The sequence below is a fragment of the Eubalaena glacialis genome, chromosome 5 (genome assembly GCF_028564815.1).
Source record: "Eubalaena glacialis isolate mEubGla1 chromosome 5, mEubGla1.1.hap2.+ XY, whole genome shotgun sequence".
Taxonomy (NCBI): Eukaryota; Metazoa; Chordata; class Mammalia; order Artiodactyla; family Balaenidae; genus Eubalaena; species Eubalaena glacialis.
In genome coordinates, this window is record NC_083720.1 from 102,325,046 (window position 1) to 102,613,403 (window position 288,358).

At 37.5% G+C, this 288,358-nt stretch overlaps 3 protein-coding genes across 5 annotated transcripts; 2 read left to right on the forward strand and 1 right to left on the reverse strand.

The window, feature by feature from the left end:
* Positions 1 to 3,847: 3,847 nt before the first annotated feature.
* Positions 3,848 to 167,139, reverse strand: ANTXR2 (ANTXR cell adhesion molecule 2). Of its 2 annotated transcripts, XM_061192409.1 has the most exons (17): positions 166,331 to 167,139; positions 165,664 to 165,735; positions 163,557 to 163,628; positions 149,034 to 149,115; positions 148,434 to 148,541; positions 148,232 to 148,300; positions 147,363 to 147,443; positions 130,268 to 130,328; positions 128,322 to 128,420; positions 126,451 to 126,520; positions 110,503 to 110,581; positions 93,450 to 93,545; positions 72,309 to 72,353; positions 71,375 to 71,467; positions 65,854 to 66,021; positions 65,457 to 65,537; positions 3,848 to 6,487 (listed from the first exon to the last, which is right to left on the reverse strand). In XM_061192409.1, the coding sequence occupies exons 1-17, from the start codon at positions 166,480 to 166,482 to the stop codon at positions 6,449 to 6,451; spliced, it is 1,467 nt and encodes a 488-aa protein (XP_061048392.1). In that variant the 5' UTR covers positions 166,483 to 167,139; the 3' UTR covers positions 3,848 to 6,448. The 2 variants fall into 2 exon arrangements, with proteins under 2 accessions (XP_061048392.1, XP_061048393.1); XM_061192410.1 differs by lacking the exon at positions 165,664 to 165,735.
* Positions 167,140 to 217,803: 50,664 nt separating this feature from the next.
* LOC133091825 (10 kDa heat shock protein, mitochondrial-like) lies at positions 217,804 to 227,833 on the forward strand. The gene is made up of 2 exons (XM_061191026.1): positions 217,804 to 217,893; positions 227,388 to 227,833. Exons 1-2 carry the CDS (start codon positions 217,804 to 217,806, stop codon positions 227,703 to 227,705), a joined length of 408 nt encoding a protein of 135 aa, XP_061047009.1. The 3' UTR covers positions 227,706 to 227,833.
* Positions 227,834 to 273,290: 45,457 nt separating this feature from the next.
* PRDM8 (PR/SET domain 8) lies at positions 273,291 to 277,064 on the forward strand. Of its 2 annotated transcripts, none has more exons than XM_061191517.1 (3): positions 273,291 to 273,509; positions 274,504 to 274,735; positions 275,139 to 277,064. In XM_061191517.1, the coding sequence occupies exons 1-3, from the start codon at positions 273,291 to 273,293 to the stop codon at positions 276,764 to 276,766; spliced, it is 2,079 nt and encodes a 692-aa protein (XP_061047500.1). In that variant the 3' UTR covers positions 276,767 to 277,064. The 2 variants fall into 2 exon arrangements, with proteins under 2 accessions (XP_061047500.1, XP_061047501.1); XM_061191518.1 differs by having other exon boundaries at positions 275,142 to 277,064.
* The last annotated feature ends 11,294 nt before the right edge of the window (positions 277,065 to 288,358 follow it).

Genomic DNA, 288,358 nt, shown 5'->3' on the forward strand with positions numbered 1-288,358 from the left:
TAACTTCCTCTATGCCCAGGACTCCACCCCAGACATGTCATTTCTGCCATTCTCCAGGGGCTATCAGAAAATCAGGGGGCTGTGTGTGGTTGAAGGTTTGCGGGGCCTGCCTTCACCCTAAACAGCACTGTTCTTTACCTGCTTTGTGTAGGTCATTGGGTAAAATGGAGAGGAAACACAGATGTCAAAATAGAATAAACACCTGGAACAGTTTCATTATCACAAAGCAGAAAAGCAAAATATAAATCTAGTCGTTCAGTTTTCCACTGTGAAGGGTCACTTTACCAATGTAATCCTTGGAAATTAAAACTAAGACTCTGAATTAATTATGCTTTCACTATCTTGGGTTTTCTTTCCTTTCTTGTTCAACATTAACTGCCTCTGAAATTATGTTAAAGCAATGATCTCTATCATAATGTCCTTCAGCTGGCCCTGAAAACAATTTCCTACAAAAACCTTTTTTTCCTAGGAAACATCTCAATCTTAGCCTCATCATTTTTGTTATTTTGTTTTGTTTTGTTTACACTTAGAGGAGATTACATTTTTATGAGGCTTAACTTATCTGTGACTTAGACTAAAGTAGTGTTTTGCAACAAATAGAATGATTTAAAAGTATTTTGCTCCCTCAGGAAGGCCGTTAATATACACGGGAAATAGTGTGGCAGCAAAATGAGATACTCTCGGTGGTACAGAGTTTATCTAGGGTTGCCCATATGAAACAGGCCTCATTTAGCATTAAATCTCATTTTATGTGATCAGGGTTTCTTTTCCAATGGGCCACTCAGGATTCATACTGTAAGACTTTTTTTTACTGAGCATCCTGAGAAGGCCATCTCTTCTGCCTTCCATCCATTCCCTTACACCTCAATTTCACACTTAAATTTGCCTACGTTTTGGCCAAATTAGAGCTGAATATATAGCATGCAGCCAGTACCTGTTTATTAAATAAAAACAATGAATAACACGTGTTGAAGTACTTTGGAAAATTATAAAATGATATATAAGTGCAAGTTATTAATATTTTCAGGTGATTTGCCTGGTTATCTATAAACATGCTGAGAAATCATTATTTTCAGATGTCATATTGTGTCACATGAATAATCAAGGATATCTTTAGGATTGTGAAGCACATAAAAGTTCACATTGTGAGTCATTTTTAGCATTTTTCCCTAGAAAGGATTGTGTGTGTGTGCGTGTATGCACATAGATACATAAAGTAACAAAAAATATGAGCAACATGAACACTATTCCTAGTTAATGTATAGAATTTCAAAATTTTTCCTAAAAACTCAAGATCTATTGGTACATGATGTTGTATTTGAGGGGAAATCTAGCTAGAGAATCTGATCCCTTTTATTTCTAACATTTTAGAGTTTATCAGTTTTATTGATGTCTTGTTCAAGATTACTACTTGAACAATATTTGAAGTCGATGTTAGTTTTATTGATGTTAAAAATCACTCTCCTTTCTTTCAAAATATTTTTTTTATTCTGTGAAAAAAACAATGAACAGATGAGGAAAGCTTGCTGTTTAAGGTCTATATACTATTACCTCAAATCCATTCATCAGTTTTGGAACAACCAATCCTCAATATCATCTCTGCAAATTTTCACAGAGGCTTATTTTTTATACTAATTTGAGGGATCATCTTGCTCTTTTTGAATTCAGCCAACTTCCTTAAGTGACAGAAAATGTGAGTTAGCAGATAACTGAAATTGTGAGATGGAAGGGTGTACATTGCAGGAATGCAATGCCATTTAAAATGGAATAGCAGGCATCTGCATTCTTAAAGACAAAAAACTTCCTCTGTCATTTTCTAAATTGATGCTCTTACCTCCTATAATGTTGCTCAGCCCTCCTCTCTCTGGTCTTTTTTCTCCATTTTATTTCCCTTCAATTTCAGGTGGGTGGGATGAGTGGAGAATCCCTCCAAGATTTGTTTTATGCAGAGAAATTCAGTTTTGTCCAGCCTCTATGGCAAAACTCAGATCTGAGATTCAGTTCGCGTGGAGGAACTCAGCTGAAGCTTTGAATGTATGACTTGCAAGACCCTTCCTGGTCGAGTTACAGTCTTAGACAAAGGCTGTCATGCTCTGTAGTTCACTACAAAGAGTAGGAGTGGAAAGGCAGTTTATTTTTCCAGTTACCCAAGTACCTAAGCAAATAGAGTACAAGATACTTTTAATTTCCTGGTGTTTCTTTTAATAATCAAGCTAGTTGTGGCTAGGTCTAGGTCTAGTCCCTCCATCATCTGATTCTTCAGCCAAGACGATTGGTAGCACGTTACTCTGAGTCAATCTCCATGTCTCTCTCAGTCTCTCCATGTCTCTCTCTCTCTCTTTCTCACACACACACACACACACAGACACTTTACCTTAATATAGTTCCTGCAAAGCAATCTGAACAAGCACATTTTAAAATAAATTTGCATGGTGTACTTATCAGCATTTTCTTTTGGCAGAAGAGCCCAAAAATAAAGTGCATAAAAAATCCAGCACACGGATTGCTACATTATGAGAAAGAAAACAAGTTTTTCTTTCTTTTATCAAATTGACTGAATTAGATACTAATAAGTGTAGAAATATACCCAAATTGAAGTGTTCTCAGAAATAAGCCATGGAAATTCACTAAGTGAAATATTAATTTAACTCTGAGACTAGAGTACATGGCTGCACCCACTTCATCACCTGCAGATAGACAACATTCTCCAGCCTCACCTGCTTGTTTCTTCCCTTAAACGTACAACAGATGTACCAGAGTTATTCTCTGATTCTACAATATGTATTTCTTTTCATATTAAAATAATGTATATATTTCTCTCCTGTGCACATATACCCACCGAAATTTTCCAGTAGCAATAAAATACTAACGAACTTCCTAAAGTAGTGTGATACTGTACAAAATCTAGTAACCACAAGGCTTTGTGATAGAAGAGGAAGTTATAATGTTTACAGTATTCATAAATGTTACCCGTTTATATTTTGCCCTCTTAAGATTGAAAAACAATATATGTAAGCAGATCAATCAAAAAAATATGTTAGACACCTTCTTGGCCATAATATAGGCTGTTTTAATTTTAAAAATAACCTAATAAATTGCCTCTGAGCAGTAAACAATGGTCAGTGATATTTATATAATAAAGTTAAGTTGACAGAGACACCCAGATCTTGTATCCAGTAAGGATTTATTAGAAAAACAAATACTGAATAATTTATGATTTAAAGTGGTTAGAATAAAATTCAGGAAAAATATAAGCAAATCATTTTCTTTTCTAACAATTTAAAATGTAGGAGGTTTAAACCTTATATATTTTTGCCAGAAGAGTAATTATCCATGGATGACAGATGCTGCTCCCTACTTAATGGAGGGTCTCAAATTTTACTCTGCATCTCATTGGGAAGGAAATATAAAAATTTAAAATAGAATTAACTTGGGGAAAGGCATCAGTGCTGCAACTCTTAGCACCAAATGTTTTTTCTTGGAGCACCAAATGCTTTAAGGAAAACATTCCAAGTATCAAAGTTTTCAGATAGATAAATATTTATGGATCAAATCCATAAAGAACAGACATTGTTATGAAATATATATAGATGCCTTCAAAACTTTCTTTCCAGGCAGAGTAGACACATAAGTTAGGAGTCATTTCCCACTTAATTGTTTTTGCAACCTTATGCAACACAAATGGATTATGGATAAAGACTTAACTAATTTATTCACAGAAAGTAGATCTTGACTGACATTATGTCCAAAAAATTAAACAGGAACTGTTTCTCTATATAAAACGTTACTAAACTTACAGAAATGGCTTTATTTTAACCTTTCATTTTCCTGGTTGAAAAGTGTAGCGGTGTTCAAATTAGTCCTTTGGTGAGAATACAGTACTCTTTAAAGCAAATTCTTCTCAATTTGCTAGTTAGCATAATCAGAGAAAATCATAACCTAGATCTGGTTCATGTATTTAAGAGCAATAAAATTCCATCTGTCTTTGAACTTCATGAATGATACTTTTTTAGTCTATACATAGACCATTGCCTATGACCATTGACTCTCAGACCCTCTTCACTGAGAGTTCTTCATAGTGGTATCAGAACTGGAAATCCATTTTCATTACAATCTACAGAAAGCTATTTTGCTGTTTAAGGGCAAAGGTCTACTTACACTGCTCATGTACAAAATAAAAGTATCATACAAATGCCATGATACTAGACAAATTCAAAGGAACTACCAAAGAAGCAGCCTTACCTTCTGTAGTACCCTTGAGGCTCTTAAATTCGGGGTGTGCACTGGTTGGAAATGAAGTGCCAATTTAAGAAAATCGTAGTAGGTCCTGCCCCAGATGCAAATGTAGAACAATGGCCTACAGGAACTCAATGGATATATATCTGGTTTCCAAGTCACACTTGCAAACATGGATAATTAGTACCAACACTACCATTTGTGAACATAATGGACATTTTGGAACTGGATACAATTCTGTCCCTGAAACTAATCAAGACAATTAAATATTCAACCAAACAAGGCTTGAGTTCATGTGGGCTTAAAGAAAAATGGTAGCCGAGGCACAGGTAAAATTTTATTTATGAATATGTAGACACATGACTTTGGATCCAGCCAGCCAGTGACATAAATAAACTTGAGCAAAAGATTCAAGCTAGAGGATATATATGTATACATATATCTATGTATAAAAATTTGTGTGTGTGAGCAAGGCTTATTGGAGCAGTGCAACAAATCTGGACACCAACCATCAGAATCACTCCCATCCTTTGAAATTTCCATTAAGCGCGCAATGGGGGTAATTATACTGGGATGCTCCAAATCACTGTTTCCATCTTGTGCACTCACATGCCCGCCAAACATGAAATGTTCGCCTTCTCCCTTCCAATGTGATGGTTGTTGAACTTATTTTTAGTGTCATTTGATAAGCCTTTGTGCTCGCAGAGAGACATCCCACTGACCCAGCCACTGGTCATTGTCTATACCAGTTCACATCAAAGCAGGCGCGCTTTGTCAGGTTTCCAGTCGAATATCCATTTCGCATCTGAAGTACAGTATCGAAAGTGACTAGATCATTTGAGTTTTTTTCTTCAGCTGCTGCCTTCTTCCTCCCCCACAGTGTTTCCGCTCACGCTAACATAATTTGGCATCGTTGACGTGAGACGATGGTGGTTTTTCTAAAAAAATTATAATACATACATTTTCGATGTTTTGTGGTGGTAGACCCTCCTGAAAATTTAATTTATAAATTGATGAGAGGAGGCCTTTTTTTTTCTCTCTACTGAATCACAACCAAGGTAGAGTGCCCCTCAAAATCCAAGTAATGCGCATACAGTAATAGGTCATTCAATGTCAAAAGGCATAAAAAAGATGAGCAAAATCTTCACAGGCTGCTGCTTGCTGTTGCCTTTAATTATATTAATTAAATTTTGAAATTTTCATGCAAAGAGAGTTGCTGGCTTGTGACGCTGAAGAGCCCTTGGAGACTTGGAGGAAGAAAATACCCTGAGCGGAAGCTTTGTGGTTACTGCTTCCTTTAAATTAAAAGCAAAACAAACTCCTAGGTATGTTTACAGATATTACTGCTTTATGTACTACTAAGCCCTAAACATAGAAAGAGGGGTAAATCTACCAATCCCAGGGACAAGTTCTCAAATCATGAGTCCATTAAGCTCCACTGAAGATCTCTGGTTAGAGGCCGTCTTCCTGTGGAATTATGCTCTATTAATTTTCTTCTTTTCCCAAGTGCATAATGAAAGAAAGGTGCCTTCAAAAACTAAAGGGCAAAATCTTGCTTGCTACCGATACCTTGAGGCATCCTGTCTACATTTTGTCATACGTGTGCACTTTTCAGTGTTAGAATGACAAGATTTTCCAGTCAGAAGCTTCCCGGAAGGCACATCGTGGTAGGGGACTTGGAAGGATTTTGTGATCTGACACAGCTATAAGGCAATAGACTCCTTTATTTGCTTAGCCTGGTGGGAGATTTCATACTCTGCCTTTGGCTAACAATCTTGCCATGTAAACACACAAGTGCCATGTTTCCATGTAAAATGCTCCTTTCTCCATTAAAGATTCACCAGGGCCAATTGTTTTGAGCTCCCTATTTTGATATCATCTTCATGCTTTTGTTTTCGCTTTTTCCTCTTTTACACATTCAAAAAAACTTTCTTGTATAAACCACAGCATGTACATTAAAGTTCCTTTTTATTTTTAATGTCCTGAATCATGTGTTACCATTGAGTTTCATCAAATCCCATGTAGATGGCAGAACAAGAGTTTGAAAATGTTTGATGCAAGCAAAGCAGGAGGCAGAGAAAACATTTCCTGACTGAGAGGAATAAAGCTGCTCTTCCAAAAACTTCTGAAATGCACTTTGTTTTCTTTTGGTTGGAAATCGGCATCGTGAAGATGTACCATCTTCGTACCTCTTGGTCTTCCTGCTTTCCTTTTACTGAGAGGGAACTCGGGAGAAGTTTATGCACCGGCCCTAGGAAAGAAACAAATCCTTATTGAAATACAGAAGTAATTATTTAAAAAAAGCATGAGAACACCTAGTTTTCCTACTATGATATAACAAACGATTACCCAAGGTAAGGTCAATGTTAGGATGAAACATGAAGTCATAAGTTTTTTTCTTTGGGTCAAAGCATGATGGTTCATTCAGATCTTTTCCACAGCAAGTTCACCTACACAATGGTATGGTAAAATTAGAGTGAAAAAAGCACTACAGAAAACAGAACTTTGTTATTGCTATTTAAAGAATAGCATTACTATCCGAGCGATAAAAATATCAAAGCCACAACCCTGTATGTTTCTACAGTGTATTAAAATGGAAGTGTCCCATTTATACAATCTGGTGTTTTTAAAACTGATATAAAACTGGTGCTTCTAAAATGTATGCATGAGAAGTGTATTTAAGAAGTCGTAAGAGATTGAGGATAAGAAGTCAGGGAGAAAGGGAAGAGATGCCATCTCTTTGTGATTCCATTTTATAATAGGCTTTTGCAAGATATTTATTAGCAATCTTGTCCACTGCTGTTGATCATTTCTCACAACTGCACACCACCATTATGTGGTCACTATAAATTGTGACTTCATTTGCATCCCACATTTCCAAAGAGAGTTTGCCATTCCAATTCCTTAGCAGTTCAATGAAGCTTGTGGAAACACATTGTTTCATACGTAATTATAAATAATCTAAGAATTAGTTGAAAATAAAGTTTCCAATTAGTAATAAAAGATCCCCTTCTTCCCTCTCCTTGGTTTGACATTGCTGATGTTTTATACTATATAAATCATGTCTAGATTCCTTAATAAGCCAAAAGGTAGCATATTGCTTTCTAATTTAGGGTCCAGATCATCACCCTACTGAGATTTTCCTATTTCTCATAATATCTGCTCTCTAACGTCATATTTTAGAACTTCTCTTTATTTCCCTCTAAATGTGAACAATACATTTGTTTCAAATATCTGGTACATCCAGTGTACATGGTATATTCAAAAGGAATAACAAATATTGTTGGAGAAGAAAGCCTGGAATGTAAAAACAAGATTTTGGTCTATTTTCCTCTCAAAAGCGACTGTTCAACAAATTTGGAAATTTCAGAAATTATGAAAAAACAGAAAAGCATGAAAGCAAACTAGTTTACATTTACTCTTGCCTAAAAGGCAAATATTCATCAAATTATCTGTCTTCTAATAATTTTGGAGGTAACATTATTACTATAATTGTCAAATTTATTACTTACTTTGTGCCTAATGTCTACAAATAATATCTGTGCAAAAGGAAGTGGGAGAAAAGCATGGAGAAGACTACCTTAGAATGAGCTAAAAATTCCTTGGTAATGCAATGGTCATAGGTCATGTACTCAGACTGTATTTTTGTATTACCTAGAACCTTCAAAGAAGATTTTTAGAATGAATATTAAGTGAAAAGATGCTCTTCTCCAGATTAGCTACATTTGGCATCAAGTGCCAAGGAAACATTTAAAAATGTTATTTTCATGATATATCCCTTTTCTAAAAATTTTTTTCAGAGGGCAGGAAAATGACATAATTAATAAATATTTGGGCAAATCAGTAAATCAGTCCTTCTAAGCCATGAGAGTTTGATAGTATAACTATACATACAAAGAGAAATAGATGTTAACTATGAATATTAAAACAGTGATGAATATTAAAAATATTATCTTCTGGCAATTTTCCAGAATCAAACAAATATATGAGGAAATATATGAGGAATGACATTTTGACAACAAAGATATGCATTAATGACATCTTTTCTTGTGTATTTATTATGGACCAAAAAAGTAAAAGTTTTTCTCTTCTGCATAATTTTGAAAAGAAGTTACCATGAATTTCTACTTTTATTTGCATTTTATCACTAATTAACTAGATTTAGATATAAGGCTCTTTTTCGGACCATTTCTGTTCCACACACCAGATTAATCTGGTGACTGATTCATTTATTTTATGCAATTGGAGGGTTTAAAAAGTGAAATTCATAGTTCACCTGAATTCTCAAAATCACTTCAACACCTAAATTATTCCAGACCTAAATTATTTTCTATTTCATTTGGTGTGGTTTAATTAAAGATCTAGCAACTCAAATGAAGAAAGCCCTATTGATTTTGACCCTGAGGTCCTTACTTCAGCTCTTCCAAAGCTTGGGATTAAGTATTAATCATCAGCTGCCGCATGTCTATTGATTCAAGTACCCAAAACTCTGGTACATGCAATATACACCCCCGTGTTTTAGCACACACATTGACAAAAACAACCAAATATCTCCTCACCTCCTAATCATGGACTCAGTGTTTTTCATTTTTATCAAGATCTGATAATGTTTTATTTTACAGGAATTTAGAAGTTGGTAACTTAGAGGAGTTCTATTCAAAAGTTACTTCCTCTGTTAAGCCTTTCCCAGCTCTCCCAGTCATGGGGCTCCTTCCCCCAAATTGCATCTCTACCACAGCCAAACTACATTACACCATAATTGTTTGCTTCAAGATCAAAAGGAAAAGTAACAGTGGTTAAATCTGAGAGCTCCAAAGCCTGAATATGAATCCCAGCTCTGTTTTTATTAACCTTGTGACCATGAACAACTTATGGTTTCTTCATCAATAAAATGGGGATTAAAAACTGGACCTATTCATGACTTCCCAGGTGGCACAGTGGTTAAGAATCCGTCTGCCAATTCAGGGGACACAGGTTGGAGCCCTGGTTCGGGAAGATCCCACATGCTGCGGAGCAACTAAGCCCATGCACCACAACTACTGAGCCTGCGCTCTAGAGCCCGTGCGCCACAACTACTGAGCCCACGTGCCACAACTACTGAAGCCCGCATGCCTAGAGCCCATGCTCCACAACAAGAGAAGCCACCGCAATGAGAAACCCGTGCACCACAACAAAGAGTAGCCCCTGCTCGCCACAACTAGAGAAAGCCCACGTGCAGCAATGAAGACCCAATGCAACCAAAAACAAACAAACAAATAAATAAATAAATAAGAAATAAGTGACTAATCACAATTAAAAAAAATTGGACCTATTCTTAGGACTGTTATTAAGATTAAGTCTATTAATATAGATCTATAAAGCACTTAGAACAGTACCTGGCACATAGTAAACTTGCAATTAAAAAGCAGATAGTTATTATCCATCTCCCCTCTATGATGTCATTGCACAGTGTCTAACATAGAGCAGACATGTTATAAATACTCACTTAGAAACAAGTGAATGGATGGATGATGTATAAAAGAATTAATACGTAATGACTAGACCTCTACTCGGGGAGGAGCCAGACCTTAAAAATGGGAAGATAGAAAAAGTATGAATTTGAGAGAGGAAAAAAGAGATTACAAAGGAGAAAAATACAACAGTGGAAAAGGAGAGAAGACAATACGGAGAAAATAGAAAAGAGTAGTTCTAAAGGGAAAAGATAGATAAAGAATAATCAAGAAAAAAAGAAACTATTGGCCAAAGGAAATTTTTATTTAGTATTCCATCAGGCACCTTACTCCCAGGGGATTATTTCATGCTAGCTGCTACCATCCACTTACCAGAATATTCTAGAATCAAGGCAACATACCCTGGTTGCAAGTGGCTGTGATTAGGAGTCTGTGGCCCTTTGAATACTGCTCAATACTATCTTACAAAACGCATCAATATAATGCCAATTATGTTTAAGGTCAAGAATGTTAGGCTGCCATTGATATCATGGCAAGCAGTCTAGGCCAGAACACAGCAGAGCAATTTTTATTCACAGGAAATGGGATATGACAGGGTTTACAGGTCTGCCATATCCTCGTGCTTACAATGCCTATACAATAAAGGTATGTTATCAAGGTAACAAGTAAAGCAATGTAAAATAACTTGAACATACAACTAATCATCGGCTGGTACAGAATGGAAAATATTAGTAGTAATAGTGTTTATTTTTCTGAGACTATTTCACTTTAATTACAAATAATACAAGCTCTGAATATTTTTAAAAAGTTAATTGAATAGGTTAATAATAAACCATTCAATGCAACCTAAATATACAGAAATATACATAGAGACATAATTTTAATACTTTATTCTCTATATAGAGGTTAATACTAGTATCAGGTAACAGGACTATATAGTCTCTAAAATAAACCACTAAACTTGTAATATGCTAAAACAAATGAACACAAGATTTCTGCTAGCAAGAGTTAAAACAAATGTGTAACATGTTTGCTTTATATTTTGCAAAATAATTCAAAAAATTTGAATTCAGGTGGCATAAGTGTTTAGGGAATAATAAAACATGTAATATAAAGCATAATTACTGATGTGGAGAAATAACATTAATTTTCTCTATATTTTCAAATTTTTAATTAAATATTTTTTAAAATAATTTTCTTGACTTAAAATCATGCTTTAATCATGCATCTAAATTATGGGTAAAATCAAAGTATACTGTTGTCGTGATGCTTTAGGTAATGCCCATATTATTTATTCAATTAGGCAATCACTTCAACCAGCTTGAATTTGGTATCATGCCGTATAAGTCACTAGGTCATAAATTTCAACAATAAGAACATATAGTCAATGTAAAATTGAATTAAATGAGTATCCTTAGGACTGCATTAGTTTAAAAATGAACTATGTATGTATTCCATTCTTTTGCCTTGGGAATATAGAATTCCTTGGATGCAATGAAATAATTGTAAAATTTATCCATTTTGTATGACATAGAGATTAGGAGTAAAATTTCTTAAATATTAAAAAAATTAAATTTAGGTAGAACAAATAGAATTTAACTACTGACTTTAGATTATAGCCAATTACATTTAAAGTACATTAATTTAAAAATTGTGATAATTCAGATAATGACTGACCAGGTTATAATTTACCTTCTTAATATATTAAACAACCAGGCAAATTAACTATAAACAAGATTACTATTGGCATATTTACCTACTTAAAATAAGCTGTAGAATATTAGAATTATTTATATATTAATAATTGACATCATTGTATTGTAATCTGGGTATGACATTTTATTTGCCTAATAAAAATTATGGTTTAAAAGGAATAAAACTGCCTCCCATTGAATGTAAACCATCTTATGCTACTTTATATTGAGCACATTACCTAATTAGTGAGCTTCTGTGGCAAGAAAAGAACTCTCGTGCATTGCTAGGGAAAATATAAATTGGCAAAAACTATATATAAGCAACATATGTAATAATAGTCTTTAAAAGCTTATATTCCTTGACTCAGTAATTTCATGTCGGGAATTCAGCAAAGTATCTGTAAAGTAAAGTATCTAGACAAAGATTTCAAAATGTTTACCATGGGGTTTTTATAATGTGAAAAATATAATCAGTAAATTAATATTTATTTCTGTCTCACAATCAGAGAATAATTAAATTATGATTAATCTATCTAACGGTTATGTAGCCATTAAAATAGAAATTAAAAAAAATTTTTAAAGATGTAGGGAAATGATAAGTGAAAAAATGCCAACTTGTATATATACGTAATTATAATTATGCAATGTATATCGAAAGAGTAAAAGACAAGACTAAGAGACTACACCAAACATGCTATGAGTAGTGGAATTGCATATTATTTCTTACATTCTATTTTATATCTTTTCTGTATATTTATATATTTGATAGCTTAAAAATAAGTTTTCAAAGACCAAATTCAATCAGCAAAAATGCAGTCTTTTCTACACATCTATATTTATGTTTTTAAAAGTCACTACGGGGGAGCTTCACTGGTGGCGCAGTGGTTGAGAATCTGCCTGCCAATGCAGGGGACACGGGTTCGAGCCCTGGTCTGGGAAGATCCCACATGCCGCGGAGCAACTGGGCCCGTGAGCCACAATTACTGAGCCTGCGCGTCTGGAGTCTGTGCTCCGCAACGAGAGGTCACGATAGTGAGAGGCCCGTGCACCACGATGAAGAGTGGCCCCCGCTTGCCACAACTAGAGAAAGCCCTCACACAGAAATGAAGACCCAACACAGCCATAAATAAATAAATAAAATAAAATATGTATGAAAAAAAAAAAGACAAGTGAGAAAAAAAGAATTAAAAAAAAAAAAAAGTCATTACAGGAACCAATTGACTACTCTCAGGAATCACCACCATCTACCAACTATACCAAAGTTCTTCAGCATTCATTGTTCCCATAGGTCAACTCATTTACTTGTCTCTAGGTTGTCTTTTACAGTTAATATCCTGATGAACCCACGTGTATGCAGTTCTACTCAAGAGTGCGTGAGTATGGCAGAAGTCACTGATTAATAAATTTTATAATCCACAGCATTTTCATTTTTATGGTACACAATTCTAAGAGTTTTCATAAAATGCTTGTTCAAGAACTTGTCCAGGCTGCAATCAGCAATCTTATTTTAAGAAGTATATGTGTGTGTGCATGCATGCACACATGTGTGTGTACACGTGCACACATGGCCTACCTCAAGCCCTGTGCATACTGGAGTTGACTATATTTAAATAAAAATATAAGGTAAATCTTTAATTTTCATACAACATCAAACTTTCTAATGACATGCACAGTATCTAGGGTATATATATATATATATATATATATATATATATATATATATATATATATTTATATATACACACACATATATATCTGCACTCAGTCAACAACATTAGAATATTTATACCTCAGGCACTTATCAATAATAATTTTTGAATCCTTTCTCTCCAGATCTGTTGGCAAAACTATCTTTGAAAGTGAGGTTCTAAATGAAATGCTAGCCATCGATTTCTCTAGGTCAGTGGTTTTTTTGTTTTTCATATTATAGTCCATGAAGTCCTGGGGGTTCTACAAAGTGCATTGGGGACCACTATGGCTGGAATGGTGCACAAGAATGGAACAAGCAGGCACATGCAAGCCTCCCCAAATCCAAACCAAGAAGATGTACTCTCATCTACCCTTTAAAATTGCAGTTCAGTATAATATTTTGTTTTTGTTGACCCTAAAAATGTGGTTTGATACCTATTATTCAAGCTATTCATACTTATGTGAAGCCAGATCACCAGTAAACTATCAATATACCCGGACTTGGTTTCTTTACTTTTCTTTAGAAATACCTTCCTAAATAAATCTATGACAACATTACAGCATTATCCCTTTCAACTTTTGGTCATTATCCCTTTCAACATTACAGCATTATCCCTTTCAACATCTCTTATCAGCTTTTGGTCGTATCTAGAACTCACATGAATTTTGGTTACATACAGAGAATTTTGTATTTTGGAAAATTGCTATTGAGGATGTTGATATTAAGGGATCAATTCTGAGAGTTCAGAGCTAGCTAGGAAAAAGCATGTCACTTCTGGTAAGCTCATGTCCTTCCCTTTTATTATATAATGCCAATTATGTAACTCAGCCTTTCTCTTTGTGCCTTGACTTTCAAAAAGCTCAGATTTACATCATGTTCTAAAAGCATTGCTACTCTTAGTGTACATTTTCTGGTATAGCTATCTTAACTTTGGCCCATAATTACTTCTCTATTTTTATCCTTAAGTTTTATTGTATATTTTTTCTCAATATTTCTCTACAGGTAGATTAGGTATAAGTAAGTGGAAACTAATATATATTTCTTAATTCTCAACTTTCTTAATCACAAAGACTCCACACTCATCTAAACCTTTAAAACCCTCCAACAAATGTATTACCTCAACCTCTACCTTATACAAAAGATCATATCGTGTCTAATTCCCTTCTTTGTTGTCTTTTCTTATTCTGGTAGGACTTACTGAGGTACTGTTCAGATAGCTGATGTCAAATGATGATTAATTTGAATTTAATCTTAACTAAGTTAACACAGATAATTAATATGAATTTGAAGCTTATACATGAAAGCATGCTGAAACTATACTATTCCATAAAATCCCACAAGTTCTGCAAGAATAAATCCGCTAGGTCTAAAGACTGAGAGCTTAACTTCATTTTCTTTGACTGCTAGGAAAAATAAGCACAATATGATTCTTTATAAACTATAAATGTATTTATATCCCAATCCATCTCTTAGAGCAGAGGTCTGTGCAGAGGCTTTACTCCATTACTCACCTTCCATCAGTATAAGAAGGAACAGAATATACCAAGGATACATCACAAACAGAACTCTGGTCATAACAAAGGCTAAACTCACAATTAGAACCTGTCAGTTTTAACTCCTTAAGTGATTTTCAGGCAACACCAAGTGTCCCTTAGAGTAAGAGGTTAATTGACGTTTCATTGTTGGCAATACCTTCTCTTAGGTCTCATAATAAGTAGGAGTGGAAAGTTGGTGCCCAAAATACAAATGTCCAGTGCTGTAACTGTTCTTCAGTTAACTAAACCAAGAGATAAAAACTAGACAACAGTAGGAACCAATGTATTTGCTGTTGGTTAAGTATATAGACCCCAACTCTGTTGCAATATTTGAAAACTGATTTTGCCTATTCATTTTCACTGTGACCAGAGTAGCATTAGCCAGAGCAAGTACCACATTTCCCATCTCTTGAGCATTAAAATTCTGCAGGCATTAACATTTGCAAGCTCCTTTACTAGCTATCTGCACAGGATATATTTCACTGCTATAACTGTAATAGTATTATGCTCACCTCATAAATATCCATTGACAAGCTGAAGCATACAACTGAACTTTGGTTTAGACTTTTCAAACACAGATAGCTGATTTATTTATATCTCCACTTTAAAAAAGAGTTTACTAAACCTTCATGCTTTGTGCAACAGTGAACAGTGATTCAAACTTAAAATTGTATACAAAGCACAGATACACAAGGAAACAAACACAAGACAATTCAAGAGGTCCAGGAAATCACAAATATCAGGAAAGAATGTTGACTTGAGAACACAATCGGCTCTTTGAGTGAAGATTTCCTGTAGCAACTGGAGGTACAGAGTGAAGAGAAGGCACCTACTATTCTCTCTCTCTCTCTGAATGTCAGAAATTCTTGAAAGGTTTACCTCATTTTTTTTAGTAAAAGGACAAGTTAGTAGTCCTTACATATTTAATACTAACAGTATAATAGGACTATGTGCAACTATCAGCAATATATACATATACAAACATATACATATATACATACATATACACACACAAAGAGAAAGATATATATACATATATACATATACATATATAATATATAAAAGAATCTGTGTTATCCTCTGCTTTTAAAAAAAAACTGAAATATTTTGAGCTGAAATATAAGTTCCATATACTTTTTTCTAATGGAAGCTCAACCTATAAATGTTCCACCTTACAGTGGAGACAACACACCATATGGATATTCAGTTAATGTCATGAAGGGAAGTACTGAGTTTGCCTGATAAATTCACCTTCAAATTTTTTTTCCTCTTCATTCTCTTATGGCATCTGCAAAATGTTAGTGACTATATACACACTGTTAATATTTATTTTGCAAATAGGTATGTACCTTTATTTTTTTGAGATTCAGACATATAGTTGGCATTTAATGAAACATCTAACTCATACTTCATAATAGTAAGATATGAAGGCTAAAATTGCCTTCACTAAGTGCAAGGTAGAACCCTCCCAAAAGCTGGAGACATAGCAGGAAAGCTGAGAGAGACCCCTACATAGTACATGACATTTTCCTTGAGACCAAAGAAGTAGTCAACTGAAGGCTAGGGAGAAAAGCAGGAGGGTAGTGAAATAATTACCTTTTCAAAGACACATGGGGCCTTCCCTAAGGGAAAGGAAGCAGCCTATTGAAGATTTGGGGAATGGCAAGAGGAATGAGAAAAATAGCTCTGAGGGACACAGGGCCTTCTTGAACCACATGTCAGTAGCCTGTTGAAACCTGGGAGGAAGAGAACTGAGAAAGAGCTCTCCAAGACTCATGGGGCCTTCTGAGAGTGCAAGGAACAGGGCCAGTCAAAGGCTATAGGCAGGAGATCAATATGGAAACAGGTCTCTCAAAGTACAGAAAGTGGTGGTTGGTGGGCATAGGCAAGGTATGGTCCTGGTAGCTGAATAGCAAAGAGAACTCCCCTGCAACCAAGAAGCTCATAGGTGGGTTGTAAAGGAGAGAGAGACAGAGACAGAGACAGAAAAAGGAAAAGAAAGAGAGCTCTGCTAAAGGAAAATCCCTGATCTTACTCTCAAAATTGTGGAAACCTGTAGTGAACTAAAAATAACTAAGATGGCAACAAACCAAGACCCAGCTCAACCACAGATCAGAAACATGACAGAGGAAGGGTACACATCTTTCTAGAGGTAAATATTATCTAGATTAGTCTCTATTTTTTATGACAGTGTCCAGAATAAAATCACAAATTATGGTACACACAAAGAAGCAGGAGAATATGACCCATAATCAATGGAAAATACAGTTAATATAGGCAAATCTACAATGAATAAACAAGGACTTTAAAATAACTATGATAAAAATGTTAAAAGTTCTAATGAGAAAGGTGGACAGCATGCATAAAAATATAGTGAATTTCCACAGAAATATGGAAACTTTGAATAAGAACAAAATTGAAAAACTAGAGACAAAAATGCAATATCAGATATAAAGAATGTTTTTGATTCATGTAAAAATATACTGAACATAGCAGAAGAAAAACTCACTGAACTTGAAGGTAGGAGAATAGAAATTGTTCAAATTGAAAAACAAAGAAACAAATAACTAAAGAGAATCTGAGACCAGTGGGACAATATCTAATGGTCTGTCACATGAGTAATTGGTGTCCCAGAAGAGAGAAGAAAGAATGGGGAAGAAAATTTTGAAAAAAATAATGGCTAAGAATTTCCTAGAATTGATGAAAGGCATAAACCTACAGATCAAAGAAACGTAATGACCCTCAAGCAGGATAAATACATAGAAAACCTTATCAGGGAACATATAATAAAACTTATGAAAGCCAAAGAAAATCCCAAGAGTATACCTCTCTGTCCCTAATCATCCCCCAGCTGAAGATATTCTGTACAGAGAAAACAACTGTAAGCATGACAGCCAACTTTTTATCAGAAACAATGGAAAATACAAGACAGTGGAACTCTCTCAAATTCTAAATGGGGAGGAAAAAAGTCAACCTAAACTTCCATATCCAGAGAAAATATCACTCAAGAAGGTAAGCAAAATAAAGACATTTTAAGACAAGCAAAACCTGATATAATTTATCTGCAACAGGCTTCAACAACCACGAGTGCTAAATGAAGTTCTTGAAACTGAAGACACTAGATGGAAGCCTAGATGTGCAGGAAGAAATACAGAGAAACAGAAGTAAATATGTGCATAAACATGAAATATAAATATATAAAAGAAAATTTCTTTATGACACTATTGATCACAAAAATAATAATATCAAAATTAGGAAAAATATAATATATTATTGAATTTATATCTTATGTAGACTACAACATATGATAATAAGAGCACATAGAAATAGAGGGGTAAATGGAAGTTAAGCCATGGTAATATTTATATATTATTTTAAACTAGTATACTATTGTAGACTGTGAAAAGTTAAAGAAGCATATTGTTATCTCTAGAGCAACCACTGAAAAACAGCACAGAGGTATAGCTTAAAAAGATAATAGAGGGGATGGAATAGATTACAAAAAATTACTATATTAATCCAAAAGAGAGCAGAAAAGGAGAAACAGAAGAACAAAGAATGGGTAGCTGTGGGATCCGCGCTGATAGCCGCGGCTCGCGCCCGTCTCTGGAGCTCATTTAGGCGGCACTCTGAATCCCCTCTCCTTGCGCGCCGCGAAACAAAGAGGCAAGAAAAAGTCTCTTGCCTCTTCGGCAGCTGCAGTCTTTTTCCCGGACAATGGAATATTACTCAGCCATAAAAAGAAATGAAATGGAGGTGTTTGTAATGAGGTGGATGGAGTTAGAGTCTGTCATACAGAGTGAAGTAAGTCAGAAAGAGAAAAAGAAATACAGTATGCTAACACATATATATGGAATCTAAGGAAAAAAAAAAAAGGTCATGAAGAACCTAGTGGCAAGAAGGGAATAAAGACACAGACCTACTAGAGAATGGGCTTGAGGATATGGGGAGGGGGAGGGGTGAGATATGACAGGGTGAGAGAGTGTCATGGACATATATACACTACCAAATGTAAAATAGATAGCTAGTGGGAAGCAGCCGCATAGCACAGGGAGATCAGCTCGGTGCTTTGTGACCACCTAGAGGGGTGGGATAGGGAGGGTGGGAGGGAGGGAGATGCAAGAGGGAAGAGATATGGGAACATATGTATATGTATAACTGATTCACTTTGTTATAAAGCAGAAGCTAACACACCATTGTAAAGCAATTATACTTCAATAAAGATGTTTAAAAAAAAAAAAAAGAATGGGTAGGACAGATAGAAATAAAATACAGTAGACACAAGAACTGGAAATAAATTGAAACAAATGAACTGGATACATAACCACATTGACAAAAGAACTACTTCAAGTGACTTAACACAGTATTGTGTTTGTATACCAACTACAGAATATAATTTAAGGATAAATAGACCAGCAAAAAATGTTTTATTTCATTCATTAGTCTTAATTTTACTAATACTATTTTATTATTAATTTGTAGCTATATATATTATAGGATAGAGCAAATAAGTATTTTAATATTGGTAAGGCCAAGATTTTTCATGTAAGAGAAAAGGGGTACAAGTATAAATTCAAAAACATTCAGCATTAAGATCCTTTAATGCTAAATCAGAATTAAAAGTATACCATAAACTCATGATTTTTTCAAAACTATTGAATTTCCTAGTTCTACCTGCTGAAAATGCTTAGAAGCAATGAAAACCCAATAACAATTAGCACCCCTAGTATCCAAATGTGTTCTCTAAATACCATTATCTACTAAAAACATCTAATGCTCCTTGGAGTTGAATGGTTTATTCTACTTTTGAAACAGAAAACGTAAAAGATGAGTCTGGGACATATTATGCCAAAACTAAAGAAATTTATCAAAGACTAATGTGCACCATGTCAAAAATATATAATAATCAATATGATGAATCAGGCTTTTACAATATGGTTTCTCTGATCAAACTTGGCATCACAAATAGTAGAACAATTGGTGTGATGTGTTACCCAGTGCACAGCACCACTTATGAATAATCCATTCCAAAAGAAAAAGGTGATTCTGAATCATAGCAAGGGGGTAGAGAATGTCAGTATATATGATCATGTGTGTGGCAGACCAGTGCTGGAGGTGTTGTAATTTTATAAAAATGTTCAGGTGGCATTGAGCAGAGGTTATAAAGAGGTCAATGAAACTATGACTATCTGGGGAAGAATAATTCTTGTAGAGAAATCAACAAGTGCAAAGGCCCTGGGGTGAAAGCGTCTTTGGCATATCTGTAGACAAGTAATCCAGATAGTGTGGCAGGAACAGACTGAGCAATGAAGAAAGTGGAAGATGAAGTCAGACAGGAAGCAGAGAGCCTATGATGCAAAGCCTTGTAGCAGGAGCTGTTATAAATTCTTTTTTAAAAGCCAAGTTACTAAAAGTAAACATCTGGATCCCTTCTCATCTCTTTTACAGCAGACTGAGATAAGATGTTAAGTGATTTACTCTTCGAAGTTCTTAAGGCCAACACACACACACACACACAAACTTTCTCTCAGTCTCTCTCTCCCACACACACTCAACAGACAATCAGAATAAAAACCTAAACTCCAAACATTATGTCAAATAATGGCTAACTGAAATAATAATTAATCCATATTAATTATTTAATTATTAATTAATCCATATTTGAATTATGTATTTAATGTGAGACAAATCCAAATGAAAGGTTTATTATATCACTACTGTTCAATCAGGTGGGACATACATAGAATAAATTAATTGACTCAGTGTGGAAGAATGATGCATGAAAATATTAATTTTCACTTGAATATCTCTAGACTTAAAATTTTAACCTCAGTTGTTAACATCAGAGAGCAAAACTTTTACATGCAATTCATTTGTCTTTTTCCTAGGAAATTAGGCATTGAGATATTTATTTGTCTTATCAAACTGCTTTAGGCACATTTAAAGAGAAACCCTGAATGCTTATACATCATTATTAATGAAAAACATTTATTGAGACATTTTGCTAATGTATACGATCCTAGAAATGCAATGATTTCTCTCTAGCTAAGTTTAGTTTCTAAGAATTAAATCCTCACTTTTGGGACTCTAAAACAGTGTTTGCTGTCCCGGTTAAAAAAAAATTAATATCTAAAAACATGTTGATGAATTCAGCCTGCACATGATTTCATTAGCTATCTCTACTTAAAAGTATTCACAGCTCTTTGGGTCATTTGTCAGAGAGCTAAATTCCCAGCTAATTTGAGACTAAGACCAATCATTTAACAGCCTCTTTCAAAGAAAAACAAATATTAAAAACTTCCTTTAAGTTTTAAAATTAATACTTGATGGATAATACCAATTAAAAATACCTTAAAGAAATGTACAGTTTTTAAAGCTTCATTTTGAAGGGTAATTATAGATAACTTTCTAGATTATAAATGAAAAAATTTTATTGAAAAAACTACCTAATGCTTTATCTGGAAAATTAGCTACTGTGATGCTGTTTTCTTTCAGCACAGCAAGTATTTAGTGAACTCATTCCAGGTATTCAGTCCTAATGGAAGACGTACGTATGTATTCAACTTTTGCACAACAAATTTATGCTTTAGGTATTTTTATTACATTTGGGAAAACCAATTTTAAACAATTGCTGAACTCATTTTTATATTTAATAATGAATCCAAATCCCCAAAGTCAGGATTTCATTTTGAATATTTATTACAGACTAATAATTAGATGTATGATATCAGAAGATATATGCTTTTCTATAACACATAAGTAATGTGGATTAAAATTCTTCACATTACACTTCTACATTCTAAACTGCTAGAGCAGCAGGCAAATGATTACATTTACTGCTAAATTTATACCAAGGAGAACAAAACTTCAAGCAGCACCTTAAATCGTTTATACTAAAATTAGGCCAATAACAGCATGAAGACTATCCCTGCTTTTATGTGCACATGCAAGTCTGAACGCGCCTTTCATATATAGCCACAGGGATTTACATTGCAAAGATAGATGCCACTGTGACCCAGATGTCACTTCACTTATCAATGAGTATACAATGGCACTTAATGGGAATCCCTTGCTTTTCACACTATGAAAAGAAACTAAACATGAATTTTGTCCCTTGATCAATACAGACATTCCTAGCCTAAATAACATCTCAACTAACAAGACTGACTCAAAATAATTGAGGTAATATTAAACCATCTCTAGAGAAATAATCTCCCTCAAACGGAAAGAATAAACTTCCAAAGTTTAAACATTTATACACAGATAAGCATATAGATACATTCAAATAAGTAGACAAACATGATTGTGATAGTGTTTCAGAATACTAATTACTTATTCATGTGTAATAAGTTACCTCTATATACAAATGACCTTTTGCTTCTTTGGCCATAGAACCCAAAAATGCTGAAGACATGTACATTTAAGAGTCAATTAAAAATGATTGGATTTGATTATTTAATTTCCATTTGATTGTCTACATGTAATTATTCAACATAAATCCCAGATCCAGAAACTGGAGTTTAGGTCTATCTACAAGTCAGGTATTGGGTCTTGTGTTAGGGCAAATAGATGGATATGTAGATAGGTAGATAGATATTGATAGACAAATAGATAAATAAATAGATAGGAAGATATATAGATAGACAGATGTGAATATAGAAATAAATTTTCAGTTAGCTCAGAAAAACAAATTCTGATATTCAAAGACAAAATGATTTTCTAAATTAAAAATAATATAATTAGCCTAATATCCTACTACAAAATATAATTAGATTCAGATGATAGCAAAATTTGTTCAGCAGTATAACAAATCTTTTAAATTTTTTTAACAAAAAAAATCTTAAGTATTTGTTTAAACTCTATCTTCTTTCCCAGACTATTAGCTCCATGATCGTTTTGTTTCATTACAATTTTGTAAATGCTTAGGACAGTGTTCACCCTACAGTTTGTGTTTAAACATATTTGCTGAACTAATGTTAACTACTGAGTTTGAAATACTAAATTTGATCTATGCAGCAAACATCTCTCTAAAACATATAATTGATATTGATAATAGATATTCATATGAATATTGAGATAGTTCAATCTAACTACACGATGATTAGTAAGCTATAAAATAAAAGACAGTGGTTCACTTGCCTACACATATAAACACAAAACTATAAAACTACACTTCAGTTTTTGCTAACTGACTTGTAATTAAACAATAGTGGCAATCGTTCCAGGGCAAAAGTCTTCCTGGCTTATTTTGTGACATGGATATTCAAGCAGTCCTAGAGGTCTCCTTTCCTATATGTCAGCCCAATGCTAGGCATAATAGGGAAATGGCTGAACTGGAGGATAGAAGTGTTCTAAGCTGGAAAACAAGTAGGCATCAGGGAGGAACTGAACGTGATATCAATTTTAAATAGAGAACAGATGGTAGGAATTGAGGTCTGCTTCAGGCTTGAAACATCCAACAGGCAGAGAAGATAAAAGTATGTATTCTGAGTCCATTATTATTCTTAGATCTAAATACAACACATGTTTGACAAGCAAGAAGTGGTCATTACGAGTAACCTAACCACATGTAAACATGTCATGAAGTACTGAAATATTAAATCAGTGCCCAATTAATTAATTGATTTTGTGGGTGTTTATTTTCCTTTATGACTCTGTTATTCCCTGTCAAAGAAATCAGTATTTGAAGAAACATGGTGTTTCTTCACACAAGTGGCATACCACTTACTATCTCTACGTGTGTCAATAAAAATTCCAGAGACCAAGTTATGTATCAGGAGGAATTATTCTATATTTTCTGATTACTAACATTATTGGATTTGAAAACAATACAGCACAATTCATGCAGATTTCCCAAAACACATATTTTTAAAACCCTCTTAAAATTGATGACACTTGCTGACAAATGTCAAAGTTTAATATTTAGTGGATACTGAACTCTTTATCAACAAGTAGAGACTTGGGCTTGAAAATAATGAAAACATTCTTTAAAAGAATAAAATATGACTTGATAAATCAATTTCAGTTACTACTTATTTAAAATTAATGAGAAAGTCTTTAATCTACAATGCATTATTGGAGTTGTTCTTCCTTTGGTAAGAGATTATTAGAAAAGTATTCATTCTATGGCAGGGCTGGTAAAAAGAACATTCTTCAGAGTCAGGAACATGAAAGGAAAAGGCAAGAAACTGCCTTTTGCAACTGCAAAAAATCTAGTGTTCATAAAGCTTCCTTTCTTTAAGTTCAGTCTCTGTCACACTTTTAAAATATGACAATGAAAATTCAATTCCAAAACCTTGCCACTGGAAAATGTCTCTTTGACTGAAACAAAAGAGAGGCGCTGGTAGTCATGCATCCGCACAACGCCACAATGAAAGCTGTGCTGAGCTGTCATACTCTAACCTACCACCCCACTGTCACAGATAGAAAGGCTATGTGAGATGACAATGTAATGTGTGGTTTGAATGGCATCCCTGAGAAAAATCCAACTGCAGCAGCACATTTTTAGATTTAAATGAGGAAGATGGGTCATTCTAAATATATATCATTGTATTTTTTCTTCAAAGTCAACACCTATCTTTAGAACTTAGAGAAGACTGAATGAATGAAATATGCTTGTATTGGCAAACCCCAAACCTGGACAATCATATCAGCATTTTTATTCTGTCTCTACTGACAACATCAATGCACCTTGCAAAAAGAAAGCCAGATGTTCCTCCTATATGGTGCTATTAAAAGTCTGTTTTACAGACTTAAATTATATTCACTGTTTCTCTTTTTTTCTAAATGATGATGGCATTGAAGTCTTTGATAATGAAGAAAACATATTTTTATGTGGGTTTTTGGTACTTCTAGCCTTAAATATACAACTTAACATATGTTTAAGACAGAGCATATGGAAATAAGAGAAAAGCAAATCTGAAATCCAGGCACAAATTTTACTTTATAGTAATTTCAAATCATACCAGTTATTGAGACTCAGCATCAACAAAAATATAATCTCTTTGCTATAATCATACTAACCTTTAAGACTTAGAATTTCCACAGTTGATATCTCATTGTTCAGGTTCTACAAAATTCATCCCAGATTTTAAAAGGATTAGATCAAGAGAGTCCTTCCCTTTGTGTGACTTGGGGTCATTTTCTTATTGAGCAATATTAAAAATAACATCTTTACAAATCAGCCACTGAATAAATTAATTAGCAGCAACCAGTGTTAACAATTTCCATCTTATCCACTTAACTGCATTATTACAGAGGTGATGTCCATGAACAAGTCAGTACTGAGCAAAGAAAAATTTAACATCCTTCAGCTGTTATCTAGACAAGAAGAAATTTTAAAGCATTTTTCTTTGGTTGCTTTTCACTTTTATGAGAAAAAGACAAATTTTACCTAACAAAATGATCTTACAATTTACCACCAATCAGTGTGTTCTTAAACAATCACTTCAATGTCCTATGTTCTTTACCTTTGGAGAACTGTAGACTTAAAATTGATTCAAAATTATGGTTTTGGAAAACTTTCAAGATGGACAAAGGTCTGCTGAATTAACAATGATTGATATGTGTTGGATAAATCAACCAATATTTTTAAACAAGAATTTGAATCCAATTTATTTAAGAATTAATAATCTATTTATCATTCATATTTTCTTGTGCATGTTTTTGAGGGGATTTAGTTAACCAGAATATTTGTTTGTTACCAAAACATAGCAATCCCAATCATGTCTATTAAAAACAAGTTTATTAAACCATGTCATCAATGAGCTAGGAGTGTGTCTAACTTGATGTCCGAAGGTTGTAGTTACAACCTTACCATTTTACAAACCACATGTCAACTTCCATCTAGAAGTTTTAGCTTATGTGGCTGCAAAGATGAGTGAGACTTGCCATACTGAAGCAAAAAGAGATTTGATTTTAAGCTTAGAAAGGAAATTGAGAATTTTTAAAGATCTGTAAGGACTTGCATGTGAAAGTAACTATTTTATTTTTAAAATACATCAATTTCAGCAAATTTGGAGCCAGCTAAACATAACATGTCTGTAGATATTTTTAAATGAACTAAGAAGTCCAACTGTGTTTCTTATATGGAAAAGCTGCTATGAGGTTACCGTAACTTATAAGTCTTTTGTCTTTGTATTCTTATGCTAAGCAAAATGCCTGAGTTGGAAGTACATACCACCTGTTTACAAACAGGAAAAAATAAGTGGAAACATAGAAGCTAAAAAACAAATCTGTCATTATCCCACTTCACACCTCTTAGGATAGCTAGTATCAAACAAACAGAAAATAGCAAGTGTTGGCAAGGAGGTAGAGAAATTGGAATCCTCATGCATTGCTGAGGGATATGTAAAATGGTGCACTGTGGAAGATAGTATGGCAGTTCCTTTAAAAATTAAAGATAGAATTATCATATGGATCCACTGCACATATATCCCAAAGAATTGATGGTAGAGAGTCAAAGAGATATTTGTACACCCATGTTGACAGCAGCACTCTTCACAATAGCCAAAAGGTGGAAACAACCCAAATGTCCATCCACAGATGAATGAATAAACAAATATGGTATATACATACAGTGTAATATTATTCAGGCTGAAAAAGAATGACATTTTGATACAAGCTACAATATGCATGAACCTTAAAAACACTTTGCTAAGTGAAATAAGACTGACAAAAAAGGACAAGTATTGTATGATTCCACTTTTATGTGGTATCTAAAATAGTCAAATTCATAGAGACAGAAAAAGAAGTAATGGTTACTAGGGGCTGGGGGAAGGGAGAATGGGGAATTATTGTTTAATAGGTACACAGTTTCAATTTGGAGTGTTGAAAAAGTTCTGGAGATGAACAGTGGTGATGGCTACACAACAATGTCAATGTACTTCATGGTACTGAATTTTACACCTAAAAATGGTTAAAACTGTAAATCTTATGTTATACGTATTTTACCACAATAAAGAATTATTATTTACAGGATTTAAAAATCAACTGAATTATTACCAAAATTTATAGATTATAGTGATAGATGAATTCAAGATATGAAAAATCAAAAAGTTCTCATAGACCAGTAATAATTGTTAGGAATATTATGGAAGATATGTTTAAATAAAAATATTTATTAATTTACTTTAAAAGATGTAACAGACTTTTATTATACATTACTAATATGTGGTTATCTATATATATATTTATCATAATTATTTTATCTGTCATGATAGTTAATTCATTTTAATGATGGCATGAAAAAAGTAATTATTGCTTAGTATTTTTGCAAGACATATAGCCAAGAAAATATTTGACATTTCAAAAGTTAACTCAAAATTGTTTTTTATATATATTACTATCTGAATCCCAGTAGAGTGCTAACAAAGTCTTGACTATATGCAATAGGTGGGAATAAGTAATTCAGAGTGGAACAATTATCCTGATAATTGAGACTGGGAGAAAAAGTTGCTGCTGGTTTTCCCCCAGCCTCTGTTCTGTTCCCTCAGCCATTCAAGTTGGCCCTTCTCCCCTATTTGCCTACCATCTGGTGGACATAGGTGACAACCATTGGGATCACAGACTCGGCCATCAAAAACAAAAATGTAAAGATTCTAACTGTTAATGAAAGAATAAAAGTTTTCGTTAGTTGTCCTTCACGTTGCTGCCACCACTAGTTTCTCCAAATGAGACAGGACCCAGTGCCTAGGACAGAAGCAACTACTATGGCATTTCTTTCTCCTAGTGCTAACTTTGCAATACCACTGTGATTCTGAAGACCTTTCCAAACTGATACATGGTTAAATATCCATAAAACAGTAAAGCAGAGAAACCAGTTACAATCACTTTTAAAAATATAATTTGAACCATAACCAACTATATTCCAGATGAATATAACCAATAGTTTTCTGACAACAACAGCAATGAGAACTATGACTAACCATTATACAATTTAGTCCTTATTTACCAAGTGCTTTTCTACGGACTTTGTAAGCACTGGGGTTATTTAATCATCACTCCTATGTGGCAGGTATTAATATCCTGAATTTATAGATGAGGAAACTGATGCTTGGTGAAGGCAAATCCTTTACTTAAAAGTTCATTGCAAGTAAACAGCAGCTGCAGACCCAGGAGAGTCAACCTCTAACACCCATAATCATCACCACTAAAGCACTAATAAAATTCTGTATTTTGTATATATGTATAGATCTTTTAAAATTACATTAGAGATGATGAAATATTACTGGATGGGAATATAGGGAAAATGCCTACATTTATGAAACTTAAATCCAGTGAGAATTCAGAAATTAAATACATTATAAATTAAATCTGAAGAACATTATGAAAAGAATTATAAAATTTTCAAAAGGAATTTATATGAGAGAGACCTTACATATTTATGACCATAGAAAATGAACTCAGATCTTTAGCACCTGCACAATACAAACTAGTATGTAAGCATAGGTGTGTATCAACTACATTAAATCCTAAAGCTTTATCTACTTTCCATTTAGGATGGAACGCTTTTCAATAACATACTCACATTTCTATCTTCCTACACTGAGTTGTCTGCCCATGTTCTCATATCCAAGACAAAGCTTCATAATGATGAATATCGATGATTATACCAGAATGTAGTCCAGCAATGTCCTTAGGGCATTCTGGGGAATGTGAAGCTGCTTCTTCTTACATTAAACAACTCCGGATTTCAGTGTTTGTCTGAGTCTTGTGTCCATCAGTTTTCTCATTCTCTTCCTTGCAACTCCTTCCTCTCATTACCGTGATATATCCACCTTTCGCAGCCCCTGCCCCCAATTCTACTGTACTGCTTCTAATTTGCCACAGGTATGGAAACCAGATAACCAAGTCCACTGAAAGTAGGTATAAGGTAAAAACAGATAGTAGTGTAAATGAGCTGGGACTCTTCCACATCTATTTTTACTGATCAGAGAATTATTTATCTATTTATTTCCATTTACAGCTCTAAAGTGTGTTTTAGGCATGAAAGTTGCTGATCTATTTTGCAATACCATACAGTTTAAAATGATATAATCTCAGAAAGATCCTACAGAATAAATTCAGTACACTGATTATATGTTCCATACTTTTCCTACATATCACTGTAATATTCTTAAGTCTCGATTTCAACACATTTACCAAAATAGAGTTCAATTCAAGCAGTCTACCAAATCTAATCAACAAAACCAAACTTACATTATGTATATTCTCTGTCATAGAAGAAGTGCTCATATATTCAAATTGTACATAATTTTTCTCAACTTGAAAATTTTGCAAATGTGTTTTGTTGTATTTCCTTATTTAAATACTTGGTTTTAACCTCGTTTGCATATCACAGGCTGAAAGTAAATAGCTATTTCATATATATATATATATATATTTTTTTTTTTTTTTTTTTAAAAGAAAGAAAATGAGTAGGCTTAACTTTGTAAGGGTTGAAGTCAGGGACACCAGCTGCAAATATTTTATCCTTTCCTAAATTGCACTTGTGCCAACAGTGAGTAGAATAAATGCTCTAGGATCTCTCTCATTCTCCCTCTCTCTCTTTCTTCCACTTTTACTCTCTCTCTCTCTCTCTCTCCACTTTCAGATAAATGCCAGTCATTTGGCCAGGGCTCACTCACAGAAGGTACAGCAGGCACAGATGGTACTAATGCATAAATGTAATCTAGCAAAAGAATGCCAACGCCAACCCAGAAAAGGTTCCAAATAACTGCAGTGCACTTACAGGAAGTCTGTGATTGGCAAGGTTAAAGCTGCAACTGTAAGAGCTCACTATTTGTTCCCAGATCAACATTAGATATTCTTGAGCAAACGAGCATATTTAATTTGATTTATTTGCCACAAATGTATTAATTTAGATGGTATTTAGATAAGTGATATATCCTTAGAAATAACACTAAATGAAGATAATCTAATTCCTGCAACTGTCTGAACGCATTCACAAATTCATGCGCATCTGAGTATCTGTAGCTTCTTTCCAGCCACTCTCTATTTCCTTACATCATTTTGTCTTCTTTATAGCTCTTGCTACCTGAAATTATCGTGTGCCTATTAATATACGAAAATATGCCTCCCCTATTTACTCTCATTCATACCACTCTTCAAAGAACTTCACATTTCATAGTTATTTTAAATATTTGTTTTCTGTCTCCTGAGCTAAACTCCACCAGAAGAGAGACTTGATCTATCTCATTCACTTGTCTCAGTGCAAAGTAATAAACTGTTGACTGAATGAATATTAAAGAAGAAAGGAGTGAATAAAGGCACTCATGTGTAACGTGTGCTTACATATTAAATAACAGTATTCTGATATCCATTCAAACGTTTTGTAAACTGCTGATATAATGTTACTTTGACCATAGTTTATCTCTCTTCTTTTTTTTTTTTTTTTAAGACCAAGCCATATCACCATACTGTAAATTTAAAATGCTCACAAAATATCCATTATTTGGTAAATTAACTAAGGCTTTCAATATTCATACTTGGGTAAATTTTAAATACGAGCAAAACATTAATAAAATTGACTGTGTTTAGTAATCACACCTATGCCTACCCTAGAGTTAAGTTTGTTTCATGAAAAATGCCACCAAGAAGAGAAGAAGGTCTTCAGTCTAGAGGGAGCAGGAAGATTAGTGAAGGAGGCATTCCAGGAGGGTCGCAACAGCAGTACAGAAAGAATTTCCTCGTATAATTATTTAATGGCTCACAACAATTCTTAATAAAAGAGTGATGCATTTTCCTTGGCAAAAGATATTCCTTCCTAGTTCTTCATTATAAACCTATTTATTTGCTCCTCAAAAATACCCAGCTTGGAATAAAAGTAATCATTGCTGCGTTAGTCATAATGCTACCCTTCCCACCATGAAAAATTATTAAATATCCAAACATAGGGATTCCTACATTGACCACAGTAAAATGCTTAGTAAAATGTTATGTGAATGTTAGCATATAAACTATGCAACAATATAAAAAACAATAATGATACAATTTTAAAGCAGGACAGAAATTAGTATTTATATAGTGTGAGTTCATCTATATTTAAAAAACAGGTTCAGAAAAATTTTGAGGTACTATTGGGTTGGCCAAAAAGTTCGTTCGGGTTTTTTCCATACTATCTTACGAAAACCCAGATGAACTTTTTGGCCAACCCAATACTTTCTTCAGTAGCTTTGGTTTGTGTGATACATATAAGAAGATACTTTTTTCTTCTCTGTCCTGAAACTTTTACAATTTTTGTTTAATAAGTATGTTTGTTTTACAACAAAGAGTTAAAAGAAAACTTTACCACCTTACCAGTTATTTACATATTTTATCCCACCTTATTCCACACACACACACATATCCATCCACAAATTAAAGTTAACTTTTTCTAAATTGTAATCTTACCATTGAATCAAATTACCTAAAGAAACTAAATAGCTGTTAATATTGAGTTTTCTCTCAGATATGAACTGTGGCACACGAAAAGTGTGTATGAAAAAACAGTAAAACAGAATTTCTGTGATGAACAGTATCAGAAAATGACTGTCAATGCTTTTGAATACGATGAAGGGAGCAGGTAGTCTCTTTCCATCTTTGAAAACCAAATCTACCATTTGAGTCATTTGACCTGGAGCAATGTGTCTTTTCCACTTTATTTTCCTCATTTATAAATTGTGGACAACATCACAGCTTCATGGAGTCAGTGGGAGAACTATGAGCTTGCCCATGAAGTTCAGTGCCTGATACATGATGAACACTAATCAGTGCCATGTGTTCCTACCACTGTTTCTGTCTAACAGAGATGAACTGGCAAATCGTCTGGTGTATAGGATTGTTTTAAATATAACTTCAGAGCAGATATTGGAGCCAAAAAAAACAAAAAAAAGCCTCCATTAGTCAAGTTCCTAACCAAAGAAATATCTATCTATTCAGTGGTTCTTTCATGAAGGAGACATAGTCATCGCAGTGAGATCTTGTGTGCTTTCAGAGGATTGACTCCGGACATTCTATTTCGAAAACAACGAAATAGTGCTGGCCATTGCTAAGAATGACAGGTTTGTAACATGCTCCTAAAATTAAAATGCAAGCCCTCCACCAAGGTGGAGAGATTAAAAACTGTATGTTCCTTTTTTTTAAAAAAAAAGGCACTACATTGGTCAGTCAAAACAAGCACCCTTTCCTCAAGACTCAGCTTGGCAGCGCAAAGTGGGCTGGATTTCAGGGACTGCCCCCATTAGTCCCTCGGTTTCCACCTTTATGCAGAACATAATTTACTCAACTAGAAACAGCAGTCCTGAAATTATACATAACCTGTGGTGGCACATCATGGACCACAAATGTAAAAATGAAGTAGTGACAAGGAGTTGGGGGCACATTGTCTAGGGAGAAATACTGAACACGAAAAGAGAAGCTCAAAGGCCAGCTGGACTGGAAAAAAGGGAACCTAAAACTGGGGGAAATGCCAGAAGGAGCAGCAACTTGGGTGAAAGCTGGGTCAAACATGAATATGAGGAAGCAAAGTAGAAACCAAAGAGCAAGACAGCACATTGACATATATGCTTAGGTGCCTAAGATATGTGGCATCAAGTGGGAAGAAAGTCTTCTTTCTCCTGGCTGCAGAATGTAATGTAATGTGAAGAAAGTTTAAGATGTTTACAATTCAATCAAAGGACAGGAATCTAAGGTGACTTACAATGAGAATGCTGTGCCAACTGTGTGTACATTGGCTACTTGTTTTTGGAAGGAACATTTACTATCTCACGTTCACTGCATTAATATGTAGTGCATTTCTATTGCTGTCTAGCTATTATAGAGTCATGTTGAAGAGTGACATTTGAGTTAATGTACTCTCAGGACATGACTTAGCTTCCAGTAGGATCTATCTTCTTAAACGATAAATTCCTGTTCGGAGAAAAAAGCACCAAGAACTCTGATCCCATTCTAAAGTCGTAAGAAAATGGGATTTATCAGGATTTGACATATGTACAACCTGATTACAGGTCACATATTCTAATATTAAGATGTTATTCGTAGTCCTAAATGTAGGGAGTGACCACATCATTGCCAGTATCATTATGATGCTTCTCTTTAAAGGAGTTCAGTTGTTTCTTTCTTTCTTTCTTTCTTTCTTTCTTTGGCTGCGTCCTGCTACATGCGGGATCTTAGTTCCCCAACCAAGGATCGAACCCGTGCCCCCTGCATTGGGAGCGTGGAGTCTTAACCACTGGACCGCCAGGGAAGTCCCAGGGGTTCATTTGTTTCAATCATAGCTCTTAAACAAGTACTACAAATGACCTAGTTATTTAGTCGTAGGTGCATTCTTTTTCACTGGATTTTTAATCAATCTCTATTCAGATACATTTTTAAATGACACAATGCTATTCAACCGCTATTTTCAGATCTTCTGTCATCAAACCTTGGCTATTCTCCTTCAAAACTCTTACCATTCTCTTTCCTAAATCAGCACTATAATTGGAAGCATTGCATTCAGCCCTCCCTATCCACAATTCCGTATCTGTGGGTTCTGCACTGGCAAATTCAACCAACCTCAGATTGAAAATACTCGAAAAAAATTCCAGAAAGTTCCAAAAAGCAAAACTTGAATTTGCCATGCACTGTCAACTATTTACATAGCATTTACATTGTATTAGGTATAATAAGGAATCTAAAGATGATTTAAAATATGCAGGAAGATGTGTGTAGGCTATATGCAAATACTACTACCATTTTACGTAAGGGACTTGAGCATCTGCAGATTTTGGTATCTGCAGGCAGGGTGCGGGTGTGTTCTGGAACCAGTCCTCTGTGGATAACAGATACCAAGGGATAAATGTACTTTAAAATCCTGCTTAGAGGATTCCCACACAAGAAGTTTTCCCCTTAATCACACATCTAAAACCTAAATGAACAGCTAAAATTTTCTCACATTTTTCTAATTCTATCAAAGTTTCTTTTCCTTTTAAGATAATTTATTTCCTCATAAAAGTTCAGGCATAATTGCTGATGGAAGGAAATAGTGAAATATTTCAACAGTATTCAAGTTGGTCTCAGGGATTGGCAAATGATGCAAAAGAAATAAAAATCTCTTATTAAACCTAAAAGATATTGAAGGAGAAAAAAACTAACACATGAAACAATCAGAAAGCAATTAATTTAAAAATTATTGCACAATATTTAAAATAATTCACTTTAAGCTCTGGTTATTTATTACACTGTGGATTATAACGACTTTTGCACTTATAATCATTCCTACCTAGTACTACACAAGAATAAGAACTATTTTTATATTTTCTATTTTTCTATTTCTTGCACAATTCTAGACACAAAGTCAGCAAGTAATGAATAATTTCACTTTGCATTCATTCAATCACTTGGAGGCATTTCTCATTTTAATCTTTGTTAGAAGGAAAAATGTATTGGTGATTTTTTTTTTGCTTTATTCTTAAGAAATTAATAAATGAATGAGCCCTAATTTTATATAGCTTAAAAACACCCATACATTTAATTAATCTTTTAATTCAGTTATAAAGAATGGGAATCACTCACTATAGCCTCAACAGTAGCATTAAGAAAACAAAGTGCCCATTTCAGTTTCTTAATGAGGCAATTACCAGTAATAGGAAAACCTCAAAAGATTCAGATTTGGCTCAAAAATTCCTTGAAAACCAATCTCATATAACCATCTAAAATAGCACAAAATAAGGCAGAAGAAGAAATTCTCTGGAAGATTGTTTGCAATATCCATAAAAGTTTAGGCTAGGGCAGCCAGTTTCTGATTATACGCCTTTGGATGTATCTTTATTGAAATTCCCACTATAGTACATTTGCAGAAAATTGTCTATCTGCAAGTGACTTTTCTGCCACTCACTTGGGCCACTTTTTTCCAACTCTAATTTGCAACTCATATCTACCCTGATAGAGATACTGCCTGGATTGTGCCATTCTCAAACAACAGATTTCTGTTTCATTATCTAAACCACAAATAAAGAAATCATCAAATGCTGTGTCACTGACAAAGTACAACTTGAGCAAGTAAGTATTTATGGAGCCAAATATTTGTACTGAAGATCAACCATGCTACCTAGCACTGTGCTGGTGTCTTTAAAGCACCCTAATATTTTTGAATACTTCATTGCTTTTCAGTGAAAACAAGAAATGATATTTTGTCACCTGGTTACTATTTTATTCTAGTTTTTACTAATAAATGACTACCTTATCCATTCCTTTTTTTTTAGGAATTTGCTGTTTCAACTCTTTGCAAAGCTTTCATGAGGTTGGTTATAGACATTACTACTGCCCATTTAGACAGAGATGGTCAGAAAGAAAGAACACCGAACGAAATGGCAAGTTCTCTTGCTAAGTCTGAAGGCAGAGTGTCATTCACTTCTGAGTTTGAATCAAGTTAATTAAAACCTGCTAGAGGCTGGGAAAGCCTAACATCACTGGTAGTGCTACTCATACAAATTACAGAATATTTTACTCCGGAGGATATCTTTGTGAGCTGCAGAACAGTAACATAAAAGCAGGAAAGAGAAGAGAGCTCTGCAATTCAAGCCCATTAAGTGTACCCAAAATGCTTCTGCAGTTTCATGCCAAGCTCTCTATAAGCAATTCAGTCCCTATAGAAAACTTTGAATAATGCTGAAAAAGAAGTACATTACCTTAAGGATTGCTACTTTGTTATCCATGGCGGTTAATATATTGTATTATATATAGGAATAATTACTATTGTTATACTCATTAAAAACCATTAAATCGCATGACCATTTTAAACTGCTGCAGTAGGAAAAAAACGTTCAGATTTTTACAGTATCGTATTCTGGCACCACACCAAAAAAATGATGTACTGTACTACTTGGGAGAAAAAAACGTGAACATGAGTTCTTGTACTTAAGTGTATATTTCTAATTTGTGTGACAAATAAAAGGTATTTCTTTCAGACTTCAGAATTAAAAAAAAGCCCTACGCTATGTCTGTCACAATATAAAAGCTAGCCATTGGCCTAAGCTGTAGCCTGCATGGTGGTTACACATATATTTGTGAGTTTAGTACAACATGTTTTGTGTTGGCAATTTTAATTACAATAGGCTATTAATCTTTTAAATACATTAAGCATGTCCACCCCTGCTGCCAGAGTCTCCTGCCCCTTTGATTCTCCTTCCTTCTTAGCCCAGTGTTTTCTCCCTAGGGCTTGAGGTTGCAGTAGAGTGATTCCTGCCAATAGGAAGGTAAAGAAGTTCAGTTAAAATTACAGAGTTGTTTTGTAATTGCCTAGTAACACCACTATTTTCTATTCTTAAACTTTGTAAAATCAAGCATATGTGCTTTTCAAACAGATCATTCTTGTTTTTTCAAACATTGCCCGAATTATTTAACTCATGAATCTGGGCTTAGTTTCAAGTGGCTTTGGTGGAGACAGACTTGTCCACACTAGGGCTACTTCAATGATGAGTGTGAGGTTCCCCCAGCCCTCCGCCACATTTCGCCTACAGAGAATCACCCACGGAAGGTAAAGATGAGAAGGTAAATAGGTGGAGATTGAGAAGACAACTTAGTACGTTAAGTAATATGTACAAAAGTCCAATATGGAAATCCCTTTTTTAGGAATATACCCCAAAGTTTCTTTATATAGCAGTAGTTAAGCTCAATATGGAATAATCATATTCCTCAAAATTCCCATTACAATTTCAGCTTCCAGATTTTTAAGTCAATCATCATCCATCTCACATCATTTCTTTGGGGTTAATGCACTGATTTCCCATGTACTGTTATTAATGGCTCAAATATTTGTTAACATTTATCTAGCATTTACTCATGTATTAACCCATACAATCTTCACAAAAATGAAGCAGGGTATTTATATGACATAAAATAATGCCACAGAGGCAATTTTATGTTTTGTCTTAATAAACCTACTCTCCACCGATCTGAGATCCTCAGTACAAGTTGAAACCAACATATTCAGTTTTCATTAGATCCATTTGCATTATGGCCATTCAGATGGGCTTTGTGGCGCTCACTTGGCACTTCTCCAGAAGGTTTAGCCATCATACTTCTGTTAGAAGGAGAGTGGGTGAAGGAGCCCCATGCAGTCAAAAAAGATCTGAATTACACAAACTAGAGCCTAATTTAAATTTATTCTCTTCTAGAGAAGAATATATAAAGTGGTAAAATGTAGAGTGAGGATGAAACTGAGAAGCAGAGACTGCTAACTTTGGAAATATAATAAGTATATGATAGCAAATATTTATTAAATACTTTCTGGGTTTCAATTACTGGGCTATGTGCTTTACTATCTCATTTAATCTTCAGTTACACTGTGTGGTAAGTGGTATTATAAAATAATTTTCTTTTTTAATATTAAAAAAAGGAAAATGAGTTTTAGAGAGCCTAAGAATGTGCTTAAGGGCACAGAGTAAACAGTACAATCAGGAATGGAACCCAGGTATCAAGTCAGTTAGGTCATGTGCCCCTGTGAACAGACTAAGATGAATATTTGTGTGCAAAATGTTTATTGAGGAGTGCTTTCAGAAACAACCCCTATTTCTGTGAAGAGAGTAGGATGGGCAAAGTGAGAATTTGTTTTGTGTTGCAGTTTCAACAGAGGCCTCAACCAACTCCATGGGGATTTCTGGAGCTTCAAGTTGTCAAGCCCACATTCAGTCAGTCACTGAATGTGGGCTGCCCTATTCTGTTCCCATGGAAACTTCAGAGGAAATACAGCTTTCTTATAGTTCTCACGAACTGTCCAAAATTTTAAAAAAAAGAATGACAATAGGTAGTAAGCACAAAACCCTCCCTGTTTTTGTTGTTTAATTAATTGAAGGCATTTACTTTTTTAGGATGATTAATGCTACCTGAAGATCTATACCAGATAGTTTATGTCCTATCAACTAAAGTCCTAATCCTAACACCTTAGGATTTAGATATCATATACAATAAAAATGGCACAAGGCTTTATCTCTTTTCTCAGTAAAGTGAAAATTTATATAGCCACATAGATAATATTCCAAATTGCTATGAGCCTCTTCTATATATAAGATGCCTACTTCTTCTGTCAGAAACAAATGGGAACCAACTATAACAACTGAATTGTAATCCCTACTTCTCAGCCAGATGGGGCTGTCTTAAGACCACTGAGAACAGCTACCCTAAGGTAAAGCAGTTCTTCCAGTTAGAATTGTTCTCCTCTCTCCAAATTTCAGGCTAAGTGGATTATTCACATTTGTCTTATTTTTCTTAATTTTATTTTAAAAATTTTATTGAAGTATAGTCAACGTATAATATTATATAAGTTACAGGTGTGCACAATACAGTGATTCACAATTTTTAAAGGTTATACTCCCTTTATAGTTATTATAAAATGTTGGCTACATTCCCCCTGTTGTACAATATATCCTTGTACCTTATTTATTTTATACATAGTAGTTTGTACCTCTTAATCCCCTACCCCTATATTGCCCCTTCCATCTCCCCACTGTAACCACTAGTTTGTTCTTTATATCTGTGAGTCTGCTTCTTTTTTGTTATATTCCCTAATTTGCTGTATTTTTTAGATTTCACATATAAGTGATATCATACAGGATTTGTCTTTCTCTGTCTGACTTATTTCACTTAGCATAATACCCCTCCAAGTCCATCCATGTTGCTGCAAAGGGCAAAATTTCATTCTTTTTTATGGCTGTGTAGTATTCCATTGTAGATATACACCACATCTTCTTTATTCATTCATCTGTTGATGGACACTTAGGTTGCTTCCACACCTTGGCAATTGTAAACAACGCTTTTATGAACACAGGAGTGCATGTATCTTTTCGAATTAGTTTTTGGTTTTTTTCAGATATATACCCAGGAGTGGAATTGCTGGGTCACATGGTAGTTCCATTTTCAGTTTTTTGAGAAACGTCCATACTGTTCTTCACAGTGGCTGCACTAATTTACTTCCTACCAACAGTGTACAAGGGTTCCCTTTTCTCTACATTCTCACCAACATTTGTTATTTGTGTACTTTTTGATGATAGCCATTCTGACAGGTGTGAAGTGATATCTCATTGTGGTTTTGATTTGCATTCCCCTGATGATTAGCAATGTTGAGTATCTTTTCATGTGCCTGTTGGCCATCTGTATTTCCTCTTTGGAAAAATGTCTATTCAGTTCTTCTGCCCATTTTTAAATTGGAATGTCTGGTTTTTTTTGATGTTGAGTTGTATGAGTTGTTTATATATGTTGGATATTAACCTCTTATTTGTCATATCATTTGCAAATATTTTCTCCCATTCAGTAGGCTTTTTCATTTTGTCGATGGTTCCCTTTGCTGTGCAAAAACTTTTAAATATAATTAGGCCCATTTGTTTATTTTTGCTTTTATTTTCTTTGCTTTAGGAGACAGATCCAAAAAAATATTGCTATGGTTTATGTCAAAGAGTGTTCTATGTTTTCCTCTAGGAGTTCTGTAGTTTCTGGTCTTACATTTAGGTCTTTAATCCATTTTGAGTTTATTTTTTTGCACATGGCATTAGAGAATCTTCTAATTTCCTTCTTTTACATGTGGCTGTCCACATTTGTCTTATTTTAAACTAGCATATGTAAATAGGGAAGAGAGTGCTCATAAGCAAAATATGAAATTGGAAGAAGAAATAATAACTATGTTGCTCTGCATTGCTACCTCTTCTTATAACCAAATCTGCTCTTGCATATTGGTTCAATTAGGTAAATCTAATTATGTGGGTAGTAAGGTCCTATTTACAACAGGGGTTTGTTTGGCATGACCATCATTCATGTTTTAAATGCTACAGGGACTAAATAGCAAGACAAGCTCAAAATACAAACAACAACATAAAAATATTATTTTGTTCCAGCAGAACATTTTCTAACCTACAGCTTCCAATCACCTTTTACTGTGGGCGATGTCAAAAACACTTATTGCACAAGCAGAGATCTGTGTTTCCTTTGCCACAGACAATAAATCTTTAGTGTCTTCTCCTGATACGCATCACTCCACTTCTCTCAAGAGGCACTGTATGTCTCTTGCTTTCCCCCTCACCTAACAAGGTCACTTTTGAGTGATGATACAACTTATTGCAAATATGTATAGGCATGCACAATAATTACTATCTACTGTTAAGTATCTTGTCAGTCAACATTACAAAACTCTAAAAAAGTTTGCTTTCCAAACTTAATATAATGTATACATAAACTTAATATCACAAATATATATGTGAATAAGCCCATCTAAAAACAGATTTCTGTCCTGTCCTCTCTGTTTATTATTGTTATAAAGTTATACTTTATCCAGAAGGTACATATTTGATAAATTAATTTTAGCTTCAGAGAAATCTCCTTTTCATTGAGAGATAATCTGGGAACTAAAGAAAATAAATTGCTAGTTGATGGCATTCACCTCTAGCTTACAAAACCAAAGCTTTTTCTCAGTTAATGAGAAAAATAGTGGCAAAAATATGTATAGTGGAATTTTATTAATCCTCATTAGCCTTTCTCAACAGGGGTTCTATGAGTGCCTTAAGACCTTTGGAGGCATCCATTGTATATGATAAGCTAACTTCTCACCCAAGCTTTATGCTAGTTGTGTAGCATCCTTGGGACAATGAGAAAATAATTCCTTAAATTATCTTCTCTGTTCTCTGATTCAGATAAAAAGCCTCAGTTGAAAAATCCTGTTTAAAAAAAAGATTCAGAGAGGTTATACAATTTGCTTGGGGCCAATCAGTTGGTAAATTCAAAAGCTGATAAGTGAACCTGGTCTTTTGACAATAAAGCTGGGGTAAATTACATAATGAATACAAGGCATGTGTTATTCCAAACTTCAGGCATGACATTTTGTTTTCTTGAAGTGTCAAATTAAGATACACAAAAAAATTCAGAAGCACATTTTAGATTAACTCTCCTAAGTAAGATAAACCAAAACAGATGCCTATGAGTTTTAAGCAAAACAAAGATAATAAATGTTTTAAAAAGAAAGTCAGTCTTCAATCTCTGCGACAAAGGAATTTCTAAAACCATTCAAATAAATATGTAATAATATTATGATGACTTAAAATCACGGTGGAGGTCCTTTCCATTTCAGTAATTTAGTGAATCCCCTGTGTCTCCCTTAAACTAAATGCAAAAACGAAAGGAAGGAGAGAGGGAGGGAGGGAGGGAGGGAGGAAGGAAGGAAGAGAGGAAATTGTCCTTGGAAGTAAATCAGATCTTTAAATTAAAAAAAAGTTTTTAATATAGGCATTATAATACCTTCTGTATATGATTTATACCCTTTGGATTTGGTCATTATCATTTCTTTGAGTCAGCACTACTATCCTTTTCTCTGATTTCTGTTCTAGCTCTCTGATATTTTTAGCAGGATGAATAGAGACTCTAAATCTGTTGGCCATGCTTTATGTTCAGAAGATATTATCCCTAATAAATGTCTGGCTAGTATTTTAAAACTAAGGAGATGAATCCTTTCCATATGAGTGACAGAATGAAAATGCTTCAATTTAGGTATAAAATATTTTTGAATATCATGAGAAAAAAGGAAAGACAGAGGACACAGGTATCCAGAAACAGGATGAGAACACAGGAGCGAAGAAGGGTTTGGTATATTATCACATGACACTTACATGTCTGAGATGACTAAGAGCTGTCTGTGAAATAGAGGATGACAGGTAGTAATTATTCTAATGCAATACATTGTACACTAAACAAGGATGGCTGGGATAAAGTGTCAAATGCAGGTCATTAATGATGACAAGGGCTGGATTCAGCTGCAGCAGCTGTCACCGTCCCAGGTGGGTGACCATACTGCCATAATCCCTATCTCTAAGGAGGTCCTTCCTGGGAAAGCACAAGCCAATACTGCAGGTTAAAATATATAAATAATATACACACAAAAACATGCACATAAACTCTCAGTGTCCTCAATGCCCCAAGAATTTACTTCTTGGTAGGTTATATCTTTACAAGTCACTAACTCCAGTGTAATGTAAATGAAAACTTTGGTATCATCAAACTGAGTTTAAACTTTACTGCTTGCCAGCTGTTTAACCTTTTTTAACATCCTGTGTGCATAATGGAGAATTTACTTTTTATGAGGACTATAGTGAAAAATGAATGCAACATAGCTGACACATTGAAGGTATGGGATAAGTTTTAGTTATTTCCTAAGCCACTGAACAAGTTGGTCGAATCTAAATGCTTTCTGTTAGTGAATGTGTATCATTCCTACAAAGATTTGCTGAAAATACATCAATTTACAAATAGTATAATTTACGAATTATGGTCCGATATTTAAAAAATAAGGCACATAACTGATGACTATATTCAAAATTTTAGGATTAGGAAAGGACTAGAACAGCTATCATATCACTGCTGTCCTCTTTGAATATGCATGATTCCAACTAAGTCTATAAAACTACTAGAAAACTTCTACTCTTAAAAAATTCCCACTCAATATTCATTATTTTATTCAGTATCTGTTCACATTCTTTTAAACTAAACAGTCATCCTAAGACTCTGTTGGATCATCAATCTTAGAAACAGTTGTAGAAAATAGCCAAAAATTCCTGTATCATATCTTTACTTATACTCTTTCCCTAGTCTATTTAAGACTGAAGTAGTTACTATTTGAACTATTCCTTTCAAAACATCCAATATCATCATTCACATCATTCTTTAACACTTTATTTCCAGATACAATGGTTCACAAGAACCCACAGACCCTCATCTCTCAGTTATTCCCTTGTCGACTTATGAAACTCCTACTACCTTAGGAGAAAAAAACCCTACATCTCCAGTAGCTACAGATCTACATCTCTTGAAAGAATTAAGCTGATGAAAATAGCTGGAGCAAGTTAATAGCTTCAGAATTTTACAAACTGAAGCTAATATTTCTTCTTCTCCCTTTTTCCCTCATTCCCTCTGCTGACCCACCCTCCATTGTAGATTATTCCAATAGTACTTCAGTTGCTGTATATTTCATATTATCAAAAATGGCAAAGAATTGGAAAATAAGAATATATGCCAATGAGAGGCTGGGATGCTAATTCTAATTTTAAAATTAGATGTTAATTTTGATCCACAAGAAAAAATACCCAGTACTAAGGTAGGAGAATACTGATCCTCAGCCTCTTAAACACAGTTTCAACTATCTAAGGAGCCTCTCCAGTCTTCATGTCCAGATGCGATTTTTTTTTTTCCCCCCAAAACCAATATTTCTCACTTTCTACTGAGCATTTCCAACTTTTTCTTCAAGCTCAATTCCAGGGCACCATCCTCAGGCGCTCGCTCTTCTCCTTATTCTCCCTGCCACACATCTAGCTCCCCTTAGTAATCAAGTCCTGTCAGAGGCCCTTTTTCAACTATTTCCCATTCCGTTGGAATCCCATTGTTCCTTGCCCTGGCTGGTGCCTTCACTCAGTGGTTCCTGCATTAGTTCAGCCTTCTGTTCTTTCCTTCAATCTATCCGTGTATACTGCCTGTCATGAAGCTAATACTCTTTAAAAAAATGTTTTCATGAGGTCCTAATACAGAACTAGAAAACAAAATTCAATAAAATGATTTGTCTGCTGGGGCAAAAGCCTAAAAGCTTGAGAAAGAGTACAATGAAATATTTGCTGGATATTGATTGCTAAGTGTGAGTCTAATATACTAGACCCCTCAGAAATGGATATGACGTAGATTTATTCCCCATTATTTTCCCACTTGTAGCTTGGAAGTGATTAAAGCATATAGTTGAGCCACTGTCCTGGAACAAATGTGAACTTTTCTGCCTTCTCTACCTGTACAAATCCTTCAAGGTTAATTCAAATCTTTCATCCTCTGTAAACTGTCATCTTACCTCCTTGTCTGAAGTGCTCTTCCCTGATAACTCAAATAGCAATTAATGTCTAGACCATTCATTTGGAAATTAATTAGGCAACACTTTTGCTACATCTCTTGTTACTGCCTTGAGTTGATACTTAAATATTTCATTATTTTATTTTCTATATATGTATTCTTGGTCCTTTGAATAGATTAAAAATTTATTGAAGACTATGTACTAAATATTTTGGGGTCTCAAAGACTGCTTAAAAATACAGGGTTCTCAAGAAAAAATTATTAATTTTATTTTTATGCCTCACATCATAATTCTGCCTCATATTTTCAAACTACCATTTGTTTGAAGTGGAATTATAATTGTGGATATATATATGTACATATGCAATTATATATATATTTTTTTATACCATTCTTTGTTGTATTCATATATAGTATAGATTATCTGTAATACCTTTGTGTATGCATTACTAAGAATTAACATAAAGCAAAAATATTCATTCTTCAAATACGGTATTTATCAAAAGCAGCACTACCATAGATTTCAAGACCTTACAATGGTAGAAAATTGGATTAGAAATTAGAATCCATCCAGATTGTACAATTGGCTTTACTTTTTCTTTTTGTTTTTAACTGAAATTTGCTTGCTCTGCTTTGAATTATAATGTTTGAAGCTTTACTTTATCCTCTGCCCCAAATAGATCATAAATTTCTAGAAGGTTAGGGACTATCTAGTCATCATTAAATTTTTAAAAATGTTTCTCTTAATTCAGATAAAAAGAGACTATTGACAAGATTATACTTCATTTTCCTTTCAGTCTAATTTTATTAAAAAACATTTCAACCAAAAATTCAGGAAAGACAAAAGTCAGAAATGTGTTTAAATGCATGTTTTCCAACACACCAAAAAGAAAAAATTCTAGCATTAATAATGTTTAAATTCAAAGAGATATTCACCTGCAATCTTTTAGGCCATATATTACAATTTCATTAATGCCATTCATTATTCCAGTGTTTTCCCCATTTCTTATTCCTAAAAAGATTTCAAAAACAAATCAGTAAATGTTTGTAAAGAATTAGAAGAACTGTTTACTAAAAATATAGTAACTTAAGCTTTGAAACATAGTTTATATGGATATTATTCTTATGCCCTCAGTTACATAAATTTGTCTTATCATTACTATTAATTTTGATATTAGTATTTTTATATGAGAGGGAGTACACAGAATGATACCTTGGAAATAAGGGAAATATTATTTCTTGCAATTTGGTAAAAAGGTATTTTCTCAGCAAAATAACAACAGCAACAGTAATAATGACAATGTCAGCATGTCATGACAATGAAAGTCTTTCAAGATGCCTGATCAAAGCAGCTTTATGATGAGGAAACCCTGGCCTCCCCATGTGAAGTGAAAGGAAAGTAAGGACCACTTACACTGTGGGCCATCAACCTACAGAAGTTCAACCTTCAGTTCCCTCTACTTACACGCTAGTGATTTGTCTTAAAAGTAATGGCTGGAAGCCTGTTTGCTCCAATTTTCACTAATGTACCTGGGAAGACACTTTAAAAACCATTTCAGTGGGTTTTTTTAGGATGATTTGGGGCACGCTATTTGCAGCTAGATCAAGGGATAAATTTGACAAGTGGAATCAGTTGCTCCATAGATCAAAACAAGAGCTCGAGCAAGAGAGAATGATCGAGGAAATAAACAGTAAATTCAATATAAATTTAATTGAAGTCGCAAATGATGATGAAATAGTCTGAAAACTAGATTTTAAGAGGGATTCTAAACAATAAATTATATGACTGTGCCAACAGTATCCTAATCTAAAAATTATGACCTTTCTATAGTGAATATGAGTTTTGATATGAAGCACATTTGGAAAACATAACTTGGAATTGTGTCATAATCTTAGCCTCTGGATGGAACTTTTCTTTTTAGTTTGATTTTATAGGTTAGAAATAAAAATCAGGTTTTTAAAGTTTTATATTAAGAATAACCTGTCAATATATTTTCTACCACTAATTATATTTTATTCCTTTTTTAAACGAAACTATATGTTTTATAATTGTTCCTAAGCCTTAGCCCCTGCATAATGTCTGCAGGTGCCCCCAAATAAATCTACAGATAATTTTCTGACCCCTATATTTACAAAAATGTGAGTAAAATACTTAACATTTATGTTCTGGATATTTTGTATTTAAATAGTCACTAGTGATTCCTGTGTTATTTAAATAGTTGACTATTAATTCCCATTTCTATGTTTGACTTTGCAATTTTATTTCATTGTTATAATTTTCTCAGTTCAGTGCATGGGTCTATAAACTACAACTAAAGCACAATTCGGAACTGCGGTGCATTTTCTGTATAATTGGCAAATTAGTTTTAAGACATAAAGCATAATTAAATGCTACACTAATTTTCCTATAACCTATTTAAAGTTCAAAGTTAATACCACTCACTCACCACCTCTCTGTGTGATGCTGGCAACTTACTTGTCCTTTCTGATCCTCAGTTTCCTTATCTATAAAATGAAGATAAGGAAAGTGAGTTGTTTTGAGAATTACAGTAACATATGTAAGGTCATTAGTACAGTGCCTGGCACATAGCTGCTGCTCTAGTGATTATGCTGGTTTTTCATTACTGATGATGATATTATCAATGATGACAGTGTACACTGACTTCCATGGAACTATATTCTTAATTTTTAAGTTAAGTATATTCTTCAAGTTTTGACTTTCTACACTGGTCATCACAGTTTTGGATCCTGACACTGTCACAACATGAATGCAGTTATCTAAGGTATATGTTACACTGGGGTCTTTCCTGATTTTTATCTTTTCTAGTTGTAAAAATGAAGTTAAAGATAACTGTGTTTCCATGTCTTGCTAGATCCTTGTACTTCCCAATAACATATTGCTATTTCTATCTACTTTGTATTCATAATGAAATATTTCTGATATAGATTTGAAATATTAAAGGTCTAACAATTTGTGGTTTAAATAATATTAATACAGAGTTTTTCTATTTATAAATAATATCTAAAAACACTTTTATCTAACTAATCAAGAGTAAGATAATTCTAATATAAGAATAAAACTACGGGGCTTCCCTGGTGGCGCAGTGGTTGAGAGTCCGCCGGCCAATGCAGGGGACATAGGTTCGAGCCTTGGTCCGGGAGGATCCCACATGCCGTGGAGCAACTAAGCCCGTGCGCCACAACTACTGAGCCTGTGCTCTAGAGCCTGAGAGCCACAACTACTGAGCCCACGTGCCACAACTACTGAAGCCTGCGCGCCTAGAGCCTGTGCTCCGCAACAAGAGAAACCACAGCAATGAGAAGCCCGTGCACCACAATGAAGAGTAGCCCCCACTCACCGCAACTAGAGGAAGCTCGCATGCAGCAACAAAGAACCAACGCAGCCAAAAATAAATAAATAAAAATAAATAAATTTATTAAAAAAAGAATAAAATTACATGCAATCAAACCATTGTCCTTAGAGGTTTAAGTTAAAAGCATTCAAAGGCTAGAGGTTACCACAAATGTAATTTGTCATCTAGTTAGCTGTAGGGAAAAAGACCACTTAATAAAAGGAGTATATTTAGCTGATTTAAATCAAAGTGATTGATTTTCATTTAACACTTGTCCACTATTGTTAGCCCAAGTTAGAAAATCAATTTCTGAATGACCCACTGGGAGAGCAGTTCCATGTAGCTATATATATTTAATGACAAGAACACATTAGTACTTCAATGCTTATAATAGTATTAAATAAAAGAAACTTTGTGTTTAAATTATTTTGCAGTGTGACACAAGGCAGCAAATTGCCACATATCAAAATGACAATGGAGCTAATCCAAAATCACATATTAATATCTTCTCTTTTTTTGAAAGAAGCAGCAAGAAATAGACAAGTCTTATATATAGACAGAAAACTGGCATAAAATTTGTTTATGCTACTCTCTTAAATATGTATCTTCTTTACTTTCTTCCATGTGCAGTTATTTTCAATTTATTTAAAGCATAATAGTAGTAAAATATCCATTATGGATCTAGAATCATAGTGTTATTATAGTTATTCAAGCGTATTTCAGAATATTGAGGGATATATGCCATTTTTAATTCTTATAGTAACTTGTAAAATGTTTATATGTATTTATTAATTATTGATGGCCTCATGAAATGTCTAATTACTAAAAAAGTATGAATTAATTTAAACAGATTTGTAAACAATGGACCAAAACATTCAACCTACATAAAATTGTTTCATTCCTCAAAGATTATTATAGCCTAATGTCTGAGAGCCAATGCACAAGGTCCTGGGGTTATCCTAGTGAGCATGACAGGAAAAGTCCCATCTTCATGGAGCTGCCTTGATTGGAATTAGATAAAAAGACAAGATTTCAAGAATTCAAAAGTATCTTTGTGATCATTTATTTCTCTAAATACAAATGAGAAAACTGAGGACCAGCGAGATGAGGAAATTTGTGCCAGGTTTCAAGCTAATCAATGACAGTATAGAGATCACACATCTTCTGACTCTTAATGTAGTGATCTCCCCAATATGCCACCAAGGGCTTTAGGAATTGCTGTAATTCTGCCTTCATCCCATAACTTACCTCCCCAACTCCCAGTTTCTTGCTCCAGCCTAGAAAACTACTTGCAATTCCTGGAATATACAAACTATTTCATCCATCTTGTGCCTTTGAGCATGCTCTTCCTTTCGGAGCCCAGAATTGAGGTGGCGGTGTAAGTTGCAGTACAAGAAGGCATTAAATTACATGACTTCTGAGGTCCTTTATGATGCAGAAGTTCCTTATTCCACACAGCTCATGAACTTTCTGTGGAATTTACTGCCACTTCTAAATATTACCTTTTATTTATAGATGCATGCGAAGTTAAATTATTTTTAAAAGTATATATATATAAATAATAGGGTAATATGCATGCATTCTGAATACAGTTGTCCCTCTGCCCTCAGTATCCACGCGGGATTGGTTCCAAGATCCCCGAGGACACCACAATCCACTGATGCTCAAGTCCTTTATATGAAATGGCAAAGCAGTTGGTCCTCCCTAACCACGGTTTCTATATCTGCAGATTCAACCAGCTGCGGATTGAATTTCAACTGTACGTGCTAAAACAATTTACAGATACAAACATAGATAAAAATTGATCATTCTGGCCCCAAGAGAATCAGATTCAAAGCTGGAAATTTTAAAAGCACTTCTCTACTTGTATAAAAGCCCTAATGCACTCAGTTACTGACTGAATAGGGAGAAGGATAAAGTGCCGCACTGCACAAGGATGGCATGGCACGATGGGGCACTCACTGAACTGGAAATAAATAAAACCTGGGTTTGAATCTAGGCTCTCTTATTTTTCAGCAGTGTAACCTTGGCAAATGCACTAAATTTCTCTGAGTCTCATATTCTTCACCTATAAAATGGGGATAAAATGACACCTAACTCTTAGCACTAAGAGTTGACCACACCTAACTGAACATACCTAAGACATAGTAGGTGCTCAATGACTGTTAGCTGAATTTGAGTCCTAAGTCTTTCCCATGAGGAGAAAGTGTCCCCTCTTTCCTGAAATTATGAGTGCCCTCAACAAGCACAATGCCGTGCTTTCACCCCCATCAGACACATAAACACTCCCACACATGCATGCACATATGAATAAAGACGTGCATTCACGTACATCTGTATTGCCAGTCTGAGCTTCAGTTATCTATCTAAATATTCCTAAGAAGCAAGGAAGACCCCTAGGCCCCTGACAAATCAGGAAAAATACATGAAGCCATGAATCTCTGTTTTTTTTAGCTAATAAACCTAAGTTGGTGTTCAAAAAAAAAAAAAAAAAAGGGATTTCTAATAGCAAAAAGTGTTATTTTATCCAAGAAACCACTTAACCACTTGACAATCCATCAGGCTTACTATATCATCATTTTCATGTGATTCTTTTTGCAACTCATGATGAAAGACTAGATATAAATATAAAAGCATTGATACCAGGTAAAACTGTACAGAAAAACACATATTATCTCCACTCCTATCCCAAATTTCATTTGGTCATGTTACTACCCAGCTCCAAAACTTTACTGGTTCTCCACTGCCTATAAATGAAAATCTAAACTCTTGATACATGCAGATTTTTGCATTGTCTCTCCAATAATTCCAGTGTGCAAAAATAAATAGGTAGATAAAGAAATAAATGCTATTTCATTTTCATGTTTTATCTTATTTATATTTAAAGCTAATCATAAAAGGAAGAAAACACTGCTGTAAAGAGTAAACATAATATATCTCAAAACCAAATTTGTGATTTTAAATATGTAGACAATAATATTCAAGTCACTGGCTATAACTTGCTACTGAAATTCAGTCCACAGTCATCAGCAGTAAGATATACTTGTAAAAATTAATTTAGTGTGTTGTATATTTTCATTACAAATATTTTCATTTTGCCCAAATACATGGAGAATTTGAAATATAATTCTGAAATCATAATTCTGAAGCTTTAAGCCTTATCTGCTCTTTGAAGGTTTCCCCTGGAAGAACTGCAAGCCATTTTTTCATAGCCTCCCTAGCCAAAATACTCACAATTAATACAGTTAGTTGTAGTTTCACACTGAAAAGTATCATGGAATTATAACATAGATTTAATAGTAAAGGGAGATAAACCTGACAAACATGAGTGGGACAGCCACAGTGGGGAGAAAAAAAGAATTTTAAGGAAAGGCTGCTTAGTCATTTCAAGGTTCAATCTGTTTAATTCCAAATGATTAGGTCTGCAACAGTGGAATATGGAACCATACAAACATACAATTGTAGTTTATTACTTAAATAAACATTTAATTCTCCTATTGCCTGCAAGTTTTTCAGAAGAATAATCTCTTCCCCATTCTTCATTCCTTTTTCCTTTTTATTTGCTTCTTTCCCCCTTTCTGCTCCTAATCTTCCCTTCTTCTATTTCATAATCTGACATTTCCTCTTCAGTGAAGTATTTTATATGCTGGTAAACATGAAAGTAATATTATTCAGATTTACTGATGTTGCTATGCCTAGGAATTTTATTTGATTTATTGTTACTTGTCTATAATTCCTAACTGCCCTACAGTAACTGTCAAAAGGTGAAGGCCTGAATATTAACCCAGGGAAATCTTTGAAAGATGTAAATGAAAATATTTATGTAAGATACACACACACAAACACACACACTCTTCTCTCTCTCCTAAACCTCGCATCTTTTAAAAGAGCATCTGATGCCAAAGCATGAACAGTGTATTAAGGGCTTAACTTCAGTATTAATAACTCAGATATAAAACTCTCGGCAATTAATTAAGATTAATGATAGAAGTCAGCCCCTTTTCCCCAATGTAACACTTCCTCCCATCTCTTCAATTCCCCACTCCACTGACCCTTCCATGCTTATTTCAGCATGAAAACCTGAGGTCCTGAAACTTTGATCCTGTTATCTGCTGCCTATTGTATCTGAGATTAATGAAGTAGACATTAGCAAATTTACAAACAACAACTCAGCTGCCCTACTTTAAGCAGTTAATGGAAAAGAAACTAATCTAGTTAAGAGCATAGGACTAGTTCATAAATCTGGATTCAGAGGACAAATAAAGCCATCACACTTCTTCTGGAGAGTAGGGACTGAGTTCAGTCATCAGCCTTCTTGTCACTGTTGAGAAGCCAGTGTTTCTATAAACTGGACTAATGAGATGCTCAGGGGCTTCCCTGGTGGCGCAGTGTTTGGGAATCTGCCTGCCAATGCAGGGGACACGGGTTCGAGCCCTGGTCTGGGAAGATCCCACATGCCGCGGAGCAACTGGGCCCGTGAGCCACAACTACTGAGCCTGCGCGTCTGGAGCCTGTGCTCCGCAGCAAGAGAGGCCGCGACAGTGAGAGGCCCGCGCACCGCGATGAAGAGTGGCCCCCACTTGCAGCAACTAGAGAAAGCCCTCGAACAGAAACGAAGACCCAACACAGCTAAAAATAATAAATAAATAAATTAATTAATTAATAATGAGACACTCAGAGCTGGCATAAGCCACATGTAGGCCTGGACAGAAGATGATAATGCAAGAGACTGACATTACAATGTATGATTTCACTGGGATAAATATACATCTTACAAGAATTTCAATCACTGAAAACTTCTCTTGGACCAAATATGAAACAAAGATTAAATCTGTTTTTTAAAAAATGAGAAAAAGGCAACTGCAAGCAAGAAAATAATAACATACCCTGATAAAGAGAATTAATAAAAATTATAAGCCTTCATCTATTCAGAATTCAACCTAAGAGAAAATAATTGTGTCATGCTCCTATAACTCAGAAAATGTTCAATAGATTTAATTATAAATTAAAAATTAATCATCCTCCCAAAGTGATAAATCTTAGCTCCACAGAAATAGCATTTTTATGTATCAACATCCTCAGCCATATCTTAAGAGATAATTCAAGTTTGTCTAATTTAAGAATTGCTCTGATGTCTTAGCTTAGTTTCAGGGTGGAGTCCTGATAACAAAAAACGTTTATGTTCTACAAAGTCAAAATGATGTATCTCTTAAGAATCATTAGAGTTTACGCATAAATTCATTCATAGCTCATTTTTACTTTTAATCAATTATAATAAAACTAAAAGGGACATTAGTACACACAATTCTGTTCATTGAATCAACATCTTGTGCACATTATAGGGAAATATTGTGAATTTTTGGCATAGGACATCATACCCAGAATTAGAAGGTTAAGGTCTTGACCTTACCTGCATTGTGGAAACCATGGGGTCTGCAGGCCTCAGCTTAGATGCATGACGTGAAGGGTAGTTAGAATAACTGGGAGTAAAGTTAAAATATGAAAGCCATACATAAGGAATACACTAATCCAGTTAAACACAGAGAATATGTTGACAATAAGACATCCAAGATGAAAATTCATATAAGCTTTCAAAGACATGCAAGTAGAATGGAGGAGGGAGGATAGAATTGTCTAAAAATGGTGTGTATAGTGATGATAGCAAAGCAGTGAAACTCTATATGGTCTCTAAAGAAAGTAGGATGAGAGAAAACATAAGATCAAGGGTAAAACTGTAGGAATCAACCGATGTTAGGAGATAGAAGAAAGGAGAGAAATGAAAGTGTTAAAGATAATTGGAGAGTAATTGCGCTTTATTCTCGACCTCTTATCTGTATGCTATGTATATAAATGTGATATTTTAATTTTTTATTGAAGTATGTTTTACAGATTTACTGACTCTGTCAGTTAAGATAGGATATGATATAATATGATATGTGTGTGACTGCAAACCAAAATGTGCTTAATACTGAACAGGATTATGAAAAAATATTCAATATATAATATGTATTATTTTCAGTACACTAACCTGCTTTTGAAGAAGAATCATGGGAATCTAAAGTTTAGGAAATTAGAACCATCTTTTTTTAATATACTTTCTAAGTGAAAAGAGCTCTCTAGAGTGAAAGATATGAGGTATAATCAGTGAATAAAATTATTTTGAAATGGGAAGGAGTTTGTCAAACTATCCCAATTTCATTAACTGGAAAAAAAAAAAGCATTAGGAGAAAAAAAAGAAATTTCTTATAACCCTTTGAAATAAAAAAACAGTTAATTTTTAATCCAAAGTCAGATAAATAAAATGGTAAACAAGTGAATGTCCACTGGCACTCTTAAACATAATTTGCTGCAAAGTTTGAACAGTAAATCATTTTTATTTTATACCTCAAAGTTTACAACAGTTTCAAATTTCTTAAATGTTAGAGGCTGTGATTTGATTTAGAGAAGAATTAGTGGAGAATATATGTTTATGTGAAGCAATTTTAAAGATGATTTACTTAGACTATAAGTGTATATTATAAAAATTATAGTATTTTATTTGGAAAAAGAAAAGGAAATGAAAGCTATTTAGCCAAAATGTCATTTATTTCTCCTTAAAAGTATATATTTATGTAATGTATTAATATAAATTCATTTTTAAGAAGGGGGCAATAAAAGCTTTCTACTCAGGCTGATTTTCGTAACTGCGTTATGCAGGTTGCCTTAAACTAAACTTATGAATGGGGGTCTGGTAGGCATAAGGACACCATCATTATGCACTCTGTTAAAGTAATAAACTGTCTACAAAATAATGTACTTTTTTCCCTCCTTGGACTATATCTTTTGAGCTCTAAATTGAAAACTGAATATTTAACATATACAAAATAATATAGATTTTTGTAAATTATTAGAAATTTTAAAATGATTTATTTAAATAAATATAAATCTAATCTTCTGTAATTAAAATTACATAAAGGCTACACAAAAAGCACTCAGTCACAGGAAAAGAAAGGTTAAAAATTCTATCTTTGCTGACATTTCTGCTCCCAATTGGATGATTTAATTGATGTCCTCAAGGTGCTCAACATCAAAGCTGTATATTGAACCTAAGAAAATAATATACTTAGCCCTGGACAACCAATGCTAACTCTTGATATTTTCAAAGTATTCTTTTAGTGTTCTCACTGATGACAAAAAAGGTTTATTTCTAAACTCAGTGCATTAATTTGAAGATATTTAAGCTAATTTAATAATTTTTGTCTCGATTATCAAAGCGTTGCTAATCAATATTAACCAAGAAATATCTCTACCTAAACTTATAAATTAATACATAACATGTATATGATGCCACTAAATACAAGTTATTTTGGATCAGAGGGGTAAAAAGCCAATTAAATATCTAAGTTCTATTTATACTTTCTCCGAAAAAAATAAAGCTTTTTGGTAATTTAAATGATTAAAATTTGCATATTCTGTATTTCACTTTAGGGAACCAAACTGAGTCAACACTTTTGCCAGCTTATATGCATAATTAAGAGATGATTTTATTTAAACTATGAAATGGTATCAAAAAGCACTCTATTTCATGAATTTGTTATTTTCCACCGAAACAGACATTAGTTGATGACATACACACTGAGAAAATATGTTGTATAGGAATATATATACACATATATTCATATTAAACATTTTACACACACACATACAAATATACACACATACACACACACTCATAAATCAGACAGTGGAATTGTAACAATGGCGTGTTCATGACGTGAGTTATTCTAGTAAAAATTTGTCTTTCAAATATGTATAAACTAAAGTTAATTCCTTCTACTAATTTAAAAGGGATAGTTAAGGTATTTTAAGGATGCCGTGAAATATAATGACAAGAGATAATAAGAATGAAAGATACTGGTGGTAACATAAGGGATAGAAAAGTCTAGTGGTACTGTTTTCCAGTGATGTGGCAACATAATTGGCCCAAAGGACCATACAAAATTTCAGAACTTATAGAAATAAAATGTAAGCAATCACTTTACAATTTTTAATTTTTTTGATATTTTTCTTTCATTTAAGTATAAAAAAGGAAAAGTATGCAAGCACTGTGGCATTTTGTGTTCAACAGGACTGAGTCAATAAGGCTAAAATAAAGGGCTATCTTACAGCGCCTAAAATCTGTTACAAAGTTTGGCTATAGGACACAAAATATTTACATGGAATCGAAAAACTGAGTTTGAGAATGCAGTCATTATTGATACGATGTATAAAATAGACAACTATGAGAACCTACTGGGAACTCTACGCAATGCTCTGCGGTGCCTAAATGGGAAGGAAATCCAAAAAAGAGGGGATATATGTATATGTATAGCTGATTCACTTCGCTGTACAGTAGAAACTAACACAACATTGTAAAGCAACTGTACTCCAATAAAAATTAAAAGAAAAAAAAGAATGCAGTCATCAGCAGCATAATTCCAAGCACTGAAAACATCTGACATATCAAATCATCTGAGTGAAGGTTTCAAACTGCTCAGAAACACACACAAGTGGTTTACGTTTTGCGAATGTGATGGGGAACTTAAAGGCAGTGTGGCACAAAATCTCTGCCTTCCAGATGCTTCTTCAATCTGAAGATGAAGTGGTTTGATAGCACAGAGCCCTGGGTGATTTGTAAGCATGATAGAGTTCAGAGTGATCCTTGGAAAGGTAAGAATCCTTGAAGAAGCTGCCATTGAAGAGGGTGAGGCCGTTTGTTTGGAGCATGAGAATTCAGAAGCAGGACTGACAGAGGAGTGAACATAAATCTAGAACTGGAAATGTAAGCCAGAGGTCCAGCCTGAATCATCTGCCACTGTGGTTATCAGGCTTCTGTGGTGCCTTTTAAATGAACCTGCGCTACCTATGTTCTCAGGTTGGGTTTTTGTGGGTTTTGTGTTTTGTTTTTTTTTTTTCTGTAGATTTTTTGAAAATCAGACGACTGGCATTGAGTTCTGTTATAATGAACACCTTTCTTTATAAAAGCAGCTACCATCAATCATTTTTAAAAATGAAAATATCTGCACAATTAACAGAAGTCCTCTCCACGTAATAAATTTAGGTTAATTGGAAACTCACTAAGCATTTATGTTGCTTATTTCACCACTGACTGATGAAAACTTTGCCACATGCCCACGTTTCTCCCCAGGCCATTGCTCCCCAGCTGCACCCACTCCAAAGGCTACCTTCAAGTCAGCACCTTTCCTTTATCTCAGTGGTGGCACAGCTATTTCCTCAGGTGAGGCAGCCTAAATATTATTAATGATAAAAATTTACATTACCATGGAATCTTTATTACCTTACCATACCCTGGAGCTTTACTTGCCAGACTAATATTTTAACCAAATCTGTTATGCCATAGATGTGTGTGTGCACAATTATGAGTTTTTGCAGTATTCCCAGCGAAAATTATACAAATCCTTAAATTTCTTTCCAGCTGAATCTAGGTGGGAGAGGGGGAACTTCCTCAAAAGAGAAAAATGCTTCCGTTAACATGTGATTCTTACTTTTGATTTTTAATACCCAACTATCAGTATGAAGCCTTTATAAATGGGAAAAAAAAGTCAATGCAATTTTCTCAATTTTGTCTTACTAAAAAATGAAATACATGGGAAAAAATCTAATTCTATTTCATCTCCATGTAATAAAAAGCCCTATAAGTTTAAAAACAGACATAGTGGGCGTACTTCACGGATGTTACTATCACTAGGATTCTTTTATTGCCGTATTTAAATTTGTCTGCTTACTGGTGAACGAGGGGCTGCGGTCTGAAGGTTAACATAACCTCCATTACAGACAGGAAGCTCCTTGGAGATTTAATTGGTTTGTGGAACAACTCTCAAACTAGTGCTGCGCTTTCTTCTTTCTTCGCTTTGCTGCTTCTCTGGCTCTCTCTTTTCAGATAAAAAAGGAGAACGCATGGTAATGCATCATTTATAAATTACCTTGTTATTGCAAAAACAAAACACCGCTTTGAAAACCAAACAAAACTCCTGCTGCGGACTCCAGCATGTTTGATGGAGGCCCTTCAAAAGAGTCCACGGCTTAATGGAGGTTATGTGGAGATTTCGATCTGTACCTGCTGTCCCCCGTCACTCCCTGGAAACTTGGCGGCAGATGTTGCAGCGTTAAGTTGGCTCTGAAGTGGCTTTCTGTCCTCGTCTCCCCACCGCCACGGAGTCAAACTGCATTAGATCTCTTTATTTGTGCCTAAGGCAAGTTAGGGAGCGCAGCTGTGTCCACCCCCGCTCCTACCTTTGGTGTTTCAAGCCTCCAGGCAGCGAGTGTGAGACCAAAAACGGTCCTGCCGCTCTCAACTACCTCCGCTGACAATCCGGCCGCTCGCTGCGGGACGGGGCGGCCGCTGTCGCCGCTGCAAACAGATGTCGGTGACAACCTGCTCGCTCACACCTGGACGCGCGCGGCGCGCTGCAACATTCATGACTGCGAGGAGTTGCAGCCACAATCAAAGCCCGGGCCCGGCTGCGTGCAGCCCGCGGACCCCGCCACCTCGGCAGGGGCTGGCGGCGTCCATAGGTAGCGGGAGCGAGGGGCAGAGCGAGAGATCTCTCGCGCCACTTGGATTCTTGATGCCTGAACTTCAATTACTTGATCAAGGACTTCAATTCAGCAGTGGATTCTGCAAATGAGCCCGGTGCGGCCTCTGAGCCATAAAAGGAGAGCATTTGGCTTGAAATTCAGCGTGATGGGACTTGCACAGTAAGTGTGCGTGATTCCCAGTTTAGTCCTACGTACCCTGATTTGTTTATCAAACTAAACTCTCAAGAGGCAAAATCTGCAGTAAACAATTTATAAATAAATGACAAGAGTGGTTTCCAAGGTAGGAAATACGCCGTTGACTAGGCAGAGGTTGTGTTATTTTGGAACCATCAGCCACAACCTGAAAACAATTGTGTTTTACTGTCTCTCCAACAGTGTAGTTTGTTGTGTCTTTTTTTTTTTTTTTTTTAAGAAAAGTGTGACTATTCCTTTAAAATTCGGAAATGAGAAAGCATTCTCATTTGTTTCTTGACAATATGAAACAAACTGCATCCATGTCTAATGATATGAAAATGTTTCCAAAAGTCCTCCTAATCTCTACAATGTACAAATTGCTTTAAACACACACACACACACACACACACACACACACACCCCTCCTATACCATTACACACACAGTTCATAAGAAGCATAATCAAAAGTAAACATACACAAGCCTTTACAAGCACAGGAAAATAACAAAATTATTTGCAAAATGTATTCACCAATTTATATGTTGATAAGAAAGTTTCTCTTAAAAAGAACTGGACTTGAATAGCTAATAACATTTGTTCCAATGAACTATTTGATATGCAGAGACAAACCTTTTTAGTCGAATCAATATCAATACATATATATACCTACATATACCATATATATAGTACACATACCGTATATATAGTATTTATGAAATCTTTCATGAGTAGTCTGAGTAATTTGAGATCAATATTTTAACTTAGTTTAATCAAGTACTGATTGGTTTCAGGGGAGTAACTTTGAAGACAGAATTTTACCCTTCCTTATGTTGATGGAACCTAATCATAGGTAAGTCTAGTTATCTAAAGCTATCAGAAAAAACTCCAAGACGTTTTCTCATTCAACGATTATGCCCTGGCTTGCCTAGAAAATCCAAAGCAACGAATGGCCAGAAAACTAGAGGACACTGCTACTTGGACATCTTAGTCTCCTAAATTTAAATTTTTCTCTACCCCATGTAATCCTATGAGACAAACCATGTCTATATAAACTAAATTGATAAAAACCATAGAGTTCAGGCAGTTTAATTTTTGGGAGCTTCACTAACTAGCCACGGTAACTTCTACCACTAACAGAAGGTAACAGTGAGCCATGGTCTTCTTCTGATGCATAGATAAAGCATTACCAAAGCAAATCACCCCACCTTTATATCATACATCAAAATTAGCTGGGCCAAATATCCTCTAAATCCCTTATTCTCTTTCTGCCTCTGAGTCCTCAATTTCTTACTAGGTAAATAAAGTTTCTCAAATGAAAGCTACTTTAAAGCAAAAAAAATACTGGAATTTTAAAAATATTATATGTTCTTTTTTTAAAATAAAATTTGTGGGATGCTGGAGTGTCTACTATAATACAGATTATGCCATGCACCATGCACACATGATTTTATTTAGACAAATAATTAAATATTACTTTTTGGATAATAATATTTGATGTATTCCAGTTATTATAAAGTCTTTTAAATAAAATCCACCAAATATTTACTATGATTAAGTGTCCTATGATTGGTTCAGATTCTTTGGGGCACAAGTACACAGAGTCACATGGGTTGGCCTTACCAATAACAATACTTACTGTGTTCATAAGGAAAAGAATAGAGCAATTGAAAAACTTTATTCGGAAGAAGAAGCCAAAAAGAAAATAAGCACAGTGTATAAGAAATGCATAAACTGGTATAAGAAATTAGCAACTGTGTTAAGTGAAAGCATAGTGAAGATAAATGTGTTTGAGAAGAAACAGATTAGATGGATGAATGAAAGGAAGGAAGGGAGGGAGGGAGGGAAAGCAGGAAGGGAGGGAGGGAGGTAAGGAGGGAGGGAGGAAGGAAGGAAGGAGTGGGGGAAGGAAAGCATTCTAGAGATCATACAACCGAAACAGTATGCTGACTTCCTAAAACATAATGTAAATATATAACAAATGTAGGGACTCTTCAGTTGTCCTAATAACATACAGAACACTAATTCTGCCACAGTATTGGAATGATTCTTGCTGGGTAATTCTATAATTTAATCTCTGAAAAAATACAGGTTATAGTCATGTATGTATGGGGGATGGGAATTTTATATTGGAATTAATTCCATCAAATAAAGAGGATCTGATAGATGATGTGGAGTTGAAAGAAACTCAGATATTCTTAATAATCTTTGTGAAACATGATAAATGGGGAGATGAGAAATTAAAAAAAAGGGGAGGGCAAAGATATCCCAGGTTTTCGAAAGGAAAAAAGTTATATGCTGATAACAATAGATTTGACATCAAACCCCAGTTTAAAAAAATAATAAATATTATAAAGGATCATAGCAAGAATCAGAAGCAAAAGAGCAAATCATATCACACTTACCTAATTTCCATGATCAAATAATTTTGGATCACTGGTTTGGTTAGATGGGGGAATACATAAATATACGTTCAGCAAACTATTAAACAAATTAAATTCAGCAAACTATTTAACAAAATTTATTAAATATCCTTGGAATAAGATGGTAAACTGAGTTTATACTATTGGTGGGCTCCTAGCTTTACCATATTCATGTCAATTAACTGTGTAGAGTGTCAACCTGTGGGCAAGGCTCTCATGGAGTACCCCACTGAGGTCTGAACAGTGGCTTGAACTAAGTGACAAAAATTCTGGAAGCAGCAAAGCCATCAAGAATAGGTACTATGAAAAAAGATTAAGTCAGACTGTGTCAGGCACATGTAGAATCATATATTTGACGGAAAAGCAAATCAATTAATTGCACTAACTATTGATATTTACTAAGCTTAAAGTCCTGCATTTAAATAAAAACAAATTAAAAAATCATAAATCACATCTATAGGTGAAGAGTGAAAAAATTGGAATTTTAGTTAATAACACAATAAAAGTTTACTATCTTTTGTCTATATTTTTGAAATACAAAATCTTTGAAAACTGAAAGTTTTGTGTTAAGTTTGTCACCAAAACCTAACCTGAACTAACTTGAGAGTATTTATGGTCTATATTTATCCACTTGTAGCAATTAATATTTCTGTAGCAGAATGTCTCAATAATGAGCTGAGGAGATGATGCTTTACAGGAAATGTGATATATGGACTGTATCAGATTCCTAAAATCTGAAAAATTCTGAATTTTGAAACAATTTAACCCCAAGAGTTAGAATAAAAGGCTTTAGGATTTTATTAGACAGAAGTGTGACCAAATTACTAAAAAACAAAGGAAATTTTGGTCAAAATAAAGGAAGCATTACTCTTCAATCATGGAAAAATGAATGATGACTTAACCTGCTGGGGCAACATGTAGAATATTCTAGCACTATAATTTAAGAAGAATGTTAGATTTACTTGGTATCTAACAAAGTGCTTGGTACATGTTAGACACTAGATAAATATTTGTTGAATGAATAAAAGAATGAGTACAATGCATCATTCAAAAGCACAAATATATCAATTTATCCAAACTGAAAGATTTCTTATTGTCTATTCCCAATATCGATATCAATATCGTCTATTCCCTTCCATTGTGGTTTTAATCCCCAACTTCCAGACTATCTTTTTTTTTTTCTTTTCTTTAAAAAGAACCTTTAATAAATGGTCCTGGGAGATAGCCTCATCCGCCAGAGGGCAGACAGCAGAAGCAAGAAGAACTACAATCCTGCAGCCTGTGGAACAAAAACCACATTCACAGAAAGATAGACAAGATGAAAAGGCAGAGGGCTATGTACCAGATAAAGGAACAAGATAAAACCCCAGAAAAACAACTAAATGAAATGGAGATAGGCAATCTTCCAGAAAAAGAATTCAGAATAATGATAGTAAAGATGATCCAGGACCTCGGAAAAAGAATGGAGGCAAAGATCGAGAAGGTGCAAGAAATGTTTAACAAAGATCTAGAAGAATTAAAGAACAAACAAACAGAGATGAACAATACAATAACTGAAATGAAAAATACACTAGAATAGCAGAATAACTGAGGCAGAAGAACGGATAAGTGACCTGGAAGACAGAATGGTGGAATTCACTGCTGCAGAACAGAATAAAGAAAAAAGAATGAAAAGAAATGAAGACAGCCTAAGAGACTTCTGGGACAACATTAAACGCAACAACATTCGCATTATAGGGGTCCCAGAAGGAGAAGAGAGAGAGAAAGGACCCGAGAAAATATTTGAAGAGATTATAGTCGAAAACTTCCCTAACATGGGAAAGGAAATAGCCACCCAAGTCCAGGAAGTGCAGAGAGTCCCATACAGGATAAACCCAAGGAGAAATATGCAAAGACACATAGTAATCAAATTGGCAAAAATTAAAGACAAAGAAAAAATATTGAAAGCAGCAAGGGAAAAACAACAAATAACATACAAAGGAACTCCCATAAGGTTAACAGCTGATTTCTCAGCAGAAACTCTACAAGCCAGAAGGGAGTGGCATGATATACTTAAAGTGATGAAAGGGAAGAACCTACAACCAAGATTACTCTACCCAGCAAGGATCTCATTCAGATTTGAAGGAGAATCAAAAGCTTTACAGACAAGCAAAAGCTAAGAGAATTCAGCACCACCAAACCAGCTCTACAACAAATGCTAAAGAAACTTCTCTAAGCGGGAAACACAAGAGAAGAAAAGGACCTACAAAAACAAACCCAAAACAATTAAGAAAATGGTAATAGGAACATACATATCAATAATTACCTTAAATGTGAATGGATTAAATGCTTCAACCAAAAGACACAGGCTCGCTGAATGGATACAAAAACAAGACCCATATATATGCTGTCTACAAGAGACCCACTTCTGACCTAGGGACACATATAGACTGAAAGTGAGGTGATGGAAAAAGATACTCCATGCAAATGGAAATCAAAAGAAGGCTGGAGTAGCAATACTCATATCAGATAAAATAGACTTTAAAATAAAGAATGTTACAAGAGACAAGGAAGGACACTACGTAATGATAAAGGGATCAATCCAAGAAGAAGATATTACAATTATAAATATATATGCACCCAACATAGGAACACCTCAATACATAAGGCAACTGCTAACAACTCTAAAAGAGGAAATCAACAGTAACACAATAATAGTGGGGGACTTTTAACACCTCACTTACACCAATGGACAGATCATCCAAACAGAAAATTAATAAGGAAACACAAGCTTTAAATGACACAATAGACCAGATCGATTTAATTGATATTTATAGGACATTCCATCCAAAAACAGCAGATTACACTTTCTTCTCAAGTGTGCATGGAACATTCTGCAGGATAGATCACATCTTGGGTCACAAATCAAGCCTCAGTAAATTCAAGAAAATTGAAATCATATCAAGCATCTTTTCTGACCACAACACTATGAGATTAGAAATCAATTACAGGGGAAAAAAATGTAAAAAACACAAACACATGGAAAAATAAATAAATAAATAAAATAAATGGTCCTGGGACAGCTTACTATTAACACACACAAGAAAATAATAAAATTAGTACCTTGCTTTACCTTATTTACAAAGATAAATTCCAGATGGACTAAAGGTAAAATTTTTTAAAACTTTCTGAAGACAATACAAAAGAACATCTTTATGACATCCGAGTAGGGAAAGATTAATTAAATAGGACACAAAGTGTAAATCACAACAACAGGATTGATCAAATGGACACCAAAAGACACTTATCACAGAGTATTGTCAAAAATTTCTCTTCCCCTGGACTTTGAAGGTCATGTTTGCCCCAGACTATCTTGTAATCCACAAACCACTGTTCTTGGCTGCCTCAGAGATTTTGTTCATGTTGCTTCATCTGTGGAAATACCCATTCCACCTAACTTCACCTGATGAAACCCTACACATTTTCAAAGATAGAAGGCCTGTATTTTTGAAGAAGCATTCCCAAATTCCTCCAGGAAGAGTTAATCTCTCTTCCTCTATACACTCAAGAGTACTTGACACCTACCTATAAATGGCCCAGATCACATTCTGGAATAAATTTAATTTTGTATGTATCTTGTTTCCCAAACAAATTTTAGGTTTCTTAAGGGCAAAGGTTATAGTTTGTACCCACTCCCCAGTATCACCTAATGCCATTACTTGTGCATATTTATAATGCAAAAATTATTGAATTAAGTCAAAATTAGTACGAGTGAAAAAAGGCCAAAAACTAAATTTTAATCATGAGAGTTAAAAGAATACAGAAAGTACTGACAAGAGTCCTGGAACCACTCTCTGTTTTTGCTAATACATCTTTAGTGCTACCACTATACCCAACACTCAAAAGGATGAAACTTATTGAACAAATGAACTAATGTCTAACTTGGGGGACAGAAAACTAAGATAACACATGAAAACAATTTAAAAACCTGTAAAGTAAAAGTCTAGAATATTGAAGAATAGTGTTGTTATATGTTGTTCCAGAAGCAGAACTCCAGATCATGCATTAATTTAAACAGAGGCACAAATTTCATTAAATATAAGAACTTTCTATTAACCACAGTGGTTTGGTAATGAAAGAGGCTGCTTCATAAACCACCTGGTTCTCTCTACTTATGGTCCAAGCAAAGGGTAAATGAGCTGTTGGGAATATTCCAGGAATATTTTCTTAAATTGCTTCTCCAAATGGCTGAACTCAGATGTTTATAAAACTACCTCCATCTCATAGAAGTAAGATCTAAAAATTTAGATGTTTTGGTATTTTAAACACCTAGCTAGAATCATATAACACTAAATATAGCTTGGCACTGAAAAATAAATATTAATCTCATCAATTATTTCATCCTTAAAAAAAAAAGCCCATCAGACCTGAATAACCTAATGTCCTCTGAAGCTGACATGAATGAAGTTCATGCACTTGTTAAAACAGAATGATGATCATGTTGACACACAATGAAAAGATTCTGTTATTATTACTAACAGTATTGTGTCTCTGAACCACACCTGCTCATTGTTACATATGAAAAGGTTTTAAACTATTTTTCTTACATCGATACAACAGGAAATAGTGCTTATATATTAAAGAAATTATAAAGCTGGAGTAATTCTAGCCAAATTTCCAAAAATAAAAAAGCCTCAAAAAGGCTCCTTGGGACTTCCCTGGTGGCACAGTGGTTAAGACTCTGTGCTCTCAGTGCAGGCGGCCCAGGTTCAATCCTGGCCAGGGAACTAGATCCCACACGCATGCCGCAACTAAGAGTTCGCATGCCACAACTGAGGAGCCCATGTGCCTCAACTAAGAAGCCTGTGGGCCGCACCTAAGACCTGGCGCAACTAACTAAATATTTTTTTAAAAAAAGGCTTCCTTGATAGGGAAAATGCATACACATATATGTGTGTATGTATTTATGTATGTATTTTTACACATAAGTGTGTGTGTGTATCTCACCATTGCAGATGTCCATAACGCTTTATAACTTTCAAAGCACTTTCACATTTTCAAGAAATTAGATTAAATCAAATTTGAAGGCAGGAAAATGCTTATTTATACCTAAAGCAACAGAGGATCTGAGGCATGTACCCCAGGCCTCAATGCTAGTAAATGTTAGGAAGACTTACTAATCCCCACTCTGTCCTCCCCGCTGGGTAAAACCTCAGAACAGAACGTGATGTCGTCCAAGCCAAAGGCTGAAGCATTGAGTGTGCTTATTAAAGTATGTGTACAGTGGACCTTAATTTTTTATGTTACTTGAAAAGGGCCTCGTGTTAAACTGTGGCTTGAAGACATATTCTAACGATAGATAATCATTTATTAAGCACCCTACGTAATAGGAATTTGCATGAGACAATAATAATTCCTTCTTCAGCTGTAATGAGGACTTTAGGTTCTTTTTGATTATTATTTTCCTCCCTTCCTTATACACACCTGAGTGGTCACTATTTTCCTAACACATCCCCACATACAAACCTCATCTCCTTCCTGAGGTCGCATCAAGGACACCCGGTCATACTGCCTCCGTAACAAAGCCCAGAGCGCATCCAGCCGACCCTAAAGGGAAACATGATCTGTAAATCCCTGCGGAAGGTACTCGGCCTCTGCTTGTTAAATAAATGAGCTAAAATGAAGAAGGTAAAGCCTTATTTTCTCCTCTCATTTCTTTCATAAATTTAATGAATAAATAAATAACAAAAATGGAGTCTCTTGTTACTGAGAAATATTCAGTTGTTATAAGGTAAATTGAATGTCTGTTATTTGATATACCTTGGTCCTCCTGCAGATGGTTGGGGGGGCGGGCAGGGAGACTAAAAGGATTACACTTTCTCTAGGAAGTTGCCGTTAAATCCTACAAAGTTTGAACAGTCACCTTAATTGGTGTGTACCACTTTGTCTGAGGAGGCTGGAGTGTGGGTTTGGGTCGAGGTGGTCTGGGCCTAAGGGGCTCCTCTGGTTCTTCAGGAATGGTCACCACAGCATTTTTGGCTTTTTCTAGCCTTGCACCTTCCTCCGTAGATCCTTTATCACCCCAACGGACCTTTAAAACAAAGGGAAATATTGATATCAGACATATAGTGGCCTAGAGGAACAGGCTCTTGTTTAGTTGGTTCTTTGATTCACCACCTCAGAGTCCAAAGATGAGTAGGTATCCTAGCTCCAAATTCCTACTCTTCTGAGATTTAATAGGTTTCTCACCACTCATGTATTTAATATTAAGATCCTAGAAATAAAGATCCTTTATAAAAATCTGGTGTCTATTAAATCTGATGCAGCCATTTCTCCATTGTTTCAAATAAGGAGTTAATTTGTGTTTTACATATGAAATGCATGACAGTGTGTAACTCTATTCTCTAATTAGGTATGTTCTCCTTCTAGCTAAACACATACCCGTATATACTGATGACACTGGGTGAAATAGATGGTAATGATGATGATAATTAGCGTTTATTGAATGATTATTATGTGCCAAGCTGCATTTAATCCATACAAAAATACAATGAGATAGATACTATGTTTTTGCTTCCAGGTGAGGAAACTGAGACACAGAGAGGTTAAGTGATGAGCCCAAAGCCACACAGCTAGTAAGCAGCAGGACAGGGATTTGAACATATGTAGTCTGAAGGGGGCAGTAAGTTTCAAATAGGTTTGAATTTTACAAATATATTTTATACAAAGGAGTTAATTTTTCCTTCCAAACTTTCCATCAAGTTTGACTAAGGCAAAAAGTATGATTTAAAATTTAGCCTTTGGAAGTAAAATAATTATATATTTTTTCTCAACTTTGTAAAGTAGCTCTCAGTCTTTACTTCCTCTACTCATATGAGTATGGTCATTTGACATATCAATTTTTCATTGAGGAAGACAAATCTGAAAAGACTCTGCTTTGAAGAGAAAAATTCAGGGACACCAGGGAATTCCACAAATTTGGGAGGATTCCTTTCTCTGAAAAACCTAGACATTGAAAACAAGAAGGTGAAATGATGTTTTCTTTATTTTTCAATGAAAATTGGCTAAATTTTAGCCAAATTTTTTCATGTGCGGCATGTGAAGAAGTTGTGGCCCCTGGAGAAAGGCTTTGTCCAACCAGGAACAGTAGAGAAGTCTAAAAACCAAGGACATTACCAAAGAAGACAAAGATAAGTGAAGCTCTAAAAAGAAACAGGAAGGCCTGTCCAGGGCACACAGTGGCTCACCAGAGTTGAATAATTTCTGCAAAGAAAAAATGATTAAATGCTTTTTAAAAGCATTTTAATGACCTGAATTAGTGGGTAGGAATACAGATGATTACTGTTCATAGAAAGATCTATTCATAGCTTTTTGATAAGGCTTACTTAGATGTTTTTACTTTTTTTTACTACAATTTTAGAGTAGGTTTTCAATTTCAAGTGGACTCTGTTGGGTCATTAAAATGTATCTGTATCTTTCAGTGTTATCAGTGGTACTAGAATGTTCTTTATGAGGTCGTTAAAATTGTTTTAAACACCATTAAACCTTTAGAACTAGATAGTTGGCTTTCCTTCCAGAGAAATGACCTTCTCTTTCAAATCATAGTGTCTTCACCTAGATAAACTAAAACTTTAAAAATCTTTAGATATATCTAAATTGAACTAAAAAACTCTAAAACCAGGACACATCTCCTGCAGTTGTAAAGTCTCAATTTTAAGGGAAAAAACAAAAAACAAATGAAGATACATAGTCAAATAAATATATGAGTATCATAACAGAGAGAAGTAATTCAGAGTAGAAATATAAGTAGGTAAAATTTAGATCCATTCAGAAATGATAGATTTTTAACTTAGATTTTAACTAGCCCAGGCTTCACAGTTGATATCCTAGAGGTAATGGTACTCATATTCTTCCTCCAAGTATCATTGTACCATTCTCAGATAAAGAACACGAAGACAGTTGAACTAGAGTTCTGACCCAACATCGCATTTCTAAACGTACGATACATAGTTGCTGAGGTCTAAAGGAAATGCATTAAATAAATCCATTAGTGTTAGTTCATGAAGTAGCTGTTTTATCATTATTATCACCATCACCACAGACAATACAACAATCAATTCTCACTCAATCTCACTCAAACTAGGAAACACTTTAGAGTTTTCCTAAAACTCTTAAAAGCAATTAAATATATATACACACTTATATGTATAAATTTTAATATTTTAGTTTGACCACATTGAGATAGTGAAAAAGGATAAAAGAATAACAAGAATAGATTGCTAAAGGCAGTTTTAACAGAATTAATATATCTGACTTTTTACTATTTAAAAAAAAGTGCAAGCTTGATAGCTAAATTCTTCCAATTCTACTTGGCTTTCAATGATAAACAATGAAATTCCATAATTTCCACAGCATATTTGGAGGTTGTATCATAAAGGAGCAATTTCAGAATTGAGAAAAGAAACAAAAACAGTTTCACGCGGAACTGGCAGAAACACACATTTGAAGCCATTAGGTATTGTGGATCAGTTGTGCTAACAGCTGTTATTAACATCAGCTCAGTTCCAGCTTTCTGCAAACTGCGATTATGATAGTGTTTAAATATTTAGGAGGAAGAAAAAATTTCTAGGTAAAATCCCCATACTGGCTTAAAATAACATTGAGTTATGAAGATTTATTCTTTAATTCAGATGTGCTCATAATTTCTATAATTCCTTTCACTTTCCCCAGTTTAAACTGGGGAATTTTTTTAAGGAAAATACTTTTCAGGTTTGAATAGGCACGGTTTTCAAACAAGTTATGTCTTCTATTTTTCCTCTCCAAGTTTAAATTAGTTGATGTTTGAAAAAGTCTAAAGGCATTTAATTCTTAGTTTATTTTTTTCTTTGTTTTTTTTGGCCTCACTGTGTGGCATATGGGATCCTAGTTCCCTGACCAGGGATTGAACCTGTGCCCCTTGTAGTGGAAGCATGAAGTCTTAACCACTGTACTGCCAGGGAAGTCCCTCAGTTTATTTTTTTGTGTGTATTTTTACCTATCGTGTTTCCCCTTTGTGAAGCCCACATTTACTTTCTCATTTTTTTCTTCATTCTCATTCCCATTTCCATTTCGTTGATGGAGTACTACATAAAATGTAGCCAAAATTATCCATGGCTAAAATGGACTCTGATTTATTAAAAGTGGGTGAGTCCTTCTCATAAATTTTCTTCAGCTAAAAAGCTAGGGCAATATAATTTCACATTAATTAAGAGTCAATAACTAAAACACAAATAATTAAATTTCAATTAAATTTGAATTAAATTAAATTTTACATTTTAAGTAAAAGAGTTAATAACTCTTAAAACGTGAAATGTGAGTTACTCAAGAATGTTCATGGGCCCTTGGCTTTCTTGACCATATTCCAATAATATGTCTTTTAACTCAGAACCCATTCAGTAGCTCATGCATAAACTTTTCTTTTCTGTAGAAAGAGATCTTAATCTTTGGAACATGGAATATTGGAGCAACAAAAATCTGACACAATTCCTCGTGTTTTTAGCAAGAACTAATATATCTGAATCTCATTGTCATGTGGTATTTTATATGTGCGGATTTCAAAATGGAATTAAGTTTATTATTCTGAATATAAATTAGTACATGCTCACTGTCAAATAAGTTGGGAACAAACAGGGAAATACATAACACAAATTGAAAATCACTCCATTCAGAGAAAGCTACTAACATGTTGTGCTATTTCCTGTCAAACCCTTTTCCCCCTGCATACATCTTTTTATACACACATTTTGGAACGAGACTAAATAAACTAAAAATAAGCTATGACAGATCATATTTGGATATTCATATGTAACGATTTTATTTACAATTGTATTTTTTATATACGTAGGGACATCCAATCCACACTCTCCCCAACCTCTCCAATCCTAGAATGACACAACAAAGGCAAATGAAAGGACAATGACCTTCCTTGCATTGCAAGCAACAAGAGCTAGCCTCGCCATGTTCTCTTGTACTGCTTGATATTCCCAATTACCCACCTGTTAACACAGAGACAATATTTTCTCCAAAAGGCAAATGTAGTAAGTTCTAGCACCTGCCTTTTCCATGGCTTATTGGCAATGAGGTGCCTGTCTCAGAAGATATTTCAGCAATAAAGTGGCAAGCTCTTAGGAAAATGTGCATTATTTTAAGATCTAATGTGGTCAAGACAATGAGAATCACTATCAGGTGACTTAACCACTTTAGTAATGACAGTCATTTAAGTAAGTCTGGGCTTCTTTTGAAGAGTACTGAAATTTACGCTGAAAATGGGAAATCCTCCTTGGGAATCTGAATTTTATTGAAATGTATAAAAAGAGAAAATTGTGGGACTTCCCTGGTGGTCCAGTGGTTAAGACTCCACGCTTCCACTGCAGGGGGCACGGGTTTGATCCCTGGTCGGGGAACTAAGATCCTGCATGCCACATGGCACAACAAAAAAATTAAAAAAAAAAAAAAAAAAAAGAAAGGAAGGAAAATTGCAACAGTCGTGAGGTTGTTAATTAGCTTATTGATTTTTGCTGGCAGTAATGGGACAAAGCAGATATGACAGTAGGAGACATGCAGTGATTACAAAACACATAAAAACTCTTTCTTATCAAGAAATAAAATTAAAGAATAACTAATAAGAAAGAAATGTCAGGACCTGTGTTTAATAATAAAGTCACCATATCAATGAGAAAATTCCTCCAATTTCTCCTCCGGGTGGGATGTTGGCCTATCTATGCTGTTGTTAAGGGCTCAGTGCTGACAGTGCTTGCTTATTATTAATTAATCCATCACTTTGAAAAATATTTCTGTGGTGGTAAAAGACCTCATTTCATCTTCAAGATATAATATTTAAGTTCAATTTTAGTCCACATGTTTTGCCAGTCTAAAAATTTAATAGTCTATAAATGATATTTAATATTAATTTTGATTATTCATAAGTGGTAACTAAAACCTGTAAAAAAAAAAAAGCCTTAAATGTACTTTCTCTACATTTGTGATAGGGTCTTATCCATGATATCGAATATTTTAATATTTTTCTCCTCAAATAGTACTTAACTATTGGATCTTTTCAAAGACAAGCATTGTTGCAACTTTAAGTAGCTGGCTTCTTCAAAGTTGATGTTCTCCGTAGTAATTTTTTCCAAAATAGTAAAAAAACTCCCTAATTTTGTTTTGCCCTTTAGAATTCAGACATCTTATCAATGTAGTTCTTTGACTAATGAAGTCAGTTCTTCTTGAATAGTTCTGAAATGGCTAGGATTATTCCATAGAAAAAAAATTGTCCAAAAAAGACCTAGTGTTAAGTAAAAATAGATATTAGGATACTGAGTTGTGAAAAGTACAGTTTCCATGGCTTGATAGTTCTAAAAATACATATTCCAGATTAGCAGCTTCTAATTTTTTTTTAAGATACCAACCTCCATTCTTTTAATTCCTCCAACCCCTCGACCACCATAATAAGAAGCATCCACGGTTGGCCATTTCTTGGTAGGCAGAGGTTCTTCTTCCTCCTATGTGGATACAAGTTTTTAAAACTGAGTTTAATTAATTTCTTAAAATATTGCTTAGTCAGAACCAACTCACATTTAAATATTTTTCCAAATAATGACACTGATATGGAAGAAATATAGTAAAAATTACATATAGCACATGTGGATGTACTTATGCTTATGTGCATAAATTTCAAGTGAGGTTCTACAGAATATGAGGACTCCTTCCATTCCACAATTTGAGGAATCTACCTTATTTCACTAGGCTACCAGAAGTTGCTCCTTAACTATAAGCATCATTTGGTTTTTCCAGATTTATTTATCACTTCATAGTTAAGAAGATAAAACATTAAAATTAGGACCGCATTTCAATGATCATTTAAAGCCTCAATGTATGTGTAAATTTAAACTCTGCGAAATTTGTACTGAAAAGATAGGTAGTTGAGAAGCTTTGAAAATGCACAACACCATATTTTCTGTTGCTAACACAATTTTGGCTCACAGAGTAATGTAAAAGTAATAATCATTTTGAAGAAAGTAATAATATCTTTAAGCTGCCAGCTTGGATCTTCCAACTTTTTGTAAATAAGACAAGTGACAGCAGAACTATTGATATATTGCTATAAAAAGTAAATTAAATCTCTATGTACTATTGATCCTGATGGCTAGTCTACGTTTATCAATGTGTGAAGGTCCCATTCCTCTAGCACATGAAAGAAATCATGAGAAGACAAAACATAATTGATTTTCATAATTTCAGAAGTCAATACATAGGTATCACAGTTATCTAATAACAATGTAATTGATCAAATTAGGGATAATATCTAAATACACCCACATCACTTATTAGGCACTCATTTACCTCTTTTGGTGCAGAGGGTGGTGGTGGAGGAGGATCCTTGATAACCTGTACCAAAAAAAAAACAAAACCAAAAAAACAATCAAATGCAGAAACTTCAGTGTCACAGGGAGGATACAGAAAAGATGTATAAAAATAATTCGATTAGTAAAATACTGTTGTGGCACCAAAGATGTCCCAGATGAACCTAGCCTCCCAAAACATATGGCCCCCCTTTTGAACCTGGGCTTGTTTGTAACTAGCTTTGGACTAACTAGCAACTACTAGGTTTTTTTTTGACTAACTAGCTAGCTAACTAGCACATTCATTCATTTTATCTTTATGATATAGATATAGCTTCAGTTTTCAGGTAAATAACAAGAGCAAAAGTTGTCAAATACCTTGCACTAAGTGGCTCTTCTAATGCAAACATTTTTCACTAGATTACAGTATGTCCCCTCAAATGGAGTAGGAATTTACTAAGTCTTCCTGCTTTGATTCACTGACTCTTTCACAAATTGACAATACAAAGTTAGCTTGCTTTGGATGCGATAATAGAGAAATTAACATACTCTCTTTCCCCACCTTTTAACCTAGAAACAAATCAACCTCTTAGCCAAGAGTCCTTTCCTGTGAATCATTACTCAATATATTATTTCATGAAATTTGATGTGGTTAATTCTTTATGTGAGAGGAATACAGACTGAGATCAAATTTAAATGACCTTTACTGGTACTGGGGTATCTGGACTTTCATACCATCATGATAGAAAATTACTGACCAAGTGCCAGTAGTGTCTGATAATTCAAGTACACATCCAAGTCTCTATACTAAGAAGAAAAACTGTTTGAAAATATAACTGCTTCACTTCATCTAAGGTCAAATGTTTCAATTATCTTATTAAATTTTTAAAATTTTAAAACAATAGTAGCTCTGAAAATGAATATAATCAAAGAATTATTACTACTGTTCAGGTATATTCCTATTATCATGAATATGTTTTTTAAAGACTGCATATATTTTAAAGATATATACTGAAACATTTCCAGATTAAATTATATAATTCTGATATTTTCATCAAAATAATTTGGGGTGGGGAAGTAAAGAGGTTATATATGAAATAAATTTAGCCATAAATTGAGAATCATTGAAACTAAGTAGACATGGGAGATTCATTATTTCACTCTTTCTCTTTGTATATGTTTGAAATTTTCCATAATGAAAGTTTTTTTTGTTGTTACTGATAATGTTTAGAGAATTGACTCATAATTTTCTTCATATATATTACTTTCATCATCAAATTTTAGTTTAGATCTAAATCTCAGGAAAAAATGCGAACAGTAACTACAACTACATAGATATAACTGGACAGTAATTTAATCTGAATGAATCTTGAACTAACTCATTGTAGCATTCAAACTTTTGAATGCTACAAGAAATGCTGTTATTTCTATTTAACTCTTCTGTTTAATTCAATTTTGTCTTATCAATAAACATAAAATCCCAGTTCTTTTTACTAATATTGAAGGATAGAAATCTGTGAAGTTTTACATTTAGCCCAGAAACAAACGCCAGGAGAGGATAGAGATTTAAAGTAATACTGTGGTAAAATAAAATAAAGGTTATCAAGCTACAGGTGCATTTCCTTTATAAAAAGGAAGCACTCATATTATCAACCTGCACGTCCAAAATCAATCAATGAAAACCAGATCTATCAATATTTCACAGTCAACAGGGTCAAAACCAACCTAATAAGCTTCATTTAAGAGCCAACTCTTCTTCGTATCTTCCTTGTTTCTTTCAAGTAAATCACTCTTTCCTTAAAGTTGCAGCCTTAAAATTTTCTCATAATCTATAATTTATTCTCACTTCTAAATGACTTCACCAAATCATTTACCATGTTCAAAAGATTCTTTGAAATATTCTTCTCTCTCTCTCTCCCCCTCTCCCTCTTCTATCTTTTCCTCTTTTCTTCCCCCCCCCACCATGAATTCCCCCAATCCTCTCAAAGCAGATCAGATTACCTTAATATGTACAGATGCCTATTTGTTCTCCCCTAGCATTGGTCACAATTGATAATTTTATCTAATTCCAAAACACTGTAACTTCTAAGAGGATGGATTTTATGTCTGCTTTGTTCCTCACTGTATTCCCAGTACTTAGTAGAGTGTCTAGCACAAAGGAAGGAAAAAAGGGAAGTTAGGAAGAGAGAAAAAGGAAGAAAGTGGGAAAGAGAAAAAAAATATAGAGGAAGGGATAAAGGGAGAGGAGGAGGAAGGAAGGAAGATCACAGGAAGAAGGAAGGATTCTTTGCATTCTATTCCTACTATCACTACCTAAAATCATGAACTCAAGATCTCTGGACCTTAAAAATATCTAGTACAATATTTTTCAACTTCTCTAATACACATCCAACCAAAACTTCATTATTCTGAAAAATTCCCAGCTAGCTGTTGTCCAACTATGTTTGAATACCTGCAATAAAGAGAAATTCACAACTTCACAAAGCAATTTATTCCTTTGGCAAGGAACTCACATCATTTGAAAAATTTTCCCCCAAAAGAAGCCAAAGCCTCCTTCTCCGTAGTTTCCACCCTTTAGTCCTGATCCTAGAGTGTGGAAACACATGCATACACACAACTATTTTTAATTCCAGAAAAGAGCAGGTCCTATTTTTGAATACTTGGATAATAACCATATATCTATTGAACGTACACATCTGGAAGCTAAACATCACAACCATGTTGTGCATAACGGTCTGAGTTACTGGGTCATCTTGGTCAGTTTCTTTAGTACATACTCATTTGAACACTATCTCAAAGTGTGGTTTCCAGAACTGATAAATAGCATTTTAAGTGTGGCCGATCCATTATAATTCAATGCATGGTGCTCAGGCAAAACAGATGTACCCCAGCAATCCTCACTTTGATTCTATGCATTTTAACTAATAACATATTGATAACATTGATTGATAGTCTATAATTACCATAGCTTTATTTTGGCATCAATGTCTACATGTTTTATTTGTAGCTAAATTAGACCTCTAGCTTGTTCCTCTATCTCTAACTCATCCTTCATTCTAACCTATGTAGCCAGGTCACTATGTTTCTAACAGAAGTTTAATTGATCGTTTCTCTAGTCAAAATGGATCAAAGGTTCCAGTGGCCACAACTGAACTCGAGGAATTACTGAATTTCGGGAAGAAGCTTACCACTCAGTTTTGCAAACTACCATAAAGTGCTCTCCAGAGTTCTCTCACTAGAAAAAGCCCAAGGTACATCCTTCATTCCACTAAGTCTGAGTATAATGTACCCGAACTCATTTTCATTTCCTTGTGAGGATTTCAAATTTACTCTGCTTATTACGTGTACATCTTGTACTGATATATAAATTTCTGAAGACTTAAACAGTATCCCCAACCCTGTTCTATGTTATATCTCCTAAGAATTACTGAACATCCCCCTCCATAACACTTCCTTTTTCATGTCATATTTATCATGCTGATTATCCTGTATAGCATCAAGTTTTAGCATTAATATGGGTAAACTGAGTCTCAATTTAAAATCCTCATATGACCACTGGTGACAAACTCACAGCACGATAATGAGAGGCATCTTTGCCTTCTTTATCAGAGACTCTTTATCTGTTATCATAAGCCACAACCTGGAAAATGCAAACTCCTTTTTCAGTACATCTACATGAGCCACCTCTTGAACTGTCATTGTTCAAATGCCTCAGCACGGTATAGTTCGACCCTAACACCCTATGTACAAACATCCCTGCACGTGTACCTCTAACTCCAGGCTGACTGAAGATCCCTTTGCTACCCCCCAAAAAATGACCATTTCCATATTAAGTCCCATCCAGCCGTTACAGAGTAGTCTACCAACTTTCTATTGCTTTACCTAGAAGCTTTAAAACTTCTAACAATATACGTGCTGCACAGTTGAACAATTCATGCTTCATCAGTTTGGGTTTATATGTTTATTTTGGAATTTTTCAATTACCCCTCAAAACTGTAGATTTCTTAGGGGCAATATCATTTCTCCCTCTTTGAAAATATCACAGCACTTAATAAAGTGCTCTGCAAACAACAGATACTAAAAATATGATTGAAAGTGAGCTGAAGAAACTAGCTGAGAATGTTTGCAAAGGCTCATAGCCAACCTCTAAATTTATAAGAAAAATACAGAGGGGAAAAAAAAAAGATATAAATGATAACCAATAGAGAAAGATTTCCATGAAACTAAAATATTGCTAGTTCCAAAGAAAATGAAGTATCAAATTTCTCTTTCAACCAGTAAAGTCAGAGAGCTAATGAACTCAAAGACAGACGGGAAAATGTAAGACCATGCTAAGTTTCTTCATTTGGGAAATAAATTTGATTCACTGTAGGTCCTTTCCAAAATGAAAATTCTAATAGAATGATAAAACAAAATACATATCACAATATTTCCACCAAGTCTTTTTCTTCTATGCCTTTACATAATTAAGTAGGCCATATGTCTACATACATTTGTATTCACCTTATTCCAGAAAAGAACTTTAGGGTTTGTTTTTCCAATAATGTGTAATTAATCTTATGTATGACTAAATGCATTGCTTATTATAAATTTAAATCAATTTTGAAATCCTGGCAAGTATATTTTCTACATTGTTAACAATGAAAACAAAACCCTTAATACTCTACATAAATCAAATTTTTTTTTTTTTTTTTTTAATTTATTTATTTATTTATTTATTTATTTGGCTGTGTTGGGTCTTCGTTTCTGTGTGAGGGCTTTCTCTAGTTGTGGCGAGCGGGGGCCACTCTTCATCGCGGTGCGCGGGCCTCTCACTATCGTGGCCTCTCTTGTTGCGGAGCACAGGCTCCAGACGCGCAGGCTCAGTAGTTGTGGCTCACGGGCCCAGTTGCTCCGCGGCATGTGGGATCCTCCCAGACCAGGGCTCGAACCCGTGTCCCCCGCATTGGCAGGCAGACTCTCAACCACTGCGCCACCAGGGAAGCCCTACATAAATCAAATTTTGACCTAGTAGATTAAGAGATACCACCACCACCACAACAAATAACAGCACTTTCAGAAACTGAAGCAGAGCAAAGGCTCATCTGTGTGCTGTTAATACTATTAACAATAATGACATTTATTGGTGCTGCCATATGCCACGCACTCTTATATTTCTCTCATTTTCATAGTAATCCTATGCAGTTACTATGCTTATTTTAAATACAAGGAGAGGGAGGCCTGAATTCAGTAACTTGTCCAAGGATACACAAAGAGAAAACATTAGAATTAGTATTTAAACTGGTCCATCTTCCTCGAAACTCTAGGTTCAACTTCCTCTGCCACATGACATCCTTTTAAAATAAGGTTTGGATTGCAAAGGGAAAGGGTGCAGTAGAAAAGGCTTAAGATGTGTTGAGAGTTTATTACTTGCTGGGATGCATGCATGGATGGATGGTTAGATAGATGGATGGATAGATAGATAGATAGATGGATAGATGGATATAGACAGATATAGATCAATATTTATGGTAACTGTGTGAGATAGATGTTATCATCCCCATTTTATAAGGACATAACATATTCATTCATATGCCCACCATCATTGCCCTAGAAATGTTGGAAGAGGAAATAAGTTTTTTTGTGTGTGTGATGTTTCAAAATGCTCCCTCTCTCCATTCTACCACACAGCTTCATAAGTAACAAAGGAGAGTGAAAATAATCTGAAGCCATTCAGGCCCAAAGCCAAAAATGGCAAAAGTCTGTGTCCACTGATATTTCTACATTTCAGTAAAATTAGTGCAGGAGAAAAGGAAACCTGACTGTTGGTCCAAATACATTAAAAATAACAGTCATGAGAATCCCATTCTTGTATTAAATAGTGCAAGAATACATTCATCTTTGAAAAGGATGTATTCATAAGCACCATATTTTATGAGAATTTGCAGATTTTAAAAGGCATAATATTGCCTAGTTGCCAGGATCTTTTCCACTTAGCATCCTTCAGCTCGGTATTGAAGATTTTGGAAAACACTTTCACCACTTTGTGAACCATATGCAGACTTTGATTCTTCTCCAAGTTTTTTTTTTCATTTGTTATTATCATCATCAGGGAGGATTACATCTCATCTACTTAGCTGTTAGAATGAAGATTTCAGTTTGGAGGAGAGCCGATTTCTTAAATAAAAAAAAAGTTAGCTGCTTCAGGCAACAGTCCTTTTGATCTGCTCATTAACACTTTTCAAATGTTCGAGTGATGTGGGCATTCTTTGAGCTAGAAAATGTCAGTACAGGAGCCCGCAGCCAGCTTGATGCAATCATATGTTCCAATATTCAGAAAAGAGTGAAAAGAACTGTCAACAGTGAACTGCCTTGGATTAAAAAAAAAAAAAAAGATACTGTATAACGACTGTAGATCAAGTAGTATTTCAGAACCGATTCTTGCCAGTGACAGAAACAAATGCCCAATTTATCAGCAATGTCATCTAAGCGCCTCAGAACCCACAGACTTAGACAAATCATTCTTAGTGTTTACAAAAACTTGTTTAAAATACATGTGGGATTTCCTTTCATTCTTCCCTTTCTTTTTGATAAAATCAGAGAGCAAGTGTAGCGCCTTTCCTCTCATGAATACAAAGTTCTCTGACATAAGTATTTGGGAAGCCCTTTTCTGAACCCCACAAAGTTAGGTGCTTTCAACATCCAGACCAAGATATAGTCGAGGTTCTCTCACCTCCCTTTCCTTTCCTCCTTGACAGACTCATCAATGTTCAAAGAGTCTGCTTTGAACAAATAAATAGCTACTTGGAAGTCTGGATGATAAATATAATTTTAAAGGCCAAATGAGGACTAGGAAGAAAAGTGTGAGAGTATATACTCCCGGAGTTAAGTAAAGGTGCTGCTGTCAAAGCAAATAAACTAAGACCAGGAAGGGTTTGATACCATGTTTTGTAAATGATGCTCTGTTAGAAAACATCATCATGGAAGCAATAAGTACTAACATCACACTCTATTTCAAGGAGGCAACCAAACATAAATCATTTTAATTAATGGTGCAAGGAAGGCATATTAAAAATCTAAATTACTTCTGTTTTATTGTGCATTCTAAAAAAAAATCAGGCTGCTCTCAAAGTAACTCAATAAAGGCATCAAGAGCCCTCCTCAACAATAAAAAACAAGTGCAATGTAGAAGCATTATTACTATTTAGAAAGAACAGCACAGCTGTTGCTGGCTAAGAAAATGACTCCATAGAGCTCCGGTCAGATATATCCTCATCACGAAAGCTCAACTTACTTATAAGCAAATTGGGCTTTAAAAAGACAACTTTTTTTAATGTTTTTTTTTAAATTAAGATTTATGAGATCTTTCTGTAATGTCTTAAATGCACTAAGGAAAAATGAGCTTGCAATTTTCCCTTGCGGATGGAGAACTTTGGCCAAGGACACTAGATCAAAGTGAACATTTATCATTTCCAGCATATTCAGATATTTATTTGCAGCTGGATAACACACTCTAATTGACAACACTCCAGAAAGTCTTTGTTTGCCACCTCATTAGCCTTACATCTGTAATTCTGGAGAATGTCTGGTTACTCCAAATGATGCAACTATAGGAGTCAGTTCTGCCATCCTGATAGTAAAACAGATCTGCCATAAACTCAACATACATTCTAAGCTAACAATGATGAAAAGAGTTGTATTTTCTGATATCTCACTCATGATTCAGTACATGATTTTTTTAACCTCTCCTACCCCCTTTTTTAATTTAAGGGAAAAGGAAGGATGCTGCTGATGTTTGTTATAGAAAAGCGGTTGTAAAGGATGGATGTGAGGATACTCAATGAGCAGGATACAGACTCGTAAACAGATGGTGAGAAATAACTTCACACAAAAATGAAAACTTTCCCCCTTATGGAATAGTTTGCAAACTCAACATACACTGTAATTCACTAATGGTAGCACCTAAAATTCCAGCTTTGCATAAGGGTTCTGTTATTATTATTATTATTATTATCACCAGATAAAGTTCTCCAAATATCATTGGTTTAGATCCTATTTGTCATGGAAAACCTAGGTACACAGAGGACACAATTCTGCAACATTTTAAATGATATCATCTCTCTCCTTTATCCTTGAAAATACTCATTAAAATGAACTGAAAGATTGAAAATTTTAAAATAGTCTCATATTAAAAGCATCGTTGGTGGCCAGATATTCTATTGCAGGGGGTTTTCTCTAATCTTTTTTATTCTATGTCCCTCTTTGGCAATCTGGTGAACCTATGAACCCCTTCCCAGAATAAATAAGCTAAATTAAAATACACAGGATTAAAAGGAATCCAATTGTATTGAAATATAACTGTAAAAATCTATTTTTAAAAACAAGAAACCAAATCTGTGATACAGAAATACTATGTGCTTCTTTATTAATTCATTAAATTATGAAATATAATAGTAGGTCTAGGAATGATTATAATTTTTTGAAGTATAATTGACTTACAGTAGTATATTAGTTTCAGGTGTACAGCACAGTGATTCAATATTTTTATACCATACACACTTATAACAATATTATAGACTATTTTATCTGTGCTGTACATTACATCCCCATGACTAATTTATTTTATAACTTGTAGTTTGAACCTCTTAATCCCCTTCCCCTATTTCACACATCACCCCCGCTCTCCCCTCTGGCAACCACTAGTTTGTTCTCTGTATCTATGTCTGTTTCTGTTTTGCTATATTTGTTCCTTTGTTTTTAGGTTGCACATATAAGTGAAAACATACGGTATTTGTCTTCGTCTGTCATAATCTTGAAGTAGTGATATGTATCTGAATATGAATGGGATTGTTCTGGCCTCTTACAGCAAATAACAAGCACCCTGAGAAAGCTGACCATGGAGCTTTGCTGTCAATAGGTTCTAATAACATATATACCTTGGATACTTCTGAAAATTAGAAACCTGTTTCTTCAACAAATCCCTGGTCACTCTGAAACAGTGAGTAAATTCTACTCAGTATATAAAGCATTGCATATTTACTTTACAGTTACCCAAAACAAAACAGAATGGTAATTCTAATTTTAAAGAATGCACATTGGTTTTAATTGCCGTAGAACCATCTACCATCTTAAAACCTCTTGTTGTGGAACCATCTCCCATCTTACAATCTCTTGCACTTCATAAACAGTTTTTGTAATGAGTTGATCTAGAAACATATTACATGTGAATTCCTCAAATCAAGAGCCCTGAGCAGTGATTCTCAACCCTGGCAAATATCAGAATCATTTAGGAAATCTATTAGTTTCTTAATGCAGCTATAACAAATTACCACCAACTTAGTGGTTTAAAACAACAGAAATTTATTTTCTTACAGTTCTGGATGCCAGGAGTCCAAACACAGTCTTACAAAGCTAAAATCAGGTGTTAGAAGAGCTGATTGTTTCTTCAGGAGCCAGGGGAGTATCTGCTCCTTGCCCCTCCCAGCTTCTGGTGACTGTCAGCATTCCCTGCCTAGAAGCTGCATCACTTCAATCTCTGCCTCCATGGTCACTCTGCCTTTTCCCCTTCTGTGGTCTTATCTCCTCTGCCTCCGTCTTATAACAGCACTTGTGATGGCATTTAGAGCCATCTAGGTCATCCTAGATAATCTCCCTATTTCAAGATCCTTAATTTAATCATATCTGCAAAGTCCCTTTTGCCATGTAAGATAACATTCACGGTTTCCAGGAATTAAGACCTGGATATATTTAGGGATCATTATTGAGCCTATCAGAGGGGCTTTCCTAAACCATACTGATCCCTGGAGATGTCTCACCCAACCACCCTTTCCCCTCAGAGACAGGCACTACCAATGGCAATCTGACAGCTACTACTCTGAGAGCCTTCCAGTTATTAGGAACAGAAAAAAACCTGAGAACCACTGCTTAAGATATAAGTAACACTGTCATCTCTGAGTCATTAATTAAATATCTGTGAACTTTTAATCTCTGAACAATGAATGGTTAAATTATTTCATAAGATATTTTTTAAAAATATGAAATGATTGAATGAAGAATGTGTGACAGACATTGGTGCCTCCGTTCAGGGCTTTTTTTCCAGTATTTCTATCTTGATAAGAGCTCCTGAGCATATGATTCCCAAAGAGGTGATTGCTGACATAATCTAAATGTGCCTGAAAACAGATATTTTAAGCTGTTTAATCATGTTTTAGTTGAAAGATTCAATATTTGGCCCTAGCACTTAAAAGACAGTCAAACCAAAGAAATTTGTAAAACACCAAGCTGAAATAAATACATTTCATTTCCCATGAAAAAGTAATATTACTGATAATGATAAAGTCCAAAATGATCCCTAATAATTTAATGCTGCTAAAAATTGTTAAGCTACAGAAATATAGATCAGTGGAACAGGATTGAAAGCCCAGAGATAAATCCAAGCACCTATGGTCAACTAATCTATGACAAAGGAGGCAAGGATATACAATGGAGAAAAGACAGTCTCTTCAATAAGTGGTGCTGGGAAAACTGGACAGCTACATGTAAAAGAATGAAATTAGAACACTCCCTAAACACCACACACAAAAATAAACTCAAAATGGATTAAAGACCTAAATGTAAGGTCAGATACTATAAAACACTTAGAGGAAAACATAGGAAGAACACTCTTTGACATAAATCACAGCAAGATCTTTTTTGATCCACCTCCTAGAGTAATGGAAATAAAAACAAAAATAAACAAATGGGAACTAATGAAAGTTCAAAGCTTTTGCACAGCAAAGGAAACCATAAACAAGACGAAAAGACAACCCTCAGAATAGGAGAAAATATTTGCAAACGAATCAACAGACAAAGGATTAACCTCCAAAATATATAAACAGCTCATGCAGCTCAATATTAAAAAAACAAATAACCCAATCCAAAAATGGGTGGAAGACCTAAATAGACATTTCTCCAAAGAAGACATACAGATGGCCAAGTGGAACATGAAAAGCTGCTCAACATCACTAATTATTAGAGAAATGCAAATCAAAACTACAATGAGGTATCACCTCACACCAGTCAGCATGGCCATCATCAAAAAATCTACAAAAAAAAGAAAAAAAAAAGAAATGAAAGAGGAGACATCAATACAGATTCCACAGATATTAACATTATAATAAAAGAATACTATAAACAACTTTATGCCTACAAATTTGATAACCCAGATTAAATGGATCAATTCTTTGACAGATGCAATGTGCCAAAACTCACGCAGGAAGAAGTAGGTGATCTGAATAGTCTGATGTTAAAGAAAAAATCTACAAACAACAAATGCTCGAGTGGGTGTGGACAAAAGGGAACCCTCTTGCACTGTTGTTGGGAATGTAAATTGATACAGCCGTTATGGAGAACAGTACGGAGGCTCCTTAAAAAACTAAAAGTAGAATTACCATATGACCCAGCAATCCCACTATTGGGCATATACCCAGAGAAAACCATAATTCAAAAAGACACATGCACCCCAATGTTCATTGCAGCACTATTTACAAAAGCCAGGTCATGGAAGCAATCTGGATGTCCATCGACAGACGAATGGATGAAGAAGATGTGGTACATATATACAATGGAATATTACTCAGCCATAAAAGGGAACAAAATTGGGTTGTTTGTAAAGACGTGGATGGACTTAGAGACTGTCATACAGAGTGAAGTAAGTCAGAAAGAGAAAAACAAATATCGTATATTAATGCGTATATGTGAAATCTAGAAAAATGGTACAGATGAACCTGTTTGCAAGTCAGAAATAGAGACACAGACATAGAGAACAAACATATGGACACCAAGGTGGGAAAGGTGGGGTGGGATGAATTGGGATATTGGGATTAACAGATATACACTAAGTAATATGTATAGAATAGATAACTAATGAGAACCTGCTGTATAGCACAGGGAACTCCACTTCGCTGTACAGTAGAAACTAACACAACATTGTAAAACAACTATACCCCAATTTAAAAAAATTTTTTTAACTAACCACATGCTAATAACAACACTGCAGAAATATATTCTCTAAACATAATCAGATAAATATCCTGCAACTGTACCATAACACCTTTTGGTACACTCAAGAGCTTTATTTTCACAAGGTTATGGTCTCCTTTTCCCCTTCTTTTCACATCACCTCCTCATTTTTCTCTAGCTCACTTAGCTTCCTTGTTATACTCCAACTCTCTACATTTTGTTAGAGATACTTGCTCAGGCCCTATTTCTTTTTTAATACAAATTTTAAAGGTTACACTCCATTTAAAGTTATTACAAAATAATGGCTATAATCCTTGTGTTGTATAGTACATCCTTGTAGCCTATCTTACACCCAGTAGTTTGTACCTCCCACTCCCCAATCCCTATATTGCTCCTCTCTCCTCCCCACTGCCATATCTAAGGTGCACTATCTGTCACTGGATTGCATTTCAGTTGCTGATGGAACTCAGATGGATAAGACTTAATCCCCACCAGGACCAGACCTCAGCACCACATACAGGAAGCAAAGCTTCTTTCAGGGGATTACAGTGATCACATCTTTCCAGTGGCTTCTCCTCATCCCTAGGGTGAGTTCAAACTTCCTCAAAGACATAGGAGGCCCTCATTAATGGGGTTCACGCCTGGATCCTAAACCATCTTTCACCGCTCCCTTTCCCTGGCTCACTTGGCCTCAGCCTAGGACTTCCCAAAGCATGCCCAAATAACTTGTAATTCCACACACGCTTCATGTGAAAAGTCCCTCATCAACTGCCAGCATCTTATTCATTATTTAAAACTCTGTTTGGAGTCAGTAGCTCCATCTGGTTTCCCTGAAACAATCCCTCAACTCTGGTAAATCCCTCCTCCTTCGTGTTCTTTACACATGTTGCTATTGGGGTGCCCATAGCCCTCCATTCACACTTTGCCCACTATTCTGTGTTTCATATTAAAACGTGAGTTTCCATATCATATGATAGTCATTTCTGGACCCCCAGTTCCAAGCCAGTACTGGCACATATTAGATTGCTAAGGGCTGAATGCAGAATTTACCTCTACCTTCTCCCTGCTTTTTTTTTTTTTAATTTTATTTTAATTATTTTTTTATATGGCAGGTTCTTATTAGTTATGTATTTTATACATATTAGTGTATATATGTCAGTCTCAATCTCCCAATTCATCACACCATCACCACCGCACCTCTCCCCACCTTTCCACCCTTGGTGTCCATACATTTGTTCTCTACATCTGTGTCTCTATTTCTGCCTTGCAAACTGGTCCATCTGTACTATTTTTCTAGATTCCACACATATGCATTAATATACAATATTTGTTTTTCTCTTTCTGACTTAACTTCACTCTGTATGACAGTCTTTACAAATGACCCAATTTTGTTCCTTTTTATGGTGGAGTAATGTTCCATTGTATATATGTACCAAATCTTCTTCCTCTCCATTTGTCTGTCGATGGGCATTTAGGCTGCTTCCATTACCTGGCTATTTTAAATAGTGCTGCAATGAACACTGGGGTGCATGTGTCTTTTTAAATTATGGTTTTCTCTGGGTATATGCCCAGTAGTGGGATTGCTGGGTCATACAGTAATTCTATTTTTAGTTTTTTAAGGAACCTCCATACTGTTCTCCATAATGGTGTATCAATTTACATTCCCACCAACAGTGCAAGAGGGTTCCCTTTTCTCCACACCCTCTCCAGCATTTGTTGTTTGTAGACTTTCTGATGAGGCCCATTCTAACTGGTGTGAGGTGATACCTCATTGTAGTTTTGATTTTCACTTCTCTAATAATTAGTGATGTTGAGCAGCTTTGCATATGCCTCTTGGCCATCTGTATGTATTCTTTAGAGAGATGTCTATTTAGGTCTTCTGCCCATTTTTTTATTGGGTTGTTTTCTTTTTTTAATATTGAGCTGTATGAGCTGCTTGTATATTTTGGAGATTAATCCTTTGTCCATTGAGTCGTTTGCAAATATTTCCTCCCCTTCTGAGGGTTGTCTTTTCGTCTTGGTTATAGTTTCCTTTGATGTGCAGAAGCTTTTAAGTTTCATTAGGTCCCATTGGTTATTTTTTATTTTATTTCCATTACTCTAGGAGGTGGGTCAAAAAAGATCTTGCTGTGATTTATGTCAAAGAGTGTTCTTCCTGTGTTTTCCTCTAAGAGTTTTATAGTGTCTGGTCTTACATTTAGGTCTTTAATCCATTTTGAGTTTATTTTTGTGTACGGTGATAAGGAGTGTTCTAATTTCATTCTTTTATTTGAGGCTTTCCAGTTTTCCCAGCACAACTTATTGAAGAGACTGTCTTTTCTCCAATGTATATCCTTGTCTCCTTTGTCATAGATTAGTTGACCATAGGTGCGTGGGTTTATCTCTGGGCTCTCTATCCTGTTCCATTGATCTATATTTCTGTTTTTGTGCCAGTATCATACTGTCTTGATTACTGTAGCTTTGTAATATAGTCTGAAGTCAGGGAGTCTGATTCCTCCACCTCCATTTTTTACCCTCAAAATTGCTTTGGCTATTCTGGGTCTTTTGTGTCTCTGTACACATTTTAAGATTTTTTGTTTTGGTTCTGCAAAAAAATTGCCATTGGCAATTTGATACGGATTGCATTGAATCTGTAGGTTGCTTTGGGTAGAATAGTCATTTTCACAATATTGATTCTTCCAATCCAAGAATATGGTCTATCTCTCCACCTGTTTGCATCATTTTGATTTCTTTCAACAGTGTCTTATAGTTTTCTGAGCACAGGTCTGTTACCTCCTTAGGTAGGTTTATTCCTAGGTATTTTATTCTCTTTGTTGCAATGGTGACTGGGATTGTTTCCTTAATTTCTCTTTCTGATCTTTCATTGTTAATGTATAGGAATGCAAGAGATTTCTGTGCATTAATTTTGTCTCCTGCAACTTTACCAAATTCATTGATTAGCTCTAGTAGCTTTCTGGTGGCATCTTTAGGATTATCTATGTATAGTATCATGTCATCGGCAAACAGTGACAGTTTTAGTTCTTTTCCAATTTGTATTCCTTTTATTTCTGTTTCTTCTCTGATTGCCGTCACCAGGACTTCCAAAACTATGTTGAATACTAGTGGCGAGAGTGGACATCCTTATCTTGGTCCTGATCTTAGAGGAAATACTTTCAGTGATCTTAGAGGAAATGCTCTCAAACCATTGAGAATGAAGTTTGCTGTGGGTTTGTCGTATATGGCCTTTATTATGTTGAGCTAGGTTCCCTCTATGCCCACTTTCTGGAGAGTTTTTGTCATAAATGGGTGTTGAATTTTGTCAAAAGCTTTTTCTGCATCTACTGAGATGATCATATGTTTTTCATTCTTCAATTTGTTAATATGGTGTATCACACTGATTGATTTGGTTATATTGAAGAATCCTTGCATCCCTAGGATAAATCCCACTTGATCATGGTGTATGACCCTTTTAATGTGCTGTTGGATTCTGTTTGCTAGTATTTTGTTGAGGATTTTTGCATCTATATTCATCAGTGATATTGGTCTGTAATTTTCTTTTTTTGTAATAGCTTTGTCTGGTTTTGGTATCAGGGTGATGGTAGCCTTGTAGAATGAGTTTGGGAGTGCTCCTTCCTCTGCAATTTTTTGTAAGAGTTTGAGAAGGATGGTTATTAGCTCTTCTCTAAATGTTTGATAGAATTCACCTGTGAAGCCATCTGGTCCTGGACTTTTGTTTGTTGGAAGATTTTTAATCACAGTTTCAATTTCATAACTTGTGATTGGTCTGTTCATATTTTCTATTTCTTCCTGGTTCAGTCTTGGAAGGTTATACCTTTCTAATAATTTGTCCATTTCTTCCAGAAATGGACAATTGGCATTTTATTGGCATAGAGTTGCTTGTAGTAGTCTCTTAGGATGATTTGTATCTCTGCGGTGTCTGTTGTAACTTCTCCTTTTTCATTTCTAATTTTATTGATTTGAGTCCTCTCTCTCTTTTTCTTGATGAGTCCGGCTAAAGGTTTATCAATTTTGTTTATCTTCTCAAAGAACCAGCTTTTAGTTTTATTGATCTTTTCTATTGTTTTCTTTGTTTCTATTTCATTTATTTCTGCTCTGATCTTTCTGATTTCTTTCCTTCTACTAACTTTGGGTTTCACTTGTTCTGCTTTCTCTAGTTCCTTTTGGTGTAAGGTTATATTTTTTTTGAGATTTTTCTTGTTTCTTGAGGTAGGATTGTATTGCTATAAACTTCCCTCGTAGAACTGCTTTTGCTGCATCCCACAGGTTTTGGATCATCGTGTTTTCATTGTCATTTGTTTCTAGGTATTTTTTTATTTCCTCTTTGATTTCTTCAGTGATCTCTTGGTTATTTAGTAATGTATTGTTTAGCCTCCATGTGTTTGTGTTTTTTACGTTCTGTTCCCTGTAATTGATTTCTAATCATATAGCATTGTGGTCGAAAATGACGCTTGATATGATTTTAATTTTCTTAAATTTACTGAGGCTTGATTTGTGACTCAAGATTTGATCTATCCTGGAGAATGTTCCATGAGCACTTGAGAAGAAAGTGTAATTTGCTGTTTTCGGATGGAATGTCCTATAAATATCAATTAAATCTATCTGTTCTATTGTGTCATTTAAAGCTTGTGTTTCCTTATTAATTTTCAGTCTGGATGATCTGTCCATCAGTGTAAGTGAGGTAATAAAGTCCCCCACTATTACTGTGTTACTGTTGATTTCCTCTTTTATAGCTGTTAGCATTTGCCTTATGTATTGTGGTGCTCCTATGTTGGGTGCACATAGATGTATAATTGTTATATCTTCTTCTTGGATTGATCCATTGATCTTTATGTAGTATCCTTCCTTGTCTCTTTCTTTATTTTAAAGTCTATTTTTTCTTATATGAGTATTGCTACTCCAGCTTTCTTTTGATTTCCATTTTCAGGGAATATATTTTTCCATCCCCTCACTTTCAGTCTGTATGTGTCCCTAGGTCTCAAGTGGGTCTCTTGTAAACAGCATATATATGAGTCTTATTTTTGTATCCATTCAGCGAGCCTGTGTCTTTTGGCTGGAGCATTTAATTCATTCACATTTAAGGTAATTATTGATATGTATGTTCCTATTACCATTTTCTTAATTGTTTTGGGTTTGTTTTTGTAGGTCCTTTTCTTCTCTTGTGTTTCCCACTTAGAGAAGTTCCTTTAGCATTTGTTGTAGAGCTGGTTTGGTGCTGCTGAATTCTCTTAGGTTTTGCTTGTCTGTAAAGCTTTTGATTTCTCCCTCAAATCTGAATGAGATCCTTGCAGGTTAGAGTAATCTTGGTTGTAGGTTCTTCCCTTTCATCACTTTAAGTATATCATGCCACTCCCTTCTGGCTTGTAGAGTTACTGCTGAGAAATCAGCTGTTAACCTTATGGGAGTTCCCTTGTATGTTATTTGTTGTTTTTCCCTTGTTGCTTTTAATAATTTTTCTTTGTCTTTAATTTTTGCCAATTTGATTACTATGTGTCTCAGCATGTTTCTCCTTGGGTTTATCCTGCCTGGGGCTCTCTGCACTTCCTGGACTTGGGTGGCTATTTCCTTTCCCATGTTAGGGAAGTTTTCAACTATAATCTCTTCAAATATTTTCTCGGGTGCTTTCTTTCTCTCTTTTCCTTCTGGGATCCCTGTAATGTGAATGTTGGTGTGTTTAATGTTGTCCCAGAGGTTTCTTAGGCTGTCTTCATTTTTTTTTTCATTCTTTTTTCTTCATTCTGTTCCGCAGCAGTGAATTCCACCCTTATGTCTTCCAGGTAACTTATCTGTTTTTCTGCCTCAGTTATTCTGCTATTGATTCCTTCTAGCGTAGTTTTCATTTCAGTTATTGTATTATTTATCTCTGTTTGCTTGTTCTTTAATTCTTCTAGGTCTTTGTTAAACATTTCTTGCATCTTCTCCATCTTTGCCTCCATTCTTTTTCCGAGGTCCTGGATCATCTTCACTATCATTATTCTGAATTCTTTTTCTGGAAGATTGCCTATCTCCACTTCATTTAGTTGTTTTTCTGGGGTTTTATCTTGTTCCTTCATCTGGTACATAGTCCTCTGCCTTTTCATCTTGTCTATCTTTCTGTGAATGTGGTTTTCATTCCACAGGCTGCAGGATTGTAGTTCTTGCTTCTGCTGTCTGCCCTCTGGTGGATGAGGCTATCCAAGAGGCTTGTGCAAGCTTCCTGATGGGAAGGACTCGTGGTGGGTAGAGCTGGGTGTTGTTCTGGTGGGTAGAGCTCAGTAAAACTTTAATCCGCTTGTCTGCTGATGGGTGGGGCTGAGTTCCCTCCCTGTTGGTTGTTTGTTTGGCCTTAGATGAGCCAGCACTGGAGCCTACAGGCCCTTTGGTGGGGCTAATGGTGGACTCTGGGAGGGCTCACACTAAGGATTATTTCTCAGAACTTCTGTTGTCAGTGTCCTTGTACCTGCTGTGAGACACAGCCACCCCCGCCTCTGCAGGAGCCTTCCAATACTAGTAGGTAGGTCTGGTTCAGTCTCCAATGGGGTCACTGCTCCTCTCCCTGGGTCCTGATGCACACACTACTTTGTGTGTGCCCTCCAAGAGTGGAGTCTCTGTTTCCCTGAGACCCATCAAAGACTTGCAATCAAATCCTGCTAGCCTTCAAAGTCTGATTCTCTGGGAATTCCCCCTATCATCGCCAGACCCCCAGGTTGGGAAGCCTGACGTGGGGCTCAGAACCTTCACTCCAGTGGGTGGACTTCTGTGGTATAATTGTTCTCCAGTTTGTCAGTCACCCACCCAGCAGTTACAGGATTTGATTTTATTGTGAATGTGCCCCTCCTACCGTCTCATTGTGGCTTCTCCTTTGCCTTTGGATGTGGGGTATCTTTTTTGGTGAGTTCCAGTGTCTTCCTGTTGATGACTGTTCAGCAGTGAGTTGTGATCCCGGTGGTCTCGCAAGAGGGAGTGAGCGCATGTCCTTCTACTCCACCATCTTGAACAATCTCTCTCTCTCCCTGCTTTTAAACCTACTTTAGGAAGCATATGCTCTGATTCATTTATTCCTAGGTCTAAATACAAGCTCATACTCAGGGCTAGCTGCTCTACAGTCTATATTTCTAAATGTAAAATAAAGATGGTTCTCTCTATTAAGTAAGTTGCAGAAATTAGTAAGCATTCATGATGCTTCTGAGAATAGGAAGCCCTCCTGACATCGTAAAAACACGCCTTAATGGTGTCCCTCTGTGCCTTGCATAAAGAAATATACTGCATGATTCCCAATCTGCAGAGATCCAGGGATGGAACGGATCTATTCTCACCACCTGATGATTGAATCCTCTCTATAATACCCAATGTGATGGTGGAGACTTCATTTGAGTACATCTAGCAACCTCCCAAAGAAGCCCATTTCAGTCTTCACAAGCGTCCTTTTAAAATACCACTTTGACGCTTTTGAGCCCTCCGATCAATATTATATGAAATTGCAAAGTAATGAAATAAGGAAATCCACCATTGTGAAGTTTAAATTAAAAAAACAAGGAGCACACATCACATTAAGGCACCTTTTTGCTTTTTAATTTGAGACTCAAGAGTGCTAGCTAGCCTAAAATCACCATATCTAAGATAATCAAGATTACTACAGGAAAACATTTGAGCATAAATTGCTATGGCAGGAAACTGATTAGTTCAGCAAAGAGACAGGTTGCTTCTTGTCTCTACTGTTGTCTAAGTTAATTCTGTGCTTCCTCCATGGACCAACTGCTCTGAGATAAAAGATTGTAAAGTTGTCTCATGAAAGCAGACTGAAGTACAATGAATAATAAACGCAGGAGTAATACAAAGCACTGCCTGAAGTTGCAAGGAAGCGGAAATCAGTCAGCAGCAGGAAGGGAAAAAAAGTCAGTCTAGTAATATTATGTAAAACACTACTCTGATCTACAGAATATAAAGTTCTATATAATGTGCTGATAAGGAAAGGAATATTATCAAAATAGGTAGTAGCATGCTTTGAAGGAGCGCTTCTTCAGAATAACCTTTTCTACGAAGCCTGAACAATCCAAGTTGTATTGCTTGAAATGTGCTGATGTTTTTCACTCAACGTTCCACCCTGTGGCAGGAAAAACAATGGCTCTATAAAAATGTCCCCATCCTAATTCCCTGGAATTGTGAATAAATTGCCTTCCAGGGCCAAAGAGACTTTGCAGATGTGATTAAGGTTAAGGACCTTGAGATAGGAGATCATCCTGGATTATCCAGGTGGGTCAAACCTAATCACATGGTTCCTTAACACTGGAGGTCCTTTCCCAGCTGGGTTCAGAGTCAGAGGTACATGTGACTACAGAATAATGGTGACAAAGATGCAACGTGGCTGGCTCTAAAGGTGGAGGAAGGGGCTCACAAGGCAAGGAATGGAGGTGGCTTCTAGAAGTTGGAAAACGCAAGGGAGCAGATTCTGTTCTAGAGCATTAAGAGAGGAATGTATCACTGCCGATACCTTTTAACCCAGTTTAGCCCAGTGAGACCCATGTTGGATCTGTGGTTACATAATTTAGATAATAAATTTGTGTTGCTTTAAGCCACCAAATGTGTGGCAATTTGTTACAGTAGCACTAGAAAGCTTATTACCCATATTCTTTCAGAGGTTTGACTCAAACATGAAAGATGACACAACCTGAAATCAACTGTCGTAACTTCAAAAGTGACTGTTTAACAGATACCCTAACATTTGCACATGACTTATTTCTAAAATGTTTTTCTAAGAGGCAAACAGAGAAGGTCCTGAAATAGTAGATCTTTCAAAGAGGTAATGAAACATTCAATAAGCACTGAAAAAAAAAAAACAACTGACAGATTATCAACCTCTCTCAATGAATCCAGCAGAACATATCATTCAATTTTCTTGAAATTCTTCTGTACTTGCATGGTAAACTCTTTATCCCTACAACCTGTCCTACCTTCTTTTCTCCTTCTTCCCCCAAATCTGATTTTGAAGCCTTTTTTTGATGAAGTTTTATAATGAACATTTATTGGCATGCATGAATACAATTTATTATAATGACAAAAACTATTAAAATTCAATTTGCTAATTGAAACTTTGCTGTTGTTGAATATTGATTCATATTTCAGCCTTACTTTACACCTTGATGTTTAAAAAAAAAAAAGAGTAGGATTGCAAATCCTTCTTACTCACCACTTTGCAGCAAAGGGGCCAAAACCACCACATCAAACCGATGCCCAAGAGTAGCAGTAACACCAAAATAGCAATGATGGCTGCAATCCCACTAGACTAGAGGAAGCACAAAACAAAAACAAGGATGTCAGCAAAGTTTAGGGTCAAATCCCAAACACATATTTTTTAAGGAAACATCAGAAAAAATTACAGAAAGCGTCATAATCTTAAACCAAATTTCTCTTATATTCCTTTAAATTCTTTAAATTCTATAAATTACCTTATACCCTATTTATATTCTACTTTATTACATTTATATAATATATTAAGCATATTATAATCTATTGTATTAAATTTCCTTATATTTCATGTATATTAAGACAGGCAGTAATTAGTATAAAAATCTTCCAAACTGTTTGAAATTATGCCTTAAAGAAAAATAGGAAAAATCACAATTTGGGTTTGTACGAATGGTCTGTATGGTCCCTACCTTTTGTTTCTGGGAAAGGATTATTCTGGTTACAAGTATGATTACCTCTAGGCAGAATTTATGCAGAATTTTCCCAGACTTTTTGATAATGGAACATTATTTACTTTACATATTTAAATGGTAGGACAAGATGATTATCAAAAATCACCAATCAGGTGGCAAACCAACAACAATGGTTCTTGTATGCATCAGAAAAGAATGCAACCTCATGCATTCATATATCAGAAGATGTCTCAGGGCAGCTCAAGCACTACCCACACAAGAACCACACTGGTGTTTTTTCACTTTCTAATGACGACGTCCTCCAGGCCTAACATCCCTGCTCTGGGCTCTGCCTCTGACCCCCTTCTTCTACCAAATACCTGTGCATCCTATAGGGATTAGCTTAAGCCACTTCCTCAGGAAGACTTCCTTGTACCTTCTGCCTAGAAAATGCCCCTCCTTACTGTACAAGGCATAGTTCTCTGTACTTTAATCTTAGCATTTATCACAATATATTTATTGATTTATTTGCTTATTTATTTATGATGAACTAAAATTTTTTATTTAATTTTTCTTTTCTATATTCACTGTGAGCTCTAGGAAGGCAGCACCTATGCCCAACCTACTTACTAATGTGCACTCCATGTCTGGCACTTAAAACTATTTACTAAGAGAATGAACTCCAAATAAATAAGACTGAAAAAGCCACAAAAACAAAGAAGAGTGTTTGCTGAATTTTTAGTGCAGAGATAAAGTTTCCAAGAGAACGAGTTGTCTCTTCCAAACCACTGCTCTCCGGGATCCCCAGTAATCATGTTTGGTTTGTGGGGTTTTTTTCTGGGGGGGGGAAGATTTCAAGGAAGAAAAAAAAAAACTGTAAATAAATCAATACACTGTCTGGGTGGAAATTTGGGCCTTTATAAGGCAGCTTTTCAGGGATACATTTCCTATCATTCAAAACAAATAAGTAGTACAAGCCCAGAAGTCAAGGCAAGAGCCACATTTAGCCCAAGAGCTGACAGAGAGAAAGGCTGGGTGGGAAGAACCTATCAGTTTCCATCTTAGAATAACATTGCCTTAAAAATATTAGTCTGGAGGTCTAATTTTAAGCAAGTTGTTTAATTTCTCAGGGACTCCATTTTCTAATCTACAAAATAAGAAAGTCAGTTGTTCCCAAAGCATGCTTTGCCACAAAGCATCTTTGTGGCAAAGCTATAACCAGGCTATCTCTCTTAGAAAAGCACTGCACACATTAGCATATTTTTAAAGCCCTGAATGGCTTTGTAGTAAAAAAAAAACAGTGCAACTTATATCAACACAGATCAATTTTTTTTTCTCGTAACATTATCAATATCCTACAGAACTTGGATTTCCTAGAATCCATTTTGGGAAATGTTAGGATTGATCAAAGCTGAGAGACTTTCAGATGTTGAAGCAACAATGGTGGTAGCATCTAATTAGAACATTTTATAATGGAATTTGAATTGTAATACATAATAACCTATGCATAAAGAGATAATGATCTTTATGTAAACAGTTATTTGTAAATAACTGAAAAGAGAAGAGAAGGTACTTTTCAAAAGTATTACTTTAGGGAGTGCTAGCAAATTATACTTGGTATAGCTAATCACAAAAATCTTGAAATGTGTGTCACAGTTTCCCTATATCATCTGTTAGTATCACAATGGAAAAAAAAGAAAAAGAGATTACCATATAGCGACTTGGAAACTACCTTGAAACAGATCAATTTTCAAAGACATTGATTACTAACAAATCAGTAAAACTGATTTACTTCAGTTTAAATAAATCCATTAAAAAATAACTTTAAAAATAATTCTCAAAGCAGCATAGACCATAAAGCATGTATTAATTTCAGAAACTTTTTTAGGAAAAGATTAAGCATCAAGTATACATGAACAATTACAGCTATCCTTTAATTTCTAATTTTGCATCTGGATGCAAGACGGAATAACCATACAAGCTATTTAGGTAATTAATGTTAGGTTGCAAATGAACCAAAACAGACACCATCAAAATATCACCTAGAATCCTTGAGTATGTCATTTAATTTATTTTTCAGAAGACAACAAAAATAACTACAGAAACTTCACACACAGACACATAGACACACAATCTTCATAAAGCTCTAATATTTACTATTAGACCATTCTTAAGGCACTTGAAGATGTTACCACATATTTACCATAAAAAATTAATTTAAAATTTAAGAAATGGAAAAAAAAAATTTAAGAAATGAGAAGACATGCAGTCATCTTGCAACTTCTTGATGTACAGTTTGGTAGAATGAAAGTGTAAGCTCAACATGTGGTCATTGATGTAACCTAAACGTCTAAATCAGTGTCTTGCAAACAGAAAGTTCTGTGTGTGTGTGTGTGTGTGTGTGTGTGTGTGTCTGTGTGTGTCAGAGAGAGAGAGAGAGAGAGGAGATAAATACTTTATAGGAAATTTCCTGGCAAATATCTAAGTTCTCTGTCCTCAAAACCAAAGAAAATAATTCAGAGCACACATCAGGATACTTATGAAAACACTCAAAGTGCAACTTTCTACACAGAATTCTAAACGTTCATGAACAAATCATACAATTCTCCACAGGCTTGATTATACTAAGCTCTGAAATCTAGACAAACAAGAATATAATGGGAAAAGAATGTCAAAGAAATACATAGAAAACTATGATATCCTATGGGAGAAATGTTGTCAAATGTATAAATTCATGATTCCACCTTCAAATATAAGGTCTTACATAAGATAGCCCTGATCTGTGACCGTTCATGTATGGAATGAATGCAGTCTTCCCCACTAGACCTTTCCCACATGAGGATCGAGCCATGGCATCCATGGAAATGCTCACCATGTGGCTGTGCACACCACTTCCAAAAGGGTTGTATGAACATTTGTTTTTCCCTTTTCTTAGAATTCAAATCCTATGTTCAGAAATAAGGACGTGAAACTGGAGGGTGTGAATATGCTAAAAGTTTAGTGGTTAGTTTTTTCTTTCTACAAATGTGTCATGAGCAGGAAATTCGGAAAATCATACTGACAGAATATAAAGTAGATGGGCTGGCCATGATAGGCAGTCAAAATTCTTGGATTTTCTTTCAAAAATGCCCCTGTTAGGAACACTGACAAAACATTATGCACATCCAGATGCAAATATACATTTAGTATAATAATATTATCATCTCAACTGATTCTGAAAATTAGTCTACAAGAAAACTGACTATGAAAATACACACTTTCTGAAGACCTACAGACTTAATCTTTATCACATTTAAGAGAAGCATGATGGAAAACAGGTCACAGTAAGCAAAGAATTTAATGCAACCCGAACTTGCCATAAACACAGCCCTGGATACCCCGGTCTCAGACATTAGCTCAGTTCACTGCATACAAATCCAGGCTTTCCCAGTTCCTTTGTTTTGATTTGCCAGAGCCGTTATCAGACCATGAAAGACTTCAGCCATGAAAAGGGAATAATTTCATTGCTCACATAACTTTATAAACAAATTAAGAAAAGGTCAAACACATAGATTTCAGTCCTATGAGCAGATATTATGCTGCAAACTGCAGAGTCAGATGAAACTAGATCTGGTTACACAGAGTTATGTATCATAGGTGGAAACTAAAAGCCTCTCACCTCTGTTTAGGTGCGCTGCTCTTTAAACACTAGGCAGTTAAAAAGCTGCCAAAGCTATAATGTTGCACAAGTCTTCATGAAGCCCACAGGTTAGTTGGAGGGACAACCCTTGAACACACAATCATACATGTGAGAAGTATGGAAGGAGAGTACAACAGAAACAGGGAAAAGCAGGGACTAGCCTGGTCTGGGGTTCTGAGAGGACCTCCTGAGGAAGTATAAGAAAGCCCAGGAAGGGAGTGGAGGTCGAATGAGTGGCTCCTTGCAAGAACAAGAAAAGACAACTTTGTCTGAAAAATAGAATTTGAGAGGACTTGGTAGTACCTGAAGCAGCTGAAGAAAATAATGAAACACAGATTTCTGGAAAGCAGTAATCCTCTTTATTACAGAGAGAATTGGCCACTTGTTGGGTTAATATCCATTTGTTAGATGACCTTCCAATTGGCCATTTGTTGGATCAATTCTTCCTAGCTATAGTTCTGAACAAGTAGCATTTTCAGATGTCTACAAAGACAAGTTAGCTGAGGAGTCCAGTTGGAGATTTAGTACCTAGATGTTGGTCAAGGCTTTGAAGCCAAAACTCTTTTAAGGGTTAAGTTGGGGACACACCAGAACCTTGAGCTTGATTTTAGGGTAAAAGGAATATATTTTCTAGTCATCCTGGATACATTCAGTCTTTGAACTTCATCTGCATCTAATTTCCTTTTCTTCATTAAAAGGAAGTTATAATGTACAATGAAAAACTTCACTCCGCCAAATAGAACTGAAATTCTAGCTAACAGAATGACAGACGTATAAAAACAAATCCGAGTCACTACTGTACTTGCAAAACAACTATGGGAAAAGAGGAATCACTCAAAAATTTCAAAAGTGCGTGAATAGCCTGTTGCAATCTATCTAGAAAATAATTAATCACAGCAACCACATTAGAATGAAACAGACACAGAAAAGGGGAAATAAATCTCCACAATTTTGCTTCCATGAATTTAGAGCTTAGGGGAAGAAAAAATAGTCATAAAATAGGTAATGATTTCATTTACTGGATTCTTTTGAAATATTCCATATCAGGAACTAGCAAACTATGGCCCAAAGGCCAAATCAGCTCATCTGTTTCATAAGATGCCTGGCAAGCTAAAAAAAATTTTTTACATTATTACATAGCTGAAAAAAATTTAAAGAAAAATATATTATCAATACATGAAATTCAAATTCTAGTGTACATAGTATGTTGAACATAGCCATGCCCGTTTGTTTATATGTCTATGGCCGCCTTTGTGTTACAATGGCAGAGTTGAGTAGTGTAACTGTGTAGCCCCTAAAGCCTAAAATAATTACTATCTGACCCTTTACAGAAAAAAATTGCCAACCTCTGTCTTATCTAAATCAAATTAGGACCTGGTAACAAATGGCAGATTGTGCAAGTATTCAGGCCAGGGGAAGACAAACTTGGGTTCAATTCTCAATTCTAGCATTTACTCGACTATGAAACTGAGCAAGCAATTTAACCCCAGGGCCTCCAGGCTCCACGTCTCCCCTTTCTCGGGGGCAGTGAAAGCTGAAATCAGCCAATATTCTGCTCATCAAGCTGTGTAGCATGCTGAGGGTTGGATCCACCTACTAGCAGAAGCATCTTCTAATGTGTTTGCATCAATGTGCACTAAAGATTGGAGCTGGCTCTCTGTTCCTCAGTTTTCTCATCTGTAAAATTAAGGTAATAGTAATAGCCTCCTCTTGAGTGGTGAGAGTTAAATGAAATCATGAAGTGCTGAGCACATGTGTAGGGCTTAGCACAGTGTCTGGCACTTAATTCGTGCTCAGAAAATTTGTTCTTAGTATTATTATTCTAAAAGAATCAGAAGAGCAGTGGCCCAAGGGGGGAAAAAAGACATCTTTCACTGAATTTTTTAAAGCAGAGACACATTTAGATCTTCTGAGACAGACGAAAAGAATGGACTGCCTAAGTCTAAACCCTCCTCAGATTCTAGTCTTAAATCTTTTAAGTCCAAACCTTAGTTTCCCCACTTTTAAACTGAATATACAGGTACTGTCATTCATTCCTTTAACAAATAATTTTGGAGCACCTGCCTCGTGTAAGGAACAGGCACTGAGAGGGAGGCAATGAGCAAGGCACAGACTGCAGAGAGAGGCCGAGAAGTAAACAGGAAATTACAACCCAGTGACATAAGTGCCTTAATAAGACCGAGCCCGGATGCTCTTGGAGAACAGAGGAGCTTCTTTATTTGTGAGATTTCCACAAGGATTAATCAATTGCTAAATAATGGTGTTTTATTTTGTTTGGCTTTTCGAATGTCTGTGAAGAGCCGAAAGCATCATCCAAGAATTAGTAAGATTACTAACTTCATCTCTTCTAATTATCACATCCGAATATGCCTAAAAGGCTAGGTATCACGTAAATACAAGGCCGGTATTTATCATAATATTATCCACTGTCTTCTTCTATTCTGAATAGAGATGTAATGCACACATCTGCAGGTACTTTCTCATCAGCTCCATTCTCACTTTCTACATCTATAAAGCGGTGATATTACTACCACACACCAGGCATATTTGCATTTAAATCAAAATAATGGTTAAATCTAATGAGAAAAAAAGAATTATCCCATGGTTATGTAAGTCAAATAATTATGCTGTACACCTTAAACTTATACAGTGCTGTATGTCAATTATATTTCAATAAAACTGGAAGGAAAAAAAACTCTCTAGCCCTTTGTCTCAGCAGAGTTGAGTTCAATCTCTCATAAACGTGGAAGATTTTCTTCCCTTCATTCATTTTAACACTGTGTACTGAAGTTTAGGAACCACAGACCTGTAGGATGAACTCTAAGCTCTTTTTTTTTTTTTTTTTTTTTTTAGGCCATGGATAATCTGATCTAAATTTTCTCTTTCCAAGCTTTCCTTCCACTATTTTTATCACAACCAAATATATCTACTTTCAATTTTTTTCATTAATTTTTTATTAAAGTATAATTGCTTTACAATATTCTGTTCGTTTCAGGTGTACAGTATAGCGATTCAGTATTTTTGCAGATTATATTCCTTTGAAGGTTTTATAAGATAACGGGTATAGCTCCCTGTGCTATACAGTAAATACTTGTTGCTTATCTATTCAGTATATAGTGGTTTATATTTGTTAATCCTGTATCCCTAATTTGTCTCTCCTCCCTTCAATTTCTGTTTGCTATTTATCTGTAAAATGCTCCCGCCTCCTCTCCCTTTGCCTAAGACCTGCTCTCCTTTCAAGACCCAGTTTATCTCGGTTCCTCCATAAATACAAAACATTTCTCTGGCTTTCTTTCCCTTCTTGCTCTACCTACTAAAAGCTCCTTTTTTTTTCATTAAAAATCATGTGGAATTTGGTTGACTCTTTCATTCCATACAACAGCTCCCAAATGTGCACCTCCAATCCAGACCTTTTTCTAGAACTTCAGACTTGTGTATTCAACAGCCTTTCTGACACTCCCACTGAGATGAAAAATGGACGTCTTTCACTCAACATTTCCAAAACAGACCTCCTCATCTTTTTGAAAAAACGGCTCTACCTGATGACAACTCATCTTTCTAGTTGCTCAGGTGAAAAAGCCTGGAACTGTCCTTGTTGTCTTTCTCTCACACCCGTATCTAATCTGTCTAGGTATCCGGTAGACTCCACCTTTAAAATATATTCAAATCTAACCACTTTCCACCATCTCCCTTGCTACCTCCCTAGTGGAGCCACCATCCCCTCTCCTAGATTAATGAACTAGCCACAGAATTGGTCTCCAGGTCTCCACTTTGGCCCCTACTTGCAAAGTCTATTTTTGCACAGCAGCCAGAACGATCCTTTTAAAACACAGTCATAGCATGTCACCTTCCAGTGGCTCCTGTTTCACTTAGAAAAAAACTCAGAATCTTACACTGACTTAACAAAACTCTCCATGATCTCTCCCCTCCCTCCACTCTCTCCTACTCATCTCAGGCCTCCTCCTCCCCTAGCTACCTCCACTCTGCACACTGGCTACCTTTCTCCTCTTTAAACCAGTCACATACAGTCCCATCTTAGGCTCTGTTCGAGCTGCTCCCTCCGCAAGAACACTCTTCCCTTGCACGGTCTTCAGGGCTCACTCCCTCACCTTCCTCAAGGCTTTGCTTAAATCTCTCCTCAAGGGAAAATATTCAGATGCCTTATTTAATATAACAACGTGCCCCCAAACTTTCTCTCCATCTCTGACACAACTGATGTTCCTTTTTCTGAAATCACCTTACTCTTAAAACCACCTCAAGTCATGTTACACTCCCCTTAGAACTAGCAAGACCTAGAAAGACTTCCTCTTTCCAGGAAGCAAACAACCTGTACATTCCAAATGAGTCATTTAGCTTCAGCATCCCTGTACACAGAAACTGTGTATGGTTATAGGATGCAGACAAAGATTTGTTTTCCTGCTTCTGTGGAAAAGAGGTGAAAAAAGACGGCTGGAGGTACAGAAAAGGAATGAGGATGGAGAAAGAATGCCATTTCAGTGAGCAAAACACTGAGATACCATATACCACAAACGTCTGTAATCTCAACCACATCCTGAGGGACCAGGAAACTACACATTACAACATCCACAAAACCTATAAATTGCAACATGAATTGAAGATAAAAAGGGGAAAAAAACAACTAGCTATTTTCAAAATAAAAACAGGTGTTGTTAAAGAGTTATCCAGGGAATTCAATAGTGACCCAAAAGTCCATATGGATGCTTGTTTTCCCTGCAATGTTTTCTTACAACAAGAAACAAACTATCTCTCTACAGATAATATTGAGTTGCTTTGTTTTGTTTGCTGGAGGAAGGATGTCTCTAAAATTAAAAGAACAAAATATAAAACCATAAAATCATGAGATGAAGGTGGCGCCTTCAAGATGGTAGAGGAGTAAGACGTGGAGATCGCCTTCCTCCCCACAAATACATCAGAAATACATCTACATGTGGAACAACTCCTACTGAACACTGGCAGAAGACTTCAGACCTCCCAAAAGGCAAGAAACTCCCCGTGTACCTGGGTAGGGCAAAAGAAAAAAGGAAAAACAGAGAAAAAGAAAAGGGATGGGACCTGCCCCTCTGGGAGGGAGCTGTGAAGGAGGAAAAGTTTCCACACACTAGGAAGCACCTTCACTAGCAGAGACGGGGGGTGGCAAGGGGGAAGCTTCAGAGCCACGGAGGAGAGCGCAGCAAAAGGGGTGCAGAGGGCAAAGCAGAGAGATTCCTGCACAGAGGATCGGTGCTGACCAGCACTCACCAGCCCGAGAGGCTTGTCTGCTCACCCGCCGGGATGGGTGGGGGCTGGAAGCTGAGGCTCGGGCTTCAGAGGTCAGATCCCAGGGAGAGGACTGGGGTTGGCTGCATGAACACAGCCTGAAGGGGGCTAGTGCACCACAGCTAGCCAGGACGGAGTCCAGAAAAAAATCTGGACCTGCCTAAGACGCAAGAGACCATTGTTTAGGGGTGCGCAAGGAGAGGGGATTCAGAGCACAAGCTAAACGAGCTCCAGAGAAGGGCACGAGCCGCAGCTATCAGCGTGGACGCCAGAGATGGGCATGAAATGCTAAGGCTACTGCTGCAGCCACCATGAAGCCTGTGTGCAAGCACAGGTCACCATCCACACCTCCCCTCCCAGAAGCCTGTGAAGCCCACCACTGCCAGGGTCCCGTGATCCAGGGACAAGTTCCCCGGGAGAACACACAGTGCGCCTAAGGCTGGTGCAACATCACGCTGGCCTCTGCCACCGCAGGCTCGCCCCGCATCCATACCCCTCCCTCCCCCGGCCTGAGTGAGCCAGAGCCCCTGAATCAGCTGCTCCTTTAACCCCGTCCTGTCTGGGTGAAGAACAGACACCCTCAGGCGACCTACATGCAGAGGTGGGTCCAAATCCAAAGCTGAACGCCAGGAGCTGTGCGAACAAAGAAGAGAAAGGGAAATCTCTCCCAGCAGCCTCAGGAGCAGCGGATTAAAGCTCCACAATCAACTTGATGTACCCTGCATCTCTGGAATACCTGAATAGACAACGAATCATCCCAAATTGAGGAGGTGGACTTTGGGAGCAACTGTAGACTTGGGGTTTGCTTTCTGCATCTAATTTGTTTCTGGTTTTATCTTGATCTTATTTTTTTATTTAGAGATTATTATCACTGGTAGATTTGTTTATTGATTTGGTTGCTCTCTCTTATTTTTTTTAATATATATATATATTTTTTCCTTTTTATTTTTTTGTGAGTATGTATGTGTATGCTTCTTTGTGATTTTGTCTCTATAGATTTGCTTTTGTCATTTATCCCAGGGTTCTGTCTCTCCGTTTTTTGAGGGTTTTTTTTTGTTTATTTTTTAGTATAGTTTTTAGTGCTTGTTATCATTGGCGGAATTGTTTTTTGGTTTGGTTGCTCTCTTCTTTCTTTTTTTGAATTATTTTTTATTTTTATTTTTAATAATTTTTTTATTTTAATAACTTTATTTTATATTTTTTCTTTCTTTTTTTTTCTACCTTTTCTTCTGAACCGTGTGGCTAACAGGATCTTGGTGCTCTGGCCAGGTGTCAGGCCTGAGCCTCTGAGGTGACAGAGCCAAGTTCAGAACATTGGTCCACTAGAGACCTCCTGGCCCCACATAATACCAAACAGCAAAAGCTCTCCCAGAAATCTCCATGTTAATGCTAAGACCCAACTCCACTCAACGACCGGCAAGCTACAATGCTGGACACTGCATGACAAACAATTAGAAAGACAGGAACACAACCACACCCATTAGCAGAGAGGCTGCCTAAAATCATACTAAGGTCACAGACACCCCAAAACACACCACTGGACGTGGTCCTGCCCACCAGAAAGACAAGATCCAGCCTCATCCACCAGAACACAGGCACCACTCCCCTCCACCAGGAAGCCTACACAACCCACTGAACCACCCTTAGCCACTGGAGGCAGAAAACATAAACAAAAGGAACTATGAACCTGCAGCCTGCAAAAAGGAGACCCCAAACACAGTAAGTTAAGCAAAATGAGAAGACATATAAATACACAGCAGATGAAGGAGCAAGGTAAAAACCCACCAGACCAAACAAATGAAGAGGAAATAGGCAGTCTACCTGAAAAAGAATTCAGAGCAATGATAGTAAAGATGATACAAAATCTTGGAAATAGAATGGAGAAAATACAAGAAACATTTCCCAAGGAACTAGAAGAACTAAAGAGCAAACAAACAAGGATGAACAATACAAAAAATGAAATTAAAAGTTCTCTAGAAGGAACCATTAGCAGAATAACTGAGGCAGAAGAACGGATAAGTGACCTGGAAGATAAAATAGTGAAAATAATTACAGTAGAGCAAAATAAAGAAAAAGAATGAAAAGAATTGAGGACACTCTCAGAGACCTCTGGGACAATATTTAATGCACCAGCATTCAAATTATAGGGGTCCCAGAAGAAGAAGAGAAAAAAAAGGGACTGAGGAAATATTTGAAGAGATTATAATTGAAAATTTCCCTTATATGGGAAAGGAAATATTCAATCAAGTCCAGGAAGTGCAGAGAGTCCCATACAGGATAAATCCAAGGAGAAACACGCCAAGACACATATTAATCAAACTATCAGAAATTAAATACAAAGAAAAAATTAAAAGCAGCAAGGGAAAAGCAACAAATAACATATAAGGGAATCCCCATAAGGTTAACAGCTGATCTTTCAGCAGAAACTCTGCAAGCCACAAGGTAGTAGCAGGACATATTTAAAGTGATGAAGGAGAAAAACCTACAACAAAGATTACTCTACCCAGCAAGGATCTCATTCAGATTTGATGGAGAAATTAAAACCTTTACAGACAAGCAAAAGCTAAGAGAATTCAGCACCACCAAACTAGCTTTACAACAAATGCTAAAGGAACTTCTCTAGGCAGGAAACACAAGAGGAGGAAAAGACTTACAATAACAAACCCAGAACAATTAAGAAAATGGTAATAGGAACATACATATCAATAACTACCTTAAATGTAAATGGATTAACTGCTCCAACCAAAAGACATAGACTGGCTGAATGGATACAAAAACAAGACCCATATATATGCTGTCTACAAGAGACCCATTTCAGACCTAGGGACACATACAGACTGAAAGTGAGGGGATGGAAAAAGATATTCCATGCAAATCGAAATCAAAAGAAAGCTGGAGTAGCAATTCTCATATCAGAAAAAATAGACTTTAAAATAAAGACTATTATAAGAGACAAAGAAGGACACTACATAATGATCAAGGGATCAATCCAAGAAGAGGATATAACAATTATAAATCTATATGCACCCAACATAGGAGCACCTCAATACATAAGGCAAATGCTAACACGTATAAAAGAGGAAATCGACAGTAACACAGTAATAGTGGGGGACTTTATCACCTCACTTACACTGATGGACAGATCATCCAGACTGAAAATTAATACGGAAACACAAGCTTTAAATGACACAGTAGAACAGATAGATTTAATTGATATTTATAGGACATTTCATTTGAGAACAGCAAATTACACTTTCTTCTCAAGTGCTCATGGAATATTCTCAAGTATAGATCATATCTTGGGTCACAAATCAAGCCTTGGTAAATTTAAGAAAGTTGAAATCATATCAAGTACGTTTTCCGACCACAACGTTATGAGACTAGACATCAATTACAGGTAAAAAACTGTAAAAATACAAACACATGGAGGCTAAACAATATGCTACCAAATATCCAAGAGATCACTGAAGAAATCAAAGAGGGAATCAAAAAATACCTAGAAACAAATGACAATGAAAACATGATGACCTAAAACCTATGGGATGCAGCAAAAGCAGTTCTAAGAGGAAAGTTTATGGCAATACAATCCTACCTCAAGAAACAAGAAACATCTCAAATAAACAAACTAAGCTTACACCTAAAGCAATTAGAGAAAGAAGAACAAAAAAACTGCAAAGATAGCAGAAGGAAAGACATCATAAAGATCAGAGCAGAAATAAATGAAAAAGAAATGACAGAAAATATAGTAAATACCAATAAAACTAAAAGCTCGTTCTTTGAGAAGATAAACAAAATTGATAAACCATTAGCCAGACTCATCAAGAAAAAAACGGAGATGACTCAAATCAATAGAATTAGAAATGAAGGAGAAGTAACAACTGACACTGCAGAAATACAAAGGATCATGAGAGATTACTACTAGCAACTACATGCCAATAAAATGGACAACCTGGAAGAAATGGACAAATTCTTAGAAAAGCACAACTTTCCAAGACTGAACCAGGAAGAAATAGAAAATATAAACAGACCAATCACAAGCACTGAAATTGAGACTGTTATTGAAAATCTTCCAAAAAACAAAAGCCCAGGACCAAATGAGTTCACAGCGAATTCTATCAAACATTTAGAGAAGAGCTAACACCTATCCTTCTCAAACTCTTCCAAAATATAGCAGAGGGTGGAACACTCCCAAACTCATTCTACAAGGCCACCATCACCCTGATACCAAAACCAAAGATTTCACAAAGAAAGAAAACTACAGGCCAGTATCACTGATGAACACGGATGCAAAAATCCTCAACAAAATACTAGCAAACAGAATCCAACAGCACATTAAGAGGATCATACACCATGATCAAGTGGGGTTCATCCCAGGAATGCAAGGATTCTTCAATATACGCAAATCAATCAATGTGATACACCATATTAACAAATTGAAGGATAAAAACCATATGATCATCTCAAGAGATTCACAAAAAGCTTTCAACAAAATTCAACATCAATTAATGATAAAAACCCTCCAGGAAGTAGACATAGAGGGAACTTACCTCAACATAATAAAGGCCATATATGACAAACCCACAGCCAACATCATTCTCAATGGTTAAAAACTGAAACCTTTTCCACTAAGACCAGGAACAAGAGAAGGTTGCCCACTCTCACAACTATTATTCAACATAGTTTTGGAAGATTTAGCCACAGCAATCAGAGAAGAAAAGAAATAAAAGGAATCCAAATCATAAAAGAAGAAGTAAAACTGTCATTGTTTGCAGATGACATGATACTATACATAGAGAATCCTAAAGATGCTACCAGAAAACTACTAGAGCTAATCAATGAATTTGGTAAATGAGCAGGATACAAAATTGATGCTCAGAAATCTCTTGCATTCCTATACACTAATGATGAAAACTCTGAAAGAGAAATTAAGGAAACACTCCCATTTCCCACTGCAACAAAAAGAATAAAATACCTAGGAATAAATCTACCTAAGAAGACAAACGACCTGTATGCAGAAAACTATAAGACACTGATGAAAGAAATTAAAGATGATACAAACAGATGGAGCGATATACCATGGTCTTGGATTGGAAGAATAAATCATGTGAAAATGAGTATATTACCCAAAGCAATCTACAGATTCAATACAATCCCTGTCAAACTACCAATGGCATTTTTCATAGAACTACAACAAAATTTTCACAATTTGTATGGAAACACAAAAGACCCCGAAGAGCCAAAGCAGTCTTGAGAAAGAAAAATGGAGCTGGAGGATTCAGGCTCCCTGACTTCAGACTATACTATAAAGCTACAGTCATCAAGACAGTATGGTACTGGCACAAAAACAGAAATATAGATCAAGGGAACAGGATAGAAAGCCCAGAGATAAACCCATGCATATATGGTCACCTTATCTTTGACAAAGAAGGCAAGAATATACAATGGAGAAAAGACAGCCTCTTCAATAGGTGGTGCTGGGAAAACTGGACAGCTACATGTAAAAGAATGAAATTAGAACACTCCCTAACACCATACACAAAAATAATCTCAAAATGGAATTAAAGACCTAAATGTAAGGCCAGACACTATAAAACTCTTAGAGGAAAACATAGGCAGAACACCCTATGAGATAAATCACAGCAAGATCCTTTTTGACCCACCTCCTAGAGAAATGGAAATAAAAACAAAAATAAACAAATGGGAACTAACGAAACTTAAAATCTTTTGCACAGCAAAGGAAACCATAAACAAGACGAAAAGACAACCTTCAGAATGGGAGAAAATATTTGCAAACGAAGCAACTGACAAAGGATTAATCTCCAAAATATACAAGCAGCTCATGCAGCTCAATATCAAAAAAAGCAAACAACCTTATCCAACAGTGGGTGGAAGATCTAAATCGACATTTCTCCAAAGATTGCCAACAAACACATGAAATGATGCTCAACATCACTAATCATTAGAGAAATGTGAATCAAATCTACAATGAGGTATTACCTCACACTGGTCAGAATGGCCATCATCAAAAACTCTACAAACAATAAATGCTGGAGAGGGTGTGGAGAAATGGGAACCCTCTTGCACTGTTGGTGGGAATGTAAATTGATACAGCCATTATGGAGAACAATATGGAGGTTCCTTAAAAACTAAAAAGAGAACTACCATATGACCCAGCAATCCCACTACTGGGCATATACCCTGAGGAAACCATAATTCAAAAAGAGTCATGTACCACAATGTTCATTGCAGCACTATTTACGATAGCCAGTACATGGAAGCAACCTAAGTGTCCATTGACAGATGAATGGATAAAGAAGATGTGGCACATATATACAATGGAATATTACTCAGCCATAAAAGGAAACGAATTTGAGTTATTTGTAGTGAGGTGGATGGACCTAGAGACTGTCATACAGAGTGAAGTAAGTCAGAAAGAGAAAAACAAGTACCATATGCTAACACATATATATGGGATCTAAAAAAAAAAAAAATTGGTTCTGACAAACCTAGGGGCAGGACAGGAATAAAGACTCAGAGGTAGAGAATGGACTTGAGGACACGGGGTGGGAAAGGGTAAGCTGGGATGAAGTGAGAGAGTGGCATGGTCATGTATACACTACCAAATGTAAAATAGATAGCTAGAGGGTAGCAGCCGCATAGCACAGGGAGATCACCTTGGTGCTTTGTGTCCACCTAGAGAGGTGGGATAGGGAGGGTGGGAGGGAGACGCAAGAGGGAGTAGATATGGGGATATATGTATATGTATAGCTGATTCACTTTGTTATACAGCAGAAACAAACATACCATTGTAAAGCCTTTATACTCCAATAAATATGTTAAAAAAAAAAATCATGAGATGTGAGAAAATGTTTAGGCTTGGGATTTTGGTCTTTTGAAGGGCAGGAATTTTTTTTTTTTTTAGTTTGATTTATATATTTTTAACAAAGAAAATGCACTCATAAGAATATCAGCCATGTGATCAGTTCCTTTTAGTGATTTGTGTTTTCATGTTCAACAATCTAATGTCAATATAAACCAAAAAATTTAACTATAAGGAAAACACTCTCTTATCAATGGAATTTATATATCCAAATATTGCATCTTAGGTAGTGCAAATCAACCATCTTAACTAAATTATAGCTTCAGTGTAGTTTCAAACCAAGATATTATAAAGCTCTCAAAATCAAGTTCCTTACTCTTGAGAAAGCACCAACATTAAAAGGGACAAAATAATAAGTTCACTCATTAAGATGCACTAATAATTTCAAAAACATGATAAATGTCTTAGATACTATAATGCAACCTTCATTAAAAGAAAGACATTATTTCCTTTACATAGTTAATGTTTTAAGAAAAATTGCTTCATTTGGAAATCATTTTCCTACCTTATTCTAATATTTAAATATGACTTCAATTTTATAAATATCAAAATGTAATGTATACTCTCTTAAAATCCCTTTTAAAGGAGACTAAAAGAAAAAACAAAACAACCTACAATAAATTCTATACAAACCTTTTCTTGTAATGGTCTCCAATGTTATTAATTGTACTTTCTTTACTGTAGGATGCAACAATATTGAAGGTCCATAAATTATTTCTGGAGAGAGTTATTTTTAAAAGGAAACTTTATGTGAACAGTGACTTACACATTCTGTGGCTGTGACTGTTAGTGAGCCCGAGATGACAGAATTTCCTCCATTAAAGCTCACTGAAACATCAAGAGTTCTGAAAGAAAATGCAGAAACAATAATTAACAGTAAATTAAAAACTGGAGTTTTGTGGAAAATTTTTCTTTCCTTAAATAATTCAGAATTAGCCAGAGTCTACTTTAAAAGTCAAAGCGTTTGATCAGTTATCTTAGCGTTTTTCTTTCTTAGTTCTAGTCCTTACTCAGTAGCCAGAGGCAAATTCCTTAAGTGATCTAATCGTTCCTAAAAGAAGCATTAATGTCAATAGAAACATGAAGAAATTCCTGTTGTTGTCATTGTTCTAGTTTAAAATAATACATTTTTAGGAAAAAAATTAAATTAAAAAATTCCTTAATCCAGAAAAATGCTGACATTGTTTCAGGTTCACAAAAACCTAAAATGGGGAAAAATACTTCCATCCAATTTAGCTTTTCCCTGTCTCTAGACATTACCATTATCACAAGATCATTGTTTAAGAATATAAAAATGGAAACAGAAAGAAACTGGGCATAGAGGTAACTTACCTCAACATAATAAAAGGCATATATGACAAACCCACAGTCAACATCATTCTCAACGGTGAAAAAATTAAAGCATTTCCTCTAAGATCAGGAACAAGACAAGGGTGCCCACTCTCACCAGTATTATTCAACATAGTTTCAGAAGTTTTAGCCATGGCAATCGAGAAGAAAAAACAATAAAAGGAATACAAATTGGAAAAGAATTAAAACTGTCACTGTTTGCAGATGACATGATACTATACATAGAGAATCCTAAAGAGGCCACCAGAAAGCTACTAGAACTAATAAATGAATTTGGTAAAGTAGCAGAATACAAAGTTAATGCACAGAAATCTCTTGCATTCCTATACACTAATGATGAAAAATCAGAAAGAGAAATTAAGGAAACAGATTTGCCACTGCAACAAAAAGAATAAAATACCTAGGAATAAACCTACCTAAGAAGACAAAAGACCTGTATGCAGAAAATTATAAGACACTGATGACAGAAATCAAAGATGATACAAACAGATGGACAGATATACCATGTTCTTGGATTAGAAGAATCAACATTGTGAAAATGACTATACTACCCAAAGCAATCTACAGATTCAGTGCAATCCCTATCAAATTACCAATGGCATTTTTCACAGAACTAGAACAAAAAATTTTACAATGTGTATGGAAACACAAAATACCCTGAATAGCCAAAGCAATCTTGAGAAAGAAAAACGGAGCTGGAGGAATCAGGCTCCCAGACTTCAGACTATACTACAAAGCTACGGTAATCAAGACAGTATGATACTGGCACAAAAACAGAAATACAGATCAATGGAACAGGATAGAAAGCCCAGAGATAAACCCATGCACATATGGTCACCTTATCTTTGACAAAGGAGGCAAGAATATACAATGGAGAAAAGACAGCCTCTTTTCTAAGTGATGCTGGGAAAACTGGACAACTACATGTAAAAGAATGAAATTAGAACACTCCCTAACACCATACACAAAAAATTTCTCAAAATGGAATTAAAGACCTAAATGTAAGGCCAGACACTATAAAACTCTTAGAGGAAAACATAGGCAGAACACTCTATGAGATAAAACAAAGCAAGATCCTTTTTGATCCACCTCCTAGAGAAATGGAAATAAAATCAAAAATAAACAAATGGGAACTAATGAAACTTAAAACCTTTTGCACAGCAATGGAAACCATAAATAAGACGAAAAGACAGCCTTCCAAGTGGGAGAAAATATTTGCAAACGAAGCAACTGACAAAGGATTAATCTCCAAAATATACAAGCAGCTCATGCAGATCAATACCAAAAACACAAACAACCCAATCCAAAAATGGGCAGAAGACCTAAATAGACATTTCTTCAAAGAAGATATACAGATTGCCCACAAACAGATGAAAGGATGCTCAACATCACTAATCATTAGAGAAATGAAAATCAAAACCACAATGAGGTATCACCTCACACCAGTCAGAATGGCCATCATCAAAAAATCTACAAACAATAAATGCTGGTGAGGGTGTGGAGAAATGGGAGCCCTCTTGCACTGTTGGTGGGAATGTAAATTGATACAGCCACTATGGAGAACAGTATGGAGGTTCCTTAAAAAACTAAAAATAGAACTACCATACGACCCAGCATCCCACTACTGGGCATATACCCTGAGAAAACCATAATTCAAAAAGAGTCAGGAAAAAAAAAAAAAAAGAGTCAGGTACCACAATGCTCATTGCAGCTCTATTTACAATAGCCAGGACATGGAAGCAACCTAAGTGTCCATCAACAGATGAATGGGTAAAGAAGATGTGGCATATACATACAATGGAATATTACTCAGCCATTAAAATAAATGAAATTGAGTTATTTGTAGTGAGGTGGATGGACCTAGAGTCTGTCATACAGAGTGAAGTAAGTCAGAAAGAGAAAAACAAATACTGTATGCTAACACATACATATGGCATCTAAGAAAAAAAAAAATGGTCATGAAGAACCTAGGGGCAAGACAGGAATAAAGACGCAGACCTACAAGAGAATGGACTTGAGGATATGGGGAGGGTGAAGGGTAAGCTGGGACAAAGTGAGAGAGTGGCATGGACATATATACACTATCAAATGTAAAATAGATAGCTAGTGGAAAGCAGCCACATAGCACAGAGAGATCAGCTCGGTGCTTTGTGACCACCTAGAGGGTTGGGATAGGGAGGGTGGGAGGGAGGGAGACACAAGAGGGAAGAGATATGGGGATATATGTATATGTATAACTGATTCACTTTGTTATAAAGCAGAAACTAACACACCATTGTAAAGCAATTATATTCCAATAAAGATGTTAGAAGAAAAAAAAAAAAAAGAGAGAGAGAGAAATGTACCACAATGTTCATTGCAGCTCTATTTACAACAGCCAGGACATGGAAGCAACCTAAGTGTCCATCGACAGATGAATGGATAAAGAAGATGTGGCGCATATATACAATGGAATATTACTGAGCCATAAAAAGGAATGAAATTGAGTTATTTGTAATGAGGTGGATGTACCTAGAGTCTGTCATATAGAGTGATGTAATTCAGAAAGAGAAAAACAGATACCGTATGCTAATGCACATATATGGAATCTAAAAAAACGGTACTGATGAACCTAGTGGCAGGGCAGGAATAAAAACACAGATGTAGAGAATGGACTTGAGGACACAGAGAGGGGAAGGGGAAGCTGGGACAAAGTGAGAGAGTAGCATTGACATATATACACTACCAAATGTAAAATGGATGGTTAGTGGGAAGCTGCTACACAGCACAGGGAGATCATCTCAATGCTTTGTGGTGACCTAAAGGGGTGGGATAGGGAGAGTGGGAGGGAGGCTCAAGAGGGAGGGAGTATGGGGATATGTGTATACATATAGCTGATTCACTTTGTTGTACAGCAGAAACTAACACAACATTGTAAAGCAATTATACTCCAATAAAGATATTAAAAAAAAAGTTATTACAAGATGCAAACTATTATATATAAAATGGATAAACAATAAGGTCTTACTGTATAGCACAGGGAACTATATTCAGTATCCTGTGATAAACCATAATGGAAAAGAATATGAAAAAGAATGTATATATGTATAACTGAATCACTTTGCTGTACACCAGAAACTAACACAATATTGTAAATCAACTATATTTCAATAAAATAAAATTTTTTAAAAAATGGAAATAACAAACCATTGAAAGATAAAATATAGAGAAAGTGATCATGAAAGACAGAGTAAACTAATGAAAAAAAAAAGGAACACAATTTACATATTTGTAGGCATTTGTTGTAAATGTTCAGGATTTTAAAATATCCTGACAAAGGTAGAAAAAAGGGAGAATAATTTTTGTCCATTGCTAAGAAATACAGCTCTCATTCTGAAAATATGATTTCAACTAATAATACCATTAAAAATAATTATAATTTCACTAATTCAGATTCTAATAATTCATCATTTGGGATCAGTAGATAATTTTGTTTTTCATAGCTCTAAGAAGATATCAAAGAGAAAAAAGATGACAAGGAGTTTTTAAAGTATTGAGGAAACAGCTCTTTTCAAAAAGAGTTTATGAAGTATATTACCACAGAATAATCAGTATACCAACAAAACAAAGCTATCCATTCATTAAAGTGGAAGCAGTAGGCAACATTTTGTTAATCTAGCTTCTATAGAACACCATGCTCCAATGCTCACAAAATATTCTAAATTCCAAGAATTAAAAGCCAGAAACTTTGCCTTAATTACTCTAAATTTAGACGATTTCTTCTCTATGCCTTGAGTTGTGTGCCAAATACTATTAGTTATGGAGAGTTAGGATAAAACGGAAGCAATCTCAAGCCACTGGTAAGATTTTCAGTAATGATGCTAGGGAGAGGAGATGAGAAATATTATTCAGTCCCTGCCATGTGCCAGATGCTATCCTGGGCATTTTATGGATATTATCTCATTTAATTCTTAAAAGAACTCTTAAAGTAAGTAGTTTCACAGTTTTACAGCTGGGGTACATAGGCCCCAAAATATTAGTTACCTTGCCCAAAGTGGTAAAGCTAGGATTCTCACAAATTTTGAATTCTTTCCATCATACCACACAGGCTTGAAGAAATGAAAGTTCTTAATGTGTTTTTTTCCCTCAATGTGATATTTAGTTTGGATTCTTACAGGGCTAGAGCCCCCAGGAAACACAGGACTAGCAAACTTCTAGCTGAACTCTTCTTCAAAATTCAGGATTACTCCTATTAAAAATATTCCTTGTAAAATATTCCCTTTAAAACATTTTGTTAAAAAAAAAAGTTTAGCTAAACCCAGAAAAGAACAAGAACTTGGGGTATTTATATCAACTTAACTAAACTTCTGAACTATTCCAACACAGAATGCCAAGTGGCTTATTTAAGAAAGAAAACTCAAACCTACTTGCTTTTTCTGCAGAACTGAGTGCCTTGTTTTGCTTTGTTTTTTTGAAGATTAAGCATAGTTCAATCTAAAAATAATGTTTCCTAGATCCTAATTCCTCTACTTTAAAGCATGTACCAGAAAGCATATGACACAGGAAGCATGGTTTTGGTTTGTGGGGGAAGATTACTGGATTCATAATAATGTATGATTGTTGCAGGTAATCTTATTGATTCAACTTTAAAGGGATCAGTAGACATTGGCCAAAGTTGTTTATAATCTTACTGATTCAACTTTAAAGGGATCAGTAGACATTGACCAAAGCTGTTTATAATCTGGCACGTAGAACTCACCAGAAATGAACCAGTTCTCTAATTAATGAAGGAAACGTTTAAAACATTTAATACGTATTCAAATGGAATAAGAACAGAAGATGTATTTTATAACAAAATTCACTCTTTTCTATAGTTTCCCATAGCATGCTGATGAGGTCTTGTAGGCAACCAAACCAATTTGCACATTATTCTTAAAATCTCAGTCTAGTATAATGTAGCTGGTGTCTGATCAAACTGAGTTAGTCTCCACAGACATGCAAAGCCACCGGATGATTCTTTTGACGCATGGATTCAGTTGAAACAATATAATATTCACCTTCCTGAGAGCAGTAGTAGCACGATCAAACCACTACCAGAAACAACAGTACTAATAATAACAGTGCTTATCGATTCCTTACTATGAGCTAAACACATTAACACATCTTCTCACTTAATTCTCACAACAACCCACTGAGGGAGGCTGTAGCATTATCTCCATTTTCCAAATAAAGGACCGGAAGCTTAAAAAGGTAACTTACCCAAATATTGGACTTCTCTGGCTCTGTAGTCAAAGTGCTTTCACTTCTACTGCATACCACCTTAATCCTCAGTAAGTGCTTTAGGGTCTTACATCTAAATTTCACTCACTGGCGAGAGCTTTGTGTCACTTCTCCAGTGTCACTCTTCCAGTTTCTTACTATATTCACATATTCCTCATGGTTATAATGGCATTTACTATGTGATATTTATTTGTGAACATATGTGTATATTTTTATATGTATATATATTTACTGGGAAATGTTTTCAGAGGTGTTGCAAACATGAAAAACACACTCTAAAAGTTATTTCTGCTTTTAAATTTTGTTGTTTCTTTAGAAAAAATTTTTGAAATTATTGGTATGATACTGGCACTGTTATGAGCTGATACTTTTGTCCAAAGCTCTGCTACTCCATTGCTGGCACACAGATTGATAAAACCATCTCACCCTCTAACCCAGACTCAATACCTTGACCTTTCTTTGCCCCAAGACTCCAATATACGTATATCATGTTTTGTCACATTTTATGTAACTTGCACTAGTATCTATGGATTTCTCATTCTGAGTGCTATATAACTTTTATTGCTGGTTAGTATATTTAGGACAGTAGAACTCATACTCTCAGTTACAGAAACTTTATTATGGGCAAAAATGTATTAAAGCCACATTGTTTTTACATAATTCCATACATAAAGGAGAGGTGAGTAAAGAGTTTATTTGTCCCAAGAATAAAATAAAATTGAAAAAGGGGATAGATTCAGCCCACATGTTGGGGAATCACGAGTTCTAGGTTTGAACCCTAGTCACTACCCTCTCAATCTTGCATTCTTCAATGTGTAAAATGGGGATAACTGTACCTATTTCAGAGTTGCTTTGGGGAGGAGAGCTTGATAAAATAATGTACATAAAATGTCCAACACAGTGCCTGGAACACAGCGGGTACTCTATAAATTACTGTGACATCTGACTATTTGTCTAAAAAATTATTCAGCTATGAAGGTACTTTCATATAAACATTTTAGATCCAATTAAAAAACAGCACAGATAATATAGAAGAATGTATTGCAGCAAAGAAATAATTGCCTAATACTTTTTTGTTTACTTTAAAGAATTTCTCTTCTACTTACTTCCATATAAAAATAGAGAGCGCCAAATTGTTCCAAAAATGCCTAGTATAACATATAATGTCATGCAAGTTCGCGTAAAGACATTTTTCAAAGCTATTTCCTTCCTGTTACAAAATGTTATCTTGATAAAACCCAACACTGCAACTATGTTGAGCTGTGTGCTTGAACCTAACACTTAAAACTGTACTCCAAATTGGTTTCTGAATGTTGGCCAGTAAGTTCAATCAATCACTCAATCAGTCTATTACTCCAATATTTATAAATTGCCTACAATAGGCCAACCTAGGCTGTGCTTGGTAATAGGGCTGCAATAACAAATGAAACACAGCATTACAATGTAATTGAAAGGAAGCCACATGAACAATTACAATAGAATGTGATATTAACTAAAATAGGTATAAGCACAAAGGTACTAGAGGACCATGTGGGAGTTACAACCGACTGAGCCTTGCATGGGGGCATGAACAAAGATTTCCTGCAGGAAGTCACCTCTATGATGAATCCTAAAGGATGATTAAGAATTAGTTAGGAAAAGAGATTAAAAAGGGATCCAAGAAGATGGAGCACTATTTGACAAGCTGGAAGATAAGAAAGGCACAGAACAGTCAAGGAATAAAAGCCGTTCAATATGGCATCAACACAGAATGTGAGAGTGAGAATATATGGTTTGAGGCCGAAGAGGAGAGTAGGAGAAGGATCATGAAGAACCCAGGATGCCATATTTAGATATTTGGAATTAGTCTTATGAGTTTTTAAGCCAGTCAGAAATACGGTCAGAATTGTGTTTTACACATATCACTTGTTGCATCGTAGAGCATGAATTGGAAGAGTAAATTTCTACAGTAGAAGACCAGTTAACAATGTCATACTGTATTTCACTGTTGGTAGGAATGGAAATTGGTGCACCTACTATGAAAAACAGGATGGAGGTTCCCCAAAAAATTAAGAATGGAGCTACCATATGATCCAGTTATTCCACTTCTGGGTATTTATCCGAAGAGTACAAAAACACCAATTCAAAAAGATATATGCACCCTGATGTTCACTGCAGCATTTTTTACAATGGCCAAGATATGGAAGCAGCAACGTAAGTGCCCATTGATGGATGAATGGCTAAAGAAGACATGGTATATATGTACAATGGAATACTACTCAACCATAAAAAAATGGAATCTTGACATTTGTGACAACATGGATGGACCTTGAGGGTACTAAGTGAAATAAGTCAGATGGAGAAAGACAAATATGTACGATTTCATTCATATGTGGAATATAAAAACAAAGAAACAAAACAAAACAAAAACAAGCACCTAGATACAGAGAAAAATTGATGGCTACCAGAGGGGAAGAGCGGGAGGGCAAAATGGGTAAAGGGGGTCAACTGTATGCTGACAGATGGAAACTAGACTTTTGGTGGTGAGCATACTGTAGTGTATACAGAAGTCAAAACTTAATATTTGTATACATGAAGCTTATATAATGTTATAAACCAATGTTACCTCAATTAAAAAAATTTTTTTAAGAATGTCTCAGTGAATTTCAAATAAGGACCAAAGTAGAACTGAACCAAATAGTGTCAATGAGGGTAATCTGAAATGAAAATTGAGAGATATTAAGCAGTCAGATTAAAAAGGACTTGGACATTTATAGGATGTAGGAGGTGAGGGAGAAGGAGTAGTTAAAGATGGCTTCAAAGTTTGTGTTTTGCACAGGAAGGTGGGTAATCTTGCACAGGAAACATGAAAGGAACAGGTTTGAACAGAAGTACATGGGTTTAATTTGGGAACTTCAGGTTTAATTTGCCTAAGGGAAATCCAAGCGAATGAGCTGACATTTGGATAGTGGACATTTGGTTGGTTTAAAGCTAAGGGAAAGATCTTGTCTGGAGATTTGGAACTCATCAGCAAGAAAAGGAAGGCTTAGAGAAGGTGAGTTGATGGATCAGGAATCCAGCCATGGTGAAAACTGATTAGGAACTGTAAGAAGAGGAGCCGGAGGTAACACTGGAGAAGAAACAGTCCCGGAGGTGAGACTATGAAGTCGTGAAAGACAAGGAAAGACCTTCTTCTGAGACAGGCCTGGCCCACAGTGCAGATAATTCTGGGTGGTCAGGGAAGGCGAGGCTCGGAACTGAGGACTCTTTCAACTCTCTTTTCTATAAGTTGGTTCTACATTGTTTAGAATTGCTTACAAATATGTTCAACGGCTCTTTGCTCCATCCTCAGAACATTTAAGTAGAAGGATAGAAGAAACCTGAGCAACTTAACAAAAAGACTGCTTGAAGTGCATTTTAATGTCAATTGGCCCTCAATTAATAGTGATAAAACTAAATTCAAGGGTACTAAATTCATTCCACATGAGAAATTATTAAATAGTATTCTGATATATAACTAAGTAAATAAAATTCAAAGTCCTAACGGTCACAGTGCTTTAGTTTAATGTTTAAAGATGTAAGACAATTCCAGAACAGGAGAACAGCTCATTGCCATACGTTAGGGCTACTCTGATCTGAGGAAATTTCATACTGCATGAAATATGGTTGACATTTCAATCATAGCAACCTATTTGCAAAGTATTTATTTGCTGCTGACTTTATGGATGTCCAATAAAAGACTGCCATTTTATGATTCATTTAAAAAGATGAAAAAATTAAATAAAATTGTGAAAGACATTTGCTGGAAGTAATAAATAATTTACCTCCAATTTGCACATACTGAAAATTAAACTGGCAACTACTCAAAAAGCTATTAAAATTATGGTGACTTAAGATATTTTGAAATCAAGTGCTACTATTTAATACTCTGCAGAGCTTTTTAAAAGTTAGCTTTATGCATAATAAATTATGAGGTGAAAATAAGGTTTCATATTTGTGAATAAAGACTCTACTTCTGGTTATGAATATATATATAAATTAATGTTTTGTTTAAGGATATTTTCTTCAAAGGGGTAAAAGGATAAAATAATTGAATAAAATAATTTCTTTTTGAGATACTCAATATATGTATATAACTAAAACAAACACTGCAGTCAGGAAGATTGCTAGATTTCAGAAGAAAAAAAAAGCTATATCAGAATTGTACTGGACATCACACCTACACTTTTATTGTAAATGTTTTCAGTATTATACTGAAAATAACCCCATTTTAACTGCATTGTGTATCTTTTTAAATACTAAAAAGATGCTTCAAAATGATCACTCAATTTTTAGTGCCTTTCATCCAAAAAAGTCAAATATTTTAGTAATAGTAAAAACTTTAATAATATAAAATTTAAAAGCAGATATATAAGAGGATTTAAATACATATTTAAGGAATATCTTCCATATCATCACATAGCTGTCCCTCTTTGAACACTTTTAGTTACCAAAACACTCACTAAATGATTCCAATTTTTACAAAAATATTGCTTATATTGAGCTGAAATGTGCCTCCTTTTACCTTCCATTCTTTCTTTCTCTTGTTCTTGGAGCAATAAAGAATAAGTCAAATCTATCTTTCACATGACAGACCTGACGTTTGGAGAGCTGATGTGTCACACCTGAATTGTGTCTTTTCCAGTATTTTAATTCAGTATTTTAACATTTTCATACTTGGCAAGATTTTGTTGGCCACCCTAGACGTACTCGAATTAACTATTGTTCCTCTTAAAAGACAATTTCCAGAACTGAATATAATATTTAGGATGGAGATGCAATGCAGATTAGGTGAACTTATCACATTTATAGGTATAATCAGAAAGCGATACACTGTGTGAATGAATACATAAATGTTGCACCATTGGGGGAGGGGTATAGAGAAATACAAAAACTGAGAGGCTCCTCAGCCTTAACCAATCTCACCAAGATTCTAATGTTTATATTCAAAATAAAGATATAACTAATGTCCTGGTATCCATGATTTAAAAAGTAAATAAATCCAGTCTCATTCCTCATAAGGAAGAGAAGAAAGAATAAAGTTATGGTTGCATCACCTGCTACTAAAATAATGGAATTGGGGATTGTGTAGATATACAGATGGACAATATTTGGTCATCACGTGGCCTAGTGCTCCTGGCATGGGTGGCTGGGTTCCCCTGCAGACATTCACCCAGTGTCAAGGGGCTATCAAGGCTGTAGCTTGGTGTCCCTGGCAGGCCAAGGTCCTGGCAACTAGAAGGAGACCCAATGATTGACACATTCACATCTAGAATGTCTACTATGGGGCCTGAGTGCTGTGGATGCTTCCAAGTGTGCTCCATCCTCTGGTCCCCCCACTACAAGAAGCTCATCTCAGGCCATGGCTTTGCCCAGAACCAGCTTGTTATTTGTAACTATCCAATCAAGGTGGCTGAGCTCAAAGGTCACACAGTTCAGGTCCTCTGTCCAACCATAAGCCCAGATGGGGGCCCTGCAACTATGGCGCTGCTTTGCCATGGACCCTGAACAAGGGAGGAAGTGGGAGATCAGTGCAGCCAAAGCAGCCTCATCCACCAAGTCATCTGTTGACGACCAATTCATCACCTCAGTTTTTTGGTTTTTTAAAGAATTTTTCTAATAAAAAAAAATTTTTGTCATGTCTCCCTCTCAAAAAAAACAAATTGATAAAATAAATTCACATAACCATACATATATAGGTATATATATATATATTTCTTTTAACTGTTCATGTGAGAAGCTGTGCTAAAGGCAGAATTTGTCAAACCAAGAAAGGGAAATGGAATTAATTTTATTCCAGGCAAGATGAATTATATTTAAAAAAATCACAACATTGAGGAAAATAAGATTCCATTACCAAGTCAGGCTCTAACCCCAAGTCTGCCACACATGCATCTCAGTGATCCTTCAGTATCAGATGCTTAAAATTTTCCACATACACTGATGTCCCACCACTTCTTACTTAAACCCTCTGTCAACTGTCTTTCCACACTGCCTTTTAAGGGAACTAATACTACCAGTTTCATCTGATTTAGATATTTATTTCATATTTGCCAGAAGATTCTGGCCAATGTTTTTGAAAGCACATTTAACTATACCATATGCCTCCTTAAATCTATCAAACAAGCTGTAGGATCAGGCTCTGGTTCATTCTGTTCTGTTTTTCTTTCTTCACAATGTGTTTATGTATATTTACCCAATTTGCTCTGTTCTTCTTGCCAAATTACAGGTTTGAGATCTCAACTATTGCAGAGCAGCTGTGCTATTGTTGATGTCTCACTAAACAAGGGTCAGAGAATAAGCCCATTTTGCAAGAACGGGTGACACCTGCACATTACACCAGGAGGCCACTGCCCTCAAAAGGGTAGGATCTGCAGAACTTCACAGAGTCCTTCCTACTCAAACTTAAGACATTTTGGTTCAAATAACCACTGGCAGAAATTAACTCCCAAACAATCTACAGATTTTTCTAGGTAAGACAATTTGTTTAACCATATGACATTTTTTAATTAAATTGTGTCCAATGAAAAAAAATAGGAAAGAACAATCTCAGAAAGAACAATCTCACCTTTACATTCTTTCTGTTTAAAAACTAAAAATATGTTCATTTTAGTCTAAAATTCTATACCAGATAAAGAAATTTAATACATAGAGATTAAATTTCAATGTCTCTCAAAGAAAGGACTCCAAAGACCCATTCCAACAATGCTAAGCAATGATAAACCTGGATAAGATTTGCCCAGATAGCTTTAACTTTTGTTTACTCCACGACATCAATTTCCAAATGCAAACCTATGTCCTAGCTACTCTGCTACATTCTTAGTTCCCATCTCCAAGTAAAACATCTTCATGTTAAGCCTCTTTCAAACCAAAATTCATGAGCCCTCGATTTTTAAAGGAATAATCCTCAAAGAAAATGTAATTCAGGAAGTAACATAAAGATGAGAAAGGAACTGATAGAACACACTAATGAGATGAGACACATGTCCGTGGCTCCAGCGCTGAGACTGTGCATCTGGCTTTGAGGCTGTCTGTCTAGGGTTACTTCACCAGCATGCTGTTAATTATTTAAGTGAGAGAACAGGGGGAACCATCACCACATCTGTCACCCTCACACAGGAAAAACTTTCATTCATTGTTGGGCCAGATGTGTTTATTTGAAACATAGACTAACTAGCTACTTAATGGTTTTGAATCCTTAGCCAAAAGCTAATTAGACAAACATATTAAGCACAGTCACCTTACAAGGCTAAACTGTTTCAGTTGTGTTGATTTTAATCCAATCTCATAAGAGAGCTCATCGCCTACAAAAGTATCTGAAGGAAATTCAAGGCAAAGGAAAGGTCCAAATTAATTGCAACGTACTTAGTAGAACAAATAATGATGTCGCCAAATGTCCCATACATTAACAAATAAAATCTTCACATATTTTGCCTCAGTGGTGTCATGTACTTGATAGACAAAAAAAAAGCAAAAGTAATTATTTTAGACAGATCGCCTTCCAAAACATTCTCAGCTTGCTTGTAGGTGAAATATTGTCAAAAAGCAAACAAATGATTTTTTCTCGTGCTTGACATTTATTATGTCCTATATGATTTTTTAAAATCACATCTTCTGAGTATTTAGCCAACCTACAAATCACTAAAGAATACCAGCAGTATCTATGGCAGTCTCTTAAAAAGGAGACTGTGCCCCAAGGCAAATTCTAGAGAAAACAAATTCAGTGTTGGATAGAACAGGTATATTGCATTTTATAACTACTTTGGAGAAGAAAGTAAGCTGTCTTCCTTAACTAGTCATTACTATGTAAAGATCAAGACAGTTTCCTGCTCTCTTAAATGGTATGATGCCCCAAACAGAATTCTGATCATCTTTCTCCTACCTGATATACCCAGTAATCAAATGCACTCTTTTAGCTCTTTATATAAAGAGTAAATCAAAATGTTTGAGAAAAAATGTATTCATTCTTTCATGCAACAAACATTTAGTGAATCTACTCTCTGTCAGGCATTGTGTCAGTGCTAGAGATACAGAAAGAAACAAAATAAACCAAATTCATCCCAGCAGGAGGGAGACACAATAACAAACAAATAAATGCTTTGGAGAAAAAGTGAACCATGAAAAGAGAATAGAGACTGTTAAACTCAAGGGAGGGGGAAGATTGTATGATTAAATAGGGTGACTGGCAAGGGCTTACTGAGAAGGTGATATGTTGAACAAAACTTGAAGTTGAGAGAGTGAGACAAGAAGGAAGGAGCCTTTCAAGCCACTGGAATAAGCTTAGGTGGTTAAAGAACAACAAAGAGGCCAGTGTGACCATAACAGAAGGGGCAAAAAGAGGATGAAGTTGGAGATGGAGTGAGGGCCAGATCTTGTAGAACCTTATAGAACATTGCAGTGATTAGACTTGCACTCTAAATGTAATGAGGAACTCATTATCAAGGATTTTAAGTGGAGGGTTGACATAAACTGATCTGTTTTAACAGGATCACTTTTGCCAAGGACAGAAGAAGAAAGATGGGTTGAGAGGCTAATAACCTAAGCAAGAAATGACAGTAGCTTGGTCTAGGGTGGTATCAGTGGAGGTGGTGGGGAAGGACTGGATTCTGAACATGTTTTGAAATCAGAGCTGAGATTTGCTTATGGGCTGCATAAAAGAGATCAATAATGAGTCAAAGGTTTTTTACCTGAACAACAAAAAGCATGGAGCTGCCAGTGACTAAGAGAGAGAAGACAGCTCTGAAAGCAGACTGGGGAGAACAATCAGGAGAATCAATATGGACTTATAGATTCAATAAAATAAGACCAAACTTTAAGTCAATAGATTTATCGTTGCTAATACAAGACTATTACTCAGAAAGCCATTGAGTCCCACTGTGCCCTTGTGGTACAGGTGGCTCCATGCAAAATGGATGGGCCTTAAATTCCAAGGCCAGTCTAATTTGGCCATAAGCATGTTACCAATACCAGATTATTATATGACTCAGAAAATGAATACTTTTTTATAGAAAGAAAATAGACTCTGATAGTCTTGCTTTTATAAGTTATATTATGCAGCTCTTTTCAATCAATTTCAAATAGAAAGCTGATACTGCTCCAATTTACTTGGATGACCAGAAGTGATGTCCAACAGGTATCTTGAATATTTAAGCATCCACAAAAGTTAAGTGCTCAAGTTAACTTCAAACTACTAAAATGATTTTCTTAGGTTCCACAAAGGAAAATATAATCTTCACTCTCTGAACACTAATCCAGACTTTGGATTGGGGCCTTATGTATTTTAGTTTCCTCTGATCCAGAGGAAGGTTTGAGATCAGTATACAGTGATTCTTGAAAACTGTATCCTATCCATTATCCTAAGCATATTGCATCTACTACTGTTGGACAAGAGAACATTTGAACTATTTGCAATCATTTCCTGCATAATAGAGAGGGCAGGGGGGAAAAAATCACACATGGAAATATTAAGTTGATGGTGAAATTATCTGTATATAGGTGATTAAAATAAAAGCCCTTCTTCCAAACTAAATATCCCTTATTTTATCCAGCTATCATGGTTTATTGCCACACCAAAGAACATGAAAATATACTCCTTAACAGGACTGGGACACAAATTAATGCACAAATATTTCCTAGTCTAAGTTGTGCCTTATTGAGCCATGTTCCTTTTGCTCTTCAATCTTAATATTTAAACACTATAGTAATTAGTCAAAATCCCACTTTGAAACTCTTGTGTGTATGTGTATGTGTGTGTGTGTAAATTCAATACTCTAAAGTTCAAAGTAATGGCTATGGCTTTATTATTTAAAGGCTCTAACAATAGTTCTCAAATCTATCCAGATAAATATTTATAGAGCCTTTTAATCAATATTTAAGAAACAAGATAAAACAGACTTTACCTTTTTCAACCTACTAAGAATACGTATAGTTAAAGTACTAACCAGAGTGATTTGCCTAGGATTTACTATTTCATGTTTAATCTGTATATCAAGAAAAGATAAAATAAAACAACCAATGTATATTTTGTCACCGTTTCCTTATAATTTGTAGCTAAAAAGTTTTTAAATGTTTTTAATAAAGTACTTACTGTCCAACTTCATTCAGGGTAGGTGCAGGACAAAGCATAGAATTACTTTCCACACTCACTGGCATTACACCTATAAAATAAAATGTCATTTAATCAATAAAGGGTTTTATGTATCTCACACAGTTTCATTAAAAATATGAAGAGACGCAGCAATCAGAGTTCAAGTGTGGGACATTAGATACATTAGCATGAAAAAAAACAAAAAGATACTCATCTAAAGAAAGAGAAGGAACACAGAATGAAAAACAGGAAGAGATTATATGCCTCATTGATATATAGTACTGGTAAATCATAAATTACGATTTGTTGATATAGATTAAGTTCACATACAGCTTGTAGATACTATAAAATTATCACCTTTTCTCCCTCAATTTTGCCAATATATTAGATTTTCAAGGAAAAATTATATATATTTTAAAAGCAGAATTTAAAAATGATAGAGAAGACAAATGTCCAAAGGATAATACATTTCTTTCAAGAGTTTAATAAAATAATTGGGTTTATAATATATAAACACATTTTATAGAATGCTTAAATTGCCTTGCAATTTTAATAGCATATGAGAAAAATGACCTAGACTACAAATACTCAGAAAAGTTACATAATTAGATGGATAATGTTAGAATACAAATGATGAAAATACAATCTGACTCAATTTATTTGAGATTTACTTTAATAAATTCAATTCTATGTAGCTAAGTGTAAAATATGTTTATATTATAATCAACTCAAATATGTAATCAAAAGGAGTAAGGTAAAGCTAATGCTTAGATACAGATGACTACTGAATAAAAGTGGTAAAATTATTTTGTCCTCTTCAGTTGTAGAACCTACTAGGAAGAAAGTTTTTTACAAATATTATTGTCTTTCCTTACCAAAATGATGATCTTAATAAGAAAGAGAGGAATTACTGATGGCATTTACCATGCTGAGATCCTCACCGCTTTAATTCAACAAACGTACGGAGCAGTGACTGTGTATGTAGCCAAAGCTGTGCTAATTGGAGGGTTTAGAACCATCAGATAAACAACAAAATTGTAGATGAACCTCTCAAAAAATAATTCCACCAGAGTTCACAGAGTTGCAGCATCTGCCTTACAGTACAAAATTTTAGAAGACAATATAATCATCAATGAGGAGAAAATGTCTTAATAGAGACCCAAAACGCTCAGCATACTAAGATCTATTTAAAGAGCAAAAGTTTTTCTCAAAATGAAGATAAAAATGTTACACTCATCTTCTCCCTTTTTGAAAGCCAAGTGAGGGAAAATAAAACCTAATTCCCTACATATGATAATTATCAACAAACACTGTGCCAGGTGGGCATTGGAGATATATCTATAAGGCAAAAAGCCCGTCTTCAGGAAACTGGCTGACAAATTATTGGGAAATTAGATAAAGATAACAAGTGACAATAAAATAAGGCAATAAGTAGTAGAGTAGTCCAAGACAGTTAGATTTTCAGGCAAGAGTGACAAGAAACAAATCTGGAGAAAGAGGCAATTAAATCAGGCGGTGGATAGAGTCCGTACGGAGTGCAGTCAGGAAAACTGGGTTCAACCCTCAGCTCTGCCCATTATTACTTGTGTCACCACAGGCAAGTTATTTGACTCTTTCAGCCACAAGGGCATCATTTTTATAATGAGGCTACTTAGGATGGGGTCCAGCATTTATTAAGTTATGAAGAAATGTTGCCATTATTAAATAACTATTAAGTAATTATTACTACTTGTATTATCATTGGACTTCCTTTCTTTCCCCTCTGATAAAAAAATATAGCACAGTTGGTTTCAGTTGGGGAAAAGAGGAAAACACTTGATGCTGATATACTATGGAGATATTAAAGCAATATTGAAATTATGGAGACCTACTCTTGGTGTATGTTTCATTAACAGTGTAAGTACAGAGAACACTGCCATTCCGACTGCCCAAGTTGAATCCTCTTCCATTCAAAACTATTTGAAATTCCTCTAGAAGTAAAAGGAAAATAAAAAATTTAATCACTACTTTACAAAAACAACAACAAAACGCATTACTTGAAACAAAAGTATCAAGGTACAAAGAATGAATTTTTTAGTACTATTCAGCCAACTAATAACAACAAAGACATGGTCCTACTTGCTTTCTTAGACCCTCCAGGTACGTACAGTGAAGATACCCTTTGCTGCCACGTAGAGATGCGTTATTTTATTTTTTGAACAAAGTGTTTTCCAATAGTGACCAAGATTTTAGAATTGAAGCATAACAGTCATCCCAGACAAACACCATACAAACTTGCCCAAATTCTATCCTGAAGAAAATATCCACAGGAAAGAAAACTCTTTGTTTTCCTCTTGTCTTAGGAACTGAGGTATGAGAATGTAAAGAAGTTAATGCCTCATATTATCTGGTTCTTAGAACAGTCGTGTATTATATTTTCTTTAATCTATGACACCCCGTACAAAGCTCTTCTTTAACAGCTTCTTCACATCCTTAATTCCAGTTTTATTTTCTGTTGCATACAAACTTATAACTCATCAAGGGTCATGCATTTTGGACTAATAATAATCTATGGCCAATAGGTAAAAGAGGTTGATTGAACTCATATTCTGTGTAAGAGGAGCAGTCACTAAATGTTAGAGAGTGAAATAATATGCTAGAAGAAAATTTTAGTTGCCAATCAATGTTTTGATTGGCATCTAAATGTTTGCTGCTTAGTTGCAAGGTGGTATGTCAACTATTTTAATAGTGATCAACTTTCAATCCTCTCGGAGACCTCCTATCTGAAATAATCTAACACATATAGAGTAATTAACTGTGGAAGAAAATACTGCCATGCCACTCTCCATTCAGTGTATTATGAAAGGAATTTTCTTATAAGTTAAAATAAAGTGCAAGTGAAACTTAAAATGTGACTCAGAAAAAGAATATGAGCTTTAGGAGTGAGACAGACAAGAGTCTAACAGGACATTTACTAACAGCAAATACTGAACATGTCTCTGTCTCAGTTTCCCCATCCGTGAACCCGGGATTATAAAACTGTCGAATAGTGTTGTTATGAGGATTAGGTAAAATTCTAAATGCATAGAACGCCATCCTGCTCTGGAATGTTCAAATGCATTATTCCTCTTGAACTTCTCAGTAATCATTAATGGAGGAGTTCAAAAGATGTAGAACTTCATCCCATGTCCAGCATTTGGGAGGTTCTGCAGTAAATTGCACAGCACATTTCCTTCCCCACCAGACCCAATGTTTTTCCTTTGAAAGAAAAGTCAGGTTAAAATGAACTCCAGGTAAGACCTGAAGTAGAAATAGTATAGGCCAGAGAGAATCGCACTCTCTTTGGGTTGGATGGCTTGAAAGTGCTAAAACCCGAGTCTGTTCTTAGAACCAGCTGATGAAGCCACCTGCTTCTTTCCTGCCATCCACCCATAAGTCACTTCTTTATGGGCCCTGAGCTGGCATGTACTGTACTTTGGCCAGGTCATCAAGGCACAGAGCTCAAAGTCTACAGATACCTGACTGTTTGTATAATCAGATAAAAGAGAAAATTTTCTATTTTACTTGCCATAGGAAAGGTCTCAAACATGAACTAAATATACAGAAGATTTTAAAAGCCTGTCACACAATATGTTCATTATTTAAAATAACACTCCAATCTTAAAAATTTGAATTTAAAATAGAAATATTTCAAGGAATTATTTAAAAATTCTTACAGAAAAAGATGCCAAAAAATTAATTTTGCTATTCTCTTTCCAACATGAGTTTCAAATCGTATATTTTAACTAGGAAAAAAGTACAACTTCTTACAAGGTATTTTTAAATTCTAACCACTTACCCCCCACACAGACGCTTGAGGGCCGTAATTCCAGGATTTCAGTGCACGACTGAGCTAGTATCTAAAAAGGAAAAAAAGAAGACCAAGGTATAGCACTAAATCATAACATGTAAAGTGAATTATAAGATTACTAATAATCTGTGGTCCTCCCTTTAACTTCAATAGATGGCAGAGAAAATTTCATTAACCATCTCATATACAGCTACCAAGCTCTTAGGAAATGTCTGTGTCGTCTTTCAGTATATATTCTAAGATTTTATTCTGTAGGAACCCTTATTTGATTAGAATAAATACAGATAAGCACAGATAAAGTGGGTTGTTGCCTCAAAGTCTGGGAACCTTAGACATGAAAAGATAACTAAAATTTCCTGATAGCCATAAAATCAATGCTGAATTTCCCATCAGGCAAAAACAAGATAGCAAAATCAGACCTCCTATTTAATTATGCTAATTTAATGTTTTCTATTAAAAGGTTCAACATAATATCAATAAATAAACACTTCTTTATTTGACTCTGGCATTTCTATTCAATTTCTCTGCCTCAGTTCCCATGGACGCTAATCCTCCTTACATGCATCAAACATTACACTTGCAGAACACAGGCCCCTTGTATGAGCCAAATATTATTCTCAAAAAGACAGACTCTCTACTCCAGCATTCCCAGAGCACAGGAACAGAATGGCTCTTCTTAGCTTGTTCTGAGAAACAGAAACCACCATACAAGGCACAAGGCTACAAGCGAAAAACAACAATGATGAAATAAGCTGCTCCTAATGGACTCAACAATCCTGCCTTTATTTTTAGAACTGCTCTGCACTACATTAGCAAAGGCAGACAAGTTCCAGATGATCTTTGAACAACATTTCTTTCTTGACAGACATTAAAGACAGATGATGTACAGTAGTTTCTAGCATCTCCTGCTCATAACTAAAACAGGAAGGAAGGACTGTAGCAGGATATAGAAATGCTTTCTGTGCTTTCTTTAATAACAGTGGAAATACAAATTGTCAGACTCTAAAATACAGCTGGGTCAAATCACGGAATTTTTGTTGCTGAATATGCCTCTCTGAAAGAGGGAACATTTGCACTTTCTAAGGTCATTTCCCAGTGAATCCACTTTTCACTTAGTGATTGAGGCTTTAGTAATTAGGAAATAAATAGAATAAAATATTATATCTGAGAAATTCCAAGTGAGGTCTATTTAAACTCATAAATAACCAAAGAGATTCCAGAGTCACCCAAAGACTGTCAGGGCCCAAACACCTTGTGGTCTGCTATTTTATCTTCGACAATCAACACTCACTCCTTTGATGAGTGAGTACCTTTGTTCATTTAAGAATTGAGGACCATTGTCAAAGGTTAATGTGCCCTCTTGGAAGGGAAGTATCTCAAATCACTAACATCGTTAAATATTTTGACATAATTCAGATAACAAGACTCTGAAGGGAACAGAATACAAAAGTTTTGCCAAAGGAATATGAAGCTAAAAAGGTTTTGCCAAAGGAATATGAAGCTAATAATACCCTAACTAACAAAATTGGGGTATTTTTGCTTTAGTTTTGACCAATTTGAAATAAAAGTGAGAACTGAGCCTCGAAAATGGACGGTCAGAAGAAAACATAAAGCCCCCAAATCTATTTTATCTGGTGACAATTCTTGAAAGAATTTATTTTAAAATAAATCCTGTTAAGGAAACTGACTGATCTTAGCTTACAATCTTTTTACTAGCTATTTTAGGCACACCTCTATCAGCATTACAGAAAAATGTTTTGAACATCAAGAAAATTATGAGAGAGGCTTAAAGATTGAGTCTATTGGAAATAGAAATCATTTTTTAAAAATTCCTTAGAATAAGGTAAATCAAGAAATTATAAAGAAATTTTCCAAAAGCTGTGTCAAAGACTATGCAACCCAGAATGACCTGTGTGAATTTCTGAAATTATGTTGGTTTTCTTTCTCCTAAAAATATTGGCCATAATTAAATCAGATCTCAAACTATTAAGACAAATGTTTGCGTTGACTTCCTCTTTTGATTTGATGTATTCCATCAAAACATTTCTAAAATGGTAGTTCTAATAGCAAGATCAAATGATCAATTCTAATGGAGCTCTCCTTAAGACTGGAGAATAAACACCTTCAAGGGCCATTGATGGTCTACTGTTCCGTAAAGTATTTTGATTATCCCCTGTAAAGTATTTTGATTTTCAAGAATAAGTTCAGGATAATTTAGAAATTTATGTTCTATTCAAGTCTGAGATTAACAAAATTAAATTACGTTAAGCAGAGATTAAGAATAACTAAAGGTTGGTTACATCTTGCAGTAACTTGTATAATATACATTTATATATAAGAATACCCTTATATTAGTTTAATATTCGTACTTAATTATTTTAACAAAATGAGTTCTATAGAAATGATATTATTGAATGAAAAAGTGATTCAGGTAACACATTCATTGAAAGACAAGCAGTTTAGACCATGAGTTATTAAATTGGCATCACCATCTGACAAAATCTAGATGAATCCCCCTCAGAACACTACCTACCTTTCTCTAAAGTTTATTTTGATTTTTTTATTTTTTAGGATCTTATTGAGTGTTGAATCACCTCCTCTATTAGAAGACAAACTCTGAGCATAGAAACGGGATCATATTATACTGTGCTAGCCTTCCAGGACTAGCACATTGCTTTGTACACACAGTACAACAAAAGAAAAATGCTTAGAGAATACAGATTGAATGCACGAATTAATGAGAATATTAAAAATGTCTATCTAGTAAGCAAATCAACAATCATAAAAAGACCAAGATAAAGCAAAATAAAGTTAATTTATGTGAAAAAGCATCTAGCCTTTCAAAAAATTGTAAAGGTTGGAAATCCAGAGACCCATAATTTGAAACTAAGTTCACCTAAACCATCTTCACATGATAAAACAGAGAGCAAGAAAATGTGGTGGGGAAAGAAAGGAGAGAAGAAAGTGTATGCATTTTAGAAAATAAAATTTGCTCTAAATTTGGTTTTTCTATCTAGAGTTTACCATGTTGCTATTTTAAGAAAAGAACAACTAGAAGTTGCTGTGATTTAATATTCGTATGCAAATAGTTTACATTAAATTTTTAAACAAGCACTTCCATAAATACAAAGCACTTCATAATCTAGTCTCACCAAGTAATTGCACAAGTTCAAATGCTCAAGACCTCAAAATGGACCTATTATATTAAAATTGTCATCACTAAATGACAACTGACAGATGGGACAACTATTTTGAACACTAGTTAATTTTTACCAACTTAAATACTGTTATTGATTGATTGAACATTGGATCAGGTGTCCCATCTATGATAATTGATACATTATCTTTCATACTCTGCACTTTCATCACCTGTACAACAGAGGACCTTGTAAGGATGTTTCTTCAAATATGTGTTGCCATCTGCCTTCATTAAGTCTCAACAGAAACAGAAAATAGTTTCCAATAAATGTCGGCCTTAGTTGACATCAAGAGAGCTAATAGCACCATAGAACGAATTTAAAGACAAACCAAATGCTATTAATAAAACCAGGGTTCTCTAAGTCATGGACACAGTAGATGCAAAATTGCATCATTTGAGACTTTGGAGCCCATTTATGTATATATATATATATATATATATAAATTGGCAAAGAACTTGATCACCATGAAAAAAGTATACTACTGAAGCATCTGTTCACTTAAAAAATAATATTAGTATTAAGGAATATTTATAAATGAAAAAAATATGTACATTATTACCTAATCCCTGCTTTTAAATCCTCAAATGTTAATATGGATGACAAAAGTCAAACTTTGTAAATTCAGTACAACTAGCAGCAGTCAAAAATTCAAAAGAATTTCTAACAATAATAATAATTACTATTTCTTGGGTGCTTATCATGTTCTAGGAACTGTGCTAAGCACTTTATATAAATTTCTTCAATTAATCCTTCCAAGTCTTAAGAATGCATACTATTTTTATCCCCATTTTACAGATGAGAAAATTGGAACTTAGAGAGATTTTTAAAAATTGTCCTAGAACAATTAGCTTTTTAAATAGCAGAGCCAGATCTCCCCAGGTTTGATTGAGTCCAAAGCCCATTCCTCTAATCAGTGCCCTCTGCCACCCTCCAGACTTGTGATAAATGGTCTACCCATTACAAAACCTAACATCCAACAAACTAGTGAAATTCACCTGCTTGTTTTGCCTGGATACCTTTTATACTATCAAAAACAATCTAAAATCGGGCTTATTTCTTATCTTCAAAATTATGTCACTAAGCTTTCACTTTTATTTATGGGGTTTTTACAGGTTTGTTTTAAAGTTCCCAACACCACTGACTGTGAATAAATTCAAATTGTAGATCATCCTATGAGTTAGTAATATATGGGATAACCAAATGGTTAGGGGCCTCTCTCTTTTTATGTATTTATTTTTCTCTATTGTCTTACTTTATTACTGCTTTCTTTCTCCAATCTGGTTTTGCACAGATAAAACACTTGTACTTTTTACTTCTCAGCATCATCCAGAAGCTAAAAGACAAGCCAGGCTACCAGAACAACAAGCTACCAGAGGTCCTAATACTGGTATAAGAACACAACAAGCACTCAGAAACTAAAATCAAACTTAGAGAAATTAATTTGTTATTCGATCTTAGGACAGATTTTTTTTTCCGTAAAAGTAATGATGTCAATGGTATTTAGGTTTCATAGTTCTAAAACTCTAGAATTTGCCTGAGTCCTGGGAACAGGAAGGCACATTCAGAGCCAGAAGGCAGAAGTTTGGTGATTTGGTTTGGTTTGGTTTGGTTTTTCTCTATTTTTTCTTGATGTGGAGCAGCAAATTTTTGATACAGACTAAATGACTCTGTGTCCCTCCCATCTCATCGTCTCACCTGGGTTGCTAGACACACAGAGACACTCTTTTTCTAAACACAATTACGATCCACGTTTGCCCTATCTCCCCAAATATTCCACTTCAACATAGCTGTTCTCATGTCATGAACGCATTCATACTGATATATGAATGTCAATATGTGAATGCATGACCGTTCAAACAACCTGGACAGGATTATAGCCTCAGGAGGATATTTTGTTAAGCCATGAAAATCCCTATACATGGAAATGCAGGCAACATAAACATTTGTAAAGCAAGAAATGCAAGCAGCGTGAGGGAAAACATTTTCTAAAATGGGACGCCAACATTGGAAAACAAGGTCTGCCTACATATCTGTCCCCCTGTTACTCTTTTTCTTAGTCTCTTTCCCTCCAGCATCTGTGAACCACAGGTCTTTAAACATTTTTAACCTACAGTTACGTCCACAGGGCACAGGTTGGGTAGGAGATAAAAGTGTGAACTTCCAGGAGGGGGAGGTCTAGGCAGAGCAGCTGATGGTATACACAAGACCATCTGCAAGACCTGTGTTCATAAACCAATACAAATCTATAATAGAAAAGAGGCTGAAATATATAGAATTCTAAATTCTGTTACTTTGTGTAAAACGTCTACATTCCAGCTTGTTGTCCCAAACTGTGAATTAAATGACTAAAGATGGTTTTATATATTTAATCCCTGTAACCGTCACTGTTGTTTCTCATTATCAAAACTTTCTGTCCTATTTAAAATGTATTTGTCTTGAATACATGTCGTAAGAAAGTGAAAATCCAAGTATTTCCCCTCTTCTGAGTTGTTTGGGATAAAACTGCAGGCGGAACAATAGCATTCATCCTTACAAATTATAGCTATTTATTTTCTGTTGTTTCTAACTCGTATACAATTTCAATACGTTCTTTGTATAATTTAGATCATCAGAATACTCTCAGTAGTTTGGTGAACTCTGTAAACATGAATTTCACGGAATTTCTCTATTTGTCAAGGGAGTGGGGTAGGATAAGATAAGGTTGGTAATGGCCCCCTCTGGGTTAGTTTTGGTTAGTGGAAAGACCAGATGCAGCCTTAGGAGTCAGCTCTGCCCGCTGGCCTCTCTGAGATACAGATGTTTGGCAGGAGATGAAAGTAGATTCCATTGTGCTGTCCCTTCCCAGAAGTTCGACTTGAATGGAGTATCAGAATGGTGTTTCACCCTGGATATTCCAGGCATATTCCAAATTAATTTGGATCAAGTCTGCGTCTAGTGCATGTGGTCAGGCTGCAGGATTTCACTAAAGGCTCAATTTGCATACAGAGCAACAAGGGGCAGATATGCACTTTGGAGCCAGAACTGGCAAGATTTGTGGCCGGGTGAGAACCGCTGCTAAGTCAGAGACACAACTCTTCCAAGAATCCCAGTGGCCACGAAGCAATTTCTTATCCCGCTTGCCTATAGGGTTAGGATCAGATCTTTATAAGGACTGAATAATAACCAGGTGAAGTGACAGTGTTAATCATGGAAACATCTACAGCAGAAACAACCAGATAGCATCAGACTTGATTTCTTCTTTCTTAGATATTTTAAGATACATATGAAACCATATTTTGATTGAGATCTTGTAAGTTCCTGAACATGTTTACATAATGGACATGTTATAATGACAAATATAGAACATGTAGGAAGTAGTAAAAGCCATATCATGGCCTTAAAAAATGCATGCAATGACTATAGCTGTGGCCTTTTTCTTCTGGTATTGAAGATAAAATGGGATTAATTAGTAAAGAATTATAGTTGGGCTATATCCAAGATAAAATTTAGCATGGAATTAGTTAAGATGGGGGGGAATGAAGTAAAATATTACTTAGGACCTACAGTGTCTTGGAAGTTCATGTTGAATTTGGGAGCAATATCTAGGTCTTATGATTTGAAGATCAAGCATCCAGTTTAAATGAAACAAACAAACAAAAACTCACTTCCTACAACTAGTATAAACCAAGACAGATTTTTAAAATCTATATTTTTTCCAATTTCTAAATGGTGATGGTAAGGCTACTGTATTTGGAAAATAGAGCCCATTCCAGAAGAAACTATGTAAAAACTTTTATAATGAATAATAATACTTCATATTTAAAACCAATCTAATATAAAAGGTATATAACACAATGTTATAAACAGCAGCTTCTCAATTAATATTTATTGAATTAATTGAAGAGTAAATGTAAAACTTTCTAATAAAAAGCACAAGCATTTTGGCTATAAGACAAATAAATGGGGTATGTAACAATAAACAGTTAAGTATATTTAAAATTACAGAGCTTAATGAGGGGCTACTTGAGTCAATCAAATCACATCTTTGGTCACACACAATGAAAGGAAAATTTATTTGTATAGTTCAAATTTTGGTAATCAATGGCACTCATAAGGCATTGAGCCAAATGCAAAAATAACATTTTTTTTAACAAAGAGAAAAAGAAACAATAAAAACAACATGAAAAGAAACAAATTTAAGATATGCATCTTCTTTTAAAAAGAGGGCTGATTCTGGATAGTATATGTGAAAGAGCAAAAGGATATTAAGTCCCATTGAATGAATGTGACTTTCTTTTTTAAGGCCAATTCTAAATAAAAAGATTTTTCCCAAAAAACCAAATTATTTCTTCACACTTAAATTCAATATGCTACCCAAACATCTCCAACATTTTTAACCTTATTCAAAATTCAAAATATTCATTCTAGCAATAATTTTCTAACACTGACTTTGAGTATATAACACAATGTACAACAGAACGTTACAGATAATTTACAAATACCTTCAGTGTATCCTAACAAATAGAAACTGCTAATTTCCATGTCATACAGCATGTCAGAAAATATCAGTAAGAATAATAATAAGGTCTAAAAAAAAAAGCTACTTTTTTTCTGACTCACTGAGAAGCTTACACTACAGGAGTTCATCCCAAATATGAAGCATTCCAAGTTTAAATCTCATAAGGAAAAATCACTGCACAGCATTAGTTCCCCAAAAAAGATCCCCCTAAAATGAAGCGTTAGTAATTAGCCACACATGTGCATAAAATAAGCAGCTAAAACAACTGGAAAGATTGTTTCTCACAATCTTTTCTTGTTTGCTTTTTTACCTTTCAACATTCAGATATGATTTTATTTTCTCTCTAGCTGTGAAACATTCCTACCAAATGTATTTTTCTGTAAGAGGTAATACGTCAATGAAAAACAATTGCAATTTGCAGTTACGTGTTTTGGTTGTGTTTGTTTTTTTTAAATGCTTGGAGCTTCAAAATGCCAGTTGCTCAATACAGCATGTTCTGCACTGACCCATTTCTAAATATGGATTTTCTCTCCCTTTGCAAGTAAGTGAGTAGTATAAGCACAAGTGACAAATTCTAAACAAACTTTTACTCTAATAAATCTAGGGAAGAATGTAAGTTATAATCATTGCCTTTTACTCCTCTCTGCTCCAAACATAACAGATGAGTAGTTCTGATTATACTGTTGGTGAAATTATGCCCATATCACAAATTGTGAAACAAAATAGCGAAACAACATTTAAGTTCTTCTGCATGTTATAATTGCAGTTTTCATAACAAATCCTATTAGCAGGTCTTCCTTTCTCACTATACCATAGAAATACGCCCCAAAGTGCATTGTGATATGAAACAAAAGTTTATATGTCTTTGATTTTTTTATTTTCTTTTGTTCAGTACAAACTCAGAATAATCATTTAATGCTTTCCTAAAGGATAAATAGACTTTCCATAAAAAGTGCACTGAAATTATGGGGTAAAGTAATAATAAATGTACTATTTGTTCAGAATCTAAAGAAATTGAGTCTCAAAATGTTTTTCATTTTGATGCATATATTATTTCATATTAGTCCTCTTTACCCACTCCCTTGTTTCATTAAATAAAACATGAAATAGACCTGACAAGCATGATAAGTCTATACTTGTTCTATTTGATTTTTCAGAAATCCAGAATGGCAAATAAACTATTTCCCTATGCAACAAGAATAGAAAAGAAAAAAAAAAAAAAAAAGCTTTATCAGTTCTATTGACTTTACAAACACATATCCCTAAGAATTGTAAGCTCAGACAAGTCAAGGGTACCATATCCATCTCTGTAACCCAACATCAGAAAAGTGTCTTGGAATTATTAAAAGTGTCTTGAACACAGTAAGTTTTCAAAAATATGCTTCCAAATAAATTAGGAATTATTATTTCAGGGGGGAAAATGAGATATAACTGAGAAGTTACGCATTTACGCATCATAATTTACACTGATGGTACATTTAATCATAAATCTTAACCATTTTATCCCCCTTTTTAATGTCCTTCTACTCAACTGTATTTGCTTTCAAAAACAAGTGAGCCTCTAAAGGTCATCTTCTTTTGTAGCCCAACAGATTAATGTTAACAAATAAACATTTGGCACTTAATTTTGGCTATGTAACCTAATGCCACCACTTTAGGTTTCTCACAAAATATCACAAAAAACTGTAATTATTTTTCCAAAATGGATTTGATTTCCTTATACTACAATCCCAACCAAAGAAAGAAGGAAAGAATAATGTATTTATTAAGTAAAATTATCATGCAAATGCAAATAGACCATTGGACAAAGGATGTCAAGATTATAAAATTTCAGTAAATTAAATGACTATTTTAAAGCCAATTTTCTATTTGTATTTTTTAGTTAATTGGAATTTAGAAGGAATGGAGTGCCTTATTAGAATATGTCAAAAATATTTTAAATGTATTTTGATACAGTGGACTGTAATACTATTGATTTTTCTTCCCTACCCAGAACATTTTTTCATCCTTACACATCTATGAAGTGTTCCCTTTTTATTGGAGAAACTGTTCTCTACTCCATGTGGTCCGGGTGAGGCTGTCAATCATTAGCCCTCTCCACCTTGCTCCCAATCTTTCATCACGGGGGTGAGCAGGTTATTCAGGCTGGTCCAAATATGTTTGTTGACTATGTAATTGTTACAGGAATAAGCACTTGACTCAACTGAGTCAATCAGAGTCCTTAACTGGGACAGAATATACTGATGCCCAGAGACAACAGCTCTCTCTTTCCAATGGGCTTGCTAATTGAGGCCCATGTAAGCTGAAACACTTGGCAATTACTTTCAACTGCCACTCATGGGAACAAGGAGAGAATGAGGCAAATAGAATCACAGGCAAAATTTCCAAAGAGAGAAGACCTTAAGAACATGGATTGGTTCCCTGGATCTAACTGTACCTGAGGCAATTTCCTCCTCTGGACCACCCAGTTAGTTAGATAAGCCAATACATTTCTTTTTCTTTTTTTCCCTTAAGCTAGTATGAACTTGCTTTTTTGTCACTGGTAACCAAAAGTCTTAATACAGTGGAATATAAATAAGAGGATAAAGTCAAAATAATATGGAATCAGAAGTCAATTCAAAATAAAGTATTTTCTGGCAGAAAAAAGTTGATTTTTTTAATGCTTAAACACACCATAATTATATTTTAAAAATATAAAAATATTTTCAAGAAGCATGGATTTTATTTATTCATTCATTGATAAACATGAATTAGGCAATAACTACTAACCCAACACTGTATTAGGCAAAAAAAGGAGGAGGTGGGAAATACGGTCCCAACCTTCCTAACCATTAATGTGAAAGATGTTATAAGGAGACACCTTATCTATATTCAGTACTAAAGATCCTTGGATAAATAGAAGCCCAGAAGAATCTGATGCACAGTGAGCCTCATGCTACAGCCAGTCCTTTTAAAATTTATTTATTTATTTATTTATGGCTGTGTTGGGTCTTCGTTTCTGTGCGAGAGCTTTCTCTAGTTGTGGCAAGCGGGGGCCACTCTTCATCGCGGTGCGCAGGACTCTCACTATCGTGGCCTCTCTTGTTGCGGAGCACAGGCTCCAGACGCGCAGGCTCAGTAATTGTGGCTCACGGGCCCAGTTGCTCCGCGGCATGTGGGATCTTCCCAGACCAGGGCTCGAATCCGTGTCCCCTGCATTGGCAGGCAGATTCTCAACCACTGCGCCACCAGGGAAGCCCAGCCAGTCCTTTTTAAAAAGAGTCCTAGAAACTGATTTCCAATTTTGAGTAAGTTGTACCAGTTTGGCTTTTTTTTTCCTGTGAATATATCTTTATAGCTAGCTCAGACTTTAGGTTTTTCATTAAACCATAATTTTATAAATAGACATTTCCACAACTAAGCAGTCAACATTCATAGCAGAACCTGCTAAAAGCATTTAAGCTAAAGTCTTATCAGAATGTTTATTAGGTACCCTCTTCTATGAAAATGATTTTCCTGTAGAGAAAATGATTTTGCAACGTCTTCTCATTCCATTAAAACATAGTTTAGACACCTTTCTCAGATACTTTTTAAAAATAATAATAACAACAATAGGTATTACTGAGAAAAACAACTTGGCTCCAAAGGTCAAATGAAGCTTGTATTTCCAGCACTATGAATGAAGTTACTTTTTGAAATGTATATTTTACTGTTTTCAGTAAAAAAGTAAACAATCTATTACAGTTTAATTTAAATTTCCTACACGTGTGAGTGCTCATTCCTTTCCTATTTAGGCTCCTTTACTTCCCCATTAGGTACTTAGGAACTTTGCTGCCATCACCTAGGATGCAGTGTTCTTAATTCTTTTGGATCAGGATTATTTATAAAAACAGCTTCACAACTGATTTATCTCTTATGCTTAATATTTTTGAGGTGTGCTGTCAAAAAAAAATTTATGGAAATAATTGGAAAGAGTAAAACATCTCATGGTCTTGTTTTTAGAAAAAAAGGAGGGGCTTTTCCACATCACTTTTTTATTCTTTCCCTGTTATTCACTAATCGTGGTTTTGTTTTATTTTTAATGTTCTCTTACACAGCACTGCCTTACAAAACACTGCACTAGAAACCACATGATACTCACAGGTTAGTCTGACCTATCCTAGTTTGAATACAATTTTATTTTCAAATAAAAGCTCTACAATCACCTTTCCAAGAAACCAAAAATAATTGTTTAACAATTCTAAGATCTGTGGAAAACAGAATTATATCCTTGTGTTGGTGGGCGAGGGAGAGGAGAAAGAACAAGAGGAGGAAGAATGACTCAGTTCTGCAGTTTTCTGATTTGAACATTTCCCTGGATCTCCACTTCTCTCAGTGACATCCCCCCACTGGGATTTCTTCCCAGGCCCAATTCACCTTCTCTCCCTGCCCTCCTGCCCAATTCCACTTTGTCCTCTAACACTCCGACCCCTCTGTGAAAACAGAGTTCACTTTCAATGCTTCTAGATACTCATATTATCAGGGTTGGAAGGCCCAAGTTACATTTGACTGCCCTCTCTGTCCTTTTCATCCTATATCCAGTGAGCTCCCAGGTTCTATTAATTTTTTTTTTTTTTTAATATTTGCCTGCATTGGGTCTTCGTTGCTGTGCGCGGGCTTTCTCTAGTTGCGGAGAGCGGGGGCTACTCTTCATTGCGGTGCGCGGGCTTCCCATTGCGGTGGCCTCTCTTGTTGCGGAGCATGGGCTCTAGAGCGCAGGCTCAGTAGCCCTGGCGCACGGGCTTAGCTGCTTCGCGGCCTGTGGGATCTTCCCGGACCAGGGCTCGAACCCGTGTTCCCTGCATTGGCAGGCGGATTCTTAACCACTGCGCCACCAGGGAAGCCCCATTTATTAATTTTTTAAAGTTTCCCACATTTACCTTTTTATTTCCAGTTTTCACAGCCATCACAATTTTAACAACAACTAGTATTTGCCAGGTAATATTTGCCAGAGCCTTCAGAGCCTGGCTCAGAAAGAGCAAACAGTTTCATACCTAGAGGTTCAGCCCCACCCTGTTCCTGACATAATTCTGACCAGGGCAGAGAATTTATTAATTGCTTCCCTTGCAGTCCTTGACCTAGTTTTATTGTGAAAGACCTAGAATCCTAGTGCCTGAAATTAGCCCTAAGGAACTATAGTCCATTGGGGCTGTGGTTTCTCCTTAACAAAGTAACATTTCTACTCTGAATCACTAATTAGCACAAGTTCTCCCACAAGAATTGTGGCTCTTTTTTCTGAATGGAAGATCCTGAAATTCTACATAGCTTTTGCCATGGGAATTCTTAATCTTCTTTTCCAGTTGTTGGCTAGGCCCTAGACCTATGCCCTGAGAATTCGAAACTAGGGCACAGCCAGATACTTGACTTTGAGTAGCTACACCATCTAGAAATCCTTGTTGTTATGACCCACTTGCTAGATTTGATCCTTGCACATATCAATACCACCCCTCTTTAGACCTAAGTCATTGATCATTTAGAATGTTGGCCAGCTCTCTCAGTGAGCTACCCTACAGAAGGATCAATAATCCCATCCTACATGGTCCTAGCTTCCAGCCATTCCTAGCTTCCTACCACATGTTTTAAAGTCAGCCCTTCTGAGTTAGATCATTCTTAATCCTTATCTCATTTAATTCACAAAACAATTCACTGATATAGATATCATTATCCTCATTTGACTGATGAGAATTTTAAAACTCAGAGAGATTACACTATAGGAGGTACACAAGGTCACATGGCTAGGCGGTGGCAGAGTTGGAACCCACACTCAGGTCTTCGTATTTTCCAATCTCATATTGTCTTCACTATGTTAGGTTTCCTTTCACCATGTTTCACAAGCACTATTGCAAGAGACATAACACAGCTTTTCATCTTTCAAATCATCCCGTACATTATCATAAGCATATTCTACCTAAACTTTCACTGTTATAAATTTCATGCTCTAAATTAATCTTCCATGGTTCCTCGACTATTTAGGCAAAAAGAGCCATTTCACCACTCAAACATTTGAGGGTCTCCATAATCTGGATCCAACCTACCTACCAATGTTTATCCCCCATATCATTCCACCATCCAAGCCAAACCCGCCTATGCCTCAGCCACTCAGCCCAGGCTGTTCCTGAAGTTCTGTGTTCCTTGTTTCTAATTAAATCTCCTCCAATTGTCAGAGCGCAGTTCAGATCCCACCACAAAAAGCCTCCCATGACTTCATATAACCAAACTCATTCCACCGCTCTGTCAACATTACTCTAGCCATATTGGTATTTTAACACAAACTGCATTACAGGATTCCTTTTTATCACATAGGGTGACTCACTGAAATTTCCCTTTTCCAAATTCCCACACTTTGTAATTCTCGCAGGGCGCCACCATATTCCAAACCTCGAATCGTCATTTTCCAGCCCGTTTAGAACAAAGAATTTGTCTTATATAAGTTTGTGTCCCCCTCTTCCAAGCTTAATACCATGCCCTAACATAGTAAGAGCTCAATAAATGAGGAAATGAAAGAATACATTATACAATGGGAAAAGAAGGGTAAAAAAGAGGAAAAGTTTTTCACCAGTACCTCCTTGAGATAATGAATTCTAAACCCTCATATATGCTAATTAAGAGTAGAGGTTAAACCAATAGTACAAAAAATGTTACGTACGTATCATGTTTGCCGGGATAGAAATCTAAAAATTTTGAAATGATACATTTCCCTCCAAATTAAAATAGAGCATTAAAATGATTTTCCGAATCAAATAAATTTTAGAAAAGATATTAAGTTGTTAATATGTTCACATATTACAGTCCCTTGTTTTGAAGTTATAAAAGTTAGAACTACTAAAGTGTTTCTTCTTTTTTCAAAAAACTATAAGGAAGAAAGCCTCCAAAATTAAACTCTTATCCTTGCTGACTAAAAAGTTGATTCTAAACAAACTATGCCTTAACAAAATGTGATATCTTTTACAATAAGGGGACCAGACTATCTAGGTCACTGGATTTTAGTGGGCAGGGGAAGGGAGGACAAAGAAAACAAGAAAACCATGTTATCACTTTTTCTCAATTAAAGATTAACTTCAAGGAAATTAATGCACTGACAATTAATAAGGCCAGATGTATTTAAATAACTTCTAGCAGGAAAAATAAATTATCGATCAATTTAGCAAATATTTTGCCTTCAGAGTACCAAACATCTGAAAGATTTAAATTTTCTGATTTCTTCCATTTGCTTAGCTTTGTGTAAATACATTCCACAGTACCATGTTACCCATTAGTTTGGTAAACCATAAAGAACAGAGAGAGATTCTCTTCTCTCAGCTCTTACCCTGAAATACACTATATGTGTTTAAATACCATATATAATTTTTAAAGATAAGATGGTACTTTGTAAATATAAAGGGTAATTCAAATTTGAGGCAGAAGTACAGCTTTTGTATATTATCAGAGGTAGTACAATCTCTGCCCTGAAGAGAGATAAAGTGCTTGATTTAGTGCCTTAAATTTCTACAAAGTGGGCAGAAATCCCAAGCTATTATCATGTTGATAGAAATCTCAACCATTAGTGAGATCAACTTTGATTGTAACGCTCCGTTTGTCTACCTGCCTCCTCTCCCAAGTTACTGCTAGGGTTTCCCCAGAGGCTGGCTTCCCTCAGGATCACTTACAACTCCTTTTGTGACAAAATAGCTGCAATTTAACTATAATGAGATGATAGCTATACCCATCAGCCCCCTCCAGATGAAATTCAAGAGGCTTTGTTCATAATGTGTGGCTAAAATAACGCAAATTTGTCTAAGTTCATGCTAAATCTTTAGACAACTTTCTTGAGCTAAAGTCCATCAAGAACTTCAGGCGAGAAACACTGTAGTTCGAAATTCCATTCTAAAGTTTTCTTATACAAATTTAAAAAGTGAAATTGAACAAATAAATATAATAAAACAATAACAGCTTTATCTCCTCCAGTAGTCAACTACTAATTTTTTGAAGGAGATATTTGTAGTCATAACCCACAAAAAGAGTTTTCAAAAGCCAATTAGTCACCTGGAGAATTTTGAATTAATCCTTTTATATAGAGGAAAAAAATTGCAAAGGGGAAAACCCACAGAGGTCTTTTCTCCTTCCCAGTATAAATATAAAAATAATTGTAAATTCCCAGGTACAATAAAATTCTATTTAAAATACAGTACACTGATTTGTTTTTTACAGGGTCAAATTATCCTCCCTTTTGCATTGTCAATTCATTTTCCTATATTGTAAAACAAATCGCAGCTGTAGAGTATGTACCTTGAATCCACCTACAAAAATATTTATTACTTTTTTACATTGAAATTTTTTCCTAAAACTAAACACATATGTAAACTCCTAAAATAATTGAATCTCTGTTCCATTCTGCACTTATATTTGGCCTGTCCACTAGTTGTACTGATATGTTTTAGAATCAAATTGTACGTTTTTCCTGAAAAGATCCATTTATTAAGAGGAGAAAAGCCTACATACTACCAAAAACAAATTCAATAAATCTCACTCTGTGTTTCTGAAAAATATGATTTTTAAAAACAAATTTTAAATTCCAGAACCAAATGTCAGAAAAAAACTGAGATTTTTTTTTTTTCCTTCAATAAATACCCAAAGATTAAAGAAAAAGCTTTGGCTTAGAGAATATATATTATCCACTTCTATTTTAGGATGTTGTTTACCAAAATATCATAAATACTTAATAGCAACTGCTCCTAGTGCTTCTAGCAAAAGGCAGTAAAATGAAACATAAACCTCAGCTGTGAAAGCCCAGGAGTTTTGCTTTGCATTTCATCACTCCACTTCCCCATACCCTGTTTAGGATGGCCCGGATTCTAATGATCACCAGAGACAGCTCAACTGAATTCCAAACAGAAATATTATGAGCTCCAGTGAAACTACTAATCATTAAAATGGAAAGAACAACAATCGCAGTCAAATACTCTGCCACCCGTTCGAGTTGCCTGACTGATAGCTAAGAAATACCATATTTGGAGGAGGAAGCAATCACACATTCCAATCCAAATTTTTATTTTACTCTTCTATAAAGCCTATAAAACTTTCAAGATATCAAGACAGTGAGGAACTCCATGCTCAAAGCGTGTTCTGAGACTGTTTATGAAAATCTTAAACTTGAAATCACAAACCCAGGCTCACAGAGCTCAATTTGCAAGAATTAATACCAAATCTCACTTAACAAACAAAATCCAGATCTTTTCGAATTTCCCTGCATTTGCAACGCCCAGCAAACTTCCTTCTTAACTTCTTTCTTCAAGATAATGACCCACTGAACTGGATATCAAGATTACTTCCTATAGTTTAAAATATATCTAAAATTACGAGCCCTTCCTGACCCCAGAGAAATACTCACAGAATTAATTATTCCTTTAAGAGCTTGAAATCCACCTTTGACAGGGAAAACTTGTTCCTTGGAATCAGCAATTCTTTCGAGCTTTAGAAAAAGGAGGAAAATTTAATTGAGAGGTGGTTGAGACATACAACACTTTATACACTTCATTACATGTCAATTACATTCACTTGAAAAATTACACCAGCGGATTAATTCACTGTCAGGAACTGAAGGTGATGGGACTAGTGTTACTCTAAATGCATCACAACAAAATGAACTGAGATCAGGCACAGCCCCTTTACACTGGCATCAAGTTTCAATTTCAAAACAGCTCAGAGCTCTACTAGCTGTAACTGTCATGAGACACAGGAGTCTCAGTCACACTCAACCAAATATTTAAATGTAAAATCATTTTGTGAGTGGGGAAAAAAATTTAATACATAAACCCTCAAAAATTCATGAAAAAAAATTGGTTCTTTAGGGAAAATTATTAAAGATTTCTCCTACACGGACTTCCCAAATCCCTGAACTCCTGAGTTGAGTTTTCAAACTAAAACATTTGAACAAGACTTGTCATGATAATCCTGTCAGTTGAGTTAAAGAAGAGGAGTATGCATATTGTTTTAATCCAACAGCTTTTCCAATATTAGTTCCTTCAAATGGAATAAATGTTCAAGAAAATTAGAGTTTTGTCTTCAGCTTGATTAGGTAATGAAGCCTGTCAAATTCAGACATTATTAACATAGAGCTCAAGACATGGGGCCATTTTTATAGAAAATCTTTAATGACTGATTTGAGTCATAATAAGTCATCAGTGAAAAAAATCTGATAAACTCTCCTTAAGACAGTTATGTGATTTAGATTAAAGGCTGCAGATCTGCTGGACTTACTTGAGCTTGTTCAAAGTCAAGGACACCAACACAATAAACTCTAGCCCCAAGGGACCTGGATATCTTTGCCTATTGAGAGAATGAGGGAGGGACAGAGAGAGGAAGACAGAGAGGTGAATTATTCAAATGTCAGGCTAATACATGCAGAGACATACAGCAAAGTACACTGGGGTGTAAAGAACTGTTTCAGTTCAATACTCACCTCTTTCTCTGCATATGATGGCACCAGACCATCCAACTTCCCATCTGTCAGAGCAATTATGATACTGGAGGTTTTTAAGCCTCCTGCTTTCTCAATTTGTTCATTTGCCTGAAAATGAAGAATAATTGTCCAACTCATAAGTTAATCTTAACTTTTAACCAGCATGTTCCATCAAGCTGAATTTGAAGTCTGACAAAATCAAAATATTATGAACTGGCTTTTAAAACAGGGTATTTTGTGTTAACTATTTTAATTTGAAATATACATATATTCACATTATAGAGTAGTTAGTATAGGGTTTAAATGATAAAGATTTTAGCCTTGGTTGACTATAACCACATAGAAAATGTGGTTCTCTGAATATAGCCATAGAGAAAATGGAAAATTCCATAAAAGGCAAAATGCCATCCAAACTTTTCTTATCACCATGGTAAATGTTTTCTATCTGTCTTATCCCTAGAACAACTAAAAGAATTTTTTTAAAAAATTTTAAGATAAACATGTAATGGGGTCTTTGAGTTTTACTAGAGAGTTACAATTTATTTCATTACAGGGTAAGAAAACATTCTCTCCCATACTCATAAATGTAAAAGAACTTACTAGCTTTAGTCCTTCATGGATGTATGTCTCTCCTACGGGACTAACACGTTTTAAATTGTCCAAGCCTTCACTGATTTTGCCTCTGAAAATAATATAGTATAAAATTAAACAAAAGAAAAATGAAGAAAGATCATAATAAGCACTTCTCAAAAAGCACGGCAGTTTTGCAACTAAAGTTTCTTTAGTAAGAAGGAAAGGAAAGAACATGGGCTTTGAGGGCAGATAGCTCCTCATACTTTTTGTCACTTTAATGAGTATTTAACAATGTCTGTATTTTAACCATAAAAAATAAAAGTACTAACAATGTGAAATGTCTTGAAAAAGCCAGGCATATTCTAGGCTTTTTGAGCTGAGAACAGATATCTTCTATCACATTTGTTTTACTAAATGCTAAGGAGTAAAACATCTTCCTGCATTCAAAAAAAAAAAACAAGGATGGAGTAGGTCAACTTAAGTGAAAAAGTATTTCTGCAGCACTCACTCCACCTCCCTACAAGTCAGAAATCTTCTGTGTTATCTGCAAATTCCTAAGGCACATTACTTAACCCTTACTTATGGAAATTAACATTTCCTATATTTGTCTCCCAAAGTCTCATGATCTAGTCACTTCTGTGGCTTCTTCTCACCCATCCAGACACCAGCTCATTCTCTTGAATATTGTAGGTACTTAATACATATTTGATGAACAAATGAAAGAATAAATGATTGGATGGATGAATGGATGGATGATAATAGTTCTTGACAGAGACAATATAAATGAAAAAGAGGAAAAATCATAGAATAATCTTTCTCATCATGACTAATTAGTTGTCTCAATGGAGTATGTCTAAACAAAGTAGGACTACAATATTAACAGCTATTTTGTGTGTATAAGTAAAAGACTCATTTTTCAGGTTTTTTAAATATAGATTCCAGAGACCCCTTTGAAAATAAATCACAAGAATCTTAAGACACAAATACAAGTGTTGCAAAAACAATCCAAAATAAAGTCAAATTTTCTTTTTAAAATTTTAAAACTAAAAGATCCAAAGAGACATCTGAATATATTATTTTCAGAATTTTAGCCTTTAAATAGAAGCAAAAAAATACTTTTCTAAATAAAAAAGTCATGATATGGTAAACTGAAGTATAATGCTTTAAATAAAACATGAAGAGCATCCACACTCCTGAGGATGATAGATAAAAAATTAATTGTAAAAAGTATATTATCTGAACATCAAGGAACTTACTGGGGTCACACACAAAATTTTATATACATATATATATTTGTGTGTGTATATATATATATACATAAGTATCTGTATATACATATGTGTATGATATGTATACATCATACACTATTAAAACAAATGTCAAAAATAGTAAAAAAAAAATTATTCTGTCATGCTGCAATGTTGTGTTTCCAATACTTGAAATAAATGTCATTCACCAGAGCCGCATTCACATTTTAAAAGTAACTTATTGATTCTATTTTAATATTGTAATGAAAATTATTATCAGACAAGTTCTCCATCTCAATAAGTTTCCAGATAACACAAGACAACTTTCAAAGTATAATCCTAATCTTCCTCCTTCCTAATTCAGTCATCTCTACCAACCCATGTTGATTGTCTCTTTTATTCCTTGGTTTAAAATCTACCTATTCTGAACCTATCTCTAACTTCAATGCACTCTTTTTTCTAAGGTGCCCCAAACATATTCATGTTCAACTTTTACTACATTGAATAATTCTGTTTCTTAAAAACATTCTACTTTAAAATAATTTAACAAATTTAATTTAATTTTTTTACTTCTTAACTAGACTGGAAGTTTACAGTGGACTATCACCATGTCTATTATTTTTAATGTATCCCCCAACTCTGCGCTAACTACTTATTATAATGCCTTTTACAAAGTAAGTGTTCAATAAATTTTTCAATCTACCATAGGAAAAAAATTCATAATTCCACAGATGATGGAGTAAATTATGTAATTTATAAACTTGTTTAATCTAAATATTTATGTTTTAATATCTACAGAAACAACTTGAAACTGATTCTGTCTGAATGCAGATAAAAACCAAATATTTGGTGCTTCCCAAAAATGAGGCAGCATGTCCTCAAGCATTAATGTTTGCTGCCAAAAGAGAAATGAAAAAGACAACTGAAATCCAAGTTTACGCAAACAAATTTTGCATGGTAAAAATCACCTTCTCCATTCAGTTCAGATTCAGCTCATCATTACTTCTGAGGACCAGACAACACCAGCAGAAGACTTTAAGCTGAAAGAACTTGCCAAATGTGGGATTCAGAGTGTTTGGGAAGGTAGGTCGCTGCTAGCTCATTTCACTGGAAGAAGCAGAGCACCTCTTGCTTTTCTATTTGTACCCATACCTGCCACCATAATATTCTAAGCTGCTCTGAATTGCATCATTACTTTTACAGCTGCAGAGTCATAAGAGGAAAAGTGTTCCTTGCCCATAGCCAATAACATCAACATACGTTGAGTCCTGGTCCGTCACTTTCCAGAGTAACTACATAATCTGCCAGCCTCTCCTCCATCAACAAGTGTCACCAAATGGGAAATGGAAACCGAAACAAGATAGGGTCTTTGAAGGATCCCAAGAAACTAAAAATAAGTTCTAAATTTCTCTATTAGTAAATGGTAGACTAAGGGGGAAACAAAATTATATAGCAGGTGAAAAACACAACTCATCCATCTATACTGTGACTTAAAGAAAACTCTAAAGGAAAGCAAGGGAGAAAATGATAAAAAATAAAAGAAGAAAAAAATGGGTATGTTAAGAAGATCAGCTCCCATCCAACATCATCTTAGAAGATCAGCTTCGCTGAGTATGGCTTTAACGTTATGTCTTCAGCTACGAGGAACAGCAATATCGAAACTACTTTGGTGTTTGTTGTGAAGCTGTTGTCAAGGGTGCTGCTGTCAAGACACACAATGTCCCCCATGAGGTCACACAGCAGAAGTTTCTTTGCCATCTCTGAGTAATCACTATATACTTCCTCCTTTCTGCTAACTACAGCTACGTAAACTGTTTCTTGCCCTATCGGGAACCCCATGATAAATTTCTTACTCATTCAGAAAATTCTGCTAAGTTCATATCGTTATCATATTGCTACATCCTCTTTTCCAAGATCCTAAATTTTCTTTTTATATGTTACTAATTTTCTGCAATGTTATTATATTCTGTGCAGCTTCAAATACTTTTTGGAAAGAGGCAGAATTTAAACAAATAAAATAGGATATGAAACTTCTGTTTTACAGTTGTTGTTGTTGTTTGTTGTTGCTGAGCATCAGGGGACTAATCAACTCTTTCTTCTTTATAACTATGTTGATTGAAAAGAGAGAATGAGGCAGGGGGTGGGAGGTGGAGACAAAAACACACTGACTCATTTTTTTAATCTATAAAATTAACACTTTCAGCTCTGTTAGTATCTCTCAAGTTTCTCTGCTGAGTAGGGAAAGGAAAAGATAAAAGGGAAGAGGCAGGACAAGAAGACAAGAGAAGGGAAGGGAAGGAAACCACAACTGCCATGCACGGTGCCACATCAATGGCTTTTCTCCATCCGTAGAACACTTGGGACTGCGGAAGGTGTGCATGATGTCATAACTAAAATAAAGATGTATTTTATAAATAGTGGCATAATAAAATGGTTGGCAGAAAATTCTGACTTGCCCAACTAGCACAATTAAGGCATAATTTTAAGTACCTTCTACTTGTGACTAAAGATATACATTTATAAATATATCTGTATATTTAACCTGAACTTTTCAATGAGCATCATCTTAACTTTCCAGATTTTAAAGCTCTTTCCAGGTTTCAGTCAATCAGTCTACACACATCTGCTGAGCACCTACCACATGCGAACGCTGTGATCCTACACGGTGATATGAGAACGACTCATGCTTAGTCCACAGCTACCTTCACACCCATCTCTACAGATGTAGTGTAGTTCTCCATCTAGCTGGACGCTGGGATCATCTGAAGGGCTTTAAAAAAAATCTCTTCTGGACTCTAATGGAAGAGATTCTAATCCACTTGGTGTGCGCTGGGGTCAGGGTATTTTTTGGAAATTCCCCAGAGTATTCTAATGCGCAGCCAGAATTAGGAACCTCTGATCTAATCTAATTTTAAAACCTTTCCATTTTGTTGGAATGTTCTTTTCCTTACCTATTTTTCTAGTCAGTTCTTCAATCGAAGGAGTTTTGGGGTAACTAGGGTAATCTTTTAAACTGTAAAATACAGTTTCTGGAATGATATGGCTTATAGCCAGAGAGAACATGGATTATTTCCAAGCCCAATCTCATTTCCTCATCTATAAAATAAGGATGAAAATACCCACGCCATGGGGTCATTGTGATGATTAAACAGCACATAATAAGTACTGAGTTAGCTGCAGCTACTATGGTGGTTATTGTTGATATTCATCACTCCCCTGTTAGTAGGATTTTTTTCACTCAGTTTACTTTCTTCTTGATTCCAAGGCGAGCTCACTCAGTAAACTGAGGGTTGAAAAAATTTGATATAGATCCAGAAAGGAGGAGGGGAAAGGAAAAGAGAAAAGAGGGAAGAAGGTGTTATACTGAAGTTTTGATAAGGAGAAGGTCCTAGAAAGGAATTATATGGAAAGCTACAGAATGAGATGGGAAGACTCAGGGATTGGAGTAAATCAGAGATGAACTGAAACTTTGGTTCTGCAACAAATAAACCGTGTAACCATCTGCACTTATTTAATTTCCTGAAGTTCAGTTTCCATATCCATAAAATGTAAATAAGAATGGCTGTCCCAATGGAGTTTTCATTCACTCATTCCATAGATATTTATTAGGTGCCTCCTATCATGTTTATAATATAATGTTATTTGGCAGCTTTGAGCATTCAGAAGGTAGTGGCACCTGTACAGAAGGGCTGGTAGAGGAGATAGACAGGAGAAAGGAAGTGAATAGTGCCCAAAACAAACCCTCTTCACTACAGTTTGTCCTCTGCACTGCTATGTTGCTCTTCTAGAAAACCTATAAATGGTGGCAGGCTGGATTTGAGGCAACAGATGGCACAATGGATAAGACTCCAGGCTCTGGAGCCAGAGCGCTCCAGCCAATTATCTAACCTCTGCATCCTTCAGTTGTTTCATGTTAAGCAAAGGTAACACCAACACTAACTCCACAGGGCTGTTGTGAAAATCAAAGGAGTTAATGCATATAAAGTGTCTGGTACAAAGTGAGTGTCACATAGATATTAGTTATTGTTCTTTTAACACATAACGTGTCAGGGACTGAGCAAGGTCATCTGCCAGCTCACCCTCAGTTCTTTCATTATGCATCAAACCATGAACGCAACCCACAGGTCAAGCATGGGGCCTTGGCCACCTTAATTCCCAGCTCTAACACTTACGAGCCTTAGTAACTTTGTGACTTTGGTAAGTTAAGTACCTTCTCTGGGCGTGCATTTCTCCCATCTGAAAATGGGGATATTGATAGTACTTATGAAGTGGAGTTGTTATAAAAATTAAAGAGACTATTACATGTAAATAGTTAGTACACTGAATGGCACCTAGGTGTTCAATAATCAATACCAACTGTTTATATCAATTCACGGTACCCCTGTCTCTTAGCCATAGAAGGGAATGTAAGTAGGAATTATCGGCTTTGTTTGTCACAGTTGGGAGCCTCATTTGAGAACTTCCCTTCACCAGTCCCTCATAAAACACATAGAATTTTTAAACTTTATATTAAGTTATACAAACTCCAAATCATACGCATAAGTATTCAGTATTGCTCTTGAACAGCTGAGTACCAACAATCCTAAAATGTATTCCTTTTATAGCACAATTTTAAAATATTTTAGGAAAACTGTCATTTCTAACAAATAAAACTTCAATTCTCACATTTCTACATATTAATTCTTAAGACTTTGAGAGTTTGAATTTAATAATACTATTCAAAATCACAAAGGTAAAGGGAAATGTGCCCATCTATTCTAACCTAACTCAAGAAGGAGATAATGTTAATATTAAAATAATAAAAATAAAAGAGAAAGTATTAATGTTACTAATAAACAAACAGTTTTAATTTATATAAAAGAATAAGAGGAATGAGAGTGTGAGGCTAATAATAAATAATAAAATTAAATAAAACCTGTCAGTCAAAACTTGCTGACATGGGTTACGTGTTACACCAAAATCTAAAGACCAGTGCCAAAATTACCAATCTCCTTTGTTATTTTGGTTACACACAGGTTTTTTTTTTTTTTCTCCAAGCTGGCTTGTTTATTTCTGAAAGAGATTCATCTTTGGAATTTCATTATTACCTTCCTGATAAACTATGGTAGATAATCTCCAAATATGACCTCCATCAATTCCTTCCCACTCTATATGTGCCCACTCTCCCATCAAGAGATGGAATTTATCCCCCATCCCTTTGAATCTGGCCCAGCCCTGTTACTGCTTGGCAATAGAACAAGGTAGAAATGATATTCTTAGACAGCTGAGTCCATCCCTTAAGAGAACTAGAGACTTTGCTTCCTTCATCTTATAATACTTGCTCTTGGTATGCTCTCTCAGAACCCAGTTATCATGCTGTGAGAAGTCCAGGCCACATGCAGAGGTCACATGGAGGAGAACCAAGTTATCCCAGCTTTAGGTGTGCTTCAGAATCAACAACCACCCTCTATGACTATAGCACACCAGATAACATCCTATGGGGCAGAGAAACCTTCCATTTGAGCCATCAACTCACAGAATTGTGAGAGATAACAAAATAGTTGTTTAAGCCACTAAGTTTTGGGGTGCTTTTCTATGATCACGGTGCCAACTCCAGGCCTAAGCCTTAATAAGGCATGGGAGTTTCCTTTTTTGTACCCTTTGTAGCTAGCTGCCATATGAAAACTTTAACTATCTTGAGACCACCATGCAGAGGAGGAAACCCAACCTAGCCATGTGCAGAAGCCACATGCAGGAGAATGAAGACTCCAGTCCACAGTCCTAGCTGAGCTCCTAGACAACAGCCAGCACCAGCACCAACTTGCGAGCCACCTGGGTGAGGTCATTTCAACTCTTCTAGCCATTCCAGCTTCCCAGCTGACAACATGTGAAGCACGAGAACTGCCCATTCAATGCACAGTATCATGAGAAACAATAAATTGTATTTATACCACTAATTTTAGGGTAGTTTATTATGCAGTAATAGATAACCAAAATAGAAATTGTGACTAAGGTAAAAGATAAATGACCTTGAGGAGATTGACAGTAAAGACTGGAAGAGCAGTGAGCAAATTGTTATTGGAGGCTCAGTTTCATGTTCATGTCTGCTGCATTCCACTGGCTAAATTTAGTAAGCCATAGGCCCAACCCAGATTTTTTAAATTATATATTTAAATAAAAAATACTTACATACACATATATTATATATATTATACATATTACATATATAATCATGTATACACATGTATGCATATATGTTGTATGTATTCTGTGTTTCATTGGAGGTCACAGAAGATCAATCTATCACAAAAGCTAAAAGCTTCGTGCATCTACGCTATCAAATGCCAGTTTAGATAACTGCATAAGCATAAATGCTATAGGTATTTATATTATAGGTCAGTTAGCTATAGGTATTTATATCATAGGTCAATTCTGTTCCTTATCCTCAAGAGAATATTAGCCAGAGATATTAGTCCTTGAAATGAACAAAACTGCAAACAAAATGTAGGAATACCCAAGAATTTTTAAATTAGTCAGTTACATAACATAATTAAATGTTTCTCTTGGAAGGTAAAACTTAGTAGATTGAGTAAAATATGAAACAAAACAATGTTCTCAAGATGTTATTCATGTCTATACAAATGATTTAGAATCCACTTAGCATTGTACTTTACCTGAGCTATTACGTATAAAGCATTTAGCAAAATGTCTGATACATAGTAAGTGCTCAATGAACTTTATCTACTACTTTTGTCTCCTTCCATTAATAAACTACAATATTAATCAGTCTGACAAAATTAGAAAAATTACATGAGGGGAAATTTGTTCATTCATTCAAATACTATACCCATCCTCGCTATCTATTTAATTGAGTCATTATATACTGCTATACAACGTACTGTATGAAGGACAAATTGCCAAAGGAAAAAAAAAAAATTATTCCCTACTAGCTCCTCAACTTAAAATTTTTTTAAAGATTTCAAAAGAGTAAAAGATGATTTTTCCAGACACAAACATTTCTAATACATCCCAAGTTACATCTTAGTAACTTGTACTTTATATAAAAACTTGCTTATTCTTTATTTAACATGTCACTCTAAAGCCAATATATGCCAAGGTCTCTGTGGTCCAGATTCCAGACCAATGAATCCAAGGTAAAGTCCTAGATTCAAAAATATCTGCTTAAAAAATGCCCCACACAATCTGGGTTCGTGAAAATTTTTTCTCCAATTTAGTCTACACTTACCAAAGTGTGGTACACAGATCACACCTAAAGTTCACATCTGCTGTATCTTGAATGTTTATACTCCATTTCCCCATTCAATGCCTTACTGGGCCATGAGAAACCGACCTCTGCATTTTACCACCTCAGTGTGCCAGGTCTGTCTTCCAGGCACAAGCAACAATGTATTTAATTTTCTAGAACACACTCATGAAGCAGATATGGGACTTCACTGAAAGTAACTATTCACATATGCACGCCCAGAATCCGAGTTGCTGCCATGCCCAGACCTCTCAGGATTACCACAACGTGTGGCCAAAACTGACTTTTCTAAACAGGAATAATTACTGCCCTAATAGAATCAAAACAAAAACAATAGAGTCACTTCCTCTCACCGCATCACTGGTTTGTAAGAGAACAGAACACATTTAGAGGATGAATATGTCTTTGAATTATGACAATTCTGACTAATTGTGAAAACTGGAGAAGGGGGAACAGAGAGAGTCCAAGGCAGTGCAGTGGTTAGGTGGTCACGCTCAGGAGCCACACCCAGGCGTGAATTCTGGCTCTGACTCCTTAGCTGTGTCACTTTGAGCAAAGTCACTTGACTTCTCCAAACTTCTGCTAGAATCCTGGCACATGATTACCTTGGGTGACATTGAGAAAATGCATATATATTTAAGAACTAAAAAAAGCTAAAGACTAGAACTTTGGGAATTGGCACATCATTGGTGCGGTACAATGATAACCTCCAAATCCCATTTCAACCTCAGTCTCCTTCCCAACCAGTCATCAATTAGGCCTTCTCACGCATTGTATGCATTTAATCACCCCAACATTTCTATATGGTAGGAATGATTAGCTCCTTTTAGCAGACAAGCGAATTGGGCAGCAAGAGGTGAAATAACTTGTCCAAAGTCACACAGCTAGTATACAGCTCCTATGTCTTTCTGACCCAAAGTCCAATCCTGGTGTTTTCATTTTAACAAGGAGCCTTCAGGATCCTCCAAGTTAACAGCTGAATATGATCTATTCCTAATGCTTACTCTTTCCAACCCTTGAGTTCCATTTTGATTCCAAGATAGCTGTCTCTGGCTACAGAAGTCAATAACATTTATTTTTAATTTAAGTATTTGTTTAATTTTTTACAAATAGTATTACATTGCTATTGAAATAAAATTGAATAACCTAGATGTATGGAAATTAAAAACATGAAGGCTCTCCCCACCCTGAATCTCACTGCTAAGACAACATTGTTGTTAGCAACTTGTTGCTCAACTTCCAGACTTTTTTCCATGCATTCATTATTATACACACACACACCATAAAAACAGGTAAATTTTTGGTTTGTTTTGATTTATCATCTTTAACAGAGTATTCTGTAACTTGCTTTTCTCAATTAGTATATCTTAGATATATTTTCATGGTGATATATATGGATTTTCCAATTCTTTGAATGACTGTATAGTATCCCATTCTATGTCTAAATTTATTATAGTATCATCAATTGACGAGCATTTAGATTTACTACAATTTTCACTATAATGAACAATGCTGCAGTATTTAATTTTGCACATACCTATCTTTGCACACTGGTGTTAGTATTTCAGTAGGGTATAGTCCTAAAAAGTAGAATTGCTGATAGCAGACTTCTGAACTTTTACAGATACTGACAAATTTCGCTGCAAAATGAATGAACCAATTTATAAGTTACCAACTCTTAAAAAAAGACTATTTTATCACAAGTAAATTTTTAATTCAGATTTAAAGGAATTAGAAGAAATCCTTTCAAATAATAGAAATGTGTATATTATTTAAATTTTCATATAAATTTAATCAAACGACTTCTCTTTAATTTCCCACAAGTTTGCCTAAGGAATATTTTTTCCTAAGTAATTGATTATTATTCTCAGGTCAAACAATTATATGACTTTTTCAATTTGGGGACAATTATATCAAAAAGAGAGCTGGAAATGTTTGTAACTGATCTATAACATAAAAATGAGAAAATTAGCAAATATAAGTCATCATTTATCACTTCTCAAGGAGAGAAAATATATGATAGCAGTTAATAACTCAGGTTCTAGAGACAGACCAACTCAATCATTCATTCAACAAATATTTACAAGCATCAACTATGGGCCAAGCCCTGTTCTAGGTGTTAGATATATGGGTGAAGGTAAACAAGACAAAGAGGACCCCTCTGCTCTCATGCAGTTTACATTAGGGTTATGGAGTAAAATAAATTGATTAATTAACAGAACAATTTCAAAAAGTGATAACTAAATAGAGTATTGTGAGACGTTACCAGGGAGGTGAGGCAGGATTTCTTTACACCTGATGGTGAAGCAAGGCTTCTCAAAGGAGGTGATGCGTGGGATGAGGCCTCAATAACAAGCATGAGCTGGTCAGGGGAAGATCTGGGGCAGACAGCAAAACTGCTAGTGCAGAGAGAAGGTTGGTCTGTTCAGGGAATGGAAAGATGGCCAGTATACAAAACTATGGCATACAATGTTGTAGGAAAGGTTTGGGTGAGCAAGCAGGTAGGGTTTTTAGGCCATTGGGAAACGTGTGCTTTCTATTCTAAGCCATTAGATTGTCTTAAGCGCAAGAGGGGCATGATCTACTTTACACTTTAAGAGACCATTCTGGCTAATATACTCCCCACCACTGATTAATTGTGTGTTTTGGACAAGTTACATGACCTTTCTCAGCTTCAGTTTCCTCATTTATAGAGTTGAGATAACAGTATCTGTTACATGGAGTTGATATAAGGGTTAAGTGAAGTGATGAATGGAAAGCATTTTGCACAATATCTAGCACATAATAATTGTTCACTAAATGTTTTCGATTAAATCACTTTTACATCGTTAAGATTACATTAAGCAGAACTCAGCATAATTCACTACCCCCAATTTTGCAACACAATAGCTAAGAATATCCTTTAAAATTAGTCCTGATTCAAATTCTCTAATATTGAAAGGCTGGATATTTCCATATTGAATCAACAGTCAGCACTTTCCTCTTACCTGATCCTATAATACAGCCCTGAGCTATATGTGTTTGTGTATGTGTTTGTGTACACAAACAGCCCCCTACTGTCACATAGCTTATTCATCCTTGTGTTACCTCCAGAGTCCACAATGCTCAATACATCATATACAGATAGGGCAGGCAAAGCAGGTAGGTAGGTAGGTAGATGGATGGACTAACAGATATATGGAAGATAAAAATCATGGGGGCAAAAGAAAAGAAGAGAGTGTTTCAAATTGAATTATTCAAAATAATAATATTTTTAGATCATGAGTATATAAAATGCATAACTGATCATTTCTTGCCATGTTTATTATTCTATTCATGCATTTACATAGTACCAAATTCATGCTGAAACCCTAACAGAAGACACAGCCCTACTGTAAGGACTTACTGCCTTCCAATCTTGCTTCATCTCTACTGAAAATATTTAGCAACACTCTGAGAAACATGAAATAGGTACTTCTCATATTTACCAAGGTACTGACGAATTATAAGTAACAGAACCAAAATTGTGAAACATGCTATATTTGACCTTTGCATTTTCCATGCACTCAGATCTCTTAGTGTGACATCGAGAAAGTTTATACATAGAATTCCCCTTTCTAGGCCTTGAAACAAGGATCCCCAATAGTTGTGGAAACATCTGTTCAGTGATCTTGCATCTAAATATGTGAATGGTTTCTACACACTTAAAATTGTATAATGGACGAAAAGTGACATTATATCCAAATATAGAGGACCAAAGAAATTTGAAAAGTTACTGATTTAATTAAATAGAATTAGTAAATGAACAACTAGGTTTAGAAAATAATCCTTTAGGGCAGACTGTTCTGTGATATACAAAAAACTTTTCTATGCATTGTCTTATTTTTGATCCTCACAAATCTCTTAAGAAAACATGGTAGATTATGTCTGCAGTTTATAAACATAAAAACTGACACACTGAGTGATGATTTACCCCAAGTCTCTAATCAGTAAGTAGCAAAACTGGAACGCTAACCCAGGCCTTCTCAGTGTACGTTCTGCCACCCCAAAGTAATGCAACATGCCAAATCGTGCAATTTGATAAAACTGAACTTATTTCTATTTAAAAAGAGCCAGAGGAGCCAACTATATTGGGAAAAAAAAAAAAAAAAGTGCAAGTAGCATTATTAAAATTCCTCCTGGAATTTTATTATAAATCCTTTCAAGCAGGATAATAATTCCTGTATATAAGCATAATTTCTCCTGATCATTAAAATACTACATACTCCCTAGCTGCAGATAATAATAACAGCAACAAAAAAGCTCTCATCTCTTGAATACACATATGCCAGACTCTGTCCTATATTCTCCACATTCATTGACTTCAATTCTTACAGCAATCTTATGAAGTAGGTATTATTATTATTATCACCACCATCATCATCATCATTATATAGATGGAAAAAACTGAGGCATAAAGAAGTTAAGTAACTTGTCCATGACCATTTGGCAAGTAAATGGGTTCAGCAACTTTTAGGTGCAACATTACGCTGCCTTTTGAAATAGAAACTTCTTTATCCCATTCTAACCCCTCCCCTATCAGATTCAACCAATGATAAGGGAAGAATCTCTAGTTGAGATGAACAGGATTTAAACCCTTTCCATGCATGTTTATGCAATACCAATCTTGCCGACCTGTGACTATCCTTTATCAAAGTGCTGAAGGATTCACATGTAAAGTACCTAACAGAGAACCTGGCACAATGTATGCAGTTGACAATTACTGAGAGTCTACTATGTGTTTGGCATTATTCTAAATCCTTTTCTCTATACATACTCCATAAATGTTAACTTGGTTCTTTTTTTGTCCTAATGGATAGGCTGAATCAAAAGTTGTTTCTTTGGAAATTAAGCTGGGCAATAGAGAAAACTTCTTTTCATGAAGGCAAGGACTGTTATATCAATGGGTATAAAAAGCTGTTGTATATGGGTTGTTAGGGACTACTGTTGCTCTGGCCCTTGATGAGACCCAGATGCACATAAAAAAGTATGAGAGGAAATATCAATGAGGAGACTGAGGTCATAAGCTGGACTCCCCACCTACAGAGAGATTTCCTCTCCAGGAAAAGTAAAACTTAAAGCACAAAGAAATTAGAAGTTGGATTGATTTTCCAAATCAATTATGTGAATTTTAAATGTTATCTCCCTGAGTTCCTTTAAATATTATGCTTTCTTGACACTTTTAAAGGAAAAAAAAATACTTTAAAGACAAAACTTTTCAGAAATCCACATATTATGTGAAAAAAGATACAACAGCCTCCCTTGCTAAAACTACAGTTTGGAGAAATTTGATTTCAAAATAACACTAACCCATTCATTTATTCAACAAGAATTGAGCAAGAACTATCTTGCATACTTTGTGTTAAATGAAGGAGACATAAAAATGAAGTAGAAAATCTCCCTTCCCACTATGGAAAGAACCATTCTTTAAAATATGTCAATGACTACTTCTAACTTGCCACAGTGATGGGTCCAAATGACACAGAAATGGTCATATAAAATACTATGATATTGGTTTGGGGAAAAAAAAATACATACACACACACACACACACACACACGAAAATGAAAGCAAGTTCCTTTATAAAGGTAAACATATTCAGCATCAGTGGACCTCAGAGTAAGACTGGAGATTCAGGATGTCTGCTCAATCTAGTAGATTATCCAAATTGACCCATATCTTTCTCTTCCCTAATATTCTTCCAATTCCTGGTTGATTAATATATTACATCTAAACATGAAAGATGTAGAACTACTTACAGTAACAGAGAGGGGAAAAGTGGGGGGCAGTAAATACACAACTAAGGCAGAGATATGGGTTTCACTGTACATTCCACAGCCAATATGAATGATATTGATTTTCAGATTACCTACTCTTTTATATTATTCATACCTCCTTTTCCCTCTATTAGTGAAGAGAACGAAATTGTCTGTGCAGTTGCTTGATTCCACTGAGAGGCCTGAATCACCACTTGGAAATATCAATCATTCCTTTAAGATTAGTCTCTACTAAAAGCCTGCAGTGAAATGATAATGCACTAACCTGTCTCCAGTTAATGGCAAAATAATGGTTGCTTGAGAAGAAAACACAATGAAAGATAATCTCATTTGAGGGCTGCAAAATAAGAAAAGAGGCAGTTAAAACATTTTTAAAAGAAATATTGATATAATACAGATGTATAGCTAGGGAGTCTCATTTAAAATCAGTCTCACTGAATGGTCCAGGCTTCTTTTAAATGGAACTCCCTAAGTAGATACACTTAACTCTGCTCAACATTACTGCATATGTCATTTTGGATTTAGACAGTGCTTCTCAGCTCTCAAGCACTCCTCCTTGACCCATAGGACTGTTTAGGAAGAGGCTAACTAGAAAGATGAATTCTAGGCCAATGGAAAATTCTTTTGTAGAAAGTGCTTCTTCCTTTGATGTTCTATCTCATCTCCTTCTAGGAGGCCAGTCCCTTCAGAGTGATTATCATTACCAATTTTAGGGCTGGAGAGCAGTCCGTTTGATTTAATTACCACAGCTATGAAAGGAGTTCATACAGAAGTTATCCTGAAGTAAGATTACTTAAAGAGTGTCATGGACAATGTGAAAGAGAACAAATCACATTTTGATTAGACATTTTCAATTTTCTAAGTCTCAAATATCACAATCCAATTGGCAACAACTGCCCTGGTTAGCTACACCTTTTAAGCTTTAAGCCTTGATCTCACAAAATGGTTCTCATTTCGAAGACACTCAATGCAACTCTTACTAAAATCTGAAACTGAAGATGTGAAAGTAAGACCTACTAACTGAAGAGCAGAATGATGGCAAAGGGTTATACATATTTGAAAAGTCATTCTCTTCAGTAGTCACCCTTTATTTACTTTCTACAATGCACTGTTGGTTAGTAACTGAGCAACTAGAGCCAGAGAACTGTGTATTATAGAATTCCAATTTGTAAACCAGACCAAATAAGAGCCCCACTTCTTGGAAATATACTGAAATGACACATTGCTTTTGATCAAAATCTATGGGACTCTGCACACTCTCGGATTAAATCAGAAAATTTATAAACAACTCTTTCTTCTGCCTTTGACATTTAAGGATATAGGGCCTTGTTTATTTTTCTCTCCTAGACAAGTTTACCTCAGACCTTGTCCAGAAATGAGTGTTATACTTGGCTTCTTAAGCAGGAGACTGATGATTAAACATGGACAAGCATACATTTTTATAGGGATAAACTTACTGCTGCCAATAACTAAAAGCAAGGATTGCCTAGGCCTCTACAGATTGTTTGAAGTTACTTGCAACATGACTTTCAAAATGTTTTGATCATCCAAGCCTGTTTTACAGAAAACATTTGGGCTAACAAGACTGAAAGAAGCAATATTTAATGATACAGCTCCTTTTCATGTCCTTTCCATTATCTTGATAAACTTGCATTTGCTCATTGCATTTTTTCTTCTTAAAAAAAAAAAGGAGAAAAAAAAAAAAAGCCTCAAAAGACTAGTGTCCTAAGGTTATTTTTAAATAGGGATGCCACTAATTCCTGGTTACCTCTAAATAAGAGAGTAAGCTGGATTTCATAGCAGTTATGCTTTTTATAGGAGAGAAACCAATCTTTCCTAGTAAGGCTTATTGCATATATAGAACAGTTAAATTTTAAACCAGCCACACGCCCACATATTGTGTAAACACAAGTCGTTTCTTTAAACACACACAAGTGCCTTTCCTGGTAGTGGGTTATTAACACGTGTTCATTTGAAGATTACCAACACTTATTTTTTTTTAATGAGGACCTCAACAATGCTAAGAATTGTATGGAAAGGAAAATATATTATGGATACTATTAGCATAAAATTTTTAATGTGGTAAATTATGAGAAAGCATAACTGAAATTCAGAACAGATGAAAATTCAGAAAGGAAAAGACATTTGGAATTGTATCTGAAGATACTTCCCCAGAGCCTGAGCCAAGTTTCTGGGATCCAGATGAAAAAAGCCCTCAACAACTGAAGGGCTGTCCTAATAACAGCATGTGTGTGATAAGACCTTGAGGCACTTAAAAATCAACAACTGAGTAAAGGCTTTCCCTGCAAATGGTTTCCAACTTCCCTCCACATTAAACTCCCCTGCTTAGAAATGGAAAGTGGGAGAAATACCTCACAAATCTCTCTGTAAGTTGCTGGACAAAATTGTAAATTTCAATCCAGTTATTTGCCACACTCCCAGACCTGAAAAAGGAAATTGAACTGATCATAAAAACAACACATTTACTGGGGCCTAACCTGACCTCTTCTTCAAGCAAAGTAACAGCATCAGCATCTGAAACTTAGGTGCTAGGAGAATCTAGGAAGTCAACCCATCTTCAGGGACCACCTGCCTGCTAATTGTTTGGAGTAGGATCCCAGCTTTTCAAAATAAACACAGCCTTCCTTAAAAGGAAACGCAAACCACACTGGTGGGTATGTTAAACTTCAGCCAGCTTGAGGCGCTGAGGACAGAGGGGCCGAGAAAGAGTCTTGTCTGGGTTACAGGGTCGCAGAAGGCTATCCCAAGTGGCCGCAGTTTCCCAAGAAACTCCACAACTGGCCAGCAGTGACTACCCATCTCCCAGCGAGCCTAGCAGCTCGGGGATCCTCCTATCACCCCGCAGCCCGCACAGATCCGAAAGCGCTCGCTTTTCGGGCAGAGATAGCAACAGGGCACCCATCACCGGGTTACCCACGCCCCTCCCCAGGTCGCACATACATCTCAGCCTCCCCAGCCACAGCTCACTACCCAGTGCCACTCTCACCAGAAGACCCTGCATCTCCCTCCCGCACTCACTTGTCCAGGACGAAGTAGAGATCAAAGGCTCCACGGCAGGAGGGCTGCTCCTGGGCGCTCACCAGCCCCCCAGGACCGCTGAGAGCTAGCAGCCACAGACCGGGGACCAGCCAGCTCCCGGGACTGCGCGCCGGGGACAGCCCCGCCACCATCCTGCGGCCAGGGGTCTGCGACTCCCTCCTGCTCGCAGCCCCCTCTGCTCGACTTGGTGGCGACGCTAGGGTGGTAGGAGTTAGCAGGGACGCACCCTAGGGTCGGGGATTGCGAGCAGCTAGGGCGCCGGCGCCTGGGTCAGCAGAACCTACTAACTGACAGAGGGAGGGAGACCGGGAAGGAGGGAGGTCCTAGGAGGACAAAGGGAGACTCCGCAACCGCCGCAGCTGCCGCCGGAACTCTTGACGAATCCCAGTGGAAGAGCGATCCAGTCCTCCCCCTCCCGATTCCGGAGAGTTCCTGCAGACAATAAGGGCCCTCGGCGACAGCTTGCAAGAGAAGTTCCTCCCCGGCCTCTGGTCGAGCCTCTAGCGCCCGCCTGGAACCCGGACCGACAGGTCCAGTCCGCCGGGAGGGCTCGATTCCGGCTGCTGCAGCGCGAAGCGCGACAGGCACCCCCGGGACGCGGCCACCGCCGCGCAAACTTGGAGTGGAGACCCCTCTCTTCTGGTTCCCTTCTTCCGGCGGCCCAACTCCGCTCTGCACTCCAAACTTTCTTCCTTGTACTCCACTCCGGCACAGCGCAGCCGGGCGGTCCCCTTTAGGGGAGGAGGCTCAGCTGGCCCCGGGACTGGTGGCTCCGGAGAAGCCACTCACACCAGGCCAAAAGCGCGATCTGGCCGGGTGCCGGCAGTGTCAGTGTGCGCCCGAGGGCGGGGCCTGAGCCGAAGGCCGCCGAGCCACACACACGCACACTTGTGGGTTCGTGCCGAGTTGAAGATGACTAACGCTTGTCAGTTTTTGGAAAGAGGATACGTAGTTTAGAAAAACAGATGTCCTCTAGAAACTAAACATCTCCATGTATCCTGCAGCCTCGGCCTATTTCAGCAGCTGTGCAGAGCAGCGCTCGCCGTGGTTTGGGAAACTGAAGTCTAGCCATCTCAAGAGAGGCGATGCCCCCCGCACTCTGCCCCACCCCCATGACCACAAGCACACTTGCTGCACCGCTACCTAAGAAAGGCAACTTCCTCTTTTTTTATAAACCTACTTGGTTGTTTCATCGCACCAAGCCTAGAAAACAGCATGGTGGGGGGAATGGGGGTGGGGTCGGGGGTGGGGTCGGGGGTGGGAACTGAACTCTTAAGGAATGGACAGTTGTACCTCAAAATATTTCATCCCACTGTCATTTATCTCAAGCTCCAGATATTAAGCATTGCATCTTGCAGTAAGCTAGGCCACCCTTGCCAAACTGTGCAGGAGCAAAAGTTTGCAGGCGTTCGGATTCTCTGCTTACTCATTTTGCATTCCCTCCCTCCTCTCCTCCCCCACCACACCTGTGACATCTGCCTTCCCCTGGCAGAAACTGGCTTTTAGAAGCTACCAATCTCACTGGTATAAACACAGTATAAACACAGTGAAGTGTCACCTCCTCCTTTTCATTTGAATTAAATCAAGGCTTTACGATCAAAAGTTCATATAGTACCTAATCACATATCGTCTTAGCAATTCTATTGGTTGTCCTGCGTATTTAACTTTTCATTTACATAATCTTTGACATACAACCAGATTTGCAAGCTCTCTGAAGATAGAAACCTGCCACTTTAACAAAGATTTATTAAATACCTACTATGTGCTAGGCACTGTTCTAGGACCTAGAGTTAAGGCTCCGAACAAGACGACAAGCCCCAGTTTCCATGAAGCTTGCAGTCTGGTTGAGGAGGAAAAACAGACAGAAATACGTAAGTAAATGTCTGTATTAGAAGGTAGTTTGCAGAGATTTAATATATGGTAATATGATAGAGAATGACCAACTAGATGACTAACACAAAGAAGGTAGCCATTCCAAGAACTAGAGAGGGAAACATTCCCAGCTGCTCCAACTTTCCATAAGTATTAGCTTAGAACATTCAAGAAACAGAAAGAAAAACAGTGTGGCTAGAGTTCTGTGAGAAAAAGGAAGTAAGAGAAGTAGGCAGGGACTAGTATATGTGCTTTGTAAACTGTGGTAAAGAATTCAGATATTTTATATTGTGCGACTGGAGCCCATTAAAGGCGTTCCAGGGGTGGGGAATAGGATAAAGTGATATGATCTATGTTTTTCAAAGATCATTCTAGCTGATATGACACACTGAATTTGGAGACAGCAAGAATGAAGCAGGAAAACCAGTCAGGAGACTACTGCAGGATCAGGACACAATAAAATGGTACCTTGGACCATCACCCCTATAGTGGCTGAACTGAGAGAGATGAATGGATGAGAGCTTCAATAAATACAGGTAGATCCCCAGTTTGGAAATGTCTGCCACTTAGAGATGGAAATTCCACTATCAACCACTGGATCCACCACTTTTTACCTGATAGGGGGGTAGGGAGGGTTCTGATGGGGCAAGTGGCTGATTGAGCGGAAGATAACTTACACTTTTGTTAGAAAGAAATGCAAATCCTCCATTGTTTTCAAGTAACTGAGCTCCAGAAAAAAAGCCCAGTGAGAGGGATGGCTCTATTATAAGCATCCTAATTCTGTGCTCCTCGGTCTCATCTCTTCTTAAGGGTCTGAAACTCTGATTCTTCTGCAGCCATCAGGCCTCCAGGGATATGGTGCCACCTCTCATTTCAAATTTAGGGCCAACTGTAGATATATTAATTTCTTTGACTTCCCACAGCAAAACTGGAATGGGCTGACATTTTCAGGAAACTTGTGTTAACAGCTGTTAAAGTTTTTTTTTTTTCAAGGTTTTTATTATTTACTGTTGGTTAAAACTGGTCTTTATTTTCAGCTTTAGTTTTAATGAAGACAGAATCCAAGATAGCATATACCTTTACCAATTAATATCATATCAGTACATGACTGAATAAAATCTGGAGGGAAAAATCTGCCAAAAAGTAATGACAAGTGGTTTCAAGTTAAGAGGGGGCAGAAGGTAAAGAAATATGAGACACAATGCTAACCGTGTACTCTATCCTCAGGAGGAAGTATTTTAAACTCACGTTGGCTTCCTTTTCCCCAAGCTTCCTGACTCATTTTCTGCTCAGCTTCTGGGACTCCACACACTAGTCTAAGGATCTATCTTGGGCTAGGCCCAAACTAAAGCAAAATACTTTGGACTTAAAACTTGTTCTTCCTCAAAATTCCTAGGCCCTCCTAGACTTCCCTCATTCAGTTCTTCTTTCCTGACCCAGGCCAGCAGAGGTGATTGACATACTAAAGTGTATTACCTTTCTTTTGTTTGTTTGTTTGGGTAATTAATTCTTCCCAGTTCTGGAACTTTTATCATTTCACTCATTTGCTCATATAAGATCTACAGCAAAGCAGGGATGTGGCCTCACCTAGCACGGACCAATAATTAATCAAATCACTTTCATCTAATATAAATTAGTGGGAAGGTCATTAATTACTGGGGCAACAAACTGTCCCAATTTGTCCCAGACTGAGGGGTGTCCAGTGACATGGGACTTTCAGCGCTAAAACTGGGGCAGTCCCTGGGATAGTCCCTAAAGCAGCGGTCCCCAACCTTTTTGGCACCAGGGACCAGTTTCGTGGAAGATGATTTTTCCACGGGTGGCGGGACTGGGTGGGGGTGGGGGACAGGGGGAGAGGTTCAGGCGGTAATGCAGGTGATGGGGAGCAATGGGGAGCGGCAGATGAAGCTTCCCTCATATGCCCGCTGCTCACCTCCTGCTGTGTGGCCCGGTTCCTAGCAGGCCATGGACCGGTACCAGTCCATGGCCCGGGGGTTGGGGACCCCTCTCCTGAAGGACGCTCTTGGCCACACTATTTCCAAGCAATAATGAGGGAAGGTGAAAGCAAGGGCAGACTTAGGAATCTCAACAAGCCATGAAGAAGAAGCGGTCACAACAGCAACACTTTCTCTTCCCCTGTCTCAGGTGAGAGGACTCGGGCATTGTGTCAGCTGGACACTGGCCAGGTAAGGCTTCCAACTGACTTCTGTACCATTACAGACATGCTGGAACACTGTTTAACTTTCTATTTTAAATCAAGATCGGATGGGATAGGGAATGCCGATTTTTAAGCAGAGGGGGATGGTTACACTGAATTATTTAGATAAATAAATCTAAAATATTTCTATTTTATCAAATTATCTGCATTTCTGCTTAAGTATTTTGCTTCATAACCCGTGCAAGCCCCTACTCTTTGAAAGTTATTCTTTGTATCAAACCGAACTTCTAGTTCAACATTAGAATTTATCACCTTACTACATAAAATATGCTAATAAATCCAAAAACATTTTAAACTCAGTTTAATGCAGTTAGAATAGCTTGACATTGATTAGTCATTAATCATCATTAACCTGATGATTAAAAGTGTCCACTAGGCCCTCTATCATTGCCCATCTCTTGCACCCACAAAGCTCCTATGGATTTCATGTAAAATTTTATTTAATTATTTATTTAATGATTTTTATTTAACAAGTATCTATTGATATCTACTATGTATCTGGTAATATTCTAAGAATAAAACTTATATCTCTGTTCTCAGGAGTTCATCTTTCCAATAACCTGTCATTAATTTATTTCTATCTCCCCTGACCCCAACAGTGAACAAACAGAAGAGACAAATAAGCAACAATAATAGACACAGGAAAATAAAAATAAATGTATTCTTTATGTGTAAAAAATCATATAATCTATATTATTTACAAGTAGGTAACTTTGTATGACATCCACAATGACAAACATGGCTCTCCTGGAAGTACAGTACCACACTGGAAGTGATTCATATTCACATTATGTGTAGAGTGATTCATTATATGATAACTACTGTGATTCACAGGAAGATAATAAATCTACCTATAGATGGCAAAGCTTATTTAAACTCTGTCAGTATAGTCATTAAAGAATTAGATTTCCCCAATGTCTGAACTAGTTCCTGAGAGTCAACAAAATGCTTTTGGAAGGTGCAATTACTTCTAAGTTAATATTTCTATGTATGACCAACAGGAAATGTAGCCAACGACAGAGAATGGTTACTAACATCTGCATTTGGGATTGGGTGTATTTTAAATCCAGTTTCCCAGAAACAGACCTGAGACTCTGGGATTTGCCTGCAGGAGGTATATAGGGTCATGCTCTCAGGAAAAAACCCATGAGGGGTGAGGGAAGCAGAAATGGTCAGAGAGAAAGTTGAAACATGACACAGTTGCAAAGGAAGCCTCAGCCAACTCCAGTGGTAACTCTGGAGCCGTAATGGCCTTCCACAGTTGTCCTGAATTGAATGAGGCAATGGGGCCAGAGTTTTGTATCTCCTCATGGACCAGTCATTAAATGGGGCTGCCCTTTAGAGAAAGTATAACGTTGGGCAAGGCAGCTTCCTCTGGTTTAGGACAATTATAAGGAGGGACTCAGCTGTGAGCTGCCAGCAGTCAAATTCCAGCATCCAGAACATCCACAAAAAGCCAAACACTTGGCAGCTTGTTTGCTGAACGTCTTATCTCATGTGCAATCTCAGACCTTCACAAACCACCGCAGGCTCAGACTGGCATCCTGGAATGATAAAGTCCTGTGAGGGCATCTCTTCCTCTCATGCCCTCTAGAGTAGACCTGGTCCAGGTCAGTTTCTCAATTCTTAGTGAAATTATTCTAATAATATTCTGTCGTCCCACACCTCCTACACACTTTGCTGTGATTTATTTTTCTGAAGTGCAAAACCAATCATACTCATCGCCTAACTAATAATCGCCAATGAGATACCATTTCCTAACCATTTAAGGCCCTCTACCATAGCTTTACAAATTAGCTCTGTATCTTCACCTATAACAAGTTAAGCCCCCTAATGTACTCTATGCTCCAGAGAAACCATGATAGTCACCGTGCCCCCCATATACACAATTATACCTTTCGGACTTGCCTCATTTTGTACCACATTTCCCTGACACCATGTTCCAGGTGTCAGATTCTATCTCCTCTTTCTCTTCCCTTCCATTCTGTTACTGAACAGTTCAGGTCAAAAGCCATTATGTGGTGCCAAGCAAATGGTCTTCCAGTGGAGAGAAGCTATAGTAGTTGAGGGCAGGGTGTCAGAGGCCAACCGGAGTGAGGAGTGTTCCCCTGTGGCAGGGAAGGGCAGCCTGGCATGGAATATCGTGCCAAAAAAGGGTGAGGGGGATATCCACATGGGAGGGCAGTGGCCCAGCATGAGGAGTCAAAGAACCAGCCAGGTGAGGAGGTTACGTGTGTGTGTGTGTGTGCATGTGTGTGTGTGTGTGTGTGTAGAGCGGGCGTTGCCCAATGTGAGGTTTCTGAGCCTAAATGAGGGGAGGAGGACTTCTGTACAGGGAAGGAAGTCCACTGTGGAGTAGTTGGAGCCTGAGCACAGACTTCCATGTAGGGAGGTCACCCCAGTGCAGGGTGTCAGAGCATGAACAGAGCAAGAAGAGAGTCTACACTGGAAGACAAGCTGTCCAGAATATTGGAGCATGAGGGGGGTGAGTCGAGGGTGGGGCAGCACAGTGCCAGGTATAAGAGCCTGAGCAGTGTGAAAAGACCTTTTGCACAAAGGAACCAGCCTGGGATGGGGCTGGACCCAAGCAGAGCAAGGAAAGTTTCAGAATGGGGAACATGTGGCAGGGGATATTGAAACCCATGTAACACATGGAGGGCTTTTTATCAGGGGTCCCCCGCATAGGGTATCAGAGACCAGATGGGTTATAGAAAGTGTCACCCCCGGGCAGGGTGGCAGCCAGTACAGAGTGTCAGTGTCTGAGTGTGGGTGGCATGTGGTGACAGTGTCAGAACTCCGAAAGCGTGAGGGTATCAGTATTGGGGGAAGGTAACAGTGGTGATGAGAAGGTGGTTACATACAGAGGGATAGATAAATTAAGTAAACATAAATAACACACTTTTCACCACTAGAGAAGGAAGTTACAAATAAGGAAATGAGAAAATAGTTATTCTTCTCGTAGGTCTATGATGCATCTTGACACAACTTGATTCATAAGCCAGTTTTCAAATTCTAGTCATTTTGCTGTTTATCAGCATCCCAGCTGGGGAAGTGGTGGGAATCAAAGAAGAGAGAAAAGTTGCCTGAAATGGTGGACACTGAATAAACTCACTCAGCACTGATCCAACTCCCCTCTAGCATGTCTTTCTGCCTGTTAGAAAGAGCTAAAAAAATGGACATTTCCTAAACTCCCTTACAGGTTTTCCTCACGGTTTAGAATCCACCCATATATGCTCATGCCAGACTTTGGATCAGAACCAAGTTCCCTGAGGAGACAGGCAGCGCATGCAGGTCATGACAGAGGCTGTGTGCAGAAGGGAGTATGTGAGGCTCATCCAGTGGCTTCGGGGTTCACCTCCCTAATCTCAGCAGGGTGAGCGGCTCCTTTCCAGCCCAGTGCTGGAGTGTATTTGGGGAACTGTTCATGAACTCCCGGGCTTCCCTCTCCTTCTTCGGCAATCCGGATGACTCTGTGAGCTATTTATACTTCTTAATAAATCCCTTTCATTTAGATTAGCTAGACCAAATTCTGTTTTCAAGCACATTAAGTCCTAATATTCTATAATCCCTGTGAACTTTACATTAGTCATTTTGCTGACAAATTTATAATTATGATAAAAGGTTATAAATGGAAAAAAAGAGATAAGAAATTGTGAAGCTTTAAATTATCCATTGCACTCATTTGATATTATTCTTCTCCTTGGTAAACTCAGATATTCTGAAGGAAAAAGGGAAATTAGACTTGAAAAAAAAGTTTTCAAAAGTGCTTTACAGTTTCAAAAGTTTCACACACATGATTTCATATAATCCCGCAATAACCCTTTTTTTAAAATCCCCTACCCCTATATTGCCCCTCCCACCTTCCTTCTCCCCAATGGTAGCCACTAGTTTGTTCTCTATATCTGTGAGTCTGCTTCTTTTTTGTTTTATTCACTAGCTTGTTGTATTTTTTAGATTCCACATATAAACGATATCATACAGTGTTTGTCTTTCTCTGTCTGACTTATTTCACTTAGCATAAAATTGAAAATTGTAAAGCACAATAGAATTTAAAGAATCTTTCATTCAACTAAAAAAGTAACCTTCACAGTAAGCAAATCAATAGATTTTTACATAATGGTAATTTTTTTAAAAAAATAAGAAGATCCAATCAACTTCTTGGAGGATATCGTAAGACAAATACAAATCTTTTTAGTTTTCCTAAGAACACAGAAGTAACAAAGTTCAAAGAATGGAAGTGGCTATAGATAGAAACAGACAACTCGGAAGGGAGACAAAACAAGTTATAGTTAAGAATGACACCTTCCTCAAAAGAAACAAACAAATAAAAAAGACAATTATCCTGGGGATGATACCTAAATGAAGATGCTCTTAGCCCATCCATTCAGCTGAGGGAATTCAATTTTGGCTATCCTTGTTCCCTTGCCTGCAATCCGTTGTGTGAGAAGGGCTCCCCATACCTATGTCTCCACCATTTTCAAAAAGTGAAAAAAAAAAAAATCTCTCTTTTAAGCTAAGCACTATATTTAAAGAAAGACTTTGTAGGCAACATGAAAAAGAAACTTTTTTTTTTTTGCTTCTTCCAAACTTGTTTATATAACATTTTAAACAGCCACATTGTTTCTGCTCCTAGATATTTAAGCTGTGGTATAAACTATTTTTTAAGATAAAAAAAGTTTGAAATGTAATTTTTCTATTTGGAGTGCCTACCATAAGTACTACAATTAAAAAGATTTTTCATATTTTGGAGTCCTTGCGTTTCTCATGGAAACCGCTTGATTAGTGCATATCCAACTTTATTTTAACAGCACATATGGCACCTAGATTATCTATCCCAGTTTTCTTGGGAGGTTCTTTGAAAGGAGCAGTAGGAAAGTTGTCAATCCCCAAATGGCCAATGGGTTTCATATGTAGCAAATCTGGCTAGCAAAAATACCAGCTTAAGTTCACCAACACTGGACCACAAGTGCCTGAGGATATTTTTTAAAGTTTGGTAAACCAGAGGTTTGTTTTTGACCCTGATCTTTATACAGAGTTAACACTTGTTCATCAAATAAAGGGAGTCTCAATTTGAAGAAATTCATTTTTACAAATTTTTTAAATTTATTAATCAAACAAATATGTAATGCCCACTCTTTGCAAAACACTGATCTGTGCTCTTTGGAAGACAGAGTCTATTAAGAGATACTCTAGTGAGATATTCTAGTTATTGAACGAAGATAATTAAATAACTATAATACCAAGATTAAAATGATGTGATGGAGTATAACAGGAATTCCGAAGAGTGAGAAATTACTCATAGCTGGAAAGAATAGGATCAATGCAGGGCAGAGCATTTAGTCTGCATTTTGAAAGATGGGTAGTGCTTTTAAGATTAGCCCAGATGAAGGGAAGAAAAGTGTGCAGAAACAAAAGGCATAAACAGCTTCTGTCTGAAGATGGGGGATGGTGAAAAGATGTCATCATCAATTAAGATGTGTAGAAGAGCAAGCATATGTTTTTTAAGGCACAACCCTGTGATTACCTTCTTTACCTGTTTCATAGGATTAGTATTGTGTTTTAATCATGTATTTTATTATGCTTTCTCTAGAGTATTGTCATCATACTCTTAACAAGTAGTATGACTACATGATACCTTAAAGTTAATGTTAAGTCACCTCTTATGGAAAATGTGCTTGGAGAAACAACAGTCTCCCTGAGCCCCACTCCAGCCTCCATCCAAGGGAACAGACGCACAGAGCAGTGAATGTACAGAGTACCTAATAGGCACGGAAAAAACTTAATGTCAGTGGAGCCCTGAGTGCATGAAGGGAGAGAGTAGAAAGTAAAACTAATCCAGCTGGATAAGGTCCAATACGTAGAAGGCTTTAGGTCAATACTGTCCACCACCTGTTTTGGTAAATAAAGTTTTACTGGACACAGTCATGCCCATTGGCTTACACATTGTCTGTGGCTACTTTTGTGCTACAACAGCAGCAGAGCTGAGTAGCTGAGACAGAAACCATATGTCCCACAAGCCTAAAATATTTACTATCTGAACTTTAATGAAAAAGTTTGCCAACCTCGGCCTTCAATAAAAACCTTTTAGTGTTATGGACATTTTCGTGGAGACAATAATAAATTTTAAACACCAGAGGAGTTCAAACAGAGCTTTGCTTTAAGAAGGATAACCAGGTTGCTTTGGTGAGACAAATTAGAGAAGAAAGACATTGGGGAGCTGAGAACACTTAAAACTATTTTCAAAATAGATAAAATTTGGTATTCTTTTCTTGCTTTTTATCTTGTGTTTAATGAAATACTAAAGCTTAGGTTGATTCAAAACTGCAAAGTTAACAGTAAAATTAGAAGAATGACACTTTTAGGAATGGGAAGGGAAAGGAATTTCTTTGCCTCAGAGAAATATTCAATACACGTAGTCGGGAACTAAGTTCTGCCTGGGAAAAAAGCTGGAGACTGGCAGCTGTGCAGAAGACAGTGGGTGAGAAGGCTCGGAGGAAACAGCACATGGGAAATCTCATTGTTGGAATAGGGTCCCAGAAGGTCTTGACGGTAGGTAGTAAGCCTGCCATTTCTTTCTTTTTTTTTTAAGATTTATTATTTATTTATTTATTTATTTTATTTATTTTTGGCTGTGTTGGGTCTTAGTTGCGGCATGCGGGATCTTTCGTTGCAGCGCGGTCTTCTCCCTAGCTGTGGCGTGCGGGTTTTCTCTCTCTAGTTGTAGCACGGGCTCCAGAGCACGTGGGCTCTGTAGTTCGGCACGTGGGCTCTAGTTGTGGTGCGCGAGCTCAGCAGTTGTGGAGCACGGGCTTAGTGGCCCCGCTGCATGTGGGATCTTAGTTCCCTGACCAGGGATTGAACCCGCGTTCCCTGCATTGTAAGGTGGATTCTTTACCAGTGGACCACCAGGGAAATTCCAAGCCTGATATTTCTAAACCAAAGTCTTCAATTCCATTCATAGGGTTCACCTCAAGGAAGAAGTAAATTTGGTTATAGTAACAGATCCCAAGGTGAACTAAGGAAAGACAAAAGGAAATATCATTAAGCTACAAAGTGTCTCATAGAAATTCCGGAGCAGAGTGTAATGGCACTTATAGATGGGATTAGAGTCTAATCTGGAAGATCCAGGCTCCAATTTCGAATTTCCAAAAAAGAGGGTTCTGTTGTATTCGTCTAGTTTGGATCAGATGTCCATCCTTGACTGAAACTCAAGTTCAGAGGCAGGAACGTGTAACTGACACACGACGGACAGGGCCTCACCCCTGGTGGTGAGAGGACATTTCCTAGAGATGGCATACCAGGAAGATACCTTAGAAGATGTCCCCCACAAGAAGAGTAGCTCATCTTTTATAAGGAGAGTCATGGAGGGAGCAAGATTCACTTTACAAAAATTCTGCTCACAGCAAAATTCTTTGGGAGACGTCAGTTCCACAGAGTACAATATGTGTATTGTTTATACCGATCATCTCTTTTCTGTCTAAAAGATTTTTCTCTCACATGAAGCTCAATTAGACAAAGAAAAGGCTGAAAATGACTTTTATAAATTAATTTTTAAACAATTACAGTCAACATTTTGATTGATAATCTAACCAACTATTAAAAAGAAATAAAATTCAGTGCATGGTTCAACCAACAAGCTTCTGTTTTTGAAACTCTGACCTTGACAAATTTGCATTTTAAAGACACTCATTAATGATTTCCCTTCTGTGGCACAAATACTGAATATAAACCAAGGGAGCCCGAGTAGGCACAAACATCAATATGTAAAGGATATCGCAGATAAATTCATTGCACCTTGAGGTGATTAGTTTAAAACTCATTGACTTTCTAGTCTTTGCATTAATGCTCTTTTGTTCATACATGACATAGTACAAGAAGAATCATGCGGCCGTCAAAAAATATGCTAACAAAGTTGATATCTTCACTATTCATCATATCCTTGACACTTCTAACAAAATGGTTTTCCACCCTGAATTGACAGTCAAAACAGAGAGACTTCACATAGAATTTTAAACTGCATTCATGTTAGATGGTAACACAACACAATATCACACTCATGAGATCAAACAAAAAATTTCTCTTTTCCCTGATGCTGACTTAAGAAGTGTATCATCCCTTCTAACTAGTAATTTTTCTTACAAGAGTATCTTGTAAGAGGTAAAGTGCATTGACATTCTTCATATATTACTTTATGCCGGGATTTAAAACTGAAAGCCAGTTCCATAGGGAAACAAGAAAAAAATAACATTTCTAAGTCTCCTTGCTGTGGCTTACTAAGAAAGTTAACAGTGCAGACTAAAAGTGTGTATCTGAGTATAAAATAAATTTCTGAAGAAATATGACAAAATGTTTGCAATCACCCTTTTGCTAAAAGCTATGGGTTATTCCGTTTCCAGTGCATGGGGGGATGAACCTTGTGATTGTGTCTGCATTATCAGCTCTCTCTTTAGTAAGACCTCTACTAGCAAAATACGATTTAATATTCTTGATCCTAACGATTCAGGAAAAAGTTTTGGACTTCTTTTGGTATTTTCCCTTTCCCTATCTGTCCATCCACCTCTTTCTAATTTATTTCTAACTATTTCTAACTTGCTGACTTATTGATCCGTATTTATACACATATCTCTGAAACATTTGTCTGTGACCACATATATATAGATTAATCACCTTCCATATATTAACCTTAAAACCTGCCTCAGGTAAAGAAGGTCTTCCTTTCCTTTTACCTGTGCCTTTAATGTCTACATCCTCGAGATTAAACATTCATTTCTTCCAACCTTCCTCCTCCGTAGGGCTCTGTATTTGGAACTTTTATATAAATGATACCATCTGACAATGAATTTCTGGAAAAGGTACTATATCTTCTGGCTGAGAATACTGATGCATAGAGAGTCAAGACTTAGCTGGTACACTGAAGAACAGAGACGTAAGGGCAAGTCTTTTGATGGATGCCCTGTGTAGTTTTCTTTCCATGATGCCTTGGCCCTTGTTCTGCAGGGTCTCCCCATCAAAGAGCACAGCTTCTGTCAGGCAACTTTCTCTGCACAGCTCTAGATTTTACTCCTTCCTGACTTATTCCTACCTCAGCCTTTATAAATCACCTCTCCATTAGATTATCCAATTTGAATGTTTTTCATCTGTTTCCTGCTGGGAACGTGATTGGTATGGCTCACCTCTAAGCAGCACTCTCCAACTCTCTCCTAACTTCCATCCCCCCTCCCATTTCTACCAGGTCCATCTCAACTACTCTCTCACTTGCTCCCATTAAAGTACCCATTCCTGCAATTATTGTTCAAAACAAACAAGTTCTTCAAGTGTTCCTCATAAAGACAAAACAATCTGATAAAAAAATTCACACTAATATATGCAACACTAATAAATATTTAATGCGTTAACTTTCCTTCTACCCATCTCCAAGCTGACCAACTATATTTGCATATTTGCATTAATCTCAAAGAATAAATATCTAATGGCAGACTGCCAGCCATCTGTTGCAGGTGGCTTAGGGTCAGATCTTTTTAACTATGTAGGCTCAAAGGTCTATGGTTAAGGGGAGGGGTTACTGTCTAGGGCTGAGTTTCAAAGCTACTTTTGTAGCATCTAACTCACTCTCTCCCTATGTTGAATCTGGTTGGTGATGAAAGCGTCTAATAGATAAAAATTAATTAGTAATACATTAATATTAAACAAGAGTAAAACACTGTGCTTTAGATGGAAAGTTCCAGGAGGGCTTTCTGTATAGGACAATTATGTATGGTCTCCAATTCTAATCATATGGGCAGTTTGCTTAATCAAAAAATTTTTTTTCAATGAGATAATACTGTCAAATAGTTTTCAATGAACGTATTCTTTGTTATTTTGTGTAATTACTTATTCTTTTCCTATTTAATATTTAAATAGGAAATACTTAAATATTTAAAGTCTTAAAAGACTTTAAGAAGTCTTTTGTGCATTTCAACTAAATAAAATATAAATTAAAAATATATAACAAAATTTCCTATGGACTTAAAAAAAAGTAGACACATTAGAGAGGATTGAAGACTGGGTTGTCTGTACCTTATCAAATAATAACCCAAATAAAAATATGCTTCCAGACATGTACAGATGGCTGTTTTATAATCACTGAAACTTTAAAAATGATGAAATATGGCTGGCCTTTAGGTTTCCTGGATAAAGTCTATTATAGGATGATTTAGCATCTGAGGATCCAGAGGATGTATAACAAGTGTTATCACCAAAATAATGTTGGATAAAGTCTTCAGCGGAGCAGAAGTAAGAAAGCAGCCTGGGGCCTTGGGAACCTTCTGTCTGGCCTGTGGCACCATTATCTGCCACAGTATCTAGCCTGTACAGAAACCTTATTTTAATTTCACTTGGGATCCATATGTTTCTACCGACCTTTCCTTGCAAAGATGACTTTTTTTCCCACATTTTGCTATTTTCTGCTTTCCAAGCATGTGGCTATTTTTTTTAATTCTTTTGGTTTTGTTGAAGTGACATTTCACTAGCTAAGACAAACAAAGCTTCTAACATAGGGTAGTGATTAAAAGAGTTTGATAGCATCTTAAATGTACACATAATATAAAGAACAGCACAGATTGTGCATTCTATATTCTGACACTAGCACCTATGATTCTAACACTATATTTGTTTAATCCAGTAATCATCTTTAGCTTCATCTTATCAAAATGAACTCAAGTTCATTTTCATTAATTGTTGGGTTTTCTTGTAATGCACTTATAAGTATGTTAGAAAACCTTCTGGATACATTACTCATTCTTAATCTCTGCACAAACTGAGTTTTCCAATTATTTAAAATATGTGATACTCATTAAGAAGGCATGACTGGAACGTGGCTTGATATAAGGGAAGGCTTTAACCTAAACAACTGTACTGAAAGATCACTGAAGAATAAGTGTCACCAGATGGTCTGCATGAAGTCAAAGAACACAGTTCTGTCAGTGTAGTTTCAGCACCACCCAGAGATGAAGGTGACCTGGCCATCTGACATGGACTTTCCGGTTGCTTGGCATATATCGCCTTACCGTGTGTTGAGGGACATCACATGTCATAATTTGATGATATCAGCCATGAAAATCATCCCATAGCTATGCTCTGATTGCATTTCTACCAACCAATTTGAATTTCCATGGAAACATTTTTTTACAGGGGAGAGGATGTGCATACCAGGTGATATCAGTATTTTAAAACTCATTTGGCAGTTGTACTTTTCACTGAAAATTAATAAATGGTCACACTGAGGTACCTATAACAAAATTATTGTCTCTATCTTGCTTCCATAACTATGCTAGTGTTTAAGCAACTCCTTTAGTTTCCTTTTTTTTTAACCACCCTCCCTATTTCTTACCTCCTAACAAAACCAGCTGTAAAGTGTTGTCCTACCTATTCTACAGAGTAATTGTGAAAATCAAGTGAAAGAATATAAGTTAAAGTACTTTTATTAAATATAACAACTATGTAATTTTATAATTGAAATTAGTACCTTGCACCTTGTAGGTACTTAGCAAATACTTTGGATTTATTTATATGCCACCTTGTTCCACAAAGGAGTTAAGTCAACAAAAGATTAGTTAGGAAAGTTATCTCTCTTCTTCCTAACTAGAATTAGCACTGTTTCTTTCTCATTTTCTTACCCCACTCCTAATCCTTGATAAGAAGAGGAAAATAGTTAAATCCACTTTAGCAGCATCTTCTGGTGTTATCTTTATATTTCCAATACTATGTAATAAGAAATAACATGCTTATTGTGATATACCCTGATTTTTCACTAATGAAAACATGCTATAAGAGAGAGATTTAACTCCCTTATACCACTGCCTTGCATGTAGATATTTCCCTCCCCTTATTTTTCCAAAAGAGCTGTAATATCTGTAGGTTTTTTTTTTTCTTTTTTCCCCATGGGCTGTGTTTTCCCAGAGAAGAATCCTACAATCTCCTGCCTAAAGAATATAAATTTGGCCTCCAGTATTCTGTATGTTAAGAACCCCATGGAAAAGGGTTCTGAGAGTCTCATTTTTCATAATGCAGACTTTCACATTTTCCCGATCTTTATTATGGTATCTCCTCTCCACATCCACTCTTAACTGTATCTGGAATCTCTACGAGCAAAACGTCTTTGGTTCAACCAGTTAACCTGCAGGCTTCTGCTTGGGGAGGAGATAGAATAGGGGGAATGGGAGTGCCTCCTTATAACGCAACACTATCAACCTATTCTCCTGCTTTCGGCCCCACCCTGCATTCTCACCTTCAGAAGCACCTGTGGTCTCAATTCAGGAGCAATTCCAGGGCTCAGCAGTTTTAATTAGCCTATTGGTAAGCTTAGGTTTCAGCTTTCCTAGATCTGCTAAGTCAGTTACCATTTATCCATCTGCTTGGCAGCCTCCAAAATTATCCGTTGTTCCAAAAATGTACTGGAATGTTAAGTGAGTAATTGAGAGGTGAGGTCTTATACTTTGAATTAGCAAGCCAGATGAACCAATGAGAACACACTTGCCCACAGTGTTCTCAGTATCCTGGCCTTCTCCAAATCTATTTAGGGAATGAGAATGTTGATTAAGAGAGGAAATTATAGATTATCCAATTTCCACTTAAGTCTATGATTAAATAACCTTATGTGAAAATTGCTTGTAAGAACATACTCCCATCACGATTTCACATAGACTCTTAGCTTCTCTGTAAATCTATGTTTCTTGTCAGTAAATCCCCAGTGCCAAGCATGTGCCTGATCGAAAATTGGTGCTCAGTAAATGTTTGTTGAAAGAATGAACACAAAGACCTGTCCCTCAGAGAGAGGTTTAGTTCAGTTCAGCAAGAAAGTTTCAGGTCTTATTGTCGTTGTTATTTTCAAATGGAATTATATTGCATCAATATTGGCTTCATGATTATACAGAACAGCAGTGAAATCCTCATGAGAAACTTCCTTGTACTTCCTTATTCACAAGTATTGCAAAAATATGAATCTTTCTTAAGATATTTTACCTAATGCCTACTTTGGATAGAAACTGGAAATTTAAGAGGAAAACTATATATAATGTATATATGTTTCACATTTGAATCTCATGCTCAAAATCAAGATGTTCAAGAATTTAATATTATTTCTGTTGTTCTAACTACTAAATTTCTACTGGGGTAGAAAGTAAACAATTTCAGTCAATCCTTGTGACTACCTACTCCCTTTTTCAAGATGCATCTACAATCAGAGGGATTTCTTCAGTACCAAGGTATTTATATATGCAGAAAGAGTGGAGGATGGGCAGATAGAATCTGGTCCTCAGTGTCATGTCCACAGGCAATGTGCCAACCAGCTTCAGTCTACAAAGAGGAAGAGTGTGGAAGATGAGCTTAAGAGGAAGGACAGTGGGAATGGGAAATGCCAACAAAAACTTGATTAATATCTCAAAAATATTATTCCAACTGGGAAACAGTTGGAATCCCATGGGGTTGATCTACTTTAGTTTTTACTTTATCACATCCTTGCCCAAACCTCTTCCTTGTTCTTGTCCTTCCACAAGCTCTCTGCATCCCCTTCCCACATTCCCCAGTGGCTTATTTCGCCTGGCCCAGGCTGTTTGTGTCTCACAGTTGTCCTGCTGCCGATAGGGTGGGATGACCAGGTCGAGCCAAGCTATTTGGATAATGTCACTCCTGGCAGCTGTAACACACTATGCCTTCTTCACATTAGGGACACTCCCAGGAATCATGTGGGGCCCACTTATACAAAATTGGCTCTCTGCTTCATTCATCTGGCAGCCAAGACCCATAAACTAAATCTGGTTTCCAGCAACAGCAGTGGTAACATCAATATCAAAATTAGTTTGATCCATTCCACAAATGTAAAACTTTGTTTTTTATATGCTTTGTCAAGTACTTCTGTAAGCAGTGTTTCTGGAGACCACCTCCAACCATGATTTATACTGAGACCTTGACTTTTATGAAACACAACAGTAATAGCAACTGACATAACAGTTCTAAGCTTAGGCTAAATGTTTTACACTAACTATCTCACTAAATCCTCATCACAATCTCATCTCCATTTTACAGATAAAGAAACAGAATCATAGAGAATAGTTACACTACTTGCCTAAAGTTATCTAATATAAATACTCAGTCCAGAATTAATCAATAATTTTATCAGAACCTGAACTCTTAACCACTGTCATATTTGACCAGCCAAATTGACATAAGAATTTATAAGTAATCTGTAACTACAGATACAGATAGTACCAGAAAATCAGGCATCATTATGAAAAGAGAAATTTAGACTTATATTAACTGTTCTAGGTTAAAATATTTATTTCTCAATTAAAATACTAGCACAGATATATAATTAACAATAAAATGTGTCCTGAAGAAAACAAGAGTGGATAGGTCCGTTTTTTAAACTTTAGAGACACATTTGTAACTATCACAATGGTGAAACCACTAACCAGAGAACCAAAACGAAACCAAACAAACAGAAAACGTATCATTCCATTTCCACCTCTTTTCTTTTTTATAATTTTCTTCTACTGGTACCTGAATAGAAAATACTATGGAAATGTCCATTTATTTATCATCATGTTATGAAAAGACAGCCTGAGATAGGAGAACCACCGTTAAACCAGGAAAGAGACTACATTTAATGCAAACTCAACCACTAATCAGCTATGAAAATTTAGTAGATGTGTTGCTTAATCTCTCTGCCTTAAAGACACATTCTGCAGAGTAAGGGGGCTGGACTGATTAAACTTGCAGATTATTTCCAGATTGAACATCCTATTATATCAGTTACGTAGCTCATGTTACAAATATTCCTCTTCTGAACTAGCAGGCCCAGAGGGAGCACTTGAAGAAGAAAAATATAACAGGAAATTAAAAATAATTAAGGATCTCTCATTGCAGATCAAGCCCGAAGTTCCATATTTCTAAGAGGTAAGTAATTCTGTCCTCTCAACTATTATATAAATGCAGTTGAAATTACCCCACAATAGCATTTTTACCACTGGGGACTTCTATCTTAAATACCTCTCTTTGTCTTACTGTTACTTATTATTCTGTGTTCTCATCTTTTTATTTTTTTTTAATTTTTATTGGAGTATAGTTGATTTACCATGTTGTGTTAGTTTCAGGTGTACAGCAAAGTGAATCAGTTATACATAAACATATCTCCACTCTTTTTTAGATTCTTTTCCCATGTAGGCCTTTACAGAGTATTGAGTAGAGTTCCCTGTGTTATACAGTAGTTCCTTATTAGTTATCTATTTTATACATAGTAGTGCGTATATGTCAGTCCCAATCTCCCAATTTATCCCTCCCCTCTGTTCTCATCTTAAACAGAATTTACACCAAGAAGTTCTCCCTGACTCCCTCTGGAGGAAGATAAATGCACCCTCTGTGTTCCTTAGTACTCTCTGCGTTTCCTAATAGAGACTTTTTAAGATATTTTGAATTGATTCTTCTCCAAACAGTATCATAAGCTTGAACTGAGAGTCTCTTTTCTCACCAGCACCTACAACAGTTGCTGGCACATGATAGGTGCTCAATAAATGCCGACTAAAATTTTCTCTAGTCCAATTTCCTCACTTTACAGATAAGAAACTGGAGCTCCTGGACATGAACACTAGACTCCCAGGAAAGAGCTCGTTTTGCCACACAGCACTTGCTCAAACTTTGAAGTATGTATTATATATTTTCAGAGTAACTTTAAGTAGAGATAGGGATGATAATAACTATATTATAAAACACAAATATTATAAGACATACGTGGAGTTTAAAAAAGTCTTGCCATAGGTAAATGCAAGCAGAAATAAATTTTAAATTGCTAGCTGATAGTGAGATTAGATATGATCAAAGAAGTTGTTGACAATTCCTCAGCTGTTAAAGCAGATCACAACCATGACTAATTAAAGACATAACATAGGTATTTAATCCCAGGACTAAACAAGGAAAAATCCAGAGTTATCAGACTTAGAAGGAAAGAGAAAGTTTAAAACTCTTAACATCTTGTTAATAGATGGACAAGAATGATTTGTCCACACACACCACTGCCACCACCATTCATATGTCAGGTTTTTAAAGGTTTTAAAATATCCAGAGGTGTATATGTGCATCACAGAAAAACATTCTACTTAAATTATAAAGTAATAAAAAATTTAATGAGTTATTAGTACAAGACAACTATGAATCAAATGGTAGACACTTGATTTTATTCCTAAATCTGACTTTGACTCATTGGATCATTTCGAGTACTTAAACTTCTAGAATCCTCCACAGGCAAAATGAAAGCAACCAGTGGTCCCATTTATTGACATGGAGTTGTCAGCTCATCTGGAAAACTGAAGGGAGAAAAAGTATGGGGTGAGGAGTGACAAGATAAGGGTAAGACAGATACTAGGAGAAAAGAGAGTAAAAGAGCAGAAATGGGTTCTCAGTGGCAGGGGAGGGAGGTTATCAAACAGCCCAGGTCTCACCCTTTGTCTTCCTTGTGTTTTTTGATGCTGCAGCAGTTACCTGGGGTCCATGGGGAAACAAGCATGGGAATAAAAAACAATGCTCTAAGAATGACAGAGGGAAAAGAGGAAAATGCCTTTTAATACTACTTGAAAAGGTTTTTATGATTCAATACGGTTTAATATAACAGAATGATTCATTGAAAAGAAGTGATTTATACTCTGTAATTAAACTATGTAAAGCTCAGTGAAAAGTTTAAAATAAGCACCTAACACAAGCACCCCATTCACAATCTAGCATTCATATATACACATAACTAACCACACAACTGATAATTACCAATATCTCATAATTTATATATCAATGTAAGTTGTAGTTGGGGATATGATTGAGGGAGTTTTCTTGCCTGTTCCTACTTAGGATTTTTTTTCTTTTCCTATTTGCAAATTGTTGAAAAGTAGCCTCTCTCTAACGATTTTTTAAGGAAAAGCGAACATATCTTTCCCTGTGTAAACCTCCCAATTACTTTGTTATAAAAATATATCCTACACCACCCTCCAATGTACAAATCCCACACTCACTGGGATATGTCAGCAAAAGTCTGCATCAAAAGAAAAGGGTTCATATTAAAATAGAAAAAACAGGCCTTACACATTGGAGGAATATTTTTATAAATATTTAGAACATTATAAAGTATCTTAACTGTTGCAATTTAGATGTTATTAATAAAAATAGGACACCTGTGCATATCGGTAAGCAAAACAATGCTTGGAAAATAAAGAAGATGGTAGATTTTTTTAAACTGGATTTTTTAAAGGATGAAAGATGTTTCATTTTAAAATACATTTTAGTTTCAAAAATGCAGAATAGAACATCAGAACTGGAGGAGACAAGAGAGATCTTTTAGATCTTTTGAAGGAAAAGGAAACTATCAAAATTATTAAGTAACTAAAAGTTAAAGAGCTCAACCAATGTTTCTGCAGGAGACGTTTTTAACCCTTAATAACTGAAGGAAATAGAGGGTGGGGTGGAGACATGGCTTCTTTAAGGCCATGTTATTCCACCTCACCTCATCTGACTTTCTGTTCTTGATCAATCTCAAACCCCAAGCGGATTCTCTCCCCAGCTTCTCTCTCCGTCTCTCTGCTTTGTGCTCCCACAGCTGGGTGAAGTGTAGTTTTTCTTTTTGTGTTCTTAGAAAAATATACCAAGTAAAAGGTACTGCTCCATCTCACGGTTATTTTATAAAATTCTCAGGTTCCAAGGTTTTTCTCTAAAATTCCCCTGAAGAAAGAGAAATCTTCAGAATAACAAGTGATCACTCTTTCACCAGGAGTAGGGATGGGAAGAAATAATAACCCAAGGGAGAAAAAGTGATAAAAAACAACTGCTTATAGTGGTGTTTGGAGAAAATTATGTAAATATTTATGCAAAGACAGCTTTGCAGAACACATCGAGCTGCATCAGAACCACTTGTGCCAGTGCGCACAGGCAGCCTCACAGTTGGATCAACAGCCTGAAAAGCAGATGTGCCAATTTCCTATATTTGATTATGATGATTCCTAATTATGCCAAAGCTGTGGCAATGTCCTTCCCTAGAATGACTGTTAATTTTGTTTTGCTAAACCACACACACAACCTGCTTTGGACGTGTAATTCATTGTCACATTAAGTCTATGAAATACTCATTCGTTTGCCTAATAGTTCTGAGGACAATGGCTCACAAGGATGCTGTTTTCTTTTTTAATTTGGCATTCTCAAGCACGCAGGGGAAAAAAGAAAGAAAATATGCGTCATGATAGAGCCATGCTGTTTGACATCAATGAGACTTTTCCGCCACAGTCTACAAATGAAAAGAATACCCTTATATCGTTTTTCTTGTAAGGGCAATTTTCTTGCTTTGTGTTTACATTTCCAGTCAACAAAAAACTTAGCACCACTTATGATTAGGCATGGATTATAAGCCGTAGCAAGCTGATAACACCTGATAGTACCAAATGTCAAAATTAACAAAGAGCTTGACCATTGAGGTGCTTAGTTGCATTGATAGTTGCAGGGGAAAAAGCAAGATACGACCAATTCAATAGTCATAGAGCCTTCCATATGAGGCCTTGAATTTCTCCGGCACACCTAAAGGAGTATTTGCTAGTCTGGACTTTAGTAGGTACACTCTTTTACACTTTGACCCCACAACTGATTTTCATATTTGCTTTACAGTTTAAAACGTGCTTTCCCCTTATAATCCTTTATCTACACTGCACAACAATCCTATGAGGTCAATGCTATTATCCTTATTTATAGATGTAGAAATAAGTACAGAGATGTTAAATTATATGTTCAAAGTAAGTTGTAGAACAAGGACTTAAATGCCAACTTGTATGTAAATCAAACATTATTTATTAAGTACCTATTTATTAACTAGACTTGATCCTTATGAAAAATAGTGACAGAGGCAAAGCTTGAGTTTGGCCCCTGCCCATCTCAAACTTTTAACAAATGGTAACTGTGTCTCTCTCCCTCCAGGAATCTAGTGGCTTCCTGTCTCTCTCTGTATGAAGAACAGACTTAGGCTCCACTACCCTAGATTCTGGATCTTTCTGTCCAATCTTTTCTCAAATCCCACCTAATCTGCCTCTTTACAATCCTAATCCAAATTCACTCCCTATGGAAAAACTTTGAGCCTTAACTGATTTGCCCTACAGTGTAACCTTCCAAAAAAGGAGGATTCTTGGTCTGTTTTCTTCATTCTGCGTTTCCAGCAGAATACTGAGTGGGGCCTGAAACACTGTAGGTCTCAGTAAATATCTGTTAAATGAATAGAGCTGTAGTTCATCCTTAAACTCATAAAGGAACAATCTCTCTTAATTTGGGTTTCCCCAAAAGCAGAACGTCAGACAAGGACTTAATTTGAGGTCATTTATATGGAAGATGATCTCTGGAAGCAGGCAAGAAGGAGTAGGAGGAATAAATTAGGGGAGGAGAAGAAGCAATATAAGGTTTAATCATCAAGTTTGCTTTCTAGGTGATAGGAGCTCAACTTCCCTAGAACGCTCACAGAACTGTCCACCTGAGAAACAGGATACGTACTGGAGCATTTATCTGTGGGTTCTGTTGATAGAGGGCCACCCTGGGAGTGTTAATATCCCTACACTTCCAAAAAACACAAGTAGGTGCACACAGCTTTGGAGTAGGCATTGAGCAAGAAAGTAGAAAGATACAAGATAGTGGATGCTATCAGCATGAGGTGAGTCTGAGTTTACAGGAAACTAAACATGATAGCAGCAGCTAAAATTAGACGTGGGCAGAGAGGATGTGAAACAGCCAAAGCATCTGCTCCACCAACACAAAAGAAAGGAAAGAGACGTTCGTGATATTTGTTCTTCTGATTTCTAAAACTAGAAGAAATTTTGGAATTTTGGAAATTTAGGAAGGAGATCATCTTCTGATGAAAGAATCAAATGTCTCAAGCACTGCCACTTCTTTCAGTTATGCAACAAAGTCGAAAGACACCTGAACATGAGTTCAAATACAGAGATGTCACAAGCTGAATGATAAGATTCTTAAACCATATGCTCAAATAGAAAAGAGAAACCCACAGTATATTGTTAAATTAACTTCCACCTGAAGACTTGAAATAGGAATTTAGGAATAATTAAGTTTTTGAATCTAAAATAGTAAATTGTGGGAATGCAATCAGGTATAGCTTTTTATAAAGGATGGAGAATGTGTGACATTTTGATACAAACGGAACAAGCAAGTGTTTCTCGAGCTGAATCTGTAGACTTAGATTAAGTAAGTTTTAGCTGAATCAGACAAAGTCTGATGACGTGATTTGGGGGGATTCACGGGTTGAAGAATATATATACACACATGTATATATATGTGCATATATATATACACACATACACACATATATATGTGCATGTACTATATATATAATACACACATATATGATTTGGGGGATTCACAGGTTGAAGAATATATATATATTATACACATATACATACATATATAATATACATATATATGTTATATATATAGTAAATGCATTCTTCTGGATCATCTTGATGACCACTTTATGATAGAGATGCCCAAAACAGAATTGTCTTTCATATTTAAAATTTAAAATTTAAAAATTCAAATTCTATTTGAATGACAAGTATTAAGCTAACAAGTAAAAAGAATCGAGAACCTTAATATTTCTGACAAATGGAAGTCATGTTATGTTATGGCATACTCTAAAAAGTGTTTGTGGCATTTGAGCAGAAAAAAGTGATAGAAAATTGAGTCATCACAAATATAATGTAGTATAAGCATTCTCAACTGCAAAAAACCTGCTCCACAGAAATCTGTACCAAAGAGTGATTCAGTCTTAGCAAAACAATGTCACTTGCTATATTAAATTAATGTTATTGGCTTTCTAATTTTGTTATTTGATTGATAAATTTGCTTTTATTAATATAAGGACAATAAGCATAGAGAATTTATTCCCCAAACTTTTGTTTTAATTAGTTAAGAACCACTATAATAAAATAATTTTTTTTACTGAAAACATGATGTTTAATATATCTTTTCTCCACCCTTTCCTCTTTAATTCATCTCTCAGAGCCCATCAGGGCCCTTTTAGAAGGAATCCCCACATTACTTAAATCTGAGAAAGGTTGACTCGGGCGGTAATGTGTACCCAGGACCAATGGCTCGATAAGATTTTATAAAAATCTCAGTGGGTTAAAATAGATTTGTATTGTTCAAGCAACTACTGTATACTAAACTATTATATATAAAATTTTGCGTGCTGCAGAAATAATGAAGAGAGGGAGTCAAAGCACTGCTATAAAGAAACTAGTGCCTAGCTGGAAAAATAAATCACTGTTGTCTTAATTAGCATGGCAGTAAGTGCATTATTCTTGCTAAATAAAAGGTGAGGACAAAACCTATAAAAGGCAGACAATGACATGAGCTTGGGTGTGAAAAGGGGCTTCATAAACAAGATGAAATTTGGAGAAGGCCTAGAAGGTGAAAAGGATGACGATTTGGAAAACAGAGAAAAGCTTTCCAGACAGAATGCTGGCACAAAAATGAGAAAGTGGAAGAGTATATTGCTGGAGTGCTAGATAAATTATTCCACAAAATGGAACTACATTTTGAAGAATAATGGAAGGTAAGATTGGAAAGGAAAATAGGGGTCATAGTTAAGAGAACTGTGAATACGAACACTGCAGTTTGAAATTTTAAGCTCTGGACAATGGATAGCCAGAAAATTTGGGGCAGGTGATGGGACAAGGATTGAAGTATTATTTTCAGAATACTAGAACAATGTCAGTGATGGCTGAAGAAAAATAGGTCTTTTTGTAGTTCAGCTTCAAATTATCCTAACCCTTGAATGAACTAAAGCCATAGAAGAGTGGCCTAAAATCAAAGAAGCCAATATAAAATCTCTTGGAGAAAGATACCATCTCTTAGGCCTCAAATTATCTCAATGATGTTTCATATACAAGGTCAGACATGCAATCCAAATTAAAGAAGAATAAGAGAAGAAGAAATAAGAACCTGATTTAAAAAAAAAAAAGAAAAACATGAGAAAATAAAAAGAGAACCACAGAGATGTCAGCAATAACTCTAAAATAACTATGCTTGATATGTTAAAGGAAATAAAAGAATTTTGACAGAAAACTAAAATTTATTTTTAAACAAAACACATTTTAGAAAAGAAAAATGCAATAACCAAAATTAGGAACTTAATATAGGGGTTTATGAGCATCTTAGATAAGGTAAAGAGAGGATTAATGAACTTGAAGGTAAGTCAAAGTAAGATATTCTGGATGAATATTACCTACTACCTGTTTATTTCTTATAGTTTCTTTTTGTATCTTAAAATAGGGAAGAGAATTACTTATTAAAAAAACTTCAGGCATGAACAAGAGAGCAATTATTCAAACCTCCCAGGTATTCTGTCTATTAAAGACCTTATTTAACAACTTTCCCAAAGGACACCTAGCTTTCAAGCAATTTTTTGCTTTCTCTCATGGGAGATTTTCCCTGGGTTACTTCTCACTGAGTCATTTACCACTCCCAGTCTTGTTCATATGTTAAACCACCCTATGGTTAATGAATCACCTCTATATCCTGCCTTATCATTTGCTTTTTTTCCCCCCTCATAATTCCCCAGAGGGAAAAAAAAAAAGGGAAGAAAAAAGCCATTTGGGAGCAGAAAATTGGACCCCCATGGAATTTCAATGCCTTAAATGAATGGAGTCTCAACCCAAATGGTAAAATAGCTCCTTCCCTACTTCTCCCAATGTTAAATCTCACAGTTCTAACCTATTCTCTTCTTTAAAGTCTCTAATTAAAACCTGTACAAACACTTACGTTTGTTTAGTGATACACTGCCTACATTGAGAATACTTTGGAAGAGTAACCTTAAACAGAAGAAGTGGGGTGAAGAAAAAAAAGGAAGGAAGAGAAGGGGAGGATGAGAAGAAAGGGAAGCCAGTAAAAAGGAGGAAAGGGGATGATGAGGGTATAGAAAAAGAGAGAAGTACAATAAGAAAGAAAATTAGGGAAGATTAGTGGAAAATGGAAAACAAAAAATAAAGACTAGACTTCTGGTGTCTGGTTCCATGTATAAGGAGCTTGGAAGTCACCACTCTGTTCTAACAACAAGTAAAATGTTGAAGACTGAAAAATCAACAACTCTTCTTGGATCCATAAGAGAGGGGAGGACACAGGGAAAACCACTTCCCCCAAGACTGGAGAGACAGGTGAATACAAGGACTCATGGCTTAACTGGAGCAGAGACTCACAAGTAGAAACCACCATGGGAACAAGTGCTGGAGTAGGAATGCTTGAGCTGTAATTGATGAGTTGCTGGAGTCTCAGTGAGGGCAGCTAAAACTCCAGAGGGACCCAGTCACAGGGAGAGGCCCCAAAATATTGTGAGAGTTACTTACAGAAGGTGACCAGGTTCCCATAGTAAATATCAGAGAAAAATCTTCTTGTGCTTCTGACAAGGGGAGGGAAAAAGGAACCATTTTGAAATATGCCAGAGCACTCTGTTCCTTCAGGGGAAACTAGTTAACTAGAGCATAACCTGCTGGGGTATAATCCGAGCCTAATTGGCCTGGTGGAAGGGAAATACCCAAATCCAGCCCACTCTGGCCACCTTGTCCCAACTAAGGAGGAGAGAAAAACTGAGAAACACTGGTGAAGTTCATGGTCCACAGGCATAGGCTCACTAAAAGACTGAGACCTAATCATAAAACTATAGAACATTTCCCCTCGCCCAACACCTCACTCATTACTCAAGGCTTACTTACAGCAGTTATTTTACCCAGTACAAAACATCTAGTTATCAAGAAAAAATGACAAGGCATATAAAAAAGCAAGAAACACAATCTGAGAAGACAGACCAACCATCAGAACCAGACATGACAGGGATATTGGAATTATCAGATCAAGAATTTAAAACAACTATGATTATCATGCTAAGGACTCTAATACATAAAGTAGACAGCATGCAAGAATAGATGAGCAATGTAAACAGAGAGATGAAATCCTAAAAAAAAAAAAATTCTAGAGATAAAAAACACTGTAGCATAAATGAAGGATGCCTTTGATGAGCTTATTAGTAGTTTTGACATGGCTGAGTAAAGAATCTCTGGTCTAGAGGATATATCAATAGAATCACTGGAAATAAAAAGCAAAGGGGGAGGCGCCAAGATAGCTGAATAGGAAGACCTTGAGCTAACCTCATCCCACAGGCACACCATAATTAAAACTATTTACTATTTATCAATGAGAACAACCGAAGACTAGCAGAGAAGATTTTCCACACCTAAAGATATAAAGAAGGAACCACAACAAGATGGGTAGGAGGGGAGGATGTGGGATATATGCAAGACCCACAGCCCCAGAAGGTGAACCACAAATGAGAGGACAATCAATTGCAGAGGTTCTCCCCAAGGAGTTAGGGGTCCAAGCCCCATGTCAGGCTCCCCAGCCCAGGGGTCCTACACCAGGAAGATGAGGCCCCAGAATGAATGTCATTGAAAGCCAGCAGGGCTTGCTTATGGGAGAGCTGGAGAGCCACAGGAAAAGGGCCATACAAAATCTTACATGCTCTGAGACCCAACACAGAGGTGGTAATTTGAAAGGACCCTGGATCAAACGTACTTGTTGATCTTAGAGAGCCTTCCAGAGAGGTAGGAAGCAATGGGCACTCCTCCTGGGGGCATAGAAGCCGGCAGCAGCTATTCTGGGGAGCCTGTGCTACCATGAGGACACTGGTGCCAGCAAAACACAATTTTGGAGTCCTCCCTTTAGCCTATTAGCACCATGGGCTTGCACACCCACCAACTGGTTGGTACCACTTCCAGAACCCCCAAAGCCAAGCAGCCAGGCATGTGGGGACTCAGCCCCACCCATCAGTGGGCTGGCAACCTCTGCATGAGGCAGGACCTGGTGACAAACAGGCCATAGGCAAGCCACACCTACCAGGGTACCCACAATACTCAGCCTTGCCACAACAGAAGGGCTCAAACAGCCCACATAAGGGACACCCCCGAGAGCATACAGCTCTGGTGGCCAGAGTGGGATGTGCTGCTGGGCCCCACTGAAAATCACATACATAAGGCCACTTCTCCAAGATTAGGAAATGTAACAGACCTAACTAATAGATAGAAATAAAAGCAGAGAATTAAGCAAAATTAGGTGAAGGAGAAATATGCTAAAACCCAAGAAGAAGAACTAAGTGAAGAGGTGATAGGCAACCTACCTTATAAAGAGTTCAAGGTAAAGATAATAAAGATGCTCAATAACCTTGGGAGAAGAATTTTAACAAAGAGTTAGAAAATATAAAGAAAAAACAAAGAGAGTTAAAGAATACAATAATTGAAATTTAAAAAAATACACCAGAATGAATCAAAAGTGGATTCGATCATACAGAGGAACAGATCAGTAAACTGGAAGACAGAGTAGTAGAAATCACCCAAGCTAACAGAAAAAAGAAAAAAGAATTTTAAAAAATGAGGAAAATTTAAGAGGCCTCTGGAATAACATCAAGCATACTAGCATTCCCATTATAGGACACCCAGAAGGAAAAGAAAGAGAGAAAGGAGCAAAGAACTTATTTGAATAAATAATAGCTGAAAACTTCCAAATGTGGGAAAGGAAACAGATATCCAGGTCCAGGAGCACACAGAGTCCCAAACAAGATGAACCCAAAAAATCCACACTAGGATACATGGTAATTAAAATGGCAAAAATTAAAGATAAAAAGAGAATCTTAAAAACAGCAAGGGAAAAGCAACTAGTTATGTACAAGGGAGCTATCTTAAGATGATCAGGTGACTTTTCATCAGAAACACTGCAGGCCAGGAGGGAGTGGCATGTTATATTTAAAGTGATGAAAGGAAAAAACCTACAACCAAGAATATTCTACCTGGTAAGGCTATCATTCAGATTTGAAGGAGAGAGAGTTTTACAGACAAGCAAAAGCTAAAAAGGTTTCAGGACTACTAAGTCAGCTTCATAAGAAATATTAAAGAGACTTTTCTAAGTGGAAAAGAAAAGACCACAACAAAAATTTGAAATTTACAAAAGGAAAAATCTCATTGGTAAAAATAAACAGTAAAGGTAGTAGATGAACCACTTACTTATAAAGTAGGAAGGTTAAAATATAAAAGTAGTAAAATCATCAATATCCACAATAAGCAGTTAAGGAATACACAAAACAGAAAGATGTAAAATATGATGTTAAAGACAATAAACTTTGGGTGGGGGAGTTAAAACACACGGTTGTTAAATTGCATTTGAATTCAAGAAATCATCAACTTAAAAAGATCTTGTATATATATAGATTGCTATATATAAATGTCATGGTAACCACAAACCAAAAATCTATAATAGGTACACAAAGAAAAAAGAAAAAGAAATCCAAATATAATACTAAAGATAGTCATCAAATCACATGGCAGCAAAAGAAGAAAAAAGGGGAAAAAAGAAGTATAAAAACAAGAACCAATTAACAAAATGGCAATAAGTACACACCTATCAATAATTACTTTAAATGTAAATGGACTAAATGCTCCAGTCAAAAGACACAGAGTAGCTGATTGGATACAAAACGCAGATTCATATATATGCTGCCTACAAGAAACTCACTTCAGCTATAAGACATACATAGACTGAAAGAGAGGAGATGGAAAAAGGTGTTCCATGTAAATGGAAATGAAAAGAAATCTGGGGTAGCAGTACTTATATCAGACAAACTAGATTTAAAACAAAGAGTGGGACAAGAGACAAAGAAAGACAATACATAATGATAAAGGGATCAGGCCAATAAGAACATACAACAATTGTAAATATATATGCACCCAACATAGGAGCACCTATATACACAAAGCAAATATTAAAAGACATAAAAGGAGAAATTCACAGTACCACAGTAACACAAGGGGACTTTAACACCTCACTTACATCAATTGACAGATCATTCAGACAGAAAATCAATAAGGAAAGATTGGCCTTAAGTGACACATGAGATCAGAGGGACTATGTATTTATATAACATTCCATCCAAAAGCAGCAGAATACACTTTCTTTTCAAGTGCACATGGAACATTCTATAGGATTGATCACATGCTAGGCCACAAAACAGGTTTCAATAAATTTAGGAAGACTGAAATCATATCAAACGTCTTTTCAAATCACAATGCCATGAGCCTAGAAATCAACTACAAGAAAAAACAACAACAACAACTACAAAAAACGCAAACACGCAGAGGCTAAACAGTATGCTACTAAACAACAAATGAGCCCGTGAAGAAATTAAAGAGAAAATCAAAAAATACCTAGAGATAAATGAAGATGGAAACACAACAATCCAAAATCTATGGGATGCAGCAAAACAGTTCTAACAGGGAAGTATATAACTATACAAGATTACCTCAGGAAACAAGAAAAATCTCAGATAAACAACCTAACCTTACACCTAAAGTAAATAGAAAAAGACGAACAAACAAAACCCAGAGTTAGTAGAAGGAAAGTAAAAACAAAGATCAGAGCAGAAATAAATGAAATAGAGACTAAAAATAAATAGAAAAGTTCAATGAAACAAAGAGCTGGTTCTTTGAAAAGATGAATTAAATTGATAAACATTTTGCCAGACTCAGCAAGAAACCGTGAGAGAGATCCCAAATAAATAAAATGAGAAATGAAAAAGGGGAAGTTACAATGGACTCCACAAAAATACAAAAGATCATAAGAGATTATTACAAACAATTATATGCCAGTAAAATGGACAATCTAGAAAAAAAGTGGATACATTCCCAGAAACATGAAATCTCCCAAGACTGAAACAAGAGGAACTAGAAAATATGAACAGACTGATTACCAGGAATAAAATTGAATAAGTAATAATAATAATAAACTTCCAATAAGCAAAAGCCCAGGACCAGACAGCTTCACAGGTAAATTCTACCAAACATTTAAATAAGAGTTAATACCTGTTCTTCTCAAACTACTCGAAAAAATATGAGGAGGAAGGAGCACTTCTGAATTCATTCCAGAAGGCATCATGTTGAAACCAAATCCATACAAGCACATCACAAAAAAAGAAAATTACAAGCTAATGTCACTGATGACCATAGATGCAAAAATCCTCAGTGAAAAATTAGCAACCCAAATTCAATGATACATTAAAAGGATAATACACCATGATCAAGTAGGATTATCCAGGGACGAAAGGGTGATTCAATATTCACAAATCGGTCAATGTGATAAACAACATTAACAAATTTATGAATAAAAATTATATCATTATCTCAACAGATGTAGAAAACCTTTTTACAAAATTCAAAATGCATTTATGATAATAAGAAAAAACTCTCAACAAAGTGGATACAGAGGTAAACTTACATCAACATAACAAAGGTCATATATGACAAACCTGCTAATATCACACTCAGTGGTGAAAAGCTGAAAGCATTTCTTCTAAAATCAGGAACAAGACAAGCAAGCCCACTCTCACTACTTTTATTCAACATAGTATTGGAAGCCTTAGCCACATCAATCAGACAAGAAAAAGAAAAAAAAGAAACCCAAATTGAAAAGGAAGAAGTAAAACTGTCACTGTTTGCAGATGACATGACACTATATACAGAAAATCCTAAAGACACCACCAAAAAAACTATTAGAAGTAATAACTGAATTCAGTAAAGTTACAAGACATAAAATTAATGTATACAAATCTGTTAAATTTCTATACACTAATAATGTATTATCAGAGGAGAAATTTAGAAACCAATCCAATTTACAGTTGCATCAAAGAGAATAAAATACCTAGGAATAAATCTAACTAAGGAGGTTAAAGAACTGTACTCAGAAAACTCTAAGACACTGATGAAAGAAATTGAAAATGACACAAACAATGGAAAGATATACCATGCTCATGGATTTGAAACATTAAAATATCCATACTACCCAAGGGAATCTACGGTTTCAATGCAATCCCTATCAAAATACCCATCGCATTTTTCACAGAACTAGAACAAATAATCCCAAAATTTGTATGGAACCACAAAAGACCCCAAATGGCCAAAACAATCTTGAGAAAGAAGGACAAAGCTGGAGGTATCACAATCCCTGATTTCAAACTATACTACCAAATACACACAATGGAATATTACTCAGACATCAAAAGAATGAAATATTGCCATTTGCAGCAACGTGGATGGACCTGGAGAATACCATACTAAGTGAAGTTAAGTCATAGAAAGACAAATATTATATGATATCACTTATATGTGATATCTAAAAAGATAATACAAATGAATATATATACAAAACAGAAATAGACTCATAGACATAGAAAACAAACTTATGGTTACCAAAGGGGAAAGGCAGGGGAGGGGGACAAATTAGGAGTATGGAATTAACAGATACAAACTACTATACATAAAATAGGTAGGCAAAAAGGATTTACTGTATAGCACAGGGAGTGATAGTCAATGTCTTGTAATAACCTATAATGGAAAATAATCTGAAATATATATATATATATATGTCACTTTGCTGTACACCTGAAACTAACACAATATTGTAAATCAACTATACTTCAATTTTTAAAAAATGTCCATGCTACCCAAAGAAATCTATAAATTCAATGCAATCCCTATCAAAATACCCATGAAATTTTCCACAAAAGTAGAGTAATCCTAAAATTTGTATGGAACCACAAAAGACCCTGAATAGCCAAAGCAATCTTGAGAAAAAAGTACAAATCTGGAGGTATCATTCTCCCTGACTTAAGACTATACTATGAAGCTACAGTATCAGTACAGTATGGTACTGGCACAAAAACAGACACATAGATCAATGGAAAAGAATTACTAACCCAGAAATAAAACCATGCACTTATGGTCAATTAATCTACTACAAAGTAGGCAAAAATATACAATGGGGAAAAGACAGTCTCTTCAATAAGTGGTGCTTGGAAAACTGGACAGCTACATGTAAGAGAATGAAATTATAACATTTTTTCACACCATATACAAAATAAAGTAAAGATGGATTAAGTACCTAAATATCTTGAATTAAAGGAAAATAAAAATAGAACTTATAAAAATTTGTGGGATGCAACAAACACATTGCTTAGATGGAAATTTATAGCATTGAATTGATATATTAGAACAGAAGTGAAATATAAAATCAATATTCTAAGTTTCCACCAAGGAAACTAGAAAAAGAAGAACAAATTAAATCTAAAGTAAGCAGAAGAAAAGAAATAATAAGAAGTAGAAGATAAATCAATGAAATTGATAATAGGAAATCAACAGAGAGAATCAACAAAACCAAAAGCTGGTTCTGTTTAAATATAAATAAAATTGATAAGCCTCTAGCCGGGTTAAGGAAAAAAGAGAGTGGACATAAATTACTAATATCAGGAATAAAAGAGGGGAAATCACTACAGACCCTATAGACATTAGAAAGATAATAAATGAATAATATAAACAACTCTGTGTACACAAATTTGATAACCTAGGTGAAACAGACTAATTCTTTGAAAGACACAATTTGCTAAAACTCACAGAAGAAGAAATAGGCAATATGAATAATCCTATATCAATTAAAGAAATTGAATCAATAATTAATAATCTTCCAAAACATAAAGCACCAGGCCCAGGGGGGCTCATTGGTAAATTCTATCAAACATTTAAATTATATCACTTCTCTATAATCATTTCCAAACAATAGAAACAGAGGGAATACTTCCTAATTCATTCTATGAGGCCGGCATTACTCTAATACCAAAACTAGACAAAGACATAACAAGGAAAGAAAACTACAGACCATATCTCTCATGAACATATATATAAAAGTTCTCAATAAAATATTAGCCAATTGAATACAACAATGTATAAAAATAATTATACACCACAACCAAGTATGATTTACCCCAGGTAGTCAAGGCTGGTTCAATATTCTAAAATCAATTAATGTACATAACATCAACAGGATAAAAAATAAAAATCACATGATCATATCAATAGATGCAAAAAATGTATTTGACAAAACCCAGCATCAATTCATGATAGAATTTCTCAGTAAAATAGGAATAGAGGGAAACTTCCTCAAATTAATTTAAAACATCTATGAAAACTTATAACTAACATCATACTTACAGGTGAGGACTTGAAGATTTCTCACTAAGAGCAGATACAAGACAGGGATGTTCCTTCTCACCATTCTTTCTCAACATCATACTGGAAGTTTTAGCTAATGCAACAAGACAAGAAATGAAAATTAAAGGAATACAATTGGAAAGGAAGACATAAAACTGTCTTCGTCCACAAATGACATAATTGTCTATGTAGAAAATCTGAAAGAATCAACAAAAAATACCTCTATTGGAACTAATACGTGATTATAGCAAGGTTTCAGGATACAAGGTGAAAGTCAATTGCTTTCCTATATACCAGCAAGGTACAAGTGGAATTTGATGTTAAAAACACAATACCATTCACATTAGCACCCCAGAACATGAAATATTTAGGTATAATCTTATAAAATATGTATAAGATCTATATGAAGAAACCTACAAAACTCTGATGAATGAAATCAAAGCACTAAAGAAATGGAGAGAAATTCCATGTTCATGGATAGGAAGACTCAACACAGTCAAGATTCAGTTCTTCCCAATCTAGATTCAATACAATCTTAAAATCTCCACAAGTTATTTTGGGGATATCAAGAAACAAATTCTAAAATTTATTTGGAGAAGATAAAGACCCAGAACAGCCAACGCAATATTGAAAGAGAAGAATAAAGCTGGAGGACTAACACTACCTGACTTCAATTGGGCCCAATCAGAACTAAAAAACTGCATTTGCTGTACCAAGGGCCTCCATCTAAAGAAGTCCTGTCTAAGAGTGAATTCAAATACAGCAGAGAGGAAAATAAAAAATGGAAAAAAACGAGTTCCTGATAACATTACTTGAGGTTTGGACTTTGCAGTTACATGAATTAATAATGTGATGAGTTTTTTGGGTTTGTTTTTTAGTTTTTGCTTAAGCTTGTTTAGGTTGGGTTTTCAACTGAAGGAATCTTACCTGATATAAGCTTTCACTTTAAGCAATGAATACCACTAGGTATTAGATATACAATAGTAAAGAAGACACTATTTCTAACCACAAAGAGTTTATAACCTAGATGAAGAGATAAGCAAGAAAACAGTATGTTAAGTGCTGAGACAGGAAAAATTCAGGAATTTTTTTCTATTTGAGTACATATAAGTTCTAGATAGCATCAGTTCTCAGCATCAGGTGAAGACTAGATTATCACCAAGATGTTCATTTGATATGAGGTGGTGAAAACCAGATGGAGTTTAACCTCATGTTTAACCCTGTTAAAACTTTGCAGAAAGGGCTTTTGTAACTCTGGGAGCATCAATGGCCCAGCCACTGACTAGGATTCAGAACCTAAGTTCCCCACTGATGGGAAGATATTGGTGAAAAAACTACTTTCCAAGGGCTGGGACCAATTTGGCAGAGTAGCCTCAAAACTGTAAGTTTTAGGTAGGAAAACCTCAGGACAGTTTTCTCATTAGATATCCATAGTGTTCTAAAGTCCATTTAAGCAGAAGACTTAGAAATATTGCAGGAAAAAAAGGGAGGGTCATATTAGTTTCACATTCTAACTGTTATCAAGTTCAAATTTCCCCCTTTCACATAGCACTGAGGAAAAAAAAGACTTAGCACAAAGTTACACTAATCAAGACTGTGGTATTTGTGAAAGAATAGACAAATAGATCAATGGAACAGATTACAGAGCCCAGAAATAGACCCATATTCATAGAGTCAACTGATCTTTGACACAAGAGAAAAGGCAGTATAATGGAGCAAAGATAGTCTCTTCAACAAATGGTGCTGAAATAATTGGCCATCCACATGAAAAAAAAAAAGGAATCTAGACACAGCTTACACCCTTCACAAAATCAAAGTGGATCACAGACCTAAATGTAAAAAGCAAAACTATAAAAATCCTAGAAGATAACATAGGAGAAAACCTAGATGACCTTAGGTAGGGTTATGACTTTTTAAATTCAACATCAAAGGCATGATACATAAAAGAAATAATTGATAAGCTGGACTACATTATAATTAAAAACTTCTGCTCTGCAAAAGACAGTGTCAAGGGAAAGAGAAGACAAGCCACACAGTGAGACTGTTATCCAAAAATATACAAAGAACTCTTAAAATTCAACAATAAGAAAACAAACAACCCAATTTTTAAAAATGGGCCAAAGATCTTAACAGACACCTCACCAAAGAAGATAAACAGATGGCAAATAAGTGTATAAAAACATGCTCCACATACATGTTATCAAGGAAATACAAATGAAAATGAGATACCACTACACACTTATTAGAATGGCCAAAATCTGGAAAACCAACAACACCAAATGCTGACAACGATGTGGAGCAAAAGGAACTCATCACTGACGGGAATGCAAAATGGTAGAGCCACTATAGAAGACAGTTTTGTGATTTCTCACAAAGCTAATAGTGCCTCTTGGTATTTACCCAAAAGAGATGAAACTGTGTTCACACAAAACCTGAACATGTATGTTTACAGAAACTCTATTCATAACTGCTAAAACTTGGAAGCAACTAAGTTGTCTTTCAGTAGATGAATGGGTAAATAAACTGTAGTATATCCAGACAATGGACTGTTATTCAGTGCTAAAAAGGAAATGAGCTATCAAGCCATGAAAAGACATGCGGGAACTTTAAATGTATATTACTAAGTGAAAGAAGACAATCTGGAAAAGCTACATACTGTATAATTCCAACTATATGACATTCTGGAAAAGGCAACACTGTGAAGACAATAAAAGTAATCAGTGGCTAGGGGTTGGGGGTAAAGGGATGAATAGGTGGAGTACAGAGGATTTTTAGCACAGTGAAGATAACTCTGAATGATATGATTACGATGGATACATGTTATTATACATTTATCCAAACCCATAAAATGTAAAACAGCAAGAGTGGACCCTAATGTAAACTATGGACTTTGGGTGATTATGATGTATCAATATAGGTTCATCAATTATAACAAATGTACCATCTGGTGAGGGATATTGATAAAGGGGAAGGCTGTGCACACGTGGGGGCAGAGGTATACGGAAAATCTCTGCACTTGCCTGTCAATTTTGCTGTGAACCTAAAACTGCTCTAAAAAATAAAAAGTCTTAATAAAAAATAAAATTAAAACATAAAGACTAAAGAAAGTGGGATACAATTAACATGGAGATTAAGAATATTGGTTATAGAGCTTGACTGACTCCATTCACATTCCAGCTTTACCACTCACCAGCTATGTAACCTAGAGAAAAGTAGTTAACCTCTCAGTTTCCTCATCTTTTAAATGAGGATAATAGTAGTACCTGTCTCATAGGGTTGTTGTGATTAATAAGGTAACATATGGAAAGCACTGTGGACAATTCCTGGAACATAAGAAGTGCTAAAAAAGTGTAGCTTTAGTTATTATTAGTTGGAATATTAGGGTCATCACAGTAATAGAGTCTTTAAATTTTCAGTATTTAGAATGTCTGCCAACATCTGAATATCTACAAATCTGATAATTAGAAAAACTCTTACTAGAGATGCCCAATACATTTGTCAGTGATATTGAATGTTACTATCTCACTAAGAATGTGCTAATGAAAATTCAGCAAATCAAGTCTTTTCACAACTTGTACAAATGTGCTGCAAACACCCAGAAAAAAAAACTAACCACATTTTGTACTGGATTTAGTGTATCTATTTTAGAAAATCTAGGTGCCATCCTAAAGGCAGGACCTCCCGTTTAAAAATACTAGGAGGGGTGGGGGAGACTCAAAAGCCCATGCGTTACATGTGTTTCCATTCATTTCACAGAGGGCTGACCCCAAATCCCAGCATGTGTGTATAACTGTCTCAGATACCTGAAAGTAAACAAAGCAGATAACTAGTCCTGCCTATTGAACCAACATAAAAGTTCCGATCAGAAAGTTCTCCTCATCAGATGTTCACATATCCAAAAGTTTACCACATCCCATAATGTGTTGACATGTTTACCATGATTTGCTAAGAGGCAGGGGAGACTCTTCTCCACTAACAGGAGGCTTCTACAATCAGGCTCCTGAAAGGTTTTAGCAGTTCAAGCAGGTGAGTGACAAACATGATTACAACCATTAGGAAATGCAGTTAGATCAGCTTTTTCTCCTAGTCAACCCTCTCCTATAAAATATCTCACATTAAATTGCCAAAATGATGAACTTTAGAAAATATTCACAGCCCAGTGACACTCACATTTTCAAGCTTTAATTAGCAACAGACAGCTAATATTGCCTTGCTTTGTGTGACTTGAAGACTGACTAACCTGAGTGCCTTCCTTTTCACCATCATCTGATACCGTCATCTTAGAGTAGTTGGGGCAGGAAAGAATTCATGAAATGGAAGACCATGTATATGATACTAGGGCTTCCCTGGTGGTGCAGTGGTTGAGAATCTGCCTGCTAATGCAGGGGACACGGGTTCGAGCCTTGGTCTGGGAAGATCCCACATGCCGCGGAGCAACTAGGCCCGTGAGCCACAACTACTGAGCCTGCGCGTCTGGAGCCTGTGCTCCGCAACAAGAGAGGCCGCGATAGTGAGAGGCCCGCGCACTGCAATGAAGAGTGGCCCCCACTTGCCGCAACTAAAGAAAGCCCTCGCACAGAAACGAAGACCCAACACAGCCATAAATAATAAATAAATAAATAAATAAATAAAGGGAAAAAGATGGTTCAATTAAAAAAAAAAATTTATATGATATTATAGAAAAGGAAATGAACTGTAGTTAAGAGACCTTAGTTTTGCCACAGACCATGGTTTTGTTGTTTAAAAAATGAAAACTATGTTCTTTCACATGTTAGTAGGACTTTCCCTTAACTTTTCACACACCTCTTATAATCTTCTCAATGACTGTAAGCAAAGTTAACCCCTAAGATTAATCTGTAAGAAAATTTCTAGGGCTGATACTCCTGATAATCCTAGGAACAAAAAATCTAAAATCTTGAGGAACAAATATTTATGGCCAAGTAGTCTTCAGCAAGCCTACTTGCATTACCTTTGTTATAGTATTTTTATATACCTTCTCTCTATATAAGGAGCATGAAGCTCTCAGGCAACAACAGTCAGATTTGCTGAAGTATACTTTTTAATTTTTCTATAGATGATTTTCACCTAGCTCTCAAGTTCACTCTAATGTAAAACTAATTTTCCTAATTCAAGTTGGCTCAGTCACTTCCAGATATGCCTCAATCTCTTTTGGTTTAAAATCTATTATTTCATGCTTTTTCCTTTTACCTCTCCCCCCCAGATAATCTAAGTTCTATGAAGCTCATATTATGTTTCCAGTATCAGGCCAGGAAGGCCTACAAAGTATGCTATCCTCCGTCCTCACTAGCCAATGCTGAGTGTTTTGTTCATTCTGTCTTTGAGTACTGCTTTGTCAGTTGATGCCTCTCCTAACTTGGAAGCCAAGTCTGTCCTGTCATAGCCTCTAGTCATCAGTGAATAAACCCTTATTTCCCTGTGGGATTACTGGTCTACACGTAGCTCTTGCCTCTCCCAGTAGGGTGCCTGGGCCTCTGAGAGGCTGTCCTTGGACTCGTCAATCAGACATCTTTAGCCATGGTGAATCTACCACTCAGGCACGATGTTGGACTGTGGGCTTCTCCATACTCTGCAGTTTGGTGGCTATACCCTGTGGAGCAACGCAGTGGTCCCATCTGCTCTGAGATCCCCACACACTTGACTGAATATTTTTTTGCCTTTTTTTTGTCCTTTAAGGGACAAAAAAAGACCATGATCCTACATCATCCTACATTTTTGCCAACTCAATGCTGCAGTGTTTGGCAAATGGTAACCACCGATTACTAGTGGTTACTGAGTCTGGGGAAGGTATGCAAAAAAATGTGCGTGCACCTTAAAGTTTTGGGTAAATGAGTAATTTTAGTTGAAATTACTTGATTAGAAGGTTAGAGGATGTGGTAGACTGAATAACAGCCCACCAAGATGTCTAGGTCCTAATTCCCAGAGTCTGTACCTTACATGTCAAAAGGGACTTTACAAAGGTGATTAAATTAAGAATCTTGAGATGAGACAGTATCACGGATTATCCAGGTAAATCTGGTGTAATCATAGGGGTCCTTATAAGAAGGAGCAGGAGATCAAAGAGAAGCAAGACAATGATCGTGAGTCAAGGCATGTAGGCAACCATTTGAAGCTGAAAAAGGCAAGGAAATGGATTCTCCTCTCAGAGCCTCCATAAGAAATCAGCCCCACCAACACCTTGACTTTACCCCGAAGACTCTTTTTGTACTTCTGACCACCAGGACTGTAAGATCATAAATATGTGTTGTTTTAAATCCCTAAATTTATGGTAATTTGTTACAGCAGGAACAAGAAAATTAATACAAAGGCTATGAAACAAAAATCAAGGTATTACCACTTTGAAAAACAACTTGGCAATTTATTATAAAGTTAAATGTATATTTACTCTATGGCCCAGCAATTCCATTCTTAGGTATTTGCCCAAAAGAAATGAAAACATAGAGTCTTATACACTAGTATGCATCTTTATTCATAGTAGCCAAAAACTGATAATGGCCATATGTCCATCAACAGGTGAATGGATAGGCAAAATTACGATATAGTCATACAATGGAATTCCACAACACAGCAATAAATGGAAATGAATACCAATACTCACAACAACATGCATGAATCTCTAAAACATTATGCAGGCTGAAGCCAGGAACAAAATGTACATACTACACAGTTCTTCTTTTGTAAGTTCTATAAAAGGAAAATTAACCTATAGTGATAGAAATCAGATCATTGGTTGTTTAGGGATATGGGGGCATTGCCTGTATAGGAGCATAATGTGGGGTGAAGAAAATGTTTTACATTTTGATTGTTGTGGTGTATACATGGGTGTGAAAATGTACCAAAATTCATCAAATTGGTGCTGACAAACCAATGGCTATTATTCAAGACTTTAAAAATGTGAGGAACATTAGTCTACACTAGAGCCCCAAATTAATGTGGCTTCTAAATGTTTCCACCTGATTTCCAGAAAATAGTACTGGGAAACTGCATGAACAAATATTTACCTGATAAATTACAAGTAGTATAATTACAAAACTTAGGATGTTATTCAAAGTATAACAAAGAGTTGCTGTTTTAAAAAGTATCCCTTTTTTGGAAAAGATATTTTCTTTGAGGAGGTTCTATATTTTATTTTAGCCCTATATTTTAGGTTGAACCGTGTGAAATTACCCTCTGCGTCGGTTAAAAATTTTTGAATATCAGCAATTTCATATGATTCAACCTAATGAAAAGCTAAGTTTTCAACCTGCTCCATTTCATAGACAAGTATTAAAAAATAACTAAGATATTCTCTGTTTTCTTCCAAAGTAAAAAATTATACCCTGAGTGAATATCTTCTTCCAATGCACACTTTAAAAATTAGAATACAATGATTGTTTTATTCTCTGACAATTGTTTCAAATATAGTATATATTTTTTAAAGTATTTTTACATACGAAATGCTGTTGGTTTAAAACACCCTGCATATATTTACATTCCAAATCAGTGTCACTTTCATCATGTTACCATAGTGGAGTGTTTCTTCTGTAATGCATTAAAAAAAAAGAGCAAAAACAGGATATTCTTAAGCAAACAGACTTTGACAAGCTGCTCTGCAAAGCTTACTTAAGTGCATGTTTTTGATTACTTCAGGTATCTATAATTACCTAAAAGCAATCTAGAAATAAGTTTCAACCCAATTCACGTCCTTCCTTCAAGCCTTCATGGCTTTAGTTACTGACTAAAATAATGGTTTTGTTATGTTTGGAAACTACTGTCCTCGGAGTGAGTTGGGGTGATAGAGATAAGATGAGAAACTATTTTAAAAATAGAATTTAAAACTCAGAGCATATATGTGTGCTATCTACTTCTACTTGGTGGTAGCAGCCATAACTGACCTGGAGTGGGGAGAGTTCTGGGGAAAACCTGTAATTCTTGTCTCCTGGCTTTCTCTATCAACTGGGTTAAAAATAAAAGAATTTAGATGGACTATTTCAATCCTTTTGGAAGAACATATACTGAAAGCATAGTCCTAGGAATCTTTTTCCTTCGGCTGAAAGGGGCCTAAGTAAGTTTGCAATCAGGAAAAGAAAGAAGGTCTGTAAAAGAAGAATATAGAATGATTTATCTTATTAAGATGGGGGGTTTGGGGCCTGGAGGAAAGCCGTATTAAATTCTGCTTTTCATTACAGAATGATACCTACATCGCGGAAAAGGAAACAAAGAGAGATGGTCCCACTGCCAGAACTTGTATTTTCCCCCTGAATATTTAGAAAGTATCCAAAATACATTCTCCTTCGCTCTTAAACTCGGAAAAAAATATGAAAATGTCATTAATATTTTGACCTTACATTTTTTTTCTGAGAGGATTTTCATCTTTGGGAACTCTCGATAATGTTTCACAGAATTTTCAAAGTGTTTCTCCTCAAAGCAATGAATTCCTTTCTCTCGCATATCAAACCACTCCCATTCTCCTTGTTCCCAACATTTAATTGTTCTCCCTTTGCCATTAAGCCCCAAATTCCAAATCTTCACAACTCCAAGATAACAAAAGATACAATGCTTCAGTGTGTTTACATCTTTTTGCTGGTATAGCCAAGACTACATATAATCCAATGACTGAAATAACTATGTTTGGGAATGAGGAGACATATTTCAAATACTTCTTTACTGAGATGAAAATAAAACTCTCTTGAATTGTGTGTTTCTCTTTAAACAGTCTTACTTTTAACCTTCTGTTTGCCAGATGGTGGACCTGAATATCCACTTAATATGAACGTAGTACCTAGATAGGTTGGATTAAGCCATAACATGAAGAAAAACAGGAATGTCATTTCCCTATGCTTTCAAAAAGTATGCTTTTTATTTTCTCCTCATTTGTCTGACTCTGACACAGTGAATACTGATTATAAAAGACACATTGGTGCACCCAACTTCAGTCCATTTTATCCATCTGGGTAGAGAAAGTATGACAGGCGTGCGTGGGTGTGGATGTGTGTTGTGAGAATGTATAAGCAGGAGTACAGGCTTGAGAGCGCGAGAAAGTGAAAGCGAGAAAATGGACTGTGAAAATTTAAGTCTACCCCAAATTCTGATTAAAAAGTCTGTTATTTAATCTTCATTTATCTTAACTCATTTTGTAGTCAGGGCACATGGGCGTCATTTTTCTCAAGGAAGCTTTCTCTGATTAGAAATGCAGAACCAATAGAACTGTGGTCTATTATTTGAAATGCTTCCCTGGTCTTTGTTTTTGGATGCCTGCAGGAAACACAGATACACATGGGAAGGTCTCAAGTGTAGAAACTAAAACAAAGTAAAGAAGGCAAAATGGTCACGCTGGTCATAGGGACAGAACCCAGAGCTGCAAACTCCCTATTCACTGCTTTGCCTGCACACTCTGATACTTACCTTGAACTAGACCTACTTTTATTAACTTTGCCTTTTTAATGCTTTTCCCCCCAAACTACCATAGTTGGTCCTATTTTGGTTTGCCCCTTGGTTTACGTTCCATCTCCTACTTATTTTATTTTCTTTAATTTCTTGCCCTCTTACATTTTTTCTTCGTAAATTCATATCATCATTTATATCAGCTACTACAACTTTTCTTAATTTTTCTTTTTACAAATTCTAAGGTTTCTTTTTCTCTATAAATGTACATTTCTTAAAATCTAACGATTAATGGGTAATTTAATTATTTTAGTGAAGTAAATTATATTGCCAGATTCTCCTTGGATTAACCTACTTCTCATTTAGGGGAAGTAAATGAAGCTAATTAGGCTGTAAAACTACTCACAGAGAGGAAAATGGTTCTTGTTAACTAACAACCCAGGGTAAGTGATGCTTATAAATTTAAGTATTGGTAGGTGATTTTTTACAAAATTCTTCTCATTATCTCATTTAATTCTCACAACTAAATATTGTTTTAAAGAAATTTTCATTTTATAAAGAAAGAACCACGACTTAAAGCCCCTTGCTCAAGGTCACACAGGTAGAAAGTGGAAGAGCAGGACCTGAGCCCAGGCCCTCTGTCTGCAAATCCCATACTCTTTTTCAACAGAAAACCTTGGGAAGAGCAGCACAGATCTTAAAAGTAAAGGCCTACTCTATACACAAGTTAAACTTTATAGAGGATTTCTGTAAAATATATGCTTTAATTTAATGCCTTTACTTGCATGAATTATGTTTCATTAACTTCAGCTCACCTTTATTTTAGATGTTAGCTGACCTACAAGTCAAATCAGGCCTGGTTTCTGTCTTTGGAAATAAAGTTTTATTGGAAGAAATAGCCTCACCTATTTGTATATTGTCTAGGGCTGTCTTTGTGCTACAATGGCAGAGTTGAATAATTGCAGCAGGGACCATGTGGTCCAGAAAGCCTAAAATGTTTATTATCTGGACTTTTTCAAAAAATGTTTGTTGACCTCTGTCTTAGCTTTTTCACTACTGTTCAATCCTTTAAAATCTTTAGATAAATGAGAATAGATAGTAACCAACAAAGTATAATTTCCTTAGAAGTAGACTGTGTCTATGCACAGCTATCAAATTAACCATTCTAAAGTCGTTTTTGAATAACAACAAGGGCAAGTCACACTACAGTTGACTGATTCTACCCCAGGCTACCCGTAGTTATTGAAAATCAACAGTACTGAAACAATTAAGGTTGTGGTCCTGTTATTTTAGACACGTAAACTCAAATCATAAAAAAAATTCCTGTGTTTCCAGGTTGTTTCAGCAGGGATTTTTCTAATACTGGCTAGTCTTCCCCAGATGAGAATTCATTGATTTGCTTGAGAAAGAAAAATGTTGAGAAATGTTTCTGTTTTACAAAGATGAAATCTGTTAGATGTTCACTGCCTTGTCCCAGTAGTAACTAAACAATATGATGTGACAGATGTTTGCGAAACTTATGTATTATACATCTCCATTTTTAACTTCTCAACTCATGAAACTATTGGTCCTGAGAAGCTGCTTTTTTTTGGTCTCTGATGGACACCAAAGGATAAGTAATAAGAATATTCAGTTTAAAAAGCTAGAAATAAATCCACAATCATTATTTCCCCCTTAAATAATAACTTAAATGTATACCACAAGAGTTTATTAAATTCTTTTTGGAAATTCTACTTTCATCAAGAACTTCTCTTCAGGAAATGAGTTTCATAAATTCACTTTCTGCTGAATCTATCAATTTAAAATTCCCTTTTTTTTTTTTTTGGTTTTTTAAAAATTTTTGTTGGAGTAGAGTTGATTTACAATGTTGTGTTAGTTTCAGGTGTACAGCAAAGTGAATCAGCTGTACATACACATAGAACCACTCTTTTTTTAGATTCTTTTCTGATACAGGCCATTACAGAGTACTGAGTAGAGTTCCCTGTGCTATACAGTAGGTCCTTATTAGTTATCTATTTTATATACAGTAGTGTGTATATGTCCTTTGGTTTTTGTCTTTGTTTTGCCTCTTTTAAGAGAGTTACCTAGTTTTCATATACAAAATAGAATCCTTAAGCATTTTGAAAATTTTGACTCCACTTTCTCTCAAACTTTGCCATTCTAGGTCAGAGTTTATATCTTTTTAGTCTGCATTTATGTGGCAGCATTGCCATTCTTCTTCATTGTTTCAGATGTCTTACCCTTTAGTGCTTCTTTTTTCATTATATTCTTGAATATAGTGATCAGACCTTTAAGTGACAGGCACATCTACAACATGATTTTCTGTAAGAGGAGGATACTGTGTTTTATTCTGTTTCCCTTCCCTTCCTGGTGATTGTCAGAACTTTATCTGCCTTTAATGGACTTGTCATTGTCCTCCGAGAAGAGTCTACAATGATCCCTGAGTTGTAGTGGATAGATACAAGCCCATCACTCTGCAAGCATAGTTTGGATTATTTTCTTCCTAAATGCATTGGCTCATTATCTTATCCTTGTCCTCTCTAAGATTCATATGTCAATTTTCTGTCCACTAAGACAGCTTCATGAGGTCCTCCTGCAGTTTATCCCCATCAGCTTGGAATTTTATTAATGAGAAGAGCTTAGGGTTATTGGCAAACTTGGTAATTTCATTGTGAACACTTCCTTTTCCACATCGTTTATAAAGATGTTACTAAGACTGGCCTCTGAGCTAATCCCTAACTTTAAGTGGTTGAATAGATCACAAAACTAAAACTAAATGTATGGAGAAGAATTAAACCCTATAATTGTTATTTCAGTGCAAGAGATGGTTTTGAATCTATGTGATTCAGAAGACAAATGAATTAAATCAACTCTATAGAAGGTGAAGCAATTGTTAAGGACACCCTTAACTATTCATAGTCAGACCCTGTGGGAAACTACTACCTTCTTTAACAAAAGACAAAGAAGGGAAGGTCTCCCCAGTGTGGATTGGATAATTCCTTACTCCTAAACCATCACCAGGACATAAGACATGGATGCTATTATCCCTTAACATTAAGAGCCAGTTGTGAACACCAAATCTTTTACTTAATATCCATGAGAATGACAGAAAATGGACTAAAACATTTCTACAAGATTTTATTTAACGCTGGAGGGCAACAACAACAACAAAAATACACAGAAAGAAATTGAATCTAGAGAATCTGGACTCTGAATTTTGAATTTTTTTTTCTGGTGCTTAAGTTGCTCATCCTATCCAGATTCTGGCTGGCTTTCTGAGAGATGTTCTCTTCAGCACCCACCACTCAATAACCTAAGCTTTCAAATTCAATTCCCTTTCAAATTCAGTTCTCTTTCCCTGTCAATAGCACCATTCAAGAGGGAATGTATAACCTATGAAGCCCTGACTTCACTCTTGTAAAGTAAATCACAACAGGATAATCATCATCTTGAAATCACAAGACAATCCCAACTTTTATAGCAGAGATACACACATACAGGAGTAAAGAGGAGCAATTTCCTTATCAGGACCAATTTGATGAACTGTCAATTATGTTATTTAAGAATTAATATCAATACACAATTATTACTTCAGTAACACATGTCATTAATTCAAAATCAGTGCAACATAAAGAAAATCTTGACTCGATCAATGGAGAGATAGACATAGATAAAGATATAGATATATCTGACTGCTCTGGAATTTGGAAGGACTCAAAGCAACTTAATTCCAACTGCTCTGGAATTTGGAAGGACTCAAAGCAAACAGTTGTTTAGCCATACCAGGTCAACAGTTAAGGTACTGATTGGTGGGATGAATTTAGCAATGGTTGCTCTCTTTGGAATATGTTCTGGGTAATACTTGAAGCAGAACCCTGTGCCACATCCCTTCAGTTCATCCTGGGTGTCAGCTGACACTGTGCTGGACAGATCCTGTGCCTGCTGCAAGTATCCCCAGCCCCCTCAAGTCCCTGCTGTATCACTCCACCTTTCTTCATTCTGCCTGCACAAGGGGCAGCCCAGAAGTTGGGGGGAGTTAATTCTCCCAAGGACAACCCTCAATCAACTGAGAAGGAGAGTCACTAGACAGATGACCTGGCCTCTTGGTCTCCCATCCTCTGGAGAAACAATTCTGAGTGCATTCTACTTGGTTCCTCAGAGGATTCCCAATAGAACTGAGCTCTAGTTACACAAAGCAGCAACCAACTCGGGAATACTGACACCCTTTGTAGACTCTCCCCGCTTCCCTGCCTCATTCTCCTAACTTCTAACCAGAACCCCTCCCCACCCCCAGTCAAATAAAGTAGCGGCACCCTTGTCTCGGTCTCTGCTTTAAGGGAACCCAAATTAGCACAGTATCTGTACATCAGATTTATCAAACACTTGTCATTGAGCAGTCCAGTTTAATACCTGGAAAAAAAGGCGATTTATTATGGTAACAATTAACAACGTTAACCACGGGCAGCATGAATGTTATTAACAAATTAAAGAAAAATAACTTTTGTCCATTAAGAATGTCCAAAAGAATGGATTTTGTAAGGAAATGAAATCATAGAATGACTAAAAGTATACCACAATTCTAACAAAGTTGTGAAATATATGCCTGATTTCTTAAAAAAATGCAAATCTAACTGTAGACGTAAGATTTGTGGAAGAGGAAGTACATTCACCTCAAGCAGTTACGTAACATTACATCTGTTGTCGTATGTAAGTTGCTCCGTACAAAAAGGAAAGTCTGTCGGGAAATTTCAAACTGTCTCTGATTTGAAGGTAGGACAATATTGGGGTGGGAATAATAGATAATACCCTTGTTTCCATAACCATATTTTGGACTAATTAGGAGGAAAACCAATAGGAATCAAGCAGCCAGAAGTCAAAATAGCACTTTATTTAGACTAGTTGACAGGCCAGGGGCTTTCCTTATGTTCACCCATTCAACCACAGGGGAAATTACCAGCACAGGTATCCCTGAGTGGAGAGGCCTGCTCTGTACAACTTACCCCAGGAGGAGTCAAACTGCTTGTGTGTGTGTGTGTGTGTTTCTGTACAGCAGGATCCCAAGAGAAAGGAGGGTTGAGAGGTAAACTATGCTTGCCTAGCTTCTCCTCCCAAACTCAACTATCAGATAAGTCACTCTTTCCTCTCTAAGGGAAGGGTAAGGGCACGGGCAGAAGGCATGAATGTCACACTAATTAAATACCTTCCACGTAGAATGAGACTTCAGGAATGGGGAGAAGGCAAAATATCCACACCCAACAGATTGGGAAGCTGTTTCTCTGGATCTGTCACTATCTGAAATATCATACAATCTCCTACAACCCTTGCCATTGCCTACTTCTTGTTTCTGTCAGAAAAAGAAACTATTTGATAAGGTGAATTTGAGCATAACATGGGAGATTACAATGTAATTACAGGCCACTATTAACTCAAGAATGAGTTATTCTGAGTTCTTTCATTTGAATTAGAGCTCCTGGGCAGCCAGAAATGCAAGGATCCCCAAGGATTAACCCTCAACCAAATGGGGACAGTCATTGGATAAAAGTTTTGGCTTCCTGTATTTTGGAGAGAAAAGTTTATGTATATTTTACATGATTCTGCAGAGGATCTCCAGTAGGATTGGGCCTTAGTCACCCAGCAATAACCAGTTCAATAATATACCCAATATCCAAGAAACTCATATTTGATTTTTGACCAACAGTTAATATTATCTAGTTTCAATAATGACCATTAAAAGATAATTCAGAAATTATCTTAGATATGAATCTGGGTTACAAAGAAATGAAAGTGTAACATTAAAAGTCATTAGAAGTCATTCTCATTTATAATGGGGGAAGAAAGCTAGATGAGTCGTAAACAGTTCATAGGTATTTAAAATTTTAGAAGTCTCTCAAAATTAATAGCCAATATTGATAGATCCTTTAGTGTCCAAGAAGCTTTATTGTATCAAGCAGAGTATTCCTAATGTCCAATTTATTTATCCAGTAAAATCATTAAACATGTAATAATCTTTCAGAAATAAAAATTAACATTTTTGTAAATTTCTATACTACTTACATAACTAATAAATCAACATTTTCCCAAACATCTGAACACTGACTATATTTATTCAAACTATTCTAAAACTCGACTTAAATCTACTAGTATTAGAATTTCTTAATATTACTATATTGCAATCTACTATATTAGAATCTCTTAATGCCTTAAGCTATATTAGAATCTATTAATGTCTTAGACAAAACACATGCACAAAGTAACAGTGATTTGAATTTATTACACTTACACTAAAACCAGCTAAATTTTTCCGGTATTTAAAATTCTTCCATTTTTTATTATTCTATTCTTATCCTAATGCATATTCTTCTTCCTCTTGTATATGGTTTACAGTGAGTTTAGCAAACATACCTCAGAAATCTCAACAGAAGGAAAGAGTTGTCTCTAGTCTAGGTAGTAAACTCTGGGTTGTCTACCAATAGATTCCTGATTGAGACATGGGACAAGGATGCACCTAAACTTCATTTCTCTGGCATTATCATTGTTGGTGTATTAATTATCTGTTGCCACATAACAAATTATTCTAAAACTTAGTGGCTTTCAACACCACCATTTATTACCACAGTTCCTGAGGGTCAGGAATCTGGGCATGGCTTGGCTGGTTCTGTGGCTCAGGGTCTCTCATAAGCCTGCAATCAAGGCATCATGCAGGGATACTGTTATCACAGAACTCAACCTCAATGAGGTCCCATGCCCATTCATTTGGCTGTTGGTAGAATTCAGTCTCTCCTGGCTGTCAGATCAAGGATCTCAGTTCTTCACTGACTGTTAGCTAGAAGTTACCCTCAGTCTCCTGCTACATGGGCTTCTCCATAGGGAAACTCACAACTGAGGCAGCTGGCCTCATCAGAGAAAGCAAGCCAATAAAGCCAGAAAGAGACAGTGATGATGTAAGTAAGTCTTTTCAAAACCTAATCCAGGAAGTGATATCCCGTCACGTTTGCTTTTTCTCTTCATTAGATGTGAGTGACTAGGCAAGGCCCTCACTCAAAGGAGGGGGATCACACAAGGATATAAATACTAGGAGGCAAGGATCATCCTAGAAGGCTACCTACAACAATTGGAAAGGTATTTATATCTTAGCTGTATCACTATAATTAGTAGAGCCATCTAAAAGTCTCATCACCCAGCTAAAGAGTAAATTATGTGAAGGTAAATCTCCTTTGTAGAACATTTGGCTTATCTGTCATCTCAGTATACACAGGTGAAGCCTCTTTCTACTTGGTTATTTTGTATGACTTCTGGTTATACATCAGTATTATGGTTAAACACCAGGACTGATCATTTGTTTTACTTACTGTTCTCTGTATTCACTCTCTCTATTTACTCAGAGAGAAAGAAACAACTATAATTTGTAAAATTCATATGCATAATAAAAGGAACAAAGCTTTTCTCTACTTATTAAAATAATTTTTTAAAAACCCTATTCTGCTATATTCTCATCCTTTTTATGTTTTCAAGATTTTCACAGTTATAACTTTTTGGCATGTCATTATGAATTCATAGGCTTTCACACATTCAATTTATGTCAATTAATAATAATTATTACTGTGTTTAAAGCTCAAATTTTCATAACTTGAACTTCATTAGTTTCTTTATCCTTTTACTCTTCATCCCATGACATTCTTAAAAATATTTTTACTCTCTAACAAAAACTATATGCTTTAGACCTGCTGTTTCTAATCCTTTTCCTGCTTTAAGACATTGAAACAGCCACTGTCAAAGGAGTTATGATTCCGTCAGTGGCAAAGAGTGTCAGAAACAAAATTCTAAGCATGAGAAGTACATACATTTGTGCTGTTGTAGGAAAGAGTGCTAATACTGTTATTAAATTTTAAAGAAAGATATGGAAAAAAGTTTTCCTTTTTAGAGTCAAGTTTCAAATTTATTTTTCTAACTTAACATCATTTTTAACATTACTTTGTGTTATTTCACTTTTTATAAATGAGGTTTTGCAAACCACTAAGAACTCTCACTAAATGAAAGGCAACCAGGTAGGTAAACCTCACCTGTTTCCTAAAAAAGGACATGAATATGTTCCTGATTTAGCCTAAGCAACCAAGTCTGCAGAATTGTAGAAATTCAAACTCATTTCTGGTCATTAAACACTGTTGAGCAATCTTTATGTGTACCTTCTCTGTTTCTGATAGTTCTGAGCATTCCATTTTTTCTCTGTGATTTAGCAGCTTCTTGGTGATCTATTGCGCAAAGACTTTGCACTCTAAACCTTTTCCTGTTTAAAAATTCTTTTAAGTGAAGAAGGAAGTCTATATGGAACTTCTCCAACCCCACAAATCATTGCTGGCATTGCAGAGCACATCCACCGTCTCCAGCCCTTCTCCTAAATATAGATGGATATACCACTTTCTGTAATTTCTACCACCTCCTTTACCATCATCCTGCTCCTCATTCTACACTTTAAAAGATGTACATTGTTATATGAACAGAAGCTAGAACAAAATACATGTGCATTTTCAGACATGTATGAGTGTGCATGTTTGTATGTAATGTTTTTTATATACTTTCTGGGGCAAACATTGCTGTTTGGCTGAGTCAATATCCACTTCTATTGCCTTTCTCTCTTACTGTTTCCCATTATAGTGGGTAGGAAAATAAACACTCAATGAATAGTCATCAGTACAATTAGGCCATGTGACACAATTCTGGGCAATGAGATGGGAGTTGTTAAATCTGCATGAAATTGGATCTTTGTCTTAGAATTCTCTTCTGGAGGAACTCAAACTAAGACTAAGCAATGAGATGGTGGTAAGTCCAACAGTACTGTAACAACACAATTAGAGTCACAGCTATGGTGAATTGGGATGGGATTCATGTGGAAGAGGAGCACTGGCTTATGCAACATCTCTGGGTTTTGAGAGGTAAAGGGACGGTGGTAATGATAATACCTGTGGACTTGTGTGTTGCTGTGTCATCAAGGTGATGAAGGAAGAAAATCACAGTCATACCAGGGGGCTCTCAACTCAAAACAGTGTGAAAGCCACTGGTCTGTTATGGCAGTATTTAAAGAGACTCTCCTCAGACTTCCCTGGTGGTCCAGTAGCTAAGACTCCACGCTCCCAATGCAGGGAGCCCAGATTCGATCCCTGGTCAGGGAACTAGATCCCGCATGCCGCAACTAAAAGTCAACATGCCTCAACTAAAGATCCCCCATGCTGCAACTAAAAGATCCTGTGGGCCACAACTAAGACCCAGTGCAGACAAATAAATAAATAAATATTAAAAAAAGAGAGAGAGAGAGAGAGACTCTCCTCTTAAGCAGCCAGAAGGCAGACTGTGCTGAAAATCAGGCTATGGATCTTATTAGGAAAGTAGCCATTACAAATAAAAGCTGAATTTACAATCCCCTGGCAAGTCCCTGTGCTAAATGTGTTGCCCTGATAGGGAAGAAGGGGACTTAAAATCTGGAACAAGAACATCCTGGTTTATACACATAAGAATTTTGAACCACTGAATTCTCTAAAACTTGGTAGCAAAAGCAACTCTCTCCTCCTTGTTAGAGGATCACAACCTCTCCTTGCCTGGAGACTATGAAGAGTCCTTACCTAAGGCAGATGTCTCACAAGACGGTGTCTACATTCCTCAAGATCTGCCCCCACTGCTGCTCACTGCTTTTAGATGAGTGGTTCTCAAATTTCAACATGCAACAGTATCACCTGGAGTACTTGTTAAATCACAGATTATTGAGCTACCATCCCCCAGAGTTTCTGATTCAGTAGGTCTGGAATGGGACTTGGGAGTTTGTATTGCTAACAAATTCCTAGGTGATGCTAATGCTGCTGGTCTGGACACCACACTCTCAGAACCACTATTTTAGAACAATAATCAGGAACAACTTTCAGTCCAGCTTAAATTAGGGAAGTACTGTCTCTGCTGGAAAGAAAGAGGTTATTTACCAAAAAAGCCACAGAACCTGAATAATTCGTTACCATAGGAACCAAGAAAACATGCCCAAGAATGGATCTGAGAGTATAGGATATAAAGCAGATATAAAGCAGCTTTGAGTCTTGAGTTTTGATCTACAGTCACTCTCTCATGACTCAGGACACTGGGAACAAAGATGCGTTGAGCCAATCCTAGAATGTTGCTGGGATAGCTCTTTGAAATGTGGAGATGATGGTGGCCTATAGTAAATGAAATAGAATTGCCTTGGCAAAGTATTTATGATGGAGGCAAAAGGCTCAGAGAAATGAACATGTTACAATGGATTTTTTATGTATGACCAGAGATCATCAGCTATGTTCCTCAGGAGGGCCCAAAGGATACTCCCGTTGTTAATGCAATGAGGAAGTCACCAGCGTCATTGAGTAGAATGGCTATCCTTTTTTAGTCACTGGGTTCTCTACTTTCAATGGGGAAGACAGAATTCCAAAATAGGAGAGGCCAGGTGGTAGCACTTAACTTCCTGAAGTAAGATGGACATAGGCAGCAAAGATGGGATGACAGTGAGGGGACCTTTCCCATGGAGACCATATGGCAACAGCTAGTAGACCTTGGAGTTCCAAGAGACAAACTTGACAGGGTATTGCTTCACCTGTATAACCGAAAAAGATCAAGAGCAAGAAAGCAGAAGATTGGTGTCAGTTACTACAATTAAATGCCATGATGCTTCATCCAGTTCCAAGATCTCGGCCAGTTCTCAGACCCAGAGGCCATTGATCAAAAGGGAATTCAATCTCCTTGAGGAAGGACCTTCACACTACAAGTATATACAATAGTGATCCCCTTTACACTTCCCCAGAGTGACCTATAACAACTTACGAGAAATTTTACACATAAAAAGTAGAATACCCAAATATTTACACGGCTGTTGGATACAAAGACTGAGATAATACTAGTACAATGTAAACATTTTAAAATGAAAGAAGTAAATACGTGATCACTGGATCCCCTATCCTACCCTATACAGCATCAGCCAGAAAGCTGCAAGCCTGATAGACCATCGGAATGACCTCTTAAAGGTAAAGCCAATTGCTAACTAGGGTTGACACCTTGCAACGCTAGGTGCTGTCCTTCAGGATGGGCTATATACTTTGAAACAATGGCCATTATATGGTGCTGAATTCACTACCAAAAAGTGAAGTAGGAATGGCCTCTCACACCATTATTCCTAGTGACTCATTTGAGGGAAGCTGTGCTGCCCATTCCACACTTTTAAACTCTATAGAACTAGATGCCTCATTCCCTGGGTGGGGGAGGGGAGGGCGAATCCTTCTACCAGGAGATATGGTTAAGTTTTTCTATAAACTTAAAGCTGCAGCTGCCACCTATGTTGTTTCAGACAGAGAAAAGTTACTATACTACCTGATTATCATTATCAATCACTGTATTGGTTGACATCAACCAATATAGTGATTGATAATGAAAATCAGGTAGTATAGTAACTTTTACTATTGGGGGTTTTAGTATTGTTTTGTGTTTTTTTTTAAGCTGTGACCAGCCACAAATTTGAAGAATCAGTGAGAGAAGCGAGTAAACTCATCATGGGTCATGAGTGTATCTAAGTGGTGTCAGGAGTAGACTGAAGCAGATGCTGTTGATGCCTCAGCCATATCCCCTAGCCCTTACCATCTGTGCATGCCAGCCTGACTTCCAACTACAGCACCTTCATCTCTTTGCCTGATGGCTTTCTCTGGCCATCAAAGCCTGCTCTGCCTCCACACACAGCAGACAGAGATCTTGAAAATGAATACCCCATAAGATCAACCCTCAGTTAATGACCAGTGGACGTGGTATATAAGTATTCCAACTCCCCGCTACCTTGGAACAGATAACTCTGAGGCTTATGTTCTACTCTGTTTCAAATCACATCTTAAGTTGCTTAATAATGCACTCTTTATTGGTTTTATTCCCTTCCTGGTCTCACTTCCTTAATTCCCTACCAGCGTTTCCATAGATCCTCTCCCAAATATGTGCACTCAAATATTTGTTTCTAGTGCTGCTTCTGGGGAGGAATGCATATTAAGATATACTAGTAAACAGAACGGGAAGTAAAAAGTTTCTTCCTGGGACTTCCCTGGTGGTCCAGCGGGTAAGATTCTGCGCTCCCAATGCAGGGGGCCCGGGTTCGATCCCTGGTCGGGAAACTAGATCCCGCATGCATGCCGCAAATAAGAGTTTGCATGTCGCAACTAAGAAGCCCACATGCCGCCTTGAAGATACTGCATGACGCAACTAAGACCCGGCACAGCCTAAATAAATAAATAAATTTTTTTAAAAATTTATTTTAAAAAAAGTTTCTTCCCTTTTTCATTTGGAATTCTGGCACATCATCACCTAATTTGCCCATCATCAACACAGGATATCTGGTAGAGATTAGAAACTGATGTGACACTTAGGCACAAAAAAAGGGGCAAGAAATAGTACCTTTTGAGTCTTCCTCTGTGAATCTTGTCAGACATTTAGAAATTCTGATGTGATGTAACTGAGTTGAGGCCCAGAAGACCTACTAGGGTGAGATGAGAAATGAGGTGACATCATTGTTGAGGCTGCTGAGGACCAGCAATGCCACCAAGAGCTCAGGTGGAGGCATTTCTTTAAGTGGAAGATCACAGTGCCTTGGCCACACCAAGAGTCTAGACAACAAGTTTCACTAGCCTCAGACTTCTGCAAGTGATTCCATAAGGGTCCCTATGATGAGGAGGGACAAAGGGTGTTGCCCAGAACCCAGGGAGAACACAATCTTTTGTCCCATGACCATAAGGACACATAAGCCCTCTTGAATCCAGATATCTTTCAAGTAGGATAGGAGAGGAGGAGTCATAGAAAGCTGAACTTTGGACTGTCTGAGGAGTTATATAACATGGTGCTGCTTAAAACCAAGAGACTGAGATCATTTTAACTGACAAGTTTAAATGCTGCCATGGCACAATCCACACTATCCAGCTAAGGGGGGCTCAAGAGGACGATTTTTATGCTAATGGCACCCCCGGTATATAGATTTAATGTCTTCAAAGAATAACTGAATTCACACTTTCCTTCGTTTATTCATTTTTTTAAAAATTTTATTTATTTATTTATTTATTTATTTATTTTTGGCTGCGTTGGGTCTTTGTTGCTGCGCGTGGGCTTTCTCTAGTTGCAGCAAGTGGGGGCTACTCTTCATTGCAGTGCGCGGGCTTCTCATTGTGGTAGCTTCTCTCGTTGCAGAGCATGGGCTCTAGGCATGCGGGCTTCAGTACCTGTGGCACGTGGGCTCAGTAGCTGTGGCTCACGGGCTTAGTTGTTCCATGGCATGTGGGACCTTCCCAGACCAGGGATCGAACTCATGTCCCCTGCATTGGCAGGTGGATTCTTAACCACTGTGCCACCCGGGAAGTCCCTCCTTTATTTATTAAGGGGAAAATGCTTTTGATATATATATGTTTTAAATATAATAATATAATACCCTGGAGCACATCAAGAAGTATATGAATACACTTACACTTTCCAGAGATGTAAAGAGAGAGAAAGGCAAGTGCATCAGCACAGCAGGCTGCACAAACAGGAGAGTCCTTGGATGCAGCCAGTCGCACCCACCTGACACCAAGAAAAAGGTGAGGCTGTGTATTAAAGGATGCTGGGCCTTGGGGAATCTGAAAGAGCCAACGGGGCAAAAGGCAATTAACAACTGTCCCCGTCCCTTCTTCTCTCTGGAAATTTCTCCCCTCACTTCTCATGTCCTTGTCCTATGTCTTCTCTTAACAATTTGCAATTCAACCACTCTGAACCAAAATGCCATTAAGAAAGATAACCTCACACAAAGGGAAGCTTTAGACACCTTAGACCTGAAGAAGTTCATTCAGATGAAGAAATATTGTGTTTGTTTTTTAAACTCTGTGAAATGGATCCTAACACAGAAATTGAAAAAAAGAGAACTGTGGGGATTTCCGAGGTTAACTTGTCCACACAAGTGTTAGCCTGAGCTTCAAACCCACATCAGGATTAATCAAGATGCCTTAAATCATGACTTTATAGTGCACTTTGTAAATTGCCATATAAACAAGAGTACTATCATTGGAAATCTAAAACAGAAAAGGCAATACAACATATAAAATTTCTTTTACAGACTCGTTCTGATAATTAGTATGGGAAAAAGAAAAAGTGAGGATTAGGCCTTCCATATGGCTGGGAAGTAGGAGAGATGTTGATGATGAGGGAATCGGGGGCATCACTAACGCCTCTAATCAAGGAAAGCAGCAAAGTGAAGTAATTAAAGCCCAGTTTTGATACAAGATGGGCTTGGATTTTAATCCCAGATCTGCCACCTGCTACCTGTGCAATATTGAGCAATTTATTTAACCTTTCTGAGAATTAACTGAATGTTGTACAGATTAACTGAGATCATATAAAGTTTCAGGAACATCATAGATGCCCAATAACTATTACTCTTCCCACCCATTCACACCCACTCCCCACATCTAGGACAGGGAGGGAGTGGAGTCTTGGGTAAATGAGACTGAATATACAGAGGAAGAAAGCAAAGTTCCAGAGAAAAGTGCAGAAATAAGAGGGAAAAACATAATACTTTATGGAAGGCTCCTTGATTTTCTAGCACAGGCATTATAATAAATTGAAATTTTTATGTCTAGTGTGAGCAGCCAAGTTTTCATGTCATTATGACACCTACTAGATCATCTCCAGTCTCCTCGAAATCCTCTGAAACCCATCTGAGTTCAGTGTCCTAACTGGGGAAAATGTTAAAATGATGATTCCAAGGCCCCAGGCCCAGAGGTTTTGATTCAAAATATTCTTCTGCATTTTCACAAAAGAGGCTAATATTTTGAGATAACAACTGAGGTTTCTCTCTGCATTTTTCACCCCATTACTAAATTTTCTTGTTGCTCTTCTCCTATTCAGTCAGAAGCAGCATTACCTCAGGACAAAAAAAATAATAAAAACAAGAATCTAATTACTATTTTTCAAAAGAAATTTTAATTCCACAGAGCCTATGACTTTGAAAGGGGGAAAAAAGGCTTATGGTGAATGGCAAAATTCAAGGATCATACCATAGACAATGGATATGGGGAAGAGTCAGATAACACCCCATTTTCCCACCCACCCTGAGCCCAAGAAAAGATGGAGCTTACCCAACTAGAGGAAAAGGAACCCTGAAGACAGAGAATAGAATTAGGTGTGAACATGAAATTCCTGGTCAGCAAAGATCAAGGATCTTGAAGGACAATTTAGACCAAACCTCTGATGCCATGAAACCATTAAAAAATAACTATGGAACTTAGATACAATCTCAGAAAAAGGGGGTAGAGCCGAACTCTAAATTTGAATAAATTTAAACTTACAATGACAGAATAATCCATGAATTCCTGGGTTTAATTGAATGTCAGTAGATTTATGTTTCTGTCATCATTGGAAACATTGGCTCTAGACAGAAATTAGATTCAGTTATATGAAAATCTTATAAAAGTTAAACTTTCCCACATATTTTGAAAATTGTACTCCTACTGCAGTTTAAAAAGCTACCTAAGTTCTTCTGATTCAGGTGGCCTGCAAATCACAGAAATACTGTGAACTCTACTGAGTAAGTCTAGGTCCTCCTCTATACAGATCTTTGGCCTCTCTTGTAAAATGGTACCTTAAGGTAAGGATTTAATGAGACAATACATGTTACTTGGTGTATAATAAGTTACTGATAACTACTAACTTTTTAGCAGAGAAACATTTCTTACTACCTCCTGATATTTTCTTCTATACTGAGAGACCTTAATTAGTGTAACTGCTGGTGTTTTTTACACAACTTTAACTGCCCCAGGAAGTGGAATGACTTATCGGTTTGATAGATTTGGGAAGAATGAACTGGAACATCATTAGCTCAGCTCCTTCCTGCTTCTTCCTGGGAACCTGTTGCCAGTGGTCCTCTACTGGGAACATGCTACCTATTACTCCTTCAGAGACAGACTCTGTCCTATAGTGAAGCCTCCCCACCCCCGCCCCCAGGTCCAGCATTATCTGTACCTGTGCAATTCTACTAACCCTGGGCTCAGTTAGCAGGCTCATTTAGCTTTCACATGATTTAACTTACCTTCTCTGGGCAACAAGGATCTATTGTGGCCTACTGCATTCCTTCGTATTATATATCAGTTTATTTGAAAATTGAATATTGAAGAAGACTGCTATTTAGTAAGTTCCTAAAGAATCCCAGCACTTATTTCAAATGGGATAAGTAAGAGCCATACAATTTATCCCAAAAGTCTTGGTTTTTACATTCTTTGACCCAGAAATTTCATCTAAAATAATTTAAACAAATGTAGAAATATATATGCATAATAATTTTCATAATATTTATGCATAAGAATTTTTATGATTGGAAAAATGTAAATATCCAACAACAGGCAGCTAGTTAAATTATGGTACCCATAATTTCCGGGAGGGGAGGCGAAGGGCAGGACAGGCATTTAGAAAGTTTCTTCCCCTCTTTGACCGAGTATTAGTTGAAAGAAGTGCACCCGAAGTTGTAACCAAAGGAGGCATTATGCTTCCAGAAAAATCGCAAGGAAAAGTATTGCAAGCAACGGTAGTAGCTGTTGGATCGGTCTCTAAAGGAAAGGGTGGAGAGATTCAACCAGTTAGTGTGAAAGTTGGAGATAAAGCTCTTCTCCCAGAATATGGAGGCACCAAAGTAGTTCTAGATGACAAGGATTATTTCTTATTTAGAGATGGTGACATTCTTGGAAAATATGTCGACTAAAATAAGTCACTACTGAAATGGCATCACGTGAAGCTGCCCGTTCCCCCAATGGCATCACGTGAAGCTGCCACTGAAGTTCTGAAATCTTTCATCCTGTAAATAATTTCCGTGTTTCTTTTATAATAAAGTAATGATATCCAAACTAAAAAAAAAAAAAAAAAATTATGGTACCCATAAAATGGAATGCTACGCATACATTAAATATAATATTGTAGACTTCAAATTCTTATGAGATGAAATAACAGAGACCAGATTTACTTTCCCCATTTTAACAACTAGAAACATGGATAAATATATGAAGACACAATTTTCAGACATGGGACAGCAAGCAGCATAGCACTGTGAAGCCTGAGAGATCAGAAACAAACAAGCTGAGCCCTACATTTTCACCCGCTTACCGCTCGGAGACAGTTTCCAGCCCACGGAACAGGAAGGAAGAACTCACACAAAGATCATCAGTATTGCCTCGTTGAGAAGACAGAGATAGCATTCAAAGTCGTGAAAAAGAGGGAGCTCTATATAGAAAGAGCTCTGTAGCTCTGCAGAGGGATTCCACTGAGCCTTTAGCTGAGTACTGGTCTGCACATAGTCAAGAAAAAAATATGCAAGGTCAGGGGGAAAATACCAAAGAGGAATAGACAACAATTCTGGAGCTCACACAAGGCTTGAAATAGTTTGTCTTCCCATCAGAGTGGGACGATCTCATAATACATGGTCATCAGATGGAATTCTTAGAAGGGCATTGTCTTAGTAATGGAGTTAAATTAGTCTCAGACTAAAGCGTTCTCTATACTGATAAACAAAGGTTAACCCTTGAAAAAGTACAATTGATTAACTATGGACCTGAACAAAATCTAACATTACTTAAAAGAATAATCAAAATCTATCAACCAACAACATAAATTCACAATGCCAGGTACCTGATCACAAATTGCAAGACATGCACATAAACAAGAAAATATGACTCATAATGAGAATAAAAATCAAAGTATAGAGAAACACAGAAAAATTACATAAATGATGAAACTAGCAGACAGGAATATTAGAACAGTTAATATAAATAAGCTCTCTATATTTAAGAAGGTAACAGAAAACATGATCATGATGAGGAAATAAATGGGAGTTACATAAAAAATTGTACATATAGAGATGTAAAATACTATATCTGAAAAGGAAAAAAAAAGACATGGAATGGGGTCAACAGCAAATTAGACATTGGAGAAGAAAATATCAGTAAATTTGAAGACATAAAAATATTAACTTTCCAAAGTGAAAGACAAAAGGAAAAAAAATATGGAAAAATAAGTGGGCAGAGCATCAGTAATCTAGTCAAACTTACAAATGATTAGAACCCCAAAAGGCGAGAATAAAGTAGTGACAGAACACAATATTTGAAAAAATAATGGATAAAAATTTTCCAAATGTGATTAAAGTACTAAACTCACAAATCTAACTCAATGAATCCCAAGCAGGAGAAACTTGAAGAAAAACATGCAAAGGCACATAATAATCAAACTGCTGAAATGATCAATTCAATAAATGCAAAAAAAGAATGGTTTATTAAATTCAATATCCACTTGTGATAGAACTCTCCATAAACTGTAGATAGAAATGAATTTCTTCAACCTAAAAGATAATCTCTAAAAAAATCTATCACCAATAGAATACTCAGTGATGAATGACTGGCTACTTTACCTGTAATTTTGGAATAAGGCAAGGATGATCACCCTCAGCACTTTTATTCAACATTTCTCTGAAAATCCTAGCCAGTGAAACAAGGCAAAATAATAATAATAATAATTTTAAAAGTCACTCATGTTGGGAAAAACAGAAATTTAAAAAAATTCTTTTTTTCATAAAGGGTACATGGTCTATGTAGAAAATCCTAAGGAATCTACAAAATCTACTAGTTCTAGTAGAAGGAATCTACTAGTTCTAGTAAGTGAGCTAAGCAAAATCACAGGATAAAAGGTTAATCTACAAATATCCATTTTATTTCTATATTTTAGCAATACCCATTTGGAAATTAGGCATTTGTCAATTTTTAAAAGTTTTGCAACTTCTTTTTTCCTTCTAAATAAGTATTCAGTACTGCACTTAATTTTCTATTCATCATTTTGTATTCTTGTTCCTTTTTATAAATAAATTTTCTTTTTTTTTTTTTAAATTTATGGCTGTGTTGGGTCTTCGTTGCTGCGTGGGGACTTTAGTTGCGTCGAGCAGGGGCTACTCTTCGTTGCAGTGTGCGGGCTTCTCACTGAAGTGGCTTCTCTTGTTGCAGAGCACGGGTTCTAGGCGCACGGGCTTCAGTAGTTGTGGCACGCAGGCTCAGTAGTTGTGGCTCGTGGGCTCTAGAGTGCAGGCTCAGTAATTGTGGTGCACGGGCTTAGTTGCTCCAAGGCACGTGGGATCTTCCCGGACCAGGGCTCGAACCTGCATCCCCTGCATTGGCAGGTGGATTATTAACCACTGTGCCACCAGGGAAGTCCCTGTATTCTCGTTCTTAATGAAATTCTCCCAAATTCTACATGCTTCAGGCCCCATAAAACCTGGGTCCTTCCTTAACACAAATATTAGGGTCTACTTAAATAATGTCTTTATTGGGTACCTCTGTAATGTGGAACAAGCTTAAGAAATAATTAAACTAACTAATACAACATTCTGTTTGCTTCCTTCCAAAAGAATAGTTCTGAATTATCAATGAGATCATTGATGGAAAGCACTCTGAAAGGTAGTAAGTACCATATCCATGCAAATTATTATCTTTATTATCCTTCTAAATACAAGCATCTCAACATTTGTTTGATAACCATTTTGTGATCTTCCAGTAAGTGTATGACACTCCTGGGGCTGTGGAGGGTATAAGATAAAATACATCCAATACTTGCTTTCAGGGAGTTCACAGTCTCCAGTATGAGAATACTGTAGGGGGTCTGGGCAAGATGGCGGAAGAGTAAGACGCGGAGATCACCTTCCTTCCCACAGATACAGTAGAAATACATCTACACGTGGAACTGCTCCTACAGAACACCCACTGAACGCTGGCAGAAGATGTCAGACCTCCCAAAAGGCAAGAAAATCCCCACGTACTTGGGTAGGGCAAAAGAAAAAAGAAATAACAGAGACAAAAGAATAGGGACGGGACCTGCACCAGTGGGAGGGAGCTGTGAAGGAGGAAAGGTTTCCACACACTAGGAAGCCCCTTCATGGGCAGAGACTGCGGGTGGCAGAGGGGGGAAGCTTCGGAGCCAAGGAGGAGAGCGCAGCCACAGGGGTGCGGAGGGCAAAGCGGAGAGATTCCCGCACAGAGGATCGGCGCCGAGCAGCACTCACCAGCCCGAGAGGCTTGTCTGCTCACCCGCAGGGGCGGGCGGGGGCTGGGAGCTGGGGCTCGGGCTTCGGTCGGATCGCAGGGAGAGGACTGGGATTGGCTGCGTGAACACAGCCTGAAGGGGTTAGCGCACCACAGCTAGCTGGGAGGGAGCCCGAGAAAAAGTCTGCAGCTGCCGAAGAGGCAAGAGACTTTTTCGTGTCTCTTTGTTTCGCGGCGCGCAAGGAGAGGGGATTCAGAGCGCCGCCTAAACAAGCTCCAGAGACGGGCGCGAGCCGCGACTATCAGCGCGGACCCCAGAGACGGGCATGAGACGCTAAGGCTGCTGCTGCCGCCACCAAGAAGCCTGTGGGCGAGCACAGGTCACTCTCCACACCGCCCCTCCTGGGAGCCGGTGCAGCCCGCCACGGCCAGGCTCCCGTGATCCGGGGACAACTTCCCCGGGAGAACGCATGGCGCGCCTCGGGCTGCTGCAACGTCACGTCGGCTTCTGCCGCTGCAGGCTCGCCCCTCAACCGTACCCCTCCCTCCCCCCCGGCCTGAGTGAGCCAGAGCCCCCTAGTCAGCTGCTCCTTTAACCCCATTCTGTCTGGGCGGGGAACAGACGCCCTCAGGCGACCTACATGCGGAGGCGGGTCCAAATCCAAAGCTGAACCCCGGGAACTGTACGAACAAAGAAGAGAAAGGGAAATCTCTCCCAGCAGCCTCAGAAGCAGCGGATTAAAGCTCCACAAACAACTTGATGTGCCTGCATCTGTTGAATACCTGAATAGACAACGAATCATCCCAAATTCAGGAGGTGGACTTTGGGAGCAGGATATATTAATTTTTCTCCTTTTCCTTTTTTTGTGAGTGTATATGTGTATGCTTCTGGGTGAGATTTTGTCTGTATAGCTTTGCTTTCACCATTAGTCCTAAGTTTAGGTCCGTCCTTTTCTTTTTTTTTTTTTTTTTTTACTTAAAAAATTTTTTTTTCCTAATAAATGTTTTCTTAATAATTTTTTCCTTATTTTCTATTTTTAAAAATTAAAAAAAAAATTTAATAAGTTTTTTCATATTTTTTATTTTAAAAAATTAAAAATTTTTTTCTTAATAAATTTTTTCCTTATTTTTTATTATAAAAAATTAATAAATCTATATTTAAAATTTTTCTTAATAAATTTATTCTTAATAATTTTTTTCTTATTTTTTATTATAATAGCTTTATTTTGTTTTATTTTATACTCTTTCTTTCTTTCTTTCTATTTTTTCTCCCTTTTATTCTGAGCCGTGTGGATGAAAGGCTCTTGGTGCTCCAGCCAGGCATCAGGGCTGTGCCTCTGAGGTGGGAGAGCCAACTTCAGGACACTGGTCCACAAGAGACCTCCCAGCTCCACGTAATACCAAACGGCGAAAATCACTCAGAGATCTCCATCTCAACATCAAGACCCAGCTTCACTCAACGACCAGCAAGCTACAATGCTGGACACCCTATGCCAAACAACTAGCAAGACAGGAACACAGCCTCATCCATTAACAGAGAGGCTGCCTAAAATCATAATAAGGCCACAGACACCCCAAAACACACCACCAGATGTGGACGTGCCCACCAGAAAGACAAGATCCAACCTCATCCACCAGAACACAGGCACTAGTCCCCTCCACCAGGAAGCCTACACAACCCACTGAACCAACCTTAGCCACTGGGGACAGATACCAAAAACAACGGGAACTACGAACCTGCAGCCTGTGAAAAGGAGACCCCAAACACAGTAAGATAAGCAAAATGAGAAGACAGAAAAACACACAGCAGGTGAAGGAGCAAGGTCAAAACACACCAGACCTAACAAATGAAGAGGAAATAGGCAGTCTACCTGAAAAAGAATTCAGAATAATGATAGTAAAGATGATCCAAAATCTTGGAAATAAAATAGACAAAATGCAAGAAACATTTAAAAAGGACGTAGAAGAACTAAAGAGGAACCAAGCAACGATGAAAAACACAATAAATGAAATTAAAAATACTCTAGACGGGATCAATAGCAGAATAACTGAGGCAGAAGAACGGATAAGTGACCTGGAAGATAAAATAGTGGAAATAACTACTGCAGAGCAGAATAAAGAAAAAAGAATGAAAAGAACTGAGGACAGTCTCAGAGACCTCTGGGACAACATTAAACGCACCAACATTCGAATCATAGGGGTCCCAGAAGAAGAAGAGAAAAAGAAAGGGACTGAGAAAATATTTGAAGAGATTATAGTTGAAAACTTCCCTAATATGGGAAAGGAAATAGTTAATCAAGTCCTGGAAGCACAGAGAGTCCCATACAGGATAAATCCACGGAGAAACACGCCAAGACACATATTAATCAAACTATCAAAAATTAAATATAAAGAAAACATATTAAAAGCAGCAAGGGAAAAACAACAAATAACACACAAGGGAATCCCCATAAGGTTAACACCTGATCTTTCAGCAGAAACTCTGCAAGCCAGAAGGGAGTGGCAGGATATACTTAAAGTGATGAAGGAGAAAAACCTACAACCAAGGTTACTCTACCCAGCAAGGATCTCATTCAGATTTGATGGAGAAATTAAAACCTTTACACACAAGCAAAAGCTGAGAGAGTTCAGCACCACCAAACCAGCTTTACAACAAATGCTAAAGGAATTTCTCTAGGCAAGAAACACAAGAGAAGGAAAACACCTACAATAACAAACCCAAAATATTTAAGAAAATGGTAATAGGAACATACATATCGATAATTACCTTAAATGTAAATGGATTAAATGCTCCCACCAAAAGACACAGACTGGCTGAATGGATACAAAAACAAGACCCATATATATGCTGTCTACAAGAGACCCACTTCAGACCTAGGGACACATACACACTGAAAGTGAGGGGATGGAAAAAGATATTCCATGCAAATGGAAATCAAAAGAAAGCTGGAGTAGCAATTCTCATATCAGACAAAATAGACTTTAAAATAAAGACTATTACAAGAGACAAAGAAGGACACTATATAATGATCAAGGGATCGATCCAAGAGGAAGGTATAACAATTGTAAATATTTAGGCACCCAACATAGGAGGACCTCAATACATAAGGCAAATACTAACAGCCATAAAAGGGGAAATCGACAGTAACACAATCATAGTAGGGGACTTTAACATCACACTTTCACCAATGGACAGATCATCCAAAATGAAAATAAATAAGGAAACACAAGCTTTAAATGATACATTAAACAAGACGGACTTAATTGATATTTATAGGACATTCCACCCAAAAACAACAGAATACACATTTTTCTCAAGTGCTCATGGAACATTCTCCAGGATAGATCATATCTTGGGTCACAAATCAAGCCTTGGTAAATTTAAGAAAATTGAAATCGTATCAAATATCTTTTCCGACCACAACGCTATGAGACTAGATATCAATTACAGGAAAAGATCTGTAAAAAATCAAACACATGGAGGCTACACAATACACTACTTAATAACGAAGTGATCACTGAAGAAATCAAAGGGGAAATCAAAAAATACCTAGAAACAAATGACAATGGAGACACGACGACCCAAAACCTATGGGATGCAGCAAAAGCAGTTCTAAGAGGGAAGTTTATAGCAATACAAGCCTACATCAAGAAACAGGAAACATCTTGAATAAACAAGCTAACCTTGCACCTAAAGCAATTAGAGAAAGAAGAGCAAAAAAACCCCAAAGCTAGCAGAAGGAAAGAAATCATAAATATCAGATCAGAAATAAATGAAAAAGAAATGAAGGAAACAATAGCAAAAATCAATGAAACTAAAAGCTGGTTCTTCGAGAAGATAAACAAAATTGATAAACCATTAGCCAGATTCATCAAGAGAAAAAGGGAGAAGACTCAAATCAATAGAATTAGAAATGAAAAAGGAGAAGTAACCACTGACACTGCAGAAATACAAACGATCATGAGAGATTACTACAAGCAACTCTATGTCAATAAAATGGACAACCTGGAAGAAATGGACAGATTCTTAGAAATGCACAACCTGCCGAGACTGAACCAGGAAGAAATAGAAAATATGAACAGACCAATCACAAGCACTGAAATTGAAACTGTGATTAAAAATCTTCCAACACACAAAAGCCCAGGACCAGATGGCTTCACAGGAGAATTCTATCAAACATTTAGAGAAGAGCTAACACCTATCCTTCTCAAACTCTTCCAAAATATTGCAGAGGGAGGAACACTCCCCAACTCATTCTACGAGGCCACCATCACCCTGATACCAAAACCAGACAAAGATGTCACAAAGAAAGAAAACTACAGGCCAATATCACTGATGAACATAGATGCAAAAATCCTCAACAAAATACTAGCAAACAGAATCCAACAGCACATTAGAAGGATTATACACCATGATCAAGTGGGGTTTATCCCAGGAATGCAAGGATTCTTCAATATATGCAAATCAATCAATGTGATACATCATATTAACAAATTGAAGGAGAAAAACCATATGATCATCTCAATAGATGCAGAGAAAGCTTTCGACAAAATTCAACACCCATTTATGATAAAAGCCCTGCAGAAAGTAGGCATAGAGGGAACTTTCCTCAACATAATAAAGGCCATATATGACAAACCCACAGCCAACATTGTCCTCAATGGTGAAAAACTGAAACCATTTCCACTAAGATCAGGAACAAGACAAGGTTGCCCACTCTCACCACTATTATTCAACATAGTTTTGGAAGTGTTAGCCACAGCAATCAGAGAAGAAAAAGAAATAAAAGGAATCCAAATCGGAAAAGAAGAAGTAAAGCTGTCACTGTTTGCAGATGACATGATACTATACATAGAGAATCGTAAAGGTGCTACCAGAAAACTACTAGAGCTAATCAATGAATTTGGTAAAGTAGCAGGATACAAAATTAATGCACAGAAATCTCTTGCATTCCTATATACTAATGATGAAAAATCTGAAAGTGAAATTAAGAAAACACTCCCGTTTACCATTGCAACAAAAAGAATAAAATATCTAGGAATAAACCTACCTAAGGAGACAAAAGACCTGTATGCAGAAAATTATAGGACACTGATGAAAGAAATTAAAGATGATACAAATAGATGGAGAGATATACCATGTTCTTGGATTGGAAGAATCAACAGTGTGAAAATGACTCTACTACCCAAAGCAATCTACAGATTCAATGCAATCCCTATCAAACTACCACTGGCATTTTTCACAGAACTAGAACAAAAAATTTCACAATTTGTATGGAAACACAAAAGACCCCGAATAGCCAAAGCAATCTTGAGAACGAAAAATGGAGCTGGAGGAATCAGGCTCCCTGACTTCAGACTATATTACAAAGCTACAGTAATCAAGACAGTTTGGTACTGGCACAAAAACAGAAATATAGATCAATGGAACAGGATAGAAAGCCCAGAGATAAACCCACGCACATATGGTCACCTTATCTTTGATAAAGGAGGCAAGCACATACAGTGGAGAAAAGACAGCCTCTTCAATAAGTGGTGCTGGGAAAATTGGACAGGTACATGTAAAAGTATGAAATTAGAACACTCCCTGACACCATACACAAAAATAAACTCAAAATGGATTAAAGACCTAAGTGTAAGGCCAGACACTATCAAACTCTTAGAGGAAAACATAGGCAGAACACTCTATGACATAAATCACAGCAAGATCCTTTTTGACCCAGCTACTAGAGAAATGGAAATAAAAACACAAATAAACAAATGGGACCTAATGAAACTGAAAAGCTTTTGCACAGCAAAGGAAACCATAAACAAGACCAAAAGACAACCCTCAGAATGGGAGAAAATATTTGCAAATGAAGCAACTGACAAAGGATTAATCTCCAAGATTTACAAGCAGCTCATGCAGCTCAATAACAAAAAAACAAACAACCCAATCCAAAAATGGGCAGAAGACCTAAATAGACATTTCTCCAAAGAAGATATACAGATTGCCAACAGACACATGAAAGAATGCTCAACATCATTAATCATTAGAGAAATGCAAATCAAAACTACAATGAGGTATCATCTCACACCGGTCAGAATGGCCATCATCAAAAAATCTAGAAACAATAAATGCTGGAGAGGGTGTGGAGAGAAGGGAACACTCTTGCACTGTTGGTGGGAATGTAAATTGATACAGCCACTATGGAGAACAGTATGGAGGTTCCTTAAAAAACTAAAAATAGAACTACCATATGACCCAGCAATCCCACTACTGGGCATATACCCTGAGAAAACCATAATTCAAAAAGAGTCATGTACCAAAATGTTCATTGCAGCTCTATTTACAATAGCCAGGACATGGAAGCAACCTAGGTGTCCACCATCGGATGAATGGATAAAGAAGATGTGGCACATATATACAATGGAATATTACTCAGCCATAAAACGAAATGAAATTGAGGTATTTGTAATGAGGTGGATGGAGTTAGAGTCTGTCATACAGAGTGAAGTAAGTCAGAAAGAGAAAAACAAATACAGTATGCTAACACATATATATGGAATCTAAGGGAAAAAAAAAAAGGGTCATGAAGAATCTAGTGGCAAGACGGGAATAAAGACACAGACCTACTAGAGAATGGACTTGAGGATATGGGGAGGGGGAGGGGTGAGATGTGACAGGGTGAGAGAGTGTCATGGACATATATACACTACCAAATGTACAATAGATAGCTAGTGGGAAGCAGCCGCATAGCACAGGGAGATCAGCTCGGTGCTTTGTGACCACCTAGAGGGGTGGGATAGGGCGGGTGGGAGGGAGGGAGATGCAAGAGGGAAGAGATATGGGAACATATGTATATGTATAACTGATTCACTTTGTTATAAAGCAGAAACTAACACACCATTGTAAAGCAATTATACTTCAATAAAGATGTTTAAAAAAAAAAAAGAATACTGTAAACTGAAGACAAAATTAAGATATAAACTGTATGTTAATGCTATGAAATGAATTATGTTCCTCCAAAATTTGTCTGTTGAAGCCCTAATCCCCAATATGATGGTTTTGGAGAAACGGCCTTTGGTAGGTAATAAGGTTTAGATGAGGTCATGAGGATAGAATCCTCATGATAGGATTAGTGCTCTTATAAAAAGAGACACCAGAGAGCTTGCTCTCTCTCCCCACTGTGTGAAGAAGGCAGCTGTCTGTAAGCCAAGGAGACAGTTCTCACCAGAATCTAACCAACCATGCTGGCACCCTGATCTCTGACTTCCAGCCTCCAGAACTGTAAGAAAATTCATGTTGTTTAAACCACCCAGTTATGGTATTTAGTTATGTCAACCAAGACCAACTAATACAGTCAGCAAATTTCAACATTTTAAAAATTATAGACCCCTTTTAAAGTGGAAATTATGATCCAATACACACATATACACACACTCAAAGGTTTTACAGAATAATACTTACACTTACTATATGCTATATACACTTTCTCATAGTTTTCTATTCTAGTCTACTTCATTTTGTAAAATGCTGGTTACAACTCTCAATTTATTTCATAATCTCCTAATAAATCACATCCTATCATTTGAAAAATGTAACTATTTTATCTTATGGGGTGTGTACTAAAAGTCTATTAATATAACCTATACAGAAATCTTTATTAGCTCTAATAAAAATTGTTTAGAGCTCTACTGAGTGAAAAACAAGACACTGAAATCCTAACCGACCCTTTCTCCCAATTATTCATATATATTTTATTAGAGCAAAGACCTTAACTGTCCCTCTATATACATACATATTCAAGAGAGCACACAGACATGCACACACGTATACTCACATGCATTCACCTCCTGTATCTATATATTAAAACTGATAGCTTTTTCACAGTGACAACTGCATTGAAAGCTCCCTGCAGGGAATCACAGGAGTATGAGTGAAGGGGTTATTTTAGTGGTTCTTCACCATCCGACAATTGTATTGAGCTACAAGAGCTTTCTGACAAGACTTGGCAAGCTTTGCATCATACTCAAAATTGTTTATTCTGTTGGAAAATTTGTCATAAAGGGGTTTGGCTCTTTTCTAAAGTATGTTCTGTGTGTGTGTGCGTGCGCATGTGGGCATGTGTGCGTGTGCACATATGTGCATATATATGTATATACAGATATTCTATAAAATATTCAATATATAGATATAGATGGATATAGCGATATATTTTCTTAATTCTTTAATGGCAACATTTGTACCTGAGTTATTATAATAATAATTATTGTTATAATGATAAATATTTACTTAGAAAATACAAGTTTACGGAATAAAGCTGAGATCCTAACTCCTCACTATAGCACCTATCTCTATTTAGAATGCATTTTTCAGCATCAACTCTGTATGTCTTAGATCGTCCACAAGAATAGGTACAGTCATTGTGTAAACAGAAGATGTTTTAAAATACAAGAATATTAATAAGCTTCTATTGTTCCAGTAGATGAGCAAACGTTTTACTCAATCCATTTCTCTCTCTGCATCTGAAGAAGGTCACTTCAAGAATGGGCAAAATCAGGCTGGAGTAGGGGCATGACCAGCAGCTTTGAAGCATCCAAGAAATGTCTTTGGTGTAACTCCTGAAGTCACACACAACAGTCTGTGATAAAATCAGTCGCTCTCAAACCCCCAGCTCTTTAACCATGCCACAGTGCCATGCAGATTAGCTACAGAGATATCTAGTGAAGTGAGGCTTGGGTGATAAAGGGAATAAAGGGATGAGAAGATGTGAAAATCCAGAAATACAGATATATTAACTACCTCTTGTCATTTGGAAGTGTGCCCAACTTATACCAATTTTAAGCCACCTACTAGCTGACTGATCATAATAACTGAACCCAATAATTTCCTTATTTTGCAAATTACTAATAAAATCTAGTTACTGCATTTCCAAGTTCCCAAATCTCTATTTTTTCTTCATCTCCCTAGTTTATCTTCTCTGCAACCCATATTTCCCATAAATCCCAATCTTTATTTCCTGCTTTTTCCAATATGATTGGGCCTTCTAAATTCCACTATGTGCTGTTCACTCTGACTATGATGTCTTCCCTCCCTTTATAGCAGGTCCCTATTCATCTCCCAATATCAATCTCAGATAATCCTCCTTCTGTGAAGCCTTCTCTGACCAACCCAAACAGAATGTATCACGCTACCTCATACCATGGCTGCAAGGCCCTCATGGTCTTTTGGCTTTTCTCTTTTTTCTCTCTTATTAGTATATAACCTCCTTGACGGTTGAGACTGTGTCATATTTATGTTCTATCCCCAGAGTCTCTTACAGAATCTATTTCTAGAGTATTGAGTTAATTGATTGATTGATTAATGTGTCTGTCCTGGGTTAATATGTCTACTGTTCTTGGGAGTCCTACTTTGTTATGAAGTACTTTTCTCTGTCCTTTCTGAATTTTTCAAAATGTATTTATTAAAAGTTCATGAGGGTAGTTCGAACTTCTTTATCCAAAAATCTAAGCAAGCATCGTGACCTAGTCTCACTTGAGAATTTTGACTGATGGTGGTTGATACTATTCTCTGGAGTAGGTCTGCATTACATTGGTTCCTTCTAATGATCAGAGGCAAGCTATTTTGAGCTTTCATTGCCACTATTACTTTTTTCTTATTGAAGGACTTCTCTAGTAGAGCAAATATATCTAATAAGTCCTAGGTCCATAATAAAACTAGGGTAACAATATGTCACAGTTTCTGCTGAATTTGAGGATGCTTTCCTCTCTAAGCTAGACATCTTGGTCTGAAGATAAAAAAATTTTAATTGTTAACGGTCCCAGAATTGGCATTATTTCCTCAGTAATTGGAGCCCAATGATAGAGGGATTACTTGTTCCTAATTGCTGATTCTCTGCATGTTTGTCCAATATGCCATAGCTGGAAGGAGAAATAGTGTTCTTACACTTAGTATTTTTTATTATTTTTTTCCATTATTATTTTTTTCCAGGCAGAAATTTGGAACTATTTCACCTGTGGTGAAACTCAATTGTAATACCCTTTTATCTCTCTTGGATTTCAGAGACAAGATTTTCCCTATTTTATATATGGATATATACATGTCAAAATACTAATCAAGTATAATTTCTAAACAAAAGGAGCTTTTAAAAAGGGATTGATTTTTCTTTCAATTCAGTGATGGGACTGTTCAAAAAGGAGCCCAGCAACCTTGAGCCACCTTGTTTAAGAAAAATAGTTGGACTACACCAGTCTTATCTGTACCCACGGGAAGGAAAAGTTATTATTACATGGTAGCATACCAGGGACCTCAGGCCCATTTTGGGGATTTTTCTATAGGGTCTCTATAACATAACTCCATCTACTTTTCCTATAGAAAGTCTAAGTTCTCAAGTTTCCCAGAGAAACAATCCTTCCAGACTATTTTCACCTTTAGGTAAGAAGAGGTTTATCTCCCAGTCCCAATGTCTGACAGTGAGACTACAAGATGGGCAATTCCAGTAACTGCTCTAATGGGAGTTCTGTGACCTTATCCTAGAGCTCCCTGATTCTTGATTTTATCTTCCTCTTTGGAATGGCTCTTAGCACCCATTTCCTAGGCATTCAGTTTCTCCTCCCAACCTTCTGTTAATGTCCTTAACATCTCTTCATGATTGTACATTGGGTCTCAGACTAAACCTAGAGGCAGTTTCCTGACCCCCGCAGACTCTGTTGTCACTCCCCTTCCCAATGCCTTCAAACTACTATTGCTGCCACCACAGAATTATTAGGTTGACTATTAGGTAGAAGAATAATTCAATAATCTAAACAAGACATGAAGACCTGGACTGAGGCATAGCAGTGAACATGAGAGGTTCACATTTGAGAGGCACTTAACTTACAAACAAAATAATCTGGTGATTTATTGCTGGTGATAGAAAGGGAAGAAGCTGTTAAACAGAAATGGAAATCAGACTGCTCTTCTAGTTGCTAGTTACTGCTTGAAAGGAAAGGGTATGAGTGTGTGTGTGTGTGATCATGGGGAATCACGGGGAAGAACTAAGGAGAACCAAGTGAAATTTCTTATATTAGACCATTTTTGATCTATAAAATGTCAATTTCACTTGATTTCAACCTAAAAGTATTAAACCCAGAAGGAGCCATTTCCATTGCTGACAATCTTATTGGCACGTTTCACAACTTTCCATTTCCAATATTCTTTCTAGGTTTTTGTGTATACAGAAAAATACTCACTGGTAAGTAGTACAAGCCTCCTTAGGTCTCTAAACTACCAGCAAATCTACAGATGCTTTCTTTTTAATAATAATAATGCTAGATAAGTGCACTTCCACAAAGATTATATCATATTATCCTCACAGTAATATCCCCAGGGAAGATATTATCCTCATCGTACATATGGAAACAGGCTCAAAGAGGTTAAACGGCTTGTCTGATGACAAGTGGAAAGTAATGACCTCTAAGTATTCTAGCTGCTGGTCTGCTGTTCTTTCCACTTTGTGTGGATTTCCTATCTATGAAACAGAAAAGAACCAGCAGGAAAAAACCCCAACAAAACAAACAAGGTCAACTTTTATTCTCTAAACTGTGATATTTTATATGGGCTTAAAAGTTATTAAAACTATCATTATTTCCCTTTTTCAAAGTAATTATATCTGCAGACCTCCTCTCACATTACATCCTATGGAACTTTACTGTTGGGAAGACCACTGAATAGCCTTCCAGTAAAGTAACTTTTCCTGTTCTCCTGCCCAAATTTGCCTTTCCTGGTGTTAGCTGCTTTCCCCTAATGACTGCTGTCTAGAGAACATGACCAGTGTGTTTTCTTTGTTTCATAGAATAGGCCTGCAGAAGACTTTGGATTTTAATTTGAAAAATAAATAAATGCCCTTGAAAAAGGATAAATGTATTCCCCTAGGCCTCTTTCATTAATATGAGCTTCATGAAATGCAGAGTTCAGTAGTGGGATTCAAGGTTAGAGGCAAAAGACCACACAAACTTGGAGATGCCTTAAAAAATAAGAGGAAAATGTGGTTTATTAGTTATACTAGTTACAGAATGAACAGCATATTGTATGTGCTGTGTTAGAGGTATGTTATGAATAACAAAAGCCCTGGAGCATTTACATATTTGTTTTCAGCAATCCTGGCAGTTGGATTTCACCATTCTATGCCTCTTTGCCAGAATCACTAAACACTGGTACATATGGCATCTGAAGTACCATATGCCATAGAAAATGTTAGCTGATGCCTATACTTCTATATTATATTTTTATTTCAGATTTTTGCAGTTTGAACAAAGAATAGTAGAAAAAACAAAATATTGGACAAGCAGTAAACAGTAAAGTGAAAAAAAATGCCTTCAGAGAAAGCAAATAAAGGAAACGAATCTACCATGAGTTAACATGGCTATATGGTAATGAATTAGATATGGGAAGTAACTGTTTGGCATGAATAAATTTAGAGAGCCTTTCAACTATTATTTTGGAGTTAAAGGCTGCAACATGAATAGTGAGAGCTGACATATTTTTCTTATCTTATTCTTTCTGACATTTCTTGCTAAAATCAGTCTCCATCTGATTGAAATTAATTAACATGAAGGCTACAGTCAGTGACATCTAAAATCCAGGTTAAACAGAAAAATTCAAATACCAGGAATTATTTTGCAATATTTATTTAGATTTTTGACTGAGATTTTCAGCTAATATCTAGGGGTTTTTTTGTTTTTGTTCTTAGACACAAGAACACTCTAAAGTTAAAATCAGTATAATTGAATACTTGGCTCTCTCAAAACAGAGAAATAAACGAAAATCCCATGGCCAACTGTAATGTTGTGATTTATAAGAAATACACATAATTGGTCATTCATATGACCAAAATATATTTCTCATATATATTTGGTCTTCATTCACAGTTCCTGGCTCACAGCTCCCAAATCCCTTGAAATTTCCTGAGTGATGATAACAGTAATAGGAGCATCTTTTGTTATAATATTTGGTCTCTTGTCCTTAGTTCCTGAAAACACTTCAGAGCCATAAAAGTCAAACAGGTGTCTTGTTATTCATAACAAACCCCTTTGCACCACAACTGGGGTTATGTTAATCAAGGTGACTTTTGGCCAGGGTAACCAACCATAAATAGAGGGCTGGAACTTTCAGTGCCACCCCCTGATTTCCAAGGAGAGGAAAGGGGGTAGAGATTGAATCAATCACCAATGGCCAATGAGTTAATCAATCATGCTTATGTAATGAAGCTTCTCTAAAAACCTGAAGGGGGCTTGGAGAGCTTCCAGGTTGGGGAACCAGAACGCTTCCACATGTCACCTTTCCAAGCCCCAGGCTCCAGGAGGACAGAAGCTCCTTTGTTTGGGACCCTGCCCTATGTATCTCTTCATCTGGTTGTTGATTTGTATTCTCTAATATCCTTTGTAATAAAATGGTAATCTAGCAAGTAAAATGTTTCTCTGATTTTTGTAAGCTGTTCTAGCAAATTAACTGAACCCAAAGAAGGGGTTGTGGGAACCTCTGATTTATAGCCAGTTGTTAAGAACTACAGGTAAAAACCTGGACTTGCCATTGGCATCCTGAGTTGGAGGGAGTCATTGGAATCTCCAATTTGTAGCCAGTTGGTCAGAATCACAGGGACTTGTGATTGGCATCTGAAGTGTACGGTGGTCTTGTTGCACTGAGCCCTTTATCTGCTGAATCTGATGCTATCTCCTGCTGGTACCTGAGAATTGGATCCAGGAAGTCAAAAGACCAACCTTTACCACTAAGAAAAACAGCAAAATAGCTGAATAGCTCTAGTATGTAATAGGTAAGTGATAGCCCAATGGGAATGACTTGGTGAATATACTAATCCTAGGAGAGAACTGTTTATTCACAATTTTCCAAAGGCAATTTACTCTTTTTAATAGTCTCAAAAATTGGGAGTAAAATTCTTAGTCTAAAAATGGTCTGGAATAGGGAAGTCATCCAAAATTGTTCAAACTGATAAAATATTAGGATACCTCACCCTGGTTGAATGAGTGAACTTAATGGAGTAAGAAGTGAGAGAAAAAAGAAAAAAAAAAGAAAAACCACAACAAGGTAAAGCATAAAAGTTGTAATAGTATGGCTTAAAATCATCCAATAATATTAATAGTTTTAAAGTAGATTTGTGTAGTGTTTTGTCAGTGTTCTCCAGAGAAACAGAACTAGAACCTAGAAAGATAGACAGATAGATAGATTATGAGGAATTGGCTCACACAATTATAAGGCTGAGAAGTCCCACAATCTGCCACCTGCAAACTGAAGACCCAGGAAAGCCAGTGGTCATTCCAATCCTAGTCTGGAGGCCTAAGAACCAGAGGCGCCAATGATATAAATCCTAGTCCAAGAGCAGGAAAAAACCAATGTCCCAGCTGAAGCAGGCAGGCAACAAGGGAATGAATCCTCCCTTCCTGTTTTTTGTTCTGTTCAGGACCTCAGCAGATCAGATGCTACCCACCCCCATCCGGGAAGACAATCTACTTTACTGAGTCCACCAATTCAAATGCTAATCTCATCCAGAAACACCTTCAGATACACCCAGAAATAGTATTTAGCCTAAGCACCCAATGGCCCAGTCAAATTGACACACAAAATTAACCATCACAAGTAGTACTTTACACTTTTAAAAGCACATTCATGTTCTTTCCCATTAAAAAAATAAACAATTCTGCACATTGGATATTAGTGCTTTCTCATTTCAGAGATGAGAAAACCAGTTCAGAAAGGTTGTCCTCGTGTCCTTATGTCTTAACTGTATGTTGGAATTACATGCTATTTTAGAAGTAATACCACCACAAATTAAAAACAAGATATTTTTTCCAGAGGAACTGTATATTTCCCAATAAGATGCAAAACTACAGGTGATATCGAATCTTAAGCTTTTCCTAAAAGTTTGCTCTGTATAGGGCCTGTAAAGAGGTCTATGTAAACTTAGGCCATATCTCCCATGTCCCAATCATTCCAGAACCAAAAGTGTCAGGCTCCGAAACTTATACAAAGAAACCAAAACTATATGAGGGCTCTTTATAATGCTAATGTGATCCTCTTGAACACAGCTCTAAATCTAAAAACATAACAATGTAGATATATTTGTTTCCTTAGAGCTTTCATAACAAATTAATGACAAACTCTGTGGCTTAAAACAACAGAAAAGAGTTCTCTCATAGTTCAGGAGGCCAGTAGTCCAAAATCAAGGAAGAAAAATGTCTTGCCTCTTCCAACTTCCAGTGGTTCCAGGCATTCCTTAGCTTATGGCTGTATAACTCCAGCCTCTGCCTCCATCTTCCCATGGCCTTCTCATCTTCCTATGTGTCATTCTTCTGTCTTCCTTATAAGGACACTTGTCATTGGGTTTAGAGCCCATTCAGGTAATCTCATCTTAAAATCCTAACAATTACATCTGCAAAGACCATTTTTCCAAATAAGATCACATTCTCAGATTCTAGGGATTAGAATGTGGCCATATCTTTTGGAGGATGATACCATTCAACCTCCTAAAGTCCACTCTCTAGTTCCCCAAAATTCATATCTGTCTCACGTGTAAAGTATATTCACACTATCCCAACATCCTCCAAAATCTCAACACATTACAGCATCAGTTCTTAAGTCCAAAATTTCATTGAAATATCATCAGCTCAAAAGTCCTGAATCTCATCATCTATATCAGGTATAAGTTAGACTCTGAGTATGACCCATCCTGGGACAAAAGTTTTCTTTTTGTGGACATCTAAACCAAGAAAACAAGTTACTTGCTTCCAAAATACAATGGTGGGCTAGACATAGATATAGACAGGATAGATATTCCCATTCCAAAAGGGAGAAATTGGAAGGAATATAGGGGTCACCAGTTCTAGGTAAGTTAGAAATACATAAGGGAAAATTTCATTAGGCTTCAAACCCTATGAATAATACTCTGTGTATTAATGCTCTGCCCTCTGAGACTCCATAGGTCTCTGTACAACCTGCAGTGGCTGCACCTTTGGAATCATCATTACTTTTTTTTTGAAGGGTAGCATATGTTTGCAGTCGCAATTTACTGCTTGAGTAATTTTGGAAGCCTAACAGCTTTCTCATTTTGTTCTGTTTCTGTCCCTTTCAGTCCAAACTAGCAGTGCTCCTACTGATGTAACATTCTCAAAAACCTTGTGGGTCTCCCTTATACGTCACAAGCGTCCATAGCATTAGACAAGAGAGTCCTCCAGAGATATTTCCAGAATAACCCTATCTCTATTCCTGCCTTCTCCTAAGATAATTGAGTGGATCCATGAGTCACATGACTAATGGCTTCAGCAAAAGTTTATCCAGCCATAACCTTGGCCTTCTCTCCAGAACACACTTCCTTAGTCAGTCTCCTAATATTAGCATCCTTTGAAATCTGGATAGGCCAAGAACCTACCAAATAATCAAATGCTGGTTCCTTTTTGCTTAACAGTTCCTTCCTCAATTTACCTCTTTCCTCCTGTATTTTACTAAGCAGAATAAAAAACAAATAAACAAAAAACAGGCTGCATCAATACTTTGCTTGCAAATCTCTTCAGCAACATATCCAATTTCATCATTTACGTCTGCTCTCTCCACAACTGTAGAACACAATGAAGCCAAGTTTTCTGCCACTATAACAATTCTTCCAGTTATATTTAAAATTCCTTCAGTTTCCAATAATGTGTTCCTCTTTTTCTTCTGCATCCTTACCAGAATTGCCTGTAACATTCATGTTTCTCCCAACAGTCTTCTCAAGGCAATCTAGATGTTTTCTATTATGTGCTCAAATTTCTTCCAGCCTCTACCCATTACCCAATTGTTATATAAATGAGCCAGAGATAGCCTCTGTATATTGGCCTCTAGGTTGTTTACTTCTTCACAGAAGGCTCCACCATCAACTCCACCAGTGTCAAATTCAAATTTTCACATGCCCAGTTGTTTTAAACGTGCCCCAAATAAGCAGATTTTTAGCCATGTAAAGCCTGCCTGCTTTGCATACCCCATAAAATTGCACACAATATCTGTTAGCCATAGATAAGACAAACTCTAGAGCAGTAAAGATCCTAAACTGCCGCTGCCCTTTGAAACTCAGAGATTCCCTGTTGGGCTGCTGGGCAACATCACCTCTCCTAACACCTTTCCCTCAGGAATTCCCTTGCCCTGCTCCACTTCAGCATGGTAGCCCCTCTGGACAGTGTCATGCATCTCAAACCTGTCAAAGTGCCCAAATAAAGCCTGTTTGTGCAACTACCACCTCATGGTCATATTTTTCCTGAGATCAGCCTCTAAGTACCTCAAAACCCCTGAAGTAGTGGTAAGGATGAAATAGCCACTTTCACATTTCTCAGCTATATGTCCAGTAGCACTCCACTTCTCAGTACTATAGTTCTGTCTTCTTGAGAATGTCCAATAAATAAAAACAACAGTATATAACCTTCTCAGATTAGCTTCTTTCACTTAGCCTAATGCCTTTGAGAAGCATCCAAGTTCTTTTTCATGGCTGAGTAATATTCCATTATATATACACACCACATCTTCTTAAACCAATCGTCTGTTAATGGGCACTTAGGTTGTTTCCATGTCTTAGCTATTGTAAACAGTGCTTCTATGAACATTGGGGTGCATGTACCTTTTCAAATTAGAGTTTTCATCTTTTCTGGATATTTGCCCAGGAGTGGGGTTGCTGGATCATATAGTAACTCTATTTTTAGTTTTTTAAGGAACTCCATACTGTTTTCCATAGCAGCTGCACCAATTTACATTCCCACCAACAGTGTAAGCAGGTTCCCTTTTCTCCACACCCTCTCCAGCATTTATTATTTGTAGACTCTTTGATGATAGCCATTCTGACCAGTGTGAGGTGATACCTCATGGTGGTTTTGACTTGCATTTCTCTAATAACTAGTGATGTTGAGCATTTTTTCATGTGCCTGTTGGCCATCTGTATGTCTTCTTTGGGGAAGTGTCTATTTAGGTCTTCTGCCCATTTTTTGATTTGGTTGTTTGATTTTTGATATTGAATTGTATGAGCTGTTTGTATATTTTGGATGTGAACCCCTTATCAGTCTCATAATTTGCAAATATTTCCTCCACTCCATAGGTTGTCTTTTTGTTTTGTTGATGGCTTCCTTTGCTGTGCAAAAGCTTTTAAGTTTGATTAAGTCCCATTGGCTTACTTTTGCTTTTATTTCTTTTGCCTTGGTAGACTGATCTGAGGAAATACTGCTACGATTATGTCAGAGAATGTTTTGCACATGTTCTCTTCTAGGAATTTTATGGTGTCATCTCTTATATTTAGGTCTTTAAACCATTTTGAGTTTATTTTTGTATATGGTGTGAAGGAGTGTTCTAATTTCATTGATTTACATATAGCTGTCTGGTTTTCCCAACACCTCTTGCTAAAGAGACTGTTTTTTCTCCATTGTATATTCTCCTTGTCTTAGATTAATTGACCATAGGTGTGTAGGTTTATTTCTGGGCTCTCTATTCTGTTCCATTGATCTATATGTCTGTATTTAAACATTTTGAGTATTCATTCAGTTTATTCATTGGTTTTTTTTACTATATCTTTTTATATAGTTTTTTAGCAACAGCTCTAAGGATTGTAAGATAACTAGTTATCTTTTCACAGTCTACTTTAGAACGAGTATTTCACCAGTTTAAGTAGAAGATAGATATATTACCACCATATGTGTCTCTTTACTCTCCCCCACAAAGAAAACACCATCACTAAATGTTCCCTCACTTGCAATGTGTTCAGTTGTGGTAAAATATACGTAACATAAAATTTACCATTCAAACCCTTTTTAACTGTACAGTTCAGTGGCATTAAGTTCATTCACACTGTTGTGCAATCTTTATCCATCATCAGAACTTTTCCATCATTCCAAACCATATACCCATTAAACCATAACTGCCCTGCCCCTACCCCCATTATTCTACCTTCTGTCTCTATGAATCTGCTGCTCTAGTTACCTCATATAAGTGGAATGGTATAATATTTGTTTTTTTATAATATGTCTTGCTTATTTCCCATAACATCAGTTTTCAAGATTCATTCATATTGCAGCTTGTATCAGTACATCATTAGTTTTTATAGCTAAATATTATTCAATTGTGTGAATATAGGATAATTTGTCTACCCATTCATCAGCTGATGGACATTTGGGTTGTTTCCACTTTTTAGCAATGATGAATAATGCTGCTTTGAACATGTGTGCACAGGTTTTTGTGTGGACATATGTTTTCAATTTTCTTGACTGTATATCTAAGAGTAGAACTGCTGGATCATATGTTAACTCCATGTTTAACCTTTTGAGGAACTGTCACATACTTGCTAACACTTGTTATTGTCTGTCTTTCTTACTATGGCCATACTAGTATGTGTGAAGTGGTATCTCATTGTGGTTTTGATTTGCATTTCCCTAATGACTAACTATGCTGAGCATCTTTTTATGTGCCCACTGGCCATTTTTCCACCTTTTTTAGAGAAATGTCTATTCAATTCCTTTGCTCATTCTTTAACTGGGTTATTTATTTTTCTACTCTGGGATGACTGGTACCAGCAGGATTCTCTTCCACTCTTTCCTTGACCACACCTAGCTATTAAACTCTACTAACTCCTGGCCTATTGCTCTGATGTTCTCAACAGTGCCTTTGCATTTTTCAGAGAAATATAAAAAACAATCCTAAACTTTGTATGGAACCACAAAAGACCCTGAATAGCCAAAGCAATCTTTAGAAAAAATAATAAAGCTGGAGGCATCACATTTCCTGATTTCAGACAATACTACAAAGCTGTAATAATCAAAATGGCATGGTAATGGCATAAAAAAAGGCACATAGACCAATGGAACAGAATAGAGAGCGCAGAGATAAGCCTATGCATACACTCTCAACTAACCTTTGACAAGAGTGCAAAGAACACACAATGGAGGTAGGATAGACTCTTCAATAAATGATGTTAGGAACACTGGATATCCACATGCTAAAGAATGAAATTGGAACCCTATCTTACACCACTCACAAAAATTAACTTGAAACGAATTAAGCCTTAATTAAAAATCAACTTGAAATGAATTAAGACCTGAAACCCTAAAACTCCTGGAAGAAAACATAGGGAAAAGCCTCTTGACAATGGTCTTGGCAACGATTTTTTGGATATGACACCAAAAGTACAGGCAAGAAAAGCAAGAGTAGACAAGCTAAACTAAAAAGCTTCTGCACAGCAAAGGAAACCATCAACCAAGTGAAAAGGCATTTTATGGAACGAGAGAAAATATTTGCAAACCATCTATCTGATAAGTGGTTAGTACCCAAAATGTATAAGAAACTCCTACAACTCAATAGCAAAAGAACAAATAATCTGATTTTAAAATGAAGAAAGGATCTGAATAGACAGGTACACAAAAAGATGCTCAATAGACAGACACATGAAAAGATGGTTAACATCACTAATCATCAGGAAAATACAAATCTAAACCTCAGTGAGATATCTTCTCATACCTGTTAGGATGGCTATTATTCAAAAGACAATGGATAACAAGTGTTGGTGAGGATGTGGAGAAAAGGGAACCCTTGTACACTGTTGGTGATAATGTAAATTTAGGTAAAGCTATTATAGAAAACAGTATGCTGGTTCCTCAAAAAACTAAAATACAACTACCATATGATGCAGCAATCCCACTTCTGGGTAAATATCCAAAGGAAACAAAACCAGCATCTCAAAGAGATATCTGTATTCCCAATGTTCATTGCAGTATTACAATAACCAAGGTGTGAAATCGACTTAAGTGTCTGTTGATGGATGATGAATGGATCAAGAAAATGGAGTATATATTATATATGCAATGGAATATTATTCAGCCATAAAAAAGAAGGAAATCCTGCCATTTTTGCAATGGATAACTTTATGCTAAGTGAAATAAACCAGACAGAGAAAGACAAATACCGTACGATCTCACTCATACGTGGAATCTAAAAAAGAAGTTGCACTCATAAGAGACAGAAAATAGAATGGTGGTCTCCAGGGGCTGTGGGGTCGGGGGTGGGGGAAATGGGGAGATATTGGTCAAAGGATACAAACTTTCAGTTATAAAATGAGTAAGTTTTGAGGATCTAATGTATAGCACGGTGACTATAGTTAATAATACTGTACTGTGCACTTGAAATTTGCAAAGAGAGTAGAACTTAAGCATTCTCAGCAAATAAAGGTAACTATGAGGTGATGAATGCTTTAATTAACTTGATTGTGGTTATCATTTCACAAAGTATACGTATATTAAATCACCACCTTGTACACTTCATATACAATTTTATTTGTCAATGACGCCTCAGTAAAGCTGGGGGAAATTTTTTTTTAAAAACAAACAAACTAACAGTTCCCAGGAGCAGAGTTCCTCTTAAAACTAACCCAATCACACTGTGGCTCTTTAGACGGAACAGTTTCTGAGGTCAGTGTTTGATATTTGTACTAACCCCAGAAGGATTACTTACAGCTCTTATTTCCAAGTTCGCTCACACAAACTAGTTGGCTTACAATCCAGGCTTCATCTTCAGTAGATTCACAAATCTCCTCCCAGCTGCCTTTTACCACAACCTCTACTGTTCCTGAAAGTAGGCCTTAGGTTTAAACTTCACCACTCTGCTGCAAATGAAGTCAATTCTTTCAGGAAAAGATTAGGAGCTATCTGCTTCAGGACCTAATTCCCTCCCCCCACCCCCCCAAGGCAAAATTTCTGAGCCAGGGCTCTGGATCTGAGGGTGGGAACAGTGACAAGCTTCTCTCTGAGTGACACCCCTGTTCTAGGAGCTGAGCGCTTAGTGGAGGAGTGGGAGTGTGGTGGAGATGGCAGCAGCCTGCAGTCCTTGCAGCTTGCTTCTCCTGGCATGGAATCTCTCTGCCTCAAGGACTGGGGAAGGGGCTGGCTGTGCCCCAGGATTCTCAAGGCACCACACACCCAAAGGAGAACCTTCATTCCACAAGTAAGGGTTGGGCAGAAGAAGGAAGCTCCATCTCCTGACCACACTCACCTGAGATTTAGCCTCAGCAACATGCAGCTAGAGGCAGGAGCAGGAATCCTACCCCTACTGCAAAGAAAATCCTCCAGTTGGGACCTGGGGGATAGAGGGAGTCCTGTGTTCTTGGCTGCAACAGTCTAGAGTTGAGTCTATGCCTCAGTGAGTCGGGAGGGGGGTTTGGAAGGGAGTGGTCTTAGTTCAAATACGGCAGACTCTCATCTCTCTTACCAGATTGTCATAGATTTTCTTGAATAGGTATTTCTTCATTTGCTGTTTGCCTTTAGGACCATTTTCCAAGGCTTTAAATGAATCAGTCAACAGAGTTCCCCATGCTGTCATGACAGAAGTTGGTCTGTTTCAGTTATACTCATTGTTTAGTTGTATATGGTACTTCCAAAATTATTCATCTTTGCTGTTCACTCTTAATTTTCGATTTTTCTATAGTTAATTTGTTTCTCTCCATTAAAACAGTGATTGCTAATTTTATATCAGGCCTCTCAAGTTTTTAAACTCTTAGTGTCTAGGAAATTCATAAATGAGGCTTTTGATTGTGCTAATTAATATTTAGAGTGAACACTCAAGACTCTGTTATTAGTTATAATTTTTATCTAAAATTAGAAAAGAGAATATGTTTCTTTACCACTGTTTTTCATCATTTTGCCTATGGGTTAGTTCAAGTATAGGAGGAAAGGATAGGGATGGCAAAATTGGAAAGAGGAAAAATTACTTCAGTCTGAAGTCCACACAGACTTTGAACTCAAGAAAAGGCATTAATAGTATTTCCTATTGCTGTGGGGTTGATTTGTTATGAAGTAGTCACTTTTTGCTGAATCGTGGCTGACTTCCTTGAAAGCAACAGTCAGCAAGTGACTAACCAGGCCCAGCAAGACTGATCCCAACACAGGAAGCCACAAAATGATGAGAGACCTGGGGATGCCCAAAGGAAGTGAATAGGCCGCACTTTGAAATTCTTCCAGGTCCTGGCTTGCAAAGACTGCCAAGACCTCTGGAAATCTTTCATGAGTGCTAGTAGGAACTTTCAGCCAAAGTGCTCTGAGAGATGATTCTTTAAAACTTGGATGGTTAGGTTTACAAAGCCTGTTAAGTTTTTACCTCCAGTTGGAATTGTGCTTCGAAAAGATGTTTGCAGGGAGGGTTCTCAGACAATCTTTTTGATGAATAATAATAGTTTTGTGCTGATTATTCTCCATTTGTCTCCCCAAGATCCATTCTCCAGCCTTCTATGCCTGACTCGGGGTCCTCGAAAGCTGACCCATGTAGATTCATCATCATGCTCCAGTACATTGCTAACTAGTTTCCAGTTGGGTTTGGCCAATGAAAGATATCAACATGAAATTGGAAGATGTGAGAAGAGAAAAATAGGGTGTTTCATCCCTGCTCCCTCCTTGCTATGCCACTGCCTCTCTGGCAGGAGCTATATCCCTATGACTCTCACTGAGCCCTTCCTCCAAGGTTCCAGTCCTTACTGGGCTCTAGAAACACTAATTCCTCTCCTAAGAGCTTCTTGTGGTGCTGTTTCTGTGTGCTTCATCAGGTCATTTGTTCCCATAACTGTGCCCACATCTTTTTAAGTAGTCTCTTCATATGATCCATTTGGACTAAATTCTGATTCCTGCTGGGTCCCTAACAATTACTACATTTAAAAACGTTTCATTATTTCTAAGTCTCACTGTAAACCTGAAAGGCATTATTAACATTATTAACCCATTTACAGATAAGGACATGGACTTAAACAGGTAAAATACACAAAGTCACACATCTAGTGAGGCACAGTGTTGGGATCAAAACTCTAGTCCTTCTAACAAGAGCCATTTTCCTTGTTTCATTTAGATTTGTAAACATGTTTTATTTATACTTTTCTTCCAAAAAACTAATTTTATTTAGATATGTCAGATTTTATGTCTGCTGTCTCATATTGATTAAGCTTGAGCCCTTATTTTGAAATAGAATTTGATGAAATTTACAAAGAAATTGCAAAATTCAAGTACAGTATCCCTGACTGATAAGTTTTAATGACTATAGTGAAAAGAAAAGACTCTTATTTAAAACAATATGATAAAACTTGATAATCTACTCTTGTCTGCTGCTAGCATTGTCTTCTTTGCCTTGAGTTTTTTTGCCAGACACCCTTGGTTGCAACTCGACCACTATTTCCAATAACCTTATCCCTATCTTTTTACATTTTAAAGGTCAGTTCTCCCAGACTTCTCTGCAGGTATCTGTGGCCAGGTGACCCAAATCTGGCTAATAAAAAGTGAACGTATTTCCTTCACATAAATGGAAAGAACTACTCTTCTTTGCCCTGTTCCTTTCTTCATGCTTAAAACAATGGTGTGATGCCTGGAATTATAGCAGTCATCTTGTGACCATGAGCCAGTATAAGAATACCCAAAATTTTTCATAGTATATTTATACTAAAAAGAGTATTATAATTTTATACATTATATATATATATATGTATGTATTCAATAAAGAATATACTCAAGTTAAACACTGAGTTCCACAAGCCCTTAAACCTCTGAGTTTTGTTGTTGTTTTATTAAATATTGCATGGACAAAAAGAATCTTTATAAAATATGTGCATGACATAAAGAAAAACAATACACTGACAACCTAGGTAACCACAACCCAGCCTAAGAAAAAGAACAACCTCAGAGGCAACTTCTATCCTAGATTTTATCTTTATCCATCCTTTGCTGTTTTAAAAATTCCCTTGCTTTCCCTTGTTCGTCTCTATCCCCTGTGAAAGGCTAGGAATTGAAATAAGACTTCTACTTTTTTTTTTCATTCATGTTGTTAATATATGCAACACTTTAGTTCCCCAAACACACTTTACCGTTTCACATGCAGTAAAGATAGCCTGACAGCCTCCCTCCCTCCTCAAATTACAAGGCAAAGAGGACTGTGCAACATTAAAAACGGGAAGGTGCTCTTTATATCAGTTATCAGAAAGCCTTGAGGAGAACAGAGAAGTTCATATTTTCAGAGCTGGTTAGATAAACAGAGGTACACATGGGGTGGGGCAGGGGTGGGGAGAGAAAGAGAGAGAGAGAGGGTGGAAGAGAGAGAGAAAGAGGTCTTACAGTTAAGGTGGTAGGGGGTTGATCTTTGTGTGTTTTTAGAGGAGCAACTTCAACTTTGAGGTTTTGAAGGGGTTCCCCTGCCCCTCCCTGAGCTCATCCCTAGGCAGGCAGACCCCTGCCCATGCCTCCCTCCTGAGATCCTGCATATGCTTTCTTGCTAAATGACTCTGCACCGTTATCTCCTCACGGGATACATCTGTTGGGTGCCGCGCATCCTCAGCTCTCATCTCTTCGTATCTCAACACATTGTTTGCTCCAGTCCTGGTGCCAGGGTGGAAGGGAGCCATCCCGCCCGTCCCCGCTCTGGGATTGGCAGCGAATGAATGATTGGCAGCGGGCATCTCTGTCAGGGCTTTGGCATGCTGCAGAGTAGAAGCCCTGTGCTAATGAATGTCATCTACACCTACCAGATGTGCCACTGGGTGACATGCCAGATCTTTTACATAATGCCATTCTGCCGGACACGAGACAGCTGGGGCGAGGGGGGGGTCTTTTAATGCCTTGAGGTGGGAGTGGGTATACTTTTTTTTTTAATCCAGACTTCCCGCCACCACCCATACACCCAATCAGTTCCCCCTACACTGAGCTAAAACCTATGGCTGAGGGCATCTCCCTCAGAGATAGCCCCGAAGCTGGAGAGCTTGAGTCCGTTTGACCGGCTCCCTTGGCTCTCTCCCACACTCATCACCTTTCCCCTTCCATGAGTTTGCTCCCCGCCACCATCTAAATTTAGGAAAGGGGAATTTTTTTTTTAAGTTAAAGATATAAAAACATTGGAGGGTCTGAAATGAAAAAAGGAGAGGGGAGAAAAGACACACCCTATCCTCTCCTTCCCTACGCTAAAAGTACAAGGATGAGCACCCCTCACCCCACCCCCTTCCTTTTCTACCGTCCACCGGAAACTAGATGGTATTCATCCCCAGGGGTGATATCCTGTCAGTGTCTGTCTCACTTTCCGGCTTAAGTAGTTGTCTGAAGTAACGTGGAGGTGTCCAAAAATCCATGCCGTGTGGAGAGGACTGTTTCCTGGAGTGGGATGGACAAGGTGGGAGGAAAGGGAAATGAGAAAACCACTTCTGATGGGCAGCGGGTATGTGCGCGTCGAGGAGTGTTTTGGTTTCCCCGCCCCCCCCCCCCCACACACACAGCTCTCCACTCGCCAAGGCGAAATAGCTGGTAGGAGGATGGACTGCCACGCGGGTTCCCCGCTCTTTCTGTTAGACCTGCCGGTCAGTACTGCCCCGGAATTCCGGGCGCTTAAAAGGGGCAGACTTCTGCCCCTCCTCTCCAGGGGCCATACCTCCTCACGCACACTTTCCCACCACAGCCCCAGGCATCCGCTCCCACGCTCGGACCCTGGCCCCTTGCGCGCCTCGGGCCGAGCCGCCAGGCCCCTTCCCTTGCACCCGCACCTCCGCCCGCTGCCGAGGCTCCAGATGGCGGCTCCTCGCGCTCGGCTCGCGGCCCCTAGACGCCGCCCGGCAGCAGCCGGCGGTCGCTCCCTCCCTCCCAGCTGCTGCGGCTGAGACCTCGACTGCTCGGCGAGGAGGGCGGGATGCTCCGCCGGCTCGGAATGGTGCGGGAGCCGGGCCGCTGAGGGGCGCGCAGGAGCCGCGCCCGCGGGGAAGGAGTCCTGCAGGCCCCAGGTGAGGAGAGCGCGGGGGAGGGTGCGGGGAGAGGGATCCTGCCCGCCGCCTCAGCACCCTCACACCCCCCACCGTCTCCCAACCTTCCTCCCGGCACCACGTCCACGTCCCCGGCGCCGGGGGCCGAGCAGGCGCGGTATCCGAGCACCCGCTGGACCGCCGGGAGCGCCGCCCAGCCGCCAGGAGGGGGCGCCCAGCACCCCGGAGACCGGGCCCGAGGGCGGGCTCCGAGTGGGCATCCCGCCCCAGCCCAGTGGAAGGCTGTCCGGGCCGGAAAGGTGCCCCCTTCTGCCGGAGAGCGGTAATGCCCACCAGCTGCGACCACCCCCTTCCCCATTTTCTCCGCTCTCCTGCCTCTGCTCTTCTCTCTCGCTTCCTATTTGCCGCTCTTTTTCTCTTGCTTGCCAGGTTCCCTTCTTTCTCCCCGCCTGCCCCCTTGCATCCTGGACCTTTCCTCTCCTTCCCTCGTCCCTCCAACCGTGCGGTCAGGGTTTGTCCGCCCCCTGGGGCGGTGGGAAGGGGGATGTATTTCGTGCCTAGGCTCTGGCTCGTCTCCACGGGTGCCTCCCGGGTTCCCCCGAAAGCTGCTCTGAGAGTGGTGGCTCGTGGGGTTGAGGTTACTCTCTTCCTGGCCTGGGCCCGGCGACTCTTTCACTGGGGGGGAGGGGGCTGCGTTTGGGAGCAGCGCTTCCCCTGAACGCGGAGCTAGGAATTCCCTTTACTGGAGGGATGTATGAAGTTCAGCGGCCTGGTACTGAGCACCCTTCTCCCACCCCAGAGTCAGCACACTTCGAGGGCATTTTCCCTTACACAGACCCCTATAAGACCTAAAGTCCGCCTCCCCGGACAGTCCTCACTGCGGTCCTCCGTAGCAGTTGTGCTGGGATGGGGTGGAGGGAGGAAGGCGCTAAAAGGCCGCGGCGCCTGGCTTCGCGCGCCCATCTGACGTCCCCTCTAATCCCCCAGTGCTCTGGCGCGTGCCCACAGACCCTCCGCTCGTCCCTGCTCTCGGTCGTCGGGCATTAGACCCCCGAGAGCACGTTCCATAAGCTCCCAGTACAAATCCCCTCGGAAACATTAATCACAACCACCAGAGAATGCAAAATGTGTGCCGTGCCGTGTCTGCCTTTTAATCCCGAACGTAATTCTGGAAAGCAGCATCAGACAGGGGCTCTATTAATCCCTTACACGAGCAAATGCAATCTCTGACCTACTAGATTTGTTTTCCTGCAGTTTCACGAAGAGTTAGCCTCGCTAGAGGAATATTAAAAGAGAAGGAAAACCGTGAGAGACTTGAGACGCGGCGCAGTGTCGCAATAATGGGGTGCATTTCAGTCAAAAGGCGCTTCTGCTGTGGAGTGGGATCGCCGGCCAGGAGCCCTGAAATTCCGCAGGGGCGGCTGCGGAGTGTGTGTGTGTGTGTGTGTGTGTGTGTGTGTGTGTGTGTGTGTGTTGGGGGGTGGGAGGGGTGGGGTAGAGTTAGGTAGGCGGCAGGCGCCTAGTGAGGTTGGACCCCCGAGAGGAAACCCAGTTCTCTTTCCTCCGAAGGCTTCGGACACAAGTGACCTCATTTGGGGCTGTCCCGTTGCGACGGCGTTAGGGCAGGCGGAGGGGTCAGCTCACAAGACGGAGGGGTCAGGGTTTCACCCTCTAAGGCCTGTTCCTCGCACTTGAGATTTCACTATCCACTCTCCTGCCGTTCAATCAATCATGTTCCCCTTCTCCATTTTATTCAAAACCGTCTACCAGTTCCCTCATAATCGTAATTTGCACCATTGCCTTTTATCTTTGATTAATTAGGAAATCGAAAAAGATAATGGAGGGTCGGGCCAATAAATTAGCCTTAGGAGCCGACTGACGGACGTCTGGGGCTGCTGTGTGGGTGGGCGCTGTCCGCAGAGGCTGATGGGGACTGCCGCCGGCCGGGCAGAAAAGGGTTAAGTAAAAGCGCGCGGTGCCTGCAGAGTGGAGAGATCCACTCTGAGACAAACCCAGTGGCCGCAAGCAAAGACTTCTCCCTTATTCAGTGGAGAGTCTCCAGTGATTTTTAGCTTTTCCTGTTTGGGTCTAGAAAAGGAAAGAGGAGAGGGCTGGGGTAGGGTGACGGCGGGACTCCTGTTTCTTCCAAAGAGGCCTCCCTTCTAGCGGATGAACAGGTTTAAAGCTTGGTGTCTTTAAGCTGGGGTCTATTTCTTCCGGGAATATAAAGTTATATTTACTTTTGCACCCTTTCCTTCCCTCTCCACTTGCCTACTAGTCTGAAGGAGGGTGGGAGGAAGGGAAAAACGAAGAGAGGGAGACAGAGAGAGAGAGAGAGCGATTGAGAGATTCTGCTATTATGATCAAATCAGTAACTCCCTGGCCCAAGAGGAAAGCTCGTGGAGTTGTTCCCTGCCCTTGCCGAGGCGCCAGGCCGGGTTCCAGATTCTTCTTTTTGCCCTCCGCGAAATCGATCACGCCTCCCAGACGGCTGAAGGAGAGCACTCACTCTGCCACTCTTCACAGCTTCACCCCAGCCTCTTTAGGTTCCAATTGAAAACCAATTAAAGGTTTCTATAAATCTGTTAGTTCCCCTTTTATCTGGAGACCCCTGATGCATGCGATATTGCCCTTTAGATGCCTCTTCCGTGTTTTGTTTTACAATTGTTGTATCAATATAATGCGGCCTTTCTTCTCCTGTCTCTATAGATACAGATACGCAAGGAAAACCAAAGCTATTCAGTCTCCTCATTTGTCCAGCAGCCTAACAGTGGTGCCCTTTCTCTGCTCTGCTTTCCCTGCTTCAGGAGCAGCAGTTATGGTAGAAGCAGATGGCTACTGACTGGGGGAGCTTTGTGGCTCTAATACTGAATACTTTATGGAAAAGGACTTTATCATGCTTCGTTGGGCAGAGGAACAAGGGGATGAGATTTATGGCCAGGAAAAATAAATCTTTTCCAAGTTGCAGCTCCTTCTCACTAGTTGTTGCCTTTGCCCTGGGTGGGGGGCGGGGGGGAGGCAGCGGGTGTTGAAACACTGAGGACTTGGTTTTATTTCATTTCATTCTCCTTTCTGCTAACACGGTTTTAGTCAGGGTCTGAGAGGAGAGCAGAAGAAGAGCCAGAAGTTTATAAAATACCTTAGATTGCTGTTGCTGCATCAGTATTCTCTGCCCTCAGGAATAAAGCAGAAGGGTATGGTCTTGAATGCTGTTTGGGGCCATGTTTCCCCCAATGTCCTGTTAGTTCCTGGTAAAACATCATCCTCCATTATCCTATTATCTATAGAAAACAAAAAAGCATGTTAGTGCTGCCATCTGAAAAATCAGAAGACACTGGTGTTGAAGGAGTGGGGCAGTGATGAGGCATATGGTGATATACGTATGCTCCCCTTCTTTGAAAGGGTCTGAGCTCTAAGGATGATTAAGGGATGTCTGTGAATGTGAGCTCCTGGACTCTTAATTGAATTTTCAAGCTTTGGGGAATATACAGATCCCAACCCTCCACTAAAAGCCTAATTCACCCCAAGATAATTCACCCCTGTGTCTTCCCCTCCCAGAAGCCAAGACATAATGTCACACAGAAATGCTCGTAACATGGCTACGGGCAGCCAGGTGCAGAGAGATGGAAGACAACCCCAATTCTGGGTCCTCCATTCCATTTCAGACAGACTCCTTGTCTCATTAATATCTGAACTGCCATTTTTTTACTCAAGAAACATTTGTTGAGCATCTTCCATGTTCTAAGTTCCTTTTCCCTGCCTTTCCTATTTTACCTTGACCCTAGAAACTGAAGAGGAAAGGCCAAGAAGGAAAGGCATGCAGCTTTCGGAAGTGTCACCTACCTTACTGCCACAAGCTGCTTCTTCCCAATTCTGTGTGCACCACCACCCACACAGCAACATGCACCTTTGCATTTTGCTTCTCTCTGAAGAGGATAAAAAGATTAGGAGAGCTAAGATTTAAAAATTATGTTTACTCAGCATTGCAAAGTAGCAGACACTGAGATGCTTTAATTAACTGTTTAGGCTCTTACTATGTGCTAGACTAAATGCTCCCATAGGCTTATTGCATTTAATTCTTATGACCCTTTGAGTTAAGTATTATTAACGCTAGCTCACAGATCCCCTTTCTTCACAGGAAATAGAAGAACAGAGAAGTTAACCCAAGCAAGTGGTCCAGCTGGGTTCTGAACCCAGGCTTGCTTTTACAATATTCATAGCCACCCTATGAGACAAATGGTGTTTTTGCTATTCTCCAAATAAGGAAACTAAAGCTCAGAGAGATTAGGTGATTTGCTCAAAGACACACAGCTAGTAGACTGCAGACCTGGGGTTCAAACGTTAGTGTTCAGGATCCCAAACTTTGACCTCTTAACCACTGGTTCCAGGACCCTTCAGAAGAAAGAGCCCACACTGACCTCTGTTACCTGTCCCTGCCCGGGCAAGAGGTTTCGCAGAGCGTGAGACTGTAGGCCGGGGGCAAACGGACCGCGCCTGCTCAGGGCTGCGGCTGCGCGGAGCCAGCGGGGCCCGGGGAGAAGGCTCTGCCCGGCAGCGCCGCCCCAAAGACTGTGCTCCGTCGGCCGTGCGGCCCACAAGGCCCCGCGCAGACCGCGTGCGGGCGTCTGGGGCGGGGCCGGGGCGGGACCGCGAGGCTGAGGCCCCGGCGACAACGCCCGGTCCCGCAGCACTCCCCAGGCTAGGTTGTGTAGGGGAGGTCCAGGGATGTCCACCCTGCCTCCGGGCCCGCCTGCTCCCGAGCCCCGCAGCTGAGCCCCGGCCTTTGGAGGGAGAAGAGGGGCCGCGCCGCTCCGAGGCCCTGAGCCCTGGTGGGAGCGGGCGGCGCAGGCTTCAGGTTTCTGGCCGCGGCACTTGAGCCAATCAGCGATGCGTTCACAGGCTTCTCACCCGACCGGGTCGCAGTGCCCGGACTTCCCTGCGTTTCTAACTTGCGCCGCTGCCGGGTCTAAAAAGGACTCACGGCCGGGATGAGGGATAGAAGAAGTCCAATCTCCCAGCCTCCCGGCCGAAAACTGCTCGCTCTTCCGTAAAGTCTGTTTGGGCCCTTCCTGTGGCCGTAGAAGGGATTCCTGAACACCTGGACGCATTCCTCCCGCCTGCTTATTTTATCCTCCAGTACCTCCTTCCGGTGTTCCTAGAAGCATCGAGAAATCCTCAGCCTTCACAGAGTGGCTTTGAAGGCGGGTGCACAAAACGATTCTTAAATTTTCTGAAAAGGAAGCTGAGGCAGTGTTACTAACAGTAACGGTAGCCAGCACTGAAATCGGTATTTACTGTGTGTCAGGCAGTGTTCTCTGCGCTTGCTAAATACCAACTCGGCCCCCACGGTAACTTCATAAAAGGAGTTGCCTTTATTACCCTCGGTTCACAGAGGAAGGCCTGAAGCACGGACAGGTTAAATTACCTGCCAAGCGTCACGGGCCGGGATTCGAACACAGGTAGTTGCCCTGATGGAGTTGCGGCCTAAACCTGAGTTGTTGGTCGTGCTTGGTCAGTTCCCTAGACGTCTGAGAATGTTCCTTAATGAAGGCATTGAGACCTTTCTGGGATGGCCAAGGCTGAAATGAAACTAACCCCGGCTCTTGGAAGTAATCCCTTACCATCTGCTCAGCAACTGGCTTTCAAAAGCGCGCTCGCCCTCGTTCCCTCACCGAGTCCTTACCGCGACCCGGGAGGCAGCTCTTGCCAGCCTTAGCCTGCCTGAGGAGGAAATCCAAGGCTGGGAGAGGTCACTGGCAGCCCAGCTAGTGAGACATCAAAACACAGACCCCGTGCCCTGGGAAAGGGGGGCGGGGGAGGGGGGCGGCGGCCGAGGACCAAGCAAGGGGCTGGGGGGGGGAGGTGGGGGGGGAGGTGGGGGGGGAGGTGGAGGGGGGGGAGGTGGAGGGGGGGGAGGTGGAGGGGGGGGAGGTGGAGGGGGGGGAGGTGGAGGGGGGGAGCTGGTGTATGCGAAAGCCCAGCGCTCGGGAAGCCTTTCCACACGGAAAGCAGTCGCTTAGCAGGAGGCCAGAGTTGGCACTAATTCCGCGGAGGCGGTAGGAGGTTGGAGACCACGGAAACCTTGGAGGAGAGGAGGCTTAACGCCACTTGCTCCCAGCTTAGTCCAGGGCGTGTCTGTCGCGCGCTGAGAGCGCTGCGTGGCTTCGGCTTCTTCTTGCCCCACGTTCCTGCTTTGCTAGCGCTGCTTCTAAAAGAGTAACCCTCCGCTGAAGGCTTGTTTGGTTCCTCCCAGGTCCTGTCCAGTGTCATACCTTGGTGACTCATCCCAAATGTAGTGGGAGTGTTGTCTGCCCTTTGAGATACTGCCCGGGTAATGCCCTCACTGGGTCTCTCGCAGGGAGACCTCCTTAGCCCACATCTAAGCCCGTCTCTGTCATTTGGCCTTCTCTGTACTCTTAGCTCTACTGAGACATAGACACAGGAGATCCAGACATCAGGAATGGTCTGCGGCTAGCAAGCACTTCCCTGCCTTGCTTTGAGGCCCAAACGTTGGGCCCAAACTCAGCTGTCAGTGACTTCAGGGATAGAAGAACTAATTCAGTCCCCCAGGTAAGAAATGGAACCGGCCACACTCTCAGAGCATTGACTTTCCCCAGGACATTTTCCCAAGTTCAGAGGATCCCTGGAAATGTTGACTTCCTAGTGCCTCAGGTAAACTGACTCTAGCATGTAGATAATGCTATGAGGCATCTGATCACATACACAAGGTACTTGTTACTAAAATCATATGTATAAAATATATTCTTTAGAACTCTATTGTTTTGCCTCTCCAAGACCATTGCTCTCCTGTATGACTTCACACATTTTCTCAAAACCATCTTACATGAAAACATGCAACAAGGAGAAATGACTGCTTTGTAGACATGCAGCCAAGAAAAATATCTCTCTGTAATACACACACACACACACACACACACACACACACACACACACAACCATGTCTGATCAGGTATAAAATTGTTCAGACCTAAATTGAATTCTAGGCCTTCAGGAAACTGAACATTCAGGTCTTTAAAGTCAATATATTTATTCTTCTTAGGATTTTGTGAATGATTTGTTTGACAATTCTGGATATTATTTATTTTTAAAATATGGATTTTCCTTAAAACTTTAGAGGACATTATTAATTATATCTTGGTTACCTTTATATTACATCACCAGAAGACTAGCAAATCAATGTGGGAATTGGCTTTTCAATAAGTAGGTACAAGAGAACAAATATAAGTTTCAATCCCCCTGCCTATTATTTTTGCCACTTTGTAATGTATATACAATATTGTTTATAGTAGTGTTGCTATTACTGTTGTTTGTGACAAGCTGATCTTTGAATTCCTTAAGAGACCACTTCTCCAAGTATTAGAATTGAAGAAAACCTACTCTGGTAGTTTTTTAGTGCTTATGCAAATCTGTTAAAAGCTATAGGCCTTCCATATAATATTTGGGGAGACATTCCCCCATTGATGCTAGATTAATATCCCTGGATTAAATCATGGAATACCTGCAATTAATTTGAATTGAAATCGTAAAAGATAATTTTCACTCAATCCAATTTGCAAGATGACCAGGAAGCAGTTTGGGTATGAGAACATAGTTTGTGGAAAAAAATGAAACTACTTCCAAGGCTCTAACAAAGAAATGTGAATCATCACTGTTGTGGTCACTGATTGATATCTACTCCTCCAAGCCTTTTCATTCCTTTTCTTTTTTGCCTCTCTTTTCCTTAGAGAAAATCAGATGTCTCTCTCCTCAGGCTTCAGGAAAGTATGCCATGGACAGATTCTGAGCAAGAAAGTCCCGGGCATGTGTGCATTCTGAGTAGGCCCCCTTCCCAGGAGAGAATGCTGCTCATCCCCCAGCAGCCCAATTTACAATCTAAGTCTATACTTTAGAGTGCTAGCTTCGACCAGGTTCCAGGGAGTCAAATCTGCCTAGTATGAACCCACTGTTTCAATAAGCACCTCTCTTTTAACTCGGGAATTGCACACAGCCTAAAATAAAGAGGAAAAGAGGTGGAACTCAGGTACCACTGAGTATTGGGATAATGACCCTTCTCCTGGCTGTGTAAAGAAATTTGATGTAGAGCCTCTCAACTTGGTGACATTCCTAAGGCCTAGAGTCAGTCTTCTCAAAATCTGATGTTCCCTCCAATTTGAGACGGTTAGACACCCCTTGGTCCCCTGTCTGCCTGGAAAGCCTGGCCCAGAGAGTGAGGCAGCTCAGAGGGGCTGACTATGCCCTGTCTACACTTCCTTCCTCCTACCCTACTCCTCCTACTAAGATATGTTCAAGGGCTGTGTGTATGATTCTGGGAAGGACTTTGTAACCTGAAGATTTGGCAGAAAATTCCTTGCTAGACCTCTAGGTATTCATCTGGGGAGGGGTATAAAATCTGGGAGAATCCAGGGGGTCAGGGTGCTGCATATTAGATCTGGTTCACAGGTTACATTCACATAGGTGAGCATGAGGCATTGGTTTCAGATCTGTAGTAGTTGCCTTCAATATTACCACAGTTTGCTTGCCCTGCTGGAAGTCATTCTCAGAAGCCATTAAGCCAGCTGACTACAACTTAGATCCAGGAGAGAAAATGAATTACACAAAGCTCTCAAAGGCTATTCAGCTTGAAGCTGAACTCCAACAAAAGGAAGGGCAAGTGGAACTTGAGATCCCTCAGAGAGAAGGTTTTAAACTTGAGAAATGTAGGTTATAACTATAATGATGATAGCTTTAGTAGCAGCAGGATGAAGAACAGTTACCATTTATTGAGAAAGAGGAAAAGCTGAAAAGAGAAAACTGTGAGTCAGGAATAATGATCCCTGCAGTTGGAAGCCTGGAGTCCCTCCTCACAGGCTAAAAAATTATCCATCCTTTGAGTCTCAGGCTGTCCAAGAATGAGCCTGGGAAACCATTTATGACCTATTGAACCAACTGTAACTCTTGGTGAGGAACAGACCCATACTGAAATTGCCATGAATACTTATAAAAAACAAAGTGCCCCCTCCCCATCCCTGTAAACCATTATCCAGCTCAGCAAGTCTGCCTCTTCTTGCCTCTAAGTTATCCCCTAGAAAGTTCCTTACCCTCCTTGGTGAGGCTAGGGCAATGCAACACCCCTCCATGAAGTTCCTTTCTCTGCCTCCCCCAATCTCCTCATAGCCCCTTCCAGAGACCTCCCTGTAGGAAATTCATAAGTTTAGGAAAAAGTCTCCACCATCTATCTGCTTCTTTGGCATCCTTTTGTCTTCCAATGTGTAAATATATATAATATTATATACATATATATATTTTTTTTTTTTAAACTGAGACTTTGCTGGTGTAGTGCTTTGGTGATACGATTAGAGGGGGATGAGCCAGGACCTAGAAAGTGATAGAGAAAGAAAAATAATGTGTCTTCATTCTTATAAAGTAATAATCCTTCTGAGTGAGTTATTCGTAGAGACTTTACCTGCTTCCTATTACAGAAGTTGAGATATTTGGGGCCCCCTTTCTCTACCCTGGGAGGAGAAATGACATTTCCATTCTAATGGTCTCAAGAATCAGATTTCCTTTCTTACCCTTTCTCCACCCTCTCACTTAGGTCATAAAAGGCACCACCTCGGGAATCATTCATCAACCTCTCTCCAGCCTTCTCTTCTAAAGCAATACTGCAGTTGTCTACACATGTATTTTTTGCCATAACTGCAAGAAGCCTTGTTAAAGTGGGGCAAGGCAAAAATACCTTCACTCTTCATAGTCATCCCTCTAATCATTTAATTGGAAATAAAATCCCAGGGAAAAGAGCTCCAAATATATGCATAAACCCATTGTTCCATGTGAATTATATAAAACTATTGACCGAGATGCATCTTTATAGTATTGTTTTAGGCTGAATAAATGCCTCAACTCTTCATTTAGTACCAGTGAATTCCAGTAAGAAATAATACAGAATGATTTCAAAGTGGCTTATGCACCATTTTAGCCCATAAATTTCTAAAAAAAAATAAAAGTAATCTGTAGATTTTATTAACCTCCAATTAACAATTTTCATTTAGACCATTTATATTACCTAGGGAAATGTGTGTCACTTAAAGTACTGGGAAACCCTCAAAGTAGGAATTTCAAACTTACTCTTACCCATATTTGTGGGTTTGTGGTTGTTGTGTGAATCATTTACTACATAAGACAAAGAGTTGGTTAGATTCATAAAATGTAGGAAATTTTTTTATCTGGGGATTTATATCTAAAATCAGCAGTGGAAATCTAATTAGGGGGCAGGTAAGTGAAACTAAGAGGAAATATCATCTGATGGCCAGATTCTCAATACATCTCTCTCCTCTTTGATATATAGAATCTTAGTTACTTTCTAGCTTGAGATTTGGAAAGTCAAGCTCCCTCACCCCCAATTTAAGTATCAGAAACATCTGTTATTTTATACAAATTGGAGTCTAGGTTTCAGTACCTCAAAGGAGACATAGTCTAAGTGCCCTTTATATTTAAGAAAGGAAAGGCCAGGGAAAAGAAAAGTGCCTGCCATTTAGATTTTAAGGTTTTCCAGAATGCTTATATTCTGGGGTGGATGCTTTTAAATTTACAATATGTAAGAGGATTTTTTAAAAGTGTCTATGCATGGACTGATGACTTTTCCTGGGAAAGGCAAACTTCCTATTCTCTTTTAAAAACAAAAACAAACAAAAAGCAAAAGAAGGCCCTAAGGAGTGCTTTGTTCTACATACAGTTTAGGAATTAGGTTCGAAGACACAGCACTCCTCCCCCCTGCCCACACACACACCTTTGCTGTAGTTTCTAAGGGACCACAACCCTCTTATGGCTACTTCTGTATCTTAATTTGCTGTTGTTTACACCTGTGTGTCACCTGCCCTTTCTTTTTCCTTCTCTGAATTCACTTAAGTGAATTCTTCAACACTGCAAGTTATTTTTCAGATGTTTGAGGCAATTCTTTTGACATTTCTAATCCCATCACCCTTTCTTTAAACAAGTGATTGGGGGGGATGCATGTGTGTGAGTGAGATGGGGGGAGTAATGAATGGAGCATCCAGATATAAGCCAATTGGTGGCTAAATACCTTGCAGATTCTTATATAGAGACATGTGAGAGCCCTCAACATTAAGCTTTGGTCATTACATGAGTTGCCCTTGAGCAAACTATTTTAAAGTGTGCACATGTGCATAAGAGAAATGATATGTTAAGATGAAAGACAACTGTAGTTTGAGAAGGTTTCTTTGAAAACTCAATAGCTAACCTGAAAATTTAAGGGAGAATTCTTCCTTTACTTCCTAGTATATGGGGATTTTGCAACCCTTCTTTCTCCAAGTCCCAGCTTAATCCTAGACAACGGCTCTGTCTGATCAGAAGGTCTCAGAACTTATGTGGGGGCCAGATGAAAAGAGAAGGGGAGGGAGAGAGAGAGACAGAAGAAGGGAGGGAGGCAGAGAGAGAGAAAGGAGAATTCGGTGGGAAATTCCTCGCACTTTTTTTTTTTTTTTTTCTCCTCTGCAAAATCCTTTCCAGGCTTCCTTGTATGGCAGGTGCCAGCGAAGAAAGGCGCTCCGTGCCTGATTACCTCACTGGGTTCCGGAGAGAGGTCTCTGAGCCACAGGAGCATCAGAGTAACACTGCACACACCTTTTCCTTTTAGGCTGCTCTTTGCCAACCCCCAATCCACTTACCTGATTTAAACACTGGCTAAAAACTAGGCTGTCTCCTCAAGTCGTGGTTCTGCTTTGTCCACTGTAGCAGCTACACGTCCGATTTATCCTAAAGCTAACTGATTGCCCTCTTTAATGTAGTGGTGTTGTGGATGAGGCTGAAGGAGTGGGACTGTCTGTACCACTCAAAGGTCTTTCTTCCCTTAGGAGCAGAGAGTTAAATGTCGAAAATGAACCCCGAGATACCCCAGTGAAAATGTATTGCGGGCCGCTGTTGAAGGAGTCAACTTTCAGGCTGTTAAAGACCTCAAGTCATTAGCATCAGCTGCTGCGCTAAAGGGGCCAGCCAGCGCCTCTAAGTGGCTTAGCGCACAAACGAGGCTCCCGAGACGGCGTCGGCCACTCCATCCACTCTTCCACCACCTGCTGGACGTGAAAAGCTCTCCGGAGCCCATCTCGGTACTAATTTGTACTTTAACTCACCCTTCCCACCCCCGGGGGGTCTTAGACTACCTGCCTCCCGGGCAGGGGACCCCCTTGGGGATTATGCAGAACGCGCCAGGCTGAAGGTGGAAGAGCCGGAAAAGCTGGAGTCCCGTAACCTGGGTTTTTCCCACCAGTCCCCTCCTCACCCCTTCCCCCGCCCAGGTAAGTGTGTGCTGGGACCAAAAGACCCTTGTAAATCCCTTTCGGAGGTCTAGTGGCGTCCCTACTCCATCCCTCTTACCCATCTCCGTGTTCAAGGAAACACTGAGCCAAGTTCTCACCAAAGCGCACCCTTTCTGAATCTTGCTCGTGAGGGTTTGGTAGTGTGAGCGCTCCTGGAGAGAGCTGACGCCGGTTTATCACCCCTAGGCAACTAGCTGCTCGTGTCAGCCGCGGCTGGAGGGCCAGAGAATCCCTCGGGGCTAAACCGCAGCCCCCTTTCCTTTCACAGAACTCAGGTTCAGGCAATGCGCGCGGGATCCGTGCGCGCGCTGAGTGGCCAGCTGTCTGCCAGAGGTTCTCCAGGTGCCAAGCGAAACGGGAAAAGGCCCTCTCCAGGTCTTTTGGTACTTCCCTTTCCGACCCCAAAACTGATCCCTAGCCCCCCCCCACCACCACCACCACCACCACTCTCAGAGGGCCGAGGCTTTAGGAGGAGGCGGGCCGGGCCGCGCTCGGAGAGGCGTTGCCACTTGGGGAAAGCGCTCGGGGCTGCGGGGCGCGGGCAGGCCGGAGAGAACGTTTCCAGGCAGGCGGCGCCGCCGTAGGGAGCGCCCAGACCAGCAAAGAGTTAAAGGGAGGGGACGTGGGCTGTCACGCGTCATTGGGCAGATTATGTGCAGCAAACAAAAAGTGTGTGTCTGCGTGCCAGTCAGTCACTGCATCGGGTCCATCTGTACAACTCTCTCTCTCTCACTCTCCCCTCATTTCTCTCTCCACGTCTCTCCGTGTCTCTCTCTCCTCTCTTTAGGCAGAGCCTACAAGATAGCAACACCAACACCTCTTGACATGGAAATACACTGATACAGTAGGCAAAAGAAACACTCGATTGCATCTCCCGGTTCCAGGTGGCCTTATTTGGGCGATTTGATCCTGACCTTATTCCTGGTAAGTCTATTTGCATTGATGGGAGAGGAGGATGGGAGGAAGGCAGGTTTGGTGGGGAGAGTGGAAAATTTTGTCCTCCGTCTTCTCATTATCCAGAAGGGGGGGGGGATAATTATTGACGGGATCTCTACTGCCAATAGGGTTATACAAAGGGAGGAGGGGTGGAGAGCCCTTTGGCGAAGAAACCAGCGACTGGGGAGCGCGCGGCCGCCAGACAATGCCTGCCTACGGGGGAGGGCGAGCGGCCGGCGGCAGCGACGGCTTTCGGCGAGCTCAGCGGGCTCTGGGAGGATCCCCCGGGCGTCTGAGAACCCGGGCTTAGAGGAGGATGCAGAACTGTGAAAGGTTAGGCGGCAAAGGCGACCGCGCGCGGGCGGCAGAGCCCAGGCTCTCGCCCAGCTGTATTGTGACCGACTCGAGGCTCGTGGCGGCCGCCGCGGCGACGCGAACCCCTATTAGCGCGGCGTAGCGAGGATCTTTTCACCGTATTGTTAGGTAGAACTGCATTTTAATGATTGGTCCCTGCTGTTGCCCGAAGTGACGGGGCGACCTCTCCGCACAATGAAACGCTTGTGTGAAAGAGACTTTTAAAAGGAAGAGAAAAATTGGAGCATAAAACGCTGAATTGAGGAAATTGAAAAGGAGAGAATAGGATTCCGTTGAAAAGGAGGTTCTGAGAGATTCTGAGGGATTTTTTAAAATGTATTTAAATTTGCAGTTGGAGATCAGAAGGGCTACCTTGTGTTGGGTAAAATGCCCAGGGATAGATGCTGTAGCATAATAAAGTAAGTTTCTACTGTATGGATATTTTCTCTTATTCCGCCTGGCATATACAGCCCATACTTGACATTTGGGGGATGTAGCAGAGTGAATGGAAAAGAGGCTGACCGAAGTTTCATGCTCTGTTAGCTGGAAAGAAAAAAAAAAAAAATAAAAGCACTACCTTGTAATCACATTTGCAAGATTAATTGGTTAATAGACATTAAGATAAAAATGGACATGACTAATATTATTCCATGAAGAACAGCTTCTCAGGAAAAGAATTAGCTTTCCCTTTCCTGCTACTTAAATTGTACAAAATATACTTAAATAACTGCCTATGGAGACGTTATTAGGGAAAAAACAACTTGGAGGAATCTTTTAATCAGTTAGAAAGAGTAAACAATGCAGTTAGTTTAAAGCCACTTTAAAATTTAAATATCTGTTTTGTGTGTTTGTTTGTTTAATGATAAGTCTTGTGGGGGGGTGTCCAGTGGCAAAGAGAGGAAAATGTCTCCTATGACAGCTTAATAATAGAGAGCTCTCCATCGGGGCATCACTTTCTGAATTGCTGCGGATTAAACAGCTGGAGAGCCCACCGAGGTCTACTCAAGCGGGGCTGCCCCCTCTTGCCCAGACAAGGTCCTATCTGGGGGAGTGAGCATTCACCAATCATTACACACGCGGTATTTCAGACTGGGGACCCTTCAGTCCTGCCTTATACCTGCACACTTCATGAGGCACATGTGACTCTATCCACCCCCTTGTACAACAAGGTAACTGGGATTCACCCTCATCCATAAATATGCATGTCGAGAAAAAAATAATTACCTCTGCTTGCTGCTTTTAATTAAAGCCCTCGGAGGGACAGTGTTGGATTATGGTAATGAGCAGACACACGTCCCCTCTTGTGGGCTGCAGAGAAAGGTTAGCTGACATGGAATCAGTGGCCCTGACACTCTACTTGAAATCCATTCGCCATGCTCCGCTGTCTCCGCCTGCTCGCTAATGCTGCTCCCCTCTTTGGAAGAAAAAATAGAATAAAATCAGCTCTCCGGCGCCCAGTTCAATACCTAAGAGTAGAAGAGAGGAGCTTTTTCCCAAGGGTTAGAAGTTTCTCTCAGTCTGGAAAGTCTATAGGCTAGTAAAAAATCCTATTGTTCTCCCCTTCTTTCTCCCTCCCCCCATCCTGCCCCATCCTCCCCCAAGGTAATGAAAAAAGCGATCTTCTCTTTCCTAGCCCAGTTTTTCTTTCTCTCTAGCAGTCAGTCCGCTCTGAGCTCCCCCATCACAATTTTTTTTTTTAATTTTTAAAGGAAAAGAAAGTACTCTTCGTTGGCATCTTTGTAATATGCCAGATTTAATCTGCCGTTGGCTTTATTTTTGAAATAAGAGCGATGCAAAAACCAGGCAAATTCAAGAAAAATCTGTCTAGTAGTCAAAACGTTCTGCCTGGATTCATAGAGGCAAAAGGAGTAATGTAACTCGCTTCAATTGTCCTGTGTATCTGTCTTCAGTGATGGAGGATTCGGGCATCCAGAGAGGCATCTGGGATGGAGATGCCAAAGCTGTCCAACAATGTCTGACAGATATTTTTACCAGCGTTTACACCACCTGCGACATCCCTGAGAATGCTATATTCGGTCCCTGCATCCTGAGCCATACTTCCCTGTACGACAGCATAGCTTTCATAGCTCTCAAGTCCACCGACAAGAGAACGGTCCCTTATATCTTCCGGGTAAGTCTTGGCCGATGCTGTGTAGGGTTATGAAGGTAATATCCTCTTGAAAATGGACTAAGAATCATTCTAATGACAAGCTAAGACAGGTTCTGAATGTAGAAAATGCAATGATACGTGCCATTCTATTTTACACACCAAAAATTAGAAAAGGAAAATTAAACTCAAAAGTATTGTCAACTGATTTTCCGAAATAAGTGACAAAATTTGATTTTGAATGCCAGGTGTGTCTAAATCAGTGCCTCAATTCTGGGCTTTCCTGGAGATGAACACCACTTCCTTAACATTTTGGGAGGTTTCACTAGGGTTGAGGCTATTTGCATACTAAGTACTTGCTATAAGTACTTTTATTATAAACATTGGGTGCATTTGCCTTCCAATCCCAGAGGCCTCTTTTTCGCTGGAATATTACTCTTTCTGGTTAAGCTAGCTAGTGCCTAGAGTTTGTATTTAAATAAAAATGTTAATGTTTTGACAATAAAACATCATTAAAGTCATATGTTTGAGTGTGAAAAGTCCTCTCACTTCCTATTCTTTCTTTACAAAGAACTATTAATTGTTTAAGCCAAAATTAGGAAGATGAGTGAATGTCACAGAATAATTTTTAAAGCCTAAGCCTGCTTTTTACTTCTAAAACAAAGAAAATTCCCCATACTTTTGCAACGTGGGATAATTTAGCAATCAATTCTTAAGAGGTTAACACTAATTTGAATTGTAAGAAGAAATTTGCTAATTTGGTGTTCAACCAATATATGACGACTTAAATAATCTACATAATTGATGCAGCTTTCTAGGAACGTTATCTTGCCTGCCGGCCACAAACATGAGGATGGATGTCAACTCGGGTCAAGTTTTTGGAAGCTTGACCTCAGATAATTCTTTGGGAAAGAATAACAGAGGAAATGGCCCTGGCTCCTGTGGCTTCATTCTCTCACAAGAGTCTGCCTCCCTCATCCCCTTCCTTCTTGCATTCTTTCTTTTTTCTAAACTGTAGGTAGACACCTCAGCGGCGAATGGTTCCTCAGAAGGTCTGATGTGGCTGCGTTTGGTCCAATCAGCCAGAGATAAAGAAGAGCAGAACCTTGAAGCCTACATAAAAAACGGACAGCTGTTTTACCGCTCTCTCCGCAGGATTGCCAAAGATGAGGAGTTACTTGTTTGGTACGGGAAAGAACTGACTGAGTTACTCTTGCTCTGCCCCTCTAGATCCCACAGCAAAATGAATGGTAGGTTGGCTCTCGACCTGCGTCTGGGCCCTTAGCTAGCGGGGGAGCGACGCAGGGAGCGGCGGGGCTCACTCTGGCGCCTCGGCGCGCCTTTCCTCCCTTGGAGTGACTCAGAGAGAGCTTCTGAGATATAGTCCGGAATGAAGCTGGGACAGCTAGGTGAGGATAACTCGGGGCACGCTTGGCTTAATGACTGCACTCCCCCCAAATCAGGAGGGAAAGTTAGATCGGGTCTTTCACGATGTTCTGTACTCAGGCACTCAGGCCCTGAGAGGCGAAGGTGGATTTGTGAAGGGGGTGATGGCAAACTGGCCTAGAGACGATGCTGAGTAATCATGTGGTGTGTGTGTGTGTGTGTGTGTGTGCGCGCGCGCTTGTGTGTATGTGGTGTTTGCTCACTAAGCAGGGTCGTCCCCTTACACATGCCTGGAATGCAGCCAACGTTTCCAGTTTGAGTTTCCCTATGTGGCGCATCTGCGCTTCCGCTGCCCCAAGAGACTTCACAGCGTTGATGTGAGCCCCCGAGAGGAGCAAGGCAGCGGCGTGGGCACCAAGGATCACGGGGGCGGCGGCGGCGGCAAGGACCAGCAGCCGCCGCAGCCACAGGAGACACCCTTGGGTCCCAGCCCCAAGTTCTGCAAAGCCGGCCCGGTCCACCATTACCCGGCCCCCTCCTCCGAGGGCGGTAACCCGCCTGCGGCTGGCGGCGGCGGCAGCGGCAGCAGCAGCAGCGCGAAGCCGTCCACGGACTTTCACAACCTGGCGCGGGAGCTGGAGAACTCCGGGGGGGCTAGCAGCTGCTCCCCAGTGCGGAGCCTCAGCGGCGGCAGCGACCACCAGGAGGCGGAGCTGAGTCCCGACGGCAATGCCGCGGGCGTGGGCAAAGGGAAGAGGAAATTCCCGGAGGAGGCGGCGGAGGGCGGCGGCGGCGGCGCCGGGCTGGTGGGGGGCCGGGGCCGCTTCGCCGAGCGGCCCCCGCCCGCCTCCAAGGAGGACCTGGTGTGCACGCCCCAACAGTACCGCGCCTCGGGCAGCTACTTCGGCCTGGAAGAGAACAGCCGCCTCTTCGCGCCGCCCAGCCCGGAGACAGGCGAGGCGAAGCGCAGCGCCTTCGTGGAGGTGAAGAAGGCTGCCCGAGCGGCCGGTGTGCAGGAGGAGGCGGCCGCCGACGGCGGGAGCACGGCCGCCGAGGAGCAGGACGCGGGCGGCGGCGGCTCCGCCACGCCCGTGGCCGCGTCGCCGGCCGGCTCCGAGAAGCTGCTGGCCCCGCGGCCCGGGGGAGCGCTGCCCGGCCGGCTGGAGGGCGGCAGCCCGGCGCGGGGCAGCGCCTTCACCTCTGTGCAGCAGCTGGGCGCGGGCGGCAACGGCGCAGGGGGCGGTGCAGGCGCTGCGGCCGCGGGCGGGGCGGGCGGCGGCGGCCAGGGCGCCGCGTCGGACGAGCGCAAAAGCGCCTTCTCGCAGCCGGCGCGCTCCTTCTCTCAGCTGTCCCCGCTGGTGCTGGGCCAGAAGCTGAGCGCGCTCGAGCCCTGCCACCCCGGAGACGGTGTGGGCCCCACCAGACTGTACCCCGCCGCCTCCGATCCTCTGGCCGTGAAGCTCCAAGGAGCTGCGGACCTGAACGGAGGTTGCGGGTCCCTGCCGAGCGGCGGTGGCGGCGGCGGCGGCGGGCTGCCCAAACAGAGCCCCTTCCTCTACGCCACCGCCTTCTGGCCCAAGAGCTCCGCCGCCGCGGCGGCCGCGGCGGCTGCGGCCGCGGGGCCCCTGCAGTTGCAGCTGCCCTCGGCGCTCACGCTGCTGCCGCCCTCCTTCACCTCTCTGTGTCTGCCCGCGCAGAACTGGTGCGCCAAGTGCAATGCCTCCTTCCGCATGACCTCCGACCTGGTGTACCACATGAGGTCGCATCACAAAAAGGAGTACGCCATGGAGCCCTTGGTGAAGCGAAGACGGGAGGAGAAACTCAAGTGCCCCATTTGCAACGAGTCCTTCAGGGAGCGCCACCACCTCTCCAGGCACATGACCTCGCATAATTGACACGGAAGGGACTCCAGCTTTACACGCGCGCACACGCACAGTCGAGCCCTGCAGGAGCAAACACACGAGGACATGCACCACCTCCTTGTGACCTGAAACATCGCACCCAGACACACACACACACACACACACTCACACACGTGCTCTGCCCCCAACCTTTACATCCACGTGTTTACCCGTGACCTACACTACACACACACACACAAACACACACACGAGACAAGATGGTGGATTTTTTATTGGGTGGGGTGTTTAAGAGGTTTTCTTTTGAATGCACGTATTTTCACTTTCCCCAAAACAAAGTACATTTTTAAAAATGTCATATATTGCAACATATTGATGCATTTGTCATACGTTTCTACTTAAATTATTAAGCACTTACGACTTAGATGGAATAATATGTAAGGGCAAAATTTATTTTAGATATAAAGTAAAGGAGGAGGGTGAGATGCTTTCTGCATTTCTTGATTACAGTTTGTGTTCCTACAAAAATAAGCAAAACAAATAAAAAGAGGGTCACCATTCAATTTAAGTTTCCAGGGGGAAGTGCATGTATCATGAAATGATTATGGACTTCAATGAAGAATGTCATCATTATGTAAATATGTATTTCCTTTTAATACAAAGTGTAATTTTGTGCCAGTGAAATGGAGTCTGAATAGTTATGTGTTTCTTTTATCCCTGGAAAGATTTATTAAACTTTATATAGATTATCTGGATATGTTGGATGCTTTGACAATAAATGACTATTTTCTTCAAAGCAATTATTGGGAAGGTGTTTTAAAATGTTTTTTGTAGCTAAGGGCTACATTCTGAGTAGATACCACATATTTTCATTGAGTGCCCGAAAAGAAGGGGAAGAAACTTCAGAACAGAGGAATGATAAACCCTACCCCACTTGCATTATTTACTCTAAGCCAGTTTTGAGCCTAAAAGTGAGAAGACAAAGTTTGATTATTATTTGGAAAATCTTTATCTGGAGAGTGTTGAACTTCTTGATCAAAGGACCATTCATCTAAACAAAGATGCCTGCCATGAAGCTAACCTGTCCCTGGGATGTCATCATTCTTTTCAGCAGCAGGATAACTAGCATTTTCACAAGTGGCCAAAGACAAACAATTTTCAGACCTGGATCAGGGAGACCAGGTGAAAAGCCCACTTTAGGTTCTACTAGTGATGCTTACATGGAAGAGTATCTTGTGCTCTAGAACCCTTCAGCTTTCTGTCATTACCCATTAAGAGACCCTATGGAGAGCTTCTTTCAAAACCAAGGTGAAATGGCCATGGTAGTCTATGTATTGGCCCAGCTTTCCCTGCACAGACTTGAACATCTGCACAGCCTCTGGAAAAAAACTAGCCCTAGAGCATTACAATACAGAAGACCTTGAGAACTTTCCTCCTCTCCCTGCCCTTCCTCTTATGAAATGTCCCTCTGTACTCTTCATATACTTACAACAGTTCTGAAACAGAGTGTATGTATGTAGGTGTATGTGGTATGTCCAGAAACCAGTAGATGCAAAACCAAATGAATGATGATCCTTTAGGTCTTAGGGTAGCATGTACTTAATCCATGGACATCTTCAGAGTCACTCCATAGGTGCTCTAGAAACGAATATTACACTGTTTTATCTATCACACGAGGTGTTCTTTCCCATTTGTAATTCCTTCATATCTTGCCAACCCTCCCCTATGTCAGAAGAAGGATATTTGTGAAAAGGTCTGAAATGTGAAACTTGTACAAGGTCTCACTGCAGGCCTTCGATGGTTTTCCCTAAAAGGATTTTGAAGCCTTCATTATCTTAAGAGGACTACATAACGAGTTACCATTAGGCAGGTAGAGACCAGGGGTAAGGCAAAGAGATGTATGCATAGTGTGACCAAGATTGGTGGAAAAAGCAGGTTGACTTTCTTAAGATTATCCAAGTACTTTTTGTGCTACATTTCTTTGAGGCCTGCTCTCAGTTTTCCTAGGCAACAGTTGGGTGATCTGAAACACTAATCCCCAGCAAAGTGTGATGAAAAGAACAGTCCAAAATTCCCATTCTAACTCTTCTTTGCATGACTAGTATGACCTTGCATCATTATTTGTATCATTAATTTACCTGCATTTTGGTTTTCTTATCTGTACAATGAGTGAGACAGGTTCTGCTATCTTTAAAGCACTTCTGGCACTGGAGAATTGTTTTTTCTAATGGTCCAATCAGGCTCCAATTAAACCTAAAGGGGGCTTTCTAGAGAAAAGGCCAAGATTGCTTTGGAGTAAATTTGATGGCAAGAAGTGAGAAAGATATTTGGAGGTAAATGGAAGGTGGGCTGCAAGAGATCCTTAAACCACTATGCCTGAGAGGCTGACTAAATTGTCCATGCCTGGAACACTAGTGGATCTCTAGAGCAAAAGTTTCTTAAATACCAGCCAACCAACCCAGGTTGCCTGGGGCCTAACTTAAAAACAAAAACCAAATAACAAACAAAAAACCTGGAATGCCCCTTTGTTTCTGTCCCATCCTTCCAGAATCTTCCTTTCACTAGTTTTATTACATGTTGGGGATTCAAAGATGAACTTAGGTCTACAGAAACAGTAAGTAAATACTGCTTTTTGAAAAAGACTTCCCCATAGTGTAGAATCTTATTTTTTGAAGGACGCATGTAGACAATTTTGAGCTTCCCCTGTGTTTTCCTTTATATGGTCATTAATTTAATCACACAATCAGGAAGAAAGCCGAGCCTTGGCTGAGCTAATGCCCAGGCGATCCAGGTAGGTGTGTTAGTGGCAGACACTTTAGGGCTGGGCAGTTTTGCTGACCAGTCCGCCTACAAGACTTTCTTTGGCGGGAAACAGTAGGGGAAGGGTGCCCAAAGCTAGTTTTGCCTTCAGCCAAGACAAACTGAGAAATGTTTTTTTTTAATGTTGCATTTTCAAGGTTTTGGATGTATCTTAACTTTGTCAAATGAGAGTTTCTAAAATCCCATAATCCCACTCATCTGCCAAGCTAGCTGAGGTTGCTGGCTGAAGCCGTAGGCGTAAATGTCTGCACCCAGCTGCGGAGGAAACAAGGTCACAGGGTCATGCAGGCTTGGAGCAGGCTGGTGCCGTGAAGTCCAGGCTGGTGACCTGAGCTCCGAGTGCCTGCCGAAATCGCACGTCCTAAAGACTGGGGAAAAGGCAACTCAAGCGGCTGCCGCACCAGCATTTGCTGTGTCCCAGTCTGGGGCAGAATGCTTGAGATTGACCCGGCGCCTAGCGTCTGCGATCTCCAAGCGTGCTCTCTGCGCGGATTGCGAACCCCTCTCCTCTTTGGGCGTTTGCGAGTGGGAGGGGGGACGCTTCTATTTCCCAAGATGAGCTTGAAGAGTGTAGCTTACGCGTATAGGTGTGCGGAAACCGGAGGGCTGGGGAAAGAATGCACGCACATCTCTGCACCTGTTCGCAGGCGCTGGAGAGCCGAGACCGAAACCAGACCCACCCGGGAAAGTTCCCAAGGTCCTGGGCCCACTCCTAGGCTCTGTGGCTCTCCGAGGTCCAGAGTACCTTGTGTAGCCGTCGCGCCCGCGGGCCAGCCCGTTTCGAGCACGTGCCGCCGCAGCCGCCGCAGTCGGGCGCCTCGGTGGAGGTGGAGGGACAGGGGTCCAGCGGCGTGGCGCATTTCCCCCTCCCACTCCCGTCTCTGAACCGCTGTGCACCGCTCGCTTTCCGTCCTCTATTAAGTTTGCCCTCCCCGCAGCTTATCTCTTTAAGCTCCCTGTCCAGTGAGCGTGACCCCCAGCGCGGAAACCTGGGACACCCGGGACCAGTCATACCCAGAAAACGACCAGGAAGTGCACGCCCTACTCCCCCGACTCCGAGGGCCCCAAAGCGGCCTCGCCTCGTGAGTCAGGGGCTTCCCCTCTCTTTCTCCATCCATGTCCATGATCGTCCCAGACTCCCTTCCGCCCGCTAGGATCGTGCAGCCGGCTCGGGTGGAGGAGTCCACGATTGGTCTTGCAGGGCCCCGGGCAGATGCCCTTGGGGAGGCGCACAAGCCCAGGTCTGTGGCAGCCCTCAGCCCTCGGCGGCGCGGAGACTCGGCGCGTAAGCAAATCATCGCCGACCGACCGACCTAGCGCGGGCAAGCGCGGCGACCGAGGATCCACGCGCAAATCTAAAAAAGGCTTTAGATTTTTTTTTCTCCCCTTGCCCAATCCTATATTCTGGAATCGGTTGGCTCATTCTGTGGTACCTCCCGTTTCCCCTTCCCTCTATGCCTCCTGACTTCCACGCTCTTTTCCGTCTCTTAAGTACTTCTGGAGATTTGAGATCTTTCCTGGAGTTTTATTAGGAAACCCCCCTTTGATGATTCTCAACCATTCAGGCAACCCTCTACTCCCGACGGGAGACTGCACTGTCAATTTACTGGGCATTGAGGACTACTGCACACCCTCCCCGGGTTTTCAAAGAGATGGGCAAGTGCCAGTACCCACCCAGACAGACCCCCCCCACACACACACAGCCACACACACACCCATGTGTGTCGCTTCTTGACCAGTTCCTCCTAGGAGAGGAAGCAGCCGTCCTGACTTTTGAACTGACGTGCTTTTGGCCTTGCTTGGAAATATTGTCGTCCCTTGAAGGCGCAAAAATACCTCCAGGGGGTGTAGAAATACCTCACACCATTCCCAGTTCAGCCCAGAAGCTGAACTGGGGATGGGTGAGAAGCTGGGCCACCTCCTTTTCCTCTTCCAAATGCGTTTCGGTTGACAGGTGGGCCATGAAGCCTAGAACGATGAGGCAGAAACCTAAGTGTTAGGCCGGTGGGCCTGAGTGCCTGCTGGCCCCATAATCTGGCTGGGCGGGCAGAGGGGCACTCTCTGCCTCTCTGCTTCACAGATCCTATTCCTAAGGAAACTTTTGCTTTTCTTATTTTAAATTGGACTTAAAACTTTTTAGAAACATGTCTATTCTCCAGGACTAGACGATGAAGAACCTGAAGTAAAAGTTCTTATAAAAAATTCTTTTTAAGAACTCTCTAGGGTTAGAGGTCTGGTAAGGTGTTCTACTTGAATAGCTAACCTGGTTATGATAATTGTTATTTACTTATCCCTTTCCAAGTTGTGTGTGTGTGTGTGTGTGTGTGTGTGTACTGGTATATATATGTATGCATGTTTGCACACATAGTATATATTTACACATATATGTATATATTATGTGCACACATATGTATTCATATATACAAATGTACATATCCATTTTAGTACACACATAGACACAGAACTGGTAGGCACTATTCTAAGTACTTTTCATATGTTGACTTGGTTTAATTCTCACAACCTACCCAGAAGGAAGCCTACTAAGGGTCCCACTCCATCAAGTTTTAGGATTGTGTGGTTGGTATGACTGTCATCTTGGAACAGAAAGCTGATATGCAATACCATAATGTAATGGAAATAATAGTGGATCCTAAGTCAGAAAGCCTGTCTGAATTTTGTGACCCTTCCATCTATATGTCTCAGTTTACTTTACTTGAACTTGTGAATAATAATACCTGTGGGCTTATCACACAGATGTGTCTTGAAAAGCAAATAAAATCATTCATGTAGAAGCTTTGATAGTATTATACACGATTGACTTCGCAGTTGGTGAAAGAGATATACTTTTAGCCTCAATTTATCTTCCTCAGGTGGTCAGGAACCTCTATAAGAAATCCTCAGAAACCTCTATAAGAAATCTTTTGTGGTCGTGGTCTTGACTTTCTTTAATGATCTTTGCTCATTTTTAAGCAGAGGTGGGAGTAACAGCTGGTTTGATTTTGTGGATGTGTATTTAACTACTCAATGCTTCTTCCTTTCGTCCCAAACTTACAGAAGGGTCACTGAAAAAATATTTGAGAAATAAAATCAAGCAAGCCATCCAGGGATATGTAGTTTTAATTACCTTAGCTAGAATAATCTTAAACTATAAGTACAATGTGTTCCCAGCACTTAAAAATTATATGCACTCAAAACACTAAGAATGAAAAGGGCTATAAGAGGAGTCCTAGCTATAATTTGCCTTGCTGTAGAAAAGATGATCAAAGTGCAGAAGAGTAGCCCATTTCTCTTCCTGAGTACCATGTAACAAAGGGCATCTTGCTTAGAAAGATGTCTCAGTACTTAATGAAGACAACTCTGGGTCTGCAGATCATGGGGATCCATGAATGATACTAAACCATGAGTCAATGTCATTAGAAGGGGGCCCTGACTCCAGCTCACGTTTTTTAGTGTTTTTAAATGGACCTTGAGCTAGAACGCATTATTTTATTGTACATTTCCCCTCCTTTAAAACGGAGATTTGAAGAATACCTACACTATCTTCTTCTCTTTCCCAAATCTACCAGGGAGTAAATTCTTCAGGGAAATATTAAGAGCCTGTGTAAACCAAGAACAGGAATGAGATTTGGAAGAAAAAATCATGGGAGAAAAGTAACTAACTCTATCAGTTCTTTGTCCCTTCACTTCTTCTCAGATGTCTAGCCACCAATTCCAAATTTCTTTCATCCCCCCCCCTTTTTTTTTGCTTTTTTTTTTTTTCTGGAGAAAAGCAGGACTGTGGGTTTCAGGGGAGAAATCCAGAAAACAGGCCCACCCTTCACCAGCAACCCAGAGCACATCTTCTTTGGGGGTTGGAATCTGGGAAAATGTAGCATGATTACACTTTTCTCTAGGGATTCATCTCAGCTGGGTGTGCCGGTGTTACACTATTGCTTGTAGAACTCAAAGTAGCCTTTTCAGTGTTTAGTAACTTTTTTGGTGAAGTGTGCAACTTTAAAAAAAAAAAAAGCATTTGAAAGCATTTGATGACTTTTTTTCTCCCAGACAAACAAATGAAGTAAGATCTGTTTTCCCCTCTGGCAAGATTTCACTGGGTCTTTGAAAAAGAAAAACATAGCCAAACAGCGACACCCAGCCCCCAAAATGATGCAAATCATGCAGTTAGAAAAATCTTAGTATCCATAGGATTCTCTAGGTTCAGGGGGTCCAAAATGAAGGTGGAGGAAAAAAAAAGGGAGGAAATATTACTGCAGGGTCCCTCCTAGAAAGAGGGGTAAATCAGACTTCTCCATTAAAATCCTTTTGGAGAGAGTGTAAGTTAAACTCTTTGCTTTAGCAGGGCTGGATAGAGGTAAATAGTGAATGCCATGAAATTTATCTCCATGGACATTTAATGTGCTCTCTGAATTCCATCTCAGAACCTCTCATCCTCAGTTGCCTCTGCCTTATGGCTTTATTAGATCTCCCTTAGTCCTTTCCCCTCCAGCAAAGAGATGGTATAGAAAATTCCCACCTGTATGAATAAATAGGAAGAAAAAATTTGAATTGACTTGAAGGTATTTTTTCCTCCATTTGCTTTTTGGGGCTTAATTTCTAATTTTGGAACAATCTAAGGAAAGATGAGACATTGGTATGCAGAGGTACTTCTCTTTGGGGGTGATAATGCCTAAAACTGCTTTCAAATCAGAGATCTTTGATTTTGAGACTGCACTTGAAAGTGTTTATTAAGCTTGCAAACATGTCTAAACTTAAAACCAGGGAGATATTTAGAAAACCTACCTTTCAAAAATCTAATTCCACGCATAGTAAAGATAATAGCATGGTAAGACAAGTTTCATCAAGTTACAAGATTGCCAGCAGCTCACATCTGAATTTCTTAAATCCTTTAAATATTCAAAATACATCTATTTTGGTATTAAGGCAATTTTATAGCAGCTCAAAAACAGGGACCTGGAATTTCAGATAGCACAAATTTCTCTCTTTTCTGGGATGGTGGCTTTCCTTTGAACACATTTCAGGAGAAGAAATTTAAAGTTTAATATGTACAGTTTCTGAGTCCGTGTCATATTGGCTCTTTCCATAGCCTGTTCAGGGACCCAGGAGCATAGTCAACTGGAAAATCAGGTAAAGATACTGAAAAAAAGAGGACTTCTGATAACGACTTCACAATTTCATTGACTCAGTGAGAGAACAACTCCAAAAGAAGGTAATTCCCAGAAACTCACATTCTCAGAAATTTTCATCAGAAGTGATAGAAAGAGCTATCATTTCTATCATTACTCTTCTATCAAAGAGTTATTAAGAGCTCCCAGAGCAGAGGAAAAGTAATATCTTTGAGATTAAAGAGGCCCTAGAGAGAGAGAGAGAAATCTCTAAATCACCTATGTAGCTGTTAAAAATGCAGATTCTCAAACTCACCTCCAAAAATTGAGTAGATCTCATGAGGGGCCCAGAATCTTGCATTTTAAAGAATCATTAAGTGATTCTAGAGCAGGTGGTTCTCAATGCACACTTTGAGAAATACAGTGCAGGGGTTAGAATAGCAACCAGCCCTATAGAAACTTAAAGGAAAATGTGTGCATCCTCAGTCTAGAAAATTGCTCTGTTTCTGAAATACTGAGGCTAAATTGAATTATAGTGCTATAAATATACATTAAATTAAAAAAACTCTTCAGTGATGCTCTATCTTTGTTTCAGATCAATTTTTTTCCATTTCCGGTGTTTCATAACATGTCTACATTTTGCTGTTCTTTTCTCACTCAAGTCTGGGTCACTTTGGACAACAAAAAAATATAAATGCATAAGAAAGCCTCTGTTAAAGAAAACCTTTCAGCTAAATCTTTATGGAAAACTTTTTAACTGTTCATGGATCATCACCCCCTGAGGGGTTTGATTTTTATTTTTTGGATTTCGATACATTAGGTGTTCTAAAATCATGTCACAACTTATTTGTATATGTGTGTTCATGGCCTTCACCAACTCATACTCTGACACCAAGCTCCTAAAAGCCCTCTTTACCCATGGATTTTGGATGGGGAATAGCAGCAGAATTGAAAATCTTTTGAGCTACCCGTTTGCTCCCTGTTGCAGCTGACCAATCAACCACTGCTGCTTCTCTGCTGTGATGCCTGCACAGAGGCTGTCGTTTTTGATGGTGAGTGATTCTAAGCCAACGACTCCTGCTGCAGAAGCTACTGGTGCCAGGGAAACAGTCTCCACCATTGGCTTCATCTCCCTGAATTTGCTAACTCGTTACTACAGCTTCTACCTAGGACTCAGGCCTAAATCTGAGGAGGTGGCCAGCAAAGCCTGGCAGCACGGTGGAGGAGGAATGCAGTATTCACAATAACCCATCAGTTCTGATGTCGCCCATTGTCCCTGAACACAATACAGGCTCCTGGAATGCATTTTTAATGGAAATATAACTGTAATGAGCCTGCCCTATTGGGCTTCTAAGTTTGTCAGGACACGCCTGAATTCAAGGGTAGATGCAGTCTAATACTGGGACCAGAGCTACAAGATCGTTTTAATGTCCACACAGTGCTATATTAGAACAGAGAATCCTGCTAAAAATTAGATTAGATTTCAGATCTAACATCCAATCTCCTTCTTGTTCTGCCATTCTCTAGCTGTGTGACCTTGGATGAACTAACTTCACCAAGCCTCAGCCTTTTCACCTGTAAAATGAGAGGGTTAGACTAGATCAGAGCTTCTCAGACTTTTGGGTTCATAATAATTACTAGGGCACCTGATAAAAAAGACTTGGCTCCATTTCTGGAGATTCAGAATGAAGACAGCAATGGCCCATGTGTAGGAATTTGCAATTTAATAAACCCTCTGGGTGATTCTCTAACCATCTTTGGGAAATATTTGTCTAAAATCAGTGATTCTCTACTCAGGTCTCAGAAATGATTGGGAAGTTTTTTCAAAATACTCGTGACTGGTCCCACTGCAAATTAATTCATCAGAATATCTGGGTCTGGGACCAGGCATTGGTGTGCTTTAAAAGTTCTTCTGTGTGGCAAGGGTCAATAATCAGTGGATTAGATAATCTCTAAGATCTTTCCTTAGCTCTAGAACTCGGACTTTCAATCTAGGATTTTTGGTTCTACCACAATACCTCTGTTTAGAAAAAGGGGCATTCTGTGTATACAGACTTAACTCGTTGTTATGGTCTGAATTGTGTTCCCCACTTAAATTCATATGTTGAAATCCTAACCCTTAGTACCTCAGAATGTGACTGCATTTGCAGATAGAGCCTTTAAAGAGGTAATTAAAGTAAAATAGGGTCATATGGGTGGATCCTAATCCAATATGCCTGGTGGCCTTGTAAGAAGAGGAGATTAGGACACACACAACACAGACGTTCAACCATGTGAGGACACAAAGAGAAGGCTGCCATCTGCGAGCTGTGGAAAGAAGCCTCTGAAGAAACCAACCCTGCCAACACCTTGATCTTGGACTTCTAGCCTCCAGAATTGAGAGAAAATAAATTTCTGTTGTTTAAGCCCCTCAGTTTGCGCAGTTGTGTTATGGTAGCCCTTGAAAGCTAATATATTAGTCAAACAGTTTTCTGAAACTTATCTGACTTTAAAGAAAATAGGATTTGTCTTATTATTCATTCAGAACCAACTTATCTCTAGTATGGACACAAACTAAACACACATACACACACACACACACACACACACAAGTGATTTAATGAGTTTTTTCTCAAAATCTTGACTGAAGATAGGCTATGGAAATAAGTAAAAGCTATGACCTAATCTTGAGGATGATGTTTTAAACAGGACTAAGAAAAGTTTCAGTGTTTTTTGCTACTAACAATAAATAACAAACCTGATTTCAATTAAACAATAAATCACTACCAAATTTTTAATGTGATCATGTAAATTTAATGTAAATTTTAATTATGAGCATATGTGAAGCAAAATTTATTAATTTTAATGCTGGGTTTTATAAGACAACCCTGACCCTTATCTTAATACATCTCTAATTTCTTATGCCTCTTTCTTAAGGTTTCTTTAGTCTTAATTTCAGTTGGGTCAACTAAAAAGGAAAACTACTCAAAAAAAGTAATTTTCATCATACCCTGGTAAAACAAATTTAGACTGTAAAGAAAAAGATATATTGCCACCTAGTGGAAAATAGGCAGAATCATCTGGTTGTAATTTAGGTTTAAACTACAAAATGGTTAGTACAAGAAATGTTTTAAAATGTTTTTTGATCATGAATAATTACGCTGTGTTAATGAAAGGATGTCTTCCATGTTTAGCTGCAATATCACCTTTGACTTTTATATATTCTTTACTTTTATTTAGCAACTGCTCATATACATGTAGTATATGCTGCTTGATAAAGCTGAACTTAATCTTTATCAAAGATATTTAGCTAAAGTGACAAAAGAATTTACAGCTAAATACTAAATATTTACCACCCACAAAAGGTCAGTAATATAGTAAACAACCAATGTAAATATAGCTGACTGAGCTTGGGCAAGTCACAGCTCTGGACTGTTTCCTCATCTAAAAAAATGGGGTTGAACTACACGATTTATTAGACATTTTCAATTCTAATATGTTCAGAATATATATCTATAATACATGCTTATAGTTATTAAGCTCATGGTCTTTTTAATAATTAGGAGAGTACCCAAACTTGGTTTAGGAACCAGTGTTGGTGAGTTAATAGGTGTATGTCTTTGGAGTAATGTTTCAGCACAGAACTGAAAGAAGCTTATTAATGGGAAGGAAGTTCCTATCTATTTATTTGGTTGCCAGGTTCCCAGGGTTTTTTTTTTTCCATAAG

Bases quoted from the DNA above. Each gene is read 5' to 3' on its own strand.
- ANTXR2 (XM_061192409.1), bottom strand. From the start codon at position 166,482: ATGGTGGCGGGGCTGTCCCCGGCGCGCAGTCCCGGGAGCTGGCTGGTC. The intron at 148,301-148,433 runs GTGAGTATTGAA...TTCTCTCAATAG, and splicing joins CATCATATGCAGAGAAAGAG to GCAAAGATATCCAGGTCCCT. The intron at 66,022-71,374 runs GTTGGTATCTTA...TTTGTTTTAAAG, and splicing joins GAGGAATTAAAAGAATGGAG to GTCCGTTGGGGTGATAAAGG.
- LOC133091825 (XM_061191026.1), top strand. From the start codon at position 217,804: ATGGGCTTCTCCATAGGGAAACTCACAACTGAGGCAGCTGGCCTCATC. The intron at 217,894-227,387 runs GTAAGTAAGTCT...AATTTCCGGGAG, and splicing joins CAGAAAGAGACAGTGATGAT to GGGAGGCGAAGGGCAGGACA.
- PRDM8 (XM_061191517.1), top strand. From the start codon at position 273,291: ATGGAGGATTCGGGCATCCAGAGAGGCATCTGGGATGGAGATGCCAAA. The intron at 273,510-274,503 runs GTAAGTCTTGGC...TCTAAACTGTAG, and splicing joins CGGTCCCTTATATCTTCCGG to GTAGACACCTCAGCGGCGAA. The intron at 274,736-275,138 runs GTAGGTTGGCTC...TTGCTCACTAAG, and splicing joins ATCCCACAGCAAAATGAATG to CAGGGTCGTCCCCTTACACA.